Genomic DNA, 288,358 nt, shown 5'->3' with positions numbered 1-288,358 from the left:
CCACCATGGTTTAAAGTTAGATTTCAACACCAAAAATTACAGAAAGCATTCAATCTCATGGAAGCGTAATAACGCTCAACTGAATCATCAATGGGTCAAAGAAGAAATAAAGAAAGAAATTAAAGACTTCCTAGAGATCAATGAAAATGAAGACACCACATATCCAAACTTATGGGACACTATGAAAGCAGTGCTAAGAGGGAAATTCATAGCACTAAAAGCCCACATAAATAAGTTGGAGAAATCTCACACTAGTGACTTAACAGCACATCTGAAAGCTCTAGAACAAGAAGAAGCAAAGTCACCCAGAAGGAATAGATGCCAGGAAATAATCAAATTGAGAGCTGAAATCAATAAAATAGAAACAAAGAGAACAATACAAAGAATCAATGAAGCAAAGAGTTGGTTCTTTGAGAAAATCAACAAGATAGACAAGCCCTTATCCAAACTAACCAAAAGGCAGAGAGAGAGAGAGAGAGAGAGAGAGAGAGAGAGAGAGAGAGAGAGAGAGAGAGAGAGAATCCAAATTAGCAAAATCAGAAATGAAAAGGGAGATATAACAGCTAACATTGAGGAAATCCAGAGAATCATCAGGTCATACTTCAAAAACCTCTACTCCACAAAACTGGAAAATCTAAATCTGTTCTTACAAGGTCATGATCCACTTTGTATTGCGGTTCACTAATGTCTTACCTGCAGTTACTATTGCTGTGATGAAACACCATGACCAAAAGCAACTTGGGGAGGAAAGGGTTTATTTGACTTACACTTTCACATCACTGTTCATTATGCAAGGAATTAGGACAGGAACTCAAACAGGGCAGGTGGCTAGATGCAGGAGTTGATGCAGAACCCATGGGGCGGGGGTGCTGCTTACTGGCTTGCACCTCACAGCTTGCTCAACCTGCTTTCTTATAGAACCCAGGACCACCAGCCCAGGGGCGGCACCACCTACAATGGCCTGCACCCTCCCCCATCAATCACTAATTAAGAAAATGCCTTACAGCAAGATCTTATGGAGGCATTTTCTCAACTGAGGTTTCTTCTTTTCGGATGACCTTAGCTTGTGGCAAGTGGACATAAAACTAACAAGGGCAGCTATAATCATCTCATTTTAGCATAATTTCCACTTTAAGGGCACTGTCTCTAGATACAGTCACCTTCTGAGAATAACAGGGGCTGGGACTTCAACATAAGAGATTTTGTTTTGGAGGAAGGAGGAGGAGGAGGAGGAGGGGTGCCATCCAGAAAAGTTCAGAGCACAAGACTTCTGAAAACACTCTTGACCTATCCATCACCAGAAAAAGCCAACGAGAAATCTTTTGCCTTTATTTTTCCATTTATTTAATGTGTGCTCCTGCAGATGTACAGGAATGACAGGACAGCTTGGGGGAGCCAGTTCTCTCTTTCCACTGTCTGGCTTCTGAAGACTGAACTCAGGCTGTAAGGCTTGGTGTCAACTGTCTTTATCCACTGAGCCATCTTGCCAGCCCTGAAATACTGTAACTCTAACCAGCCAGGTTCCTGCCTCCATCTAACTTCAAAGTGCCTCCTTCCCAACATTGACTGTTCCCATATATTAGAAAATCTAATGACATGTTAGAGACTTCTATTTTTCATCCACTGTCCATTGCTGTGGATATTGCTCTATATAAATAAAATGCTGACTGGCCAGTAGCCAGGCAGGGAGTATAGGCGGGACAAGCAGAGAAGAGAATTCTGGGAACAAGAAGGCTGAGTCAGGAGACGCTGCCAGTCACCACCATGAGTAGCAACATGTAAGATACTGGTAAGCCATGGGCCATGTGGGAAAGTATAGATTAATAGAAATGGGTTAATTTAAGATATAAGAGCTAGATAACAAGAAGCCTGCCATGGCCATACAGTTTGTAAGAAACATATGTCTCTGTGTGTTTACTTGGTTGGGTCTGAGCGGCTATAGGACTGGGGGTGAGAGAGATTTGTCCTGACCGTGGGCCAGGCAGGACTGGAGAAAACTCCAGCTACAAACACGTATGGGTGTTTTGGCTGTGTGCATGTCTATGCACCACATGTGTGCAGTGCTTACAGAGGCCACAAAAGGGTATCAGATCCCCTGGAACTGGAGTTACAGGGCGTTTTGAGTCACCATATGGGTGGTAGGAATTGAACCCTGCCTGGGCTTCTGGAAAAGAACTCAGTGCTCTTAATTGCTGAGCCATCTCTTTGCCCTGCTCATTTCAGTTTTTTTTTTTAAATAGGGTCTCTTGAGCATCTACTTCCCCTGCCTCTACCTCATGAGTGCTGAGATTGTAAGAGTGTGCCAACATGCCTGCAGTGCTGGGGTTGGAAGTCAGGGCTTTCTGTATGCTAGACAAGTACTCTATCAACTGAGCTACAGGCCCCAAACATTGCTATGTTTGGGTTGCCAAGGCTGGCCCTAACAATGGGAACATTCCAAGAGCTAATCTTTGAAAAACTCAGAAGCAAAGTCCTCATCATTCATCTCTTTGACTTATCCAGCTCAGCTCCTCCCGATATTCCCACAGTGAGGAGGCTTCCCGGGCTCCTCCAGCTTGGCAGGAGTTCCTAAGGTGCTTATTTGGACATTGGTCTGGCTGGCATCCACCTACCAGATGTCTGGTTGAGGCAATTAGAGAAAATCTGGTGGGACTGGCACTGAAAGTACGTGTGGGTTCCTTCCTGGAAGGCTGATAAACTGTGTACTGTAACCCTCCTACTGTGGGTTGATTGCCAGTTAAGGAGCAATGGCCATCCCTGTGTTTTTGTTAGTGTATACTCTGCCCTGAAGGCCAGCAGTGGCAAGACTCAGTTCTGGGGATCTTATCAGATGAGCATGGTAGAAGCTGGAACCTGATTTCCTTCCCTGTCACTGCCTCAGTTTGTCTTTTCTGGTGGCCCTTGCTTCATTGCCCTTAATTTTCTCCTTCGAAAGAAGAGAGGCTGGAAGTAGGACAGGTTGATGGTGGAGTTTTGTAAGAGCTGAAACCGATGCCAGGCACACAGGCACGCACCAGCACTTGGGAGGCAGAGGGAGGTGAGGGAACTGCTGCAAGTTCGAGGCCGGGACCTGCTTTGTAGCCTGGGCTGTGTAGCACAACCCTGTCTCCAGAATAATGAATGTCATGGATGACTAAACAACCAAACTAGAGGGGAAGATGAGGAGAAGCAGCAGCAGACGAACTAGACGAGGTGTGTGCAGGAGGAGTTTGCTAGTCAAGGGCTTGTGCTCAGAGTGGAGGGGCCCACAAGAGTCCCGTGACCTATACCACATTGTCCTTATTCATTCCTCTCTTGTTAGATACTTGAATTTTTTAACCATGTATTTTTTCAGCCATAAGGAATGAAGTTGTGTTATTTGTAGGAAAATGGATGCAACCAGAGCTAACATATTCACGGTTTAAGCCAGTTGCAGAAAGATAAATACTGTATGTTTTCCCACATTTGTGGTTCCTAGACTATATATATCTATATCTATATATCTATATCTATATCTATATCTATATCTATATCTATATCTATATCTATATCTATATCTATATCTATATAAATATGACATGGAAGTAGGAGTGAAACTGCCTAGGGGAAGCCCTGGTGACAGTCAGAGGAAGAATTTTCTTCCAGGAAGATTTCCCACCTGACAACTTGTCAGACTGCCTCACAGGACAAAACCAAGACAATGGTGTGTCAATGATAGGTTGAGACTAGACCCTGAGCAGACTGCTTATTTATGCACATGTCTTGCCCCCTATTTAAACCTAAATCTCACGTCAGTACTCTGAAGACAGACTTGAGGATCACGGGGCCCTTTGTTTATTCCTCTTCATATGGCCACAATGAGTCAATCTCTTGTTTCTGCTTTTTACTAATACTTGTCTAGATTTAAAATATTTTACATTGAGTTATTGCATTATTTAAAATGTACTACTGTTTCACCTGTTGTATGTGTGTGTGCTGCATGCACGCCTAGTATCCTCAGAGGTTAAAAGAGGATATTGACTTCCATGGAATTAGAGTTATGGATGGTTGTGAACCACCATGCAGGCACTAGGAACTGAACCTAGATCCTCTGCAAGAACAATACATGCTCTTAAACTCTGATCCATTGCACTAGTCCATTTTTAATATTTGTCAAGTGTATGTATGAGAGAGAGAGAGAGAGAGAGAGAGAGAGAGAGAGAGAGAGAGAGCGTTCATGTGATACGGCATGTGTATGGAGGTCAGAGGACAACCATGGGTACCAGTCCTCACCTTCCTCTCTTGTTGTTCACCACTATATATACCACTATATATATATTAGGTGTGCTATCCCTTGAGCTTCCAGGGATGCTAATGTCTCTACCTCTCAACTCACAGTAGGAGTGCAGTGATAACAGTTGTATACACTACTGTGTCCAGCTATAATTTGGTTCTTGTTAACTGAACTCAGGTTCTCACCTTTGAGTGGCAAGTAGTTTCCTCACTGAGCCATTTCCTAACTGCCCCTTGCATGTCCCTGTCAATTGGCAGGTTGGGGATGGGTAGTTGTGCTGGCTAGTTTTATGTTAACTTGACATAAGATGGAAGAGGGAACCTCAGTTGAGAAAATGCCTTCACTAGATCACCCTGTGGGCAAGCCTATGGTGCATTTTCCTGAATGATGATTAATCTAACTGTGGGTGTTGCTACCCCGGGATGATTTTCCTGGATACTAGAAAAAAGCAGGTTGAGCAAGTTATGAGGAACAAACCAGTAAGCAGCACTCCTCTATGGCCTCTGCTTCAGCTCCTGCCTCCAGGTTCCTGCCTTGAGTTCCTGCCCTGACTTCCCTCAGTGATGGACTGTCTTATGAAACAGTAAGTTAAAATAAACCTTTCATCCCCAAGTTGCTTTTTATCATGATGTTTTTTCATAGCAATAGAAACCCAAACTAAGACAATAGCTAAGCCTATTCTGTTGGGGGTGTTACAGCCCATACTTAACCCTAAAATTTCCAGTAGCAAAAGCACTTTTGTGCAGTGGTACCAAAGCTGGGGTCCCTCAAGTCAGTCCTAGATCCCATTGGCTGCACCATCTTCATTGACACATTAGCATTCAGATAAGACAACCTTGGTGAAAGTCACTTATGAATGAAATACAGCTGCTTGGTTTGGTTAGTCCCCTGAGATATACATGAGAGCTTCACTACTTCAAAATACCCGCCTATGCAACTGAACTCTGTCCTAATCAAGATTTGTGCTAATATCTTGTATATCAATGTTCAGAATTATCCCTTGCTCAGAATTGGCCCAGTCCATGCTCTTCTTTCTTAAAACTGTAAAACTGATGAAGCCACTAAGGAAATCAGTATGGAGTGTTCTCAAAAAATTAAAACTAGGACTACCATGTGACCCAGCTATACCACTCCTGGGCATATACCCAAAGAACTCTAAATCCTATCACTGAGATACTTGCAAATCCATGTGTAACATGAATCTCAAAAGGTCTTATTAATAAAAACAAACCTGGAGCCAGGTATTGGGGTGAATGCTGGAAGATCAGAGAAGCAGAACAAGCCACAGCCACCTCACCTTGCCATTTCCTCAGCTGATCCTGTTTCCTCAGACTGGAAGCCTCTGAGTCCTCATCCAGATGAATCTCAGCTGAACTGTGCTGCTCAAAAGCCTAAAAGCTTAACCAGCTCTAGTTCCTGATTTTCATGCCTTATATACCTTTCCGCTTTCTGCCATCACTTCCTGGGATTAAAGGCTCTTGTTACCTTGCCTGGCTGTTTCCAGTGTGGCTTTGAACTCACAGAGATCCAGGTGGATCTCTGCCTCTGGAATGCTAGGATTAAAGGCATGTGCACCACCATTTTCTGGCCTCTATATCTAGTGGCTGTTCTGTTCTCTGACCTCACACAAGTTTATTAGGGTACACAATATTTTGGGGAACATAATATCACCATATCCATGTTTATTGTTTCACACTATTCACAATAGCCAAGGTGTGGATCTAGCTGAAATGTCCATCAGCAGATGAATGGACAAAGAAAAATGTCCATAAACATGGCGGAGTTCTATTATTTATAAAGAAAAATGAAAGCATGATATTTGCAGGAAAATGTCAGTGTGTGTATGTGTATGTGTGTGTATACGTGTACATGCATGTTATAGTATGCATGCAGGTACACACTCCCATGTGAGGAAACTAGAGTGAGAGGTTAGGGCTCTTGCTCTATTACCCTCTACCTTATTCCCTGGAAACAGGGTCTCTCACTGAAGCTGGAGCTATGCTGGTAGCCAGCAAGACCCAGGAATCCTTCTGACTCCATTCTACCTCCCATAGTGCTGGAATTACAGACACGTATGCAACCATATCCAGCTTTTTAATCTGAGTTCTGGAATTTGATCTCAGCTCCCTTTGCTTGCACAGTAAGCGCCTTTACCCACTGAGCCATCTCCCCAAGCCAGTAGTCTTTGTTTTTACAGAAGTAATGTGTTGCATTGCAATATTATGACATTTGGTTCTTCCCCTTTCCACATATGTGCCACATTTAACTTTTCATTTTTTTTCTCATGGTAAGTTGTTTGTTGTAAGATAATTTACAAACCCCTTGCTGTCTTTGTATCTCAGTGGACTACATTTCTTCTGAGAAAGACAGCAGTCAGTCAAAATCAGTTTGCTAAGTTTTCCTTCTTTGCCTCTTGTGTAAAGATGCAACTTGATTTTCATGAATTCTGAGCAGCAGCCCCAGAGAAGATTTCAATCAACTCCTTCACGATGATAGCTGTGCTGGTGAGGTTGAACATCAACATCAATTTGTTAAGTATATCAGAGGCATTCTTGCTGCTGTTATCCATCGCTGTCATCCTAGCACCGCGCTCACTGGTGGCAGACTTCTTCAGGTAGATTAGATTTCTGGTAATTCTGCAGCACATCAGCAACAATGTCATCATAAATGCTTCCAGCAGTTGTAATGGTATTGAGAGGTAAAGGGGCATCTCTTTTGTCTTATAGGAGATAGCAGACTTGAACTGATTAAAAATGATAGAGCTTTCATCAAACTCATATCCAGACTTTAACAATCCAGGGCCAATGATTTACTCCTCTCCAAAAGTAAGGGCTTCCATTCCAAGTCTTTGAATGACACCAAAACCTGGTCAGAGTGAGTCCCTTAAAATATGCCCCTGATTTTTTTGCCAATCCTAGCAAGTATAACTTCTTTTCCTGCTGCTGTAAGGATAGTCACCAAGAAATGAAGAGTCCCACGAAGCCCTCGACCTGAGGATGTACTAATAAGAAGGTGTATGTTTCTTTTTGTGCCCAGACCCCTTTCTATCAGCCTTCTCATGTAGAGTCAAGGAGCCTGTTCCATACACCCGAGCTGGCTTTTCCTGCTGACCATGGGTATCCTTCCCAGCTGGCACCACCTACATAAACTTGGCCATTTTCTGGATATTTCTAATGGACTTCAGTATTCTGGTAATATCTCTCAAAATTGGCATGTTTCAAACTTGGATCTGTTGCAGCTACAAGGTACAAGCCAAAAACCCAGCAATGCTGGCAGATGGGCCTTATCGCACATGCGTGGAAGCTCCCACTTCACTAGCCCTGTTAGCTGGTGTGTTTAACTTGTAATTTTTTAGCTCTTTCCATGTTTCTAAATAAAATACATACATAGTTATTTTTTCATTCACTAACATGGGTCTAGTTTCATCTAATAGTAGATAAGGTTTTATTCTACTTACAACTCCTTCCATTGCACAATAGAGTTATACCACAATGTAAAGCTGTCATCTTTGAGATAATGGAAACACATTCACTACTGACCCAAAGAGTATGCTATCATTACATTTTCCTTAGTATTCCATGACATTTTTAAAGGGAACTTGTGATTAGGTAATCCTTTTTTATTTCCTTTGCATAGTGTAACCAAATCTTCTAATATCTTCTAATCATCTTGTCTCAGCAACACATGATCACACGGTTCCAAAGCCCTTTCGACCCAGATTAGTGGGCATAGTCAGAAAAACTGCCCAGGAGCATGATATTGGAATACAGTGTGAAGGATGCTCTATTAGTTTTCTGTGGCTTCCCTAGCAGAGTACTATACTATGAACTTTGGATCTTAAAAAACAAAATATTTTTACAGATTTATTTTATGTGTATGAGTGTTTTTCTTGCATGTGTGTATGTGTACCACATGTATGCAGTACCTGTAGAGGCCAAAAGAAGCCATAGATCCCATGGAACTAGAGTTAGAAAGAGTTGTGAGCCAGCATGTGGGTGCTGAGGACCAAACCCAGGTCCTCTGTAAGTTAGTGCTCTGAACTAGTGATCCATTTGGCCAGCTCAAGAAAATCAATTTATTATCTTACTGTTCCATGGGTGAAAAATAAATTTGCAGACAGTGTGACTTGGATGGCTTCTATGCTTTGAGTGTCATAAGGTCTAAGACATGGTAGCTGCATTTATTTCTGGGGCTTGGGGATGGATTTGCTTTCATGCCTGTTCAGTTGTTCACCAAATTCACTGCCTTTCCTTTGTAGGACAGAGGTCCTCATTTCCTCCCTGGCTGCCAGCCAGAGGCCAATCTTTGCTCCTGGAGTCCACCCGCATTCCTTCTCATAATTTTCATGTCACGTCACCCTTCAGCAAAAGTAGATATAATGGCTGTGAGTTGCTCTCACGTTTCACGTCTCTGACATTTCCTTTTTTCTCCTTTTTCTGAAGCTCTCTAACTACAGCCAAGAAAAAATGGTCTGATTGGAATTGACCTTCTCAGATCACTCAGGATCAGCCTCCCTATCTTGAGGCCTATAAGCTGTGAAATTTCTGAAAGTCCTCCTTGCTACACAGAAGACATCATTTTCTGCTTTATTTTCTTGAGACCCTTGAAACAGAGTTTCTCATTGAACCGATACACAATAGCATGTTCACAGAATCCAAAGAGCATGGCCTGAATATCTTTGGTGGCCATTCTACCTACAAAAGATGCATTCAAGACAATGAGAGAAAGCATGTTCTGGCCACAAGTCTGGCAGGATGAGACAACATGGATTTCCAGTCAGTTCACAATCGTGGTGGTGTGAATGAAAATTGGATTGAAGTGGCAGGCACCAGGCCAGGTAATAATAGATGCTCACTGTCCTAGCTCTCCTGTTTGTCTGGGTTTATGTGTCTCTTGCTTTCCTTTGGGTACACTATATCAGAATGTTGCATTGCAGCCTTGTCATAAGCCGGTTGAAAGTGTGTGTCCTTCCAATCTGAACTCCTTCTGTTAGGTCCTATTCTCCAACACAGCCTGCTTAGCTGCCAGCTTTCAGCTTTTTCCCTTTACAATCAGCTCACTGCTCATTCATTGCACAGGCAAGGAGGAATCTTTGCAACTGGAGGGTTTGCCATCTGGATGGCCATATGTAATCCCATAAATCCTACTCTCATTGTCCCACGACACTGCTTTCTTCATGTCATTATGCTGTTCAATGGATCCTGGTGCCTCTCCTTTGACTCTGGAACTCAAATCTCCCTCCCCCCCCCCTCTGTGTGTGTGTGTGTGTGTGTGTGTGTGTGTGTGTGTGTGTGTGTGTGTGTGTGTGCCTGTAGGCACATGGGCAGACATGCACATGCATGTGCATGTGCATGTGCCTGTGCATATGGCAGCCAGAGGAAGACATCATTTTCTGCTTTATTTTCTTGAGACCCTTGAAACAGAGTTTCTCATTGAACCGAGAGCTCACTGTTCTTTTATCTAGGATGGTAGACAGTAAGCCACAGTGATCTTCCTGTCTCCTTCTCACACTCAGCCCTGGGGTGGCAGGTGCTCACACAGACACCTGGCATTTTACCTAGATGCTGAGTCAGATTTTCTTGTTTACACAACAGAAGTTCTTACACAGAGCCATCCTCTCAAATCAAATTTTTTCCTTCCTCCCTTTCTTTCTTTCTTTCTTTCTTTCTTTCTTTCTTTCTTTCTTTCTTTCTTTCTTTCTTTCTTTCTCTCTTTCTTTCTTCCTTCTTTCCTTCCTTCCTTTCTTTCTATCTAGCATTTTTTGAGTTTTTGTTGTGTTTCTTTGCTTTTTGAGACAGGGTCTCACTCTATAGCTGTGTCTGACCTGAAACTCACTATGTAGACTAGGCTGGCCTCAAACTCACCTGAGATCATTGACTTCTGAGTGATGGGATTAAAGGCTCTGGGGCCACTACACCCAGTATCAAACCAAATTCCTAAGCCCACACCAAAAAGGCCAAGTGAGAACCCACCAGGCCATGCCAACCTTCTCACATATTCTGTCCTAGGCAATTGCCAATTTTCTTCGCCTTTCTGCCCACCATACAGAGTCTACTCCCTATGTCTTGCTAGTTTCTTCCTCCTTTGTCAATCAAAATGTCCCCTTCTCTTTCATTTTGCATGTACAAACTATCTAGCTTTTCAGTTAGAACACAAATCACAGCCTTCATGAGTCTTTCCTTGGGATTCCCACTCACAGTGATTCTTTGTTCCACTTTATTTCTTTTTCGATGCTTATAAAAACCTTTCTATTTATAAGACAAGGTCTTTCTATGTGCCAGGCTAGCTTTGAACTCATCATCCTCCTGCCGTAGCCTCTTGAGTGGTGGGATTGCAGGTGCGTGCCTCCACAGCATAGCACTGTCCCAACTTCCTGTCTTCCCAGAGCTTAAGGTGCAAGTCTTTAATGTAGTAGTAACTTCTATTCATTTCATCTTAATTATGAATGTTCTTTTAGTTGAATAACAGCACCACTCTCATCTTTCCAACTGCATTAGAAGCTATTTGAGAACAGGCCACATGTCCTGTTAGATATTTGATATGCTTTTCAACTTCTATCCACATGTCAAACATTCTATTTCCAAACTAGAGAAGAAGATGCATTCATAGTTCTGTTCCACCCACAAGTCAGTCATCTGAGCTGAAGAGGAAGGGGAACTTTCCCATGCTATCATTTTGGGGTAGGGTTATGAAATATATATCTGTGGCTCAGAAATTTTTACCAATCCCTTCATATATATCTCTAAGCCAATGAATGTATGTACTTATCCTAATGTTTTCTAGCTTTCCCCACAGGCCAAACGTTTGTCATGTGGCCAAACATGCAGATGATTTATGAGCAGTGGTGGAGTTTCACCGAACGCTTGCATACTCTTCACCCAGCAATGAAAGGAGAAGAGACCTACCCTTTGAAGACTCTGCCAAACTCTTCCCTAAGATGCTTTGCAAATGAGAAACTGAATTTATTACACAACTCATTCTGTTGAAAGAGCATAGTCAGTTCGGGTCCAAATCATGATCTCCTTAAGATTCTAACTAGAGGGCTTTGGAGACTCAAAAACCTGAGTCTTCCTTTAATTCTAAGCAGAAAAACCATTACTGGAAATGCTGACAGTTGATAAGTTTGAGACATATGGTCCTATTCTATTTCTCCAAAATGAGAATGGTGGTTTTAGCAGTAAATTGATAGTGTAAGTAAATCTAGCACTTGAAAGAATTGAATTAAATTCCCCCCCATCTTTAGTGTGAACACCAGACAGAATTTATCCTTCTGGGAAAGACAGGTAATGGAATTCCTCCATGGCAAATGGCTGTTGCACTGGACCAGCTCCTGCTGAAAAGGCAGGAATGATGTCCATGCAAGATAGCCTGTAGTCAACAATAGATAAAGACTGTCCAATTCTCAGTGGGGAATATATCACAAAGGACACTAACATGTCAGCTTCCTAGGAGCACTGAGTATCCATCCCCCGTGAGCTTGAACACAATAGTCCATAGGTTCCACAGCAAAAGGGAAAGGCCTCAGTCTCACTGATTGGTGAATAGTATTGCACTTGAAGCCACAGAGTGGAGGTAAAGGAATGTCAAAATGGAACATACAGCATTTACTTAAAAACATTTCCAAACAATGCTACTGTTTAGTAGACTAACAATTGACTGAGAGCTCTAGAAGCCTGGCTGGTAATTTGAATTTGTCTTCTAACACTTTTTTTCCTAACAAGAAAAGTTCACACAGAAATTCTTTAAGCAATATGCAGTACAGGGCACAGCCCTGGAAATCCAGTGTGCTATTCAGCATCGTGGCTTTCAGGTGGAAAATATTTGTAAACAATTTCAGAAACTCATAAGTGAAAGTGCTTCCAGCTAAGGATGGCTTGAAATGGATGGGATTTTATGAAGCAGAGGCAAGGTAGATGGAAAGGTGATTACAGCTCTGCATCTAGACAAAGTTATGAAGGAGAGCAAATTAGTCCCATCATGTACTCTTCGCCTCTTCCCTTCCTCCAACTCATGTCTATAATGCAGATATGCAAAGTTGGCTGCATCCTCCAACTTCTGTGTTTGCATCCAGGACCTTCCCTCTGCTGGAAATAACCATGCTCCTTGCTTCCTGTCCGCTTTAGAGAGTCTTCCCTTTCCGTTCATACTCAATGGCCATCTCCTCTATGAACATTCTCAGTGAAAGGTTTTTGAATGGGGATTCAAGAGGGACAATGAGACAGATTGTTATGGGATATGTTTAACAGAAGAGTTATCAGCGTTGTGGACAGATAGACAACTTGGTGGGGCCTCTGAAGAGAGTCCAGGCTTCAGCATCAGTGACAACATGGCGGGGTGTCTGAAGAGAGGGATCAGAGCCCACATGGGAGAAGTGAGGTCTCTTCTTTTTTTTTTTTTTTTTTTTTTTTTTGGTTTTTCGAGACAGGGTTTCTCTGTGTAGCTTTGCACCTGTCCTGGAACTCACTTGGTAGCCCAGGCTGGCCTCGAACTCACAGAGATCCACCTGGCTCTGCCTCCCGAGTGCTGGGATTAAAGGCGTGCGCCACCACCGCCCGGCCGTGAGGTCTCTTCTTAAACCTTTCTGAGAGTGGGGATGATTTTATAGCATGAGCCATTAGCATTGAAAGTTATTTTTATTTGCCCTTGTTCACCTATAATATCCAGAGCCCCATCTCATTCCAACCCCAGCTGAAACCAACTTCCTTTAGACTCCCGCTGGAAATACTTTATTGTCCATAATTACACCCTGTTCTCTTGGATCACATTTGTGTATGTTTATTTCTACACCAGAGCTATATGTTTCCTGATAACAGGAGCATGCATTTTTATTTCCTCTGTATCTCTATCTCCTAGCTCAGGGAACAACACACAATGGTTATCCAACAAGTCTTCGCTAAGTGAAAGAAATAATTCAATGCATTAAGTTCAAGGAACAAAATGAGTGTGATGAGTGCTTCAGCTGTGTGCCTGAAGGCAATTACTTTATAATTTTAGTCATCTTACTGATAAATTCCAGCCCAGCAGCCACATACTTGATTTGCCCTTTAGAATAGTATGCTTACCTCTATTTTGACTACCATGATTTATTCTTTCTGTCTTTCTTTTTAAGAAATACCAGTTTTGCCAGGTGTCGGTATACGTATTTAATCCCAGCATTTAGGAGGCAAAGGCAGGCAGATCTCTGAGTTTGTTACCAGTCTGGTCTACAGAGCAAGTTCCAGGACAGCAAGAAAGAAAGACAGAAAGAGAGAGAGAGAGAGAGAGAGAGAGAGAGAGAGAGAGAGAGAGAGAGAGAGAGAGAGAGAGAGGAAGGAAGGAAGGAAGGAAGGAAGGAAGGAAAGAAGGAAGGAAGGAAGGAAGGAAGGAAGGAAGGAAGGAAGGAAGGAAGGAAGGAAGGAAGGAAGGAAGGAAGGAACCAGTTCTTTAAATGGAAGCCTCTGCTTTATTTTATTTATTAATACCATGCGGGGGGGCCGGCATGCCTGTCACATGCTTGTGGAGGCCAGGTGACAACTAGGCTCATGATTTTCTGCTTTACAACACACACACACACACACACACACACACACACACACACACACACACACACACATTCTCTTTCTCTGATGACTACCAGTTTCTTTGTTTTTGTGGGGGATGCATGGTTTTGTTGTTTTGGTGTGTGTGTGTGTGTGTGTGTGTGTGTGTGTGTGTGTGTGTGTGTGTGTGTACACAGAACTCCGGTCCAGGGGCAAACATCAACTGAGCTGTCTCCCCAGCTTTGACTACCAGTTTCTTTCTTTTCTTTTCTTTGTTTCTGTTTCTCACTCTTTATTTCTTTGTCTTTCCTCCCTTCCTTTCTGGTGTGTGTCTGTGTTATACGGTGCTGTGTGTGTTTGTGTGGTGTTGTGTATGTGGGTAGTATGTGCCTGTGTACATGTAGAGCCCGATGTGGACTTCAGATGTCTCTCCTTAATCACCCTCTGCTTTTAGTCTGGGGACAAGTTCTCCTGGTGAACCTGTAACTTGTGATTCTGCGAGGCTGGCTGGCCAAGGAGCTTTGGGGATCTGTCTCCCTCCCCTGAACCCCTCCAATTCTGGGATTACAGGCATGTGTTTCATTCTTGGCTTTTTTTTTTTTTAATTTATTTTAATTTATTTTGCAATACAATTCAGTTCTACATATCAGTCACGGATTCCCTTGTTCTCCCCCCTCCCGTCCCCCTCACCTTCCCCCCAACGCCCCCCCCCCATTCCCATCTCCTCCAGGGTAAAGCCTTCCCCACAGACTGAGGTCAACCTGGTAGACTCAGTCCAGGTAGGTCTAGTACCCTCCTCCCAGGCCAAGCCAAACAATCCTGCATAGGCCCCAGGTTTCAAACAGCCAACTCATGCAATGAGCACAAGATCTGGTCCCACTGCCTGGATGCCTCCCAAACAGATCAAGCCAATCAACTGTCTCACCCATTCAGAGGGCCTGATCCAGTGGGGACCCCTCAGCCATTGGTTCATAGTTCATGTGTTTCCATTCATTTGGCTATTTGTCCCTGTGCTTTATCCAACCTTGGTCTCAACAATTCTCGCTCATATAAACCCTCCTCATTCTCGTTGATTGGACTCCCAGAGATCCACCCAGGGCCTAGCCATGGATCTCTGCATCCAGATCCCTCAGTAGTTGGATGGGGTTTCTAGTACAACAATTAGGGTGTTTGGTCATCCCATCACCAGAGTAGGTCAGTTCGGGCTGTCTCTCGACCATTGCCAGCAGTCTGTTGTGTGGGTATCTTTGTGGATTTCTGTGGGCCTCTCTAGCACTTTGCTTCTTCCTGTTCTCATGTGGTCTTCATTTACCATGGTCTCCTATTCCTTGTTCTCCCTCTCTGTTGTTGATCCAGCTGGGATCTCCCGCTCCCCCAAGCTCTCTTTCCCTCGACCCTCGCCTTCCACACCATAAGAGCACTTGTTCAGCTATGTTCATATCAGCATTGTTTGTAATAGCCAGAACATGGAAACAACCTAGATGCCCTTCAACTGAAGAATGGATAAACAAAATGTGGTACATATACACAATGGAATACTACTCAGCAGAAAAAAACAATGGCATCATGAGGTTTGCAGACAAATGGATGGATCTAGAAAAAATCATCCTGAGTGAGGTAACCCAGACTCAGAAAGACAAACATGGTATGTACTCACTCATAGCAGGATACTAGACATGAAACAAGGATGAATTGTCTGCTACTCACATCACCAGGGAGGCTACCCGGAAAACAGGACCCCAAGAAAGACACAGGGATCGCCCAATGACAGAGAAATGGAATGAGATCTACATGAACAGCCTGGACATGAGTGGGGGTCATTCTTGGCTTTTTATGTTGGGCATTTTGTGGGGGTCCTTTTGTGTGGGTTCTGCGGATTTGAACTTGGCTCCTTGTGCTTGCTGGATCAGACACTTCACTGACTGAACGAACAACCTCCCTACCCCAAGACTTTAAAGGCAGGTAAATGGCAAATGTGAGTTTTCTTTGGATGCTTTACACAGTGGGCACTCAATAAGCGTATGTTGAGTTAATACCTTCTGTATAGCTCTTCACAGTTGACAAAGCGTCTTAAAGTATTCCAGTGGAGCAAGCAAAGCAAGTGTTATTCCTTCAGCCCATCCTCTTCTTTAGTTAAAGAAAGTGAGTAATCAGAAAGCAAGGGGCTTAGCCCACCATCAAACAATGGGCAAGAATCAGGGCTGAATGCCTTGGGAGGCCCCCTGCTTCTAACACTGAGAGTGTTTACTTCTTCCCTTTGTGTCCCTTCTGTAGGCCAATCAGCTTCTCCCTGCAGGGAGCTCCTTCTTGGAGAAAAGTTCCCACTGGGTTCAATGATATAAACCACCTCACGGAATGCTTCAGACAGTGAACTGTAACTGCTGCCACATTTGATTGTCCAAAGGACATTCTTGTGAGGCGGGACTTCAGTACTGAGTGATTCCTTTCTGCTTTTCCCAGTTAGCACAAGAAAGTAATCTTTCTCTGGAGTCAGCTCAGAGCCCAGATCAAATTACATCCATCTGAATCTACGCTGACTATGTGTTAGTCAATCACATAATCACTGGGGGAAAAAATCCTGTGCATTTTGGAGTGCATATTATGCTTCTTCAGTGTCCATTCAAATACATTACCACATTCAGATCATCCATCAGTGCCCCCAGGGGCAGCAAGAGGCAATTTTATTCCCAGGTGCAAGAAAGAAAACATGTTCAGAGTGATTAAACACATCACGCAGGGTTAGATAGTTACCATTTTCTTGGCTGTGATTTTTTTTTTTTTGGAAGCCTGGAGACTAAGTAGTCCAGACTTAAAAGAACAAAGAACATTTATTAGTAGTCAAGATGAATATGTACTGTGGGTCAAAAAGACTTGACGCTTAATAAAGCACATCAACCATGCAACAAAAGAGGGAAACCCTTCCATAGACAACTGACAAAGGACGTTATATGGTTCATTTATTTGGTCAATAAATAAAACTCATTTTTTATCATGTTAGTCTGTGGCAGGCTCCTATGACAGGGATGTTGTAGTCTATTCAGCTAAAATGGTATTGTACCAATACTGCATTGTTAACTGCTGAGCAAGTGCTCACATACACCACAAACGAGTTCACTTTTGTAGATGTTTGCACACATGGGGGTAGATTCTGATATTTATCGAAACAACGTTTAATTTCCCTGGATCTTGGTTTCAACATCCATTAAATGGAATACATGATATCTACTTCACAGAGGCAGCTATGGGTGTTAATCTTGTACAGTCTGTAAACACACTCCGGAAAGGAGGGGACATTGAATATTGCTTTCAAATACTGTTCTGCTGAAATAAAAGATGTTTCATATTCCCAAACTATAACATTGAGAATAAGTCAGGTATCATATGTAATTCTTTGGAGGTCTCACTATGTAGCTGGGGCTTGGGGATTTAGCTCAGTGGTAGAGCACTTGCCTGGCAAGTGCAAGGCCCTGGGTTCTGTCCTCAGCTCCAGAAAAAAAAAAAAGAAGAAGAAAAGAAAAAATAACAAAAATGCAGGCAGTGGTGGTGCACACCTTTAATCCCAGCACTCAAGAGGCAGAGGCAGGTGGATCTCTGTGAGTTAGAGACCAGCCTGGTCTACAGAGTGAGTTCTAGGACAACCAGAGCTACACAGAGAAACCCTGTCTTGAAACACCCCCCCCCCACACACACACACAAAACAAACAAACAAAAACATTTATTCCTCACTACATAGACTGAAGTAGGCCTGGACTCAATGTATTTAGGCTCCCCAAAAACTTGTGAATCTCCTGCCTCAGCCTTCCAAGTGCTGGTGTTGAGTGTGTTCCAACATGCATAGCTTGGAACTCAAAATAACCTAGTATTTCAAATTTAACAAGACTGGAAGTCATAGGTACACCAGATAAGTCCTGTTGCCTTTCCAAGAATTCTCCCATGTTAGACGATGTTCTTAGACTTGGGATACTTAAAAATATCTCCAGGAATGGGACTTACTTTCAGAGCCAATTACAAAGCCCCCAAGAAAACCAATCTCATTTCTTAATAATCACATTTCAACTTTAATTCCAAATGTATGGACCAGTCCAACCATGCATTCACTTGACTAGGCTCTAAATGACATCTGGCTGTTCGGAAACACCTAGTCTACTCGGATGCAAAGCCAGTCCAGTTGAGTACATCTAAGCATGTAGTTACCAAGTCCTGGTGAAGAATCTGTCTGTTACTGCAGAGACTATACTGTGCCTATGTTCTTGAATGCCAGTTATCAAATCAATATGCTATGTTTTGAATATTATCTTTATTCACGCTTTAAGTTAGTATACAAAATAATGATTTTCAATATGACATTTTATACCTATATCATTATACTTTGTTCTGCTTTAGTTTTTTATTTGTGTATGTGTGTGTGATGTGCAACATATGTGTATATACATGCTGGTGTGTGTTTCTGTGTGTGTCTGTGTTTGTGAGTGTGAAGGACAGAGATTGACCCACTTTGTTTATTGAGACAGGCTCTCCTTGAACCCAGAGCTGACCAGTCCCAACTACTATAGCTAGTTAGTTTGTCCTAGAGATTCCATGTCTCTGCTTGTGTGTGGAGGGGCGGGAGTGGCATAGGCAGCTGCTAGGCCTGCTTAACTTTTATATGAGTTCTGGGGATCTGAACTCTGCTCTTCACACTTCTACTGCAAGCATTTATACACTGAGCCATCTCTAGTGGTCCTGTCCTTTGTTCTTATTCATTCCCCTCCCCCAATGTGCTCTCAGGCCCCCTGGCCTCTGCTGTCTAATCCATTTCTTCCAGACAAGTATTCTCACCTTCTGTTAGTTTTCGTTACCCTGTACTTCCCCTTTCCTCCTCAGTTAAGATCCCTTCCTCCTTTCTCTTATTTATACTGTAATGACCTGTGTGCACATGAATAGCTAAACATTGAACACATATCTATAAATACAATAAAGTAAAATCTAGATTTTGCATATGAGAGAATGGCATTTATATTTTTAAATATGGCTTATTTCACTTAATATAATGATTTCTAGTACCATCCATTTTCCTGTAAATGTCATGATCATGTTTCTTTATGATTGAATATAAGTCAATTGCGTATATGTACAATTATTTTCTTTATCCATTCATCTGTTGATGGACAACTAGGCTGGTTTCATTTCCTGGCTCTTGTGAATAATGCAGTAATAAACATGGATATGCAAGTACCTGTGTGGTGTGCTGATGAATTCTTCAGGTATATTCTCAGATGACTCATGTGGTGGTGTTATTTTCAGGGAATTTTTAGGAACCTCCATACTGATTTACATAGTGGCTGTACCAGTATACATTCCTACTGGTAGTAAGTGAAGTTTCCTTGGGTCTTTGGTAGCTCTGGCCTCTGTTCTTTTTTTTTTTTTTTTTTTTTTTTTTTTGATGATAGACATTATGATTGTGGCGAAATTGAATCTCAAAGGAATTTAAATTTGCTTTTACCCAATGGCTAAAGATGTTGAATACTTTTTCATACCTTTATTGAATATTTTAATTTTTTGAGAATTGTCTATCAGTTCATTACCCCATTTATTGATTGGATGACTTGGTTTGTAGTTAAAAATTTGTAGCTTTTCATATATTATAAATATTATTCCATGTTTAATATATAATTACAATGGTTTTTACCATTCTGTAAACTATCTCTTTATGCTGCTGATTTATTTATTTTGCTATATGGAAGATTTTTTATTTTTATGGAATTCCATTGTTAATTATTGATATCATTTCTTGTGATGATACAGTCCTGTTCAGAAAGTACTCGCTTATTCATACATCTTGAATTTTTACCTTTGTTTTCCTCTAGCAGTTTCAAAGTTGCAAATCTTTACCTTAATATCATTGAACCATTTTGGATTGATTTTTCTACAGAATGGACAGCTATGGATCTAGTTTCTTTCTTTTACCTATGGATATCCAATTCTCTTCAGACCATTTGTGGAAGAAATTATCTTTCTCCAATATATGTTTTTAGCATTTTGATTAAAAAATAGAGTGTCTATTGAAAAATCTTTTGTTCTAGTCTATCGATATGTATATCTGATTTTGTTACTATGGCTCCAGAGTGTAATTTGAGGTAAGGTATTATGATGCTTCTACCACTGCTCTTTCTGCGTCAGATTGCTTTGACTATTTAGGAATCTTTTTTGCTTCCATATGAATTCTAGGAGTACCTTCTCTAGTTCTGTGAAGAACATCTTTATGGAGATATGTTTAATCTGTAATTTCTTTCAGTGACAGCAATTTTTCGATGTTAGTTACTTTATTAGCATGAGAGATCTCTTTTTATCTTCTGCTGCCTTTAAACTCAGGTGGCTCCACATGCCACTCACATCAGGATGGCAACCCAAGGCAGCAAAGCCCGAGGACATCACCAAGGCATCAGGCAGGCAGCAGCACAGACAGCATACAATCACATGGATCTCAGGCTTCATCAGGGCCTGGGGCAGCAGCATGGACCACAGACACCAACATGGCCTCTGGTGGCATCACAGACCATGGTGGTCCTAGGGTGGGTCTAATCCACACAGTGAACCTTTCCCCATCTCCATCCTCCATCGTTGCCCAGAGCCAGGGGGCAGGGATCCCACAGCCAGGCAGCAGGTTCTGGGGCTGAGCCTCCATCTGAATCAGCTCCAGGCTGTTGTACACCACTCTGCCATCTCTACTCTCCATCACATATTTGCTCATTGTAGTTGGCGCCTGCCGCCACCGCCCTGGGCCTAGAGGCCCCGGCAGCCCTTGGGTGTCTTCTGTTTCTTCCCAGTGAGATAGCTCTGATTTTTAAATGTAAGCTATCATAGCCATAAATTTTCCTCTTAAAATTGTTTTTGTTCTAATCAAAGGGGTCTGGTAAGTTGTAGTCTCATTTTCATGTGAGTCTAGGAATTTTTCAACACCCTCACTATTTTTCTCAATGACCCCATCTATCACTCAAGAGTGTAGTGGTCATTCTCTACATGTTTGTGTAGTTTCTACAGGATTTTTCCAGTTTGAAAGTTTTTATCTCAATTCAAAGCTCATGCTGAAACTTACTCCCAAAGCAGTGTTGGAAGGAGGAGCCAAATGGCAGAAGATTAAGTCTTGTATGCTCAACCACCCTACTATTTTGCTGCAATAATATTCCCTACCTACATTGTTTCAAATGCGTACAGATATATCTGCCTGGTAGATTCTAAAGGAATGGCTCCATCAAAGGGTCTGTAGAACTATAATGGTGGCATAAATTGCCAAATATGCCCAGAAACTTACAGTTTACAGTCCCACTATCGATGTCTGATCATGTTAGTTTTCCAACACCCTCATCACTGAAGCATGTTGTTAAACCTTTTGTCCCTTGAAAATCTTATATGTTAAAAAAAAAGTACCTCAGTGTGATTTTGATCCATATCTTTCTCACAATGGAGTGAAGTCAAACATCTTTTTTGGTTTTTTGAGACAGGGTTTCTCTGTGTAGCTTTGGAGCCTGTCCTGGAACTCGCTCTATAGCCCAGGCTGGCCTCGAACTCACAGAGATCTGCCTGCCTCTGCCTCCCAAGTGCTGGGATTAAAGGCGTACGCCACCACCGCCCAGCCAAACATCTTTTGTCATGTTTCAAGTACATTTATATTTTTGTTAGATGGTGATTTTTAAAAAGATTTCCACAGATCTCCTGTAAAGATGGAATACAGACAACTGAGATGAAGCTTTTTAAGATAAGTCTTCATAACCTCTGGATAAGAGATAGGGATCAATGTATTAGGCAAGTTCATATTTAACTGGTGCAAAGAGAGGTCAAGGTAAAGAATGTTATGTTTCTATGAGGAGGGATGGGAATAGTAATATATTCTTTGACAAACACAGGCTGTTTTATTTAGGATTTAGATGCATCAGTCAAGATTATCTTGACAACAGACACCAATTTAAAAAAATCACTAAGTTTCTTCTTGTCATTAATATTTAAGTCCTTTCCTCAAATTGCTCACATCTAGGAGGAAAATAGATACAACAAAGATGTTATTATGTAGTACTGGACAAGGCATGAGAAAGGGAAAAATGGTGGGTGTGGAAAATGACTTGAGAAATTTTATTATGTCTATTTGCTTATTTGGGAGCTGGGAGCATGTGCACCTGTGTGGAAGTCAGCGGACAACTTGTGGGAGTCAGGCTTTGTTTTCAACCACGTGGATCCAGGGATTAGAACTCAGCTTGCCACACTTGGCAGCCAGCACATTCAACTGATGAGTCATCTCATTAACCCTCGATTTTTTTAAAGTGGTGAAGTATACAAAGCTTTTCTCTAATGCATGATATGTGAGTTGGGTCTCCAAGTAGGAATGAATGTATGAGTGTGTGTGTGTGTGTGTGTGTGTGTGTGTGTGTGTGTGTGTGTGTGGTGTGAAAAATAGGGACCATTGCTATCAACCTTACAGAAATAGGAAAGATTATAAATAAAAGAATACTGTAGGCAATAAATTGTTAGCCAATAAATAGATGAGATGTTTCAATTTCTAGAAAGACGTGAACTGCCAAAACTGATTCAAGGAAAAGAAATAGGTAACCTGAACAGACCTAAAAAAGAAAAAAGTTTGACTTTTTTAAAAACAAAAAGGAAAAAAGAAAAACTACTCACAAAGAAAAATGTTGACAAAGGCAGTTTCACTAGTTAATTCTATCAAATATTTAAAGATAAATTAATAACAATTCTTCACAAATTATTCAAAATAAAATAGGAATGAAACCTCATGACTTATTCTATAATACAAGTTCACCTTTATACCCAAACCAGACAAAATATCACAAGGCTAAAACATTATAGGCCAACATCTCTTATAAGTATTGGTGCACAACTTGGTTTGATCTACAGATTCAACACAAACTTTAACATAATCCCAGTCACCTTTTTTATATGTTGTCTATCTGATTCTAAAACTTACATGGTGTTGCTAAGGACCCAGAAAAACAAAAAAAAATCTTATTTTTGTATTTAAATGCATTTTGAAGCAAGGAAATGGTAGTTCTCGATATATATTTTAGAATTAGGTAATCAATTCCTAATATGGACTGACAAATAAAAAGCCCAATTCCAGAAATGGGATATATCTTTTGGAGCTGTTAGCCAGTGAGGTCTCATAGATCCCCAAACACTATAGGTTGTTACCATTGCTCTTGTTTACCTTCCAAAACTTGATACTGATTCTCTATTGCTAAGAACCTACATATTTCAGACATAGATAGAACATGATGAAATCAAGCTAGTACTAACTTGGAAGTTTCATCCCCACTGGCTAGCATTCACAGTGCTGGAAGGTGTTATGCAAGCTACTGAGGAGGGGAAAAATCATCAATCGTACCCAGATGTGTATCCTGCAAGCTATAACAATGACTGGCCAGCAAGACACACAAACATGTGCAAGAGTGGCATGAACACCATGGGAGTAACCAACTACTCTCTAATTAGATCTGAGTCCAGCTCCACAAGATGAATCCCATACCTTGCACCATTATTGGACCAAGAACCTATGTCTAGATAGACAAATAAGCCCTGGGGGAGAACTACTATTGTGGTGCTAAATAGACACAGAATTATACAAACTCCCAATGACTTGTCTTTATACACACACACACACACACACACACACACACATATATATATATATATCAATGCATCTCTCAGTTCTCATCTGTGAAGGCTCTATTTTCAGTAGATGATGATTAACAGAGTGACCCACAAACTGGCCACAGTGCAGAGGATAAAAGACTGCAGGACGTTTATCCCTAAAGGGAACATATATATCATGCACCTGCCCAGAAGAGTTAGGGATATTTGTGAAAGGAGGCAGAAAGAGTCTAAGAGCCTAGGCAGTGAATGACTACAAGGAAACAGACAGCAGTTTAGACAACATGCACCAAACCTATGTAAGCCCAAGTCAGTCCAAAGACCATCATGGAGAGGGGAAATGGACATGCAATTCCACACCTAGTCATGGAAGATTGTCAACTATTAATTGCTGGGAGAGAGAAAAAGAGAGTTTTGTCTAAGAGTGTCAGTCCTGATCAGTGACAGTGGAAAGCTACACATCCAAGATTAGTTGGGCATCATAAATTGATTTTGAAGAAGGCCACAAAGTTAAGTGAGTAGGGAAGGTTGGTGGATCTGGGAAGAGTTGAGAGAAGGGTCAAATGTAATCAATATACATTGTACAAAACTCAAAACTCTTAAAAAACTAATGAAATAAATAAGTAAAATTGTCATATCAAATTGAGAAAATGAATGTCAAAGGTTAATATTTTCTGATTCTAAAACTTAGTAAAATTGGTAATAGTCAAAATAATATGCCATCAATTTATGATTGTATAGCATTATTTGTAGTAAATGGTTGTGGTGGTAAATAGTGAATATTTGTTAAGCTATAACAAGAGGTTTTTTTTTACCTATTATGTATTCTGAAAAATAAAGGTAGATTTAAAATAAATTAATCTTGTTTGAATTTCTTAAACAGTGCAATTTATTTTAATATGCTAATATGCTTAATTTGTTCATATTTAGTATTCTTACATTTTTAGCTTTTCCTTGTTCTTTGTAATCATGGTTATAATAGACACAATATGTACAGTGTATCTTTTTATCATTTTTTGTCTCAATAATATGTTAATTAAAAATAGTCATTATTGCTTTCTTTTCTTTTTTCTTTTTTTGTTTTTTCGAGACAGGGTTTCTCTGTGTAGCTTTGTGCCTCTTTTGGAACTCACTCTGTAGCCCAGGTGGGCCTTGAACTCACAGAGACCCACCTGCCTCTGCCTCCCGAGTGCTGGGATTAAAGGCGTGCGCCACCACCGCCTGGCTTCATTATTGCTTTCTTAAAATCTTGATGTAGTTCACATTATTATATCTTTGGAAAGGTGTTCAGTGAAAGTGTAGTGGATATGAGAACATAATGCGGTGTATAAGATAAAATACATTATGTACATGCGCAACATTGGCAAAGAATGAATAAATTGGTATCTGTGTGCATGTTCACTCTTTCTGTTTCCATTTAACTACTATGTGAATATCCTCTATAGAAAATAAATTTTTACTGAGCTCTTTAGTCTCCACACCAAAATTGAAACAAGGCTCTAAATATTCTGCAAGGTTAAACTTGAATTTTTCCTGTAGAAATTATTTTAAAATTATATTTTTACTTTCTTGGTTTTTGAACATTTTAATAGTACCCTTAAAAGTATAACTTTTTTTATTAATATTTATTAAATTTGCATTTGAATCTTGTATTAATTTTGAGGGCAAAGACAATAGACATATAGAGCAACAAAACAGACTAAGAGCCCAGAAATAAACTAGATGCCTACGGTTAATTGATTGTTGATAAGGCTGGTAACACTACTAGATAGGAAAAATAACCCTCCTTTCAACAAATGGTAATATAACAACTACTTAGCCATATGCAAAATCCTGAAAGCAGACAATTATTCAAACCATACAATAACAATATTAAAATGGATTAAAGATTAAAGATGAACATGTAAGGTGTCTTAATGACCTCAAAACTGGCAAAACAGTTTCGATATTATGCCCAAAGCATAAGCAATAAATTTTGGTTCCCAGCATCCACAAAGTTGTTCACAATAATCTGTAACTCCCATTTGAGGGAATGCATCGCCCTCTTCTGGCCTTGATAGGCACTGCGTACACGTGGTGCATATGCATACATACATGCAAGCAAAACACTCATAAACATAAAATAAAAACAAATAAATCATTTTTAAAAGTTCTTGTCTGATAAGCATGAGGACAGGAATTTAGACGCTCAGAAACCTCATAAAACCAGGCAAGCATGGTAGTCACCTGTACACCCAGCACTCAAGGGGCAGAGACAGTGGGTTCCTGAGGCAAGCTGTTCAGTAGAAGAGCCAGAATCAGCAAGCCCTGCATTAATATATAGAGAGTGGTTAAGAAAGATACCTGATGTCATTTTGTCTTACTGCAACTTGATGTGCCATGTTTTGTTGATACTCCTGAGAGACCTGTCCTTTCCTAAACAGAAATGGAGGAGGAGTTGATTGGGGGTTAGGAGCAGAGGGGGAATGTGGGGGAGGGTCTGGGAGGACAGGTGTGGTGATATTTTATTTGTGCTCTAATAAATAAAGCTTGCCTGGAGATCAGAGGAAAAAGCCAGCCATTATAAGTAAACACAAAAGTCATGCAATGTTAGCACACACCTTTAATCCTATCACTCTGGAGGCAGGGATCTGTCTGGATCTATGTGAGTTCAAGGCCACACTGAGAACAGAGCCAGGCATGGTGGCACATGCCTTAAATTCCAACAGTAGTCAACCGTGATAGTCTGGAAGTCTATACAGGCAGACAGGAAGTGATGGAGCTGGGCAGGAAGAGGAAGTGCTGTAGGTGGACAGAGAGAGTAAATCATATGGCAGAACAGCAAGGCATATAGGCATGGGTAGACAGGAAGTAGCTCTCTTTTGGAAGCTGCAGAGTTGGTGAGGTGAGGTTAGAATGTGGCTGTTCCTATTCCTCTGATCTCTCCCAGGTTTTCACCCCTATATCTGGCTCCGTGTTTTCTATTAATAAGACCATTTAGAAATTCGTCTACAGACAGATGGGAGGGGAAACTGCAGCTGAAATGTAAAATAAATAAATAAATAAATAAATAAATAAATAAATAAATAAATGTATTTATTAAAAAAGGGAAGATACCTGATGTCAACTTTGGAACTTCACTTGCATGTACACACCAATTATTTGCATCTGTACACACAAATATGCATATGTGTGTGTGTGTGTACAAGAATACACACATGTAAGCACCTTACACATATGCACAAAAATTAAGTAAATTAGTCAATTAAAAAATCATAGCGGGGCATGGTGGCATACACCTTTAATCCCAGCACCCAGGAGGCAGAGGCAGGTGGATCTACAAAGTGAGTTTCAGGACAGCCAGTGCTGTTACACAGAGAAACTCTGTCTTGAAAAAGCAAACAAAAAACCCACAAAAGACTGCAGGCAAAAAATCCATATATAAAAAATTAAAATAGAGAAAGTATGATAATAAAGTTAAACAGAGATACCTGGGAAAGAAGTATCAGATAAACAATCTGATACATCCATTACTACTTAACACCTACTTACTCGAGGCAGTTGTTCTAAACACTGGGACATATCTTAAACAATGTTGACAAAAATCTTTGTCATTATGGAACTTACGTTCCAACAGGGGCAACATATAAAAGTCTCTCATGTAAACATGACAGTATATTAGAAAAGGATAAGTTTGAGAATAAAATAAGAAGAATTGGAACTGGAAGTATAGATCCATTTATAGAGTGCTAGCCTAGCACACAGAAGCCCTGAGTTCCATCTGCAGAATCACATAAACCAAATGTAGTGGTGTGTTTTGGTTACTCAAGAAGTGGAAGCAAGAGGACCACCAGTTCAAAGATATCCTCAGCTACATAGCATGTTTGAGGCTAGTCCCTATTACACAAGATTCCATCTCAAGAAAAGTAAAGACTGGAAGGCATAGTGTTTGGGAGGACAGTGTTGCAATGTTGTACAGAGTGGCCCCATTGAGAAAAGCAGCATTTGAGTAAAATACCCAAAGCAAGGAAAGAAAAGGTAATTTTCTAGACAAATGGAACAGCAAGTACAAGGCCTGATGTTACTCTATCATTGAGAGGACCAGTTAATGGAGGAGGCCTTCCAGGTAATTTCAAAGACCTTGACTTACTCTGAGAAAAGGAATCAGTGGAAAGATTAGTGCATATAACAGCCACAGTAAAGAACTACTGAATTGACTAGGGATTGGGATGGAGGAAGCTCACAAGCAGCAAGAGAATTAAGAAGAGTATAATGATCACCTAGCAACATGAACACGGTTGTTTGGTAGATTCATAGCAGTGGGGATACTATGAAGAGGTCCAGTTTTGGATACACCCTCCCACATATATATATATATAATGTATGTATGTATATATACATATATATATATATATATATAAACAAATGTAAGACTTCCAATATCTCAAGATAGATTGGATTGCATGACATGTGAGAAATAGAAGATTTAAGCCCACTTGTAAGGGTTTGGACTAAACAACTGAAATTCCAGTTTCCATTGACTGAGCTTTATTCTGAGGAGAAGTAGGTTATCAATGGTCAGCACTGGACATGCTAAATCTCAGATGTTTGAATACACACAAGGAAAACTAGAGTAAGTTGGAATATAGAATTGAGAGCAATACAACTAGAGATGTCAGTTTAGACTGTTTAGACTATAATACACAGAATTGTCTAAAAAGTCATGAGACCGAGTTCAGATTTATTGAAATACTCACACTAGAGTATAATCCTGTGAAAGCAGGAATTTGTTTGGAAAGCAGGCAGGGTCAGAATTTTAGAAAACAGACCTTGTGATCTTGAGGAAATGGCTTAGTGGGTATTTAAAATGCTTGGCACACAACCATGAGAACTTGAGTTCAGATCTGGGTAAAAGCTGGGCATAGAAGAACACATTTGTCATCTCAGCACTGGGGTGGTGGGCTGAGACATACGGATACCCGGAATTCATTGGCTAGGCAGGCTAGCCCAGATGAAGAACTGCAGGCTCAGTGAGAGACCCTGTCTCAAGACGTAAGATGAACAGCAGTTGAGGAAGACAGCAGACATCAGTCTAGCCTCCACACACATGTGCATACATGAATGTATTTAATTTTGGCAAAACGTGGTTGAAGCTAACACAACGAAGTAGGTTATCAACAGAATAGACTTTCTTCATGAAAGTATGAAGGAAAGATTGAGACATCCAAACCATTTAGGAGGCTATTACAAAGTTCAAGACACCACAGAAGTGTTTCTGAACATTATATATACATATATTACAGCACACACACACAATGAGACAGAATTAAGAAATAGTAAAGAGAGGATTTGCAGGACTTAGTAGTTTTTGATTATGGGAATTGAGGTTGAAGGCAGACTTGAAGGTGGTATCATAAGTTCTATTTTCAATACATGGGAGGAAACATAAAAATGGGGTGGTGGAAACTGGCCAGTAAAAGAAAAAGCTAAATATATGAATACAGATGGAGTACCCCTTATCTGAAATACTTAGAACCAGAACTATTTCAGACTTCCAACTGGTTTTGGACCTTGGGATATTTATACAGACATAATGAGACATCTGGGAGACACAATCCAACTGGACAGGAAATTAATTTGTTTAATATACACCTTCTACACAGAGCCTGAAGGAAATTTTATACAGTTTTAGTGTACTTGTGTTTTGACCACATCTCTAGCATAGGGCCAGGCATGGAATTTTCCATCTGTGGTATGTTGACACTGGAAAAGTTTGGGCTTGTGAGCATTTCAGATTTTCAATATGTTTAACTTGTAGCAAGTTTGAGGCATCCTTGGGATCAGCAAACATACGTGATTCTCAGAGTGGTCAGTCCTCGTCACTTTGTTCCTGCTGTCCACGTGAAATGAAACTGCAGTAGTTAATCCACACAAGCACTGTGATTGGTGTAAACATTGGATTACTATGAATATGATAACTGGACGTTTGGGTTTCCAACGCTTCATAACTGAGATCATGTAGTCTAAAATGTCTTAAGCCCTGGCGGTCTCCCTAAGGTTCCTACTCTGAACAGCAGCAATCTGAACTTTTTCATATCGATATTGTTACAGCCACAGGCAAATACATGGGATCTTTGTTACAAAATTTGGGAAACAAATTATATTTTTATTCCCCTAAAAGCTTTGGAAAATATACAAAATTAGAAAAAAACTAAAGTGGATATTTTTAATTTAATCTTCTGCTGACACCTAGTGCCAGAATTCTGCATATTCTGCTAACTGCCCCCACACAAAGGGTGGTGGGGGAGAGTATCCGGATTTTAAAGTTACCATTAATTTGAAACTAAAACAATGATCTATTTTATCAAATAATCCTATCTGGGCCTGGCTAGATGGCTGAGAGGATAAAGGCACTTACTTGCCTGGCAAGCCTAATGGCTTGAGGTCTGTCACCTAATGTAGTGGTGAACATTTGTACTCCCAGAATTCTGAAAGCATCATGGGAGGTGCAGACAGGAGAATCAGTCCGAAGCTCATTGGCCAGCTAGCCTGGAGTACACAGCACAGCACCCAGAGCAAGAGAGGCCTTAATGTCAAAAACAAGATGTTGAGAAAACCAATTCCTGGATGCTGTCCTGCACATAAGTGCTGTGGTATGTGTACACCTACGCTCACAAGACATACAACACACACACACACACACACACACACACACACACACACACACATACACATACATACATACATACACACACACACACACACACACACACACACATTTTAAAACAACAACCATGATGTAGCAGGAATCTTAAAAGTTCTTATTAATAAAATCAAACCTGAGCCAGGTATTGGGGTGAACTGGAAGATCAGAGAACCAGAACAAGCCAAAGCTACCTCACCTCGCCGGATCCTCAGCTGGTCTTGTTTCCTCAGACTGGAGACCTCTGTGTCCTCATATCCAAATGGCTCTCAGCTGAACTGCTGCTAGAAGCCTGAAAGTTTAACCAGCCAAATGCTTCTAGTTTCTGATCCTCACGCTTTATATACCTTTCTGCTTTCTACTACCACTCCCTGGGATTAAAGACTCTTTCTGGGATTAAAGGCGTGTGTCACCATGCCTGGCCGTTTCCAATGTGGCCTTGAACTCACAGAGATCCAGAGGGATTTCTACCTCTGGAGTGCTAGGATTAAAGGTGTGAGTGACACCATTTTCTAGCCTTTGTATCTAGTGGCTGTTCTGTCTTTGACCCCAGATAAGTTTATTAGGGTGCACAATATTTTGGGGAACACAATACCACCACACCATACTATCACACTACCATACCTTTACATCAGTTTTCTAACATAATCCCTCACATTAAATGCTAGTCAGTAAAAGCAATTAAGATATCCATCTTTTTGAATGTCCACGAATTCAAATTTCAGGTAATTTCTATTCTTAGTTTGGTTACCTGCTATAGACATTCTTCAGAGTCTATGGAGGCCTAAATCACAATTACACCCTGCAAGTTTTGAAGCAGTTAGTGTTAAAGTCTCCTTGGAAGTAATGTTAGCTGGGACTGGAGTCCACAGTATTTCCATATCCATACTTCTCAACCACCGAAGAACCCTCAAATTTATAGTAAGAGTTCATACTAAACAACAACCTGCCATGTAATTACTATAAACATATTTACAAGGAAGAATGAAAGTGTAGATGGAAGAGGGGCAGAACACTTTCTGGAGAATGAGGCTTGATCAGTGTATACATTATTGAAATAGTTTGAAGAATTTGTAATTAAATCATGTAGTCAGTATAAACATCCAAGAGGATTATATTTGTGGTTGGTAATGCTATAGTCATAGAGGCAAAGAGAGAAATTAATACTCTAAGATTTATGCAAAATGAGTGTACCAGTCCTTTACTCTACCTTAACCCTAGTACTGTTTCCTCATCTCTAAACTCTAGATAATGATACTATTACTTGCCTTGTGGTGTTGTTAGAAGAATTGAGATGTTCCACAAAACTATAGACACATGGCTAGTACCCAATAAAAACATAACTGCCATTTGTAATAATAATATTGAAAAAATTGAAGCATGCTCTTGCCTCTACCCATGTAGTCAAATGCTGTCCCAGTAGGTAGAGAAGGAGATACTTTGCTAGAAAGGCCCCAGAGTACTTTAGAAGGTAATTGTGACCACCCCCAGCATCTCAGCACAAGGTGACATAGACCCAAGGTTGTGGGAGCCCAGCTGGGAGAATGGCTCCCACATTTTACCCCAGGGTACTCTTGAGGAGTCAGTGATAAGAGATTTAGAAAGAAGGATAGAAGGGAGAGAAATGGATAGAAATACAGGATAGCCTCGGGAGGGCCTGTATCATTATCCACCAGCCCCTCCTATCTCTTCTAAAGGGCTATTACAGGAATGTCAAGGGGTGGAGCAAAAGACCTCCCCCTAGCTCAGCCAAGTATAGACCCTTCCCATCACCTAGTAACCATGCACATGGTCAAGCAATCCTCTAATGCAGCTCTGCTGGGTAAAGCAAGCTCAGATCTCACTAGGAAACCTTTGTGGGCCTCCTCTGCACAAGGTCAAGTGTCCTGTGGCAGGTCATGGTGGCATGTTCCCTGAGGGGATATGAAATTGTTCCAAATAACTAACCTTGTTCAAGGTCAGAGAAAGGGGACTAATAAAATACAAATTATTTCACAATGTTTCACTAGCACTTAGGACCTGTGCTCCATTAAAACAAAACCAGTTGGTGTGGAGTGAGGTGGTGAATGAATATAGTATAGGCTCTGGGGTCAGACTGAACTGAGTTGCAATGCAAGCTTTACCCAGACAAGCTGTGTGACTTTGTAAAAGTAAACTTCTCTGAACATTCACTCCTTGATTTGTAAAATTGGGAGTAATGGGAATGTATAACCTGTAGTTGGGGTTTTTTTTCACTCTTTGGTCTTTGGGGGGCCCACCACCCAGCTCACAAATAAATACACAGAGACTTATTCTTACTTAAGAATGCCTGGCCTTAGCTTGGCTTGTTTCTAGCCTACTTTTCTTAAATTATCCCATCTACCATTTGCCTCTGGGTTTTTACCTTTCTGTATTCTGTATTTTCACTTCTTACTTCGTAGCTGGCTGGGTGGCTGGATAGCTGGGTGGCTGGCCCTGGTGTCCTCTCTCCTTCTCCTTGCCAACTCCCCCCTCTTCTCTCTTCTATTTATTCTCTCTGCCTGCCAACCCAGCCTAACCTTCTCTTGCCTAGCTATTGGCCATTCAGCTCTTTGTTAGACCAATCAGGTATTTTACACAGGCAAAGTAATACATCCTCGCAGAGTTAAACAAATGCAATATAAAAGAATGCAACAATATTTGCATCATTAAACAAATATTCTACAGCATAAATGAATGCAACACATCTTAAAATAATATTCCACAACAATAACTCTTAAGGCAATTGCAAGAATTAAATGTATATAAATCACTTTGTTGAATGCCTAGCATCTAATCTGTAATCAATAGATGATATTCATTATATCATTAAATCATGCTACTTACTGACACATCCAATCTGGCCTTAATATTTGAAGTATCAAATATACTGCAGTGTCAAATAAATTGTAATAATCATTTTTTGAGGTTGTGTGTTTTGTATATGTGTGTGGTGCATGCACATGTGTGTGAAGGTTCATACACCTATGTGTGTAAGAGAAGGCCACAGGAAGACAATGGGTGTCCTGCTCTATCACCCTTTGCCTTATTGCCCAGAAACAGGGTCTCTCACTGAACATGGAACAGGCTTGTGGCCAAGAAATCCCAGTATCTTTCTGTCCCTCCCCCAACCAGTGCTGGTGTATGGATGGATACGCGCGCGCACACATAAAAATCTGGGAAGTATGTCTTTAGTTTTATAATGCTCAAACCTGACCATTATTACTATGTATTAAGCACCTACCAAATGCCAGTTGACCTTTACACTTGTAGAAATAGAAGCTCAGAGAAGGTAAGTAATTTCTTCTCAAGCAACATCACCAAATGTTGAGCCTGGGCCAGTGCTGTAGCCCACCAACCTATATTTAATGTAATGTATTCCCTGACCTTTGAAAAGATGTCTTTCATGACTTCTTACAGTACCCAGGGGAAAGGTCAAAACCTTATTACAGAAGGCTATTTTTTTTGTCTCTCTCTAGCTTCGATTAACCCCTCTGACTCTCCTCACTTGTAGTCCAACAACCTTCTCAAGAAACTCCTCCAGAGCTCTCTGGCCATATCCCCATCATAGTACTTGTCAGGTTGCTCTATAAATGTTGGTTTCATTGTCTGTCCTCTTAACAACACTAACAAAATGCTCAGCACAAAGTAGGGATTCATTGGATTCATGTATGATGAATTAACAAATTAATGAATATTGACTAGGGAGGGCCCAGATAGAAAGCTCCACCATATCCTAGGAAAAAAATTAAATTAGTTCAGATTGTGTTAGGTACATCCATGTTTAAGGGTACTATGATAGTTTGAATGTAATTGCCCTCCATTAGCTCATAGGGAGTGGCACTATTAGGAGGTGTGGCTTTGTTGGAGTAGGTATGGCCTTATTGGAGGAAGTGTGTCACTGTAGGGGTGGGCTTTGAGGTTTCCTATGTTCAGGATAACACCCATGGTCTCAGTCCACTTCCTGTTGGCTGCAAGAAGTAGGACTCTTAGCTACTTCTCCAGCACCATGTCTACTTACACGCTGCCATCCTCCCCATCATGATGATAATGGACTGAACCTCTGAAACTGTAAGCGATCCACCCCAATTAAATGTTTTTCCTTTATAAGAGTTGCCATGGTCATGATGACTCTTCACAGCAATAGAAACTCTAAGACAGGTACCTACCCTGAGTTCTAAGAAATTAATTTTTCAACTGTCACACTTGGCAAACAAGGTCTATGTTGATATGTGAGTGTTTGCCTGAAGAAGCTGGGATTGTAGATTATGTACTAGTCAGTCCCTCTCATGAAATTCCAGTGGATGGGTGAAGAATTCTAGGTGGGCAAGTTTGAATGAGCTTAAGCAGAATTGTAGTTGTAGGAAAGAAGATTTACTTGGGTAATGAGTAGGAACTATTTTTAGTGCTTTGTATTAACATGACTTTTCAGGAAACAAAAGAAGTTGTATGGTGATATTTTATTTGTATGTTAATAAATAAAGTTGCCTGGGGGTCAGAGCCAATAGCAAGCCATAGCAGAAGTCTGGCAGTGGTAGCACACACCCTTACTCCTGATCACATGATAGGCAGATCTCTGTGTGTTCAAGGATACCACCAGCATGGAGACACATGCCTTTAATCTCAATACCAACCATAGAAGACCTGTATAGATGGGCAGTGAAGAGGAGGTCATGTGGTTGGGTTTACAACCAATGAGAAGGCAGAACAGAAAGTCAATAAAAAGACAGGCACAGGAAGTAGGTCTCTTGCAGAGAGGTAGGACAGCAGTGGCAGTGAAGGGTAAAGTTTTTAGTCTCAGCTCTTAGCTATTGCTCTGACCTCTTGGCTTTTAACTCTGTATTTGGCTCTGTGTTTTTTATTTAACAAGATGATTACATCTACAAAGTTGTGCTCAAGAGTTTATAATTTCATTCTTTGTTAAACATTTCTTACTTTATTTTTATTTTTTGTGTGTATGTTCATGGGTGTGGGGTGCATAATCATTAAAATTATTTACCACAGAAACAATTTATGAACTGATGGTAAAATATTAATGGTGATTTTCTGTTAGTAATGGGACTACACATTTATCTTATCTTTTGCAAAGAGTATTAATCTTTATAATGAGAAAAAGATAAGAAAAATTTTAAAAATGTTCTGCATATCTGGGAAACTGATGAGGAAGAACAGGAGGCAGGATTCCAAAGGGAAGATTCTGGGATTTGAGAAGCTAGAAGAAGCTGCAAAGACCCCTGAATAGTCTCAATGATGTGGGAGGGGCTCCTGAAGCACTGAAATGAAGGGGGACACCCTTCAGAAGATGGCTGTAGGTGAACACTAAGGACACTATTGACTCACTCATCCTAGTAACTCAGCAACTTGAGGCCAAAAGGAAGGAAGGCCCGGGACATGGCTATTCCCCAAGACCTTGAAGTACGTTATCTTTCACAGTTAAAGGCCCAAAGGACTGCAACTGACAGAGGTGTGGACTTGAAAAGAGGGCAGGAGCATTAACAGAAGTGAGCCACTGATGCCTTAAGCAAACATGTGCCAGGATTGTGTAAAAAGCTGAAAATATTTACCTGGGATTTACATGTTCAACATACAATTTATACTCTTTCTTCATACCATGGTTAAAAAAAAAAAAGGTTGTACTCTTGAGAATGAGACCTGTGCAGTAGTTGCACTGGAGAGGAGATGTGTACAGAATTAAAGCAAAAATTCTAAATCTCAAGGGCATGGGTTTTGAAGGCTCCCAATGGGGATGAAATTTATTATTAGAACAGTTTACTTTCTTTGAACAGTCAGTGTGTGGAAGACTAAATGCTTTGAGCGGGTTATCTGTCTGCGTCTTCTATGAATTAGACTACTACGACCAACTTCAGAAACAAAGGAGTCAAAGTGTGCCTGGCTTTCGGACTCTGAAGCTCAAAATCCCTCTAGAATACAACCCTGCATATTTCAACCCTAGAGATACTCCAAAGCAAGTAACAATAGCCATAAAATGCTAAAATTAGTAATACCTAGGATGAACTTACAAAGAAAGTAACATGGCCATACTTGACTGGTGAGAATGTAAATTGGGTGACCTTTCAGAAGGACAACTTAGCAATTATTTTCCCAAAGAATTTTACATGCAAGTACCCCCTTAGTTTCCATTATTGAACAACTAGAAGTTTGCCCTAAAGATTAACTAGCAATGACATATGCATGAGCCATTCAGCGCAAGAAACTGGAAGCAAAGATTGTCCTTTAATGGGACTTGACCTGCAGACCCAAAGCTGCAGGGTCTCCACAAGACAGGGCAACAGGATATCCAAGAAGAGTCCTAATGAGAGCCCAGCATCAATAGTGTAGCAGAAACCAGAGGCCTCGAACCAGACCAAGAAACATTTGTAATGAACACTTGCAAATAAGTATATATGGACAAAGGGGGTTACTGAATGACTCACTGTGTCATACTGCAGCTTCCAGGATGAGAGATTTAATTTTTTCCCATTTTTCTCTTAAAATTTGTTTTATTTGGGGGAGGTGCAAGGGCAGAGGGCTGATGCAAAAGGACAGGAAAGTGAATGGGATCAAGACACACAATGTAAAAGACACACAGACTAAATAAAAAGAAAAAAAGATTGTCCTTCAGTAGGAAGGAGATTTATTTAAAGCAGCAATGGAAGGAAAAAAAACTTATAGGAAAAGGTAAGCTTATATGCTCTGAAAAGGAAAACAACTATCAAGATGTATTAAGTGCAAAAAAAGGGCAAGGTGCAGAAGAGTGTAAATACTCTTGGTTTAAAAAATATGTGCGTAAGAAGAGGCTTGAAAGACACACTGGTAAATGTTTTACCCTGAAACAAAACATAAAAAGTTTTTAACAGTATAGGCAAGAGAATTATTTTTTGTGTGCCGTTTGGACACATTAGGCCTTAAAAATTTTTTTCTTCCCTAACATTTCATTTTTTTTCATTTTTTATTTTATTGGCCTTTTTTTTGAGACAGGATCTTGAGTGTTTGAAGCCGGCTTCAAACTCAACTATGTAACTCAAGATGACCTGGAACTTCTGAACCCCCAGCTTCCACTTTCCAAGGGCTGGTATTACAGGCATGCGACACTATGCCTGGTTGTATGAGGTGCTGGTGATTCAAATCAGAGCTTTATGCATCCTCAGCAATTTCTCTACCACCTGAGCCACATCCACAGCACCATTAAATTTTTATACAAACATCAAATGTATGTGTTGAAGCTCCATAATGTTAAAGGGGGACTGTGCACTGTTCATTACTTGTAATACTTCACTTCATTCCCATGTCAAACTCTTATCTCCCTTTTACAGGTGAGGAGCTCCAGGCTCAGAGCTGCAAAATCTCTTAAGGTCGTACAATTAGTTGGCTGCAGGGCCACAATTTAAATGCACCGGTTACAGCACTCATTCTCAACTGCCAGGCCAAGCCCTTTTAAATTGTCTTTATACCCTCACTGCCTACAAAGAGTATGTTGGTGAACAACTGGGACCTTATCAGATAATTCATGAGAAATACTTTTCTAAGTATGGAGCCAGCTAGGGAGGCAGGCAGAGGTTGGAGCTTGTTTAAATTGGACAGACCAGTCCCTAAATGGTTGGGAGATTTTTTTTGATGTAGTGGCTATTAAAAATCTTATTTAGTTCCTCCTTTCAAAACATTATAATTGTTATGGTCAGCAAGATGGCTCGGTGGATAAGGGCATTTGCTGACAATCTTGGCAACCTGAGTTTGATCTCAGGAATCCAAGATGGAAGAAGAGAACTGATGTTCCTAAGGGTTGTCTTCTAACCTCTACTCACACACATCATACATGCAAACACACACAATAATAATAACAATAAATAATACGAAAATTAAAAGATTATAATTCCTTCCTTTCTACAATAATTTCAGATTGTTGTTTTAAAAAATAATATGCCGGGCGGTGGTGGCGCATGCCTTTAATCCCAGCACTCGGGAGGCAGAGCCAGGCGGATCTCTGTGAGTTCGAGGCCAGCCTGGGCTACCAAGTGAGTTCCAGGAAAGGCGCAAAGCTACACAGAGAAACCCTGTCTTGAAAAACAAAAAAAACAAAAAAAAAAAAATAAAAAATAATATTATTTGGAGAATGAAAGTCCACTCATAATACTCTTAACCCATAATTAATGGCTTTGTTTCCAAATCAAAGGCTGTATCACACTCATATTTTACAAAGAGAGAGCAAGATGTTCTCTTTTAGTCCTCCACAGGCCATCTTTTCATCCCAACATATAAAAATGTACTCCTGTGCCTATAAATTGCATAGCATTCCATTTTTAAACATACACAATTCTTAAAATTTACCTGAAATAAATTGGAATTGAAGTTACTTCCAAGTCTAATTTCCTAATGAGTGGTGCAGCTAATGACAAACGTCCTTCCTGACAAGATTTGAGTCTCTTCAGACTGGGTGTAACATTTGTCCATCCCGCAGTGATGAGAGTTGAGAGTGATTCAGTAGGACTCTACTGCATGAAGGGGTGTGTTTTGATCTATGCGAAATCAAAGGACATTCTCCTCAACAAGGCCAAAACAGAGATATTAAAGTTGCCAACAGGTGAGATGGCCTCAAAAAGAACTGTTTTGACAGTTTAGGGAAAGAGCACAGCCTTGCTTTAATTGCTTGCTGCTGACTGGATCAGAAGAGGAATTTCCACACTCAGTTCTAAGCTTGAGGTGGAGGGCTCTGGATTCCACCAGACAGTCTGGAGACAGCCAGACTGGGAGAGGAGCAGCAGGACTCCAAATCTGGCAACAGCACGTGTGGAACTAACAGTGACCTATGGGGAGACTCCAACATCACAGACCAAAGCTCTTCCAGCAGAGGGCAGTGCCTTGAATGTCAGACAGGACCCAGGCTAGCTGGAGGCAGAGCTGGAGACTCCCCTGGAGAGATTGCACCAGCTTGGGACCGAGGAGAAATTGAACTAAAGTGTCCTTTCACTACTGTAAGTGACATTGGGGAATACTGACCAGGGACAATGGGACTTCATACTTCTGTGATTCGCCTGTTTTTTAATGCCTAACACTTTAGATTGAATAATACATCTCTTTATCTAGCTTGGTCATTAGGGCTGGCAAATAAGGAAATGTGGAGTCACTTTAACTAGGCTGGCCAGCGACTCTCTTAGGTTTCTGAATAAAGAAGGGAGTGAAAAGCCCAAAATACTGTCCAGTCTTGTGGCCCTGTGGATCTGACATGAAGTTTACAAATAGAAAGTTAGCAGCAACAATTTTCTCTAAAAATAGAACTCAGTTTAACACTGGAGTTATTATTTGCTTTTGAATTTCAAGAGTATGAATGATGGCTTTTAAAACAAAGTTTCACTGTGGAACAGCCAGCCGGGCAATTTGTTAGATATGCACATGATAAAAGGTTAAATAAAATTATTCCACAGGCCCAAACATTTGCAATCAACTCTCTTGAATATTGGTTACCATTTCTGCTGTGTTAAACAAAACTGAACAGCCCACCAGAAAAGTCTACTTGTGATGCTGATCTTTTTTATCCTTGTGATTTTTAAAAAAAAAAAAGAGTTTTGAATTTGTTGAGGAAGGTGAGTTAGCTATGCCAATTGATAAAGTACGAAGTGGCATATGTGACTAAAATGTCACCTAAAAAATCAGAGCCCAAACCAACTCTGAGGGTCGTTGGCATACATTGCTCAGGAAAAAAATCAAGTTGAAGAAATACCAGAAAAGAGAACTAACTTCCTAAACTGTCTTATTTTCCTAACAACTTCCAGCCTAGGGATGTTCGGTGTTTTCTCGGTTATTAGATTACTGGCTGGCGGTCTTGCAAGGGCCAAGAAGGGAATCTGGTCCTCAGAAACAGCTGGCGGACGCCTAGAAGCCTAGGGGACTCTGGCGGTCCAGGGGTCGAGAAAATCGGCCAACCGCTACTAGCGTGAAAGTAGGGGAGCCATAGGTTTCACCGAAGCGCCCTTTCCCAAGGCCATTGCCCCGACCTGTAACCCTGCTGGGCTGCCTGGCTCGCTCAGCAGGGCGCGGCCCTAGCGCCACCCGGCTCGCCCCTAAGAAGAGGTGGGACTTTCCCCACCGGAAGTGAACGCGTCCAGTCTCGGGGAATTGGGGCACCTCAGCCAGTGTGTCAGGGAAACCCTTCCGGGTGTATGCTGGGGGGGTGGGGGTGGGGGGTGGGTGAGGAAAAAAAAAAAAAGAGGTGGGTTCGACCGGAGTCCCTGCGGCCGCCGCCGCCGCCGCCGCCGCCGGACGGCCCCCGCCCCTTTCCCGTCGGCTAGCAGCTGCGCTGGGGCGGCCGGGTGGCCATGGCCTTGGCTTGACAGAGCCTCCCGGGCGGCTGGGGGAGGGCGGACGGCAGGGTAAGCGGCGGCGGCGGCGGCGGCGGCGGCGGCTCCAGGGAAGGAGGCAGCAGAGGCGGCGGCGGCTTTTTTTTTGGGGGGGGGGGCAGCGTGGAGGGCAGGCGACTCCTAACGTGCGTCCCTCTCCCCCTCCCCCGTCCCCCATTACAGGCCGGACGACCCCCGCGGGAACCGGGGGCCGAGACCCCGCCCCGGCGGCAGAGAGCGCGGCGGGGCCCCGAGGCCTGGGGCCGGCTCGGCAGCGGCGCCTGCAGGAAGCGGGGTCCCCGGGCCCCTTTGTGTGCAGGGCGGGGGAGGGGTGGCGGGCAGCCCCCGGCCGCGAGGCCCCCGCCCCTTCTCGCGTGGGGGTGCGCGGCGGCTCCCCACCCTTGCTTGGCCGCTGGCGGGCGCTCCCTCCTCCCCACGCCCCCCGGGCCGGCCTTGGGTTCCTATAGGAAGGGCATTACCATCCCATCCCCACCCACCCGACACTTGGCTCTTTCCCCTCCCCCTCCTGTAACTTCCTCCTCGTCCCCGGTTGGGCCCTCTGCTTCTCTGCACTCTCCTCCCCAGCTCGCACATTTCCGCCCACCTTCCGCCTCGCCTTGCCGCAGCGCAGCTAGCGGGGTGTTATTTTTTCCCCCCCTTGGGTAGGAGTTGGTGAAGGTGAGACTCATGAGGGAATACAAGGTAGTGGTGTTAGGGAGCGGAGGGGTTGGCAAATCTGCCCTCACTGTGCAGTTTGTCACTGGGACTTTCATTGAGAAATATGACCCCACCATTGAAGATTTCTACCGCAAAGAGATCGAAGTGGACTCTTCCCCCTCAGTACTGGAAATTCTGGACACCGCAGGAACCGAGCAGTTTGCCTCCATGAGAGATCTGTACATCAAAAACGGCCAAGGTTTCATCCTGGTGTATAGTTTGGTTAATCAGCAGTCTTTTCAGGTAATCAAACGAGTCTTGTAATTTCTTCGAAGGGGGTGTGGTAATCCTACATGTACTTCTGATTTGCTTGGGCTGTGCGTTAATGAGTGTGTTTGGCTTTTGAAAGTTTGGCATGGCATGGAAAGGCACTGGATTATTTCTGTTAAGAGTGCTAAAGTAACAGGCATCGACCAATATTTTAAAGTTATTTTTAAGGAAAAGAAAAGTGAAAACGAAATAGGTCAGCCTGAGTATATTTAGCCCTCGCTATAACCTGAAGTTGCTTATTCAATTCAACAAGTATCGATTAACGTGCTCAACAAAACATTTCATAGATAATCTCAAGTAAATGGAGCACGAAGAAAGAAATTGTTAAGTCCATTATCTCTTACACATAGATCAAAACCTGTGTGCCTGCTTCTCTTTCCTCCACTTCCCTGTTGGCGTCTAAGTTCCTCCTCAACTGGAATCCTAAATCTCAGTGCTGCAAAATGAGTATCAGTCCTGTTTTCGCGGTATTTTACTTGGGGGAATGTAGCCAAAAAGGAAGTTACTAGTCTAAAAGACTAGTACCTGGGATTCATAACCAACAGAAAGTTAGAATGACTCTCCTTTCTCTCGTTGATCCTAATCGTTTCTGCCGTCGTAGCCTATACTTAGAGAAAATATGTGGAACTGGGAAGGCTGAGCGCCAGCAGATTGCTTATCCCAGTAGGGTAGCCAACCTGGATCTGGTCCAGTTGCTTCAGAAAATCCGTCCTGTCTTTCACTGAAGTTAACGTTATTTTAAGAGATGCAATAATTGTGCTATTTATTCTTTGAAAATAAATGACTTTACATTGACCCGTTATATTGACCTCCATTGATTTAGGAAACGGATATTTTTTTATGCATTTAAGGTACGCACTTAATGTTGCTTACTTAAGAAATCTGAAGTGCCTTAGCCAGTGTAGTGTGTTAGTTTCACATTCTTTAGGAGTTGGAGTTAAAGTGCTATAGAGGAATTTTACCGATAACCTCATCCAACAACTTCAAGAACTTCTTTGTGAAGATAGGAAGCTCTGTGTAAACGAATCTAAAGTACATTTTAGGTAGATTCAAATTCCAAACGAAAGTACCATAAAAGCATTTCCCTCAGAAAGTACTCAGGGTATTTTCTATCTAATCCCAGGAGGGATCCTCAGGAGATTGGCTTGTTATCAGCAGACTCTCCTGAGGCTGGGAGTCTTTTCAAGGGTGTTTCCTAAGATTTCCACTTTATCTACTTCTGTTATAGACGTAAGTATGGAATATGGAACTGTGGCATTATTTCAGTAGAGACTCAGAGTCTTTTGAGGCAAAAGTTGGTATTCTTAGCTAAACTTGTTTCATAAGGAAATCCAGAAAATCAGCTTACCAATTCAGAGAAGACTGAATTGGTAGATTTGACCTGTGTGTGAGTGTTCTGTTTACCGTAATTACTCAAATACCTATTTTATATTTAAGTTAACACTTTTAAGTTACAAAACTCAAAAAGAATATGCAGTGCTGGGCCTAAACCTGTAATATTGTCTTATACAGTACAGTTCTCTCCAATTTTGATATTACTGAAACGTAGCTAAGGCTCTGATCTTTGTGTGAAAAATCAGTTAGGGAAGCACACATGGGAGAAGAAATGTATGCCTTCTCACCCACATTCCAGATGCATTGTCCTTCTTGGGACATGTTCACTGTTAACACAGTTGTTTGGTATTACAAGGCTAAACACATAGTAACCAATTTAAAACGAAATATTTATGTGTCTGAATCTGTTTTTACAACTGGATTTCTAGGCATTAGTTTTCTGAGGGGTTGTTGATTTGGGGGTGGGTTTTTTGTTGCTGTTCCCTCTTTAAACACTTTCTCTTCAGCCCTCTTGCTAAATGGCTCGGAGTTACATAGATGCTGCAATCTTGTGCTGGGCTAACAGGTGTTACAAGGAACGATGACAAGCAGGCAGGTTTAGGGAGCTCCCAAACATCTGTATGCACAAATGGATTAATCATATTTGGGAACTTGATTCTTTAATTGAAATAGAGGGTGGGGGCAGTGGTTAGGTGAATTTTAAGGTTAGTGTGCCACTTATATTTTATATTCCTGATGCAAAGGCACAGCTAGTACCTGTGGAGATTATCTAGTTCTCATTTCTATGGGGAAAAATGACATTGTTGTCTTTATTTCGGTATGTGCTTTTGGCTTTATATAATCACCAAGGAATGATTTTTTGTGATATTGTAACACGGCTGCTGTGGAATGCAAACATATAATTTTGTTCTTTTCCTTTGTGATTGCTTGAATAGGATATCAAGCCAATGAGAGATCAGATTGTGAGAGTGAAGAGATACGAAAAAGTTCCACTAATCCTAGTAGGAAACAAAGTGGATCTGGAACCAGAAAGAGAGGTTATGTCTTCGGAAGGCAGAGCTCTGGCTCAAGAATGGGGCTGCCCTTTCATGGAAACATCAGCAAAAAGTAAATCGATGGTGGATGAACTTTTTGCTGAGATCGTCAGGCAAATGAACTATTCATCCCTGCCCGAGAAGCAAGATCAGTGTTGTACAACTTGTGTTGTCCAGTAAAAAAAGAAAACCTCAATCATGGCCATACCGAGCAGGTTAGTTGTTGGTGGAATTGTTATGGGCCAGGTGGCCTTTGGGTCTTGATGAGGTGTAAAATGAACAACTGGTTAATAGTAACACATCCATACATTTGATACCACCTTAAATTTCTGTATTTTTAAAATAACATTTTTTCCTCAGCATAAAACCATCATCATTCAATGCAGAAAACCCTTTTAAACTGCAGATAAGCAGAACAAAGGTAAGACATTGTGTGTGTTGCCGTTGATGAGACTTAGTTTTTAAGGAGTGGCTTCCTAGTTTTCCTTCTCAGCCTTACCCAATACCATTTAGGGGGGATGATTCATCTCATACTACATCTTTCCCCTGCTCTGCAGTCTTAGTGTCCAAGATGCACAGCAGAACATTCAAAAATAATATCACAAGATGATGAGTAATGTTCTGATGTTTTTAATACTTTTATATTCTGGGCAAGAGAGCCACTATAATTGAAACCACCAATTTTCTAATCACCCAAGTACTTGATTTAACAGAATGATTATTTAATCAAGTTCATCTGAACCTTGCACTCATGCAACTTAAGTGACCTCTGGTAATAACAAATTACACTACCACAAAGTACCTTCACTTCATGCTGAATACCTGATGAAATGAAAATCTGCTTAAATCATCTGTGATATATCAGAAGGGCCCATCCTGAGCACAGGGGTCATTTCTACTCAGCTTAATAAATAATACAACTAAGAACAATAAGAAGCCTTCACACCTTATGTTAAATGATAGTATGGTTTTTAAGAGCTTTTGAGAAAATAAGGTATGTAAAACTTTATTGTGCATTTAAGATGAGATGATTGTATACATATCTTGATTTTTCAGCTGGATCGTAATTGGGCAAATAGTCTCACTGAGAGTAGCACTTAAATAATCATATAAAGCACCAATACTGTGCAAGACTAAGAAAACCACAGTAAGTGCCAGACTAGCAAGACAGTATCAGAAATGCAGCTGACCCTTCTGAGCCAGGACTGACCTCCAGTCTCGGAAGGAGCTTTGCAAATGGCAACAGACATGTCAGATCGCAGACATGATTCCTAACCAAAGGTCTGCCTTTATTTGTGCTTCCTAGAGAAGGGACTCCTAGGCCCCAATCTGTCTCTTTAGACAGGGACTCTTGTCAGGTGGTGTCATCTTTGAAAATGAAGGATGACAACAGTGCTTTATTCAAAATGCTTTCACTCATCAGCCTTTACCATCCAAAGCATTGATGGAAACTCTATTATGTCTCGCTACATCTGTTATTTTATATACTCAGTGTTGGGACTGTAGTCTAGCTTATGTATGCTGATAGTGTCATGCATCCAGTGTAGCTAGCTTTTTAGGTGGGAACCAGCTTATGTAGATATGTAAGTGATTGAGTCCCACGTTCTTGATTCTATAATCTTGTCTTTTAAATTGTAAACCAACTTCAGGTTTGAACAAGTTCTGTACGCTGATAGCATCTTTACCATTCAATTGTACTTCTCTCACACTTTTGAACAGAAGACATAAATATATGCACTTTGAGTTTTATCATCCTTATTACAAAACTAACCAAATCCCATAAAATGCTTCTTTGTGTTATTAATGTAGGAAAGGGGAGTAAAAGCAAAATTAGTCTCATATACATAGAGGGTCAATTGTTACCCCTGTTGGGGATTGGATAATTTCTACAGATATCATTAAATTTTTTATTATAAATTATATCTGAGTTTGTTTCACTTTATATGCTCTCATGACCTCAGTTTTCCCATTACTTACAGGGATATGTACATAGGAGGGATTAAATATGCCAAGCCTACTATGTTCATGTTGCTTGTCGATTAACATACTAAACTCAGATGTCATTAATACCAGTAATTACACGTTTTTATTAAGTGACTTTTTAATAATGTGTAGCTTTCTGCTTGGTTTTTTTGTTTTTGTAAGCAGAGCACATGGCTGAAGGTGTGGCCCCTGAAATAAAACACTTAATCAGCTGGATTTCTGAAGGATCTTTTAGAACTGTGCACTATGTGCAGGATTTTTTTCTGACAGCAAATCAGATAGGACTGATAGGTATGCAGGTCTGTAACCTGAGGGGAATGGAGTTTGTGGTTGTCCTGCACGCTGTTACCTAAACAAGTATGTGATGGATTGTGAGTCCGTGTGAGTCATAGAGGCCTGAAGGCTGTCAGTTCCAGATCTAGACTGACGATCAAACCTCGACTAGTAAAGGTGACTTGCAAAGGGTTTGTCCTTCATCTTAGAGGAGTACTTTGAAGTTAGAAGGAACAGTGCTTAAGACAGAAAGAGCGTGGTTGTTGCTGATCATTGGCGGTGTTTCACTGAGGAGGGGCTTTTATTAGTGCTCTAAGAATGGCTCCTGATAGTTCCTCACATTTGTTTCCTAAGACCCTTTCATTTGGGTCACCAATCTGTTGCCCAACCCCTGCTTCAAGGCCGGGCCCCCACGATTGTTTCTTCCCCTTCCCCCCCCCCACTGGCAGTCATTTTATTGTAAATTAGGAAGTGTGGCAGACTCTTTGGACCCAGCCACCATCCTGATTTCCTTACTGACCCGCAGGGGCTTCTAGCAAGCACTTTGTACAACTGTTTTCACTGGGCAGCCGCAGTTTCACAAGAGCCTAGGTCCGTGTCGGAGCCCTTGTTTTAGTCCCTAAGACGGTAGCTCCTCCATCTGGTGGATAGTATTTCTATCGACAGGGTGCTGTTTGTGTACAATGGTATTGAGAAGGATGGATGTTTTGTTAATAACACACTATAAAAGAAGAAAATCAGAGCAGTCTGGGGATCGAGAGGAAGGAGAAAACAGAAATTCTCAGTACTCTGGGCTTTTGTTTTTGAGTGCTGTCCTGTGTTTAGAGCCATCAAATGTTGAGCAACATCCCTGGCAGTTACCCAGTAGGTTTGATATTATGCTCCAGCCCTCCGCTTTTGACAAAACGTATTATCTCCAGAAATTGCAAAATATCCCTGTGGATGTGGGGGTAGAATGACCGACCACTGGTTAAGAACCAGTGAGCTTAAGTAGCTTGCGAATAGTAGCATTTGAGTCAGGCCTTGAAAAATGGATATTGTGCAGCGAATGGAAGGTAGAATTTTTTTCTAAACACAAGGAATCTGAAGAAAAGGCTTAATAATACCCTTAAATATTCTATCCATTTCCCAAAAAGAAGGGAGATGTGCATTAAAGTTATCCCCTATGTGATAATTTGGTCTAATCTTTTGGGAAATAGAGCTTTTACAAATGATGCTTGAAGCAGTCCTACATGTCAGTCCAGTAGTGATGAATGTTACAAAGGAAAAAAATTTTTAAAAGAGGGAAATGTTTCCTTTACTGTGGTCTGAAGTTCTGAAAATTTTTCTACGATTTTCCTCAGCATGCTATGGAACAGGTTCTCCCAAGTACAGTAAATGGTGCATCAGAGTACCAAACACCAGGGAGTAAAATGAAAAGACAAAGGTCATTATTTATGTCAGCCCAGTTCATTATATATGTCAGCCTGAAGAAAAAGGGAGATTCTTGATTCAAGACTAGCACATCATTTCACGTGGCAGCAGAATGCCCGGAATGGAAACAAAGGCTCCTGGGAGGCTAAACTATCTATGAATGGGATTTTATTCCAGCCGGGCTTATTAGTTCTTAATAGAGTAGGAGGGATTCAAATTTTCAAGGTTTTTAATATAAATGTAGACTGAGAACAGTTTATTAACCATTTTTTCTTTTTTTTTCACTAAATATGATAGTTCAGCAAATGTGAAAGGAAACTCCTCAAGATTAATCACGTTATGTACTTACAATGCTGGCATTTTCCTATCCCAGTGCAATAGTACTCGTGTGAGGAGAAGCCTAGGGTGGCTAGCAGTTGAAGAAAGTGCAGAGCAGAAAGTCGGGTGCATCTTCTCTCCCCGCCCTGTTGAGCATGCCACTTGCAGTGGGGACACACAGCCCCCTCTCCATGTGATGAGCCCGAGAGGAGAGGAGGATTTGGATTGGGGAAAAGCATGCTTAGGGACAGATTACCATGAGTGCCTACAGCGGACCTGGGGTGCTAGGGATGAACAAAACTGTTTGCCTTCCCTTCCCCCCCCTTGCTTCTCCCCAGCCCTCTGACCACCCCCCAAGGTTCTCGGGTTGACACTTCAAAGGAGATGGGTGCCTAATTAGACCTGCCCTGGGTGTGAGGGTGTCTGATTAGAAAGAGACTATGTATCTGTTCCCTCATTAATTGTTCCCTCTCACCTCCAGATTAGGCTTTTATTGTAGAATGAAATGTTTGTGAGCCACTAAGTTTTACTCCATTACCTCTCTGGCTTAGAATGAACCATCAGTAGGATTAACAAAAATTGCATCATGGAGCTGGAGAATTGCCACTGAGGAAGCGTTCTAGCCTTACTACTGGAACAATCCTCCTCATGGGATTACTTCTCAGTGGAGTTGTACAAATCAGAAGATATGTAACTAAGAAAAATTGAAGTCTTGTCACTTGTTGGAAAAACGTATCCAATCAAAACCATATGCACGAATTCCTTGGATTAGCCACAGTATTGGAAATACTGCTTTCACTCCTTACAGTTGTGGGGAACACTACGTTCCTTGGTCTGATCCAAAGTTAGCAATTGGAATCACACTGTTGGTCTCACATTATTAGCACTGGACATGGTGACAGTATTTGAGATGTTAAAATTGAATTCATCATGTTAAAACATTTGACAGTCATAGGTCTAGGTAATAAGAACACTATCTAAGCCCTTCCCTTGGATTCTGGGTTCATCATATACACTCAGCACGTGTGCTTCTCTTCCAACCTGGTTCCACCTCCCTTCAAGGCATCTATGACATGGATTCATCTTTTACTGTTTGTTTAATGGGAGACTATGAGTACTTTTAATGATTTGGCCTTCTATTCCGGTGCCAATAAGCTTCATGCAAATTAGGGTAAAAATGAAACAAGATAGGTAACAACAACAGTAGAAAACCTGCCTCTATCACATAACATAATCCCATCAATACAGCTAATATTTAGCTCAAATATGAAAACATCAAGTAAAAGTGTAAAGAGAATTTTATCTTTTAGGATCGTTCCTTGCTTAAATCTCCAGAATTTCAAATGTCTAAAACTAGAAAAAAAATAAAAAGAAAGAAAAAAGTAACTGTGGTTGCATATCTATATTTGCTAAAATGATAAAAATTATGGTAGTAAATGGAAAATCTATTTAAGCTAAGAAAGACATTCACAAACTGCTAGCCCCTGATGATCCTTTGTTACCATCCCAGGTCTTCTGCTGCCTTGTGAAATGATGTGTTTTGTCCTGAATTAAGAATCTCCCTCTTTCTTCAGGCTGCATAAATAATGATCTTTGTTCTTTCAGGTCTGTGTTTGGTACATTTGTGTACCAGTTTCCTCTACTTGGGAGATCCTTTTTCATTTATTGAGATAGTGTTTGAACGATTGTTTGCTTCTATTTTTTAACTCTGATAATTTTATTAGACAAAAATATTAAATAAAACCAAACACTTTAGTGAGAGTTTGAGTAGAAGCTGCCAGAACCAAGATTTGTTTGCTGGCAGGTAGCTTAAGTATTATCTTATGGCAGAAAGTTAAGGCTTTACAGCAAGTGTGTCTCAGAGTGATAGCCTGAGAGTGAAAATGTACTCATCTGACTGGCTGCCTTTAAAGATTCTGGAGTGGTTTTCTTTTAAGTGAATGAGAATGTTAATAAAACTGAACATTTTGTTGTCACTATAGAGCAGGCACATTTACATTTTCCATCTTGAACATTCCTAATATGAGAGACACTGTCCTTTTGGCTTAATGAAAGAAGTTGCTTCAAGATTTATTGCTGCAGAGGATTATAATTTATTGCTCTCTTGAAAAGTGACCCTTATTACTTTGTTTAAAGGTATGCTCAACGTTAATATTGTTGAGTGTTATTCAGAATTTATCTGTATGGCTTGATTTCACTGGAGGCCAGTAGATAGACCAAATGTTACTCAGGGTTTTTGGGTGAAAAATGATGGGAGATATAGTTTTTATTTCATATAGAACGTGATTAGTAAGCTGGTTTGTGGTATGTAAGTATTTTGTCACTTTGATGTTAGAGTATTAAACTGTCACATTTTATATCTTAAATATGATGTTATATCTGAAAAATTCAAGCTCTTGTATATTTATTTTGAAAATCTCAAATTAGAATTTATAGTACACTGTTTTGAATTAATTGGGGGAAGTCTAATATGAATTAGTGAAAAGTCTAATATTATATATAAATAATCAAATACTTTTTGGTTTAAAAGATATATAAATTCTAACTAAGCTTGAAAAGAATGAATGTCTTTAGATATTAAAGAATTGATGATCTGATTCTCGTGGTTTAAAAATCAATAGCTTGGTTGGGAAATGAGAGCAGTTCCTGATGTTATATACTCATTTTATGGAGTGCTTTCACACACTGCCTTATATGATAGAGATAGCAACTCTGTGAGGGAAGGATTTTTCTCACTATTTTAATGATGAGGAAACTGGACTTTCTCAAACTTAATCTATGTTCTAATCTAATACTTAGCTCTCCACGTTTAAGCCTGCCTTTTAAGTAGACAAAGTTTTTATGATCGTTTCTAAAGAGGAAGATTTTCCTAATATGTTTAGGTGGCAGAATTTCAATAATGATGAGTGGGAAATTCTTTCAGAGTTATCATGTTTATGATATAGCTAATGAGAACACATTCTCTCAGGCTCTTTGAACACTAATAGAAGTGTAGCTGTCAGGTGAGCTTAAAATGATGTGCTTATAGACATTGCGAGAGCCCGTGGAAATCTTATATCGACTTCACACGGCACTCTTTCATGGTTGCTTTTCTTTTGCTTTTGGCTGTTAGGATAACATTTTTTTTTATCTTCTGCATTAAACAACAGACACAGTTTCGTTCCTCTAGAAGCCAGCTGGTGACTCAGCACAGCTGAAAGACATAATGCTTGTCGGAATGATAGATTTTTTTCTCCCCCAGTATTAAATGGAAGGCAGAAATCTGTCAGCTATAAGGATAGAAACTGAGGAGTCTCTATTAGAGAAGTTCTTGTGAATGGGAGGGGGTCCATAAAAAGAACAGATCAGAGTAGGGCATGTGACCTGCTGCATGTCATCCCAGGTTTGAATCATACTGAATTCCCACAAAACCAAACTTTGGAAAATGTAGTCTACTAACAAGGTAACTCATACTGAGCATTGAAGTCTGTCACCGTTTCCAGTTACAGTAGGAACAGATCGAGTCCAAAGCAGAGCATCCTTTGCCACATCTTCCATATTGTAAGATCATTTTAATCATCACAAATGTTTTTAATATCACATACATGTAAGTAGGAAGTGTCATGGTATTATAACAACTAGTAACAGAGATACGATGTATTCTATCCAATTCAGCCTTACTATACTTCTACTTTTTGGTGACTTTTCTGAACCTCTGCAGAAAATTATTTCATTACTTAAACTGGTGGAGAACACAGTGAAATTATAGTCTAAGATCCCATACTAGTGATGGTCAGCATGCAGGCATGCATGCATACATACGGATCTGTTGTCAGGTTGTTCTGGATACTCCACTGTATTCATGAAATGTCTTTGATCTTACTTGCAGATAAAACTCAGAGGAAATTTGCACAGATGCTGCTTTGGAGAACTTTACAACCTGGGTTGCAGAACTGAGCCTTGGTAAACCTGTCTCTATCACAGCATGTTGCCATACATCTAATGAAGTGCATAAGGTCTTTGGCCCTCAAGATCCAAGGACCTTAACCGTAATGCTTAGCACGTTTACCATACATTGAAAATTTGTTCTTTATCAATCCGTCCTTTTATAGCTTTTTAAGTTCTTGTTGATGGCTAATATGAAAGGGTTAATTTTTAATATGTTAGTTGATTTCTTTAATCAATTTCTCAACTTGTATTTATTACTCAAACTCAGTATTACCTACTCAATGCCTTTTAAAAGAAAGATATAATGGAGAAAAAAATTGAGCCTTAAACAAATGGTTACTTCTGTATATTACCTCGCACCAGTGCTTCATCCTGTTTGTAAAATCTTTCTCCTTTAAATGGTTGGTTAATACTTTGAGACTTTGTTTACGTGTGGCAGTGTTGTAAAAAGAAACTGAAGATCACATTTTACCTGTATGGATGGAATTTCCCTTTTCTTCAAGTGCAGTTTGTGACGTGTTTTCTAATTAACAATCTGAAAGTTACAGGTGATATTGGGAGTTGACTGTACAGCATTTACTTGAAGAGTTTATTCAATTCCATTAGGCCTTCCCATGTGTTAATCTCATTTACAGCATTGAATTGCGGCAGTAACATTTTCCTTTCTATGAAGTTCTAAACTTAGTTATGACCTACTTAGTAATGCCTTTGAAAAGGGATATTGTGTCCATGGTAAATTAATTGTATACCTAAACAGAGATAGCTCAGCTTTGCCTGTCAGGCTTGTCATTGACATCTGCTAGACTTCTGCACATGTAAAATTGAATTCAAATAAAATCTCGTACGCTTTCTAGTTCTTAAGATTTGTCTTTCCAAGCCGTAGTTTAAAGCAATATTTGTTAATGTTTTCTTGCACTATCACAACTGCTTTTTAGTTATTTTTCAAGAAGCATGTTCGTAGTAGAGACAAAAATCTGTGTAGCGGAGGGAGAATAGCGCCAAGTCTCTGGCTGTTTTTTTTTTTCTTTCATTTTTGCAAATGTGCTTTCTAATAACCATTGCCTTCCATGTTGTTTACCTAATCAGCACATTTTCTCTGAATACTTGAACATTTTACCAGTAACGCAGGTATAGAATCAGAAAAAAAACTTACAGTTTTAACATCGTGACCAGTGCTTTTTCTAGCAATTATTTTTCAATTGTGTAAGTTTGACAGTATTTTGTTCTTGGGTTTTTATTTGGTTTTATTTGTGTGCTTTTAATTTGCAGAAGTTAGTAACTGCAGCTCACCTACTGCACCAAAGTTCTCAGTTTTAGGAGCCCAGCTTTAGTCATTTGAACATGCTTCTAAATAAAATAAAACCAAAACAATACTTTGATCTATAATAATAGCTCAGTAACTTTGTCAAGCAAAGCTCTACTATATGCAGTGATGGTTTGTGGAAGGGTGTGGCAGTTTTAAATTTGTATTGTGTGTGGTGTTCAAATAAAGTGATATCTACATTTCATGTGATTTACTGGTCAGCATGGCCATTAATTAATGAGTAGAAAATGATTAAGCTTTGATTTCCTTTTTTTAAATCGTGTTGCATTTGATTCCTGATCAGATTCCCTCAAAGTGAGCTCGTGTTCTTCAATCTGGGATTTGATGGTGAGATTATAACGGTAGAGGCAATCGAAACATTGTTCCTTATTTACAAACTGCTTGACATGAATACTTCATTTAAGTCTGCACTTTAAGACCAAACGCTCATTTCAGAGGAGCTTAAGTGGTTGTGGCTCATCATTACTAGCTCTGTGAAATTCTAAAGGAATCAAAGAATTCATGATGACTTCCAATTTCTGCAGATTGATTTTTATACAGTGTTTCTTTCCTGTGGGTATTCTTCCCTCCTTCCCTTCGCCTTCTGTCACCTCTATCTATCACAGTGTTCTTTGTCATTGACCTCAGCAGCAAATTTCGCTTGGATTCACTTAGGATCACAGGAATCAGGGGAAAAGTGATTTTAAAGGTGGTTTCTCCAGCACATTTTAAGAAAAGGGACCAAAAGTTATTTTAGCTTCCTCAATAGATTGCATGTTGCTTATTAGGATAAGAAATGAATATTAAATGCAATATATGTCTTGTCTTTACTATGGCATCTGTTTAGGAGTTGTTCAAATCACTGCAGTAGGGCTCTGCAAATAAAATCATGTAACCTATTATCATGGATCTAATGTACTGTAACTTTATCAGTGAACGGTAAAAATCTCGAGTAACAAGTACAAACATTGAACAATTACCTATGAAGATTTGTAAAAGTAAATTTTTTCCAATAGATTTCATTCTTGTCATTTTGTAAGACGACCCTGCAGTCCACCTGTTTGTAACTTTTTTAATAAAATAGATATCTGTATTACTGAGGCTTGTCTCTTTAATTGTTTAATTATTGGTATATTGCTTCTTGTTCTAGATTTGCTAACTTGTATTTTTTTAGCAGAAAGTCATTATCCACATCATATTTTTTGTAGTATATATTTAAACAGAAATTAAAAATTTATTCACTTGTTTCCTCAGTTGCCATTTTGACATTATAGGGGGATATTAAAATATGTCCAAAATTATAATGCTTAATCAATTGGAATAAACTCAAATGATAAATAATAAGTAAAAAATGCATATAACTTAATCTTTATGCAGAAAGTATCCCAAATACACATTTGTTGGCTGGAAACTATCCGTAGATTAATAGTTTCAGACAACATTATGTGTGTAATTAAGTTTTGATATATCAAATTAGGAAAATTCAAACACATTCAGTTAGCGTTTTGCTTTTGGGGTGCCGTTTGTTTTGTTTTGGTAATGTTTGGAATTGAACCTAGGGCCTTGTGCACACTGGGCAAACTCAGCTGGATTGCTACACTGTCTTATCCATTTGAAGATTTTGCTAGTTAATTCACTGTTGAGCCCAGTGCTTTTAACTTGAACTGTGTAGGTGTTTTAACCTTACCTTTTAAATTGGACAGGCCTGTGCAGATGCATGTGGACTACATTTGAGAATTTGGAAGAAATTAGCCGATATGTATTCCTGGGTCACAACATACAGAAAATGTTTATTGTTTATTACTGTCAATCACCAGTCTTCTGTTGGGCTCCAGCATCCCATATATGCTGTATTAGATATCTCCCCCCCCCCCAGTCTTCCAGGGTTTGTCCAACTTTCTTTGGCCAAAGGAATAGAATCCCTTCATCCCGTAAGGCCCACATTTTTAACCCAGTGAGCAAAAGAAAGAAGATGGGGCTGTACAAGAAAGGGCTAAGGAAAAGTAACTAGATGAGCCAGAATTAGCATCAGGTATGAGAAGCGAACTATATCCCGGATCACCTTTACCTCCTCCATGTGGTCCTAAGAGGTCATTCTTATCTAGGAAGACGGTTCATCTAATCTTTACACTCCTTCAGGATATAACATTAGAGTTGAGATCCAAAGCTGTAAGACTTACTTAGGATTGAAGTAGGGGCAGTTTTTCCTTTCTAGTTGATGAAACTAAGGTGCAGAAAAGTCATGACTTAAGTGCATAAAGGAAAAATCAAATGACAAAAACAAAACCCTGATTCTTTTGGACATGAATTCATCATTGGGTAGAATCAAACTTGTGCTATTAAAATTGAAATCTTGTAGGGGCTAGAGAGATGGCTACTGTGCAGTTGAAGGGTACTTACACCAGTAAAGCGTTTTGTTGCCAGCACCCACATCAGGTGGAAGTCCAGTCGCAGGGGCTCCCCACCCTCTTCTGTTGCCTGTGGGTACCAGATACACACACATAGTCTGTGTACATTCAAGCAAGCATTCTTCACAGACATTAAAGCTTGGGGTTTTATTTTGTTTTGTTTCTTATAGAAACCTTGAAGAACCAAGTTTTTTTGTTGTTTTGTTTTTCTGTGTAGCTTTATGGAGCCTGTCCTGGAACTCGCTCTGTAGACCAGGCTGGCCTTGAACTCCAGAGATCCGCCTGGTTCTGCCTCCTGAGTGCTGGGATTAAAGGTGAACACCACTACTGCCCGGCTCCAAGATTTTTTTAAAGAGAGGAAGAAATGGTGGTTTTGACTCATTGTGACAGTCCATGTGCAATAAAGTACTGTGGGTCCTGTTTAATGTGTGTATGTGATACTGCTCAGAGTTTATGGAAGACATAAGCTATTTTCATTATACTTATTTTTCATTGGAAAGGCAATGTCTTAAATCAGGGATTTGGCAGCCTTTGACCGCCAGACAGAATCCAGCCCCGTTAGTGCCAAAAAGAACTGAAGTTTGATTTAGCAGCTGTATCCAGAATCCATCGCAGAGCTCAGCTCCATCCCCCCACCCCAGTACTTAACCAAGTATGCAGGGAGACTCAGAAGTGCAGCTGGGCCCAGTCACGTCCTTCTTCAGTAAAAAACACTCCTATGATTTTCGGATACTTTTCATCGCCCAGGTTACCCTATTCAGAAATGCCGTGGTTTCCACCTTTGAATTTTAATTTGAACTGCTTCCTTGTAGTGTGAGCCCAAGAATTTTGACCAAGTCTATTTATTCTTAGTGCTTACTCCTAGATTGTTACAAATATCCAATAAATGCTTTACAAAATAGGTATGCACATAGGTGTTTACCCTTTAGGACAACCCCTCCCCTGTTTCCTGCTGGATTTTCATACTTCACCAATTGGGTACCATGGGAAAGAGTTTTCTTCCTCATCTTTGGTAGTGTTGGATTTTTTTGTTGTTATTTTGCTTTTTCATTCTGTTTCTAATAGCGGTTTCTAAAATCACTTCCAAAGTAACAGTGTAGCATGGGTAGATGTCAAGTATAGGAACCATGATTGAAAAGCCTTGAGTCCATGACCAAATCCTCTATGGTTCAAGGGACAGAATTATAATGAATGGATGTAAGGCCTGCTCCACAGAACAAGATGAATGTCTGGCACTGTAAATCTGGCTATGAACCCATGGCTGGAGAGCTCACAGGCTCCATGGGGACCCTACTACTATATTATTATACATTATATACTATATATTAGTCTGCTAAATAAATGGACATGATATAAAACTTCCCTCAAAATTTGTATCTCTCAGACCTCATCAGACATTGCTTTGTGCGGTGGACAGTGGTTCGCATAGAAATGCGTGGTCAAAGTGCAGCGAATAAGGGTCCATGGAGTGCTCAGTCACAACTGGGACATTTATACCACAGCTTCTCCCCGGGGCTCAGGGCCCATCCCAGGAGAGGGGGTGGAAAAATGTACATGACAGATGTGCTGCTGTAAGTCACGGCAGCTGTGGCTGTCTGCACAAATTCAAGCCAGTCAACATTCTAGTATGGAGTGGAAGGGGGAGGTGAGAAGTCACCCTGCCTAAGGAGCTATTGACAGTTCATGGCTGCTAGGGGAGGGAGAGTCAGTTTCCTTTAAGGGTGTGGCTCCTGGTAGGTCAGCCACTCCCCAGAGCTTGGCCCCACACTCCTGAGTATATAGGCAGCACAAATTGGAGTCGATGGGCTTTTGTTTTTATTTCAGAAGGACAGCAGCAGGTTTGATGGCAGGGAGGTGGGTGTGGATCTGGAAGGAGACAGAGATGTGAATGAGGAATAGATAGAAAAATATGGTCAAAATATATTGTATGAAACTCTCAAAGTTTTCTTTCAAAAAGTATAATCAGGAAAGCATTTGCTGCCCATCCTTGGGGTTCCTTTCCTCTCGACACCTAACTGCACTCAACTCTTATGTCTGAGAAAAAAAGTGTTCACATAAAGATTCCCCAAACTGTCCAATGTTTCCCTTTTACTGTGGCAACAATTTCCTCTTCCCCTCTAAACATCAAACAATCTCCCACCTAGACTGCTATAGTCAACTCTTCTGCCTTCCCCGTGTCCCTACCCCCATTTTCTCACCGCACTTGTCAACTAGCTTGCACCTCATTTAACTGAACTACTCACCTCCCGCCCCGTCGCCCTTTTCTGTATGAATCAGTTTAATAAGTGATGAAACCCTCAAACTCAGTTCTCAACTCCTTTCACAATAGTAGTTTTTGAAACAGTTTGCTTGAAAGCAGCCTAAGACTATCCTGGGAATAAAAGTATGTACTCCAATATAGCGCTCTGTGTAGTCTGTCATATAAGCCGTCTCTCAGATGCCCCAGAAAGCCCTCCAGGAACTGGATACTGAGGTTCTATGCACTCCGTACTCTGCAGTGAACACCATGGAATGTCTTGGTGTTTAAAGCCTCTAGTTCAAAGCTCCTGCAGGCTGCTAGAATGTTTAAAAGTTGGAGGTGGTGAGGTGCAAGGTCAAGCCCATGCTAACCTTTCCTTAGAACTTAAAAGTGGACAGATATAATAATATTATTATCTCAAAAATAAAATGTAAAAATATTTGAGCTTGAAACTGCAAATTTACTCTGTTTGCATGAAGGAATAATAAGAAATATTAATGGAAAACCTAGAAGCCAAAGTAATCCATGGGTATGATGATTGTAAGTAAAATAACGTGGGCACTTGATTTTTTAAAAACTGAACAGATGTGCATTCCACAGTTGAGAAATAGAAATATCCCTAACAGTTCAAGCCCTTTATGGGAGGAGAGTATAGTTCCCTGTGGTTTCTCTTTTGGACATACTGGCTATCTTTAGAAAAAAAAAAAAATCCCCACTTTAAGTATAGAAATAGCATTCCCTAAGATCACTCTAAGCATGTTTTTAGTACTTTGCTTAGGTCCCAAAATGTACAGAAGTGAAGGGGAGGGCATTTAAGATGCATGCCAGGCTTTATATGCTAATTGTTGACCAGTTGAGTCTAAATACGTGTTTTAATCCCTCTGGCGGCTGTGCCCCAGCTGTTCCTGAGCCATAGATCTTTAAAATCTCCAGCTGAGGAAATATAGCAGTTACCTTGACCTAGGAATGGAAACCTGGCCCAGAAAAGTGGTTTGCTTGTTACAGTAAAGTTGTTTGGTGTAGATGGGAACTATTTTAGAAAAAAAATGGACCTTAAAGATCAGTGCCTTCATTTACCATTCATTGAGGTTCTAAGGTTGTACCAAACACGGTGCTTTAAGGTGAGTATAAATGATATATGATATGGCCTCATGTCCTGAGAGAGCTTGCCTTCTAACCTGGGAGACAGGCTTCCGCACAACCACCACGAGGCAATGTGATGTGTGCTCTAATGATATCACCATGTACCAGATGCCAGGGAGTCCAGAGAAAGGATTTGATCTCCTTTTTTTGGGTCAAGGGAAGGTCAGAGGAATTTGCATTGTGAGTTGTTTCTTCAAGACTGAGAGCAACTTACAAAAAGGGGGGGGCATTTCTGGTGGGCTTTGAAAGAACAGTGTGAGCAAAGATGTCCTGAGAGTCCCTGGTAGGCTTGGGTCATCTGCCGGAGTGGATAACAGCTAAAGCACTGTGGCTTGAAAAGTGAGACAGAAGGGTGGAAGAGGAGGCTACATGGCTACAGAGCGGAATGTGAGGCTCTTTGCAGGGACACTCAGGTCTGGAAAAGAGGCTGCTACATCCTGTAAATGATAAAGAACAAATACCTTGACTGGACACCGTTAGAGAAGATGGTAGTGATACATTCAAGTGGCCTGAGACATGGACTCAAGTCCCACTTATGCCTCCATCACCTTCTCCAGCTTAAATAGCTTTCATAACTCTGGAACCCATCTTACTAAGCAAGGGCTTTCACATTTCAGCATGGCCCATCCCTCCCAGCTCATCATCCATGTCTTCTCCCAGAACCAAAGCTGGGTGGCAGGGATCTCACACATCATGTTAGCTACTTGCCATGTCCTCACATAAGCTATTCCATTCTCATTTGCCTAAAGAGGGTTCTTTGGCTAGAACACAGTGAGTACTTACTGCAATAGTTCACATTTACCTGTTTACACATTACTCAGCTCCACAAGGCAGTCAGCTTCTCTGCGATTAGAAAGGAATCCTTTTTTTTTTTTTTAACCTAGCTTGGCCACTGGATGCACAGAAGGATTCGATAAGTGCTGAGTGCTCAAAGGAATTTCAGATGAAGACCTCACAGGACTTGGTGTACTTATTGGGGATGGTATAAAAAGATGTGTTAGTTCCTTTGCTTGTTGTGACAAAATGCTGGGCAAAAACAGCTTAAAAGAGGAAGAACTTATTTTTGCTCACAGTTTTCTCGTGATGGGGAGGCATGGCAGCAGGCATGGGGGACAGATGGTCACACTGTACCCACAGTGAGAAAGCTGGGATACAACAGTGCAAGGACTCCGCGCAATTTCTCCTTTTCATTCACTTCTGACCCCAGCCCATAGGATAGTGCTGCCTGCGTTCATGGTGGCTCTTCCTGCTCAGGTACAGCTCTTTGGAAATGCCCCTGTAGACACACCCTCCCAGGTGTGTTTCCATGATAATTCTAAATCCAGTCAAGCTGCTAATACTTGCCATCCCGGGGTAGAAGTGGAAAGCTGTGGCTTTCAGTCAGGGCATTGGCCCTAAATTGTTTTTGTTTCTGTGTAGGTTCCTCTGCTAGGTCTCTGCTTTTCACTGAAAAAGGGTGGGTGCAGTGTCTTGCCATGGAGTCCAGATTGGCCACGAACCCTACATCCTTCTGTCTCAGCTAGACCAATTCAAGATGTGAGGCACCTCTCACAGTCCCTCCCCTGCCAGCACCCCTGCCTTCACTCTTGATATGTTGGAATCCTTTCTGTGAGGCAACCAGGCTAATCTCTTACAAATGTAAATACAACCCCAGCCTGATTTTCCCGGGTCAAAAGCCCCCTGGAGACTGCTTGCTTATCAGGATCAACTTTGGTTCAGACTTCCTTGCAGGATCTGACCCCTGCTGATTTGTCCACATTCTTGTTTTCCACCCGTTTACCCTTGATGCCCCTTGCCCTCCTATAGCAAAGGGCTTTGTAGATTCTTGAAAACGTGTCCTCTCTCCTGCTAGTCTCTTCCCCTTCTTCGTTCTCTTACTCGGACATTGAATTTGCTTGCCTGGCTGCCTCTGCAGGTACTAGAAACTTCTCGGACTAAGCACAGAGCTGGAATCAGGTAGCAGGGAGTGATAGTACTAGTAGGACTTTTGGACAGAATGAGGAAGCTACTGGCCCAGGGGGAGCAAGGCTGTGGGCTGTAATTTTAACCTGGGGCGTGCTGGACCCTTGACAGGTGTGGAGGTTTAAGATCCTCTCCAGGCACAAGCTCCTGTCTTCCATCCTGTCATGGAATGGCACTCTTAAAGCAGAGCCAGAGACTCTGGTCAGTCCGGCGAGGTAGCTGTCAACCTCCCAGTTCACATCAGTGTAAATCTGGCTGCGTGTGGCGGTGCACATTAGCAGTTCCAGACAACTGGGAGGCTGAGACAGCACGAGCTTGAACCCAGGACAACGCTGACACTCTCTCAAACAACAACTACAGCAAGTATGCCGATGTCTCTTTGCTTCCAGCTCTGTTCCTAGAGATGGAGAATGGACTAGGGCAAAATACACATGTTTTCCTCTGTCGCCCTGAACTACAGTTATAGCCCAAGTCAAGGGATGCTAGTAAAGGCTTCCTCATCCCTGCAACCCATACATTTGAATGGGTGAATTACAGTCGGCCTCACTTTCCTGCAACCCAAGCCAGTCTCTGTGTGCCTTAATCTGTTCCTGAGCAAATGAATACTCTCCTATCTTTTCTGTTGGGTGTGTATGTCAAGGCAGAAGTACCTTTTGCTGATAGAAGCAGAATTAAAGACTCCAGTTTCCTATGAAAGTTTTCTTGGGAGAATTAGAAACAAACATATCCATTCCCTTTGGCAAATACTTCCATTTCTGATATGTTTCTTTATTTGCCATTATAAAAGAATACCGAGGCCGGGCGGTGGTGGCGCACGCCTTTAATCCCAGCACTCGGGAGGCAGAGCCAGGCGGATCTCTGTGAGTTCGAGGCCAGCCTGGACTACCAAGTGAGTTCCAGGAAAGGCGCAAAGCTACACAGAAACCCTGTCTCGAAAAACAACAACAAAAATAAAAAATAAAAAAAAAATAAAAGAATACCGAGAGGTGTAATGGAATCTAAGCAGAGATCACTTATCCTACTGAGGACAGTCGTATAGTACACATCTGTACTATCTCACACAAGTATATTCATTCTGTCTGGTATTGCTTCTAAACGGGTCTCATTAGGAGAAACTGGTGATATATATTGTATAAATACAACATAAATAAGGGTCCCTTTCTATCTTCCTTTTTTTTTCAGTTTTTTCCTCAGTGCTGGGAAGTGCGTTTCCACATTATTTTATACACACACACACACACACACACACACACACACACACACACACACACACACATACACACTGGGGCCAAAGCAGCTTTCTTTCATTTAAAGAGGAGGACTCGCAGGGGTCATGTGCATTGAGAGTGGTCATCACATGTGACAGGAAACAGAAGGCAGAATGACTTCCGGTAGGAAGGGGACCAGTAAGGAGGGAGACTGTGGTAAGAACCAAGTAGAACATCTATAAAAATGTCATGCTGAGACCACTAGTTTGTCTACTAACTCAAAATGAATTTCAGGAGCTCTGGAGAGATGGCTTGGCAGTTACGAATGGGTACTCCTCCTACAGAGAAGCCAAGTTTGCGTCCCAACACCTAGAATCACCTTAACTCCAGGTCTAGGATCTGAAACCCTCTCCTGAATTCCAAGGACACTTGCACTCATGTGTACATACCCTCTCACAGACACGCGCATGCACTTGTAATTTAAAACCAATAAAAATGAGCCTAAAAATTTAACTTTAGGGCCAGTGGAATGGTTCAGTGCATAGAGACATTTGTTGCCGGGCCTAACTACCTGATAGCAGTCCCCAGAAGTCACATGGGAGAGAGAACTGGCTCCCAAGGTCTGACCTGTGACCTCCAGACACGCACCGTGGAACCCACACACACATACACTCTCACACACAAATGCATAAATAAATAAATGGACAAAAATTTCAATTAATTAAAAAGAAAAAAGAAAAGCCAGCAAGATGGCCATCAGATTTAGGCCCTTGCCACCAAGTTTGATGACCTAAATTTTATCACTGGAACCTTAGAGCCACGGCTTCAAGTTTGTCTCTGAATTCCACACACACGTCATGGACTGCACACACTAACACAGTCATGCACAAAATAAGTAAATAAATAAATGTTTTAAAAATTTAAGGTGAAGATTCTCTCTCTCTCTCTCTCTCTCTCTCTCTATATATATATATATATATATATATATATATATATACATAACCATATGATGTATATTCTTATATGTGAACTTATATATGGTTATATATGCTTTATGTAGTAACTTAAATTGTTTTCTTGTGTAGAAACTGTTAAAATATGTAGACAGGCATACTATCTGAAATGAAGCCATCCTTTTGGTAACTGATAAACATAGTTGAAAGACAGTCCTCACTATTAGTAGGTATGTACTGAAAACAGTATTCATGTATTCCTGGTAGGGTTATACACTGAGTAGAAATTAGTTCAACAATAAATGACTGTTTAGTAATATGGGCCTGAAAAACTGTTTAAATTTTCACGCACTTGATTGTATAATTCCACTTGAAATCTATGTAGTAGCAAAGCAAAGATACAAACATGTATATTTAATGATGTTTATTGAGACACTTCTGTGCTGGCTATATTTTTTTCAGCTTGACATAAGCTAGAATCATTTAAGGACTCTCAGTTAAAGAAATGCCTCCATATGATTAGCCTATAGGCAAGCCTTTGGAGCATTTTCTTGATTAAAGATTAATGTGGGAAGGCCCAGCCTACTGTGCGTGGGGCCAATCCTGAGTTGTATAGGGAAGCTGTTTGAGGAAACCATGGAAAGAAAGGCAGTTAGCATTCCTCCATGGCTTTTGCTTCAGTTCCTGTCTCCAGGTTTTTCTGCCTTGAATTCCTGCTCATGATGCCACAAATGTAAGCCAAATAAACCCTTTCCTATCCAAGTTCCTTTTTGTTGTAGTGTTTTATCACTGTAATATAAAATCTAACTAAGACAGCTTTACAATAGCAAAAGGATCTTGTAGTATATCCATAAAATGAAATCTTATTGCAGCCATGTATTAATTTATATATTATAGAATGTATAGTAAGAAATGTTCTTTTTTCTTACTATGCTTTTGAAAAATATTTTATTAGTGTATATTTGTTATATAAAGCAATAGATTTCATGACTTTTTTGTTCAAGTATATTTTGACCAAATTCGCTCCCTATTACCCTCTTCTGTTTCCTTCCCTACTCCACTTGTCCCACTCTGCATCCCAAACACCATCCCTTCTATTTTGATATCATATATGTGTATATATGTGTAGGGCATACATACATATATTCATACATACATACATATATATATATATATATATATATATATATATATGCTCTAGGTTCCACATATAAGAGAAAAATGAAAATTCTATATCTGACTTATTTTGGTTAATATGATGATCTCCAATTCAATTCATTTTCCCACAAATGACATAATTTTATTCTTCTTTTTTGAAGAATAAAACTCAATTGTGTATATGTGTCCCACCTTCTTTACTAGTACATATGTTGATGGGCATCTAGGCTGGCTCCATATATTGTGAATTCACTATTGTGAATAGTGGAATAGTGCAAGACTAAATGGGTGTGCAAGTATTTCTGTGTATGCTGACTGCATTCCTTCGGGTATTTTCCCAGAAGTGGTAGAGCTGGATCAATTTTAGCCCTTTGAAAAACTTCCATACTAATTTCCATAGTAGTCCTACCGGTCTACTTTCCCACCAGCAGCGTGTGATTTCCCTGTCTCCCCACATCCTTGCCAGCTTTAGTTGTTTGCCTTTTGATGATAACAGTCTGATACTGGTCAGATGGAGTTTCAGTGCAGTTCTGATTTGCAGGAAAATGTACTTGATATAATGTTAAGTGAAAATTACCCAACGATATTGTATAGAGTAGCATAGTCCTAATACATTCGTGTGTGTGTGTGTGTGTGTGTGTGTGTGTGTGTGTGTGTGTGTGTGTGCATGAAAGTATTTTGGAATATTAATGAATATATGTAGATGGTGGGATTGTGACCAATTTTTATTTCCTTTTTTATGAATATGCTTCCTTTTTTATATATACTTCAGGCTAGTGAGCACATTGAGTTTTTTAGAACACATTTAAAAATTATTTTTAAGTATGTGTATTTGAGTGTCTGTATATATGTGCATGTGAGTGCAGGGGCCTGTGGAGTCCAGAAGAGTGTGTTATATCCTCTGGAGCTAGAGTTACAGGGGACTGTGAGCTGTCTAACATGGGTGCTTGGAATTGAACTGAAGTCCTCTGCAAGAGCATGACATACTCTTAACCACTGAACCATCTCTCCAGCCCCTATATATTGCTTTTATAACCAGAACAAAAGATGTCAACAAGAAAGCAATGTTAGTGGTAATGGTGACTGTGTAGAACAAGTCCTTATCAGTGAGCATATTAGTTACTCTTTTGATACTGTGATAAAACAGCCTGACCAAGGCAACCTGTAGAGGAGAAAATTTATTTGGGTTTCTGATTCCAGAAGGATGAGTCTCTGGGGGCAGAAGGCATAGAAACAAGCAGCAGCCATGGTAGCAATGGCAGGAAACTGAGAACTCACATCTTCAAGTACAACTAGGAAGCAGAGAGAGCAAACTGGAAATGGCATGAGGCCTTTGCCCTCCAAGTCCACCCTACTTACTCCAGCAAGCTGCATTACCTCCCCATGAAATGCCACCAACTGGGGACCAAGTGTCACATGCTAGAGATGGGGGTTGGAGAGGCAATTCTCATTCAAACCACTACAGTGGGTGTTATTAGTACAGGGTAAGAGCACATACATCGAAGGCAGGTCCCAGGATTGTAGATTTAAAGATACCCTTCTGTTAGAGTTCAATAGCACTTCGTATCCTGTGGGCCTGAATTCCATGGGTCAACTAATATCCCAGAAAGCCTAGCAAAAGAAATGGATTTCCTTTTACTCATGAGGGAAAACAAACAAACAAAACAAAACAAACAAATAAACAAAACCACTCCTGCTCTCAAAGCATCTAGAAAGTTCTGTCTCCACATTCTGGACTTCCCGTTTCCTATGAAATGTGAAGAAGAACTCCTGTTCATATATTTCATTCTTTTATACATATGCCAGGCTTTGTTGGCCCTTGTCTCTTCTCCCAGCTCACTGAAAGGAGACTCCAACCATAAACATTTCTCTGGATGGTTTTAGGGAGGATCTCATATGTGCTTATGAATAAATACTGACAATTTGTTTCCACATTGCTTTTGTGTTTTCTCTTTTTCCTATTCTTTGGGTCCAGCTTATATCCTCTGAGGGCTGTTGTGTGTTCTAAGCATAGCTATATTTTCCGGGCTTAGTTGACACTTGTATTGTGTAATGTTGATTTAAAAAATACTGTGCTACATCTACTGAGCATCAGCTGCTTCTACTGGCTTCTGCAATTCACACTGGAGACCACAGTTTACATCTATGTTCCTGGTAGTAGCTTTTTCTAGAGTCCACAAAAGAGGGTTGGTTATCACTAACTAACCTGTGCTCAGAGAAAATACACCTTGCCACCAAGGTCAACACAGACAATTATGAAGACTGTACAAGGCCCAAGAGGTGGTTAGCTGAGGAGATAAAGAAACTGAAATCCAGCCAGTGTTTCCCTGCCATGCAGCATAGATGTAATGTTGAATCCATCCCACAGGAGGTGATGGCTACTCGACTCTAGCTAACCTACCTTAAAGGGCATTGCCTGGACTCAGCTTTGGGGATACCTAGAGAAGGTATCAGAGGTACAATTTAGATTAGCAGTGACCCTGTTTGGTATGAAGTTCAGAAAAGGTCTGACCCTTTTAAAGTCCATACCACAATGAGAACTCAGTCACCTGAGTCACTGCAGTCTCTCCAGCCCCCAGTATAAAATCTGCAACAAAGCAGGGCTGAGTAGTCATTGAATGAAAATTATGAATGGAGTAGTGGACATTCAAGAAAGGCATGCGTGTACCATAATGATAACATGTTTATGCAAAACAACTTCTTTCCTTTAACTATAATTTCTTTGGGGCTGATGAGGCCAAGACACTGAACCCATGAGACTATACCAAGAGAAAAACTCGAGTGAAAAGCCTCTAGCCCTTCTTGAGCAAGGCCTCTCCCTTCATGTAATGACAAAAGCTTTCTTCCTGGGCCAAGTGTGTATTGTGCCTCTTTCTTCCCTAGGACGAACGATCTCTCTGGAGCGCCTGACAATTTTAATACAAATACCCTTCTGCCAGGCCTGCCTAACCTGTTTCCCAGCCATGCCTGGGCATGTGTGGATGCCAGCATTGACCCAGCTTCCTCTCTAGTAAAGACCCTCCCTCCCCCAACTACACAGGCACACACAGCCACGTTGAATGCATTCCTAACCAGAGCCAGACACACACATGTCTGTTCATGCAGAGCCGCAGCCACCCACTTCTCCATTCACATACATGCCATCACACAGAGCCATAGAAACAAGCATGCATGTGCATGTTTGCAGACACACCATGCACATGCCCACGCAGAAGCACATGCCCAGAACACCTTTCTAACAGACTCGTCATTAGATGTAGTCCTTTGCCAAGGAACTTGATTTCATTGTTCAATCCTGAGCTTTGGACTGAACTCCCTGAAAACTAAATTCACACACAGGACCATCTAAGTGGGGAGGGTGCTAATCCATTTCAGTTATCCTGGGAGAATATACGTCTAAGCTTGGCTCTCTTCCCGTTGTCATAACTGCCCTCTTCTCCAGGTAATACGTTTGTTCTCTGCCTTTTGGTTGAAGTTTCAGTCAGGAATTTGTGGTTAAACTTCAAGTATCTCACAGCTGAGGCAGACAGATGCATCCTGGCCTTGATGATAAATGAAATAAGAAAGCACAAGACAAGGGACAATGTATAATGAGCTTGCTAAAAACCAGAAAGCTCTGCTCCTCGGGTTCTGGGGGAGAACTCTTGAAAGCAGTCCCACTCAAATTAGACTTTGAAGGATGTAGGGCCTGGCTATGCCAGCCAGAGGTAGCAAATTCCAGAAAGGAAGGAGGGTCATAGAAGTCCAGAGTTGGGACAGAGGGATGAACACAGAAACTGTAGTATTTCAAATATTTGCAGCAAGGGGACTGTCGGCATGGTAGGATTGTGGAAGATCCTGTAGCCCCGCTAAGAAGTCTGACCTTTCGCTTTAGAAAACTGAGGAGGCAAAATTGGGATTGCTGGACTTCCAGGTAAGATCGCAAACTAGAAGCCGCCTCTGTGAGAGGCAATGAAGGGAGTCCGAAAGTGAGAAAACAGACTTTGTCCCTACCAGAAGGAAAGGAAGAGCTACGGAAATCCTCCAAGGAAGTAAACAGATATGGAACAAGAGGACTGGAGTGCCAAGAACTGCTTCGTGCAGAGTGAACTGATAGAGGGAATGGCCAAAGCTAGGGAAGCTTGTTAGCAGTTTGTGCACGAGCCCTGGCAGCATGTGATGACAGAGTAGGTGGGATGCATGGAGCCAGAAAGAGAGACATGATATTCCAAGGGTATGTAGGAGGCAGGCGGCAGCAGGAGGCAAGACTTGGGCAGGGGGCAGGGATAAGACCCAGGGTGGACATGACAAGGTCTAGGGAAGCACTGGAAGGCATTTGTACAAGACAGACAGCTGGGATGACATTGGCACTCTCCCATGATGGCTGGGACTGCAGTGTAGGGAAGGTTGGGAGGGGAAGAAGAGAGGCAGGCCAGGAAGATGTTGCAATCATTATGCAAGACATGCTGGAGGCCTAGCCTAGGTGGTGCCTGTGGAAATTGGTGCAAGAGATGTTGTACAGTGGATTTTGATGGCATTGGATGACAAATGCATTATGAAAGGTAAGGGTATGCCAGTCAATCTCACTGAAGGCTAGCTAGTGTTTTGGTTTTCTATCAGGTTCAATGTGATGGGGGTGGGAGTATCACATTCCCCCAGGGAACAAGGATACTTGTTCTTTACTCATAGGAAGAATGTGGACTTTATGAGGAGACCGAAACATTGTTGTCAGCCCAGAGGACACCGACTGAATGTTCATTGAGCTGATGTTTCTCCTAGGCCCTCCATTGCTCACGTCACCGCCTCCTCAGCACAGTGAAAACTGCTGCCCTGCTGCACAAGCTTTGGCTGGGCTCTGAAGGCACTGATGATGAACCTCTATACGTATTTTCATTTGCTTTCTATACCAAAACCCCTTTCCAAGCCTCGGAGAAGTCAGTTATTCTCCTCAATGGAAAAATGAAGTCTCAGCTGGGTCAACGAATGGCCTGGTCATCTGATTCAGTCTGGGTCACTTCAAGTGCATGCTCTGTCAACTCAATTAGTGGGTCTACAACTCAGCTGCGCACTCTAATCATGTGGTGAATGTTCACTCTTTTAAAAGGGCTTGATTGAGATATGATTCACACCATACAATTTTCCCATTTAAACTGTCTGATTTCAGTACTCTAATACACTCACAGATTGGTGCAACCATTACCACAGTCCATGTCAGAGTATTTCATCTCCTCCAAAAGGAATACTAACCAGTTCTCACTATAGTATCAACACCTGCCTTCCCATCCAACACTTGGCACCCACTCACTAGTTCAATTCCCGACTCCCAGAAATGAACAAGAATCCAGAATTCTTCAGTACCCATTCACCAGCTAAGTCAGCTTTCCTGGTGACACGTGGTTCTGGGAAAAAAATGTTTGGCTAGAACTTTCAAGGCTTGGAGCTCTTTTTATGATTTCCACAACCGGAAACCAAGACGACAAATACCAGGTTAAATTATCAGTGTCCTCCAAAGGGATTGCTTCCACACACTGCCAGATTTCCTAGAATGATGCCATCAACATTTTCTTCACCATTATCTGGACAGACTGTCCATGTTCAAGAGTTCCTTCTGCAAAGGCAAAGCTTGTAGAGAGGAAGTTGCCAGGCAGAGGGAACCAGGTGGAGACGCAACTTGGGTTTTGGCAAAATGTGTAGGGAGAGGAAATTGGCAGGAAGGAGTGTTTGCTTCTCGCGGCCCCCGTGTGCCCTCGGCAGTTCCTCCACTTTCCTGCATTGCTGGAGAGTGAGGTATGTTCTGCCTCTGCTGGTAGGGGACACTGGGGGTGGAGACTGCGGGGTGGGGGTGGAGGGTGATGAAGGAGGTCAAAAAGACACATCCTGGATTTCATCATCCCACCCCAGGAGAACCTTCCCTGTTTGGCAGGACTCGGTGCCTGGAGGTTTACAGCTGAGGGTTCTCAGAATATTGCCAGGAGTATATTCACAGCAAAACCACATTGAATCCATTGCTAATTATGAGTTCTCCATCCACTTCATATTGCTTCCAGGCGTTTTCTCTGGCGACTGGTCTTCTTAATGCGTTTTAAAAGAACTGCCACACCTTTGAAATTTCAGCCATTTCAGTTTTCAACATGTGGTGTATCGTTTAGATATGCACAAACTGAATTTGTATATGCACATTACAATTTTGACCTTGAAAATGCATTGGCGATATTATTTTCTCTGGTTCCATATGAGGAAACAGTGGTGGTTAGATGATTTGTCTAGACACGCACCACTGGTTTGCTGCAGAGAAAGCACCAGAACTGGGGTCTTCTGAGATTTATGTCCACTACACCCTGAAAAGCATCTATTTTTGTGATTAGATTTATTTTTAAATGTCTCCAACTGCAACTATTAACAAGGGCAAAGAGTAAAACATATTAGTAAGATTCAGAAACCTGTTGAGTTAAAAAATTAATTTGCAAAGGAACTAATTGCAACTGTTGTTCACGAAATCTATTTTTTTAAAAAAAAATACTGTATTTATTGTTAGAGAAGTTCTTACATGCTCACAATTCATTTTATCATATCGACCTCTAGCTCTCCACTTGCACTCCTCCTGGGTCCTCCCTCAATGTACCCCTACCATATTTATGTCTACTTAAAACAATTAGCCAGTGAGTCCAGTTGGGGCTGCCCATACGCACACAGATGGAGGGCCATCTACTGTAGCATCGCAACCCATTATGAGCGGTCACAACCACAAAGAAAATGGATTCTTCCTCCTCAAGCAGCCATCAACTGTCAATGGCTCCTCAGCTAATCGTGCGGCCTTGGTATTTCCTCCCACCTCCATTCTGAACTTTTTAACTGGCTTAATCTTGTGCAGGTCTTATGCAGGTAACAAAAGCTGCTGGGATTTCATGCGAACAATGACCATGCCAGAAGACAGCATTTCTCAGCACTTCTCTGCATCCTCTGGCTCTTAGAGTGTTTTGAACCCCTCTTCTTAGAATTCTTTAAGCAGTGAGGGCTGAGCACTCACAGGCATTTATTCTCAACATCTTAAGCAATTTGAATCACTCTATCAATTGTCGTCATTGCAAAAAAAAAAAAAAAAAAAAAAAAAAAAAAAGCTTCTCTGACCAGAGTTGAGAGTAGCACAAATCTATGAGTATAAATAGAAATATTTAGAAGACAGTTTCTATTAACTCTTCCCCCCATAAGGTCCCTTCCCCTCCCCCTCTCATAGACTCTTTCTGGTTTGCTGATTTCTGCACACATCCAAGTTCAACATACCAATGTAAAAATTTGAAGCCGGGCGGTGGTGGTGCACGCCTTTAATCCCAGCACTCGGGAGGCAGAGGCAGGCGGATCTCTGTGAGTTTGAGGCCAGCCTGGTCTCCAAAGTGAGTTCCAGGAAAGACACAAAGCTGCACAGAGAAACCTTGTCTCTAAAAACCAAGAAAAAAAAATTTGAAGCTAGGATCATATAATGTTTATCTTTCTGGGCCTGGTTGTCTCAGTATACTATTTTCCAGTGCCATCCATTTTTCTGAAAATTTTACAATTGTATTTTTCTTTACGATTGAAGAAATTTTATTGTGCATATGTATTGCATTTTCCTTATTGATTCATCAGTTGGTAGACATCTGTGGTGATTCTATTTCCTAGCTATTGTGAATAGAGAGGCAATGAAGATGGATATGCAAGTATCTCTGGCGTTAAGATACCGACTCCTTTGATATATGCCCAGGAATATCTGGGTCATGTGATAGTGGCTACACCAATTTACAGTCCCAAGCATAGTGGGTAAAAGTTCCCCTTTTCTGACCTCCTTGCTGCCTTGTCGTCTGTATTCCTGATAATAGCTATTCTGATTGAGATGAGGTGGGATCTCTAAGTAGTTTTAATTTAGATTTTCCTGATGGCTAGTGATGTTGAATCCTTTTTAAAATGCGTATTAGACATGTATACTTCTTTTTTTCAGAATTCTGTCAGCTGCAGAACCTGTTTTTGATTGGTTTCTTTTCTGGGTGTTTGTTTTAAGTTCATTGTATAGTCTAGGTGCTAATCCTCAGTTGGACATATAGCAGAAAGGATTTTCTCCCATTCTGCAGGCTACTTCTTCACTTAAATGACAGTTTTCTGTGCTGTGTGGAGGCTTTTAAACCTCATGAGGCCTTGTTTGTCAATTATTGGCCTTATTTCTTACCCATTTGGATTTCTATTCGGAAAGTCTTTACCTATGCCAATATCACGCGGTACATTCCATAGTTTTTTGTTCAGCAGCTTGGGTTTCATGTCTGATGTTAAGGTCCTTGATCCATTTGAGGTGAGTTTGTGCAGGAAGAGTGATAAGGATCTAGTTTCCTTCTTCTGTGTGCAGATTATTTTCCCAACACCATTTGTTGAAGGTTCTGTCTTTTCTCCAATTTTGGGGGGGAGGTATCTTTGTTACAAATCAGATGGCTGTGGATGTATGACTATGTAATGGGGTTCTTTATTCTATTCCATTGATGCATGTGCCTGTTTTTAGGACAGAATACCATGCTGTTATTATTATTAGAGGTCTGTACTATAACTTGAAATCAGGGAGAGTGATATCGAGAGCTGCGCTTTTTATTGTTCAGGATTTTTGGCTAGCCTGTTTTGTTTTTGTTTTGGTTTGTTTGTGTTTGTTTTTCACCATAGAATTTAATTTTTTTCAAATTATGTGAATAATTGCATTGAAATTTTGATGGGGATGGTGTTGAACTAGTACATTGGTTTTGATAGGCTGACCATTTTTACAATGTTAACTCCAGCAGTCCATCAGCACGAGAGGTCTTTCCATCTTCTATTATCCTCTTAAATTTCTCTCTTCAGTACCTTAACTTTTCCATTGTATAAGCCTTTAGCTTCCTTGCTGAAATTCATTCCAAGATGTTTTGAGCTTTTTAGGCTATTGTGAATCTGATTGTTTCCCTGATTGATTTCTTGGTGTGTTTGTCATTGGTGTATACAAAAGCCACTAATTGTTGTATCTTAATATAAATTACTTTAGTCTATTTCTATCATGGAAAGGTTTTTTCCTTCAGTTATGACAGATACCTTTGCTGGGTATAGCAGTCTGGGTCAGTAGTTGTTTATCTTTCAATACTTCATTCCAAGTCCTTCTGGCTTTAAAGTTTTTGGTTGAATAATCTGGCATGATTTTGATGGGCCTGCCTTTATATGTATTTTGGTGTTTCCCTCGTGCTGCTTTTAAAAAGATTTTCTTTATTCTGTGTATATGTCTTTTAATTACAATCTGACAAAGGAGATTCTTTTCTGGTCTTGTCTATTTGGTGTCCTAAATATCCTGTTTCTGGCTTGGCATCTGTTTTCTGAAGGCTGGAAAATTTTGATGTTATTCCTTCGAGAATGTTTAGAATGAAATTCTCCTACTTTTATTTCTGCAGTATGTAGATTTGGTCTTTTCAGAGCATCCTGTATATCTTAGAATCCCCCTAGTGTCTTCTTCTATCTTATCTTTGTTCCTGTTGAATTGCTCCTGCTCCTCCACCTTGTCTTCAAGCTTAGATATTCTGTTTTCTCTCTGATAAATTCTATTGCTAAGACTTTTTTTTCCATTTTTCTTTGTTAAGAAATTTTCTAGTCACTCCACATATCATCCACAGATCCCCCCTCCTCCCACCCCCCAGCCCTCTTTCCCAAGCCACCCCACATCCCCACATCCCCCAAATCGAGGTCTCCCATGGGGAGTCAGCAGAGCCCAGCACACTGAGCCTTGCTAAGATTTTTCATTGAGATTTTTATTTGACTTCTGATGTTCTTTATTTCAGTGGTTTTCCTTCAGTATGCTACCTTGTTGTTATAGTCTTTTCATGTCACCCTTGACCTTCCTTACTTCATTCAGGTATTTGTATCTTTGAGTATACAGATAACCATACTTCCGAGTTCTCTGTCTGGATTTCATTTAACTCTCTCTCATTAGATGACGTTATTTAGGATTAATAAGTTTTTAGGCATTGTATTTTCTTGGCTTTTCGTGGTTCTTGTGTCACTGCATTGGGATTTATACATCTGGTGTTATTTGAGTTTGGGTTTTTTTTTTTTTTGTCAGCTGTATTCTTTCAGTTGTGGAACTTGCAATGTTCAAGTAGGATTTGGATGTACTAGAGTTGATTGTGTAGTTTAGAAAATTATTCTTCAGCCCAGGAGCTTACGGTGCCTGGTGTAAGCTAGAGAATGGAATAGTAACTGGATGGAATAGTAACTGGATGGAATAGTAACTGAATGGAATAGTAACTGGAAGAGGAACCACAGCTCTTTGATATTACCTCTATGAAATTGTCCTACCAGCTATCTGAAAACAGTGGCCCCTTTTGATTTTGATAAACATCCAAGGATAATGTCTTAGTTACTTTTCAACTGCTATATCAAGATACTATGACCAAGGCAACTTATAACAGAAAGTGTTTAATTTGAGATTGGAGTTTCACAGTGTTAGAGTTCATGATGTCAGAGCAAAGGAAGAACTGAGAGCTGGTGTCTTGATCCACAACCATGAGGCCGAGAGAGACACACACACGTTGGGAACAGCATGGGTCTTTTGAAACCTCGAAGCCCTGGGGACACATCTCCTTCAACAAGGCCAAGACTCCTAATCCTTTCCAAACAGTTCCATCAACTGGGAAGCAAGTATTGAACTATTTGAGCCTATGAGGTCATTCTCATTCAAGACATCACAGAGTATAGTGTATCCTCAGATTTTAGTTAATAAGACTAGCAGTGGGAGGGAAGTATGCTCAATAAGGATAAGAATTAAGTATTAAATTCACTTTATAAAGAAAAAAATGAGGTGAGTAAAGTAGCTGGGAAAGGAAAGTTGGTATACTAGTAGAGCTCAAAGTTTTCAGAGACTGTTAAATCTATGGAAGATGACAATTAAGAAGCAAAAGAGGAAGGGCTAAGACTAAGAGAAAGAAGTAAGAATGAGGGGAGTTATGAGTTGTGAGTGAAATGCATAGTGGAGAATTCCTTATAGTACAGCGTTTGTACAGACTTAAACAACAGCCCTAAACCTGATTGAGCAATATACGAACAAAAGGAAAACCATCATGAGATGCATATCCAATAGTGTAAATTAGATAATAGAAAATAAGAAATATAAAGAAAGAGCTGCAGATTAATGACTGCTGAGAGAGAGCCCCAGAGGCAGGCCCCCTCATACGAGATCTAATCCCAAGAGGTCAGCCCTATCTATACATGTATCCATATGAGCAATACTAGATGAACTCAGCAGATTGTATTTATAAATTCATATGTGTGTGTGTGTGTGTGTATGTGTGTGTGTGTGTGTGTGTGTGTGTGTGTGTGTGCGTGTAACAATATCATTTAAAGAATAAGAGGCCATGAATTTGAGAAGGAGTGGAGAGGACATTGTAGAATTTGGAGTAAGGAGGGATGAATAATGTAAATACGGTACCCATACATTAAATTCTCAAAAATTAAATTGTAAATGTGTATATATACATACATATACATATATATAATATTCGTGAGTGAATTGCTAATTTGAAAGGTGAAGTTTTCAGATCCCCTGGCTCTAGCAGATTCCACATGGTTCAGAGTGTGCCTCATTGTACCTGGGGTTCTGGAATGTGAGAAAGGGGAGTTTGGAAACCCTTTGTCTGTACTTCCCTTGGACACTTGAACTTCACTGTGGCCTCCTCCTGTCCCCTGTCTAGTGTGTGTGAAGAGCAGCACTTCTCTTGTAGTTTCTTCTCCACTTGGGCAGCTTTATTCTTGGCAAGCAGACGAAGGAATGGAGAGCGTTTCCGGCTGGGCTATGATTCTCAATATCTTTCTCTGCCTGCTTCCCTGCAGAGACCTCCCCTAGCCTGAGGCCCACCCTTGAACCTCAGGTGGTAAACCTATAAAAAACAAGAGAAAAAGTAAGAAACAGGGGCTCTACCCTCCTTTCACTCTCACATAAATACATACATAAAGGAAGCTAGGATGCATTCATCAAAGCAAGAGAACATGCAGTATTTGTCTTTCTGAATCTGTTACTCTTTGAATGTATTTCCCAGTTCTGACTATTTACCTGAGAATTTTCTAATTTCATTTTTTCACTGCTGAATAAAACCCCATTGTGTATATGTACCATCTTTTTATTATCCATTCATCAGTTGCTAGACATCTGTGCTGACTAAATTCCTTTCTATTGTGAATGGAGAACCATGCCAAAGGACATGGATGTGTGAGTACTTCTCTCACAGAATATAGCATCCTTTGGGTAAATTCCCAGGAGTGGACTAGCTGGATCACATGGTAGATCTGCAAGGTAGATCTACCTTTCTGAGGAACCTCCACACTGATTTTCATACCAGTGTATACTCCTACCAAGTGTGAATAAGTGTTCCCCTTTCTTCATATCCATGCCAGCTTTTAGTTGGTGGTCACTTTTGTTTATTTGTTTGTTTATTGTAGCCATTCTGACTGGGGTGATGTGGCATCTCAATGTAGTAAGTCTTTTTTCATTTGAAGACTTAAAAATACTTATTGGTCATTTGTGCTTCTTATTTTGAGAACTATCTGTTATGTTCATTGACATATTTGTTATCTGGAAGTTTTAATTTTTTTCAGTTCTTTATATATTTTAGATATTAGTACAGCTGGCAGGTATTTTCTCCTCTCCAGAAGCTGTCTGTTCCCTTCAGTCATGAATATAGAAAAAGACCATGGGTGGAGGGCTTTAAGGAAACAGGGTGTAGAGTGGGGTGGGTAGTGGGGATGGGTAATATTAAATTATAAAATTAAATATTACATAAAAGGGGAATGGGAATAGTGGGGTAGAATGGTACAAGTGGCAAGAAGGACAGGGAGCTGGAAGAGAGTAGCTACATGGGGAAATCAACATATAAACATACCATAATAGAATCTCTTATTTTGTATGCTAATGAAAAAATAAATGAGGGGGCTGGGGAGTTAGATCAGTTGGCAATTGTATGCCATGCAAGCCTTTGGTCTTTTGATCTTCAGCAACCTGGTAAAACAGCAGGCTGTGTCGGGTGGCGGTGGCACATGCCTTTAATCCCAGCACTCAGGAGGCAGAGCCAGGCAGATCTCTGTGAGTTCGAGGACAGCCTGGTCTACAGAGCAAGTTTCCAGGACAGCCATCAAAACTACACTGAAAAATCAAAATCAAAAAAAAAAAAAAAAAAAAAGATGGAGACAGAAGGATCCCTGGGACATAGTGACCAGCCAACACAGCTGAATTGCTGAGTTCCAGGTTCAGTAATAAATCCTATTTCAAAATGAGAAGGAAAGTGATAGAAGGAATAAATATGGACTGCTGACATCTACATGCATGCATATATATGTGCATACACATATGCATATAAGTGCACATGCATGAACATGTACACACACAATTCATAGGTAAATAAGCAAGTAAATAAAATTAATTAATTAGAAAATAATAGACATGATGGAGTTTATGTAGGAGTATGGATTCACAAGGTAGGTAAGACACACATTTTTTTTTCTTGGTTTTTTTTTTTTGGTTTTTCGAGACAGGGTTTCTCTGTGTAGCTTTGCGCCTTTCCTGGAACTCGCTTTGGAGACCAGGCTGGCCTCGAACTCACAGAGATCCGCCTGGCTCTGCCTCCCGAGTGCTGGGATTAAAGGCGTGCGCCACCACCGCCCGGCGACACACATTTTAAAACAGAATAAATTTCAAAGATGTGTATCTAAGAGCCTACTTACTACCAGTACTTGAGGATGTCACAGAAGTCAAAATTTGGAGGTCTCCATCTCCTTTTCCTACTCCAATAGGTCTCTGTTTTTCCATATGTCAGCTTTTGACACTACCTAATTGCTAAAGCCAAACTGCTAAGTCATTCTAGATTCTTCTTTCACTTTCCCATCCTGTCAAATTTGCCTCCATCACATAGCCTACAGCCATCAGATTCTCTCCATCTCCCTTGCTGTTGGTCCAGTCTGTGCTATGTGGAAGGGGTGGGGAAATTCACCATCAGGACATGACATTTAAACCTTCCTTTGAAAAGGTGAAGCATTATGATGTCATCTATGTCATCCTGGTGATGGCAATGGTGGCTTCGGGCTCTAGGAGTACCAGTGTGTCTTTTTACTTCCTTTTCTGAATGACTGCATGCCTAAGTCATTAGTAGTCAGGAGCAAGATCCATGGAAGGGAGCCTAGAGAGTGGAGCCAGTGTTTCCTTGGACAACCCCTAGCATGACAGAGACTCAGACAACAAGCAGGAACAAGGGATCAGAATCTGAGGAGGGTTGGCAGGGAAGTGGTGCTGTGTGGGGTTGCAGAGCCTGAAGAAGGTGGCAGTCTTGTCCATATTTGAGTAAGGGAAGCATCCATGAAGAACAGCCTATTTGGGGTTATGAAATGGGATTCCAAGCAGGATGAAGGAGTCCACAGAATATTTATTACAACAAAGAACAAAAGAATAACTTTGGAGTAGAGAGGGCTGGCAGACACACCTTACATAGCAGATAAGGAGCATCATCCTTGATAGAATACACTGAAGTCATGTGTTCCCTGTTAGAATGCAGCAAGGAAGCTAGAGCACCACTGCTATAGTGACCATGAGAAAAATCCATCTCCTGGACTGGATAAAGAAGCGACTCAAGAGCCAGTAGAGAGTCAGAGACAACTCCTGTTCCTGGGGGTGAGGGGTGGGGTGGATGACAGGAGGGACTGGGAGGGAAGGATGGGGGAGGAAGCTGGGGCTGGAATGTAAAAGAAATAGATAAAAAATGACTCAAAATAGGAGAAAGTCTATGTAATGACTGACTCCCTTGGGTTCTTCAAATATAACTGACATCCACAATGAACTAAAATTTTCATATCTAGAAACTCATACAAACATGGAAGAAAGGAAACCTTAAGAAAAGCAATTGACCTGGGTGGTGGTGGTACATCACTTTAATCCTAGCACTCTGGAGGCAGAGGCAGACAAATCTCTGTGTGTTTAATGCCAGCCTGGTCTACAGAGCAAGATCCAGAACAGCTAAGGCTACACAGAGAAACCCTGTCTCGAAAACCAAAAAAAGAAAACAAAAGCAACTGAGTTGATTCCTTCACAGAACCCTATAGTCTTCCTTCATTGCCTGTTATCCTTCATAATCAATTAAAATCTGTTGTTTCTATATAATGTCTGTAGGTTGAAATGGGCAGTATTGTTATTGTCATTTTTGTGCCTGTTTTGTGCATGGCTGAATTCTTAGCATTTAATAGAGTGCCTGACATATAGTTCTAAGTCAAAAAATATTGGTTAATTGCATAAATGGAAGAGAGAGGAAGAGAAGGAGGAGATAGGAAAAGGAGGATGGAGGTGAGGAGAAGAAGGAAAGAGAGAGAGAGAGAGAGAGAGAGAGAGAGAGAGAGAGAGAGAGAGAGAGAGAGAGAGAGAGAGAGAGAGAGAAGGGACTGAGAATTCTGCCAGGATCCAGTAGTGATGAGAACCGTCCTGTCCACCCACCTGTTTTAGAGTCTGGCTGAAAGACAGGACCTGGACCCTCAACAGAATCCTTGTCAGTGCTGGCACCCAGAGCAAGGGAAACTGGAAGACTGCCAGTGGGGAGTGCCAACCTGGGAACTTGGCAGCCCTGTAGCATCTCTCGGAACTAACATGCATCCAGAAGAGTCCATGACCACAAAAGTTGCCTTTGCTCTGCAGCTCTTGGCAGCGAGTGAGATGTTGGAACATCCCCCAGGGTGTGAACTATCATCGAGGTGCATGTCTCTCATATTACCTTCAGAGAGGAGGTCATGACTGGGCCTTTGGAATCATTGCGGGTGGAGAGAAGGTGTAGGAGGGAAGCACTCCAGGTAGCAAAAAAAGGTTAAGTAAATATCATCCCCCAAATAGAACATTGAGACCATCTAAGTACTTTGATATTGTAATGGATAGAGCATACTGAAAGATTGAAGTTGAAAATGCAAAAGACTACCTGCTCATTAGGGAATGTGAATGTCACCATGAGGCAATAGAGAGCCACTGCAACAGCCCATTTTCCTGTGGTGACATTTTCCCTCTGAGTGCCATTGGGGAATAGTATGGGGTGGGAAGCAGACACGTGGAATGATTTAAAAAGTTCTTAGTAAACCAAGGGCTTTGCCTAGGGTAAAGGGAGTGATTGTCAAGAGACAAGGCCAGGTAAGAGGCAGAGCTGTGGGCTAGATGTGAAGGGGAGAAAATGCAGGCACATCTGGCAGATGGTGCTTTCTCTGAGCTGGGCGTAAGTGAGGTTTGTTTGGACAGGTTACATTTGAGAAGCTCACATGCATCACCCTGGTAGACCTTCCAGTCAGTAATCAGATACCGGCTGAAGAGTTCAAGAAAGAGTCAAACCCGTAGACAGACATGGAGATCATTAGCTTATAGTGGAATTCATGATAGCAAATGAGATCACCCACATCCTTTGGAAATTTCCAATGCTTAAAGGATGGTCATAGGATGCTGGGGAAAGTAGTCCAGCTGTTTTCCTAAATCAAGGAAGGGCAGAATTTTTACACGTGGGCATGGTAAATTGTATTGACTAGCCCTGCACAGGGCTTACAATTCAGTAGAATACATGGATTAAGAGGCAATTGAGAGCTTTTTCTGTGGTGTTGGGTATTGCTCCCACAGCATCCCACGTGCTAGGCAAGTGTTCAACCACTGAGAAGCACCCTCAGTTCTCACTGAGTGCCTTTCTGAGAATTGGAGGATTCCCCAGGGCAAGTGGGAAGCAAAATATGACACCACTGAGATTCCAAAGGAGATTTTCATCTAAATCCATTCTTCTATAAATATGCAAAACCTTCAGAGTTTGATGGGCAAATGTTTTCTTGTTTCAACATCTAGGTTTCTCTATGGAGGTGTCAATTATAAAGAGGCTCTGCTTCAGACTGAAGGCCTGAATTGCCCATAATGTGAAGTCATTATTCTGTTTGCTGCATTGTGTCCCCCAGAAAGATATATTGAAGGCCTAGCCCCCAAGTCTCTCAGAATATGATTTTATTTCAAAATGCATTCATTATAGATGGAGACAAGTCAGAGTGGAGTCATAATAGAGCACTCCCATAAAGACAAAGTGACAGTGTCCTTGGAAGAAGCAAAGAGAGACACAGAGAAAGGGGAAGTACAATGTACAATCCAAGATTAGAATGATGCAGGACCTTCAAGCCAAGGAATGGCCAAAACCAGCAGCTACCAGCAGAAGCCAGGCAGAGGCTAGGAAGGAATCCACCCAGTCCATAATATCTGTTGCTTTAAGCCACCCATGTTGTGATACAGTTCTGTACTTACAGGTACCACGTCCACAATTTCAACCTACCAAACACTGAACATCTCAAAAAATAATTGTACCTGTACTGAACGGGGATGGACAGTATCTGTTATAGCTGTTGCCTAAATGGTGCAGCATAAAGTTATTTAAAATGCATTCACGTTGTGTTGCGGGTTAGAAATCACCTAGAGATGTTGATGTGGCCGTATTGGAGGAAGTATATCACTAGAGTTTAAAGCCTTGTCCTACTTTCAGTTAGCGCTCTTTGCTTTGTTCTTGTGGTTAACATGTGATTTCTCAGCTTCCTGCGCTGGCGGCCGTGTCTCCCTTCTGTGATGGACTATTATCCCTTTGAAACCCAGAGCCAAAATGAGCACTTCTTCTGTAAGTTGCCTTGGCTATTGTGCTTTATCATAGCAATAGAAAAGTAATGCAGCTTATTTGAGGGGTACATGAATACTAGGCTATTTTACACAAGGGACTTGAGAATTCATAGATTTGAGTATCCAGGGGGGGGCTGCTGGAACAAATGCTCTGGGAGCACCCTGAGACTACTATCATTTCCTATAGTCCAGGCTAGAAAATTTCTACAGTTGTCAAGTACAAAACAGTGGCATTGCTCTAACTCCCACCAACAGAAAAAAAGTCACAAAGATGGTTACTGTGAAGACCTCACTAGGACACAAACGTCTGGCCACTGGATAGAAGTGACAAGCTGAGAAGCGACAAAAGGGTTGGTGATGCTCTGAAGAGTTCAGGCAATCTTTGCTCTTTGGGTGATTTAAACTACTCAACTCTTTATTCTTAAAATTTGAACTGGAAATCTAAAGTTATATCTTTGATTTTTTTCAACAAATCAAACTAGATTTTCAGCCTAGGTAGAACTCTTCCAGTGATAATAAATAGCACCAGCCACAAAATAATTAGAGGGAAAATTAAATGGGGGGGGGGTGGCAACTTTTTTTTTGTCTTTTACTTCATTCTCATGAGTAGATTTTATTTTTACAGCAGCTTTAGGTTTGTAGGAATCTGAGTGCACAGACAGCCTATAAAATCACAGTATCCACTCTGCTAATCCCTTATTGGGCACAGTTTCCTATGCATGTATGTATGGATGGATGCATGTATATATCAATGGATGCACGTATGTATGTTATATTCACAAATGTGTGTGTTGATGTGTGAGCCTATGTGCACACATGGAGGACTTACTCCCTTGAGACAGATTCTCTCCCTGAATTTGGAGCTAAACTGGAAGCCAGCAAATCCTAACCACCACCCCCACCACCCCCCACCACACACACACAACGTAGTGCTGGAATTACAAGTGCACATATGACCATGCCAGGCTTTTTACATGGGCTCTAGAAATTTGAACTCAGGTCTTCAAGTTTGTGCAGCAATTGTTCTTATAAGCTGAGTCATCCCTTCAGCATGCTTGCCCTATTATTAACATGATGCATTAGTATTGCACATGCTTTACAACTGATGAATCAATATTGATACATTATTACTAACCAGTCCTTAGTTGGCATTAATGTTTACTTTGTGTTGAACAGATCTATGAGGTTTCCAGTATACACAGTGTCATGTATCCCCCACTGCAGCATCATTAAGACTAGATTTATTGCATGGAAAATCCTTGTGCTTTACTCATTCATCTTCCCTCCTCTCTCTCGGGATCCCTGATAACCATTATCATTTACTGCCTCTGTAGTTTTGCCTTGTCTACAGTGTACCACAAAACTGGCATAGTCTGGAGCCTTTTTGGATTGATGTTTTTCACTTCCCAATATTCATGCAAGGTATCCATGTCTTCTTATGACCTTATATTCTTCTTTTCCTGGCTGAAGAGTATTCTACTGTACCACTGTGCCAAGGTCTATTACTACCTATCGAAGGACATTTTAATTGCTTCTGAATTTTGGAATAAAGAGTCTGTAAACATCTGTATGTTTCTGTGTGAGCATGCATCTTCAACTCATTGCAGTGAATAACTGGATTGTGGGGTAAGAGCCTGTTCAGCTGTGTAGAACCTACCTTTCTCTCAGAGCAACTGGAGCATTTTGCATTTCTACCAGCTTGGAATGTTGGTCCACACTCTTTCGACACATTGTGTTAACAGTGGTTTGGGTTTTAGATATTCTGATAGGAGCATAGACATATCTTGCTTTAGGAAATAAGGTTTTCAGGAATGAAGAGCTTAATGCTAGAAATTGACATCTCCAATATTCTAAAGATTTCTACACTCTGCAATTTTCCTTCATAAATATGTAAAGCCTTTGGAATGTTACAAATAAGGGTTGCTTCAAAAATAAAGTCTCAGTTTGAGAAGAAATGTGAAAGTCTGTTCTGAGCAGAGCAGTGATAATGGCTAACTGCTGCAGAACCAGAGCCATTGTCCTGTCTTCTGAGGTCAAATGATTACCTAGATCTCTATTCACCTTTTCCCTACACACACAGCTGCCTGCAACTTCCAGATGGAATTTTCCCTGTTTCTCTTTCCTTGTCTCTGTCCATGTTTTATAATCTGCATGTTTGCTGGGCATGTCGGCTCACACCCATGATGGTGACACTTAGGAGGCTAAGGCAGGAGGATCAGTATGAGTTTGAGGGCAACATGGGGTACATAGTAATTTCCAGGCCAACTGTGGCTAAAGAGTGAGACCCTATGTCTTAATTAGGGTTTGTATTGCTATGAAGAGACACCATGACCACGGCAACTCTTATAAGCAAAACATTTGTTTGAGGGGGCTCTCTTATAGTTTCAGAGGTTCACTCCATTATCATCATGGTAGATAGCATGGTGGCATGCAGGCAGACGTGGTGCTGGAATAGTAGCTGAGAGTCCTACTTCTTGCAGGCAACAGGAAATGCAATGAGACACTGGGCAGTATCCTGAACATAGGAAACCCCAAAGCCTGACCCCACAGTGACACACTTCCTCCAACAAAGCCACACCTCCTAATAGTGCCACTCCCTGTGAGATTATGGGGGCCAATTACTTTCAAACTACCACACCCTCTGGGACCTTAGCCCATAGGTTGGTGTTAGGAGCATCTTCCTGCCCCAGTTAATCCTTTCTGGAAACATCCTTATACATACATAGTGGTGCGTTTCCACGGAAAGTCTAAATCCACTCAAGTTGATAACGAACCATCCTGTGGTCCTTCTAGTTTTGCCATCTCATGCTTTTCTGAACGTGAGTGTATCTGAAGCCACTCCATGCCCGTACTACATCCTCAAATGATGGCTTACAATAAACACCTCAACTTCTTTGCCATCTACCCATACCTTTTCCTTGAGGTCTAGAATTTTCTCCTTTTTTCCTTGCATTGACTGCATTTCCCTTACATTTCCTATAACACTCAACCCTGGTGGTGACTCAACCCTACTTAACAGTTTTCCTAGTTGTCCTCAAGGATCCTTTCTTAGTTTTGTCCTCTTTAAAGCCATTAACATTGACCTTCCTTCACTCCATGCTTGAAACTCACCCATTTGGACTGCTCATGCCCATTTTCCTTTGGTCTTTATACGTTCACATTTGCAATCTCATTCCTTTAAAGCAGTAGTTCTCAACCTGGGGGTCACAACTACTTTGGCGGTGGAATGATCCTTTCACATGAGTTGCCTAAGACTATCAGAAAACAGAATTGTAATTTATATTACAATTCATAACAGTGGCAAAGTTACAGTTATGAACATAATTTTATGCTTGGGGGTCACCACAACATGAGGAACTGTATTAAAGGGTTGCAGCATTAGGAAGGTTGAGAACCACTGCTTTGAATGATTCTACTGATGCTTCAATAATGACACTTTCAAATATGTATGGATAGTATAGCCTTTTGTCCTGGGTTCCTCACTCTCCAGTGTTTCTTTGGATGCACATCTTCATGTAGACGTCCCAAAGGTTCCTAAAGCTCAAGAAACCTCAACCTGAACCCACTGTCTCCCTTCCAACCCCACTACTCCCCTTTTATTTGGGCTGGTGGTATCACTTGAGCAGTCAATGGGCTCACTGTATTGCTTCCTCTATTCCAACCTCCCCATCTTTTTGTTGTTGTTGCGGTGAGAATTTGTTCTCATATTTCCCCTGCTAAAAAGTAAGTTGTTGCTGTAGTAATAGTCACAGTGCTCTGCATCAAAGCCTTCAGTTCCTCCCACTGGATCAGCAAACTCAATATAAACTCTGTTCTGGCATTTATGTTTTTCCTCCAAATGACTCCAACCTATCATTATTGCCTCTCTTTCTACTTACTGCTCACCAACTTGTACCCAAGAACCCAATAAGGCAACACATTTGTCTTAGTTAGGGTGTCTATTGCTGTGAAGAGACACCATGATCATGGCAACTCTTCTCAAAGAAAACATTTAATTAGGGCTAGCTTACAGATTCAGAGGTTTAAGTCCATGCCATCATGGTAGGAAGCATGGAAGCATGGCAGCATGCAGGCAGAGACATGGTTCTAGAGAAAGAGTGCCAGAGTTCTACATCTGAATCAGTAGGCAACAGGAATAGAGAATGACACTGGGTCTGAGTTGAGCATCTGAAACCTCAAAACCTACCCACAGTGGCACACTTCCTCCAATAAGACCACACCTACTCTAACAAGGCCTCACTAATAGTGCCACTCCCTATGAGCCTATGGGGCCATTTTAATTCAAACCACAACATTTGTGCTGTATAATATTTTTGGCAACTTGAAACAAGCTAGAGTCATCTGAGAAGGAACCTCAGTTGAGAAAATGCCCCCACAACTCTGGCTTGCAGGCAAGCCTGTGAGGCATTTTCTTAACTGATGATTGATGTAGGAGGTCTCAGCCCATTGTGGCTGGTGCAATCCCTGGGTAGGTGGCCCTGGGGTGTTTAAGAAAGCAGGGGAGCAAGCCAGTATAAACGGTGGTCCTCCAATGACTCTTTTAGTTCCTGCTTCCAGGTTCCTACCTTGAGCTCCTGCCCCAACTTCTGTCATTGATGATGTATTGTGACCTGAGAGTTGTACTATGAAGTAAACCACCTCCTCCCCGTGTGGTGGTAAGCATTTCTTTGAGTCCTAACACTACCCAAGTTGCTTTTGGCTGTGGTGTTTTAATCGTAGCAATAGAAACCCCAAGAAGACAGCATTCTGCTCATTTCATCTCCATGCCTCCTTTCCTATATTTCCCTCTATCTAAAATGCCTTTGGACAGGATGTTGTATTACATACTTATGATCACCAGTACTCAAGAAACTGAGGCAGAAGGATCAAGAGCTCTAGGCTAAGTGTCCCTGTATAAGCCCCAGGTTTCAAACAGCCAACTCATGCACTGAGTACAGGACCCCGGTCCCACTGCCTGGATGCCTCCCTGGGAGGAGGGGACTGGACCTGCCTGGACTGAATCTACCAAGTTGAACTCAATCCTCAGGGGAGTCTTTGCCCTGGAGGAGATGGGGATGGGGGGTGGGCTGGGGGGAAGCCGGGGGGGGGGGCGCAGGAGGGGGAAGAACAAGGGAATCCATGACTGATATGTAAAATTAAATTAAATTATAAAATAAAATAAAAGAATTCTAGGCTAGCCTGGGTTATGTAGTGAGGCACTATTTAGAAAAACAATCTAAACAAACAAACAAGCAAAAACCCCAATCTAAACAAAAATAGTAGAAAAACCCTATCTGTCACAGCAAAATAACTGCCATGCTTCCAAGCCTGTTTTGGCTATCTACTTCTCTATGGAGTTTTTCTGGATCTCTTAACCAAATATGTCCTTTCCTCATTTGGAATTTTGGGGAACGTTCCCTATATCAGAAGTAGCATGTTTATAGCTGAGAGCACATGTGGCTATACCAGCACTCCCCGCTTTCCTTAATAGTAACCGATGTTTTAAAGCTAGGCACATGATCACCTTAAATTGCCTATATTTTCTAGCATCCCCTGGGGGTGCTGACCAATTAGAATGTAAGCAAAAGTTGATGTGCGCAACTTCAGGGAAATATTCTTACAGGTAAAAGGGCATGCAGTTGTTTCCTCATTCCTGACGGCCAGAAAAGGAAAATGTGGCCGGCGCAGTAAATATCATCTTTGACTATAAGGTGACTTTAAAGCTGAACGGCGTGCATGGCAAAACCACCACAAAGAAAAGAGGAGTAGGCGGGTGAGCTGGAAAGGCTGCTCAGCAGTTACAAGCGATTGCTGCTCTTGCAGAGGGTGGGAGTTAGGTTCCCAGGGCAAGCGGCTCACAAGCTCCTGAAAGTCCTCCTCTGAACTCTGAGCATACCAGGTACACATATGTGCACATGCACACACACACACACACACACACACACACACACACACACACACACCCGCACACATCATTGAAGGAAATCTTTAAACACTGTTCATTTATTTAGAAAAACAAAGAAGGAGGAGAAGGAGGTTGATCCGGAGCACGCAGACATTTGGTTACTACCTCAATGAAGGAGACTTTTTGTTCTGTGTAGCTAGCCTAGGCTTCTTTCCTGAGCCAAAGTCATTCATTTCTCGCCCCTGGATGTCCATCTCCGTCTACTGCCCCAGTCATTATAGAGTGCCATTGTACCTCTTTTGTTTTTAAGAACGACTGAAGGTGAACCAGAAATGAAGTTCCGTTGTCTGGGGCTCTTCTGCTGGTGGGGAGCCTTGTTGGCCTCATCTCACACAATCCCGTGTAGCTCAGCCCTTTCTGCTTTTTCCCCTCTTGTAGTGGTTTCTTTTTCTTTTCTTCTTTTCTTTTTCTTTATATACTTATTTGGCTTTTTGAGACAGTCTCGCTTTATAACAGACGCTTCCCTTGAACTCAGTATGTAGATCTCACTGGCCGGGTACTCACAACTGTCTGCCTTGCCTCTCCCTAAGTGCTGTGATCACTAGTCAGAGCTCCCTACATTCTCTTACAGCTGAAGTCTTGTCTCAGTTCTCAAGAGCTATGCTATAGGTTGTGAAAAATGGATGAATTAACGCATATAAACTAGTAGAATAACAAAATGGCACATATCAGTGCCCTTTAGTAGCACAACTTCAGATCATGAATTTTATTACTTCCTGGGAAGCAAAGTAGAGCACTGTCCAGAAGGGGCATTATGAACACACAAAGAAGAACATTTGTGCTGGTTCGGGGACCCAGGCTAGCCAATTGTACAGCAGTGACACTCAGACCGAGGCATGGGGAAGCGTGCTGGACAAATGGGAGGAAGGTGAGAAGGCCCAGGTGTTCTGGTGATCTCTGGCAGGGCTCAGACCTCAGCCTGCTGGACAGCATTCCTTGCAGACACTGCAGCTGCCTACAGAGAAGAACAGCATGTGCTTGTCAAGTGATAAAGAAGGGCCTGGAGGGCCAGGGCCGGGCAAATACCGAGGGCTTGGCCTTTGGAAACAAATCTTCTAATCCCCTGGGAAAATTACAGGGCAGAGTAGCACTGACCAGAGAGAAATTGACTGCCACAGGATTCACTGTGTCAAGGCAGGTTAAGGCATCCCGGGTGACATTCTGGCAAGCAAAATCAAGCAAGGATCATGTAGAAGTGGCCAAATCGCTTTTTTGTAGCTACGTTTTCAAAGGTCCTTGAATACTTAAGAATTCCTGTTTGCTGTGTTCTGTGAAGGGCTGAGTTAAGAGACCTCAACTGCTCCAGTGTATCCCAGGCATGCACAACCTTAAATTAGAGGGGCTAAATAAAGCTGTGGCCTGTCCTTTCTGAAAGTTTGCCAGCCGCTGATACAGATCGTGTAGGACATGGGGCCTCATCTGGGCTCATCTCCCAGGGGACAATAGGACTTGCTTTCTGGCTCGAATCTCTGACATCAACCCTCCGTTTTAGTCATGTATCTCATTTTCAAAGCCAAAAAGGGCCAAGGGCCTTCAGGGAGTGTGGATTTAGTCCTCAGCATGCCAAAGGGTTTCTTGTGTAGAGGATGAATGATTGATTCCTGGCTCCACACAGCCTGCCCCACATTGTTCTTTTCTTTTGCATAGCCCAGTAATCTTCATGGCTTGTAGAGGTGCCCTTTGACTCCTGAGCAATGTCTGAAGCCTTCTTTGAGTTTAGCATCAGTAAACACTTCAGACCTCCCAGGCAGCTCAAAGTCATGCTCCACATCACCTTGTTTGGAAACATCACCATCTGTTGGATTTCACTGCACGTGCTCTCAAAGACTTGCCTGTGTTCTGCCAATTGAGGGCGTCAGGGCTTGCTGTTTCTGCTGTGCACTGACTTGGAGATGGGTATTTGAGGAAACCAGAGCTGGGGAGGGGGTGGGCAAGTAAGATGAAATCCGCCATGCCTGGAGTTCCCAAGCTGAAGTGTCGGCTTGGTTGCTATCAGCAGCACACCGTGATCCCCTGAATTTCTTCTTCTAATGTTATCAAACTTGGGGGGCACAGCCTATGCCCCAAGTTAGGTCTAGCCACACATTCTCAAAAGGGCCAAAGTAAAGGAGAAAAGCAGTGAAAGGAGATTTATTCAACGTAGCCACACTGGGAAGAGGGACCAAGGGATCCAGCAACCCTTCCACTCCCACCCTCAAGTCCATCTTTAGGGCCGTACAGTGAAAGGAAAGTTTAAAAAGAGGGTCACAGATAGATACAGCAAAGCAGTCTTGGACAAGATAAGGTGTGGTCCTGCCAGCCAGTGATATCTGGGCTGCAGGCTCATCCTCTAAGGTGGTCTGACAAGTTGTTAGAACTGTGTGAAATCTCATTCGAGGAGACAAGTTCCCCCTTAGCTGGGGACTTTTCCTTCTCCCAGCCTGAGATTCCTAGGAAATTCTCTTTCTTTGGAGTCCATTGTTTTCAATATTATGATAGTCATATTGAGAGACATTAGTATCTCTTTAATTCTGTTGGGACCCTTACACTAAACAGTCTCATTGTGCTCCTGGATTGCCACCTGGATTGCCACCGTAGAGGCCATGAGAGATTTTCAAAGGGTGGAAAGGAACTAATCACTACCCTTTGCTTCATCGGAGACTGAAATTTAGTCTCTGGAATCTGGCAAGAGGCTGGGTTGTCTTCTTAGCATGCTCCATCCCAGGAATGTCCTCCAGGTCAAGGAACTGAGTGCCCAGCATAGCTGTGAATCCTTTTGCCCTTGCTAAGGCATGGACAAAGTGTCTTAAATACTGCCTTTATTAGTGGCAGCACGAGGAGCAGAAACACAACATACTCTATCCTAGTAGGAACAAAATGTCTGGCCCTTTGAGTCAAGACTAGACTCAGATCCCTGCTCTGCCACACCCACCTCTACTTGTCTATTTCTGGTATTCTGTCTCCCCGGTTGTACAATGGGATAATCATAAGACCTAGTTTCTGCAGCAATGACACAAAAAGGTAATTTTGTTATAATGAACCCTTCATACTCATTGTAAAAGACCATTTTTAATTAATTTGTTGTATTTTTCATTTTGAGACTGAGTCTCATGTAGCACAGACTGGCCTCAAACTTAACTTGCTATATAGCTGACTGAGTATGTCTTTCAATATCTGTCCCTTTTGCCTCTACCTCCTGAGTGCTGGGATTATAAGTGAAACATCACACCCCAATTAAGTTCTGCTAGGTATTACACCCAGAACTTTGAGCAAGTTAGCTATATGCTTGGGAGCAACTGAGCTACATGCCCAGCCCCAATTTCATACATGTATACAACGTGTTAGATTAATGCCACTCTTTCTAACTTCTTTTATCTCCCTCCCATCCTTATCAGCCCCTCCCTGCTCCTCATCACTAGTACCTTTCCCAGATTTATGACTTTTGTTTGGATTTTGTGATCCATTTAGCTTAACCAAGGCCAACTGCATGACTACTAGATTGGAACAACCCACTGGAGCCTGGTGGGGTGGGCCATCCGTGGGTGCACAAATGAAGACAAATTACTCCCTACTCCCTGGATCTATCAGTGTCCACTGGTCTAGCAGTGAAGGCTAGGGCTCCCCGAGGCCCCTTCATGCCTTCCTAGCTGTTGGCAGGCCCATTTGTGCAGGCAGCCATAGCTGCTGTGAGTTCTTTTTTTTTTTTTTTTTTTTTTTTTTTTTTGGTTTTTTTGAGACAGGGTTTCTCTGTGTAGCTTTGCGCCGCCTTTCCTGGAACTCGCTTTGGAGACCAGGCTGGCCTCAAACTCACAGAGATCCGCCTGCATCTGCCTCCCGAGTGCTGGGATTAAAGGCGTGCGCTGCCACCTCCCGGCCAAATAGGAAGATGCACTTTTTTTTTCCTGGTTTTTCGAGACAGGGTTTTCTCTGTGTAGTTTTGGTCCCTGTTCTGGATCTCGATCTGTTGACCAGGCTGGCCTCGAACTCACAGAGATCCGCCTGGCTCTGCCTCCTGAGTGCTAGGATTAAAGGCGTGCGCCACTGCTGCCCAGCTTGCTGTGAGTTCTTAATTGTGCTTCTTGTGTCTTGCTCTGGAGATGACATTTTGCAGCACCTCTCCCTGTCTTCTAGCTCTGACACTCTGTCCCTCTTCTGCAATATTCCCTAAGTCTTAGATGGGATGCCATGAATGTCTTGTTTAGGGCTGGTTCTCAGTCACTGGTGAGCCTCAGCATCGAAGGCAGCTATGAGTCTGCATTCACTACCATGCACTGCAAAGAAAAGCTTCTCTGATTAAGGTTGAGATATAAAGAGATATTTTAGACAGCAGTTTGGTGTTGTGTCAATTTAACTAAACAACAATAGTAAATTCCCCACTAGGGTCTATGACCTCCCTTTCACGTAGTTAACTTTTATTATTTTTTTAAAATTTTGTGTGTATGGTTGTTTTGCCTGCAAACAGTTTCCTTGTGTGTATGTGTGTGTGTGGGGGGGATGTAGTTGGTTGTTTTTTTTACTCTTCATTCTTTGGGAGGCCCGCCACCCAGATCCCAAATAAATACACACAAAGACTTATTATTATTTATAAATGCCTGGCCTTAGCTTGGCTTATTTCTTGCCAGCTTTCTTCAACTTAAATTATCCCATCTACCTTTTGCCTCTGGGCTTTTTCCTTTTCTTACTTGTGTATATCTTACTTTCACTCTTACTCTGTGGCTGGCTGTATAGCTAGATGGCTGGCCCCTGGTGTCTTCTCTCTTCTTCTTGCTCCTTCTTCATCCTCTCTCAGATTTCTCCTTCTAATTATTCTCTCTGGCTGCCAGCCCTGCCTATGCTTTTTCCTGGCTTGCTATTGGCCATTCAGCTCTTTATTAGATCCATCAGGTGTTTTAGACAGGCAAACTAACACAGCTTCACATAGTTAAACAAATGCAACATAAAAGAATGCAGCACATCTTTGCATTGTTAAACAAATGTTTCACAGCATAAACAAATGTAACTCATCTTTAAATAGTAGTCCACAGTGTGTGTGTGTGTGTGTGTGTGTGTGTGTGTGTGTGTGTGTGTGTGTGTGTGTGTGTGTAAGTGTAAGTGTAAGCAAGCCACCATATGGTTTCTGGGGATCAAACCCAGGCCCACTGGAAAAGCAGTCAGGGCTCTCAAAAGCTAGCCCCTCCCCTAACCAGATGCTTTTGGCTGACTTTACAGTACCATACATGGTCTCCATCCCATGGAGTGAGCCTCAAATCCAACTAGCACTTGCTCTCATCAGGGTGTGTCTCTACTGCACAGCTTGGCACATCTGCATGAAAGGTTGGCATTGATGTTCCCTGTGTTCACAGCTGGGTCTTTTCTCTCTTAGCAGCCTGGCCAGCCCCTTCTACCATTGCGAAAGCTAGGAAGCAGGGAGGATAGTTCGAGCTCAGCTCTGGCTTGTTTTCTCTGTATCTTGCAACCAAGATGTGAGCTCATGTCAACAATGAGGTCTTATCTTCTAGTTATGGTGGGCCAGCAGGAGGAATACAAAGAGCATGTATTGTTTTGGGGGTTTCTGGGATCTCCCTGACAAATAACTCATAAATAAGGTGGTGCCTCATCGCAGGCACTAGTTTGTTGTTATTGTTGTTGTTTAAAAAATCATAGTTTCTGGGAGCAGCTTTTTCTAGTCATACAGGATATTTACTTCAAATTCTTTTCTTTTTTTAAAATCATGAATTATTGTTTTTAAATTTTAACTACAGGATAGTGGATTCCTATATGCTTTTTTCACACCCCCTTCATTTTGCTTAACCCTTCCTCTGCCTGCTACTCTCTCCTAACTGTCCACCCACTCCCTGCTTTCCACTCCCAGTGTTCTCCCCATCTACTTTTAGATTACCTACGTTCTGCTATCCTTCATCCCACAAGACAACACCCTCCTAATGGCATCTTTCTATTAGAAGTCAAGAGACTTCTACAGGAACTCCGAGTTGAACACAAAAAGTTAGACTTGAAGCTAGGATCCACATGTGATGGAGAAGATATGGGAGAGGAGGTTGGAGGTTTTATAAAGAGCTCAAGTGTTTTCCTTCCTGTCTGAGCCAAAAGTCTCTCCTCAGCATTGGTCCTTACTTAGAATAAATAAGAAAAGTATCTGTGTAACACCCAACAAAATGAAGTCTTTTCGGAGGCAAAGATTTTATTTAAATTATGGATCTGTATTAGATCTGTCTCATTTCTTTATTGGACTTTCTCAAACCTGAGTACCGTCGATGTTGCAGTGTCTTTTGCTTTGCTAAATGGATTCTCTCTTAGGACCCGAAGAGTTGAAGAGGTGACGAATAAGAGAACTTGCTGCACATGAGTGAGGACCTGAGTTCAGATCCTAGAGCCAACGTAAGTAAGTAGCTGGGTGTGGCCTCAAATACCTGTAACCCCAGTGCTGGCTTGGGTGTGGAGGGCAGAGACAAAAAGATTGCTGGGACTTGCTGGCCAATAGCCTCCGTCTAGCTTCACTAAGAGACCATATCTAAAAGGAATGTAGTGGAAAATGATTAAAGCGCGACATCCAACATCCTCCTCTGGGCTCTGCATGCGCATGTCTGCCTGCACTCTTATGTGTACCCACCCCAAGCAAGCATACATGGCACTCACAGAGACAGAAAAAGAAAGGAACTTAATATATGAAGTAAAGATAAGCAAAGACACAACATTAGAGCGAGGCTGGGGCTGGAGGAAGAAGAGGAGGATTGTATGTGGTTCCCACTAGAATGTAGGCTCTAGAACAGAAAGCATCTTCCTTCTTTTGTTCAATGCTACATCCTGACCACTACACTGATGCCTCCCATTGCTAGGACTCCACAGCCACTTTGAATGATGGCTGGATAAATGACACATGAGGAAAGCTGACATACAACAAGCAGCTGAGTATATCTTGGGCTCTTCCTGACTAAAACCCTGCAGGAACCAGTGAAGGCGTCAGTGTGAGAATAAGAACTCCAGCCTGAAAGAAGACAAATGCCCTCTATGATCACCTACCTACCTTGGTATTCCCCTTGCCTACTAATATCCTGCCCGAGATGGTTAGGCATATAATGGGAGGTCAACAGTACAAACGAGAAGACACAAGGCAGAGTAACTTTGACCTCACAGAGCCTTTCCCACCTTTTCAAACATCCCTGGCCAAGTAGCACAGTTTCCAAGAATCACGCTGAGCTCCCAGTGAAAAACAAATGAGCACCACAATTGAGCAAGCACCCCCTTCAATGAAAACATCTCAGCAAAAACAGAAGCAGCATGCTTGCTCCGTTGCCAGCAAATCATATCTGAGACTTGGATGGTTAAAGTTACCAGGCAGCTTGATGGAAGAGCACGGAGAAAGTCTTCTGTCACCAGGGCCTGGATTCCAGGTTTGCTAGATTGGATGACATTTTGAGGAAGATGCACCTGTGCTTTCGCTTGTCCTTTTGCAAGCCCATCCTCCCAGCTTAGTTTTTATTTATCATCTCGTGTATTCCATCCCAACTGTAGTTTCCCTTTCCTCCTCTCTTCCCAGTCCCTCCCCCACTTTCCTTCACTCTCCCCTAGATCCACTCCTCCTCCGTTTCCCTTCAGAGAAGAGCAGGCCTCCCAGGGATATCCACCGAACATGGCATAGCAAGTCACAATAAGACTAGGCACAAACCCTCATGTCAAGGCTGGGCGCGCCAACTCAGTAGGAGGAAAAGGGTCCCAAAAGCAGGCAAAAGAGTCAGAGACACCCCTCACTCCCACTGTTAGGTTTCACACAAGGACACCAAGTTGAAAAACCATAACATAAATGCAGACCTACCTGGATCAATCCCATATAGGCTCCCCGATTTTGGTTTAGTCTCTGTGAGCCTCTGTGAGCTCTGGTTAGATGATTCTGTGGGCCATTTTCTTGCACTGTCCTTGATAACTCTGGCTCCTCCAATCCTTCCTCCCCCTTTTTCTCAGGATTCCCCGAACTCCACCTGATGTTTGACTGTGGGTCTCTGCATCTGCTCCCATCGGTTGCTAGATGAAGCCTCTCCGATGACGATTACGCTAGGCTCCAGTCTATAGTATAGCAGAGTATCATTAGAAATTATTTCATTGACTGGTTTTGTTTTGCTTTGTTTTGTTTTTCTTGCCGAATTTGTTTGTTTCTGTCTAGGTCTCTGGGCTATCTTGCCTCTGCTTTCTGGCCCTCCAAGCAGGGTCAAGCGTGGGCTCCTCATGTGGCATGGGTCTCAATTTGGACCCGTCATTGTTGGACGACTCCCACCAGTTCTGCGCCACCTTTCTACCAGCACATCTCGCAGGCAGGACAAATTGTAGGTCAAAGGTTTTGTGGCTGGGTTGGTGTCCCAATCCCTCCACTGGAAGCCTTGCCTGGTTACAGAAGATGGCCAATTCATGCTCCATATCCCCCATTCCTAGGACTCTTCCCCAGGATCACCCTAGTAGATTCCTGGGAGGTTCCATTGCACTAGGTTTCGATCTTGGCCTCAAAACGCCCTCCAATTTCAGTTGTCTTTCCCAGTATTCTCTCCCCCCACACCCCTCACCTATTCCCTCCTTTTCCCATCCCCACCCACCCTCAGTCCACCAGATAAATCAATTAACAACAGCCTACAAAATTGGAAAAGATTTTTACCAGCTCCATATCTGGCAGAGAGCTAATATCCAAAACATATAAAGAACTCAAGAAACTAGACATCACCAAACCAAATAACCCAATTAAAAATGGGATACAGATATAAATAGAGAATTCTCAACAGAGGAATCTCAAATGACTGACAAATACTTAAGGAAATGTTCAACATCCTTAGTCAATAGGGAAATGCAAATCAAAACGACTCTGAGATTTCAGTTTTCACCTGTCAGAATGGCTAAGATCAAAAACACAAGTGACAGCTCATGCTGGAGAGGATGTGGAGCAAGGGGAAACACTGCTCCATTGGTGGTGGGAGTGTAAACTTGTATAGCCATTTTGGAAATCAATATGGTGGTTACTCAGAAAATTGAGAATCAAGCTACCCTAAGACCCAGCTATACCACTCTTGGGCATATACTCGAAGGATGCTCCATCCTATCACAAGGACACTTGCTCAACCATGTTCATGACAGCTTTATTTGCAATAACCAGAAACTGGAAGAAATGTAGCTGTCCCTCAACCAAAGAATAAAGAAAATATGGTACATTTACACAATGGAGTATTACTCAGCTGTTAAAAACAATGGTATCATGAAATTTTCAGGCAAATGGATGGAACCAGAAAAAAATCATCTTGAGTGAGATAACCCAGACCCAGAAAGGCAAACATAGTATGTACTCACTAATAAATGGATATGAGCTGTAAAGGAAAGGACAATCATGTGCTGTGGAATGTTCTGTATGGCAAATGTGTTGCTAATTAGTTAATAAATAAAACAAATGGCGTCCAACGTGGTGGCAAGAGTTTCCACGTAAAAACTGAGAAAAAAAGATTTTAAAACGGAGCTAAAAACAGTTTCTAATTGTCTCTCTCAAGTGAGCGGCAGCTGCTGGTTTGAGGCCTCTGCAAGTGGCACATTAAGCTGCATGGTGGATTTAGCCTTTGCTGGTACAAAACAAAAAAAGAGGTTTCTGGACTACACGCTGCTTGGATAAAAGCATAGGCCCACGATAGCTCCCAGAGCTGGTGGTAAATGTAGCCATGATGGGAAGCTGAGGTGGGAGGAGCCAGCAGCCACAGCTGCTGCAGTTTAAGGCAATAGATTCACAATAAGACAGATTCAGATGTAATAGTTTACAATGTGTGTAAAAGATACGTAGGCTTGAAAGAGACAAAAAAGATGATATATAGAGTTATAGAAACAAATACATAGTTTTAAAAAATAAAGTCTTTAAAGAGACAGTAAAGGTAGTATAAAAAATAAGCCACGTAAAAATGGATATTACACAGAGAATCTGCATTGTGTTGTCTTTGGGACTTTTAACTGCAGAAAAACATTTGATTGTAAAAGCTGTTGAGTTATGCCAAAATGTATATTTTAAAGGTACCTTGACTTCAAAATTTGGATATAAGGATATGTTACTTTGGAAAGGAGACTCTGCTTTTGTTTCCACAGAAAGCCAGAGGCTATGGATTTGTTCCAGATTAAGACACATCAGGTTTGACCAGCCAAGACCCCCTGAAAGGTCTCAGATGACACCATGGCCCAGATGATCCAACATCCAGAATGGTTTGAAGGCATCTGGCTCAGACGATACAACCTCATGGACTATTCCATAATCTTAAAATTTTCTTTGTTTCCCCGTAAGATACAGCACCCCCCTCCAGCAGGAAGTAGTAAGAGAAGCTACGCCCAAATTCCCAAATTATATGTAATTTTACTTTGTTAAGGTTAAAACCTTCCTTTTTCAAAAAAAAAAAAGGGGGGGGGAAGTGCTGTGGAATGTTCTGTATGGCAAATGTGTTGCTAATTAGTTAATAAATAAAACACTGATTGGCCATTGGCTAGGCAGGAAGTGTAGGCGGGACAAGGAGGAGAATAAAGCTGGGAAGTAGAAGGCTGAGTCAGAGAGAAACTGCCAGCCGCCACGATGAGAAACAGCATGTGAAGATGCCGGTAAGCCACGAGCCATGTGGCAAGGTATAGATTAATGGAAATGGATTAATTTAAACTGTAAGAACAGTTAGCAAGAAGCCTGCCACGGCCATACAGTTTGTAACCAATATAAGTCTCTGTGTTTACTTGGTTGGGTCTGAGGGGCTGTGGGACTGGCAGGTGAGAGAGATTTGTCCTGACTGTGAGCCAGGCAGGAAAACTTAAGCTACAATCATGTTACAATCCACAGTCCCAGAGAGTGTAAGTAATTAGGAGAGCTTAAGTCGGGGGTGTATCGATCTCCCACCTTATCTTCTAAAAGTCATGCCGATACTGTAGATGTGTGGAAAGGAAGTGAACTTAGTGATTAGGTGATCAACAGAATACCTGCAACATGGCAAACAGCCAAAGCTCATCTTTGCTTATTTTTGTTCCTGTAAAATTCCAAGACCAGTCATTAAAAGACAAGCTTTTCTCCTGAGAAAAATAAAAACAGACTACCAGCTATATCATTGCCAGATATATACTTGAAGGGCTCTAAGTCAACACATCACTGAACTAACTGCCAATCCATGTTTATTACAGCATTATTTTCAGTAACTAAGATATGGAAGCAGCTTAAGTACCCTAACAACAGATGTATGGATGACGGAAGCATAGGGTGGATGTGGAGTGGAATATTGCTCAGTCACTACAAAGAACGACATCCTCTTATATGTAAGAAAATAAAAAGAATATACTCACAGAACAGGTTATCATATGACCTCTTTCACATGTAGAAAGCTTTTAGAAAAGATATAAAATGGTTACTGAACAAAGAGGCCTTGAATTTGAAGGAGAGCAGGGAGAACCTCTGGGAGGGTTTGGAGGGAGGAAAGGAAGGGGAAATGATGTAATTAGATTATAATCTCAAAAACTAACAGAAACAATTGTTTAAAAGATAGAAAAGTAGAAGGAAGATTATCAGGGAACAGGAAGGGGACCAGTAAGAGGAGGGTCAGGCGTGGGGGTGATAGGCGGGTACATATAATGAAGTATATACTCTATGTATGTGTAAAAATATCATAACAGAAATCATTAGTGTGTACAATAAACTTACACTAATAAAAAGATCAATTGTCCTGTATAGAAGTTCCAAGGCAATGGTCAAGGATGATCTCAGTATTTCCTCAGGAACTCAGGAACTTGAGTGCAGGGACAAATATTAGCACTGAATGGAGGCATACATTCAGTGATGCTCTTTGCACACACACAGTGGGAGATGAGAGCAGGGGCAGACTGGGGTTGCAGAATTCTCCAGGAAGTAGGTAAAGCGGGAGAGATAACAGAGAGCAGAGGTCAGAGTTAGTCAGTGGAGTCCTGCACGTGGGATCTGAACTAACAATCCCAGGCCTGCCACTGACTGATACTTTATCTGTTTTTTTCTCAACGTCCATTTCCTCACGAGTAAAATGGAATCATAAGAATTCTGGCACCACGAGACTGTAGTGAAGAGACGGAATGCTCTTGACTATGGGAAGAGTTCAGTGCAGTAGTGGGATGATTATTAGTGTCCCCAGGATTACCTTGCCAGCACAGAGAGAGTGGGTTAGAAACAGTGGTAGGTCTTTTAACCCTCAGTGGGAATAGAAAGATTCACTTCTAGCTAAATGATTCCACATGTGCCTTGAAAGTCGGTCCTAGGAAGAGCCTGCCCTTTGAGCGGGAAGCAGGAGAAAGGTCACTAGAGAGCCCAAGATTTAGCAAGGAAGACAATTTCCATGTTCTTGACTTACCTGCTAATGCTGCGTGAGGAAAGCAGCTGGCCACACATTAGCCCAGATGCTCCACTATAAACAGACCCTGGGATAAAGATTTGATTACTGTAACTATTTTCTCCTGGTCTTCTCATTCAATTTGATCTTGTTAATGGTACATTTGAGGAAATTTTAAAATTGTATTAAGATTATCGTAATCTCTTTTAGTAATTCATGGTTTTTTGTGATGTATCTATAATTACCTATACTAATTTTTGATCCTCCAAAGCAGGAATATTTTCCTCAAGGTACTAATTTTTGCATATGCTTCAAGGCAAAGCTAAAAGTTTGTTTTCTATATGAGTTTTTAGCTATTTCAGTCCTATTTGTTTACAAATGATTTTCATTCCTTACTGTATTGCTTTCTAGATTTGTCCAAAGACAACTAAAGAAAGTGATTATTCAGATTCATGTGTTTCTTTTCAATTCTCCACCCTGTTCCCTTAATTTATGCTTATTCATATATAGAAACTGTTTGATCTTGATTAATATACAGTTACAGTAAGTTCTGTAGTTAGGCAATGTAAGTCCAGGAACATTATTCTTTTTGAAACTTTTTTGAATCTATTTTAAGTCTTGTCTGAGATGGGGCTTCACGTACCCTGTGGCAGCAATCAAGCATGGTATGTGTCAGAGACCAGCCTTGAACTCCTAATTTTCCTGCGTCAACCTCCCAAGTGCAAAAAAAAAGTGGCATGAAAAACGTTTATTTTCTTACTTTTGAGATAGGGTCTTATGACCTTGAACTCTTGATGGTCCTGCTTTCATCTCCCAAGTACTGCGATTGGAGGACACCTTAAATACTTTTCTCGCATTTAAATAGAAATGGTAGGTTCATCTTACTCATTTCTTTTTGTTTTGTTTTTTGTTTGTTTGGTTGGTTTTTTCCGAGGCAGGGTTTCTCTGTGTAGCTTTGGAGCCTGTCCTGGAACTCACTCTGTAGACCAGGCTCGCCTTGAACTCACAGAGATCCACCTGCCTCTGCCTCCTGAGTGCTGGGATTAAAGGTGTGTGTCACTGCTGTTCGGCATCATCTTATTCATTTCTAAGAAAGTTCAGCCAGGATTTTGAACACAGGTATCAATCCAAAGATACAATTCTGCATCTTCTAACTCAGAGACACAAAATATCTATCCACTTATTTACAGGTGTCATTGCTCTCTGACATACCATAATTCCTACTGTAAACGTGACAATTGTTAAGCTTACTTCCCCTTATTGCTACTAATCTTCATTGAATTGTATTCTTAATTTCATTTTTCACTGTTGGTGTATAAAGACTGAATTCATTTGCATATGATCTTCTTTGATCCTGCAAATTAGCTTAACTTCTTAGGCCTAATAGTTTTATTCTTGATTCTCAAGGACTTTTGGTGTAGATAACTGCCATCTGTGCATGAAAAGAATTTTAGTTTCATTCCAATCTGGATTCTGGTATCTCCTTCCCTCCCTCCTTCTCTTCCTCCCTCTCCCTCCCTCTTTTCCTTCATTTCTTCCTTGCTCCCTCCCTCTCTCTTTCCCTTCCTCCCTTCCTCCCTCCCTTGCTTCCTCCCTCTCTCCCTCTCTCCTTCCTTCCCTGCTCTCCTTCTTTCCTTCCTTCCTTCCTTCCTTCCTTCCTTCCTTCCTTCCTTCCTTCCTTCCTTCCTTCCTTCCTCACTTTCCTCATTATACTGGCTAGAACCCAAGAACCATGGTGAATAGAGATGATGAGAGTAGACATTTTTGTCCTGTTCCTGACTACAGTTATCCCTGAAGATACAGAAAAATCCAATCCTCATCCATGATAATAAAATCAAAGTAACCAAAAACCAAAATTTGTTTCTCATCTTGATTCAAGGTATTTATAAAACACAGTTAATAATTATCTTTACAATTTTTAGGTGTATTTCTTTTATTTTTATGTGTATGAGTGTTTTGTTTGCATATATGTCTGTGTACCATGTGTGTTCCTGGTTCTTGTGGAGGTCAGAGGAGGTCATGTTCCCTGGAACTGAAATTATGGATGCTCATGAACGATTATGTTGGTACTGGGAACAGAACCTGGGTCCTCTGCAAGAGTAATGAGTGCAATTAACCACTGAGCAATCTCCACAGTTCAATAATTGTAATGGTGAAGTACTCACTGTTTTTCTCTTTGAGGTCAGGAATAAAGTACAGGCTAGAACTGCAAGTAAAATGTTTCATTCTCGTGTTTAGTATCTCTGTGTTACTGCTACAACAACTAACCATAAACCTAGTGCCTTGAAACAGCAGATGTTAATTATGTTGTAATTCCACAGTTAGGTGCCCAATGTAGGTCTCACTGGGCTGTAACCATGGTACAACAAGATTGTTCTCCTTTCCAAGGCTTTGATTTTGAAAGCTTCTGGGGAACACCTGCATGCCATGGTCTGCGATCTCCTTCATCCTTTCTCCATTTTCAGATCCAGCAATGGGAGGTACATAGCATTTTTATGACTCATTTCTCTTTTGTCTTTTTTTTTTCCAATTTTAAGGATGCTTACAATGAGAGTGGACCAACCTGGATAATACATCATCTCCCTATTTTAGGATTTGCTGATCATCACTTGTAATTCCGTCTGTAGCTTTGATTTTTTTCTCTTGACTTGTACTTGTAACATATATATAGGTTATAGGGATGAGAAGATGGATGCTCTGGAGAGACCATAATTGGACTGTCTATACAGCATGCTCTCAAAGGCTTGTCTTACATACAAAATGCATTCATCCCATCTGAAGGTCCCAAATGCCTCATCCAATTATGGCAGTATCTAAAAACAATCAGTATCATCCAAAGTTTATCAGCCCCCAAATCTCAAATTTCATCATTGAAATCAAGTGTGGATAAGGCTCTGGGTATAATCCCTTTTAGCACATGATGCCTCCCCAGCCAGCAAACCTCTGAAAGTCAAGAGGCTTTCACTGGCTCCCAAACTATGATGATGATCTAGAATAATGGTGATATGAATTCCTATTCATAAAGGGAGAGAGTAAAATTAAATCAAGGCATTTTCCCAAGCACTTTTAAAATCAAGGAAAGCAAATCTGTTCATTTTCAAGACCTAGAAATAATGAGGCTAGTAGCCTTACCCTGTTGACCAGCAGCAGCTCTGTACTCTGGGTTTGTGTGCCCATCTTAGTTCCTCTTTGCCATCCATGAAAGGCACTGCATATTGCCAGGTTATTATTTCTTCACCTTTGGATGCCTTCTGCATGTTGATGTTTGGGGCTCAGACAGTCTTTTTTCTATATAATACTCTCTGTGTCCTATTTAGTCTGAGCCAGGAGTGTTTCTGCTTGCATAGAATTGTCAAGAACTGTGAGCCTCCTGCGTTTGTCGTGGAGATCCACTCCTTTTTAATGCAGGACGCTCCTTGAAAGATCTTTCTCAAGAGACACTGTCTTTATTTTTTTTAAACTGCTATGATAGCTGACTTTCTGCAGGCCCCGCATTAGCAGACTCCAAGCTATCAGAAGCTAATGATAACAAACCCAGGTATGATGGATACACATTAACTAAACGGGTCACTCCCCCCCCCCACATCCTAAAGGTCACACATCCATTCCTTAAAATGTAGTCCTCTTCTCTCCCCTGCCGCCTGGAAACTAGAGAAAGTCTGATTACATCGTGTACCATGGTACATGGTACACTGTGCATCAACTGCCTGGCGTGAACCTCTTCCTTTTGGTTGAAATGTATAAAAAGCGCCCCACTTTCCACAGGGGGGCAGAGCATCCACAGGACCTCCAATCTACTGTCTCTCAAGGTGTTAATATCTCTTCTAATGAATTTCTTATTCCAAAGACATCCACCTTGGTATCCTGCTTTGAGCTTCCATCCCAAAAGCTTTGACATCTACAGAAAGTCATGTGAATCTGAGTAACAGCATGATCTCTGCAAAGAACATTCCGAGTGTCTGAATACGCTTTCCTCACCTTATCCATGGGGGCTACACACTTGAGGCCTAAAGAGGTGCGTATTTTGGTGTTTGCAACATTTGCTTGTATATAATGAAATGTCACAGGAATGAGACTCCAGTCTAAGCAGAGATTCAGTTCTGTTTCATCTCAGAATGTTGAATTCATTAATTAGGTATAGTACAGTGTTGTTGAGATCAGGCTATGCTCTACTCTAAGCTATTCTGTGTTGTGTAAAAATGGGCTTTTTTTTTCAGCTTCTGCCCTGTGCTGAGAGTCTCCCACTTCATAAGAAGCTTTGGAAGCCATTTTGAAGGTGGGGATGATTGTATGCCTGGGTAGATCCATAAACAGCACTGTCTGGCCAACATCATCCATGTAGCACTAACAACTCAAATTAAAGACTTTTAAAAAATAGAAATAAAAGCATCTCAGATTTCACAGTAACAACAAAATACTTCCATATAAAACAGAGTTCTTGAAACTGGGTTAAAGTTAGCTCACGAGCAGAACTATGCTCCATAGGAGAATCCATTTCATAGCCTTATATCACTTCATGATCATCTCTGAGCTTTGGTTCACAACTCCCTATTTTGAAAGATATCAATAGCAGGTCCAATCTTTGTTGTGGGACATCATTCTCTCCTCTGCCCCACCCCTCTTCCATTTCTAAGGATTCTTATGATTATATTGGGCATACCTAGATAATCCAGGGAAATCTCCCTATTGTGGTTAGCAGATTAGCAATTTTAATGCCATCTATAACCTTAATTTTCCTTGGCCACGTACTGTCATGTATTCATAGTATTTGTGAATTAGAGCATGGACACATTGAAGAGCCATTATTCTGCCAGCCACATGCATCACATTAATTGAGTTTAAATGTTAAACCGATGTTGCGTTCCTGGGATAAATAACACTCAGTCAGCTTGCATAATCTGTTTCATACATTGTTGATTTCTGTTTGTTCTCCTTCAAAAAGATGTTGCTCTGTGGGTTTTCCCCTCTTGTGGTGTCATTGATTTATTTCCATATATCAGGGTTCTACTGGGTTTTTTTCTTCATCCAGTAGCTTTCTCCTCCTCTCCCCCTTGGTCACCTTCTTCTCTTCCTCTTCTTTTATTCTTTAAGACTGAAGCTGGATCTCAAATCACTCTGTAGCCTAGGATGGCCTAGAATTTTTGATTCTCCCACCTCTGTCAACAGAGCAATGGGAGTCCAGGTGTTCACCTCTGTTCCCAGCTTTACACTGGGAAGGGTAGATGAAATGATCCCTACACTGTTTCCTGAATGTACTTGTGGAGGACTGATGTTGTTTCATCCTTGAGTGTTAGAATTTGCCCAATAGCCCTGCTGGCCTGGGCTTTCTTTATGGGAAGATACCAAGTCTCTGATTAAGATTTTAAAGTAAGGCATGGATGTGGGTAACCTCAGCATTTGGGGGATTGAAGCAGAGGTTTGCCACCAGTTTGAGATGCACTTAGGCCACATAGTGAGTTTCTGGCCCACCTAGGCTACAGAGTGAAACCTTGTCTTAATCCTACAAATGAAGTAAAATAAATTGATAAAGTAGTTTAAGGTCTATTCGGGTTTAAATTTTTTTCTTAAGTCAGTTTTGGCCAATTTTGGCTTTCTCAGGATTGTATCATTTCATTTAAATTATCTAATCCTTTGAAATAAACTAGTTTCCAGTAAGACCTTATAGGCATTTAAAACTCTAGATGTTAATAGCAATAGTTTCTCTCCAATTCATCTTCTCTCTTATTTTCTTCATCAATCTAGTATGGATTTTTGCCAATATTACCACTCTTTCCCTCCAAAAGTCAACTTTTGCTTTCTGAGATTTCCTAAATTTGTTTTTCTGTTTCATTTATTACTGAGAGGGTACTTATTATCTGTTTCCTGCTTGTTTTGTTTTTTTTAATTGCTTCCAGCTTCTTAAGGTGAAGTTTATGTTATTGATTTGGACCTTTTATTTTTGCTACAAATATTTAAAGTTGTACATGTCCCCTTTAATCAATCCTGTAAATTCATATAGACGGAGTCAGTTTTATTCATGTAAAAATATTTTGACTAAGGTGGGTGTGGTAGTACGCAGGTGTAATCTCAGCGTTTTGGAGACAGAGGCTGGAAGATTTAGAGTTCAAGGTCAGCAGTGGCTACATAGGAAGTTGAAAGGCAGTTTGGGCTATATAACTCTGCTTCAAAACAAAACAAAAACCAAAACAACAACAATAAAACAAAAACAAATATACAAAAAATACATAAATGTTTGAGACACAGAGGCAGGTGGGTCTCTGTGAGTTCTAGGCCAGCCTAGTCTGCATAGTAAGTTTCAGGACAGTCAGAGCTACACTGAGACTTTGTCTAGCTATACTTTCAAGTCTTGCTTTGACACCAATGTTATTTAGAAGTATCTTGTTTAATTTCCCAATATTGGATATTCTCAGATAACTTTCTGCTATAAATCTCTGATTTAATTAAGGTCATAATGTACATAAGAGACTTGAATCTTCTTCAATTTTATTGTAACTTCTTTCATGGCTCAGTGCATAGTACATCCAGAAAATGTTCTGTATCTCATTTTTCAAATGTATAGTCTGTAATCACTGAGTGGAAAATAGATAAGGCCAGGTCAAGTTGGTTAACAGTGATACACAAGCCTATGCATTCTTGCTTCTTTTCTGTAAGTTATTGGAAGTGGGATGTTAAAATGTCCAACCATTATCACTGACTCATCTCTTACTCATTTCATTCTGTCAGGGTTTTCTTCATGTTCTCTGGGGTTCTACTGTCAAGTGCAAGTAGTATTACAATTATTGTATCCTTCTCAGGACGTGGAACTTTTGTCATGTAGATGGTCTCCTTTTGTTTCAATGAACATTTATTATCTTAAAGTCATTTTCTCTTGTGTCAATATCATTCTTATATCATTGGTATGCACATGAGATGTATGTTTTATCACTTGACTTACACTCATCCAATGAGTGTGTTTACCTCTGAAGTGTGTATCTTTTGTAGACAAGACATGTCTGGGGCTTACTTCTGCTTATCTAGTCTGATGATTTTGAAATTTTAGTGGGGTGTTTGTATGCCCTCATTTTTTTTTAAGACAGGGAATATTTTATTTAAAACCCATCAGTGAGATGGACAGCTTGGGTCTATGACAAATCATTCACGTTTAAAGCATAAGTCAGTAACTGTATGAAAGCATACATTGCCACATACAAATTAACTGATCAGACCACAACCTTCTATGATGGAACAGAATAACTTCCCTGTAAAAGCAGCACCTTCATGACATTTAATTTAGTATTCTTCTCCTTCTTCCTCACCCTCTCCTTCAACAGAATCCACACCCACTTCCTCATAATCTTTCTCCAGGGCAGCCATGTCCTCACGGGCCTCAGAGAACTCCCCCTCCTCCATGCCCTCACCCACATACCAGTGCACAAAGGCACGCTTGGCATACATCAGATCAAACTTGTGATCTAGGCGAGCCCAGGCCTCAGCGATGGCTGTGGTGTTGCTCAGCATGCACACAGCCCTCTGGACCTTGGCCAGGTCTCCACCAGGTACCACAGTGGGAGGCTGGTAATTAATGCCAACCTTGAAGCCAGTGGGGCACCAGTCCACAAACTGGATGGTACGCTTGGTCTTGATGGTGGCAATGGCAGCATTGACATCTTTGGGAACCACATCACCACGGTACAGCAGGCAGCAAGCCATATATTTACCATGGCGAGGGTCACATTTCACCATCTGGTTGGCTGGCTCAAAGCAGGCATTGGTGATCTCTGCTACAGAAAACTGCTCATGGTAGGCTTTCTCAGCAGAGATGACAGGGGCATAGGTGGCCAGAGGGAAGTGGATGCGAGGGTAGGGCACCAGGTTGGTCTGGAATTCTGTCAGGTCAACATTCAGGGCCCCATCAAATCTGAGGGAAGCAGTGATGGAAGGCACAATTTGACCTATCAACCTATTTAGGTTAGTGTAGGTTGGGCGCTCAATGTCGAGGTTTCTACGACAGATGTCATAGATGGCCTCGTTGTCTACCATGAAGGCCCAATCAGAGTGCTCCAGGGTGGTGTGGGTGGTGAGGATGGAATTGTAGGGCTCAACCACAGCAGTGGAAACCTGGGGGGCTGGGTAGATGGAGAACTCCAGCTTGGACTTCTTTCCGTAATCAACAGAGAGCCTCTCCATCAGCAGGGAGGTGAACCCAGAGCCAGTTCCCCCGCCAAAGCTGTGGAAAACCAAGAAGCCCTGAAGACCTGTGCACTGGTCAGCCAGCTTGCGGATTCGGTCCAAGACAAGGTCAATGATCTCCTTGCCAATGGTGTAGTGGCCCCGGGCATAGTTATTGGCAGCATCTTCCTTGCCTGTGATGAGCTGTTCAGGGTGGAAGAGCTGGCGGTAGGTCCCAGTGCGAACTTCATCTATAACCGTGGGTTCCAGGTCTACGAACACGGCCCTGGGCACATGTTTGCCAGCGCCTGTCTCACTGAAGAAGGTGTTGAAGGAGTCATCTCCTCCCCCAATGGTCTTGTCACTTGGCATCTGGCCGTCAGGCTGGATGCCATGTTCCAGACAGTAGAGTTCCCAGCAGGCATTGCCGATCTGGACACCAGCCTGGCCAACGTGGATGGAGATGCACTCACGCATGGTTGCTGCTTCGCGGCTGCCGGGAGGATGGCGGAGGCGAGGAGGAGGTGTTGCTTCTTACAGCGCGACTCTTAGGCGGTCGATGTAAGAGAACCTGCCTGCATGCCCTCATTTAATAGACTTATTGATAGAGTTGAATTTGTGTCTGCCATTTTGTCATATATTTCTATTTTTCTCCTTGTATTTATGTGTATGCTGCTCCTTATTTGCCCTATGCAGACTAAACCTATTTACCTGTATAATTGTTACTCCTCCGTTCTTCACTTTTTTTTTTTTTTTTTTTTTTTTTGGTTTTTCAAGACAGGGTTTCTCTGTGTAGTTTTGCGCCTTTCCTGGAACTCACTTGGTAGCCCAGGCTGGCCTCAAACTCACAGAGATCCGCCTGCCTCTGCCTCCCGAGTGCTGGGATTAAAGGCGCGCGCCACCACCGCCCGGCTGTACTTCACTTTTAACATATTCATTTCACTGTTTTTGGAATGCTCTTTCTAGTGTTTACAATATGTATCTTAACTTACTACAATTTATTTTGATATCATAGTCACTAATTGGTAGAATACAAAACTTTTCTCAAACATCCCTTCTTTGCCTCTCTCCTCCTTGGTGACCCTGCTGTTATACAGCTTTACAAGTTATGAGCACAGTACAGAGCTAGATATTGGTTCTATAGCCATTTGGCTCTGTTAATTTTATACTTCATTTATACTTACTTGCCTTGTTCTTCAAGATAGCTATTCTCTATTCTATTTCTAAATTCATTGATTGACTTGCTCATTTAAATCTGCTGTGAGCCCCTAGCATGATTTTTTTTAATTTCTATTATTTTCGAATCCCCAGCCTCACAGGCAGCTTTGCTGTGTATGACTTATATGTCATGTGTGAGAATCTCCATTCTTCATGTCATTTTCATCAAACTTTCTTTTAATTCTTTACAAGTGAATGTTCCCTTCACTTTTAAAGCGTATTCATGATGGTTGCCTCAGAGACTTCTCTATTAAATTCAACATCTGGAAATATTCAGGAAAAGTTACTGTTAACTGATTCTCCCGATCTCCCTGGGTATATAAGTCTCACCCTCTCTTCTCTATGAATCTCTCACAACTCTTTATTGAGTATTGTACCTTTCAAATAATGTAGTACAGCACTTCTTGATCCTGACTCTTCTGCTGATGGTGGCTGCTGTTTGGTTTGATTTTCCTTGAATGATTAGTAGCCAGGTTAGAGTAACTACACCAAATCCTTAAGAATCATCAGTGGGCCTTTATAGCTTAGTTATCAACCAAACGTTGGCCAGAGGTTGCATTCTAACATGTTGACCCTTGAAGACTTCCTCTGATGGTAGCTCTGTATGCAGGGAAAACTATGGGCTGTTTTCAAAATGTCCCGAGATTTTGTTTCTTGCTGGGTTTTCTTAGAACTCCTTTGTAGGTCTGTGCTGGCTCTGTAATATGGGAGCATGTGTAGGTCAAGGGACCATTTGAATTACTCAGTCCTCTCCTTCCACCATGTGGGTCCAGCTAATCGAACTTAGGCAGTCAGACTGGGCAGCAAGCACCTCTACTCTTAGCTATCTTGCTGGCCCTCAAACTTATTTTTTATAGGTATCTTATTAAACTTCTTATGATTTCAAACTTCTTAGCTCTGCACAACATAGGGTAGAGTCACTAGAATTGCCACGTAATCTAGCTGTCCAACTTCTGGATATACCTCCAAGAGGAATAAACTAAAAACATCAAAGAAACACATATACTTCTATACCCATTCACAATCGCTAATATGTGGAAATAGTTGAGGTGTCCACAGGCAGATAGATGTGTAAGGAAAGTGTAGAGTTTGTTTTCTCTCCTGTATTTCTAAGAGTTCCAGGGATTGAGTTCAGATGGCCAGGCTTGTGCAACAAGCCCTTCTAATCACTGAGCCGTCTCATTGACCCGACTGCATTGTTTGTATTGTACTGTACACATAAAGTTTTCTTCACTTTTTGTTTAATTTTTCTCATAATGATTTAATTACAGAAAGCAAACTTTAATACTTTCAACCTATCATTACTCAATCTGTATCAAATTAGCATGTATTTGGATTATTAGATTATATTAGAATATTACATTAGAGTGTTTAATTTTACAAATTGCTGTTTGGTTTGCTGGCTTCAGTTTCATTAAAAAAATTAAGTTAATTCTGGCTTGGGAGTAGGACAGAATTTCCAACAGTATCTGAAATGGTCTTGAGCATGCTCCTGCAAAATTGTAATATGTATTTATGTAAAGCAGTATTCTCAGCATTACTGATTATAAAATCAGAATATAAATCAATTGAAAAATACTAAATATGCTCTATAGCTTGCCAAACCAATTATCTCCCAAGATTTAATTCTTTACATAAAATGAACAAGTACATCCATCTTATTAGTTGGTAAATTTGTTCTCATGTTTAAAAAATAGTAAAAAGTTTATGTATATGTGTGAAGTTATTCATTCTCAGCTTAGGTCGATTTGGAATGACCTAGGCGTCATGTTTCTTGGCATATCTGTGACGATGTTTCCAGAACATTTTAACTGAGGAGGGAACACACATCCCAGACTGGGATCTCAGACTGAATAAGGGAGTCTCTGTCTCTGTTTCCCAAGTGGGAATGAAATTTGACCAGTGGCATTACCACCCTTCTACCCCCACACTAATGGACTGCATGTCCTCAAACCAGGAACCAAAATACACCTGAAGTTATCCTTGGCAATAAGAATAGTAAGTAAGACAATAACAAATAATTGTTTTAAAATAAATGTCTTTATGGCGTATTGTCAACAAATATTTGATTTGCATACTTATCTTATATACCTGGGGTTACATAAGAATTTCTCAGGTGAAAAGAGGATGTGAGTAGAAAACAATAAGAAACTAAAACTTAATAAGCCTGCCTAACCGTTCTCCTCTGCCCCTTCCTTGTACAGCGTCCCTCGATCTCCCTGCTCCTCCCGTTTCGAGTGTCTAATCATGATTCTGCACTTCTTCTACGGTTGGACCTTTGGTTGAACCTTTTGTGTTTTCTTTTGTTTTGTTGTTTTAGCTATGTTCTCACAGTATAGCCCTGGCTGATCTAGAATTTACGGTGTCATTTACCTGACCTCAAACTTCGGGCGATCCTTCTGACGCCGCCTTCTGAGTGCTGGCATTACAAGCATGCAGAAACACACCCAGTGAACTCGGCTTATTTATTGAAGCATCCACATATGAGGAAAAGGGATGTGCCCCATTTGCCTTTTTGTATTTGACTTATTTCATTTAACAGAATTTCCTCCAGCTCCATCCATTTTGCCGCAAATAATAGGATTTTCGTAGGTAAAAATTTCTACAAAATTATTCTCTGACCTCCACACTGATATCACAAGCATGTGGCCCACACCAGTATCACAGCTTATGGCCTACACACATACATCATGTACAAACACACACTAAGAACAAATTTAAAATATATGTAGAGAAAACACTCCAAGGCCAACAAGATGGCTCAGCAGGTAAAGAAAGGCTCTTGCTGTGAGATCCAACAACTTGAATTTGATTTCAGGACCCACATGGTGGAAGGAGGAAATGGATTCCCTCCCACAAGCTGTACTTTAAGCTCCACACGTGAGCCATGGCACAGACATGCCCTCTCCCATTAACAAACAAACAATGCAGCCGGGCAGTGGTGGCGCACGCCTTTAATCCCAGCACTTGGGAGGCAGAGCCAGGTGGATCTCTGTGAGTTTGAGGCCAGCCTGGGCTACAGAGTGAGATCCAGGACAGGCACCAAAACTACACAGAGAAACCCTGCCTCAAAAAACCAACCAACCAAACAAACAAACAAAAAAACAAAAAAAAAAACCCAAAAACCAAATAAACAATGAAAAATGTAAATACTATAATTCATGATATACGGTAGTGTGATCTAAGGTGTTTAGTGTGCTGCTTGTTAGCACTGTGCAAATTACATGTGTTCAGAACCAAGGTACAGTAGTGCAATATAACATGAGTGCTAAATTTTCTACAACTCTAACATTTGTTGACATGACCTCTTGTGGTATCATGACCCAGACTTTAAGAAACTGTGTTCTGTAGCACATCAGGATGACTATTTTACAATAATGTATTCTATATTTTATGAAGAACTAGATGAACTGAGTTTGAAGGTTTCTGACATCAAAATGATAAGACTATGGGAAGCAGTACACAATGTATACATACACTGAAATATCACACAGAGCATATTATACACAATATGTGCAGTTACTATGGCAATTAACATATTTTTATGTGAAAATCTTAATAGTAAAAAAGAATAGGGTTTGCGATATGGGTCAGTGGTTGAACATTTGAGTAGTATGTTCAACCACCTAGGTTCCATGTTCAGTACCAGAAAATAATAATAAATTAAGTCAAATTTGGTCCAGTAGAAGTGAATGGTAGAAAGACTGAAGCTCATGTCCCTCATGCTCTCTGCCTGTTTCCCAAACCTTCAGGTACTTCTATAGACATGGCAGAATTCCATGAATGGAATTCAGTTTGAAAGGACACACACACGTGACCTACCTGGAGAAGTAGAAAGATTGAAGGAGCACAGGGCATTGGTATCCACAGTAAAATGACATAGATATTACACGTGACACATATAAATGTGTATAAAGGTTTTCAATGTAATGTGTATATGTTGTAAGGTAAGTTGAGGCAGGAGGGCAGAGCCCTTTCAATCCAGGCTCTCAGTCTCTGTCTTAGTTAGGGTTTCTATTGCTGTGAAGAGACACCATGAGCACAGCAACTCTTATAAAGGAAACATTCAATTGAGGGTGGCTCACCTACAGTTTCAGAGGTTCAGTCCATTATGATCATGGAGGGGAGCATGGTGGCGTACAGGCAGACCTAGTGGGACTGGAGCTGGGAGTCCTCCATCTTGTGGGCAACAGGGGGCCGACTGACTGTCACACTGAGGGAAGCTTGAACAAAAGAGCCTTCTAAGTCCACCCCCACAGTGACACGTCCTCCAACAAGGCCACACTCCTGATAGTGCCATTCCCTTGGTGAGCGATTTTCTTTCAAACCACCACCGTCTTGTTGATGAAAGAATTTATAGAAAGACACAGTGAGTCAGCAAGCAGAAGTGTTATTTAATCGAGGAAGCAAAAGCATTTATGCTAGGAAGGAGTGTGGCCAACCTCGGGAATGAGGACCAGGATGAGGAAGGCTAGGATGTTTCTTTTATTTGTTACTTATACATTTATGGATGGGTTGGCCAAACTAAAATTGTTGGTGTATGTGAAACAAATTACTAGTTAAGCAACTCCATTGCCAGGGGTGAGATAGTCATGTACATGTAGAAAAGGTATTTGTTTTTGAAACAGGGTTTTCCTGTATATCCTTGGCTGTCTTGGAATTCACTCTGTAGACCAGGCTGGCCTCAAACTCAAAGCTGCGCCTGGTTCTGCCTCCTGAGTGCTGGGACTAAAGGTGTGTGCCACTACTGTCTGGCTAAAATAGATATTTGAAGTCTTTTTTTTAAAGATTATTTAATGTACACTGTGCTTTGCTTGTATAGATTCTATGTGAGGGTATCAGATCCCCTAGAACTGGAGTTACAGATGGTTGTGAGCTGCCATGTGAGTGATAGGAATCTTAACTCAGCTCCTCTGGAAGAGCAGCCAGTGCTCTTAACCCCTGAGCCATCTCTCCAGCCCAATATTTGAAGTCTTAAGCATGCTCAGTATAAAGCATTTGGCCAAATGATTGCTAATCTTAGTTTCCAGCCTGACACATCTTGGAAGGGGGAACTTCAATTGATGAATTGACTCCATCAGATTGGCCTTCTAGAATATTTGTGAAACATTTTCTCAATTGCTCATTGATATAGGATAGCCCAGGCCACCGTGAGCAGTACTGACTCTCTGTAGGCTGTCCTGGGCTGTATAAGAAAGGTAGCTGAAAGGGAGCCTGGCAGCAAGCCAGACAATACAGCTTGGCTGTAGTTACTGCATCAAACTCTGGTCCTGAGTTTCTACTTTGGCTTTTCTCAATGATGCTCTGTAAGTTACCAGCAGAAATAAACCCATTTCTTCCCAAATTGTTTTGAACATGGTGTTTGTCGCTGAGCTGACAGTGTTTTTAAAGACACAGTCGAGGATGCTGGAGAGCAGGATGCTCCCTCTTTTGGATTGACCCCTGTCTAGTGATGTTTTTTCCTGTGCTGGGGTGGGGTGGGGTGGTGAGTCTATGAATGAACGGAGGTTATCTCAGCTTGCTTGAATTAATTTCAGATGTCTAAATTCCTTCCCTATTTATTCTTGGTTTATTTTTATTTTTATGTTGGGGATGGACCCCAAGGCTTCTCATGCCTGATTGCTAGATAAGCACTCTATGAATGAGTTGCACCTGCATCCTTTCTTTGAGGTTTTTTTTTTTTTGGTTGTTGTTGATGATGTTATTTATTTATTTATTTATTTATTTATTTATTTATTTTGACACGAGGTCTCACTGTCTGACCCTGATTGGCCTGGAACTTGCTTTATAGAGCAGGCTGCCCTTGAACTCAGAGATGTGTGTGTGTGTATACATACATATATACATGCACACACACACATATATATATATGGATATATGTGTGTATATGTATATATGTACATATATACACATACATGTACATATAGTTAGTCTCAAACAAATCTTAGAGATATGTATATATCTCCAAGGCTTGCCTGGATGTTGCTATGTAAGCTAGCCTGAGTTCAAATTGGTGATATACCTCTGCTTCCTAAGTTAGTTCTGGCATTATAATCGTACACCACTATGGTGGTTTAGATGTGGAAGGCCCCATCGGTTCAGATTATTCAAACAACATCTGCAGTTGATGGCTGTCTTTGGAGAGGTGTGGGACCTTGGGGAGGTGGAGCCCTGTCAGGGAATTGCATCAGCAGCAGCATGATTGGAGAGCTTGTAGTCACGCTCCACTTTTTGATTGCTCTCTCTGCTTTGTGTTTGTGACTCGAGATGTGAGCTCTTAGTCTCCTGCTCCTGCCACAACGCCTGCCACTCACTGCTGTACTCCTCCATCATGATAGACTCTCATACCTCTGCAAATGTGAGACCACATCAACCCTTCCTTCTACACGTTGCCTTGCCAGAAAAGTAACTAATACAACCGCCATGCCCAAACCAAAATGACTGTGTGTTATGTAGCCAGGAAAAAAAGTTGTTTGGATGAGGTACATGAAAGGAATAACAGAACCATGCTAAAAATGTCTTTAAAATTGTAAGCTCTGTGTTGACAAACTAATTCCACCCGGTTTGCTAAGGCGGGAATCCACAGCCTCTCTCTGCTCTGCCCCTCTGCTGGCTGCCTGCCCAGCTCTCCCTCTCCACCTCCCTGCATGTGGAGAGACTAAGTGAGGACAGACTGGCTCATGTTTCCAAGGGTGAGCTTAACTCTGGAGTTTTACTGTAAAACAGAAGTAAGTTTCCTTTAGAACGGTTTCCGGTTTTGGATCACAGTTTATTCCCCAAAATTTGCCAGTAAAAAGCAAAGGGATAAAGTATAGATGGAAAAAAAGAGAGAGAGAAAGAGGTGATCCACTCTCTACTGGTCATTTAAACTTCAGCCCTCAAAGATCATGTGTCAGTCATACTTACTTTCTTGACATTCACTTCCTCAGCAAACATTTCTTGAGTTGTGTTCTGTATGCAGCCACTGGAGTATGTCTTTGCATCCAACTCAATTGGTCCTTTTAACAAACCTGTGAGTGTGAATCACCTCCTTACTGTCGCCTTAGGGACCCCTGTGGCTCGGGGAGCTAAAGTGACCAGGTGACTTTGCTGGTTAAGATTGAAAATAGACTTCTCAGTCACCAGCGCTGCTGCTCTTGCTCCCCGCCTTGCGCCCGCCTTTGCAGTGGCAGTTGTTGTGGAGACTGTGTCGGGAGCTGTCAAAATATTAACAGAGGTATGCACTCTTGTCCATCAGAGGACGAGGTTTCATTGGTTTAATTTTACCAGCTATTTATTTAGTGACATAGAAGACGTTGGCTCAGTATAGACAAAGGGTGGTGCGTTTGGCTTCTTGCCTAATCTGGCTAAATGTACTTTTGAAGACGCCTCTTTCCAAAGCCACTATTTCACTTACTGAGGAAGCACTGGGAGATTTCCCACACAAGTCAGGAGAGAAGAAAACAAGAGGCTTGCTATTGTCATTATTGTTTAACATCTCATTGGGACCGTTGCCAAACAAATTAGACAAAAGAAAAGAATAGTGTTACAAAAATTAGAAAGGAAGAGATCAAACATTTCTACTTAAAATAATAGAATGGCATTAGACCTGAAAATACATATGTCACATGAAAAACTACTACAAACCCAAGATATAAAATAGATAGGCAAATTAGATTCTTTTCACATATACATACAGCTATTAATCAGAAGATTAATGGCAGAGAAGACCATCATCTCACAAAAACAGCAAAAAAGATGATATATATATATTTATATTTGTGTGATGTATACCAAATATGTAAAGCTTACATGAGAAATATTTTTAATTAAAATAATATACTATCCCCCTCCTTCCTGCCCTCCTAAGTATGCCCTCAAATCATATCCTCTTTTTCTTAAAAAAAAATAAAGATGTACAAATAAATGTACAACCTGCTGAGTCTGTCTACTTGTGTGTGTATGTTTTTAGGACTTCGTACTGGATCCCAAGGGGGCTCATCCTTGGAGACTAATTCTTTGCTCTTCTTTATTTATAAAAATATGTATTGGATACAACATTTTAGGAAAGAAGGAAATAAACTAAGACCTCAGCAAGAGGCTGGCAAGATGGTTCAGTAGACAAAGACCTGATGACCTGAGTTTGACTCCCCGAACCTACAGTGGAAGGAGAGAATTGACCGCTGGAATTTGTCCTCTGAGTTCAACATGTGTGCTCATACAACACAGCAATAAATACAACAAATTTAAACAGTAGGTCTGAACAAGTAGAAAAACATAGCCTGCCACTCATCATCATAAAGATATCAATTATCCTTAAGCAAAATTATAATCCTAACACTATACACAATATTTATTGCCTGAAACTGGATAAGGTTATAGTGTACAAAAAATAAGTAAACAGGAATAAAACAAGAGAATTGTGTAAAAGAAAATAAGGGAGCATGCCATAATCTCACCAGATATTAATCTCACTCAGATACTCTAGAGCCCCAAAAACTAAACCAGGAGATTTGTGAATGGATGGAAGACAATAAAAACTTCAAATAGACCAAAGTACAGATTTTTGTGTTTGCTAAATACAGCTTCCCAAATCAATAGAAGTAGAAATGAACTTTCTGATTAATAATGTCTGAAAAACTTGGTAGTCATTTGGAAAAAGTTAAATTCACACATCACACCATACATCAGGACAAAACCCAAATAGATCAAAGATTTGAATTAAAAGAAAACAATTTAATTGCTGAATTGGATGGTTTTGTGTGTCAACTTGGCATAAGCTAGAATCATCAGAGAAGAAGGAACCTCAGTTGAGGAAATGCCTCCATCAGAACCAGCTGTAAGGCATTTTCTCAATTAGTGATCAATGGGGGAGGGCCCAGGCCATGGAGGGTGGTGAAATCCCTGGGCTGCTGGTCCTGGGTTCTATAAGAAAGCAGGCTGATCAAGCCAGGAGAAGCAAGCCAGTAAAGCAGGATTATCTCCATGGCTTCTGCATCAGCTCCTGCCTCCAGGATCCTGCCCTGTTTGATTTCCTATCCTTGACGTCCTTCAATGATGAACAGCAATGTTGAAGTGTAAGCCAAAGAAGTCCTTTCCTCCCAAACTTACTTTTTGGTCATGGTGTTTTGTCACAGTAATAGAAACCCTAAGACAAATTGGTACCAGGAGTAGGGTATTTGTGTGACAGACCTGATCATGTTTGGGGGAGGTTTGTGGAAGGACTTCAGAACTTTGGGCTAGAAGAACCATTGAGTGTTAAGAACTCAGTTGGATGTTCTTTAGGAACTTGGAAGATAAGAATGTTGAGAACAGTGCAGAATATGGAGGCTTGTAACTCTTCTGGGAAATACTTCATGAAAGCACAGAGAAGCTGTGTTCCAGAGGTGGCCAAGATTGTACCTTGTGCTGGCAGCTGGATTTGGTAGAGTGTAGGAATCACCCAGGTGGTGCTGGTTTTGAAGGCATGAAGGGGTCAAGGAGAGCAGCTGAGGCTTGGCACTGTGAAAGGTCATTGGTGAAGGTGCAGCCTCAGTGGCAGTTGAAGGCTCAGGACTGAAGGGGTCATGCAAAGAAGTTGAGGCTTGGCACCATGAAGAGAGCCTATGAGAGGCTATTGGTGAAGTGCAGCCCAGCTGCCGCAGAAGACCCCAGCATTTTGGAGATGCCAGTACCATGGGATGACCACCAAGATCAGCAAGAGTAATGGAGTGGAGCCAGCTGGAGCACACAGCTCGACTTCAAGGCTCTAGCTGGCTCCACTTCATTGCTGTTGCTGATCTTGGCTGTGTGCGCTGCAGAGGGTAGAGCCGGAGAAGTGACGTTGGAGGAGTTCAGAAGATCGTTTGTGGATCCCAGCCTTTGGACAGTTGGAATTTGGTTCTGCTTTGATTTGATTGTGACTGTGCTCTGATTTTTCCCTCTTGAAGTAAGTAAGTATTTTACTGGGGCCCGCAGTTGAGAGACTAAATTTTTAAAGATTTTGGATTTTAAAAGAGATTGGCTATTTTAAAGGGACTGAATTTTTAATATGTTTGAATTTGTGAAGACTGTGGGACTTCTGAAGTTTATGTTTGTAATGTGAGATCTTAAGGATGACTAAGAAAGGAAGGGTTGTGGCTTAACAGTGATGTGTTTGTGTGACAAGTTGACAAGGGGTCAGTTGTACTGGCTGGCTTTGTGTGCCAACTTGACACAAGCTAGAGTCATCAGAGAGGAAGGAGCCTCAGCTGAGGAAATGCCTCCATGAGATCCAGCTGTGAGGCATTTTCTCACTTAGTGATCAATGGGGGAGGGCCCAGGCCATGGTGGGTGGTGCCATCCTGGAGCTGCTGGTCCTGGGTTCTATAAGAAAGCAGACTGAGCAAGCCAGGGGAACAAGCCAGTAAGCAGCATCCCCCCATGGCCTCTGCATCAGCTCCTGCCTCCAGGTCCCTGCCCTGTTTGAGTTCGTGTCCTGACTTCCTTCAGTGATAAACAGCAATATTGAAGTGTAAGCCAAATAAACCCTTTCCTCCCCAACTTGCCTTTTGGTCATGGTGTTTCATCACAGCAGTAGAAACCCTAACTAAGACAATTTCCAAAATCAAACTTTGAGGTGAGGAAAGTGATTTAAACTATTGCACACAGTCCAGAGCGGCCAGTAAAATGGCTCTGTGCATAAAAGTGATTGTCACCAAACCTGATGACCCAAGTTTGATCTCCAGAATCCGAATGGTGGAAAGAGAGAACTGACTCCCATTGCTGGTCCTCTGACCTCCACACCCTCACTGTAGTTCTCTCTATCTCTTACACACATATGCATACACACACACAAACACACACACACACACACACACACACACACACACACACACACTAAATAAAACATAATTATAAAATCCAGAGACTATTTTTAAAATAATTGAGAAATTTAATAATACAAAAACAAGAAGTTTCTCACAAGACACACAATATAAACAAAATTAACAGAGGACAAATGGATGAAAATGTTTGTAATTGATGCCAATGACATATGAAATGTTTGTGACTTCATTGACTTTTGTATTTATTGGTTTGTTTGCTGGTTTTCTCATTTACTTATTTTGCTGTGCTGGGGATCAAACCCAGAAGTCCACATATGTTAGACAGGCACTCTATAACTGGCCACACATTCGTTAACTTACAAAACAAATATTTCTAGAAATGGAGGAAAAAAAGAGAATAAAGTTAAGATATTTTAAAGGGCAGATTGGTCACACCCCTAGAAGGAATTGACATGATTTTTTTAAATATTTTTATTTTATAATTAACTTAATTTCACATATCAGCCACAGATTCCCCTGTCCTCCCTCCTCCCACCCCCAGCCATGCCCCCCAATCCACCCCCCATTTCCACCTCCTCCAAGTCAAGGTCTCCCCTGGGGAGTCAGTCCAGCCCAGTAGACTCAGCTGAGGCAGGTCCAGTGCCAAACACCCTGACTGTCATGATAGAACTCTCATCCAGTGTGTGATTTTTTTTTTTTGAGACAGGATATCTCTGTGTAGCCCTGTCTGTCCTCAAACTCACAGAGATCCACCTGCCTCTGCTTCCTGAGTGCTGGGATTAAAGGCGTGCGCCACCATTGCCAGGCTGAATTGACATGCTCTTTAGAGATTTTAATTCGAATTAACTGAAGTTCAGGGTTGTGCTGAGATTGCTTTTCTTGTCACCTCCCACTTTGACCATCACACATTTTTGTCCAGACTGTGGACAAACCATTGCACCCCTCCATTGCTGTGAGGACTATGAATCATACAAGCACTGCTCTATTTGTTGTGCTTCCAGAACGAAGGACTAGAAATGAGGTGATGGATATAACAGAAATTCATTTTCTCCTGAATCAGAGGTAGAAATGTGAGCTCAAGGTGTATCCAGGACATGTGAGACGACTTCCCAAGGATTCTAGGTGCCTGTCTCCTCCTCCCCATATCTTGAATTCTTGGTGTATTATCTATCTATTCTCTTCTCTGGGCCTGGGTCAGAATTCACCTCAATAACCTCAATTGAATTTAATGACCTCTCACAATCTCTTTTGGACCAATCCTATCCCCAGAGTTTCAGAATTATTCACATTTTGGGTGACAATTCAGACAACAACCACCCTTATGAAAGGAAACCTAGAAATGATGAGCAAAATTAGCATGACATTACTTTTGATAAGCAACCCCACTTCTGGAGATCTGTTAGAGAGACAGATCTACAATCATGGGAAATGACATGTATGGCAATGTTTATTTCAGCCCTGTTGAGGCAGAAAGAAGGATTTCAGAGCAGTCAAGTACACAGTGGTTTGTCTACACAATACAGAATGTCACTGTGTGAAGAAAGGAGGAAGCTCTGTAGGCACTGCGGATGGAGATCTATGGACTATGAGGTAAGAAAGACAAGGAGCGAACAGCATAATAATAGCCTGGTGTCTACATAGGAGAAATACATTTGGATTGGCTTGCATGGTATTTGTATAAGCACTGAATATAAAACAACTGCAAAAGAAAAGAAACGGATTGGTTTGATTATTGAGAGGGGTATGTGGCATAGAATGAAGCAGGCAGGATAGAAATGAAGCTTTCTATATTTTCTTGGCTGTATGGTTTTCATCTCTAAGTTATGGATGTTCAAAACAATTGAAAGCATATATGGATAAAGGATATCTAAGGATACGGATATCAGTTTTCATTTGTAAATCAGGTGAATTCAAAAATAATCAAGAGAAGATGTATTTTTAAAATGTAAAGCATAGCTCGTGCGGCTTCTTAGCTCAGCCGTGGACCCTCTAGTATAAAATGAGACTAACTCTAATCTCTCTGCTTCTGAGAACCGGTATTCTCAGGTTCTCCAAGCCGCATCAAGTGTTTCCAAATCGCTCTCTTTTGAAGAAAGCAGAACCACAACTGTTTCCTTGCTGTTTTCTTTTTCTCTGCAGAAAGGCAGTGAGTTTAAGGTCCAGTTGGATTTCCTGTGGACCAAAGAGGAGACTGCCTGGATGCAATTGATCCCCAGCACTCAGCAGTGCAAACGCCCTTGGGTGTGCTTTACTTCAAGCTAATAGAAGTGGCCCAGCTGAAAGTAGGGATGTCTGGCTGGGGGTGGGGGCACCCGAGTGCTCAGCATCCAGCTGAGAGTGAGATTCCTGAGGAAAGCCCCTTCCTGTCACAGCACCCACAGCATTCTGAATCTGCTTGCAGCCCAGCGGCCTCGCCGAGGATGCTCCATTTAAAAGTGCAGTTTTTGGATGATTCCCAGAAGATTTTTGTGGTTGATGTAAGTGGAAATCACGTCGCTATTATTCCTTTATTATTCATTCAATAATGGTCATTTGTGGACAGCCCATTAGCCAGGGATGTTATGTCTTCTTTAGAACCGAATGAAGGAGGACTGTGGTTTTTAGATTTGGAAAAGAAGTCTGTATTTAATGTCATGATGTGGCTCATGTTTTCCCATTAACCTTTCTTCTAGAACATGCTCTCTTTTCTCAAGGGACATTGAAAACAGATTTGAAAAATACTCCAAATATTTGTGAAAAGGCAGCAACGACTTAGTTCTACTACCCAATAAGGCATTATTGTTCATTGAAATTATTTATCTGTGAGTCTGAGTAGGTTCTGAGGGAAATGAGAGGGGAAAGCTGCCTTCCTTTTCTGAGGAAAACCTATGGGTTATGGGGAGTAGAGTTACAGTTCTAATGAGAACTTCAGGCATCAATGACATGAATGAAGGAGAAAAATAGTATAAGAGACGATTTAGTTTGATTTAGTACTTATAGTTCAGAGTTCTTAACATAATTCCTAGCTACAGGATGATTGCATACAATTATACCTCATCTCTTCAAGAAAGAACAAATGTATTAAGCACATCATCTAGTGCTCAAGCTCCAACACCCTAAGATATGTGCAATTTGATGTCAGGATTTATGTATGAGCATTGTGAAATGTTCTACTTTTCTTTTTATTGGAAGCCAAAGCGCTGTTTCCTGTGATATTTACATAAGCTACTAACAAGGAACAAACAGTTCATTTTCCATGAAATTCATACAAAAATGTTGTGTGTATTTTTTTCCTTTTACACATAAACTGACAACCACTCTAAGCTCAGCCGTGATGTGTGGTGTGAGGGTAGCCCACTTTTTCCAATGGGAATTTGATTTTGATTTGAATCATGTGTTTTGTTGGTGATGACTTTCTGGCTCCGGCTGCTATTTTGCTGTCTCTTCCTTTCAGTTTTATGTGCAAAAGGCATTTCGAGTTCCACGGACCTGAATGATTTGTTTTGTAGCAAATGGATTCCATTAGAGTTATGGGGCATTTCCTATTCTTTCTTGGAAGTATATTTGAGGGATGGAAAGTGTCTTTTGAGTAATTTGTCCATTTGCTAGCTGGTGGTGGACTGGTACAGTGCTCCAGAATCCAAATTACTGAGCTGTATTCAAAAGATACTGCTTTAGGCTAAATTTTTAATAGATACTTCAGGCATCTCAAAGAGAAATCTTTGACAAAAAGTGACAGTAGAGTTTTATGAATGTGCAGTTCTAATTCAGATCCAATTATATGGGGAGTGGGGAGCAGGGCACTGTAGCTGCACAGAATCCACCTCCCTAGGAGCCAATTCCAGCAGCTTGAAGCCAGCCCGATTTGGCTTCAAGTCAGATTGTCTCTTTCCAGCTGCAACACATTGTGATCCTTGGAAAGATAATGGGAGAGATTTGATACCTAGCAATTCGGGTGTCAAAGCATCCGATCCCTTTTACTCTGTGGAAGGCTGCATCATGCGTAGCAATCATGGTGCCTTCCTGAGTGGTAACAGCAGCACAGGCTGCAGTGCTATAAGCAGCTTTGTTGTGAGGGAATGGAACTTGACTTAGCATCTGGCCATCTGACATGACGTGTCTCCTTACCAACAGTACACAGAGTATTGATGGTGGTGGTGGTGGCGGGGGGCGGCGGTGGTGGCGGTGGCGGTGGCGGTGGCGGTGGTGGTGGTGGCGGTGGCAGCGGTGGCGGTGGCAGCGGCGGTGGTGGCGGTGGAGATGATGATGATAATGATAACAGGGTCGGGGGTGCAGAACCGCTAGATAGCTTAAACACTTTCACAACGTAGTGTGTAAGTACAGAGTGAGGGTTTTGAATCCAGATCCTCCCACTCTTCCTTTTGCAGTTGGATTTAGAAAACTCATCTGCCAGTAGCTATCTAGGCCTGAAACATTGCTCACGAACATTATTTTGTTTGTCCCCAAAGGATATATAATTTTGCATGCAGTGGACATTTGTGGTTTTTGTAAACCATTAACAAGTGCTTCTTTCCTTACCCATGGAAGAAGTATGCAACAAGGCAGTCACTAGAAGTCAGGGACACCATAATGGAAATTTGTTCACTGATTTGGATGCATAAGAGCAACCGAAAAGGTACAGTCCTATGACCTCCAAAGTGCTGTGATTATAGGTCAGCATCAGCTACATGTTGAGTTTGAGGCTGGCCTCAGATGCATGAGATCCTGGCCCAAAACAACAAACAGAAAAGCAACTTGAAAAAAGTTCTCTTATATTAGCACTCATATTTTAACAGGTTAAAGCAATGCATGGGATTATAATTAAGAGAGCTTATTCGTAGCTGAAGAAAGCCATGTGACAGGGATTCTGATAGCAAACTGAAATCTGAGGAAGTTTGAATCTTTCCCAGGGAAGACTGTCCTTTAAAGATAAGATTAAAGAAAATAATTTATTATACAAGCTAAAATAGTGGCTAGTTAGGCATCTGTGTCAATTGTATAGCACGTACACCAGGATAAATATAAAAAGGACATATTATCAGGTAGAATAACATCATCCAAGAAAGGTTAATAAAAATTCAGAACCATTTATCCAAACTCCAGTGGTATTATCTTTATGATAGTCTCAACATTCTGGATCTGTCTCAGGCCTCTAGATTGAGAAGCCTGATTTGTTAACATTCCACAAGAACTGAAATAAATAAATCCTCAATGCCAAGCTCATCACTTACAGTGAGATTATGTACACTGGGGTCTTCTAATTAAACACTGAGAAGGCAAAATGATGTTGGAAAGTCAGGTCTGAGGAAATAAATATGCAGCTCTAATATTTAATAGCTTGGTAAGGCATCTATAGCTACCAAAGCCCTATTATCGACATATTAATTATTCATTCATTAATCTGACTATTTAGTTAAAAATTATTATTGATGATCTCGTAAATCCAGATCCTGTTCTGGGCACAACTGACTCTACCACAGGGGTAAGTAAAGTTCTTTTAAGCAAGGGCATACTTTAGACTCAGCCATGCTAGCTGGGCACTAACTTGACCTGGGTGAGACTCCTTTTCCTCCTGTTGAATTGTTGATGTGATTAATGTGCGTTTGTCCTATTCTGTCTTTAACTTGTTAATCCCTTTAGTTAAATTATTAGGAAGAACATCTGGCTCCAGGGACATCCTGTTTGTTTGAAGTTTCTTTGCTCTAAGGCAATGTGTGTTGATTTTACAGATGAAGCATCTGAAAATATTACTTGGCCTTTTCCACTGTGATTTTTCAAGCGTGTTTAGGGAAGTGTGGGCAAGGCAGAGAACTTCAGCACTGTTAGAATGTATCTGCTAAAGTATGATCCTAGGAGGAACATGGAGTGAGAATCTCATTTTGTTTTTCAAGTCCCCATACATATTCCATAAAATTGATCATTGTCAAATTCTGGCATCAACCCTAGGATCATCCTTAGAAGATCAAGGGTGGCATTTTGGATGATGAGAGTGAGGGGGTGAGAGGAGATTTACAGTAATATCATATGGTTCAAAAAGTGATTACAAGTTTTAGTGTAAATTCAATTTTGCTTCTTCAACAAAAGGACTGGAAAAAAAAGAAAAAAATGGTATGACTCAAGCTAAACTTTCCTGGACTGTTAGAGGTTTGATTTTGACATTGACTATGAATCCCCAATACACTTCGCATATACACACCAGTAGGACTGATGAGTGTCTCTATAGCGCAACTTCCTTATAACTACAATTGTTTGCTCCACTTAGGTTTAGATGGGGTGTTTTATAAAATAGTTATCCCATCACACAATCGGTCTGACGTCTACACACTCCTCTCCTCCATTGCATTCCTGTCTTCATTGAAGCTATTGTTTCTAGATCTTCAAAACCACATTTCACTTGATAGTTTCTAGACACTAAAATCCAAACAAGAGGTTGAAATATCTCTGCTTTTATGTTTATCTGATTTCTAGGTGATCTTGCTGACCATCCAGTGATTACACAGTAAGAGAAAATTGTTAATCAGCTCATCTGATACCCTGGAAAGCCCACAGCAAAGGTCACTAGGTCTCCTTTGCTAACAAAGACAAAGGGTAGGCAGTATCTGGACTGAGCATTATCTAAGGCAAATGGAAAATCAAAGAACTGCCCAGTGATTTTTTTTCTATTCAGTAGTGGAATTTACTTTATAGCTACTGGTCGAGGAATTTCTTTTTCAATTTGTAGTGGTGAGGGAACTTTTGTAATTTGGTCAATAGTGAATTGGATAACCTCTTTTCCCACATTACAAGGCTATGTTTTTCCAACTCTGGGGACAAGGATTGCTCTGGTATAATAAAATGCACCTGGATTTTAGGCTACAAAACTTGTAGTCTTAGGCCAGTCACATATCCTCTTTGATCTTGAGTTGTTGTGAGGACTAACGTAAATGTGATAATGTTTATCTTAAGTCTGATAAACCAGGATAAATTGGAATCTGCACTTACAAGTTGTGGGGCCTTGAGGAGCTTATCTGAATCTCAGCTGAATCACAACTGTGAATCACAACAGACTTAAAAAAATCAGGAAATTTCCCCCGAAGAATAAGCTATTTAGGTTGTTGAGTAGGAGGACACTAAGAGAGTAATAAGTGTGAGCTTAGAAGGAAGGGGTAATGGTGATATCTGCAAAAGAAAATATGAAGATGGACATGCAAAAGAGAACAGAACACGCTCTTTTCACAGAAGGAAAGGGTCAGTGTAGCTAGAGTTTTCCTGCCTGGCCCACAGTCAGGGCAAATCTCTCTCACCTGCTAGTCCCACAGCTGCTCAGACCCGACCAAGTAAACACAGAGACTTATATTGGTTACAAACTGTATGGCCATGGCAGGCTTCTTGCTAACTGTTCTTACAGCTTAAATTAATCCATTTCCATTAATCTATACCTTGCCACATGGCTCGTGGCTTACCAGCATCTTCACATGCTGTTTCTCATCATGGCGGCTGGCAGTGTCTCTCTGACTCAGCCTTCCACTTCCCAGCTTTATTCTCCTCCTTGTCCCCCCTACACTTCCTGCCTAGCCAATGGCCAATCAGTGTTTTATTTATTGACTAATTAGCAACACATTTGCCATACAGAATATCCCACAGCAGGTCAGTTTGATGGGTGGAGTTGAAAGGAAGATTGGCTGAAAAATCAAGGTTCAATACTGATGACATTGTTCAGGCAATATAGTCTACCTGAAGTAGAATATAGTCTACCTGAAGTAGACTATATGAAGTCTGATCTTTCTTCTGAAGGTGATGGAGAATTGGGAAGTCTATCAATCTCAAAAAGTGAGGACATTAGCACCTGCTTGGTTTATTAACTTACCTGTTTAGTTCCAATAGTGACCATATCCATCTGCTGTGTATCTCTGTATGGATGGCCCTAGAATTTACTACCCTAGTCCAGATACCAAACTGTGACGTTATTACTTCACAACTTCTTTGTTTTTTGTTGAAATAGTATGGGTGTTTTGTGCTGTGATCATTTCTTCAGAATTCACTGTGGTGAAGATTTCCATGTACATGTAAAATTAACAAAACTCTGGAGTATTATGTAGTTAATCGGCTAGTGTGTTGATTGGGTATCTATGATCAGCCAAAGGGCCCACACAAGAACTGAGTGAGGGAGTGGGTTCCCACACCTCTTTTCCTCTCTCCTGGAAAGTGGATTTCTTTTTAGAATCCTTGAGCTTGTCAATCACCTCCATCGAGCAAAGCTGCGTTCCCCTAGCTCTTTACTTCCTCTGGGGCTTTCAGGGAGTGGTTAATTTGCCCTGCCCTGCCCTTCCCATGGGATTTTGGTCATTAATCCTACAAGGGTCAATAATAACTGTCTAGTATTACCTGAAATAATGCAGAGTTTTCTTTGAGGAAGTAGATGGAAGCAGGCAAACCCTTTATACTTGCCCACATTGTAAATTACTTCATGGTCACAATTTATAGTAATGCTAACCCAGTCAATAATAGCAACAATATTGCTGAATAATGGTTATAGATAGTGTTGATCAACAGTATAGTCTAGATATGTTTTGCATGCTCCGTCTTACATAATTCTCACACAAATCAAATAAACAAGTGTCATTATGTAGTGTAGTTCTATAACTTATCTGTGACTCAGGTTTAGTCTCATCTATAAAAGGGAATATTATTAGTACCCACTCAAAGAGTTGTTACAAATTAACATATAAGAAAGCAGAACCGCTAGGTCTACACTGAGGCCCATGGATATGACTGAATGTAATTTATTATTACATTTTTACTTATTACTTTTGTGTGTTGTGTGTGTGTGTGTGTGTGTGTGTGTGTGTGTGTGTGTGTGTGTGTGTGTGTATGAACATGTACTGTGATACATGTGCAGTGGTCAGATGATAACTTGAGGGTGTCAGTTCTCTCTTTCCACCATATTGCTCCTGGAGATTGAACCCAGGTCATCACGCTTGGTGGCAAGTGTTTTTACCCACTAAACCATTTCACTGGCCCATCCAAGTTTAAATGTTGAACAGACATCCTGAGACTTACATTCAAGCAACAATAGCCCAAGACATTGAGGTCAAAAATGTTAGGTTCCTGTCCATTGTGCAGGCATGGAAATGGTTGTATACAGAGGTTAAGTTTCCCAAGATCCCACTGCTGCTTCATAGGTGAACCAGGACTCAAGTCACAGACTATTGACTTTGGCTGCTTTGTGTATTTAGGCTTTCTCTGGAATTGCAGTGTGAGCAGTGAAGCTTCCTGAGTTTTCAGAAATTTGTAATCTGCCCTGCAGATCCGTGCAGACTTCTCCATATTGGGTCCTCAAAACCAAGGTTTTGTAGACAGAAAAACAGACGGACTGGAGTAGCTTACTACCTCCCTGACTTGTGCAAAGAAGGCCAAAGGAAGGAACTTGGAAGGTCAGGTCACAGAAAATCAGCCAGGAATCATCAAGCCCCAGCCTCGACAATATTAGCAATGTCTTTGCCAGGGATTTATTTGTCATTACAGGGGCCAATGCTGCCCAGTGAACGCTTTTGTTTGAATTGAGTTTTCTCTGTCCCTCACAGCCTAAGGTTGGTTGATTTGGAAAATAAATTGAACTGAAAAAGAAAGAAAACGCTTGTATTCTATCTGTCAAGCAGCCAGCAGGCCAAGTGTGGTTTGGGTGTTGCTCATCCCACCAACCGCCCAGCCCCCCTCCACTGGAGGCCCTTCTTCTACTGTCACCTGGCTGCCAGGCTGCTTTCCTGCCAGAGCTCAGAGGAGAGGCCTGGCCTGCAGCTGGCTCCTCCCTAGCCGCCTCACTCTCCACAACTGAAAGGGGAGAGGGAACCAGTCCCAAGAAGATCTGAAGGGAGCTTTGTGGGGGGAGGACAGGGGAACTGGCTTTGGAGTCTGGTGGGTGATGGAAGTTTCTTCAAGTCTGCACTCGTGGGAACCTCGGTAAAGAGTTTCAGCTAGCTGAGGCCTTGCCACCCTGTGGGAGTCTACCCATTTCTCTGTGTGAGGCCCCCTGTCACGTTTCCTCCAGGGTACTCTTGAGGAGTGTGAAGTGAGAAATATTTAGATAGAAGGACAGAAAAGAGAGAAACAGATAGAACACAGGATAACCTCGGGAGGGCCTGGATCCTTATCTACCAGCCCCTTCTGTCTCTTCTAAAAAGGCCTTTTATAGGAATGCCAAGGGGTAGAACAAAAGACCTCCCCCTAGCTCAGCCAAGTGCAGACCCTTCCAATCGCCTTGTAACCATGCACATGGTCAAGCAATCCTCTAATGCAGCCCTGATGGGTAAAGCAAGCTCAGATCTGGCTAGGAAAACTTTGTGAGCCTCCACAGCATCCTCTCAGCTTTCATCATAGCACAGGGTTCCTGCCATCCTGGTGCTGAGGAGTCCTAGCTGAGGCGCCCCCAATCTTTGCCAAGCACTCTGTTGCCAACAAGCAAGATTCCAATGAATTCTATATGCATTTCTCTCTTCTCCAGGGACCGCTGTCCTGTATTTGCCTCATTGTCTGACCTGTCAGGAACACAAACACATCACCATCTTAGAATCTAGTTTCAACTTGTCCTTTAAGACAATGAAGTTGACAACTGCCACATAGAGAAAGAAAGTTTTCAAAGTGACTGAGGGGAGTCCAATGTCTTGAGGTCAGAAGGGTATGGCCCTGGGGGCAGGACTAACTGGGGGTAACAGGAGTGGCCCAGCTCCTTCCTAGCAAGGGCCTGAAGCCTGCCAGCCAAGTGCCAGAGAGCCGTGCTAGCCTTTGTGATACTTGGTGTCACTCAGCAGCTTTGTGCCTGACTGACAGAGCTGGAAATCATTTGGCTAGAGCATCTCTACCACTAAGAGATCTGGCCTTCAGAGTTTGTCTGTACCCCAGGAGCTAGGTAGTACAGACTTGGTCCATGGGCCCCGAGGGCCAAGTGCTTCGGATAAGATCTGCTGGAGGGAGGCTGAAGCACTGAGGAAACCTGCCAAGTGTCAGACATTTGAAGGAGAACTTCTGCAGGCTGTGGAACTGGCTGATGCGTAGCTTGTCTAGTTCTTAACACAGCAGCTATCGCCCCTGCCCCCACCACCACCGGAGTCTCTTTGCAGGTCAGTTTTCTTGATTCCCCCTTTTCCTCTCTCCCCAACTTCCTCCCTGTCTTCTGGGTCCAAGGTGTGGGGCCAGAAAATGGATTTTGTCTAGAATGAGCTGACCCCAGGCCCTGGAAGCATTTAGGCATGGCGCCTCACCGCTAATCGTAGGGCTTAGCTGTCTTGAACAAGCAGCCCTTTGTCCTCAGAGATTCCTTTTATGATGTTGAAATTCACCTTTCAGCAGACTTAGGGAAAGACAAAGGTTCTGCAGAACTCCACACTCAGGATGTTTGAAGTGATTGAAAAGTCTTGTCACAAAGTTACTGTCAACTGCCTTCAAAGCTATGAGATACCATTTCCTTACCTTCCTGGAGGTCCCACTTCACACAATCAGTACTTAGTAAGTTTGGGAGACAGGAATGATTATACTCCTTCATCCATTTGTCATTCATTTAACAAGAACTTAGGAGTCCTTACTAATTCCAGGCACTGCAGTGGCAGTGAAGGACTTAATAGACCGGTGGAAGAATTAAAATGTACATTGTGTGGAATCTACCAAAATAGGCTTTTTTCCCTGGCACCTTAGAGATGGTCACATGGGACTTTCTGGAGGAAGCTGTGTCTGACCTGAGCCCTAAATGACCAGTGCTAATTATTTAGGCATGTGCTGGAGAGTTGGGGGCTGAGGGCGCAGAGTTGAAGATGGTCCAGAGACAAAGGAGGAAGTGGGGGTAGGTGGTAAGTGTCCACCAGGCTGGCTGCATCTGAATGGTGAGGAAAGAGTGCTGAGAGCGGAGACAGGAGAGAGAAGCCGAAGACAAGGCAGGCATTTCATATGAAGAAGGGAACGTTCAGCAAGGTTACATTTGAGCCCAAGGTCACACAAATACACGGAAAGACAAGTCAGGAGCGAAGGGCAATGTACTGACGGCAGAGCTGCCCAGTTTGGCCTCAGAACATCCCGTCACTGTTTCACAAGCAGCAAAGTCGCTCGCTGTCATGTCTTCTTTTTGCAACTTGTATTTGGAGTTCAGCACTTAAAAATCTTTTCTAAAATGTGTCAATTTTATTTAGCTCTGTGTCTCAAGCAATACTGAAACAACCAATAACAACAACAACAACCAAAACTGCCTTAAAATTAGCTGAGGAAATTGAATTTCTGGAAGAAAAAAAATCTATCCTAAAGGAATAGTTAAGGTTGTGTATACAGATGTGTGTACTTCTTTTTGTGCAAAGATATTCATCTTAATTTTGTTTGCAGTCGCTAAGAGGAGAAGACAGCTTACATGGGCGGCATTTATGATGCAGTGCTAAGCTTTTAAGAAGTGTCGCTAAAGAATTAGGTGACATACATCAAGAATTATTTAAAAAGCTTTATTATAAGGTCATTAGATTGGCTGATTTATGAGATTATGAGTGTGTAATTTCTTCTTCTTTTTTTTCTATTTACTTTTTTCATTTTTTTTGAGACAGGGTCTCATCTATCCCAGGTTACCTTTAATTAAGCTCAATGAACTTACTATATAACCAAGGCTGAACTCTTGATGCTCCTGTCCCCACATCCCAAATGCTGAGACTCCAGATGTATATTAGCATGCCCAGTTCATCCCAGATTTATTTGTTTATCCATTTTTTTGAGATAATAACTTACTATATTGCCAGGACTGATCTGGAATCCTAAAACTCAGGTGAGCCTCCCAAGCAGTTGGGACTTCCTAAATAGTTGAAACTAAAAGTGTGTACCATCATGCATCCTCATGCCTAATACCTTGATTTTTTAATAAGCACATATTGCTTTGGAATAAGGCCAAAAACCAGAACCAAAACAGCAAGGGAAACTTCATTTAAAAAAGCTGTCCCAATGATAAATATGTGAGGTAATGCATATGTTAATTAGCTCTAATTAATCATTCCACGGTGTATACATATTTTAAATGTCATGTTGCGCATGATAAATACGTGTAATTTTTACCTGTTCATTTACAAATAATAAATTTAAGAACTGTTGCAGTATAAAGTCTTTTTCTACATAAGCCTCAGGATAGGAGTTCCTCCTAAAGTGGTAAAGCTGCTTATAGCAAAGTCATGTGCTCTGCAGATGTTCCAGTTACCTGCCCCTAAACATCAGCCCATTGTCCACTAGCCCACAATGACCCCCGAACTCTTCTCCAACCTAAATTATAATGATAATAGCTAGTATGTGTTAAAAGAATGTTTATTGTGTTCCAGGTATTAGACTAGGAATTCTACACGCGTCCCCTACTGAAATCTGCAATGGAATGGGTGGTAGCAACACTCCCACTTCACAGCTGAGCAGCTGGGAGGAGCGCAGAAGCAGCGTGCTCATGGTTGCAGACTAGTCATGCCTCTAATTCCAGCTGCTTGGGAGGCTAAAGAAGAAATATCACAAGTTCAAGGCCTGCCTGGGAACACAGCGACAGTTCAAGGGCAGACTAGGCAAATTGTCAAGATCTTGCCTAAAACTCAGCTCAAAAAAAAGTACTAGGAATGTAGCTCAGTGGTAGAATGCTTGCCAGACGCATGTCTAGCCCTGTGTTCACTTCCTAGCACTAAAAGTGTCTCTATCTAGTCAAGTAGTAGAAGCAAGCTTTGGATGGGGCGACGAGCCTGTAAATTTGATCACTTTATCCATTCTTTAAGGCCCGTCTTTTTAGAGCCACTCTGTTAGCTGTCATGAGTGCAGGGAATGATGGTAAAGATAGTGGTCCGCAGCTGGTAGGGGAACCTGGCTTGAGGAAGCAGTCTTCTGTGAACAGGAGGGATGAACAATGGGAACGGTTCAGAAACATTGGCAAGGTATGTGGCATCTGAGCACTACAAAGGGACACAAAGGAAGGCAGTCGTTCTTTGTGGGGGGATCTCAGAATGAGGTCTGTTAATTCTGTGAAGGCAAAGTACGTATGTTGATTTATTAGTGCTTAACCTGGGGCACAGTAGACGTTCAATAAATGCGAATCTTTGAGGAAATTTTGTTCATGCTTTCAGCTGCGAGGCAACTAGTCCCTGCTCAGATGGGTTCGTTAGCAGACTAAATACCAGTTTTCTGATTTAAGGAGGCAAAAATCTTCAGGCAGGAAAAATGGAGCACACATATTTTACATAGTAGGGTATCAGTCTTTTTTCTATGCAGATGTGTAACTGTGTGATTTCAGTAAGCCTTCTTCATCTCTTTGAAATGGAGATAGCAGAAATGATAAGCACCTTGCCTCAGGCTCTTGCAGAGAACAACAGAGAAGAGAGGTCATCTGGACTCTAATCATTCACAAAGGCCCCTGAGGTCTTTGTGTGGATGCTACCAGGAGCACAGTTCTGCACTTGAAACAATGTGGAGTAGCTAACGTCAAATTTAACATTCAGAAGAGAAGAATATGTTTGGCTTTGATTTATAAATAGCAATGAGTCAGCTTAACCAGATCCTTCTACAGAAATAATTCCACCCAAGCAATCAAAAGAGAAAGGTATTGGGAAGCACGCATTGGGCATGGCTAATTTTCCGACCCAAGGGTTCGCAGCTCTTGGGATCAAGTTTCCCTCTGAACATTCCTCATAACTTAGTTCTTCTCGGCTTCCCCACACCGTCACAGTTCGCAAGTCAAATCATGCTTTCCCTTTCTTGTGCATTAGATTTTTTTGATGTGTAGTATTTAAAGGAAATATACAAATTAAAAATGCTCTGGACACGACTATGCTTGCACCTGAGTATGACTAGAGAATTCTAGACAGCGGCTTTGAGTTCTGATACACACCCTCACAGTAGAGTTTCCATATCAAAATGTTGAGGTGGGAAATGGCAAAGGTCAACTGTAATGAGGCCAAACCCAGGCTGAGAAGAATGTGTTACCCCTAGGCTGTGATTGTAGTGTCTGGATTACTTCAAGACTCTCAAATATGTGAGTGAGTCCTCAGGACTTGGGTGCTTACGTGCCAGTTTAGGCTACAAGGAAAAGAACAGGAAGTTGCAGGTAGGCCCTGGAGTGAAATTATACCTCTGTGCCCCAGGTTTAGCATATCTTTATAAAGCACCTACTGTGTGCACAGCATATGCAGCATCCAGTCAAGAGGCAAGTAGAGCTAATTGGATTCTAAATAGCTGCTATATTAGGTCCAAGTTAGTACCAAACAGCCAAACCCATAGGAAGAGACTAGATGCTGGGCTCAGGAACTTAGGCACATGCGTTGGAGGGCAAAGGAGTGACTCGACAGGCCTTAAATGACTCCTGTGAGTGTGGTACTTGGAAAGAGTCCAAGTGAGACGGAGGCAGGGGCTTCCTGCTCCAGGGTAGAGCTGCTCCCTTAGTTTGGTCCTCAGTTGTCAACAAGCAAACACACCTGGCTAATGAGAGGGTGTTGAAAGAATAAAGGAATGAGACACGTCGTCCCAGAAAGAGAGTAATAGTTTCTCTGATCTGACATTGCACCACTCAGAATCCCTTGAAGGGGGTCTTCTTAATTAAAAGAATTTCATATTCAGTCTCCAGAAATGATAGAACCTAAGCTGCAAAAGTTACAAAACATTTTACAAATTTTGGGTAATCAAAAAGAAAAAAAGTAAAATTCAACCATGATTCCTTCACCCAGATTTTACTACATTTACTGAGGACAGTGAAGTAGGAGAGTTGTGAGTTCAAGGCCAACCTGGATTCTTTATCTAGAGACCACAAATTCTCTGCCCCCCTTCTCTCTCTCTCTCTCTCTCTCTCTCTCTCTCTCTCTCTCTCTCTCTCTCTCTCTCTCTCTCTCTCTCTCTGTCACACACACACACACACACACACACACACACACACACACACACACACACACACACAGGAGAGGGAGGCGATTTTCCTTAGCATCTCTCACATGTTAGGGTTGGGGCTCTTTTGGAATCCACAGCCTGTCAGAACGAAGTGGCTTTCACTCGGCTCACAGTCCAGGTGGGCCATTCAGTCAAACTGAGCAAAGTCGTTTCCAGGAGGGAAGCGACCAGAACCAGGGGCAAATAAAGGGGGATGTCATGGAAAAAGCGAGGCACCAGAGTTAGAAGCAGAGAAAAGAAAGGAGAATCAACACTACAGTCCCCTGGTGAGAAAGGATGATTGTGTCAGGGAGCCCCAGTGAACAAGAGAGAGTAACTCAGAAAAAGGCCATTCAGGTGTGGGGGTGCAGGGACAGATCAGGAGCAGAGCACATTCTGCTTGTTTCTGTCTTATCTTTCATATGCTTAGCTGTTAGCGTTCCCTTTATAGTTTAGAACCTCTTGGTGGCTGACATGAGCACATTCCCGGAGGCCTGGCTTCCCTTCCTAGGCGGGCTACTCACTTTCTGATAGCCCCCAGGCAAGGGTCTTACTCTTGGGGCTGCATCTCAGCTTCCACACTTAGAATGAAGCTTCGGAGCATGGAGTTTCGACTGGCTTCCATGGTCTCCTGTTTATCACATTACTTGAGAGAGAATTGATTTCAAGTTTAGAAGAAAACTCCCAACAGCCATTTGGAACCCAGTTGTGCCTCATGCACACTGCATGGATTTAGTGCTAAGCACTTCATGGAAACAAACAATTATAATTGTTTTAATTACCCAGAGTAGCTAGTAATTTCGAGACGACTTGGGAGCTCTGTCTTGAGAACGCTGTTATTACCTTGTCACTTTGCAGCAGTCTCTCCAGTACAAGCATGATAATTTCAATGTCCCAGGAGTGAGGGCACGGCTGCTATTAGGGTGGTAATCTTGTGGGTTATTTTTTTCTCCTCTTAGTAAAAAGAGTGACTGAGTGGTGAGAGGCAGTTTGCAACTAATCTAGCAACTTGAACCAGATGCAACCTGTCAGGGTCAATGCCAGGCCTCCATAAAGCCCCAGGCCACGATGCATTCTCATTCAAAAGGTGTCTGCCGTAAAGTATCACCTAGCAGATACTACACTCTGTAATTCCAGAGTTCTCTTTGCAATTTGCTTTCCCTTGGCGTCAATATGGCCAAGGGCAAAAGAGGTGATAGGCAACTGCTCAATTGAGTCTCCAGGACTCGCCCCCACCCCCCGAAAGTCACGTGGCCGGAACTCTCTTTGAGCGGTTAATCAGGAGCAATTCGAAGGCTCTCATCTTTCACACATGCAGCACTCGGAACAGCTTTGTTGTCCAAAACCAAATGAAAAGTGGTTGTAATTTAGTGTGAATTTCACACATGCACAAGCAACTCTAAGGCTTGACCACTCTGCTTACCACCATGAGGAAACCTTAAGTACCCAGTTAAACTGCTTCCCTTCAGGGTTTATGGCTGAGTCCAGCGGGCTCTGGGAAAAGCGCCTTTGTCGACTTCCTACTTCATCTTTGTTGTTTTATGTGCAACTGCACCTTGTTCGCCACCAAAAGCTAAAAGACAAGATTGCCTGCTAAGGAGCATTCCATTTTAGAAGGAGCTGCCACCGCCTGCTAATTAGCTTCTCCAGGCTCTGACAGTTCTCTTCTTACCAGGAATTAACCCCCAGTAGGGGAAGCTTTTCTGACCTGTCCTAAAGAAGCCACCTTGCCTACGTCTCTAGGCAGCTTTCCTAGTGCAAATTCCCCTTCCCTTTTCCATTCACTTTTTAGAAGGTAAGTTGCATCTGATAATAGTAATATGTAAGATACATGCCACACTTGTTGCAGGGTCAGAATTATTATTATTATTATTATTGTTATTATTATTATTATTATCTCTGCCCACTCAGCCTCTCTCGATCTTTAAAAATATTTATTTTATTAACTAATTGGTTTATTTAGTGATATATAAAACAATTAGAGAGAGAGAGAGAGAGCGAGACAGAGAGCACATACATGTGTACATGCATGCCACGGTGCATAACAACTCAAGGGAGCCCCTTCCTTCTTTCACCAAGTTGGTCCCTGACCTCCAGCTCAGGTCACCAGGGTGAGCGACAAGTGCCTTTATCAGTTCAGCCATCTTTTTGGGCCCCAGAGTATTTGTATTTTTGATGAAAAAGTAAAATAGTTTTTAAGCAGTGCCAGAGTTTAGTCTTGAAGGAGTCCTTGGATTCCTTGGTCAGTAGGGATGAAGAAAATGAGAAAAATTTCTCTTCAGGAGGGGCCAAGCTCAGTATGGATGAAATGCCTGCTGCTGTTGTTTCTCAACACAGGCATGGATGGAAGTGAAAGATACAGGACAAGACTGAATGAAATCCTCACCATTGACAACATTGCTTCACTCAGAAATACACCAAACAGGACCTCTTGTTCTACTTAGAACATGTCCCCCAGAGTTCTCTGCTTGGCTCTGGGCTCCAAAAAGCTCTATATGACAGTAGTTCTGAACCTGTGTGTGTGTGTGGGGGGGGTCACATATCAGATATCTTACGTATCAGAGATATACATTATGATCTTAAAGTAGCAAAACTACAGTTATGAAGCAGCAACCAAATAATTTCATGGTCGGGGGTCACCACAGCATGAGGAACTGTATTAAAGGGTCGCAGCATTAGGAAGGTTGGGAACTACTGCTCTAGTTCAGGAATGAAGGGTTTCAAGGAACAGAAAGGAGCAAGCACAGCATCAAGAGGGAATTATGTCACAAAGGTCTCCGTGAGGACACAATGGGATTAAACTGCCGTGGAGGCAGCTGATCTGGAGCAGTTCCAGAGGGATGGACGGGGTCAGCGGAAAAAGAGACACAGAACAAAGAAGCTCTGAAATGTACCCCAGGAAACAGGAAAGAAAAGGCCAGGTGGAGTTAGTAACTTCAAAAATAGGGCGAATAAATGAGAGGGTTGGCTATTTTGTCACTCTGCCAGCAGAGGGCACAAGATACGACAAAGGTTGCTTTTCTTCTCAGACTTGTGCAAAGGATAGGGAGTGTCAAAGGAGGGACATGGATACAAGTATTTATCCATCTCTCTCTCTCTCTCTCTCTCTCTCTCTCTCTCTCTCTCTCTCTCTCTCACACACACACACACACACACACACACACACACCATTTTTAAAGAGCAGTTTAAAAAATGAAAAGAAAATCCCAGTAGACAGCAAACTGTGACCTCTGTTCAGTGGTGGTGGATGCGCACCTTTACCCTGGCAGGAGGCAAGGCTCTACAGCCTGCAAAGAGAATGCCAGCAGTAATGACTCAGCTTTCTTGTGCCCACTATGGTACTAAGTCTCACCTCTGGGTTTTCTCTGTTGTCATGCCTATGGCCTTACTTCACAGCTATCATCTTCACTTGTCTCAACCATGACGGTGCCTACCCTAAAGTATGTGCTTGCCACCCGTTTGCCCCACCTTCTGTTCATCCCTACTACCTTGGTTTCTCAAAGGAATCCCAGCCAGCATTTCCTCCACCAGGGACCCCACGAGCAGCGAGAATCACAGATGCTCAGGCTTCAGCCACACCTACTAAATCAGACTGCTTTTGAACAAGACCCCCAAGGGATTCACGTGGAATTTATAGTTTGGGGAGCTGTGCTCTCCTTCCTGCCTTATGTTTCTAAAGCAAGATTCTGACCACATCAATATCTTGTTTAAAACCATTCATGTCTTTTGCTCCCTTCCTGAAGCCCACATTTGGGGGCTTGGCTTCATATACCAGCAAACACACTCTCTGGTATATATGCTCCTGCTCAGCTTTGCAGCTACTGAATCTCACTTTCTTTCCTAGCAACAACAAACTGCTTGGTGGGTCATTGTCTAGACAAGATTTGCTAATCCATTTTGCTTCTGAGACTCTTCTTTCCTTCTTTTTACCAGTTCTTGCTCTGTGTCTGGTTGGGCGACCCCTCTACTGGAAGTCCCTTGTGCTACCTACTATCCCATATAGGGGTAGGTAGGTGTACGTTGAATGAGATCTCATATTGACCATTCATGCATTCCTGTGCAAAGGCACTTGGTCCTTCACACTGCTGTGATTAAGTATCAGCGTGCCCACATTGCCTGTCAGTCAGTCTATGTGTTCCTTCATAGTAATGCCTGTGTGTTGCTCACATCAGTCTCACTGGGCAGTAGGAAAGCACCTTGCCCAGAGTAGGGTCTCACCAATGTGTACTGAACTGAAGAGAAGACGGAAAGGGTCATGGTGGGTAATGGTGTATACAATGGCAAAGGCAAGTGGGTCAGAAATAAGCTTAGCGTATGGACAGCATGAAGATCAAGTAAACCAAAAGAAGCAGAGAAGAGAAGAAGAAGAAGAAGAGAGGACTATGTTAAAGGAGGGGCGAGCTGGACCTTTGAAGTGTTAGAGTGTTGAGGACAAGGGTGAGACCAGTGAAACACTTCTCTGCTCTCTTATCAAAGGCTTTCCATATGGAAATGGAGGCACAGGGCTGTAGCGACCAAAAGATCAATTGTTCAATTACCACTGTGGGAAACCTACTAATCATGAATGTGAGCCCCAGTCTTCCAGATTCTGATAACACAAAGAAACACTCCTTCTGTGAAAACGGATCTTGTAAGCGGTCCAAATGCTGAGAGGTATGTGACCACACACCAGGGTTTGTTCAAGACAGTCCTGGGTTAGACCTCTTGTGCAACTGCAGTTGTTATTAGTGGCCCCTGTCAACCTTAAAAGTATCCGAGTATGGTTGATAAATTATGTGGTCACTGGATAAATAGTCAGCATTTACTGCTGTCTTCTTTGAGACAGGTACCATATTAAGTACTTCAGAAGAATATTTTCATGAGCTACTCACTAAAATTTTTCTTGAAGTTAAGATCATAATTCAAATACTAGAAAATTCCTAATTTTAAAGTATACAAATAAATGGTCTGTAATAGTTCACTATGTTGCTCAACCATCAAACCCTATCTAATCCTAGGACATTTAATCACAAAAAGAAATTTGGTACAAATTAAGAGTCATTGCCATTCATTGCTCACAGGCCCTAGCCCATGGAAACCCTGAATTTGTTTTTTGTCTCTATGGACTTGCTGAGTCTAGATAGTTCACATTAATGGACTTATATAATAACTGGTCGTTGTGTCTGGCTTTTGACCATCCAATTTTCCAATGAGGGAACCTGAAGCTCAGGATAGACAAATCAGCCTGCCTAAAATAACCCCTCTCCTGGGAGAAGAGTCAGAACTAGACTTAGGTGTATCTGGACTGCAAATCCTGCATACCTAGCTACCATGATGTGCTGATTTCCCTGTACAAGATGGGTGCTCATCCCATGCTTGTAACTCCCCCTTGGACCCTTGGTAGATGTATTCTTTTCAAAATGCTTCCCAGTTTTCATTGGTGGAGAGTTCATTTAACATTTGGAAAAAGGAAAGAATGAAGCTTGGTACAGGGGCACACATCTATAATCTCGGTTAGCCTTCTGGAGAGTGAGACAGGAAAGACTGTGAGTTCAAGACCTGCCTGGGCTACATAGGTAGTCAGTTTCCTCAAGCAAGCAAACAAACAAACACAAAGTCAAAAGTGATGAAGAGCAAATACGGCAACTTAGTGGGACAGTGAGATGGCTGAGTGGGAGAAGATGCTCGCCATGCACGCCTGGCAGCCTGAGTTCCAGCCCCAGAAACTCCGTAAAGTTGGAAAGAGAGAACCAACTCCAACTCTCCAAAAACTGTTTTCTCATCTCCATACCTGTGCTGTGGCCTATGTATTCTTACACACAAACATCGCGTGCATACACACACACACACACACACACACACACACACACACACACACACACTAAAAACAAAATAACTAAGGTGGATTATCAAGCTGGGACATAGCTATCCACTGACTTGTATCCTTGCTTCCATTCATCTAGTCAGAAATTGAGCAGAAAAGGATTACAGTCCAGATGGATTTGAACAAACTGGTTATGACAACTGTAGGTAAAAAGAGAGTCAGCTAACCTGGATTTTAGAACTAAGCATTTGGACTACTAGTGCCTCCATGAGATGCTGAGTTTGGAGCCTCCAGACCTCAGTGCTAGTGGTTATGACCCAGTGAACTGGACGTTATATAACTATGTTCTCACACATTTGCTTCAAATAACACGAGGACTAGGGATGTAACCCAGTGGTAGAGCACTTGTCTAGTGTGTGAAACTCTGTTTGGCTTCTGCTACATCCAAATTAAAAGTTCTGTTTAGAAGGCAGTGCTCTGCTGCTGTTCAAGGGAGATGAGACCAAGATAAGAATCAGAATTGGAGCCTCGGTTTCTTGAGTAAGGAGACTGACTGAAGGCAGAGACTTTAGATCTACAAAGGAGCTTGATTAGAATGTTATAATGTGCTATCTTAAACACAAGCAGACGATTATACAGAAAACTGGAAGTCTTAAAGTAAAAGATAAAAAAGTTGTATATAAACAGATATTCTGAGAAAAAAAATCAGAACACAAATGTTGAAGAACTGGATCGTAACGGTAGAAAAAAAAAATGAAAGGTTGCATGTTGAGACAGAACCCAAATCCTACCTATTATGTACCACATTCCACAAGGCTGGCCAATTTCAACGCACACCAGGAGGAAAAAATGCCTGCCCCAAGATGGGGGTGGAGTGCTTGAGCCACAAGAGCACCCAGACGCCAACTGCAAAAATACCAAAGGCCTCAAGAACCATTTGGCAACATTGGCAAGGATGGAAGAATCGGTGGGTTATAGTAATAAACATGGTAGGGGAGCTGAAGGAAGGGAGCAAAAGGAAAGCCTTGTTTGAAACCCTTCCATGGATGGCTTTATAGTTTTTGTGACTACACAAGGATTTAAGTAAACACATACATACAAACATATAGAGTATGGTAGTGTTGATAGGGAGCAGATGTCCTGATGGGAAAATCAGAATAAGAATGAAGGAAGAGAGGGAGAGAGGGAGAGAGGGAGAGAGGGAGAGAGGGAGAGAGGGAGAGAGGGAGAGAGGGGGAGAGGGGGAGAGAGAGAGGGAGAGAGGGGGAGAGAGAGGGGGGAATGGAGAGGGAGAGAGGGAGAAGGAGGGAGGGAGAGAGAGAGAGAGAGAGAGAGAGAGAGAGAGAGAGAGAGAAACTGAAGCTTTGAAAATTGTTTGCGAAGAAACTGGAGTCTATGACAGAATTTAGTCCTCATGATAGAAATGGTGTTGGAAAAAGTATTGCTGTCATCCCTCTCTCTTTAGAAATTCTTTTTTTTTTTCTTCATAATAAAAATCCCGTGGCAGCTCCTTGTCTGGAGCACTTTAAAAATAGGAGCGATTTCATCTGTCTGGAATGGTCTGTGTCAGCACTTGCCGGAGGCAAGGTTGCCACATAGGCACACCCCCACTCCCATCCCCCTAGCCAGCACTTTCTTCTCCCACTAGACACCCCCCATGCCCTTTGCACCCCCACTTCCAGCTCCATGCCTGCCTCCTTTCTCTTGGCCAGTAGCTTCAACATGATCTCCCACATCAAATCAAGCTCGTCTTCCCTCAGCCTGGCAGCCTTCTGTCCAGGTGCGAGGGGGGGTGCCATCGCTTTTGCCCTTTGTGGCCTATTTGAGTTTAAAAATAGGACCCTGGTTAACCCAAATGAATCTTAAATTGGAGTTCTGTGCAGTGTAACTGAAGGAGGAAAAGGCTGGGGGAGAGGATCTTATTTTTGGTCAGTGGGGGAAGTGGTAGGGAGGTGTGCTGCCTTCCTGGAAGCTATTAAATCCCAGATGTAGACTCTGTTCCGTGTGCCGCTGCCTTAGGGTGACCTCTGCCCTCTCATAGTTGCTGTTAATTCTATGGCTCAGTGACTTCCAACTCCACTCTGTGCACCCACACCTGGCTTCCCTCTCAGCACTCTGGGCATCCTGTGACTTTGCTTTAACTAGGGGTTTTCAGTGGCATGTTTTTGTGCTGATCAGCCAGAGTCCAATTTTCCCATGGCCATCTTCCCCGCAACAGCAACTCTTGAGTTCAGCGATGGTGGCCATTACAGCCACACTGAGCTCAACGAGATTTGCAGAGAGCCCTCTTCAAAGCGCTTGCTCCCAGAGAAGCCGAAGAAAGGCACCGCTTTGTGCTCAGAGCATGTGTGAGCTTTATGAAGAAAAGTGTATGTGTCTTATGTAAACAGAATATGCTGTATGCAGATTTTGTGGGCAAAGCTGCAAAATGAAATTTACTGAAAGAACTCTTATGGTGAATTTGGTCAATTTCCTGTTAAAACAACAACCACTTAAAAGCCTCTACTGTATATCAAGTTCTGAGCTAGACTTGGGGAGTAACAAAGAAAAGAAAGGCTGGTCAGATGTGCCCTATTTGAGGTGAGCCAGGGGGATTGGGAACTCAGGGGCCACCTTTGGTTTAACTTGCTGCAGAGAGCGTCAGGAAAGCTCTTCTTGGGTAATGACATCTGAGCTGAGTTGGAGTAAGCCAAACCAACGACAGACGGGAAGGGCAGACAGGCTGTGGAGAAGGAAGGACGTGAGCAGAAGCACAGAGGCATGAAGCGACTTGACATGTCAGGGGAACTGCAAGCAGGCTGAGATGAGTAGCGAGCAGTGTGTCAAGAGAGAGGGAGCAAGAAATGCAGTTGGAGAGGCAAGCAGGCAAAGTGAGAGGAGAGAGCTGCCAGCCTCCCTGCCTAAGCAGTGAAGGAGAGCCCCTGAAGGATTTGAAGTAGGGCTACGGCAGGGTCCGATTTACATCTTGATTAAACCGTCTGTCAGTTTGGGGGAAATAATTTAAGCTGCCTGCGATAAATGAATTAAGAATTTTTATGTGAAGGATAAATGTGCAGATCTAGCTATAGTTAAGTGCAAAGCTATCTCTTCCAAGAGGGCCTGTCATTAGTCTGAGGAGTTTTTAGGGATGTGGCTAAAAGCACGTGGAGGTAGATTTGTCTGTATCTGTAAAGCTCTCAACATCTTTAGGTGGTCTGCAGGTTCTCTAAACAGTGGGGCTTCTCCCCTTTGTCATGTGTTACATGCTAGGGATTCAAACTGCGCTGTAATCTCTTCTGTTTAGCAAAAATCATCCGGAAAGGCACTCTTTAACCTGAGCTGCAGTCACCTCAATCTTTCCGAGAAGGAATATTTTGGATTAGAATTCTGCAGCCATTCTGGAAATAATGTAAGTGGGTTTTATTACGGGGTTCTCTTTGTCTAGAAATGATTCAAAATGCAGTTTGCACCTAAGTACATAAGGCTCAATCCCAAATTAAAAATGCAAAACCTATTTATACCTTGCAAAATTCTTGTATTTAAAACTGTCTTCCCTCCCACTGCTTTGTTTATTAAGCTATCTTGGTTTGCCAAACAAATTCTTTCGCCTCATTATCCTTTTCTGTTACTCGTTGACCAGCTATCAAAGCTTTATCTATTTTGAATGGTTGGACCTTAACCCCCAGAATTAAGACTCCTGACCTCATGACTGTTGAGGGAGATTTCTTTCCCTGTTTCTGGGGCCCTACCTTTCGGAAGGTTCTTCTGCTACATCTTGCCTTGGCATATCTATAATCTGGCACCTTCCCAGAAAGTCTTATTACTAAGTGGGCATTGGCAAGGGTAAGGGTAGGGGGAATGTAGGACTCAAATGTGAAACCAAATGCCTTTATGAGTCTTCATAGCCACTGATGAGCCTTGCCTGTGATACCTCCATCATCCTCCCAAGGCAGTGATTGGAATGTCAACAATGCAGAGTTTATAGATCAACAGTGTTCAGTGTTATTGGAAAACTACGAGGGGGCTGGCTGAGAATGGTGAAGGGACATCATCTCATTGACATGGCTGTTTGTTTCCACGTATTTTTAGAAATCTAAACAGTCCCAGCATTTGTTCATTTGATGTTGACCTTTATCTGGTACCAAAAAAGAAAGAAAAAAGTTGTGCTCACTGCCAATGTGTTCTACCAATTGTTCCACTGATGCTATTACAGGTTTGGTTGGAACTTCTGAAGCCCATAACAAAGCAAGTAAAAAGTAAGTATGGAAGATCACTCAAGGAATGTAGTCCTCAGTTCACGCTTGAAAAATCCCCCTCTAGCCCCATGCATTGCCTCACCTTACTAAAATGGGAAGGGGGTCTTAGATTGCATCAGCCCTCATCTGTCCAGTAAGTTTAGCAATAGAAAAAAATTGTCTTAATTTTGTCTGAGATGAAGAAGCTCATGCTACTGGGTCTTGGAGTGCATCTGAAGAGTTCTGGTAATTATGCCACCTGCGGACTGCATGTAGGCGTAGAGCTCACTCTGGGCCCTGGGGATCTTCAAGCACCATTAGCATCAATCTGCGATAATGTTCAACATCTGCCTGAAGACTTTCCTTTCACGCCATCACAAGCTTTGCCATTTGCTCCAGTTTATGTTTGAATGATTCCTGTATCTCACACTGGACCTCATTCATCCTCATTCATGGGACAAGGGTCTGGGGGCATGCCCATTTAGCTAATTCCCCAGGCATTTTTTTTTTTTTTTTTTTTTTTTTTGCAAGTGGGTCTTAACGCTTTGGGAAAACTTGCTTCAGTCTCTCTTCCTGGTTCCTTGGTTCCACTCCACTCTTCACATATTGATGCATCTTGTGACTCTGCTTCCCCCAATTCTGTGATTACGTCACACAATTCCGGTAGCTTCTGAACTGATTTTCTCTAATTAAGTACCTATATTACTCTCCAAGGGATCGATTGAGATATATCTGACCACATCTCCCTCCTGCTTAAAACACTTCCACGGCTCCCTAATTACCTCTAAAGTTCAGCCTTATTAACATGGTGCGTAAAGCTCTGGACTCTATAGCAAGTGTTTTGTCCCTGCCACTAACCATTTCAGTTCCTACCTCTTTTAACCTACTTAGATGTCAGCTCCTCTAGGAAGGCTTCCTCAACCTAGGCTGTGTGGTACTCAGATTGGTCTGTTTAACTATTTGTCTCTCCAAGAGACTGGGAGCACTTGAGTATCTTTAAATTTCCACAGTATCTGCCCATGGAGGGCACCCAGAAAAGATATATTGAATGGATGACACTGTTGCTACTTGTGTGTGGTTACTTTTGATCTAACAAACTTTATTCTTTTTTTCTGGTACTGGGGATGGAACCCTGGACCTTGTACATGCTAGCAAAGTAACCTATCAGTGAACTCCACCCCCAGCCTCAAGTTTCTCATTTTCAAATGCAAGTAGGTGTGAAAATATGTAGATGCGGTTTCTCTGTGGTATGTTTTAAGATTGATAGAAACATTGGTCTGCCCTGTTTTTCAATCTTTTTATGAAATCTTTAAAACATTCGTTCATGTGCCTGAGGGGAACCTGGGCCCTTTCCTCAGGCGAGATTGAACATTCACAGATAGTGAGTTGTAAATCATCTTTCTGAATGACTCACTTCTTAAGAAAGGACAGAGTAGGCCTTCAATGGACATATCTTTACAAAAGAAACCCAAAGGGAGAAAGGGTGTGAAAGGGGGCTGAGTTGGAGGACTTTCTCAGTTGCTATACACATAGGGTCACAATCCAGAAATGGTAACGGGATACATGTGAAAAACTGAAATGTAAAATAAGTCATGGGAAAGGGTAATGAAGAGAGGAGGGAAGCAGGACACTGTGTGTTTGTGAGCGTGCGTGCGAGCATGCGAGCGTGCGTGCATGTGTGTGCGTGCATGTGTGTGTGTGTGTGTGTGTGTGTGTGTGTGTGTGTGTGTGTGTGTGTGTGATCTTAACTGTTGTAATGAACATTTAATAAAACTTATGGAGATATTGTGTTTTAAGATCCTAAGGAGGTTGTTTTCAAATTTATGGTGAAATTTTTCCCAGTGGACCCTGGACACCTTCGGGAAGAACTCACAAGGTAAAGTGTTTAACTGTGTGTGTGCTGAATGATGTTACTTGAGAATACCCATTCTCCAGCTATTGAAGAAAGGGTTCTGATTCCTTTTTGCATGGCTTAGTTTCAAGTCACTCTTTGAGACAAAGTGAAGGGCTAGAAAGAGGGAGGATCTGGCTGTTCCCCCAAATGTTAATCTCTCCAAATTTCAGAACTAAGAATGGATGAGTGGCAAACCTGGGTGGCATTTTGAAGCTTATTCCATTAACTGCCACAATAATATGCATGCTGTTCCATGCCATCTGTGTTTCAATCAGCATAGCTTTCAGGCCAGCTAATGCCCGTGACCACTGCAAATGAATGTGTTTATGGATGTATCCCATAGGCAGAATGGGAAACATTCTGCAATGACGATATATACTTATGAAAAATGCTCTTTATAATTGCAGTGAAAAACTGCTTCAGCAAAATGACATTGTGTTATAACTCTCCAAAAACATATTCTGCTTTCTAACTGAGTCTGCTACACATAGAAAGGATCTAGGTCTTTTAGATTACAAACAAGGAACATGTCCTGGAAGCCAAAGTTGACTGAGTTAAAAAGCACAGGTTGTTGGGAGTTCATCTCCCTGGCGTCTTTCCCTTCCACGTGAGGCAGGTTGACTTTCTCCTTTGGTGTGGGATCTTTGCACAGCTGCCTGCCTCCCTCTTCTAGGTCTCTCCACAGTTTTTTGCTGTCAACCACTTGCCAAGATAGCTTGATATCTTGCTATGTAAATTAGTTTGCATTCACGAACTCTTGGTAGTTGGGTTTTAAACTATGACCAATTTTGATGGAGATGAACCCTCTCAGAAATACGAGAAAAATTAATTTGATGATACATGTTTCATCGATTGTTCAGAGTAAGGATCTGTAGCAGGCAGCTGCCTTCTTAAGTGATAACCCACTACTACTGAGGCAGCATGTTGCCTTCTTCCCAGCAAGGGACAATCAGATGACAAAAGTTCCCTTTATCCTTGCTAAGAACCAACTTCAGTTCCCTTTTGCTTTTGTCGTGGGACTAATTAATATCATATACATCTGTATTTGAAAACAGGCGATGGTAAATGTTGGGGTCCCTTAAGTTGTCCTTGTTGTTCCACTGCAGAATACTTAACTGAGTTGGGTGTGCTCACTCATTCTTGCAGTCACAGCACTCCACAGGTTGAGGCAGGAGCACTGCTGTGAATTCGAGGGTAGCCTGGGATATGTAGGGAATTTTAGGCCAGCCTGGGCTATAGTGTGGGACCCGGTGAAAACAAACAAACCAACAACCTGGCAGCAACAACTGAAAGAAAGAAAACCTACCTCTTGTAGAGATTAAAAATATGCCTTGTTTGGGGCCAAGGCATGGACTTCTGAGAATATTATACAAAAATAACTGTTTTGACTGAATCGTTTCTAGTGCATTAGAGGTCCTCACAATTTGAAGGGACATAATGGTTAAAGCTTTTATGAGCTTAATAATCACTTGACAAGAATCTTCTGACCAGATTTTCATTTATCACCTGCAACTAGTTATCTTTTACTACATTGCCTTCAGGGCATTAGCTACTGAAAAATCCACATCGAATTTAATCTAGAAAATTCTATTTTATATAGGGAAATACTCACAGTAGGTAGTGCAGGTTTTTGCATATAAAATAAAATATTGGAAATGATTTTTTGCTCTGGAAAAGAAAGCAGATAACAGTGGAATCTTTCTTATACATTTATTCACCAAAAAAGCGGGCCATGGGACTGGAGAGATGGTTCAGTAGAAAAGCACTTGCAACATAAGTGTAAATACCCGAGTTCAAATCCCTGCAACCCACATAAGGCTGGTCATGGGGCATATCCGAATCCCAGTGCTTCTACAGTAAGATGAGAGGCATACCTAGAAGCCTGCAAGCCAGCTAAATTAATGTCCAAAATCCTGTTTTACATAAAGTGGAAGGCAGAGACTGATACCCAAAGTTGTCCTCTGACCTCTGTACACATACATATGAGTAAGCACACACACACACACACACACACACACACACACACACACACACACACACACACATGAGTTCTCCTTTACTAAGGCCTGAAGTGTGTGTGACAAATGTTCAGCTCAGCAGAGCCCTAAACACAAACCTGCATTTGATGAAGGTTCTGCATCGCTAAGCTCATCAACCATTAGTTTCCCATCTACTGTTTGTAAAATACTCAAATGGGCTCTGGCTGATGGTAACAAAGCAATCCAGACAAGGGAATAGGGTAGGCACAGGCAGGGCTTGATAGCCTTGATTCCTGAAATAGGCACTTTGCGTGGGTATCCTACATTCAGCGGCAGGTATTAGACTCTGGCCATAGTTCCAGTATCTTAGAGTGCTACAGCGTGGCCAGAATGGCTTGGGCCCTGTCTTGGTATCACTGTGAAATGGAGTGATTGCTCCTGCTCCACCAGCCTCTAGAATTCTTATGGCCCTGCCGACCTGACAGCTCTTCGTGTCCCCCAGAGTCTGATCATGCTTGCTGAGGCTCCCAATTCTCTAGCTCAGGATGTGGTTGTTTCCATGGCAGAAAGCACCAGAAGAGGATTGACCAAGCCCCTCAAGCTGGCAGCAGGCTAGAGCCAGGGCAATTCCTAATGGTTGCAGAACCTGCCAATGTGCTGAGTCAGCCAGTTGTCTTCTAGGGTTGGATGGGTTCTGAAGCAAAGCCTATGCATGATTCACCATGCCACAAAGGCCTCCAATTGACTGGATGCTGTTCCTTCCTAGAATTATCTTCTGTCTGGGAGAAAGGAAATTTTTCTTCTGTATTACTGCTTCTTCGTCACGATCTTTCCCTCAAATCCTTTTCAGGTATCTTTTCACTCTTCAAATAAAGAAGGATTTGGCTCTGGGAAGGCTGCCATGTAGTGACAACTGTACAGCGTTGATGGTGTCACACATCTTACAATGTGAGTACCCATACTCGACTTCTTGGCCCATTCACCAGGGATAGAGCCAAGCAAAGGAAGGAAGCATCTCCAATTTGCCTGCCTGGCACTATATTCAGCCTTTGGAGGAGAGAGAACCTAGCTCAGACCCAGTGAAGTGGTGCTTTATCGCGTTCATTGCGAGCTGAATGAAATCTTGCCCCTACTACCTTACCGTTACTATAAAGCAAACTCAGTTCTCTGAGTCGGAATGTTCTTGTATTTAAAACAGTGAGAAGGTGCTTCTGAGTGTTAAAAGTAAATGCTGGTTTTGTCCTACCTCAGTCTACCTACCCTGCTGTCACTGTCCCTTGACTTGCTGTCCAGGAACTGGTTTGAATAATTCTTACCATGGATTTGAAGGTAGACTGGAGGAGGTCTGGGGAACAGTGGGGGCCTGCCTGGGAGGGAGTTACACAGGCCAGGCCATGCTGTTCCTGCAGCCTGGAGGGTAGGGTCTAGGCAGTGGGAGATAACATCTCTTCGAAGACCAGCTGGACTTTTTCTATTTTGAAGAGGCCTCCCAAGAATACACTGTTCCTTGATAATTCTGCAGAATCATAGCTTCAGGTTTTTTGTTTATTTCATAAGTTCATTTCTGACCTTTGTTCATTACCTTCCTACTAGTCCATAAATGGTAGATTTCAGATTTTGCTGAGAACACCACAGTGAAGTGTTTGGATAGGGACTGCATCCTAGGCAGTTTATCAAGTGATTCCCAGCTGGGAAAAGAGAGCTCCAGACTCTCAGAAAGGCAGCAGATGAAAAATGCCATAAGAGTCAAGGAAAGCTGATGGAGGGGATGGATTTTGTCTGGGAGCTTAAAGGAATACATGGGAATTGAATGTGAAGATGGTGGTGAGACAAGAAGCCTCATATACAGGGGATGAAGAATGACCACACATAGCGTAGGGACAGTGTCTCTCTAGGAGACATACTGACAAATGAAGCATCATGTTGAAAGGTCTTGAGTGTCACGAGCATAAGCCATGTGCCCAGTATCATACTTGCCACTGACATACGAGGCATGGGGTAGAGCAGATAGGAGGAGCATCCTTCTCCATGAGTTACCTCTTTAGATAGCAGTTGAGGGGGTGGGGCTCCAGGTGACTGCTTTTGGGGGAGGCCAATTTTATTCGTAACTGCCTTATGGAGTTGGGCATTGCCTAGTGGCCATTTCAGGTACAGTGTAGAAAACCTCAGCTTTTCCAGAAGGTATGTAGTCAGCATTCATTTTGTGGAGAAAAATGCTAGTGAGTTAGCATTTCACAGTCAATCCCAGTCAGACTCAGAGGACTCAAGGTCATGCGCAGAATCACAGTCTAATTGCTCATTTATCTCTCCATTTTCTCACTGGTCCAATATTGGTGAGTGCCTGCTACAGGCGAGACATTCAAGAACCTGAGCATTCTGGCTTTGGCATTCTATTACTCACACCTCTTTTATACACCTCTAGCCAGACAGTCCCTACCAAACATGATTTACGTGATTCAGTGAATATTCTTTCTTAGAAACTCGTAATATAATATAATATCATATAATATAATATATAATCCTTTGTCAGTCATTAAACAACAAAAAATATGGTAAGTGCCACCTTGTTAGATCCTATTATAAGCATTGCGAGCACACAGTGAGCTACAACACCAATCCTTATCTTCATGGAGCTCACATTTTGGCAGTGCAAGAGTGTCAGACAATGACCAAAGTAAGAAAAATATATATGATGAATGTTCAGAGGTGATGAGAGCATAGAAGGGAGAGGGGGGTGGTTCTAGGTGTGGGCACTGGGTCTTTCAATAAAGTGGGAAGGGTAAAGGTGACAGTCGAATGGAGGTACAAAGTAAGCCAAGGAGTCCTGTGACAGAGAGGCCCACACACTGGGAACACTCTGTGAAAAAGCCCGGAGGGGAGGACATGCCTGGAGTGGTTAAGAAATATCAAGAAGGTTTTGTGGCTAGCTGGAGCCTTTGTGAGTAAGTAGAGGGGAGTTAAAAGTACATTAAAGACCTAGATGAGATGGGAAGTCATATAGACAGAAGACTGAGGTAAGAGAAAAAGAACATTTACTTTCAATCATCAGAAGCACATTCATAGGAAGGGATTCTTGGCCTCTATTTTAAATATAAGAACAAAATCTGAATTAGGTTTTAACAAAACCATATTGGCTGCTTTGGTAAAATCTAGAACATAGAGGGAATGGTGGTAGTAGATAGAACAATAAGAGATTTTAGGAGAGATGATTGGAGTTGGAGCAGAAAGGCGTAACATTTGAGCATAACATTTGGCAGCTTCTGCTACTGATGATACCAATTTTCTTGCTAAATTGTCGTAGAAGTACATGGAGAGGAAATTAAAAATCTCATGTGTTCTTATATTTTCCTTATAGTCATTATAGGGTTTTGTTCTTAAGAAACCTGAAAGATGTACACACATTGTGTGTGTGCACTGTATTCTTAAAAAAAATGGCCCAATTGAGGTGTAATTTACATGCTGTAAAATTTACCCATTTAAAATGCACAAACCAGTGGGTTTTAGTAAGTTCTTGTCCATCTAGCTATAACTACAGTCCAGTTTTAGAACATTTTTATAATGTCAACAGAAACCTCTCAGGGCTGGGGATATAACTTGGCTGGTAGAGAGCTTGCCTAACATGCCAGAAGCCCCGGGTTTGATTCCCAGCACCATATAAATTGAGCATGGTTATGTATTCCTGTGATCCCAGCACATGGGAGGTGGAGGCAGGAGGATCAGGAATTCAAGGCCATCTTAGCAACATGATGAGTTCTAGGCTGCCCTGGGCTATATGAGACCCTATGTCAATAGCAAAAAAAGCTGAGGATGATGGCACTCTCCCCAAATCCCATCACTTGGGAGGCAGATCTCTGTGAGTTCCAGGCCTATCTAAAAATATAGAAAACAGGAAGAGAGGAGACAGAGAGACAGACAGAGACAGAGACAGAGAAAGGGGAGGATATGTGTACACGCGCACACGCACACACACACACACACACACACACACACACACACACACGGGGGGGGGGGGAGAAGTTGTGCTGCTTTGCCATTCTCTACTCTCCTCAGATTCAGGCAATTCCTGATTAACTCTCTGTTTCTATACATTTGTTTGCTTTTTAGGACATTTCATATAAATGGAACAATTATGTGTGATCTTTTGTATCTGGCTTCTGCACTGAACAGTGTTTTTTGAAATCTCTGCATATCCCAGTTTATTCATTTCTATTGTTGAATAATATTTCATTTTATAGATTTATTACATTTTGTTCATCTAGTCACCTTGTCTGTTAGAGTTAGGGAAGTTTCTAGTTTAGGTATTAATAATAATAGTATAAACATTGGCATACATGTTTCTGTATTATATATACTTTCTTAACTCCTGTATATGTTTTTAGAAAGGTGATTGCTGGGTTGCGTGATACATTTCCCCTGAATACTTTATAACTATGATTATCAATGAAAATTAACTGTACAAATTCATGTATATCACTGCATTATTTCATTCTTTGATCAAGAAAGTTTGATGCTTCTAACTCCCCACCTTCCCTAATACTTGATATTATGGCTATCATAGTAGGTATAAAGAAATATCTCATTACCTGTATAACTATCATTTTTTAATTCTTATTCTTACTCTTTGTTATTTCCTACAATGAAATATGGTCAGACCCTGCTGGTTCTCCACTCCAATTCCCTGTGTATCCCCCAACACACCCCCTCCCAAGTCCTTGTCTTCTATTTTGTTTTGTTTTGTTTTTGATTGAGTCCAGTTAGTGCTGCCCCCATGTGCATGGATATGGGGCCAGAACACAGGATATCTACCAATGGCTACACCCTCAAAGAAGAATGATTCTCCATTCTCCAGCAGCTATCAACTGCCAGTAGCTCCCTAGTAAAGCCTGGGGCCCAGAGGCCACTCCTCTATCTCTACCAGAAGTTTGGCTTGTGTGATCTTGTGCAGGCGATCAAGCTGCTGTGAGCTCATAGTGCACTAGCCTTGGAGTGTTCGGAAGCCAGCAGTTCACAGCATTCCTTCCTCCCCACCCTCCAGTCCTTTTCTTCTCTCTGCCTCCTTATTCTTCTCTGCTCCCTCAACGATGGTGGTGGTAAGGATAGTCCATTTAGGGCGGGACACCTAATCTCTTACTTACAGTACTTTGACCACTTAGGAGTCTCTGCATTGACAGCTGCCCAATGCAAAAGGAGGCTCCTCTGAATCTTAGACACAGAAGCAACACAACAATTCCAAAGAAGACAAAATGTAAAAAGTCTAAGGCCATTTAAAGTAGGGGTAGAAAATTGTAAGTGCGGAGCTGCTAGTGCACGTTTAATCTCTGTAATAGTAGTCTCTAACCAATAAACTGGAGACATCTGAAAAAGAGTAAGAGGTTCACGAATAAACTGCCAGCTATTTGGAAAGGATGATTTGTCTATTGGGGATTCAAAATGTTGAGGATTTACTAAATTCCCAGAGCACAGAGTGATGACTTGGCTGTAGCTGGCTTGTACTCTAGTTGATAGTTTATTTGGGGATGTATTAATTTTTTACTAGCTTTCTCGTAGGAAAATGCCAGAGACTAGGTGGTTTAAATGAGGAAACTGATTCCTTCCGACTCTGCCTGCTGGGAGTTTCAGCTGAAGGCATTGGAAATGCCTTTGCTTCATTCTGAAGCCTCTTTCGTCAGCTTGATGAAGGCAGTCTTCTTACTGTGTCTTCACATCATCTCTTTTTTTCTGTGTACTAATCCCAAAAATCTCGGTGTGCCTGCCTTTCCTCTTCTTAAATGGATACTAGTAAGGCTGGACTGCAGTTCTCACTAACAAGCTAATTCCTCAATGAAGTCACATGTGGTAGCACTAGGGGATAGGATTTCCACTTACAAATTTGGGATAGACAAAATTCAGTCTGTAACAGGGGCTAATTGAAAGTAGGCAAAACTGCAAAAAGAGGATAGAAGATGGAAAAACCTAACAAAATATTCAGGTGTGATTTTGGAGCTTTTAATGTCTGTTCTGGTTGTGTAACCCACGATACAGGCTGAAACTTCACAGAAAGCCACTGCTTTGTGACGTGAGAATGAGTCCATTAGTTTTCCCCTGTACGAACAGAAATATACACAAAGCATAAGGTGGGAGGGGATTGGGCTACACCAGCTGCAGAGTAAAGGCTTTTGGGGAGCAAACAGGAGGTTTCTTAGATTGTACATTGTTTAATACTTCAATGGAAATGTGAAAAATGTCACTTTTCTATTGTACAGCAGAATTAGGAGACTTTCATGAAGAAACTGTTAGGAAGCATCTGGTACAAACCCAGTATTTACCAAGCCAAGACTCTTTAGAGAGCAAGATCATGCACTTTCATCAGCAGCACATGTAAGTACTTTCTCTGGCACCTGCTTTCCCAATGGAGGACACTAAAGCTCGGACAGATTCTTAAAAGTAAGCCTTTATGTCTGAGAAAGCTTCAGTCTCAAGAAAACACTCAGCTCCTTGTGTATCTCTCAGAGGAAAGGTTGGGGGATGTGAGTTTTGATGCATTTATTGGGTTCATTAATCCTTTCTTGTTGCAGTGGCCGGAGCCCAGCTGAATCAGACATTCTGCTACTGGACATAGCAAGGAAGCTGGATATGTATGGCATCAGACCTCAGCCCGCCAGTGATGGCGAAGGGATGCAGATTCACCTGGCTGTTGCTCACATGGGAGTACTGGTGTTACGGGTACCAACCCTTCCTTTGAATTCCCTTCAGTGTGCTGGGAGTAGTTCTTGTGACTTCAACTCGAATATCTATTCCCCAGAGAATTATAACACTTTATCTTATCACCAACTAGACCAGAAGTAGTGCTTGTAAATGGTGTACATAAGACTTCTCCCCACAATGTGATTTGCCTGTGTGTGAGGTCTGGGTTTTGAGGCCATCACACTTTAGATTAGGTCAGCATGGTGAAGTGATAAAATCAAGAAGCTCTTAGGGACTCTTAAACTGTAGATTCAGATATCCAAAAACCTTAGGCTGTAGTACTTTCCAGCTGGTTCGGGGCCACCCTAAGTGACCCAAACTGTGATGTGCCAGTTACTTATTACTCTTTACCAGTGCCAGCTGGTAGGGAATTAATGTTGAATCCTGCCAGCAACTGTTGCTATTTACTACATCATCATTTTCCCAGGATTTTGTATTTCAAGTTAGAAATCAACTTGAGGTACCATTGTCTATCATCATTATCCCCCTACTCCTCTAAACAATTTTGGTTTTCCTGGTCTGCTTAAAACTAAAATTCTTTAGAGGAGAAAGAAATGGGGTGTGTAGGATAGCATCAGAATGTCCTAGGGAGCATGCCCTCAGCAGTGGGAAGAAGTTTGATGATGCAGAAGACATTTGGGGCAGGGGAGAATGCAGAGGCCACAGGAATGAAGGCACAGATATACACAGAAGTTTGAGCTAACAAGCAGTAGGAGAGATGGCTGTATACTGAACAGCAAAACCCAACCCACATTTGGTGATGTGGCCAGTGAGGAGCTCCTCAAGATGTTTGAGTAAATGAGGCAGTAGGAGAAATGGGCTTTTCTTTTTAGCACTTGTATGTGGAAATAGGGAGGAGCGAGATGACAGAAAGCATTATAGCAATTCATTCTGTTACAGTCTCACTGGACTGGCTTAACAGTGCCCGTGTTGCTCCTTCTTGCTTCTATATTGGGGGAACTTGTGTCCTACCTGCAATGCTTAAGGGCAGACACTGCTTGGTTCTCCAGGTTCTCTCTGGGTAAGGGCTAGCCTCAGAGGATCTTATTCATGAAGAGTACTTTCGGTCACAACCCGACTCATGCAGACATGTTCTGAAACTGGCTATCTGTTTCATTATAGGGAAATACAAAGATTAATACTTTCAACTGGGCTAAGATCCGAAAGTTGAGTTTTAAGAGAAAGCATTTTCTCATCAAACTTCATGCTAATATTTTGGTGAGTAGGTTCCTAATACATTCTATTTTTGTTCATTTGGAATTTCATCATTGCTCTAGAAATGATTTGAATATAAATGGTGAGAGGTGCCTGGCCCTGAGGGGTGATGGGCCCCCTCTTTGTCCTCTATATAAACTGAGCAGAGATTTAATGATGCTTTAACTAAAGGCAAAACACTATGCCATCTGATTTGCACTTCAGAATCAATGATACAATAGGGAAATGAGGCAGCTGGACTGAAAGGAGAGTCTCTGTGGACAGCATTTTTGAGGGATCTGATGAGTCAAATGGGGGCCACCAGATCTAGGAGAAAAAAATAATTATTGGATGTTCTCTTTTATATTTTATGAAGTATCTTCACTAATTTCCCTTAAGTAAAAATTATTAAACATCAACTACATGCTTAGGTTGAGCAGAATGTGAGTAGGTGTTCAGTAATTCTTAAGTGACTGTTCACTGCACAGGGTAAGAAAAAAGGTATTAGAAAGGATGTTTTAATGACTGACCGTGAAGGGAAAAAACTGTATGTGTATCAACTAATTTGGGCCTATAGAAGATCCGGTTTGGATTGTGTTGCCTAGATCTTGGTATTATGTAAAGGTGTTCATTTGAATAGCTCATGGTCCCAGACCTAGTATCAACTTTGCGGGAAGCCTCGGGGGCTGCATGCATGAACCTGGAAAGGCATGAGAGGAGGGGCAGTCAGCTCTGAGAGCTGGTGGGGCTGTTGAAAAGAGGGCTGGGAGTGTGCCATAGAGCCTTGAGCCAGTGAGTGTATGTGGTGAGTCAAGATGGGAAAAGCTTGTGCTTTAGAACTGTAAATCCAAGTTCCCTTAGGACGTATTAAAATATGGACTATGCCAAGAGAGAAACACAAAGCGCTGTAGTACGAGGAAGTATATAGAGGAAGATGTATTTCTAGCTGGGACATTGAAAACACTTGTATACATTCAATCATCCTTACAGAGGGAACGAAATCTCCCCCTCCCCTTTCCTGTTGGTCATTTATATCTTCTTGCCACCTTGAAAAATAAGCCCTTTGATATTCATTTTTACCTAATTTACAACTTCCTAAAATGTTTCTGGCCTCAAAGAGACAAGGCAGAAAAGCCTTTAAGGTGAAGGGAACGTGGAAAGCTTCTTAGACAAGGCTCAGTGTATGAGTGAAGGCAGTGTCTAATCTTTGGAAGGCTGCTAATCATTCGGTTTCAGTGCTGTGGAGCCTATGGGGAGCCAAATGGAAAACCAGACACTGCCTGGGCTGCTGGACTGACAGTTTAGAAGGCATTGAGGTTGGAAGGTCTTTGGTATTCTTGCAGGATGTTTTGCTTGATAGAAAATGGTTTATACAGGTGTTGTGCAAAGACACTTTGGAGTTCACCATGGCTAGCCGAGATGCATGCAAGGCCTTCTGGAAGACTTGTGTGGAGTACCATGCTTTCTTCAGGCTTTCCGAAGAGCCCAAATCAAAGCCCAAAACACTATTCTGCAGCAAGGGTTCCAGTTTCCGCTACAGGTAATTACACACTGCATACGGGAAGGCCATGCACACTGCTTCTTTTCAATAACACGGGAAGCAGTGGGAGGAGTCTGAATTCCAGAAGCAATAAAGAATCCATTCAACTCACTTGAAAGATTATAAATATTCCTTACTGTTCATTCTTAGTACATTGCATTAGGTCAGTATTTACTAACCAAAGGGGCTGGATCAGAATCACAGTAAGGATGTACGGTAGCAGAGGGTATTTGAAAACAAAAATGTATTCAATGAACTTACTGTCTCCCTTAAAGGCAGCTTATACGCAAGATGTTGAAGGAAGGCTCAGCAGCATCCATTAATGGCATTTAGGGGAAATGATAGAGTGAGCAAATACTGGAGAGGGTCAAGGATTCAAAAGATGGAGCAATCCTGCACTAGAGGCTTCTCAATACAGTTCCCACCTCAGAGGAATTAAAGTGAGGTAGAACTGAGATCTTGTTACTATTTGAGCACACTAGCCTTGAAATCCATCAGGAGAAGCTTACAAAACTCTAGTGATTACAAAAATAAGTCTAATCATAATGTTTCCACATAAGGGATTTTTCAGACTCTGGAAACCTGCCCTTGTAAGAATAGAGATATTTAAAAAACATATTTTTGATGGAATGTTTCCAAAGTGTGCTCTACAAATCTCTGTCTTCTTAAACAGATGATATTGAGCACATTTTTCTCTCTTAATAACCTAAGTTCTTATAAAACTCCCTTTTTATCCTTTACAGGCAGCTGTAATGTGACAATGGCCTTAGGTAGAAGAGGCATGTCAGGCCTTGCCCTTTGGTTAAAGGGCCCCGAAATTTTGGGTCTTATTATTGTTGTAACTTCTTTCTGCCTCGTGTTTCTCCCAGCAGTCAGCTAGATTTCTTTACTGCTATAAGCCTACCTGCAGCAATTTTTCTACTGTTTAGGTAGCTGCTTTGCACCTACCTTGGGTTGGGAATCTAAATAAATAACCTCCTTAGAACAAGCATGTAAAATAAGAGTCAGCTGGTGGTTTTTTAAAGGGTTTTTTAAAGCCTATATTTTGGATAGTTGAAACCGCTCTATCGTTGGTCTTCAGATAAGTAGGTATAGCATCAATGTGATAGAGAGTTACAAGGTATGCCACTCATTCAGACACTTTAGGCTTCAAACAAAGGTGAGGTTTTCAGGTTTTAGTGGCGCATAGGCTTATGATGGAATTAATGATTTTTTGTCTCTTATTTTTGATAGTGGAAGAACTCAAAGGCAACTTTTGGAATATGGGAAAAAGGGGAGGTTAAAGAGCCTGCCGTTTGAAAGGTGCACCCTTATCCTTCTCTCTTCTCATGCTGATTGGAAGTTGAATTTAGAGACATCTATGTATCCTATAATTTGCATAATGAGCATTTCAATGACTTCTCTGTTTGGGGATTTCAGGAAACAGTATCCATCTCAGTATCATGAACGGCAGTGCAGGTCATCACCAGACATTCTCTCTGATGTGTCAAAACAAGTAAGGTTTCTGAAAAGTCCTATTTTAGATAAGTATAAGTCATCCAGTCTTCAAATGCTTCTAAGACTATATTTTGCCAGAACCATCCACTGTGTAGCAAGGTCGCTCCATGTGAGGTTACCACGTGGAGAGGTCTTGGCACAGTCATTCCTGCTAATAGGCCATTTACAACTGTGTACTGCGCACAAGGGAAACCCCTGGTGTTCCAGATACTAATACATTTCTAGGCCTTCATAATTTTAAAATTCAAAGCTGTGTTATTTCACTAGTGGAAACCATAAGTCTTCAAGAAAGGTATATGGCATTGTTGCTTACTTGTGTGACATGACTTCTGGATACAGTTATGCCCCTGGAACTGTAAGATGATGGCTTCATTTGAGACTTCGATCAGGAAACTTGTTGATTATTTTTCTTTGGCACTATCTACAAACGTTAATTGTAGGTACCATAAACTCTCATGCCTTCGCTCAAGTCACAGATGATTTTCATCCAAAAGGAATCAGGGAAACTGATGAAAGGGACCATCTAGATTATGAATCTCTCAGGCCATTCACATCTACCTTTTATTTACAGAAAATATGGAGGAGGCTGGAGTAGGGACATTAGACTGCAGTGCCTAAGGTCCACATAGCTAGTCAAAGGCAGACGGGGTAATCCCACCTATTGCATTGATATAGCTACCAAACTGAACTGCTTGAAATACAATGGTACCTGTACGACCCCTGAAATGTGGAGGCTAGAAATAGGATGTCACTGAGAATGAAGAATGCTGCATGTATTTTCTAACATACAACTTGAGGCACAGTATAAGTCATTACATATATTTATCTGCTGTGGAAAAGAACATGGATTTAAATGACTTTGTGAAATCAGCCTTTCATAATAGGAGAGTAACTAAAAGACCCTCCCCATGTCCAACTGAACAGCTTCTTTTCATCTGATATCAATGTGTCTTGTTTTTCAAGGTGGAAGATCTGAGACTTGCATATGGCAGCGCTTACTACCGAAATGTGAATGGAGTGCATGCATCTGAGCCTATGCTAGACAGGAGGAGGAGGAACTCAGCAGTCGAGGTGACATTTGCAGCGGAGCTGGAGCATTCCAAACCAGAGGCAGATCCCACACCGCTCCACCCATCCCAAAGCAGTTCCTCTTTCACCTTTGTTTATGCAGATCCTGTCTTTAACACTGACCCTGATCCCATAGACTTCTTTGAGGAACGGAGCCCTCTAAGCTCCTTCCAAACAAACTCCAAGTTTGTGGACAATCACATAAGCACATCTCCTGGTTTTACAAGCAAAGTGAGTCCAGCAAGGCAGCTAACATACACCGATGTGCCCTATATTCCTTGTACTAGTCAACAGGTTGATATTATGCCTCCTCAAGTCTTTTTTTATGTGGACAAGCCACCCCAGGTACCCAGATGGTCTCCAATCATGGCAGAGGAAAATGTGAGACCAGGCAGCTGTATAGATCCCAGTGCAATAAAATCAGCCAAAAGGAGCCCAAGGAATACCAGGATAAAAAGCTTACAGCAAGACCTTCAAGAACTCCAAGAAGCTATGGCTAGAACTAGTGGTAGGAGCAATATCAATGTAGACCTAGGGGAGGAAGACCCACATTTAGATGATGCATTTGCATATAGCCTTCAAGAGCAAACTCCTAAACGATCTCAGAGCCAATCAGACATGAAAACTATCCGTTTTCCTTTTGGGTCAGAATTTAGACCTTTAGGACCTTGTCCTGCTTTGACTCGTAAAACAGATCCGTTTACATGTACATTTGCAGAGCAGGAGTTTCCCACAGTTCTAATGGACCAGAGCTCAGCAGAAAGGTATGTAGCTAGTGAGTCCAGTGATTCAGAATCAGAGATTCTTAAACCAGACTACTACTCTTTGTATGGCAAAGGAACAAAGTCATCTAGGGCCCGAATCCGCTTGTCTTCTGGTAGTCTGCAGCTAGATGAAGAGGATGAAGATATTTCTTTCACCACACCAGGGGCTGAAGACAGGACTTTGCTAAAGCCATGCAACTATTTCTTAGCTTGAAAGAGGGAACTCTGTGAATGTTCCTGGCCAGTTCCATGTTACCACCTTAGGTAAGACATAAGAACCTTTTGATACACCATTTCCTTAGTCCTCTTAATTGATGCTAAGGGACTCTTCTCATTTCAGGTACCCAGCTTAAGAAAGATCAAGTTGCTGCCTCATTCTATGAGCTTCACTCTTGTCTTTCCTCCAAACTGACTCTAGAACATGCCTTCTCCCCAGCACTATGGCAGTGTGAGAGAAGTGTATGTCACCACCATTATACATTTCTTTGAGCAGATATAATAAATGAAGAGCCATTCTTCAATGCTGAAGAACGATGATGATGTGGTTGGTGTATGGACTGGTTTCTAATGCCGCTTTGTGATTTAGTAGTCCATGATTATGTTGGTTTTGTGTGTGTGTGTGTGTGTGTGTGTGTGTGTGTGTGTGTGTGTGTGTATGTGTGTGTATGTGCATGCACGTGCACTCGCTTATGTAATGCTAAACTATGGTTTCTCTCCTCATGACTTGTTGGGGACCCAGCGAACAGTCTTGTTATATACTAAGAATGTTAATATACATAGGTGAGTGGCATAGATCCTCTTAGCAGAACATGTCTAGAATTAATAGAAAATTTGATAGCATCTCACTGCTGGATATTCATGGATTAGGCTCATTTCTCAAACCAGATAATGTGCCTGATGAAGATATTATGATGTTGATTTCTAATTTCTCTCTTCTTAACTACTTATTACATATATGGTAGGAATCAATGTTAATAAGCAAGTTTGTTTATTAATTTCTCCTGCCGGAATTTATTTTTGCCATATCTTGGTTGCATGCATGTAGGCAAGGATCTGAGGTGTTATTTTAATAAACAGTGATGGAAAATCCACTCAAACAGAAGTTATATGTATGGCCTTCTTTTTGTTTTTAATAAAATTCGAAGTAGGTAGTTCTGGCCTATATGTACAGAACAGGACAGTTAGAGAATGGAAAAAGGACAGGGACAAGAGAGAATGTATGGCCAGGGTGAAGTGGGAATAAGGGATGGCTGAGACAAAGACAACACTGACACCAGGCTCTGACGGGGAATGAAAGTTCTCATGCTCCTCTTGTCTAGTCCTCCGGTGTGCTGGGACTTACAGGGATGTAACGCGGTGTGAAGCTCAATTTGATTGCTTTTTTAAAAATGTTATGTGTATGAGTATGCCTGCTGCCCATAGAGGCCAGAAGGTGGTGTGGGATCCCCTGGGATGGGAGTTACAGACAGTTGTGAGTCACCATGTTGGTGCTAGGAACCCAACCCAGGTCCTCTGCTGAAGTGGCCAGTGTTCTTAAGCACTGAGCAACTTCTCTAACCCTCAAAATTCTGCTTTTGACCCATTCAATATTTGTCTACCAATTCTCCTGGAAGACTATTGAAGAATTTTGTTGATAATCTTAAGTCCAATATATTTTCAAGACAATGTTAAACATAAATGTCAAATAAGTGATGTGATAGCATAAACAACTTCATATGTGATTTAATAAGAGAAATGGTAGATAACACACTTATTTATTCTCTACATCCGAAAAAACAACTTTCATATGCTTCATTCCACTCATTTTTTTCTGTTCCTGGACACAAACCCACTAAGTCACAGATACAGAGTAGTTATTTAAAACTAAGAATATACTGAAGCTTAACCACCTATACATAACTTATATAGATCTTTATTATTTTTTATAAATTATCTGTAATATTTTCTCCACAAGAAATTCAAAATTGTGTATGTTATATGCTTTTTCTCATCTCATCTTCATTTTTAAAAACTGTGGCTAAATATATATTTTCCTTAAGAACTATAAAGTTCAGATCTATATGTGATATTTTATTAAAATGGTAATTAGGGAGATCATTGAATTGGTGGTCTGAAGACATTTTTGTTAAGGTAGGAGGCAGAAATCAGGATATATGTGTTCAGCTATAAGTAGAGTCAATTCTTAGTAACTTTTCATTTCAATGGAAACCTTGGTTACATTCCAATAATAAAAGGAAAAGGAAGAATATTTTTAAACAATTAGAATAACTAATCAGACCCACCCTCAAGAAAACAAACATCAGGGATCATAAAATTTAAATATTTATTTTTTTAAATCCCCCAAACACTGAAGTATGCTTCACCTAGAAACAGTCTATAGGACTAAAGCTAAAGTTGTATTTGGGATGCAGTTATGTGGTAAGGTTTTACACAATCAATTTATGAACTTGTTGATTTTATTTTTACAAAAATACGAATGTAATCCATGATTCAAGTCACACAATTATTTGTAGAGCATTGTGGAGAACAACGTGTAATTGAGTTTCAATTACAGAGCAGATGAAAAAAAATCTAACCAAATCATTACGTCAAAATACAATCAATTAAAAGCAACTGTTCCAGTATAGGCACCAAGGAAAAGAATTTTCTCAGCATATGACATTGCATCTTCTCAAGTGTTTATTTCTTTTTTAAAAGAAGGGATGTAATGGCCACTTCAACTAAAAACTGTATTGTTTACTTGTACAACAGCTTTCTTGTAGTATTTGGCAGTTATCTAGATACTTGAAAAATCATTTGTGCAAAAATCAAATGCGCAGATACAAACATTAAAATCTTAACTGTTGAAATTAATCAGTACCAACATGTCTACAACTATGGAACTACAGCCCTAGTTCAGCACTTAGGCAAGCATAGTATATATACTGGGCTTAAAAAAAAGGATATCACCCACTCAACAGTACCATAAATAGAACTGAAAATTAACTGTACAGTCTATCTTACCTTTGTATGAAGAGAAATGATCGTGCCCTATGGTATTTTCATATGAGCTAGACAATGTTCACTTAAATACCCTTTCAAAACTGAACACACTATGCTTATGTGTGGATAATGATAAAGAAAAACGTATAAATAGTTTCTACGAAAATGCGTAACCATGACAAAAGTTGCTGGTGTCGTTATGTTCATACCTATCAATCAGGTATCTACTCACAAGACAACAAGGTAGTTAAAAGTTTTCTAAATCCAAACATGTACTATGTTATTTGAGCTGAAGATTTAAAGATTGAAGCCAGACAAACTCCTCCAGTTAAATCAAACCCTCATCCTTGGCTAAATGAGATTACTTTAAATGTCTAACCATGTTAAATAAGGGTTAATTGCTCTTTCCGTCTGAAAGAGAAGATAAAAACACCAAGAGGTACTTCTTTTGCTACATGTTGCCTGGAAATGCTTCAAACACAAGGTTCTCAAATGTGATAAACGTGGAGCTGCTTGGAATCCAGAACACCTCACTAGAAAAATCAATACTTTTCTAGGTGTTTTTTTCCAAGAGCTTATTAAAAATATTTGTTTTAAGAAGGTATTGTCTTATTCCTACCTCCCTACAGTCGTTTTAGAATGTTTGCAAGAGAAAAAAAAGAATGTTTTTTTAAGCTTGATGATTTACAGATGTTCAATATTTAGGATGACTTTGAAAGACCTGTATGTTTCATGAGTGTACAGTTAACTAAAGATTGAAAACCAAACACTATTCATTCTAGTAACATAAGAAATAATGGCACCTAAAAAAAAACTGTATCTCAACATTTACTACAATACAGGCAAAACTATAGTATTAAAATTATTCCTTACAAAATAATCTCTTTAAAATACAAAATGATAGCCACCATCACAAAATAGTTGAATAGCTTCTCCTAAATCTTCAATGTCGCAAAAATCCAAAAGGCACCTGGAGCTCATGGGTTAAGCATCATTAAGGTTGACATAGCTTTGGTGGCTTTCTCTGGGTCCATATGACACAGAAGCCAACAATACCAACAACAAATTTCTTAAGAGGATTCATCAGCAGAACACCTATAAAATTAAGAAAAGTATAAATCAATGTGTAATTTTAGTTAAGTCATCTATAATTCTAACTCATGAACTCTACAATGAATGGAGACAAATTATTTCCACTGAATCTCATGAATATGGATGTTAAAAGATGCAAAGATGGTCAAAAATTCCCCTGCATCTGCTCTCACAACTTGCAATGGATCTGTTTGTAAACAAGAAAAGAGATGGGAGTTTCCTATAAGAATCTGGGGGATCTTAAGAATGCTTTAGCTCCTGAGTCCTCAGTAGGCTTTATTGGATAGGAAGATACTTAAGAGGGATTTTATAGGCCACATATTTAGTTTTGCCTTGAGCTCAGTTGGCCAAAGAAATCTAAAGATGGGACAAGAAGAGATATGATGGGATTAATGTTAAGCTTTGTACAATCATGTTTGAACTCACTTAAGCTAATGAATATATATGTATACATACAAGTCTTGTTTAAGAAAAGAAATTTCGCCATTAATCCCAGCACTTGGGAGGCAGAGGCAAGCGGATCTCTGTGGGTTTGAGGCCAGCCTGGTCTACAAAGTGAGTTTTCCAGGAAAGACACAAAGCTACACAGAGAAACCCTGTCTCGAAAAAAAAAAGAAAAGAAATTTCAAATCAAATGTAAGAACTTTTTTGAACAAAATCAAATTAGTAGGAGACAAGATAGAAACTGAACACAAAGCCTCTATTACTGTCTAGATGAGTAGAGTAGTTCACAACCCGTGTGTCACGATCCCTTTGGGAGTTGAACCACCTTTTCACAGGTTTCATCTAAGACCATTGGCAAACACAGATATTTGCATTACTATCCATAAAAGTAGCAAAATTACAGTTCTGAAGTAGCAATGAAGGTGACTATATGGTTGGGGGTCAGCACAGCATGAGGAACTGTATTAAAGGGTCACAGCATTAGGAAGGTTGAGAACAACTGGTCTAGACTTTTTTCTCTAAATCTTTTAATCAACATTTCATAAGCATTCAAATGAAGGAACTTTGTTACTGGAAATAACCAAAGTAGTGGCGTTTCTGCAAATACTAAGAGTACTGCCAAGAATGGAAGCATGCATAATGTTACATGTGCCCAAATTTCATCCTAACAGAGAAAGGGCAAACCCTGGGCTGTTCGGTTCAGTGGAAAACTACCTTTCCATATCTAAACATACTGGACTGTCTCAGTAGGTAAAGTGCTTGAAGTCCAAGCACAAGGATCTGAATTCAGATCCCTAGTGCCCATGTTCTTGTCAGGTGTGACCGAGCCCCATACCTTCAGCCTTGGAGGACAGAGAGGAGTATTCCAGGGGATACTGGATAGATTGCCTGGCTAAAAGGACAAGCCCAGGTTCAGCGAGAGACCCTGCCTCAAAAATAAGGTGGAAAGTAATAGGGTAACAAATCCAATAATGACCTATTTCCTACACAGACCCATGTGCAAGATAGCTCACCCACATACACATGTACATATACAGCGCATACACACACACACACACACACACACACACACACACACACACACACACACACACATTTACAAAAAGCAATGTTTGAGATGGGCAAGAAACACAACTGTTTTCAAGCATACAACTATTAAGAAGTAATTTTGCAGAGGAAAATATGAATGGCTGCATCGAAGTAACCATATTCCATCTTAATAACATCCCAAATGTTAACATAATTTTGAAAAAGATACTTCCAACTTACTTTTGAAATTTTTCAATTAATTTCTTCACCATTTTATCTGTGATGCCAGGACAGGCAGCTTCAGCCACAGCAATACTTTTCTCAAGTTCTTCAATTGCCTGGTTTCGGCTTGCATTATTCTCATCCTGCTGTTTAAGCTGACAAAGAAAGATAGCTGTAACATTTAAAATATCCTGCCACTTGAGACAGATAGTGGATGCTAAATAACCCACACTTACTTCAGCAAATGCAGGTGTGATTATCATAGACAAACAGCTCAAGGTTTGCACCAGATCTTGCTCCTTTAAAGAAATGATACAGATTACACACATGAAATTAAAATAATCATTCATGGCTTTTTCTAGATATTTGATAACAAATGGGAATCAATTTGAATTCTCCCTTCAAAAGACTCAAGATAAGGCTAGTCCCTATGTTTTCTTTCTGTCACAAATTCTCATCCATCAGTTGAAGCCCCCTAACATCTAGGATTCCAATAGATATCTGGTTCCCTGGGTTTACCTCTCTACATGGAAATGAATTTTAAAAATAACAGTGGCCATTTAAATGACTTCTATGACTTAATTAGGTCACAATTAATGATAAATGAACATTTTTATGCATATAGTGAGGCAGACAGGCATGCAGGAGTATTAAATTCTCACAGTTCTGTACATTATAATCTCATTATACCATTTTTAAAAAGTCTATAAGTAGGGCATGATCAGATGAGAAAAAATTAGAATGATAAGTATATGAAGATAATATGATGAAATCTACTACTTTGTTAAATAAATAAAGTGCTTAGCTCCATATACTTACATCCCCATTCTGTAGCTTCTTTGGATCAGGCTTCTTACGCACGGTGGTGAAACTCCATTCAGGGTGAGTATTACTTTCCCTGCTGGTGGATTCCCTAAAGAAATGCCAAAGATGCTAAGTAATTCGACATGGCAAAAACAGCAAATCTGAAGAGCTCACTGTGTCAGTGTTTACAAACTCACCAGACAACACTGCTTCTGACCTCAGTTTCAGGTGGATACTTGATTTTACCCAAGAATAGCAGCAGTTCTCAGCTCTAATTGAGCACCCAAACCCTATGTGCATAGCCCTACATGCTAACACTGTCATTCCCCGACGCCTGAATCATGAACCCTAGAAGAATGCCTTGGGTTTTTAAAGTTCCATCAAGAAGTTTTCAGTTAAGGTTAACAAGCCTTAGATTGGGCACAAACTATCCTGGTACATTTTATTCATTTCAAATGTTGGACAGTTTCTCATAAATGCAGGCACCTGAGGACACTGTGGGAAGACATGCTGCCTTTGTGGAGGTCAACCTACCAAAAGACGAAATCCTGTTACAGCCTTAGGATTTTTCTAATCAAGTTAAGATAAGCACACAGAAGCAGAACTATTAACATAAGTACTGCTATTTTTCAAAAAGACTAACTTGTCCACAGGGTAAAAATCATCCATAAGTAAATAGATGTAGCAGTTCACAGATCAGTCTGATCAGTTTGATTCGAGACCAGGAAGTAGGAAAGGCCATGAGATCAGTTCTCCAAAGGGTTCTGCAGGTTGCCATCACAGTGTGAGAAAACATAGTTCCTTGTTGCTTCTTGTGAACTAATAGAACACCTTTAATCAAACTGTATTCCAAAATTTTGTAATATACTCAAGTATCCACTAGGGGTTAGACCGAGACCATGCAAAAGCAGAGTTTTTCTCTTCCAAAGCATGTTTCCAAATTCATTGTATTCCACAGGCTGTAAAGAAACTTCAGAGTAGCTGAAGTGAGCCCTCGGAATGTGATTTATAACTTAGTCTAAAGCAAGCATACGAGGTCATTGCAAAAAGGCCGAGCGTATGAAAGCGGGCTGCCTACATAAAAACAGCAGTAATGTATACATACGAGTCAGAACCCTCGGAATCAGATTCATCATCACTGTGTCCTTCTGCCTTCCATCTCTTAAAGCGATCGATCAGTTCAGTCAGATAAGAAGTCTTCTTTGAATTTTTCACAATGAACTTATGTTTCAAAAGTTCTTTAGCTGTAGGACGCTAAGGCACAGACACACACAAGAAAGGACGCATGACTATTTTGAGGATCTTTTGGAGATAGGTGGTAAAACATCATTTGAATTATTAAAGTGAAATCTACAAAATCATATCTATAGACACAAGGACAATTAAAATGTAATAGGAAAACTGACATTTCTATTTTTTGAAGTGGGTCAAGGTAGCCACTTCAAATTCACCGTTTTAGCAGCCAAATTTGTTAAAGCACAGTAGACAGATGCTAGGATACCTCATCAGCATGCCAATCAACAAAGCCTTCTCAGAAATAGTGGAACATAGAAAGTTAACATCTAAAAATGACAAAACAACTTAAAGACACTTTATTACATTGACTGTATTTTTTTTAATTGTGAAAACTAGTAAGATTGCTGTAATTTGGTTATCATCTTCACATCTTATGAATCCCTAATTTTGTCATTATCTGCCCACATCTTAGTATATGCTTTTCTATCAAACATTAACTCTTATTGTCTATAAATGCAAACACCAAGTGCTGTGGGGAATATGCTCCTTTCAGTATTTCATTAATATTGGAATGTTAACTGTCAAAATAAAAATAGTTACATTCAACTTAGAAAAGTGCTCTTGTCTTTTTAATCACCAAGAGTATAAACAGGGTTATTTTAACAACACCAAGACATATAATAAATGTAGTCAATTCCATCACTAACAGGTACATGTGTACTTTAATAAGTAACAGAACATTAATTATTTCTCCAAATTTTCTTCTTGAAATAGGAAATGATCAGGTAGCTGGGGACTAAGAAGATGATGTCAGGGAAGAGAAAAAAGGACCAAGGATCTGGTTAAGAACAGAGTGGAATTAGCAATACAGAAGGAGAAGCCAGCTTCGTGAGTGGATCACAGATGTTTTTCACATGCACTGTGTTCTCCAGCATAGGAAACACCACATTTGTTAGAAGTAGATGGACAATAGGAAACCAACAGTGGTAATAACAACATATACTCACAAACGATGGATCTTTATTCAGGCAAGCATCAATAAACTCCTTGAAAGACTTAGTAAAGTCTCCCACAAGAGTTGGGGGGTTGTTTTTCGGAATAAGAAACAGAACCCTCATTGGATGCATGTCAGAATTCGGAGGCTCTCCCTTGGCAAGTTCAATGGCAGTAATTCCCAACGACCAAATGTCAGCCTGAAAAAGAAACAATAACAAAAACTGTTTATCACCTTGAAACTCCATTCTAGGATGCTGACCCCAAATCCCTGCATTGACATATCACGAAATGTAGTGAATTACAATAATTTTAATCAATGGAACTCATGAATTAAAAATTTAAATCTCATATTTTGTATAGGCATAACACTACTTGAGTGCTAAATAAACCAGATGAAAGTCCTTGCTTTGAAGAATCTCGCATTCCAATAAGAGGAACAGATAAATGAGTAACATAATGTCAGATGGGACTAAGTTCTGTGGGGGAACAAAAAGCAGAATAAGGAAATAATGACCAAAGCAGAGACGGGAGCTCCATGCTTATGTGGGATGGTTGGGAGAGACATCTCTGGGTGCTTACAGACAGCTCATCGGGAGCAAGGCTATTCCAGAGAAAGCAAGGGAAAGTCCTGAGGTCAAAAGGTACTGTGTCTGAGGAACAGCGAGGCCATGATGGCTGAAGCAAAGAGTGCAGATGAGAGCGGAGGAAGACAAGGGTGGCCAGCCAGACAATGGCCAGATCATCAACGGCCCTGTATGTGACTCTAAGGACTCGAGATTCTAGTCCAAGTGCGATGAAAAGCCATTGAAATAAATAGGATTCAAATATTACCAACACCAACAGGATTTATGATTAAGAAACAAAATATGACATAATTTCTTTTAGAAGCACTTGTGAAGGAAGGGAAAATTAAAACGCTTATTGACAAGGCTACATCCAATTAATTCCATCTGTATAGGGAATACTTTACTTTAGAGTCATAAGCTGACTGTTGAATAACTTCAGGAGCCATCCAAAATGGAGTTCCCACAAAGGTGTTTCTTTTAATTTGGGTATCTGTCAGCTGGCCAGCAACTCCAAAGTCAGCAAGTTTAACATCACCTTGTTCTGAAAGCAAGACATTGGCAGCTAGGGGACAAAAAAAAAAACAAAAAACAAAAAAAACAAAATGAATATCTCTCGGTTTCTCCAAAACGTGTGTTTTTCTCAGGTTTCTATTAGACTTTTGTATACCTTTAATGTCTCGGTGAATTTTCTTTTCGGAATGTAGATAGTCCAGACCTTTCAAAATCTCCTTGAGCATGGTGGCAATCTGGAATTCATCAAATGGACCAGCCCGTAGCTTAAGGAGAAAACACATGTACACTCACACACTTTAAAAAATTTGGAAAAAAAAATTCAAAATTTGTATTTTTGAAACATAGGGATCCCTTAATTATTTGAAATAGCTTATTAAACCAACATTTGAACAAATGAGGAGAAAAACTTAAAAGAGAGAAAAGATAGTAAAGGAGTCACGTCAAATGCTGTGCAGGCTTTTAAATGAGGAATTTGTAGGATGGGGCTATAGCTCAGCTGGTAGAGTATGCGCCCAACATGAGCAAAACCCTGAGTTAGATCTCCAACACCCATAAACTGGGTGTGGAGGCACATGCCTGTAATTCCAGCGCTTGGGAGATGGATGCAGGAGGGTCAGAAGTTTAAGCTCATCTCTGGCTACACAGACAGTTTGAGGCTAACCTGGGCTGCAGGAGAGCCTGGGCCATGTAAGATCTTGTCTAAAAACAAGCCACCCATATACACATAAATAAATGATTTATCTTAAAAGCTCGGCTAAGCAATTTTACCTACATACTAGCTCCAAAATCTGAGGGTTCTAAAATTTACATCCAAGATTTAACAAATAGATGCAAATGATAATAGAAGTGCTGTCACATGGGGAAAAGGGAATGAGTCTGTTACTTGAGGAGTACAACTTTGTAAGGGAACAACAGGGACTAACAGGAAGACTAAGAAGAAGGGGTTCAGGGGTCTGAAGGGAATACACTTAGTGTAGAATACGCATGTGTGTATGCTAGTGTCCTTATGCCACACCATACTATGCCCTAGATAGAAGAAGAACGCAAAAACAAAAAGAAGTCAGCTACTTGAATTTTGTACTCGCTTTTAAACAGTCACTACATATTAATACTGAACTGGTTTTTCAATCAGACACTCCTAATTTAAATTCAGCCAGGAATATAATAACTAAACTATTCAGACTCTCATTGTAAAAAATTCAGATCATGGAGGAATAATATTTTTCTAATAAATATAACACATTTCCCTTTCTTTCCCCACCCCTGTACCAAAGCCAGTCATTCCAACTGGAAGACAAGGAAAGCAATCATTAGGTTTCAGGAGAACTTGTAATGGAATACCCCAAAATCTCTTTAAAATAAATGGTCATTTTAAAATTCTGGTACCTCATAAAGCACAAACAGTGGACTGTACAATATTATTGCAGGAAGGGTGGGAAGCTGAAGTCAGAGGGAGGCAGAGTTCTGTTTGCTGGAAGGAGGGGAGAGGTGGTACAAATCATACATTGCCTATTTTGCCTCACACTGGGAGGGATTCACAGCTCTTTGGCACCTTGTGTATTTCATCTTTCCATGAATGCCATATTTATTCTGAATAAAGGGCACTTTTATGTCAAAATTTAACAGCCTAAAATAGACCTTGTACTCACTATTAAGAGTGGTCTGGGTATAAACTGTATCCTCCAGGGATGTCTGTAATTCAATAGATCCCCTTCCTAGGTAACATTATCTATTTACTTTCAAATCTGTCAACTTCTATCTTAATTTTATTTTAATGTAAAGGTTAGTGATTAACGTGATTCTAAAGGTGAAAATGAGACATTATTTTATTGATGGCTGGCAAAGAAATTCTGTGGAACTGCCAAATAACCGAAGGACATACATCATATGAGTTAAGACTGGAATTTAGTACATAATCATAAAACATCAGCAGGGCCAGAGGCACACTCTTGGTTACTTAAGAAATTGGGCAAGGACAACTTAAGGGCACCCACTATCATTTGGAATGGTTTCTAGGTGTGGAATAGATAGCTCAATTCACTTCCTAACATAGAACTTTTAAAACATTTCAGTAAGAACAACAAAAAGGATCTTAAAGATTCATTACCATATATGATATATTTTAGGATTAATTGAAAATTCAAAGTAAAATTTCAACTGGAGGTTGAAAGGGAGTGGGAGGGAATATTTTGTGGTGGTGGTGGGGGATCAGGAGGGAGGAGAAGGATATGGGATGGTGGGTGTGGGTAGATTTTTCTGGACCATTACCATACCAAAAATGGCCTCAAACCTTGTAGTACACACGTTTCCCAAGGTGTGCCGACAGTCAGGAGGAAAAGAGAATAAGGTATGCTAGAAACAGAAGGAATGTCACACAGATGGAATAGAAGAGGAAATGTTTGTTTGCTTTGCTCTTTTAAAATTTCAAATACAACCTTGGGAGATATAATGCCAAGGTCTTAGAATGCTTAACTGAAACTGCTCTGCAACATTCTAAGCCTCTGCCCCAGAGCAACATACCTGCCTCGTCTAATCTGCCTGGGTTTGAAAGGAAGGATATGCAGAAGAGCGACAATTGTTCTTTTAAAGACCCTGCACTTGTGGGTTTATGGGTTTTCCCTACATTCCTTTCACTTCCTGCCAGTCCCTAAGGCAGCATGCTACAGTAGGCCTTCTTTTATAACTAGCATATTGTTCCAAGCTTCTTTCCGTGGTGCTCATGCTTTATCCTATTTATCCCATTATGCGTCTTTGTGCAAGACAATGTAAATGTTTTAGAAAGAAGCAGTAAATAATAAATTCCATAAAGTTGCATCTAATATGGTCAAAGTCTGTTCATCTGCAACAAATGACTTTCCTGGAATAAGACTCCTGAGGTATACAGTGTATAATCCTGACAATAAATCATAATTCATAGTCTCACATTATTCAATTAGTAGGGTGCCAGTTTGAATTGAGAAACACTCTGCTCAGAATCCATCTTGTTTTCTCTTGCTACCCTACAACAAATTCTTAGAGAACCAAAAACAATTGCATTCATCTGTTTATGACTATACATTGAAAAGGAGAAAGATGTTTTCTCAGTATCTTCTATGCTATAAGATTAAACCACAGTATTGTTAATTTTATTTTTAGCTAGAAAAGCAGAAGTAGACATTTCTAACCCATTTTCTTTATTTAATTGAACATATGAGGAGAGTAAGTCACAGAGTGACTGACATGCTCAGTATCCGCGAACAATTTAGAAGAGCTGGGATTAGATCACTAGTCTTTTAACTAATATGGTGCTGACAACATTTTAATTCATTAAGTTTATATTAATTGCCATTTGTCTTATTATGAAGAGGCAGGAAGCAATATGAGATAAAGGAAGTATGTTTGTTTGACTCAGACATTACATTAAACTGACCAAACTATCAGTAGGGATACAGATTAGGGTTGCTAGCTCGGATTGTGCCAGCAGTCAATGGATCACATTACTGTTAGTGAGTGCAGCTTTCCCAATGCCTGTAACATAGGTAAAAGATGCGGTGAGCATCTTAGGGGAGCCAAGAAAGTAAGTGGGGCATCTGTAAAGGGCTGTCAGTATTTAAGAGTGGAGCAACTGCAAGACCCTGTGCTATGGGAATAGGATCATTTACGTTCAAGAAGAGAACAGAGCTGAAGGTCACACGCATGAACGATTGTTCTATAAGAAACTGCCTCCCTGGAAAGGACAGAGAAATAAAAAGTGAACCCCAGATAAAGGAGAAGGTCAAGGAAGAATGAACAAACTGGACAACTGCATAAGCTCCCATGGATTCCTGGGAGGCGGGGCTCTCCATTGAGGTGAACTGGCATTTCTTTGGAATGGTTTAAGTATGGAGCACCCACCCCCTAAAGAAAATCTCTCAGATACCTTTCTAGTCATAACATTACCTGAAAGTTTAAGTCATTGGCAGTCAGGGCTAAGGCTTTTTTGTTTTTTATTTTATGTGCATTGGTGTTTTGCCTGCGTGTATGTTCGTGTGAGGGTGTTGGATCCCTTGGAACTGGAGTTACAGACAGTTGTGAACTGCCATGTGGGTGCTGGGAATCGAACCTAGGTCTTCTGGAAGAGCAGCCAGTGCTCCTAGGCACTTAGCCATCTTTCCAGCCCTATCACTTTCGTGGCAGGCTAGAACTTGAACACACAGAAATAGATGTCCTCTATGCATACCAATAGCACACATGGTGAGAAGAAAGCAGAAGTAATCTCACTCACAATTGTTTCAAAGACATCAAATATGTTATAATTTATACACCTAACCCAGGACATGAAAGAATTCGACAGTTAAAATTTTTAAATATTGAAGAAAGGATATTTTCAAATATTAAAATATTTTCAATATTGAAAATGGTAGAAGATGGAAATTATGTTTAGGAATACATATGCATATACATGTACCTATATGCCTGTAACAACAACCACTAAAAACAGAGGCCGTGGCCTGAAAGGGAGTAAGGAGGGGTATATGGGAGGGTTTGGAGATCCTGCCTCAAAACAAGGTGGAACACTCAAGAGGCTAAGGCAGGAAGATTATGAGTTCCAGGACATCCTGGGCCTCAAAAGTAAAAGAACAAAACCCTCAAATATGTCACATAATATTAAAGATGTAAGAGAACTTAGAACCACTTAGTGTAAGTTCTTTGTGCTCTAGGATCTTCAAGTCCAAAGTGTCTATGTGCCTGCTTCCAAGTCACAGACCGTGATGACTGGAGCCAGCTGGAGAACCTCAAGCAACTGTATGTCCATCCAGCAGTCAATCTATAACAAGTTGATGGTTATAATTTATATTGAATTGCAAATATAATTGCACATTCCTAATTTTTCAAGAGAGGGAATCCACTTTTTTTGTCATAACAACTTAGGAAAAACAATCAGTTTTTGTCAGAGGCATTTTCCATGGGTGGAACTTTTCCTACACACCACCAGATTTTAGCACTGTAGTATGTGCCTGGAAAAATGGGCCGGCAGGTGGCTCAGTGAGGACAGGCACTTGCCTTCAAACTGGATGACCTAAATTCCATTCCCAGATCCACATGGTAGGAGGAGAGAACAGACTTCGATAACTTGTCTCTGATATTCTTATGTGCAGCAAGGACTGTGTGCATCCCTTCTCCACCCTCATAATAAATGGATAAATAATGATGATTTTCAAAATTAAAAAACTACAATGATACAAAGATAGTAACACTTTTCAGTTATTTTAACAACCAAAAAAAAAAAAAAAAAACACCACACATTTTCAAATGACCTACTAAGGAACAGAAGCCCCTCTGTAGAAAGCTGTATCGACAGGCCAACTGGATTGAAACCCTACATCTCACTCAGTCTTAATCATCTTAGGCTGCTGCTATAACAGAGGATCCCAGACAGGCTGAATTAAATAGCAAACAGTGATTTCTCAGTTCTGGAGAGTCTAAGCAGATGGGTGTCTCCTGAGACCACTCTCCTGGTTTCCAGATGGTCCTTCTCCTCATATCCTCATATAACAGAAGGAGAGCTAGACAGTCCTCCAGGGATCACTTTGACAAGAACACTATTGCCATCCCTGAAGGCCCCACTCTCATGACTTCATTATTTCTCCTAATACCATCATGTTGGGGGGAGGGTATTGACAGATACATTTCAAAGACACAAACCTTTGGTTCATGATAACTGTTAGTGACAGGTATCTCAACGATGTATTTTAAAGCTTTTCTTTAATTATCATTTTATGTGTATACATATATAGGTCTGTGTACTACTTATGTGCCTGGTGCCTATGGAGGTCAGAAGAAGGCCTTAGATCCCCTGGAAGTGTGAGCTGCCATGTGAGTGCTGGGACTCAAACTTGGGTACTCTGAAAGAGCAGCCAGTGCTCTTAATCAGTGAGCCATCTCTCCATCCCCTACAATGTATTTTTTTTGCTGTTTTTTTTTTTTGAGACAGGGTTTCTCTGTGTTGTTTTGGTGCCTGTCCTGGATCTCGCTCTATAGACCAGGCTGGCCTTGAACTCACAGAGATCTGCCTGGCTCTGCCACCCAAGTGCTGGGATTAAAGGCGTACGCCACCACCACCACCACCACCAGGCAATATAATGTTGTTTTTTTTTTTTCAGTCCAAATATACTCAGTATTAAGGGAAACATGAAAATGTCAAACTGACAGCAATTGGCAAACATCCACTGTGAATTTCAGGGCTCTACTTTACTGAGATATTTGCATTTCTTATATACAGTAAGAATGTCAGCAGCATGATCAAATCTGTAACATAGTTTGTGCACATAAGAGTCAAAGTCCCCAAAACAGAGTTAAAATTGACATCTTACCCAAATAACTTAGCTTGCCCCAAAGCTACTGTTTACATAATTACAGAGTTAAGTAAGTTTATACATGTGTATATAACTATTTTAAAATACTCACAAGATCCAAAGCTGAACCTCCACCTAGGTATTCCATTATTATCCATAGTTTTGAACCCTGTAAAGACATAAACAATTTAACAGTTACATGCCTGTCCCCAAATCACATACTAGAAAAAAATTTAAATCTTACAGAGTCACCAGTCCACTGGTTATAAATACAGGCATTAACATGGTTGTTTGGAAGCCAGAACATACATTGTCTTTCCATAGACAACTACAAAGAGTCAGATTCTAAGCCTGTACCTCCTGCAAATCTATCTAAACAACCCAGCTAACTATACACAAGTACCACTTGTCACTATGTAACTATACTAGATTTTATAAAATACAGAAAAGGAGCAATCACTGTAAGTCATTATTTGGAGGAATATTGAAGGAAAAGTATAATTACATCAAAAAATAAGGAGGTCAGTGGATACTGTGGAAATTTGTGAATGCTTTTTGTATAATTTTAGAGTTTGAAGACACTAGGCATTTTGCATTGTTCCATTTGTTTTTTGTTTTTGGTTTTGGTTTTGATTTTGGTTTTTCGAGACAGGGTTTCTCTGTGTAACTGCGCCTTTCCTGGATCTTGCTCTGTAGACCAGCCTGGCCTAGAACTCACAAAGATCCGCCTGCCTCTGCCTCTCGAATGCTGGGATTAAAGGTGTATGCCACCACCGCCCAGCGTTCCATTTGTTTTAATACATTTTAGAACTTTTACCAGCCATGATTAATACATATTTTTGCACACACATGGAATCCAGAAAAAAAAACAAAACTATCCCTTCCCCCCCAAAAAAAGAAGTATATAGTTTAATATGAGCACTGCAGATTGTTCCAAATCTGGGACTTCACTGTGAGCCGAACCAGAAAAAAAAACAAACAGTTTATAGGAGAGATATAAAGAAATGCACTATAAAATAAATGCATGCGCGCGCACGTGTACACACACACACACACACACACACACACACACACACACACACACACGCCATCCAGCTCTACTGAATCAACACTAGATGACTAGGAACACAGCTCAGTAGCAGAGTTGCCTAAACCCCATGAGGTTTGATCTCCTGCACCAACACCCACCCCCAATAAAACCTTTTTGAAATAAATCACCAACTTCCTCTTTCTTTCAGACATAGCTTGAAACACCCCTTTCTCTGCAGTACTTCATAAATGGTATCCGCTGAAACTCGGTGAGACCGCAGAATTGACTGGAGGTGGAAAGGCAGGTTTAACTAGGCTGACAGCAGGTCACACCGGGAATGAATTGTGTTCTGTGAGCCCATCTCCAAGGAAAATATTTAAGTGTTTGAAGCCCGCCTTTCCTCATTAAAATAACGTCTAGGTTTCAGGAGAAGGGAGGGCAGATGCATCCAAAGACAATTCTAACGTAAATGCGTCCATAATAGCATAGCGTGAAGTGTGTCAGGCACCACCCACGGGTTTATACATTAACCACTTTTCTAGGGGAAAATTGCTGTGCTCCAGCTTATGATACAAGAACTATTTTTGTCACATAAAAGCCCCAGTTGTAGGAGGAAAATTCTCAGGCCGCTGCTACTAGCTAGCATCCGTACTCCTAACATCACTCAGTAATAGTCAGGAGTTTAATTTTAAATTTGCAATATTCCCATGAGCCTGGAACTTTATCAAGGCAGGGAATGGACTCTAGAGATATGAACATTGATGAGATGAAGAAGGTTAAGGAGTCAGGAGTTGGGGTGACATTGTAGTGGGGAAGCAGGCATGTAGCTTAGAGTTAAGAATTAGGGAGAGACTGTTCACATAGAACAAATATATGACACAAAGGAAGTCTTTTTTTCTTGCATATGTATATGTATATATATGTGCTGGTTTCCATGGGTCTGGGAACACTTGTGTGTGAACATGTATAGAGGCCTGAAGTTGAACGGCTTCCTGCACTGTTTTCTACCTTATGTACAAAGGCAGGTTTTTTTTAGTTGTTTTTCCCACTGAACTTTGAACTTACGGTTTTGGCTAGTCTGGTTAGCCAGCTTGCTCTAGCAATTCTGTCTCTCCTTCTTGCAGGATGGGATTATAGGCCAGATGCACTTATAGAACTTGTACATGGGTTGTGGGGATTTGAACTCTGGTTCTGAAGCTTGTGTGTCAAGCATTTTACCTGCTGAGCTATCTCCCCAACTCTGTTCATTTTTTCTTGGTGCTCTTTCTATGTGGGATATATAAGAGAAAGCATTCCCTACCCTCTTCACCCCCATCCAGTAATCTTGACATCCATTCTGTTCTGCTATAGCAGTCCAGCTTGATCTGAGGAAGCAAAGCACTGAGGGTCCTATGTCTACATTAGAAAAGAAGCCGTGAACGCCCACAATAGTAGAGGAGGAAGCAGAGGTCTAGGAGTGGTTCCTGTAACTTGTGTTTATGTGTAGCAATTAGGCACTGAGAACCTGACAACTGCGACTGTGATACATCTTTACATGTTTTTAAGAGGAAGACAAAGTTCTTATAATGACTTGTAAATTAAGATTTGTTCGCTTGCCACAAACTTGTTCCTAATAAGTAACTATACTCTCTCTACCACATGAACTCAGAACGCTTCCTGCGTGCCTGACATTTAAAAGAAAGTCCCTATAAAATACGCTTCTGTTTGGCTGTTCTGCATGAACGAAAGCACCTGTTTTTCAAGTTAAAAAACAATGCATGCCATTTTGTTTGCACCAGTTCAAAATGGAAGCTTTCCAACTGTCACCAAAATGGATGCATAGAAAACTTAAGCAGTGACCTCACAGAGCAGGCTATATGGCTGAGTTTTCTCAAGTCACAACTAAGTAACTTCTACATCTGAAAATAAGGCTTCCTACCAGTAAGCAAGCTCTTCTCTGCAATTTTGAAACAACCAGGGGACTTGACAGGTTTCTGTGGCTGCCTTCTTTAGATCTCTCCATTTCTAGAGACAAGCTTCACAGGACGCTGTTCTGGACAACCAGACTCCTGCTAAGCAGGCAAGAGCCAGGGCAAGGTCTGAGGGAGCACAGGAACAAATGAAATACCAAGGAAGCTCTGGTATTCCACAGGGGCTCTGTTGTCCACAGCTGGGCCCAACGGTTCCATGAAACACTGATCACAAATAACTGAAACCCAAACAACCTAAATATTATTATTTGGGGGTAAGATAGCTTCTGCATTTGATTTCTGATAACAGGTTAGTGTTGCAGAATGCAAATAAATATGTTAGATTAAAATGGTATCTATATATTGGTTTATAATTCCAAAAGTGCCAAGTGATTATAATTAATAACCATAAACCTAGCACAGTTAAGGGCAGGAAATCTCTGTAGGAAAACCTCCACTTCCCTTATAAAAGAAGCCATGCATTTGAACGATGGTTTGAAGAAGAAAATTTTAGTCATAAGAAACTGTCCCCAAATTTAGAAAAGTAACTACTCTAAGACCAGCAAGATGGCTCAGAGGGTAAAGACGCTTGCTTCCAAGCCCAAAGACCTCAGCTTGATCTCCCAAATCTACATGGCAGAAGAAGAAAACTGACTCCTACAAGCTGTCCTCTGACCTGCACATGCACACCATGGTACACACACACACACACACACACACACACACACACACACACACACACACCACACACTCTCATACATCCTTACAAAATAAATAAGCAATTGTAAAATAAAGGAACTACTCTAGAGTTGTGCTAGTTAATGGAAAGAAGTTATTATTACCAAATTACTGGTGTCTGAAGTATCAACTCTGTTATCCCTTGAGCTTTGTAGACCCCAATAATTTGCTGCTACTAAAGCAGACACTTGGGCAAAGTGGGGAGAAACGCTACTATGAAGTTTGGATTTGTTTGTTCATACAAAAAGTGCTTAAGATACCCACTACACACCACACACATGCACACACACACACACACACACACACACACACACACACACACACACGAGGATTATGTAGTCGACACAAGTGAGTGGTCTACTACTCTGGTAGCCTATTACACTAACAACATAAACTAGAATGTATAATTGTAATAAGCCAGTCACAAAAGAGTAAATATTGTATGGTTCCATTGTATAGGGTACCTAGAGCAGTCAAGATCATAGAAGTAGGTCCTAGGATGGTGGTTGCCAAGGAAGCCAGCAACAGGGAGTTACTGTGTACTGGTACAGAGTTTCAGTTGGTAAACACATTCCAGAAATGGATAGTGGTGATAGCTGAACAACAGTACAAAAACGGCACACTTAAAAATGGATACTGAATATATATCCAGGGCAGAGTCCATGCTCAGGAATAGTCAGCCAACACAAATTGGACTCCATGTTTTGTTTTTATTTTTAAGAGAAAGAGCATGAAGTTGGGCAGGGATAGGGAGGTGGGGGAGGAGGAGCTGGGAGGAGCTGAGGGAGGGAAAGGTAAAATATAAAAGGAAATTAAAACATTATTAAAAATGAATACAGAAAAATGGATAAAATGGTAACATTATGTTACTTTTAACCATGATTTTAAAATGTAGCATGACTGATTTTATAGAATTACAGAGGACAGCAGAGATAGCTATATGAAGAATGTGGCCAGAAATTTTATTCCCTGTACATGGGTTTGTTTCAGTTGTGAATCCTTTGTCCATAACTCATGACCCACAAAGTCATACCTCTAGTAGTTCAAATGCTGCTTCCCCAGGGCCAGTGTTATTGCTCTCGATATCCTCAAATATTAAGTAGGTAAGAGCAGACAAATTGGAAACATGTACTTGGGGCTGAGGAGGGAGGCTGACTTTTGAAGCTGTCAGAATAAAGTGGACGAGACTGGGCAAATTATGCAAAATGAGGCGAATGCACATAGTAGGCGTCAATAAATACACATTTTTTGAAATATGGGGCTTCTTAGAGATGGATTATGTTAAGCCTAAAGCCATTTTTATTTTTAGAAAAGGACATTTCACAAAGGAGAAAGAAATGGACTTCAAGCTATATAAGAAAACACCAAACACATTTTCAAATAAAAGAATATTCCAGAGGCATTGACATACTCTAGATGAAATAACAAAGTTTTGATTTAAAAAACCACGAAGGCTATACAACTATAGATTTTGCTCTGGAATATTTCACTTCATTCACTCAATTTTTTAAACAAATACTGGTTGTAGTATATATGGACCTGTGGATAGGACCATATTCCCTTAACATAAACAGAAATCTAAAGGTAATTTCAGGCAAATACAGGCATGACTCAAATTCTATTCAATGCCTGAATGAGCTTCATATATATTGAACTAACAAAATATTTAAAGATTATAAAAGATTCTTGCACTATTATGAGATCAGAAGGAAAGGGTTTGTGTACTTTAGCGCTCTTCATAAAGACTGACTTGGTTAAGAAAATGTGCAGGGAACGAAAATGAAAGGGAAACACTGTGGTCACACTGATGTGTTTGTCTGCTCTTTACTCTTGTTTTCAAGACAGAGCTCCACAGTGAGCTCAGTCAAAATGAATACCTAGTACATTTCTGCATGTCTGAAGGAAATCACTACAACGGCACACAGTTTTAAAGAACATACAATTTTCTCTCAAATGCAATAACTTCTTACCCCAGCTTACAGTCAAGTCACTTTTTACCCAGCTTACAGTCAAGTCTTGGTTATGTATGATATCCTGTGTAAATCCCATATCCTATGTTGCTCAATTAAGCTGACTCACAAACTCCATTGCCATCTGAAATGCATGGACAGGGCCCCCAGTACGTATCTAAGTCAATTGACAAAGCCATTCCCTCATGGCACTAACAGGATGTGGTCTTAAGTTATGCTGACTGCTTTAAACAGAACCCTGTTAGATTTGATGTGGTTTTAGTTTACAATAAAAAATGCATGCCTACGCAATCACAGTATGACAATATCAATGGAAAATAATGAGTTGGTTAATTTCAGTAAAATACTTAACCCACCACAGTGGTTCACAACAGTAATCTAAAAGCAGCACAGCGTAAGGGCAGGAGGACCATGAGTTCAGGGCCAGCCTGGACTATACTTTTAGGCCTAGGATTTAGCTTAGTGGTAATATGTACCAACCATGTGCAAGGCTCTGGGTTTCATACACACACACACACACACACACACACACACACACACACACACACACACACACACACTTAAAATCGGAGAAGAGTTCTAAGTTTTGTATGTATATCCATTTACCTATAACTGCATTTATACAGTTTTATCATGAAGGAAAAGGTTCTTCAAATACCCTTTTCAGGACTTCCATTAATGTTGGTAAAGGAGATTAAAATATTTCAGTTTTATCCTTTAACAAACATCTTGTATATTAGTTTTCTATCATGGAATGATCTAAATACATTTACATTCAATATTTGAGACAAAATAAAGCATTAGTTTGTACTTATTAATAGCTTAAGTAATTACTAGATGATTAGAATGTAGATACTACTAGGCTAGGTTTGAAGGGAGTATTTTTAAAATATGATATCTTACAAATAACAACCCTTGCAGCTGCAATACATTTGTCTGCAAGAGAACTATGAGTAAACACAGGCTCTTAGTGACTACTAAACTCTTTGCCACCGTGGTACTGCTGATTTAAAATAAAATATGAAAAAAACAATTTTAAATAGGGTTTATTTAATATTTTAAGCCAGTCACTGAAAATAGCATATCTGATCTAGGTGCCTAAAAATAACAAGGGTTCAAGTTTGCTCTAGAGAGAGTCTGGAATTACCAGTATTCAATCCAGAAAGCGCAAACCAGAAAGAGCAGTAACACATATGACCAGAAAATTTCCAGGGCTCCCTACAACAAAACCCATTGTGGGAATTAGGGGAAGAAGCTAAAAGGCACTGAGATGGAGAAATCATTCCAAAGCATGCCATAACACAATATGACCTGCTAAGTTAGATGGTTTAGGAATGAATACGAAAGCAAACACTGTGCTGCAAAGAACCATATGTATTCATATGAACATACTATTCCTATGTAGTAAAATATGATAGCTAACTCTTGTAAATGCTGAAATTAGATAGCATGTTCCGTCCTCATCACCTCCTCCTTGAGGCTGTTGCTTCATGTTATTCTTGAAGAAAAGGACACAAGTAAACACTTGCTTATTTGTGCTTCATAATACGTAGATTTTGTTTGATTTTAAATTTGCAGTCCTGTGAATGGAACTCAGGAGGACAAGCACACTAAGCAAACTCCCTGTCAATGAGCTACATTCTTGCCCATTTCCTCCGTAACCTGGCATGTATATTTTTATCATAAAATCTGTACTTTTATATGCAATGCTGGACTGAGTGCTCTCTAGCTACAGGAGTATGCTATTCATTTTGTATCTCCAGCATGTGGTACATTGTAAGACACAGTGTCTAGCCGTTGAATGATCCTATAGTGAATTCACTCCCTGTTCAATCGAATGTATACAATATTAGACTAAAACAAGCTTTGCAAAGGCAGTAAAATTGATGATTTTCCTATCAACATGAACTAATATAAATACATAAAGATCAAGAAAGAATGACATCTAGGTCACCAAGATGGAGGCATAGAAGACACCAGTCTTCATCACACACACACACACACACACACACACACACACACACACACACACACACACACACGATGGGTTGGAATGAGAGAGAGCATACACACAAACCAAAATTGCTCCCTAGCCCTAACTTAGCAACATAGGAGACACAAAAGCAGCAGGATCTCGTCACAGAAAGGGTCACTGGGGAGACCGGCATACCTGTGCAGCTGTTGAGGCACTGGGAAAAGGAGCCTCCATTATCCCAAATCATGCCAATTCCTCATCCTCAGATTAATGGTTGCCCCCATGAGGGTCCACAGTCCAGACCTTGGCTCTGTAGCTGTACTGGGTCCACCCACATGTCACCACCAAGTGGGGTCACTGCCTCAGACTGTTAGTTCACACTCAGGTGGAACTAAAGTTTCTGTGTGTGCACGTGTGCTGCACACACTCACTAGCCTGGTGGCCATTAGGGAAAGCAAGCACTCTGGAGGCTAGATGTCTTCACGGCCACATTGTATTCACTGTATCTCAGACAACCCAGGCACCACCATTTCAAGCCAGGACTTCCATCTACACAGAGCCGGAAGTCTTTGTGCATATGCCTGTGCTCCAGATGTGCACTCCTGCCCCTGAGGCAAAGCTATGCAGTGGTAGTAAAGCTACCCAGGGAACCCATTCTACCGTGGCAACGTACCCACCCTCAACTCTGATTTTGTGCTCTTGCCGTAGCAATCTGGCTCATACTGGGCTGGAAGTAGTTTCTTTCTTTCTTATTTATTGGTCTCTCATTTATTTTATCTTTCTTTTTTGTTTTTTTGACAATGAGGAAAAGATTTATTTATTAAAGAATTCATTTGCAAGTCACTGTAAATGAACACACTTGACATATATCTCTTTGGGGTAGAACACATTATTCTAAGTAAGATGGGAAGTGTCTCTGCAAATATTGCACCATCTTATGTGAATGAAGGATTTGATCATATAGATTTTAGTGTTGCGAAGGAAGAAAGCAAGAACCTGGGGATGATGCAGGTAAACAATATCATGTGCTTAGTATGAGTCATACGCCAGACTAAGGGATATAAAAACTAGGACCAGTCAAGCTAAACTGTTTGTCATCAATGAGCTCACAACCTGGTGAGAGAAAAATGCATAAATAACTACCATAACTCAATACCATGCACTCCATCAGTTTTGAGGTTGAGATAGATTATACTATTAAGAATAGTGTGTGGAAACCCAGGGGTACGGCTTTGATGTGGCAACACGGCCTTAAAGATCACAGACCTTTCTCCTCCTCCCCTGTACCCAAAGTTCATGGAAGAGTGCATCTGAGCTCTGGAGTAATGTCAAAAAGGAGCTGTTAACTCTAGCAATGGTTTAGTTGGCACCAAAAACAGAGCTGGATTCTGCCCGAAGGGTAATTTAAGTCCTTGCCTCTTGAGGCAGGTGTGGTGGTGCACACCTTTAATACTAGCAGGCAGGTCTCTATGAGATCAAGGCCAGCCTGTTCTACATTGTGAGTTCCAGGAGAGCCAGGGCTACATAGTGAGACCCCATCTCAAAAAACAACAATAAAAAAAATACTGCCTTTCAAAAATAGAATGAAAAGAAAACGAAATATAATGAAAACACCTTATGAAAAAGCATAGTATGAACACCTTATGAAATGTATGATAAGCACATTACCTTTAAATAGGACCCATAGTATTTTGTCACATATGAGCTGTCGCACTGACTCAAAACAGTTATTTCTTGCTGGATGTCTTCTATTTCATCTTCGGCTTCCTCAAGGTCAATGATTTTAATTGCAACCACTTGCTGGGTACGGTTATCGATTCCTTTGAAAACTTCTCCAAAGGAGCCTTTTCCAATGCGCTCTAATTTTGTGAACAGTTCTTCTGGATCGGCTACAGTATTCTAAAGGGAAGAGAGAAGAGAGTAAACACACAAATGTTTTGAATCAATTTTTCTTTTGGGTTTATTTTTATTTCGTGTGTTTATTTTTATTTGCTTACATGTATGTAAGTATACCACATGTGTGCCTGGTACCTACGGGGGCCCGGAGACAGCATTGCATTCCCCACAATTGGAGTTACAGACAGTCATGAGCTGTCACACGGGTGCTGGGAATTGAACCTGAGTCCTCAGCAAGAACAGCCAGTGCTCTTAGCCACTGAGCCATCTCTCCAGCCCCATGAATCAAACTTTTTAAACAGAGGAAAATAAATCAGATTAAATATAGAATACTTCATGTGAGTTTTCATTTTTTATCCCCTCCCCATATATGTCAAATGTTGCTTAAGGACATAGAGAAAAGGAAATTGTTATATACAGTTAATAGGAATGTGAATTGGTATAACCACTATAGAGAATAGTAGGGACAGTCTTCAGAACACCAAAAATAGATCTACCATTTGATCCAGGTATTACACACTAGAGTATATCTTTGGAGGAAATGAAGCAACTGTATCAGAGACATGTGCACCCTCATGCCTGTTCACAATAGCTAGGATAGGGAGTTAGGCTAGGTCCCACCAAGAGATGAATAGACGAGAAAAATGTGATATATATACACAAATAGAATAATATTCAGCTATTAAAAGAATGGTATACTGTCCTTTACACCAAAGTGGATGGAAGTAGAAGGCATTATGTAAAGTAAGACAGATGCAAAAAAACAAAATCTGCATATTCTTTTATATAAGTATGCTTTAAGAAGGGAATTGGAATATATAATAATGATTACTGAAGGCTGGGAAGAGTTGGGGAGGAGAGTATGGGGGAGGTTGGATGGCAGGTAGCCAAACACAGTGGAGAGAAGTTTATAAGTTCCAGTATACAGTGTGTGTGTGCGGGGAGGGGGGGTATGCTGTTCACAACAAGCTAATATGTCTTATGAATAACAAGAACTCAAACACAAGGTAATGATAAGGAGATAGGGATGTTAATTACCCTGATATGCTCTGCACATATAGTATACACATGGAACTACATCATACCGTATAAATATATACTACTGTTAATATGTCTTTAATTTTTTATGTTTAAGGAGGTATCAATATTAACTACCTCAGTTTGATTGTTACACACTGTTGTGTATGTACCAAATTATCACACAAAAACCAATCATGTGTATAATTACAATAATTTTAAAGAAAAATGTAATTTTTTTTCAAGTCATCATAGAGAAGGGAACTAGAACAACACAATTTAATTTAGAACTAAGCATAAATATGTACATTGGCAAAACTTAGATGTATAAATGTACCGACCTTTCTTAATACAGAGATAGCTTTTGCCTTAAAAGATGCAAAATTGATCTCATGAGACTACCTTTTTATATTCTTATTGCTATTGCTAAAGAGACGCTGCTGATCAAGTTGAAAATTAAGATTTGAAACCTTTCGCCGGGCAGTGGTGGCGCACGCCTTTAATCCCAGCCCTGGGGAGGCCAAGCCAGGCGGATCTCTGTGAGTTCGAGGCCAGCCAGCCTGGTATACAGAGTGAGATCCAGGAAAGGCGCAAAGCTACACAGAGAAACCCTGTCTCGAAAAACCAAAAGATTTGAAACCTTTCAAACAGAACATTATTAAAGCATACTTGAGGGACCTGCTAGTCTACAACTTTACTTGGAGCTTCTTCAAAACCTAAAAGGATGCTTTCCGGTTCTAGTCAATCAGTCATATTTGCCAACTATTCCTAAAGCATCTGTTTATTTACTATAGTTTCCCCAAGCTTCATCTCAATGTGGATTTCAGGAGACAATTATAGAGTCTGCATGTCCTTTGTGTTTCACTTTACTAGGCAAAGAAACCACTGAAGTTTCCTATCAAGTTCTTTACACTGCAATCGAAGAATTTCTTGAACTTCTCCTTGGCATCTTACCTAAAATAAAGTTAGCACATGATCTACTTACCTTCCAAGCTTCGCATATTCTCCTCTATGAGGTATAAATTTCTTTTTGGGGTCTTTTTCTCTATTTCAAGATTAGTGTGCATCCTACCCACCTTTAGTCACCATCTTTAGATGGAGCCAATACACCTGGAAATTCCCATAGGGCTTCTCAAAGGAGCTGTAACAGGCTTCTAGTAGGTTATAAGTGACTGTCCCAAGCTCACATTTTGTTAGTATTTCTTCTCAACAACTCGATTACCAACATTACAGAGTCTTTGGAGCACTGTGGGCTTCTCCTGTTCTCGGTTTTGTCTGTGGTTCTTTCCACTTCACTGCCCAGGCTGCCCTGGAACTTGTGATCCTCTGCCTCGGACCTCTTGAGTGCTGGAATTACAGGTGTGAACAACCGGGCAGAGCTCCTTCAGCGTGGCCTTTTACCAACGCTGTACTGTAATTACTACCACACATATGGTGGCTAACCCACAGTTACCTCTCTCTAGTTTGTGTGATAATTTTTCTCATTGTAGTAGCTTGTGGTGAAAATAGTCATGAAATAATTTGGGGATGAGTTCACCTCACTATAACTTCCTAAATATAGAGGTCTTAGAAAAAAAATTCAACGTCAAGTTTTTCTTTTCTTTCTTTTAGGTGTATATGTGTACATGCATGTGGATGGGTGTGTGGGTTCACATTCGAGTACAGGTACATGTGCATATGGCCGCTTGCATGGGGAGGCTGGATCAACCTTGGGTGTTATTCTTCAGGAGCTGCCCAACTTGTTTTGTGTTTTTAAGTTTAAAAATTGTTATTGTTATTATTATTATCATTATTATGAGGGCAGCACAAGTGCCACAGCACATGTGTGGCAGGCAACCTTTGTAAAGTAGTCAGTCTCTCCTTTCATTTTGATGTGGCTTCCAAGGATCGAACTGAAGTCACCAGGCTTATGCGGTTGAGCCGTCTCACTGGTCCCCGCCTTGTATTTTTAAGATAATGGTCTCTCAGCTCGGTGTTGCAGCACATTCCTTTTATCCCAGCACTAGGGAGGCAGAGGCAGGTGGATCTCTGTGAGTTGGAGGTCAGCCTGGTCTACAGAGTGAGTTCCAAGACAGCCAAGGAAACACAGAGAAACCCTGTCCCGAAAAACCAAAACCAAAACAAAATAGAAAAAAAAAAAAACCATGGTCCCTCACTGGCTCACCTAGTAGGCTAGGCAGTGTGGCCAACAGAGCCCCAGCATATGGACTACAAAACTGCATCCACACCACCAGGCTTTTCCATGGGTTCTGGGGATGAAACTTGGGTCATCATGCTCGCAGAGTAAGCACTTTACTTTAATGAAGCTATCCTCCCAGCTCCTCGGGTTTTTTGATATACTTACAAAAGAAATCTGAACTTTGGAAATACAGACTTGATTAACAATACATATTGGACATACCATCTAATAATACAGTCTGAGGAGTATACTATTAGATAACTTACTAATAAGAATCTAATAAGAAACAGAAATTAAATTCTACTCTTCTTAATTGGTGTTTTAAAAGGCTTTAAGTGAAGCTATTAACCCTAGGGAGGACACAGCTGTTCACTGCTTTCTGTAATAAATGGGCTCTTGCAAATATGTAAATGATAGATTTAAAAACCAAGTCACATTTCACCTCTTAAGGAAGCTATGAAGTGAATCCTAACTTAACAATATAGTTTAAGAATTTCAATTGAGGAACAGCAAGATGGAGACATCAAAACAGACAGAACCATCATTTACAGAGTATTTATACTTCAATTCTAATTCTGGGCTTTAAACTTTAAACTTCTGCAAAACATTGACTTTCAGAGTAGAAGAAATCTGAAACCAAGGGTTTTTTCTTCTGTAACCTCACTATCTGATATCTTTCTCTCACTGCCAATTCCCGAATCCCTGATAAATAACACCCAATTTCTAATTTCCTCTTTAATATCTTATACCAAAGCATCCAAAGACAGATTTCTTCTTGACTCTTTGGCTGGTTTTGTTTCTACTACCATCCTTTTCTCTTCAACTTTCTTTCTTTCATAGAGGCTTTTCTCTACCGTTGCTTTCTTTTCTTCTTTCTTTCCTTCTTTTTCTCTCTTAGATAGAGGTTTGCCATGTTGCCCCGACCAGGATGGGAATCTCTACGTTTCCCAAGATATCCTCCATCCTACAGGGATCCTCCTGCCTCAGCCTGCTGAGTGTTGAGACTGGGAGTATGCCACCATATCCAGCTCTTTCTTGTCTTTAGAATAATGCCAAATAAATAAATGGCAAGCATGTAAAGCAATGCAATGCAAACCCACCTTCCCAGGGTCGTGTGGAAGAAGGCTTTTGGAACTCCCAAACTATAGGGACAGAGTGCTAGTAGAACTTTGAAAGATTTTTGGAATATGCTTCAAACTTGGCTATACATCATGATCATCTGTACAGCCTTAGGAACTGCAGACACCTAGGACACATCCCAGAACTTCTGATTCAAAATGCCTGAGATTGGGACTTTGCAATCTATTTATAGATATTTAAAGCATAAATGATTCTTGCAAAGACACTTTGGCATGAGTCTTGAGATCAGAAGTTAAATTTGCATTGCTGGGTACAGAGAACTCATTGTCCCTACTTTTTTCAGGCAAGCATCTAGGTCTCATCTACTTATGCACATTAAAGTGAACAACTTGGGAATTAAAACAAAAACCGAGAAGGTTTATGTGCAACTCAGTGGTAGAGAAGTTTTTTAGCATGTGCAGACTAGGGCTCTATCTTCACCACCATAATAAAACAAAAACAAAAGCAAGAGCACCGTGTTGCTTACATGTACTTATGTACCTATACTTTAAAAATGAAGTCTGAAACATTTCTAAGGGCACATCTCAAAAATTAGTCCCCTTTCCTCAAGACTATCACCATGGAAATATTTGTCCAGCACAGGCCATCATTCCCCTATAATTCTTCTCAAACATCATTTTTATCCAACATTGTCTCTGGGACACATAATAGTTTGAAATGTAACTGATGATAGTATTTACGTTAAAATCCAACAGTGATGAAGAATAAAAGTCTTGCTCTAGATATGGCAGTAGAAAATGGCGCCAATTTGTTAAAGAGGGACACTGAGAACGGGTGCAGAAAAAACTGGAGAGAGAATTTGAAATACACTTTGGGTCCTAGCAAAATAGAAATCTAGAAAGGAAAAAAAAAAGAAGAGAAAAAGGAACAAAAGTCAATATTATCTACTTTTTTGAATATGAGGTAGCTAAGTAAGCTTGCCACTGTGGGACAAAGAGTGAAATCATAAGAAGTTTATGTGAAGAAGGTAGATTTCTCAGTGTGTTGGGCTAGGAAGGGCCAAGCTCAGGTGTTCTAAAGAGTCTTCAATAACCAGGCTGACCTCCTAAGGCAATAGTTCTCAACCTGTGGGTCACAACCACACAAGGGTTGCATTTACATTACAGTTCATAACAGCAGCAAAATCACAGTTACGAAGTAGCAATGAAAACAATTTTATGGTTGGGGCTCACCACAACCTGAGGAACTGGATTAAAGGACCGCAGCATTAGGAAGGCTGAGAAGTGCTACCGTAAGGTTTTGCTTTGGCCTCTCCACCAGGATGATAAGTAAGGGCATCTTTCACTCCTCTAAAAATCCTCAAGTGGCATGCAGCAAACACGGGGGCCTGTGTTGACAGCACCTAACAGTATACTAAAGTCCAACTGTACACACAGTTCCTAGATGAGCTCTTCTAAATTAGAAATGATGGGCTTTTCTGGATTACTCTCATGTCAATAAATGCGACCTGTCACCCAACAAGCACAATGCACAGAAATAAAAATCGTTTTCCACTGGCTTTGTGAGCCTCAAATTAAATTACTATTCCCTCATGTTAAAAACTTTCATTTTCTCTGTGAACATTGTGAAAGAAAAACGTTTGCCGTGGATTTCCCATACAAGATACTGACAAAAACCGGTTGAAAATGAACAGGCATAAGCTTCCTAGTACTGCCGCATTCAGGATCACAGGGCACCCACCACCTTTTGCAAGGACTGTACATATGCAAGTCCAGCTGGCTTCTGCTTCAGCCCCAGGCTTTTTGAGCCAGCAGGAAATGCAGAAGTTGTGAAGCCTTACCTCTTACCACTGCTATCTAAACTAGGGACTTGTGGTGGGTCTGGCGCGTCCCAAACTACTATCTAAGGCGTGGCAGAGATAGTGAGAGATCAAGGGCGATACAAAATCCTGGGATTCAAAGAAAGAGAGGACCTTTGAGATAAATAGGAAGTTAGCAAGACATCTGAGCCAAAACCTTTCTGTAGCAGAGCAAACCGCAGCCTAGACAGATGATAAAGTGTTAAGTATACAAGATATTTTGCTAGTGGCAAAGGTCAAACTTAAATCCAGAGTTCCTGACTCATGTCCAAAGTTTCCTTTCTACAGCTTGGGTTTTTCTGTAAGTTAAACTGTGTTCCCTTTTTGCCATAAAACCAAAAATTATTTCCACTATAAATAGATCAAAGAAGTGCCCAACATCAACTTTGTAATAGCTCATCATTTAAAAAAAATTTTAAAAATTAAAAGAGTTTTCAAATTTTATCACAGGGATTTCCTATTATAATTTCTTTTTTTAGTTTAAATTGATGGATAAAATTCCACGTTTATCATGTATTTATAATGTTTTGAAGTATATATGTTTTAGAATGATTAAATCTATATAATGAACACGCACCACCTCACATGGCTATGGTTTCTGTGCTGAGAACATTTAATGGCTACTCAGCATCTTTCAAGACTACAATATATAGTTGATCACTCCAGTCAACACAATGTATAATAGATCTCATAAATGTATTCCTCATAGCTAACTAAAATTTTGTATCCTTTTACCAACCACTTTCACTGCTTTGCAAAGCCTAGAGGACATTATCAAAATAAGCTAAGGAAAAAAGACAAAAAAGACCTCATTCATGTGTGGAACTTTAAAAAAAGGTTCTCACAGAATCAGTGTATGGAGGAATGGTTACTGGAGGCTAGGACCACTGGTGAGGGTAGACGTAGATATCAAGGAGATATTGTTAATAATACAATTTCTTATAGTAATCTCTGAACCAATCTGCAGTAGTCTGACTTTCCCCTGTGTGTGTGTGTGTGTGTGTGTGTGTGTGTGTGTGTGTGTGTGTGTATGCAACTATCTTATATTTCGATTTAAAGAATCTTAAAAAAAGTGATGATCCCATTATCTTGACTTTCTGTTGGCGTCCAACGTGGTGGCAAGAGTTTCCACCTAAAACCTGAAAAAAAAGATTCTAAAACGGAGCTAAAAACAGCTTCCTAATTGTCTCTCTCAAATGAGCGGCAGCTGCCGGTTTGAGCTACCGGTGGGTTCCTAGTGTGCGCGCCTGACGTGCAGTATGGCGGGAACGAGGCCTCAGCAAGTGGCACATTAAGCTGCATTGTAGATTTAGCCTTTGCTAGTACAAAACAAAAAAAGAGGTTTCTGGGCTACATGCTGCTTGGATAAAAGCATAGACCCACGATGGCTCCCAGAGCTGGCAGTAAGCATACCGCCGCCATGATGGGAAGCTGAGGTGGGCGGAGCCAGCAGCCACAGCTGCTGCAGCTTAAAGCAACAGATTCACAATAAGACAGATTCAGATGTAATAGTTTAAAATGTGTGTAAAATATACGTAGGCTTAAAAGAGACAAAAAAAAAGGTGATATATACAGTATAGAAACAAATACATAGTTTTAAAAAATAAAGTCTTTAAAGAGACAGTAAAATTAATATAAAAAATAAGCCACGTAGAGATGACTATTACACAGAGAGTCTGGATTGTGTTGTCTTTGGGATTCTTAACTACAGAGAGATATTTGATTGTAAAGGAAGCTGAGTTAAACCAGTATGTATATTTTAAAGATACTTTGACTTCAAAATTTGGATGTAAGGATATGTTGCTTTGGAAAAGAGTCTCTTTTGTTTCCACAGAAAGCAAGAGGCTATGGATTTGTTCCAGAGTAAGATACATCAGGTTTGACCAGCCAAGACCCCCTGAAAGGTCTCCGATGACACCATGGCCCAGATGATCCAACATCCAGAATCCTTTCAAGGCAACTGGCTCAGACAATACACCCTCATGGACTACTCCATAACCCTAAAATATTCTTTGTGTCCCCATAAGATACAGCGCCCCCCTCCAGCAGGAAGTAGTAAGAAAAGCTACGCCCAAATTCCCAAATATACCAAGCTGACTTTGGAGATGTGTAAACGTTAAAACCTTCCTTTTTAAGAAAAGAAAAGGGGAGGTGCTGTGGGATGGTCTGTATGTCAAATGTGTTGCTGATTGGTCAATGAATAAATCACTGATTGGTTAGTGGCCAGGCAGGAAGTATAGGCGGGACAAGGAGGAGAATAGAGCTGGGAAGTGGAAGGCTGAGTCAGAGAGACACTGCCAGCCGCCATGATGACAAGCCGCATGTGAAGATGCCGGTAAGCCACGAGCCATGTGGCAAGGTATAGATTAATAGAAATGGATTAATTTAAGCTGTAAGAACAGTTAGCAAGAAGCCTGCCACGGCCATACAGTTTGTAACCAATATAAGTGTCTGTGTTTACTTGGTCGGGTTTGAGTGGTTGTGGGACTGGTGGGTGGCAGAGATTTATCCTGACTGTGGGCCAGGCAGGAAAACTCTAGCAACATTCTGTTATCACACTTGGTTGCTTTTTTTCCATGGCAATAATGAGGCTGGAAGCAGCTAACCTCCAGAGTGTAGAAGGCAAAGTAATGGTGATAGTCTATCTCATGATTCCCATAGGATCCAATGTCAGCATGCCAACAGCTCCAATCAGTGATTTAATGCAGATTTCAGTTCAGTTCATAAACAATCCCCTCAAACTGATGAACTGAACCAAGATTAAAATATTTATTATCAATTGTTAAGCTTGTGCTAAGTACTGTGTAGGTCTAGAACGGTTCAAATGACTGTGTGAGTTTTCAGATTACTTCAATAATGAGAAGGATTAAACAAACTCTCCATAAATTTTGCTAAACTCTTGAAGAATGTGCTGTGAGTGGAACATTTCTCTATTGTGCACAACCTCAAGATCATATTACAAGGATCTGATAAAACTTCATGGAAAACTTAAGAGACTTCTATGATTTATACTTCTGAAGTAAAATACTTAGCCTGACTACATTTTACGTATGACAGAATAAGAACTGAGATCAAAATTAAGTATGTTTCTAATTAAACATAAGGAATTTGGCTTGAGGTTAGATTCCTTTAGGTGGCCAGTTGCTTAAGTTTGCATTTCCACGTTTATAAGACTTCAAAATATTTATGTAGGTATATAAAGAAAATGTTCTTAGTTTATCTATTTTTATAGTGTACTTACATTTTTATGTCTCTCTCAAAGGTTATTAAACTTGCCTCTGCAAAATCAAGCAGCACTCCCATTGCCATCTTTCAGGGGTGTGCAATGAGATAAATGGAATGTAGTCAGAAATGCAGTTATAACAACTCCGAGCTTCCCCATGGTCATTAGAAAGCATTTAATCACTCACAGTCCAGTCCCTTTCTTTGTACACCCACTTAAAAGCCAGTTTAGAGATGGATGAGGCCAGCACAGAAACCCTGGTCTTAGCAAAGCATGGAGTCAAAGGTCTTGAGCAGCATTGTTTTATACTCTTAAGGCAAGCATTAACTTTCAGCAATTCTGTGCTTAGCAACAAGAAAAATGTGCTCATAAAGCAGAAATACAATTAAATTCTTAAGTACTTTTTCATCTTGCTTTTATTTTATTATTCCTATTTTTAAGTGCATCTCATTAGCAAAACTAGTGAGAGTGTAAATATATTGGCAAAGGATAACTTCATTAAAATTATTACAAAAGGTTTTGACATAGTTGCATGCATAACACAGCAGTTTGAGGAGTTTCCCATGGTTAGTAATTCTGAGTCTACTTTACTTTTAAGAACAAAAGAATAATTGATAATATTCCTTCATCTTAATTCCGCCTACTCAAGAGAGGATAGGAGAGAAAAGAGCTTCCTCTACCCATAACTTGCATTCTGCTCTCTCCCCAGGGCTCAGATCACAAAAAAGAAAATGAAGTGAGTGGGACACATTCAGAGATATGAAGAATGAAGTTCTTTACATGTTTGTGAGACAGTTCCAATTGCAAACGGGCATGCGGGGGGTGGGGGGGTGGGGGGGGGGAGAATGAAACCTTTGAGTCTCTCCTGTCACTTCTCCACGAGATGAAATGCAGAAATAATGATCAGCACTTTACCATACTTACCCACCTTACAGTTGCACACACAGGAAGCAAAGCCAAGAAGCAGCACTTTTATTAGCTCCATTTCCCACACAGAGAGGTCTCTACATCCCTGTTATTCTAACTGACATTTCTCAGATTATTTTGTCCAGCCAAGTAAATCATCCTTGGGCCTAAAGTGCTTGTAAATGAAAGGAAATAACTAATTTTGTCTTGTTTACTAACTGTGGGATCCAAAGTTCCTGAAACCTTTAATTATATCCATGGGTAAGGGGAAAGGGGGATCCTGCAAACAATCATATTCGTCTCTCGATAAACCAAAAGCCAAGGCTATCATCACAAGAAACGCTGGATGCAAATTCCATCGCATCATTTAGCTCATTTCTCCCTGACCTTCAATTCAGTCTGAAGGAAAAAGGAGGTCGGGTGTCTCCTAGCATTCTAAAGGGAAAGAGAGCAGAGAGGTCAGGCAAAATTGGCTTAATTTTGCTTATCCTGAAAATTACAAGACATCCACAATTAAATGTCAGCTTCTCCATCTGTCTGATGAGGGACAGTGGGTGGACTCAGTGATCTTTAAATTCCTTACTGTTCAGATGCTGAGTGGCTGTAAAGTATTAGAAGCCAAGTTCCTTTGTTCTCCATTTCTCACTCACAGTCACCAGCCCTGGTTTCTAAACAAAGTAAGGGATGAATTGGCATTGACCACATAGTAGTACATAGTGAGTGAAATGAAAAGCATGTACTACCATGTGCCAGTAAGAAAACCAGCATCACTAGCCCTGTGTATCGAAGTCCCGACTCCCTGGCAGCATAGTGATGCAGACCCTAAAGCTAAGGATAGGGAAAGAGCAACACAGTGAATCACTATGCATCCACTGAGCTCTGCCCATCACCATTATATATAAATGACTCTCGACAAAGATGTCAAGACAGCCAGGACTGGAACAGAGATAATAGAACCTAAAAGTAATTACTCTCTTAATTGTGAAGGACATTCATTCAAAAAGTATTCAAAAAGGTAACACAGTTATACTGAGCATAAATAGAACATTAACATCCAACAAAACCAAGCACCCAAGGGGAAAATTCTAGGGATAGTTTACCCTATGTCAAGCCCGGTGTTTCCTGCAGATAGTAGCTTAGACATACACATTTGAACGCAATGCTCCAGTAGCCTGAGTCTACTTTCTTATTTTTGAGGATTTGAACCATGCAGTTTTCTCAATGAACAGTATTCTGCATTTCTTCTATCTCTGGCTATCTCCTATCTTTAATAAAGACAACACTACTTTCTCCCAACTCCCAGTTTCCGAGTGGAAACTATTTCATCCTCCGTCCTCTGAAAGCCCTTTCTTTGTACCTCAATTAGAGCACGCTTTGTATTATGCCTGCATTCTCTTTCATTGCCATGACCTTTTGATTTTCATCAGGAAGGTAATTTTAAGGGTAGGACTCTCTTTTCCTCAGTACCAGGTATGCTTCACAGGACCCCAGTACAATATTTTATACATTGTAGTCTTTGGGTGTTCACAAAGTGTTTACTCTAGGGACCACCTAGGGAAGGAATCCTCGGCATCAGGTTATCCTCTCATTTGCATTGGGTTTTTGATTTCTGGTACACGGGAGATTACATTAAGCTGAAGGGTGTTGAAATAGGTATGGAATTTTCAGGTAATCCCTGTGCTCATATATGGTTAACCTTTCCCTAAAGGTTGAGAGTTTGAGACATGATTAGAGTTGGGAAACAGCAGTTTGGGAAACAGTATGAATCTACAGCCAAGGAAGAGTTGCGAGTAGCTACAAACACAAGGGTTCCTATCAGTAGAATATGCAAATCTGATTCTGTGAACCCATCTGCCACAGCAATTAGGCAAAGCTCACGACTCCTGCGTGTCCTGGGGCTGTCTTGCCATTTTATACTCTAATGTAAAGATTAGAGGCTTCAAGAATCAGGACTTGCTTTATCACTGTGTTGTACATCTCTTCTAATTTAGCTGGGCTAAACACATATAAAAATCCACAATTCAGCCAGGGTCAGGCTTAACCATGAACATTAACGTTAAAATGAGAGGGATTATTACTGACTAGACAGGATGTTACATAAATATGGCCTGGGATTGATAATAAGCTCTAACTATAAAATATTCATTCAGAAAGGAGGAAAAGGCCACACAGTGAAAGGAAGACAGGGATTCTGCTAATATATAAATGGTAAAATAGGTAGCCTGATTTATTCAGGCTATTATTTCATCAAACCCACACAGGGCACTTTAAAGTGATGGACAATGAGAGGCTCATTCTGCCATCCATATGAGAGTTAAATAAAAGGATGTCATTACAGTACTTCCAGAAACAGGCACCTTTGCTTAGCACCTAGGGCAGTAGCCTGTTAGAGCAGATATTGAGCTGTCCTGGATAATGTTATGATGAATCTTTAGCACACTTATTAAAATGCATTGAATTAAAACAAAATTGATTTGCTCATGCTCTGGCTTCCTTTTAGATACAGAACTCCAATTAAAATCAATAGATTTGAAGCTTGTAAGCACAGCACTAAATTATTAACACCATGAGTTCTTTTAGAAAATTAACACTGATTGAAAAAGTGGAATTTTGCATTGCCTTACCTTTTCATTCTTAATGAAAAAGGGGCTGTAGAATAATTCCCCGCCAACATTTTCTTCCTTAATCAAATCTATCCTTGGAATGAATTTAATCAAACAGTATTCTCAAGGAGTTGCCCAAAGGAATCTTAGGACTCAGGAAAATGATCTCTTGGGTCCTGCTGGCTTTAACATTCTACAATCACAAGAAAATGATGCTGATGGCATGAGGACATCAATAGCAAATGATTTTAACCACGGAAAACACTACTAATGGAGTCAAGGGGTGATTACAGTAAACTAAAAACGAATGGTCCTCCAATATGATAGACAATTCCTTTTCATTTCCCTAAAGTAAAAAATACCACTGGAGTCTCTGTATATACGTGTTTAGGGTTAAAATAATGTTTCTTGTTATTTTATGCTTTAAAAAAAGATTTGGAACAAGTCATTAATCAATAAGAACACGCTTAGTAATTGGACTCCATAGGTTTTACATATATGTGTCTATATGTATATGTATATATATATTGCAATAATGATTATGGAGGAAGAGGACATGAATTTGAGGATGTGAGGTGACAGTGCAGAAGCTGGAAGGGGAAGGTGTGAATACAATGAAGATACATTGTATTCATGTATGAAATTCCTAAAAAAACAACAATAAAAATGTTTCTGAGCCAGGCGGTGGTGGCGCACGCCTTTAATCCCAGCACTCGGGAGGCAGAGCCAGGTGGATCTCTGTGAGTTCGAGGCCAGCCTGGGCTACCAAGTGAGTTCCAGGAAAGGCGCAAAGCTACACAGAGAAACCCTGTCTCAAAAAACCAAAAAAAAAAAATGTTTCTGAAAAAGAATACACTCAGAAACCAAGTAAAATACAATAGCTATGCCTGAACATCTAGGCTAAGAACTAATACAATTGAGCTAAACAGTTAGCTGTGTGTGCACATGCAACTTGTATAAGTAGCTTGATTTAAGGGGACAGAGTTGGCTGGATCCTCTCTAATGATGACTTTATTATTGTCATTTCCCCCAGCACATTGAATGACATTCATTAAGAAAAAAAATACTAAACATCTTCCCAAAGAAATGGAGCTATGAAAATTCTTCTGCTTGTTCTTTTAAATTAATCTCCTCTGGAAGATCACCAACATTTCCTGAACTGAAAATTTTCAAATCTATCTGAATCCCACTCAAAACCCCTGTTGTTACCCCAGTTGTCATTGACATTTTGGATATCAAATGTCTCTCTCTACAGGTACAGATTCACCAGTGTTTATATCCATTGGTCTTGCTGACATTACCAAAATTGGTACCTATTACCAAAGCACAATTTAAATCTTTGGATAGGTTAAATGTCAAACAAAAGGGAAAATATCATTGAGTTCTGAGTTACATAATAATGAGCTAATTTTTTAGTTTTTAACAAATATTGCAAGCAAGAAGCTGTTTCCATGTTTTCTCTACAAATATGACTCATTTAAACTAATGTAAATGCAAACCATTTTAATTTTTGAAACTTATACTCTTTGTCTATTTAACAACCAATCCAACAAAACTGTCATTGTCCAATTAGGATCAACAATAGCCAGTACCAACGTTTTATATGCATAAGAATCAAAATTTCTCCCTTCAAAAACTGCCATATGGTCTATTTTGGGTTGCAAAGGAGGTAAGATTTTAGAGCAGACGTGAGCCTTGAGAAGCCTTGCCCTTTTGATTTGTAGTGAGTTTCTAGGTGGAGGATGGTGTAGTGAGCTGCAACAAACAAGGAACCCCAGGTCGAACACAGATGATAAAGTCCCTTAATCAGTTCTTCTATTGCTGTCATGAACATAATCTTGATGGCTGACTCAAAGCAATTAAAATGCTTTCAGCAATGTCTACCCAAAGAGATCCACAATCTCCAATTTGAGCTGAATTTTAGCCTCTCACTTTAGAGCCCTAACTAGAAAGTGCCATTCACTAAGGAAATATCACTGCCCACCTCAAAAAGATTGAAAAAAAAAATTAAAAATACAATGCAAGAAGTCTCTTTGATCTTCCTTGCTTTAGGTAAATTATTTCTCCCTTTTTCTTCTCCTTCTTAATGGCAGCTCAGCTATCGGGCAATGCTTTTCCTGATCATTTCTATAGCTTAGCCTGACTTATCCTTCCTTGAAATTTCGGATCAGGCTGGTAGGGAGCCACTGACAGTTTTCAGCAGATGAGGGCTAAAATAAATGTTGTATTTCAGGTAATTCCATCATGTCTGCACACAGCCTTGAGTCGAGTTACTGACAAAAGCCAGAAGGGCATGATAAAAAGCAAGGATGATATCTGACACTTTCCAGGGGGAAAATGCTGATAGAGCCTCATGATTAACGAAATGTGGAGAGAAAGGAAATCTGCAGCAAGTTATACATAATGCCTGCTGGTCTCGATCATTTTGTGATTTGCCAATACATGCTTTATGGCTGATGTCACCTCCCCCACGAAATCAAGCAGTTAAGTGGCTTTTGGTAGAGCCTGATTATTTCACAAGCTATGATCTAATAATTTTAATGCATTTTTGATTAAGTATTCTTCTCCTTCCTGCTGACGAGGTACCTGAGATGTTAATTGTAGGGGGAAGACACTTACTCAGTACAAGGAAGAAACAAATGTGATTATTTCTGACACTTAACACTTGCTATCCAGTTCCCTCCTTGAACAGATACAGCTGTTTAATTTAAAATATCAACAAAAGCAATTAATGCTATCTTCTGCCCTTCATTACATTCTTTTATTTTCTGTGTTAAAATTGAGAAAAATAGTTAAATGCATCCATAAATAAATACACATGCTCAGCCGTCATTATTCTTACCAATCCAATGTTCTATATACTTCAGTGGCTAAAATTTATCTTTAAGAAGTGAAGAAAAATAAGTTAAATTTACTATAATCTAAGGTCTTTCCTTGACTTCATTTTAATAATAGGACAGCATATAAATCAGGTGTTTTGTACCTACCTTTAGAGGAAACAATATAAAACCCTTTCTTTCTCCAGGTCAGCAACTCTTAGTGGGGTCAAGGTCCTAAGGTAGAGTTGGGAAACATTTTCTGAAAAGGGCTTTATGAGTCAGATGAAGTCTGCAGTCCCTGGTGTCATATTTTTAAAAACAATTCTCTAAAAACATAAAAAGTGTCATCTTTTTCTTCCTTCAAGTGGGGCTTGGTGATAGAGCTCAGTGTTACAATGCTTCCGCAGCATGTGTGGGTTCCATCTCCAGCATGGTTACATTCATTGTTATTATTATCAGCAATAATATTATTTTAGTTTGCAGGCCACATAAACAAGCTGTGGCAGAATTTGGTCCTCAGTCATAGTGTGGTAATTGTTGCCATCAGGAACCCACTATATGTTAAAACACACACACACACACACACACACACACACACACACACACACACACACACACACACACACAATCATAACTGCTCTAGAGTACAAACAGAATTAGCCTTAGTCATGTGTCCTTCAAAGGAGAATTGGAAACCTCCTTTGTTTCATGATTCAGATAACAAAGTCCTACTTGAGAAAATTCCAAAAGCTCCACTGTAAGGTGAATGATAAATATTTTAAAAACACAATCAAGGACTGGGGCATGGGAGGGCACTCAGGAGGAGGAGACAGGGGAATTGTGAATGAGAGGCCAGCTTGGGCTATAGTGCTAGACCTTGCCTCAAAAACACAAAACCAAATACACAGCCATTCATAAATATTTACCAAGGGAGAATGTAAAAATGTCAAATTTCAAACCCCCTTCCTTTGTCTCAGTTACAAGGCAAACATTATAGCCTTGCCTCTTAGTAGAAAAACTGATTTCTCAGTCAAAAATTAATTGTATATTAACTGCCTTCACAGAAAACACACAACATCTCACTCAAAATTTGTTTGGAACGGGTATCAACACTCTTCAATATATAAATCTTTGTATATGCCCCTGATGCACAAATAATAGCTAACCCAGATATGGTGCATCGGGCACATAATCCCAGCACCTAGAAAGCTGAGGCAGGAGAATTGCTACAGATCCCAGGCCATCTTGAGCTATGTTTTAAGAATCTGTGTCAAAACAAAGTAAACTAAAGCAAGGTAAGGAAACTCACTAAGATTGAACAACAACAACACTGTCTTGGTCCAAATTCCTAATGTCCCCAGACTGACAGCATGAGTATTACTCGTGCTGTCTCCTGACATCACAGTTGGGCAGATGCTAGAGTATCGGGAAACGGAGTGGACGGCCTTCTTCATCCTCAGAGTTAAGAGGAAACAATTTAGTGACCCCCTGGGGTTGAAAAATCCAATCCTCAAGCTTGGGAAATACTTGGTTATGTTTCCCAAGAATATTCTTTCACAATGAACACATCTTTTCAGCTAACAGAGTATTTTAGCAACTCTAAAACTGTGCCTTATCTATCCACCAGAATTTTGATCCCTGACATTGTAATTGGATGTCAAACTGTCATCAAAAAAAAAAAGAAAAAATGTGCAGCAGAGCAATCAGATTAAAATGCTTCTTGTTATCCAGACTGAGAGAGGGATGCAGGTGAGCAACAGAAGAGAGCAGTCTCTCTCCTGAAGCTGGAGCCAGCCCTGAAACCCCTAGGAGAAGCAAGTGGGTTCAGTTTTGTTTCCCTTCTTATTTCTACAAAGGATGAAGATATTTATACCTTGTAAACTATTGCAGACTTAAATCAGTAATAGAAACAATACAATATTCAATATCCATTAGGTGTTCCTAGAGGAAAACATAAAAAACATAAAAAACCTGGATGACTACAGGTTGAACTCTTTTCTCAGCCAAAACACAAATCAAACAGTCATTAGGCAAACTTATTTCAAAGTAAATCAGAGATGCTCTTCAGTCTTGAAGTGTTCCAAAGACCGATTCTAATCCCTCCTCCAGGGAGACCATAAATGCCAGAACCTATTGAAAATGTAACCATTATATTAAGTCCAATCATTTGAAAGTGAGAATCATTCTTTTGTCCTTTCTCCCCACAAAACAGCAGTCTGAATGAGTCAAATAAAATCCATGATATTCTGGCATCTTTCCTTGCTTAAATAGAAAGTATGCCTTTAGCTACACACAAGTAAAAGACCACCTAAAATGATTACAGGTATCTAGAAACAATTATTTAGATCGATATGCATGCAACCAAACTTGCACATCTTAATCAGAAAAGCAGCTAAAATCACCACCCTGTTGTCATTACTTATCTCCCCAATCATTCACAAGCTTTCTCTTACCCCCCAAATCCTTTTTACAGACATTTTCTTGCCATTACAAATCAATCATCACAGAAGTCATAAGCAACAATAAAAAAAGAATTAACTATTACCTCCTCAATCTCCTTTTCTGTTTGCTTTTTCTCCACTCTGCAGAAAGTAGGGAAATTTCCCATTCTTAAAAAATAGACAAAATTCTCAGTCTTTGAAGCAAAAGACTCCTTGCACCCTCCTTAGAAATGCTGTCTTTCTGTGTTCTCAGAGTCCAGCACTGCTTTCCTTCACCTACATTTTCTGTTTACTCAGGAGACAGCAGTGATCCTCTGGTATTAATTAGGAAGTGCTACCTTCCCTAGGCAGGGCTTCCAAAAACGATGCCTGAACCTCGGAAGACAGGTAACCCACAGCAGTAAAGGTAATAGTTACTTCACTTGCTAGTATCAGAAATCACAGTCTGAAAAGACGACCAGGAAGGTGTCACCTATGCTAAAGTCTCAAAACTGAGTCATTCTTAACTACTTGAAACCCACGTTTTCATTTTATCTGCCCTTTGGGAAGTCAGTGACAGAGTAAAAAAAGATCTTTCAGTGACAGTCATTTTTTTTATAAAGAAATAAATAGTTGGAAGAAAAAGCAGCTTCCTGGTACAAGATTTTGTTTGTGACTGAGTCAGCCTCCAGTCTCTGGTTCCATCCATTCCCTGTCACCTTAGAATCCATAGTGTGAAACATCTGTAACACATTTAGCTTCAGAACTAGCTTGGACAATGACAATGAGTTTCTACTAATTACAAATCATTTACATACTGCCCAGAATCTCTGACTTTACTAACAGGTGAACAGATTTGTGTTTATCAAAGGCGGGTCCTTTGATACAATGATTCTCTGTGAGACTGTTCTATGGGAGAAATTAAGCAGAATATTGGAAATCTTGATAAATGTAATCCCACATAATGTTCAATTCTAATTCTCTAAAACTGCTTAACACTGGCATCAAATTTCATTAAAAGTCAATTCTCATAATCTGTATGGAACAGACTGCTGTGAGCTTAATTTCTTTAAGAATCACAGGGGATTAAACAGTTAGAGAGCAAAATCAGAAAGAAACAGCCACGATCAAAGTGTAACTAACATGTGTCACAATAAAGTGTCTAGCTTTTCAACACAGGAATGTATATACATTATGTTTACCTTAGATTGAACATTCTAAATGACAGTCTACATTCTCTAGATTTTTCAAATAACAGAAATATTTGCTAACACCAGGAATGCCACAATTTTTCAGAAATACACAACTTTTCCATAAATTTCATTACCCTCCATTATGAGTAAACCTACTTAAATGTCATTATCAAGTCATACTTGTCTGTTTCTTGAACTTAGTGACCATGTCATATTCTGCCCACTTTATACTGAGCCTTCTTTTTAAATAAAGTGTTTTCAAATGCAAAATATATTTCCTGTGCAATACCCTTATATGTGTAACTATATATATACATACATACATACATACATACATACACATATGCATCCATCTATACATCAATCATTTTCACCAACACAAATTAAAGTTAACAATCTTTACCCTAGTTAATGGGTGTTCACTAAAGCATGGAGCAAAGGTAAACATCGACTTTTACATCTTAACAAATTGTATTCACTAGAGGGAAAACAGGTGATTATATGGGTTTATTCTAGTGATTAATAAACATAGATTAAAATACTTTAAGAAATTGCTGTATGTGCTGTTTTGGATAGTCAATTTTTATTTCTGAAGGATGAATTCTTTTTGTTGTCGTTAACTTCTGTTCATTTTAGAAATTGAAAAATGATCTAATACAAAACTGGTGCAGTGGGTAATCAAGCTGGTTCACATTGTTTGGAATCGGCAAACTCATCAAATATTTGCTTCCCTTGTTTTCAGTTCTAATACTTTGTTTGAACTTGACTCTGGTTTTCCTTCATGGTACCTGTTGGCAAGTGCTAACATACTAACCTGACAGGTATAGGGAATGTGTTACGGAGCAGAAAGGCCATTTAGGAAGTGGTTTGATACTTCCTTAATGATTCAGAATTAACTTCCTCTACCTTCCAGAAATTTACATATTTAATCACAAGTTGGCTTCAGAGTGCCATGATTATGAATAAACATTTTTTTTCTAATAGCAGCCTAGGTATATTAGATTCAGTTTGTTTGATTAAGGGGGTCCATGTAGGTGGGATGGTGCAAAATAGCAAGCCGGAGGAGGATTCTGAATAACAAAAAGTGGTGCTGTTTATGAAAATTGCAAAAGGTCTTAAAAAAATCTCTAATTTAGGGGAAAATATTGGCATTTATAATCATGGCATTCTACCTCATTTTAACCAGATTTCATGTTCTTAATAAGTGCTTGCATCCCAAATAAGAGAATTTGCTGAGCTGTTTACTGCAGATAACACAGAACCTCACTGGGCATGGTATCAGAATTCCACAGTTTCTATTTGCAAGAATTTCTCACCTAAGGAATCTTACCCAGAGCGAGAATGTAGTGTAACATGGCACTGTTGAAGCCAATTAGGTTAATACCAGGCTAATTAAAAACTGTCACTAAGTGAAAATTTTTTCTCAGATAGAAGTTAAATATATATATATATATATATATATATATATATATATATATAATACATAACAACATTTAAATTATAAATTGATAATAAAAACAAAAACAAATTCTTTACTTACAGCACAGGAGTCCATGATCAATAATAATAATAACGCAAAGATACCTCGAGGAAGGAAACAAACCATGGACGAAGAGTAAGGTTGTTTGGTTGTGCTTTTTGTTTGTTTGTTTGTTTAGTTTTGAAGCTGTAGAACTCGGTTACAGTTGTATTCACATCCTTGGAGGGCTAACTGGGAATCTTGTTATTTTCGTCTCTGACGCATTTATCTTCTATCAGTTCCCTCCCGGTTTCCATTTCCTCTCCTGAACAAACCAGCTACTAATTGCTTCTGCTTGGCTGTGTGAACCAGCACTTCAAATCTGGCCTTCTGCTGATTCTCTTCAAAACTCAGCTGTATATCTGATTCTTGACCCTCTCAACATGCTTCTCCAATTCCCACATTCAATTAGTCACCAAGGTCTGTAAATACCTTGAGTGGTGCTCTCAGAAGAGTCCCCAAACCAACGGAGCAGCTGTGAACTTATTAGACACACAAATTCCCAGACTCCACCTCAAACCTCCAGAATCAGAAATAGAGGGAATGGAACCAGCCTTGGGTGTATTTTAACAACCCCTCCAGGTGGTTTCTTAGCAGGCTGGAGTTTGACCTTCATTACCCTAAATCAGTGGTTCTCAACCTGTGAGTCTCGGCCCCTTGGGGGTCAAATGATCCTTTCCTGGGGGTTGCATATCTGATATCCTGCATATCAGATATTTACATTGTGATTTATAACAGCAGCAAAACTACACTTATGAAGTAGCAATGAAAATAATGTTTGGTTGGGGGTCACCACAACATGAGAAACTGTCTTAAAGGGTCACAGCACTAGGAAGGTTGAGAACCGCTGCCTTAGATCAAACACTTTTCAACTAAAACCTTCAGACCTTTCCTATCTCCATCCGGCCTGTTGCGTTTTGTTTGTTTGTTTGTTTTTAAGTTTTAAGGGAACTTCCAAACAAACACTCGTCTTGCTAAATAACTTCTTGTGATAACCGACTAAAGGCTAACTAAGTAAATAAATGTCTTAGTCTGGCATTCAATGTGTCCAAAACAGTTCATTCTACCTAGTACCTACCTTACACCTCTGGTGTATGTATTTCTTCTCTCATGAACTTTTTTTTTTATAAATGACAGTATTCTACATAATCTATCTTCTCTGGGGTGCATTTGTAGCAGTCTATCTCATTTAAGATTCAAGGTTTCAATCTGCACTGTAAAATTTCTCAATGTGTAGATGGCCAGTCATTCTAGTTTATAAACTTCTTGAAGCCAGAAAATCTTTTCTATGTTTGGTGTCTCAAAAGATGAGCACAAAGTCCTATGCCCCAATCAAAATAGGCTTTGGAAACAGCTGGTAACTCCTTTCTACCTGAGGTCAGAACCAGTTATTTCTTGAAGAGTGAGAATATAAAAACAGTAAACCTGGGGCAACACAACCCACCACGGAAAGTCTGATATATAACCATTTACTGGGTGCCACAGGAAAGCTCTGAGCTAATTTCAAACAAAGGATTTGGAAGTAAACTGGAGAAGTAAAATAGTTCTGAGCTAATGAGTTTGCTAACCCTTTTCCCCATGGGGTCAGTAGCATTTAAAAGCATACATTGGAAAAATGTTTCTTTCCCCAGGGTGGCTAGACACTCTGACTATAGTTTTTTTAACCACAAGAGGTCAAAGTTCTACTTTCTATCGCCATACTTAGTAGCATGTGTGCATGCTTTCCTGGTTGGTTTCTTTTGTGCTTCTGCTTAAAGTTAAGACAGGCGGCAGGAAATTGAGACTGAGGAATTCAAAAACTTTCCCAGCTCTGGTAGGCAGAGGGTTTGGGAAGAAATTCTGACTTTATGGTTTTGACTGGTTCAGCGTCTTCCAATTTTCTTGCATTAAGAACAACCCCCTCCACCTGATTGTCTATGTTGCTCACCCCTCCTCCATCACCTGTTCCTCTGTTATTCAAACTCTACTGCATCAAATAGCTAAGCCTAGCTTAATATACACGCTGTAAAGTGATATGCCCCAAATCCAGCACTTTAATGGAAATCTAGGGGAGGATATTTTTTAAAAAATGCTGGAACAGAGCAGCTCAAAAATGCATTTTCAAAGAAAACTCTGGATGCTTCTAGATGTCCCTGAAGCATTTCCTCCACCTGCCAACAATTCACTCCTAGGATTATGTTACCAGGCACTACTGAAATCTGGTAGAGTAATTCACCAGCATACTTGGAAATGACTGAACACATCTAGTGGAGTATACATTTCAACTTCCCCTGAAACTTCATTACGTTGATGCTAGGAAGCTGCTCCTATAACCCAAAGCAACTGTTATTCTTTGGCTAGACATCCTATTGTTCTTTAATAAACAAATTTTTAAAGTCATCTTGGTTGATTTCAACCTCACTTGTTTCAGTGTTTTGAATTTTAAGTCAGGATGGTCTTATATATTCCTCCCAAATTTCTCCTTAACAAGTTGTGCGTAGAAAGGGAAAATACCATCAACACACAATCCCTGTTACAAGGACCACAGAGAAAGAGTTGAAGTTTTTTATGTAAACATTTTCTACATTGAAAGCACAAAAATATGGTACCTGGTTTTCTCAACAACACATTGGGAAAGGAAATTGATCAAATAGGTGGAGATTCAGCGGTTAAAATATAGTCAGAGGCTGGGAATGTACTTCCATGGTAGAACCCTTGCCTAGCATGTACTAGGCACTGTGACTGATGCATAAGAGTTGGGGGAGGATTGGGGAGGTGGCAATGCATGTATTTGAATCTTTCATCTCTTTCATGTAAGCTGTCTACAGTTTTTCCCTAAGGCTCAGGAAGTATGAACCACAATTGTGTTCTAATTTTGCCAGAGTATCCGAAAGTATGCCATTCTAATGGCTAATCTGATATTTGGAGATATGAATCATTCAAATCCACGATCTTATGATAAATGAAGGAGAAGAAAAGCCAGTAGGCTGCTGTCAAGGGAATGCTGTACAAGTGCAGAAGAGGCTAAGGAGAGTTCTTGGCAGCATCCTTCAGCTCTCTCTAGCCGCAGCAGGGATCTGTTGGTGAGGTGTTATAAAGAGGCAGGCAGGAATAGAAGACAGAATTTGCTGTGGAAATAAGCCTGCCCATTTTTCTGAACATTAGTATCAGGTTATTTGCCTGTTGTAAAGAAGGTTGGGGATCATGAATGAAGTCAGCCAGGGCTATGATGACAGCCTTCTTATTTTAAATTCCATTATGAAGACATTTTCCTTTAGACAATCACAGTTTTTATTTCATAAGAGTTTTGATGGGAATTAGTTGTTATCTTACATATCTGATTCTTATAAACACAATACCTTATTTAAAGAGGCAGATGACCAAATAAGAAATATATATCTAACATGGGTTTAAAATTTTAGCTGTGGGTATTTTATTGATTGTTTATTTTAAATGAGGAGCTGGCAATATGGCTCAATGCTAGAGCACTTACTTAGCATGCAGAAGGCCATGGGTTCTAGCATGAGTGCTGTAGAAATTAAATGAATAAATAAATAATAATGAAATTACTTACTTCATGGCATTCCTCCAAAGACATTGTTTTATGTACATGTGGTGGGAAGTCTTTGAGTCTGAACTATGAGAAATGAAAAATTTGTTGTATCACGCCTAATAATGATGTTAGTTGTAATTCTCCAAATTCCATTTTCTAGCAACAAAGAGAATCAGTTATATCGCCACTCTTTCAGAAGACACAACTAAATCAAAAGTAGTATACAGATGGTTGAAATTCTACTATTAAATTTCCATTTAGTTAAGTCATGAGTCGTATAAAATATGAGCATTACACACTGAACTCTCGGTCAAAAATACCTTAATACAGGAGAAAGAAATGCCTCAGTGATTAAGAACACTTGCTACTCTTTCAGAGGACCCTGGTTCGGTTTGGTTCCCAACACCTATATGAAGGCTCTACCATCAGCTTTAACTCCAGGGGATCTACCATCTCTGGGGCACCAGGCACACATGTGGTATACAGACAAACATGCAGCCGAACACTCACACATATTAAAATAAATATTTTTAAAAATACATTGATATGAATGAAATGATCAGATTCCAACGTGATAGCGGGGATTAGGAAATAATGAAGCCTCAGAAAGTAGTTTAGGCAACAGGAGGAGAATAGAACAAAGACACAAATAGGGTAGGGATGTCCTAATGATGAGGCAAACAGTCCTAAAGGGGCAATGGAAAGGGTAACTCAAATGAAAGGGCAAGAAGACATGGGGACAGAGGAAGCCATCTTTCCCAAAGACAAAAATTTGCCTGAAATCAGTCCCATTTAGAAGGAAGGCCATGAGACTCTCCTTTTCTCCCAAAGACCTGGGAAGGCAAGCGGATGACAGCTTCGGAGTGTAGACAGCTGATTAATTCTGAAATACATCATGCTTGACGTAGTATATTATTCGTTAAAATCATTTTAAAGAGTGTAAAGTCTCTATTGTACACATTTAAATGTGTCTTTATGGTCCACACAACGTAAGGATTCCACAACATATTTAAAAAACATCCAGACATTAAAAGGTGGGACTAGTCTATAGTATGTTCAATAGCCAACTCTGTGTATAAAGATTTATAGATGTATTTTTAATAACTTATTTTTATCGATTATTTTATTATTTTATCTATGTAAAAACTCATAAATAATGGTATAAAGAAAAGTAAAATGCATGGTCCAGAACTTCACCAATGTACAACTTAGTTTTGAAGACATACACAGCTTATTATTTTTCCATATGTATGTGTGTATGCATCCCGAACACTCTTCACATTACAGACAGACTGTCACACCCACCACGGATTCATGTGGTACTGCGGTATGAGCTCAAGTCCTCTGGTGACAAAGACTTTACCCACTGAGTCATCTCTCCAGCTCTAACAAACATATTTAAAGAAAATGGAAGGCAGGACATAAATTGGGCACTGTCTGCTGTTGACAGCAAACACAAATTGTGTGAGAATGGCTGATTCTACAGCTTGGCACATTCTCAGGAAGTTCACAGAGAAAGGAAGATTGTGACCTTAAAAGTCAGGTAAGGTTTGGCCAAGAGGTGATTAGTGAATTGGAACTAACGCAGCAGATCCAATGGGATTTCTTGGTGGGAAGTAGTTAAACTAAGTTTAGATCTATAGAAAGCAGCCCAAGGCAGAAGATACAGGAAACTGAGCCTAGGACTTTGGATCTGACTGGGGCAGTGGGGTGGTCAGGATTTGATTTCAAGCCGGAGAGAGGTGAGATGGTGATATGTTTGCAGGATGCACTGCCCACAGGAGCTCCAAGTATACTCCACAGATAACTCCACCATAACAACCTCTCGTTGAGACAAAGAAATGCAGCTTTTAGTATTTCCAATTTTGTGGACAATTTTTACAAGGTCATTGAATAAAGAAAGGCAGAATAAAAGCAATACAGCACCAAAATGCTCACTGGCTCCTGAGCACCAGGCAAATTATAAGCTCTCATTTTCTATGGCTCAAGAAGGGGAAGTACATTATGGACTTTTTTTTAAAAATTCAAGTACCAGTTTTAGACCTTCCTTGCCATTCGATTCACATGCTATACGCTGTCCAATTGCCATTTACTTTCCCCAATAGCCCCCAGCCTCCAGACCCTAGTTTTGAGCCTTCAAACTACACCTACCCCTACTCCTCCAAGATAGCAGTTGGCTTGGATTATTTTGTTCCAGCTATTACCATTATAGTTAATGCTTTAGTCTCAACCTCTCAACACAGGGTTCCTAAGTTCAAGACAATGCTTCCAACCTCTTGTTACTTCACATAGCAAATCTGATCGATGACTGAGAAAGAAATGAGGAAAACATAACTCCACATACTGGAATCTGGCGCCACAAGTTAATCCCTTCACTTCAAGCTTCTGGGTGACAGTTAATAAAGAATTTGCCCCAGCTAATCACTCCTTCTTTATCTTGCCATACTTTCTTATCCTCCCATCAAGCATCTTCACCTACAGCCAGTGTTTCCTGTACCACAAGGGCCTTCACTTCCACATATTCTCACTGACGTTACGGACCTCTTTCATCTTTTTATCTTTAAGTAAAATGCTGGGTTATGTAGTAGATGCTCAGTAAACAATTAATGAATGGCTAAAGCTCCCTCCACTTCTACATCTCCAATCCTATGTTGGAGATCTTATGGTGTTATCCCATTGCTACCTCAAAATCCACAGGCATGGAGCAGAAATCATTGGCTTCCTGCCAGGTCTGGTACTTTTGTGTTACAATCTTATTTCCTTCAGATGTACTGTAGTTATATCACTTCTTCTTTTGTAACTAGCTAATTATTAAATCAGGCAATGTCTTTTTCTTTATGGCACCTGGGGATATGGAAGGCAAGCTGTTAATATAAGATCCATTGCATCTGCATAGCTATGAGTGTCCCACCGAAATAACCTCTGTAGACCAAACTGATTTAAATATCGTAACTTTCCAGTACATTCATTTATCCAATATGGAGTTTTCTCTTCCTATACATAACTGTTTTTATTGGGTGCCATTATACGGAAATATTCAGTAGCTATTTCAAAGGCTAAAATTTTTTCTTAGCATTCAAAGGCCACCACGATCTGGTCCCACTCCAGTTTCCAAAGTTATCATTTATTATTTCTCTAGAGAAATACGTTATCATCACCCAAATGATTTTATTCCACTTTCAAAGACTGTGTATGTGCACTGTGCATGTATGTTTAAACATGCAGGCGGACCCTTAGGTATACCTTAGCTAAGGGTGTTTCTTCACTTGGAAATGTGTTCTCTAAATCCTAACAATACTGTAGGGTCAGCTGACCTTCTGGAAGCAGAGATCCACGGCCAGGCACCAGGCCGAGCTCCAGGAATCCAATCGATGAGAAAAAGAGGGATTCTATGAGCAGGGGACATTGAGATCATGATGGGAAAACATACAGAGACGACCAGCTAAACTAGTAGAAGCGCATGAACTGTGGACCAATAGCTGTGGAGCCCACATGGTACTGGACTAGGCCCTCTGGATAGGCGAGACAGTTGTTTAGCTTGAACTGTTTAGGGGGCCCCCAGGCAGTGGGATTGGGGCCTTCAACTCTTCTATTCATAAATGCTTTTTATACTTATAGAGGTAAGATCACAGACTTCGTATTACTTGATAGTTCTTTAAGGGCAGGTCGTAAATTTCTATATTGGTCCTTCCCAGGAGCCATTACTAGGTTCATCAATGTCAGGAAATGTTTTTACTCCTTAGTTAAAAGTCCTCAAAAGTGTTTATTAAGACTAAAATTTTATTTCCATTGATATCTCAAACAACCATTTTTAAGCTGTCCTTTCCTTTTCACATTTAAAGGTACATGGGAGCTAATTTTAGAATTCTTTAAGTAAGAATTTCTTTAGTGAGAGACATAACACAAAGTTTAATAAACATGATAGCTGTTATACTCAGTTGAACAACTAAATTGATTCTCTCAGCTAAACATTATGAAAGACTGAAAATTGCTTTTGCATATTTGTTTAAAAACACTAATGCAAGCTTCAGCTTTAAAGACAAAAACAGGTTTTAAATCACTAAAAAGTAAATATTTCGGTGGAAAGAAACAGGTTTATTGGTTTATTATTTTTTTAAGGTTGTACTTTAAATGTGGTTAGGAGTACAGCTCCTGGGATGGAAAATTCCTTTAGTTACAAACCTAAAAAAGGGAACAAGTTAAATACAAAAAATCATATCCTAGACATTGAGTGTAATAGGACAAAAATGTTCATTACTACAGTACTGGGAAATAACAATATAAATTTTGAGGAACTAATTTCATAAAGGATGCGTTTGAATTGGACCAGATGCTGAGTTTTCTTCCTTTACTCCAAGTTTCTTTTATAGTTTACACTAGTGGCAACAGCAACGTCTTTGTTTGAAAGTTTGCAATGCTGGCTCTTAGTGTCAGGGCAGGTAGCTTGGCTTCTGCGCCACGTCTCTCCTCAGAGGGAGAAAAACATGGTAGAGAAAGTAATTTGGCTTTAATTTCTGGAAAACTCATTTCTCCCATCAATCTTCATACCTCTCCAACATAAACAGTTCAGAACGTACAGGCTGGTCAATCACTTCTCCCTGATTGGGGGAACTATTCCACATTAATTTGAAGAGCACATGGCAATCCAAGTCTTCTTGCTACTTAGCCTGAAAGTTGCTTGTTCCTAACTCTAACAGAACTCCGGGAGACTACTAGGGCCCCAAGATGTATTTCCACATCATATTTTTGCAAAAGAAAACAAAAGTACTGCAGGCTAACGGGTCATGCTGCATACTGTGAAGTTTTTTAGGTCACTGTATAATTTCAAGTACGGGAAAAGTTGGTTTTTTTTTTTTAATGTTACAGCAACTGCTTCAGAACCACATCTAGAAAGAAAAATGGAAATAATTTAAGAATTTGCTGTCTCATTTAGATGAAGAGGGTGGCAAATCACTAATCACTGTATCTTGGCTAAAACTGAGACGCCTGTTCTACGCACCTAAGGTTTGACAAAGTAAGGACTACTCTGGGAAGGCAAACCATGCAAGGCCAAGTTGATCATTTCAAAACCGTGATTCACATTTGAACCCACCTTAAGGAAGAATTCAAAATCCAAGAAATAGCCAGCTCAGATAATTAAACAAAGCAGGGAGCAAGATGAAAATGCTGAGCAGCAAGCAGTTCGTAAACCATCTAAATCAAATAAAGTCAAGACAAATGAAATAAAGACCAGAAACCGCATAAATCAAATCAAGTCAAGACAAATGAAATAAGGACCAGAAACCATTTTCTCCTGAGCACACAGAGTTGCCCAGAATCACAAAGTTGATGAATGAGGGGCAGCACTGAGGATGCATGCGGGCGGGCGGGCGCCTGCACACAATGGATAAAGGAGCATGGAGCCCCTGAGCGACAAACATTAGATATGTAAAGTTCCACTTTGTCATGTAATAGAAAGCCGGGCATGCAGGGGAAAGTTCACACTCTGTTCCAGATCAGACAGAGCCAAACTGTAGTTCATATTGCAAACTACTACTTCTCTAGATAAAACCAAAGCTAGAACTGAATGAATGGGGTATGGGGCAGAATAGTTAGGGGAAAGAGAGCCAGGGAATGAGAATGCGTGAGAAAAAAAGTTTGGGGTACTGGGAAAAGCTTAAATGAATTAATACCATAAAAAGCCCTACTATTTCCTATTTCGCATTTCTTTCCCTCCCCTTCTGTAATTTTATTAAATACAGGCAAACTTCCTGAGTCTCAACCCAGACCTGCCCTAAATGCAGGGTAGATGTATGTCCTACACAAATGGCCCTTTGAGCAGTAAGAATTTTTTTGAAATCACCTTTGTGATCATGCATAAAATGAGACTAATTTCCAAGGCAAAAGATGAAACCCATGCATCATGCAGGAAAACGAATCTCCAATTCACAAAGTTTTGATTCCCACTAGAAACATAAGCTACGCAATGTTCTAGACGTTTTCTAACTTGAAAAAAGTTTGTTTGTTTGGCTTAGCATATTTATAAGATCGCAAGGAACCAGTTTCAGTGTTTTCAGTCTGTGACCTATTATTCATAAAGGGGTTTTTTAGTCTACCGCGTGATGAGGGTCAAATGTAAACGGTTTAAAATCTTATAGCAGTTTTTTAAAAAAAAGATTTGTTAAAAAGTCTGTTGACATAGCTTCGAATAAGAAGTTGGGTCCCACTCAGTAGTCCTTTGCACTGGACAAAAGCTTAAATACATGTACTCAGCATTTTATGAGAGAGACAAGGAGATGGGCCTGGGAAGTCATCACCTAGGTACTCAGAATAGAAGTCTGCATTCCTCATGGCACTATCCCCTGGGCCAGGTGGGGGAGCGAGATACAAGTTTGCCTTTAAGTGGCACTGAAAAGGAAAAGAAGTCATCTTGCTCTTCTCTCTTTGCACACAGGAAGAACCCAATTCAATGCCACCACCACTCCTGGTCTCGCTCCGCCCCAACTTCTGTGTGTGTGCCTTGTTGGGGGCACCGCTTGGGTGTTTTAGCCCACGCATTCCAAGATGCCTCCATCTCATCTAGGTTAAGTTCTGGGGCCCCCACCCCCGTCCCCCAGTCCTCACCCATGCCTCGATCAACAAGCCGACAAGCACAGGTGCCTACGGTTCTGGCCTATTTTTATACGTGCCCCCTTCCCTGCCAACCCCAACCCCCATTTACTGTCGCGCCCCAGTCGTCCCAATCTCTCCCGTGCAAAGCACCTTCTAGCCCGGACGCCAGGAAACACCTCGAGCTTTACTTGGGGACACCTGGAGAGAGAGCAGGCCCTGCCTTCAGGTTTGCCTGGTGGCTGCCCCTGGTCCCTGGTGCCCAGAGCGGGGCTCCGAAGCAGTCACGTGGGCGGCAAAGGAGGCCTGGGCTTTCTCACCTGCATCCCGGGCACTTGGACAGCCACCGGTGAGTGGGCCATGGAGGCGACTGCTACTTCGCGCTGCTTCTGCGGTAGTGGCGCCTTGGGCTCAGACTGGCTCCTCCTACGGGGGTAGCTCGGCTGCTCTCCCAGGCTTCTCGATCGGGGCCTGGAAGGACGCAGAGAAGTGGAGTTAGTGGGCTGGTGGCTTGTAGCCTCCACTCCCCCACCCCACTTGCTGGGAGGTGAGCAGTTCGCGGCGCTGCTTCCCGGGACTCAGTTTACCTCTCAGACGCCCGCCCGCCGAGGTCGTGGCCAACTGCGGAGCTGCTCCTCTTCCTGAATGTAGAGCTGTACGTGAGGCGGTGGCTGGGACCTGGGCTCCAGTGATGCCGCTCGGCTGCGCCTCGCCGCTTTAGGAAGAGGAGGTGGAGGCGCCCCAGCAACCCGCCCGATCGCCTAGCCTGGGAGGCGGTTGGGGGCGGTTCCGCAGTTGGCCCTGCCTCCACCCCGCTGCCGGGCGGTGTCGGGGGAGCTGAGGCTTCAGGCTGCAAAGGGGTTTGGCTAAAGTAGCCAGAGTCAGAGAAGCTGGAGGATCTCTGGGGTTGCTGAGAGCAGCAGAAGCCCGGGATCAAGAAAACTGGAATACAACTGGGCCTGGAGAAAGAACAGAAGAGTTTGCGAGAGCGCGAGTAGGATGGGGGATATGAGGGCGACCCGGATGAACGCGGCCACGTTGCAGACAGGCTGGCAAGGCTGAGGTGCGGGTAGCCTCCCAGAGGTCTGGAGTTGCAAAAGTTTTGCTTGGCTCCCCCACCTGGCCGAGGGTGGGGCCACCGAGCCAGACACCTGCTCCTTGGAGCCTTAGGTTCCTTCCCTCTCGCTTTTCAGTTTTCTTACCCTTAGACATGTCTCAAGTCACTTTAACCTGAGTCTGTCCCTACCTTAGGCTATCAATTGAGGAATGGCAAAGCTGAAACTTCTCACAATCTCTCCGTGTGTAAAAGAGAGGCAAATTGGAAAACGAATCACCTATTGGCAGAAAAATTAACGAGGATAACAGAGGCAAGGAGCATGAGATTAGATCTTTGCCAGTACAGATAGTTGAATTCAGCATACACAGCAGTGACTTCTGCAACTCTTTGCCTTTTTCCAACTTCAGCTCAACTCCAGGAGCAAAGCAAGCGCCTTTTCGGGGACCCAATAACAACAGTGACAGTGATAATAATAGCACTCACAGGAATCTCAGGGAAACACCTTTGTGAACACAGAAGGAGCTAATACTCAACTGTCAGTCTAAAATGAGAACACACCTTGCAGGTCGTTACGAGCCTGTGTATCCAACACACTGTGGGGACGCTCTAAGTAGACATTCAACAAATGCTTTTCTTCTTTTATCATTTTTCTCCAAGGAAAGTATTTGGTTATTATCAACATGGTTATTACTAATAGAGTTCATTTTCTTTGGGCCAGAGACCTCGAAGTTCAGGCTTTGTGTTTTGTCATGAGGTACTGTGACAGGAGCCCACCTGGGTCACACTGCTCTCTCCTCATTGAACAAATAGCACAAAAGGCTCAGCCAAGTAAATATTTGACTCAAATATTGCAATTAAAAAGTGATACATTGGAGAATCCCAATCGCGGTTCCCCCAACTACTTACTACATTCTATATGGTCACTGTTTGCTTGGAAGGTTATTAAAAGATGACATTGCATCGTCCTAACTCATAGCTCCCCAAGTCTGAGAGTTCTCTGTTTCTACCCAATGGTAGGCCCCAATCTAGTGTCTACTTCTCACTAGCCTAATGCACACTTTATACTAGCCTACCCGCAATGCCACTTAAACATTAATGTCCCTAGAGATTTCAAAGGAGTTTGCTTGTTTGTTTACTTGTTTGTCTGTTTTTTTTTTGAGACAAGATTCCACTATGTAGCCCTGCCTAGACCGGAACTCCCTCTGTAGACCAGGCTGGTCTCAAACTCACAGAGATCCACCTACCTCTGCCTCCTGAGTGCTGGAACTGAAGGCATGTGCCACCATGCTGGGCTCAGAGGATTGTTTCAAAGTGAAGATTTTGAAAAGGCAAGTCTGGAGTTAGCCCAAGAATTTGTCCTGTTAACAAGGTCTGAGACCAGGCGAGACCGACAGGGATTCTTAGATCATGTTTTGAGTTTTGAGTTAGCCTGGTTAATGTGAACCAGGCTCCATCATTAAAGACCAACCTCAAGTAGGTCCACTGAACTTTCTTAGACCCACTACCAACTCTTCATAGCTGCTCTGTGCTCACTTTCAAAATCCTCCTGTGTGTACATGGAAGCAATACTTACACCGTTGCTCTTTCTTTGTATTTTGGACATGGCATGCCTTTTATTTGCCCACCAACCTTGCTAGGTGCTTGAAGCCAAAGATTCAACTTCTCTTCTATGAAAAATTGTCAAGAAGAACGGGAGCTCTCTGAAGGCAATCTTACTTGTTATTTACTGCTGTATTTCCAGAGCCTACAATGTTCCATGACACTGAGTAGGTCCCCAATAAGTAAATAAAAAAGTTGCTTGAGTGAATGCACTTCCTTATAATTATTTGCTGATGTTGTTAGGTGTATTCTGGGGACACCATATTTTATTGTATTGTTATCAGGCTAAACTTGCAGGCACTGCTCTTGGTTAACCTTGAAGTTGGTCACTTTTTTATATGTTATACCATTCCATTTTGGCCTATTGTGTTCTTTCCAGTTACTTACGTTTCATAACTACCCAAGAGAATGTTGTATAGTTCTAGTAAACAAGTGAACTCTAAACAAATCAGAAAAATGACTTTCCTGACATCATGCTGGCCTAGAACGATGTAGTACGATGGAAGAAGTAACACTAAACCTTGAGATCTAGACACTGAGACAGTTCCTGAATGACACTGATGAGTGTTTTTAGTTTAGGGATGCTGATCTTGTTGCTGTTATTGATAAAGAACATCTAGGGATTTCCTTGTGGTTCCTTATGATTTTGCTTATCCTTGCTTTGTATTGCATGTGTGCTATATGTGAACATATGCATAAAACCTTTTGAAGGTATAAATGTTTGAAAACTATACAAATACCATGAGTACCAGGACACCCCTGCACCACCACACACACAACACTACTTCTCATGGTTTTAATTAAAGTAAAATGGCAAATTACAGTATGCTTTTGATACCACACATCTACATGAGCCCACGCATGCGCGCGCGCGTGTACACACACACACACACACACACACACACACACACACACACACACACACACTCACACACACACTCACACACATGCACAAAATGGTTGAATGTTTTACTTCAAGGTGTCTGTCCAGAATCTAAAAATACAGGTTGAGTGTCTCTTATCTGAGTGCTTAAGAGAAGTGTTTCAGATTTCAGTTTTTCAAATATGGGGCTGTATAAACGAACATCAGGTTGATATTCAAAAAATTTCAGAGCATTTTGGATTTCAAATTAGGGACCGTCAACCTGTATGTTACAACATATTACCACAGTTCAACGGAAAGTGTTCCATGAGGACAGACAACACATCTGATACTTTTTGGTAGCCTCATAGGGTATAACAGCACCTCAGACAGAATTCAGTACTTGCTTGATACATGTGACCTTATTTCTATGAATATTTAGCAGCTAGATAAATGAAAACTATGTGCAAAATTAGCGAAGCAAATAAATTCCATGTAAGTATCCATGAGCCCTCCAAAATTAAAAAAAAAATGAACATTTATCTGCACTGGTGAAATGGCTTAGCAAGTAAAAACACTTGCCAACAAGGCTGAGGACTTCAGTTTGGTCCCTAGAATCACCATATAGAATCCCTATATGGTGAAAGGAGAAAACCAACTCCAGAGAGCTGTCCTCTGATCCACACAAGTTTGGCATGGCATGGGCAGGCCTACACACAAAGACTCACAAATAACTAAATAAAATTTAACATCTATGGATTGAATTTCCTGATATTTATCATACTTTCAATATTAAATATTTAACTTTATCCATGTTTATAAATACTTAGTGGATGGACTGATTCACAGCAAATATGTAGATTCTCAGCTAAGAGCAATTTTTTACCTCTGATAAAACATATTTGGGTGTAGTAAATAATGAGGGAATTGCTACCTCTCTCTAGTTGGCAGAGCAGAGGGGTGCACACAATTCCTACAACAAAGAATTCTCTCATTTGAAATGTCAGTGGTGCCAAAGCTTAAGAAACCATGTTCTACAATCTTTGTTTGAGGCACAACTAATCAAGTAACACACTTGGGAATCAGTGTTCTTTGGGTATTTTAGTCCAATGTGCTGTTTGTAATAAAAAAAAATCATGTGAAACCGTGTCAAGTGGGTCCTATAAACAAAGCAATATTATTATGTTACCACTGTACCACAAAGCCACCTATTCCCAAAGAGTGAACATAATAACAAGAAATACAGCTGTTCCTCCCCCTCCCATATACACAAGACTTGCAGATTTCACTTTAAATAATATCAAACAGAAAAGTTTAAGGAAAATATTGGTTTGCTTAGAGCATAGTGACTGAGCACATTCTAATGTGCCAGGCATTATCTAAGAGCTTTCAAATACAATAATTTATCAAGACAAATGTGAGCCTTTAGTCCACAAAATTTAAAGAAAGGGCCTCACATTATGAACTTTCACATTTTAAGCCTAATGTCTATGTTAAAATATATAAAATGTGCAAAACATAATGGCAAATGACACAGTTGTCTGCATTTTATTAAATTATTGAAATACATTAAACCAAAGGAAATTACCTGGGTTATTCTTGAAGCTTATTATCCAGTCATAGAAATATTTGGATTCATGCTATAAGCTATTGAGGTGATATTTTAAACTAAAACATTCAAAAATACTTTTATTTTGTTGTTGTTGTTCTGTTTGTTTGTTTGTTTGTTTTGGAGACAGGGTTTCACTGTGTAGTCCTGGTTGGCCTGGATTTCACTATGTAGATTAGGCTGACCTCAAACTCACAGAGATCTGCCTGCCCCTGCCTCCCAAGTACTGGAATTAAAGGCATGCACCAACCAGCATGCCCAGCAGGGGTTTTGTTTTGTTTTGTTTTTTTTTTTTTTTTTTTGGTTTTTCGAGACAGGGTTTCTCTGGGTAGCTTTGCGCCTTTCCTGGAACTCGCTTTGGAGACCAGGCTGGCCTCGAACTCACAGAGATCCGCCTGGCTCTGCCTCCCGAGTGCTGGGATTAAAGGCGTGCGCCACCACCGCCCGGCTGTTTTTTGTTTTTTTAATAAAAGCATGCTTGATATCTCCAATCTTCTCTTTGCTCTCTGTGGGTATCAGATTGGGAAACAGGATATAATAGCTCTAACCTTTGTTCTCACAAGTATCCTGAGCAAAAACCTATGGAATCCATTCCGAGTCAGAGAACGTTCAACCTGTGTAATTGCTGAATTCTCCAGAAAAACCTTGTACTTTTTGAGGCTTACACAATAGTCTGCCACAATATCATTTGTAAGAGAAAAGAAAGTATGCAAGACTCTGCACAGCCCAATATTGTCAGCGGCGTTACTTCCTGATGCTGCCGAGGAGACTAAAGAAACAGGCAAGGTGGGCGGAAGCAGCTGCTGCTTTAGCAGCTTCCTGCTTGTAGCACTTCTTTACGTGTGTACTGAAGCACTTTGAAATGCTTGCACTTGGGCACCAAAAGAAAAGAGCACAGACCCCCATCAGTTGGTTCCAGAGCTGAGAGAGGGCAATGTAGTCTGGGCCATTTCATACACATGTATATTTCTGAATCCAAAGGGAGAATGACTCCTTCCCTGGTTCCAATTTGGCTACCCTCTCCGTCCTCGGTGACAGAGTCATGCTGTAGAGTTGCAGATACCTGTACAGAAGCACTCCCAGCTCTCCTCATGCCAAAAGAAACACTGTTGCTGCACAGGTCATCCCATGACCACAGTTTCGTCTTGACAGGGGTAGTGGAGAGACTTCTGTGGAAGACTGTTGAAGGGCATTTCTTGGGAGAACTGATTTGGGAAACTGGGCTCTTTGTAACGAGATCAGATAGCCTCTCTGCTCCTTGAGGTGCAGACTTTAGTCACAGGAGAGCCCGTTCATATGTCATCATGAAGTGATGCTCAACTGCCATTCGGGGTGATGTTTTCCCCCCTGAGTTGACTTCTTTAAATGTATTGAATTGGCTACTTGTTCTTTAATTCATAGGCTTCTCAAGTGAAAACTTCTAGTCAAAGGTGGCAGTTAAAAACAGGAAAAAAAAAAACTGGCAGTTGAAACCAAATAGGAAGTGACTATGCCATCAGCTCACACCGAGGAAAAGGAAGTTGTCGCCAGGACCTCTAAGAAAGGCAGTTGTGTAGAATTACCAACCTTTAACTGGCTCGGTGGAGCTTCTGTCGTTGCACTGTGGTAGAAAACCTTGCATGGTTTTGTTCCAGCTATACTTCAGAGATCACAAACAGAGTACAGTAATGACAGATGCCCTTGGCAGGGCTATTATCAGAGATACCCAGAAGTATCTGAGGGACACAAACTCAACATTGAAAACAACTAAATCTCGTAGTCTCCTTCCTTTCCCCCAAGGCCACTTGGATATTTTAAGAGTCCATGTGGTATGTGATGACACCTGCTGAGAACACTACGGTTGGTTAAGATGGAATTGTTACTAAGAAACAGACAACACGCTTATTTGTACTTTCACTTTGGCCCTAGATACTGTCCAAGACACACAACTTTGACTTTTTTCCTTGTCCTTCTCTTCTGACATATTTCTTGAACACAAAGCCAGGCACTGTGGTAAATAACAAGACATACAAGAAGTCTGCTTTCTCCCAGAAGAATGCCATGAACAAGGCACATCCCAGGGAAGGATTGATTTTAATAGTAGTCCATTAAAAATACTGTAATCTGGACATAGCTCTGCAAGCCTGTAACAGCATCACTTGGGAGGCTGAGGCAGGAGGATCACAAATTTGAGGCCAGTGTGGCCTACACGGTGAGATTCTGTCTAAAAGGAAACAAAACAAAATGAAAGTACAGCAACAAGCACCACAGAGCAGTTGATTTTACCTGTGTAAGTCCTGGAAGGATTTACAGAGGAAACACTTGAGCTAAGCCTTGAAAAAGGAGTGATAAGTGAGCAGGAGAGAATCGGGGAATGAGAGCAGAGCAAAGAGGGAAACCAGACAGAAGGAAAGGCATGAACAAACACATAAACCAGGCATGCATATCCCATATCACCTACGTTCTAATTCAATATAGATTATGCCATCAATGAATACAGGTTGTGGATTTGTAGGTCTCAAATAGAGAAAGATCACTTGTATTTTTTCAAGATTCTGTTAATATGTACTCTTTTCGAAACAACTACCTTAGAGAAATGGCACACTATCCTTGTGGTCTAGTTGTGAGTCTACTTTTAGACAAGCAGAAACAGAGTCCATGAGGTATCCCAGCAACAAGGCTGGGGTGAGTTAGGGGCAGGCTGTGGGCTCAATATACCTTTCTGCAGTTTAGACTTGATCCCAGAGGCTCCTAGAAGGTATGAAGTGTTTTAAGGAAGAGAGGGACTTGAACCACATTTTTTTCCCAAAGAAAACTCTTAGCATAAAAAGGATTGGATATGGAGGAACGTTGAAGCAGAAGAACTTCCTGAGAGACCATTAGGTGATCATCATAAAAGTATTGAGAAGGACTGAACTAAATTAATGGCTGAAACAATAAAGAAGAGGAGAGAGACTCCAGAAACACCTTGAAGGTGAAATGAGCAGCATTCAATTGATTCTTCATGGACATTACCAGGAGAGAGATTTAGGATGTCAGAAACAGAGCTGAAGGGACTGGGTAAGTGATGCTTGAAAACATAAAAGGAACACCAAGGTTGGAGAAAAGATAAGGGAATCAGTTTGGGATCCATGAATTTGAGGTGCCTATAAGGTACTTAAGTGGAAAGATCCAGAAAGATACTGAAAATACCAAGAAATTGGATTGCAAGTATAGATTGATGATTGCAGAGATAAATCCTGTATAACCCCATGGCAAAGTGTCAATAAAGGGCATAAAAAATAGAAACCACATTCACTTCCCATTTAGAAAACCACTTCTTAAATAATTGGTTTATGCTTGGGGACAGTCAAATACTGTCTGTGCCTACTGACATCATATCTATATATCATCATATCTGCAGAAAATATATTATTTTCTTCAAAGTAGAAATTGTTAATATCATGTGTATCATAAGGCTGTTGCTAAATATTTCTGCCATATGCTTGCATACATAAATTGCTTTTTGACTGCATGGTATCGACAATAAAGAAACAAGGGAAGTAAAAGAGAAATGATGTGAAGAGATCTAAATGCTGTGTTGCCAAGATTTCTGGGATGGTTTTCTTGCATGTAAAATAGATTATTGTGCACCAGAACAGTTTGTATTATATTTCCCCTCCTACACTCAAAAGAAAATGAGGTGGGAGATGACATGCGTGCCTGGTTTCATGAAGCCACGCTAGTGTCTTCCACAATGGAAAGAAAAACAGGAACAATTTACAGCAATCTACAGCACAGATTACTGGCAAAAAAAATCATGATATTTGCTTGCTTTGAAAGAGTGTGGTGACTTGTTAGTGTTTCTTCAATTCTTGAGAATCATTCATCGTCTTCTGGCTCTTTCATACTTTCTGTGCTAGTGACCTTATGCGAGACTTCACACATCCCTGTAGTTTACAATATGGGAAGGTAAGCATTCAGATGGCTGGCTGCCAGCTTGAAATTAACATAGATAAATCATGCTTCCCATATAAATTGTGAAAATAGTGGTAGACATTTACAAAATGAGATCATGAAAGCAGATACAAATAGATTGTATTTTAGATGTTTTGTATACCACATTTTATTATGTGTTTGGTTCTTTTCTCCATGTTACAAGAAACTCAAGTATATCAGCTCTTAAATTTTAATGTTTCTTTTGCATCTGACAACATACAGATTCCTGCCATGCAAATATGGAGAAATAGATGCTTTTGAAGGATGGATATAGTTTATGAAGTATATGGATTTTTAAAAGAAAAATTTCCAGACTCTAAAAGCATAAAAGATTATTGCTGTATGGAAAGATCATTTATATGACCAATAGCAGAAGAAATTGTGTCTGGATTGTAAAATGCTGGGTTAGTAAATATATTTCCCAGCAAAATGTAAGCTATCCAAAGTGAGTGTGCATAACCAAATGTTACATGGTCAATCTTCTGCTTTGCATAGAGTAATTCTTTCACTGTTCAGAAGGCCAACCCAAGCTTGAATGACTGTAACTAGAGGGAGTTAATTATAGTAGATGCCATTTTTGCAGCCCTTACTCTGTATCAGGCAGGACTACAATTTATATACAATCCTGCTTAATCCTGACCAGCACTCCAGGAATTAGGTACTGCTAGCAGCTTACCATTCCCAGTTTACAGATGAAGAAAGTAGAGAACAGACAAATGTAGAATGACAATTCAATTTGAATTTTAAATCAATGATGCATAATTCTGTATGATGCATATTATCCTGAAAAATTACCATCTACCTGAAACTCAAATATACTTTTATTGCAAAATTGGGCAATCTTATAAATCAAAGTCAAGTAGTTATTAAGGGTGAAATGAGACCTGGAGCCAAGGAGTAAGGCATCAGAATCCATGCTTTATGCCACTACATTCATTTAAACTGGTTAGGAGAATGGAGCGGGGAGTGCTGCATTGCCTGTATCTGGAGTGTTGAAAACAATTGTGATTAATAGATAAGCCTCAGAGGATCATGAGTTTAAAATAGCTTTGACTTGATTGGAATTTACTGTAATTACTACTATCATTTAATAATAACGTTTTAGTGTGAATTTTTGTTTCCAAGGTGATAAGGTCTATAATATTTTAACTGTTTTTTTCTTCCATGTTCTCTGACAGAGAGATTAAAAGAATAAGTGTGACTGGCCTTCATGATCCACTATAATGAACAGAATTAGCTGATCAGTACAGTTGTTCAAATCACCTTGTACTTCTAACACAACGTAGCTTTGTACTGCCTATAGAAAATGTTACATCACTTTCTTTTCTTCTGATATTTCTACTATAAAATAGACAACAACACTCACTTGGTGAAAGGTAGTACAATTTAAAAAGGGGGGAAATGACCATCCTTGGACAGCCTGATGGACCTTCTTAGCTGTCTGAACTTAAGGTCTGAGCCTTGTTTTCTTTTTGTGCAATATGGAGACCACTAATAGCCACATGCAATTATGGAGGCCAAATGACATAAGTAGTATAATCTGTTGTAACATAAAATCTGATAAAGAAATGAAAACTCACAAAAGTAGTATTTCTACTTTTCTGTTCATTTGTTCCTTCTCCTGAGACTCTCTCTAACACTCTTAGCAAGCCCTCAAGAGTCTTTAAGAGGCTAAAATCCTTATTTACCAAAGTTTGCCTGGCCCAGAGTCACATTAAAAAGCAAGGGTCAAGTTCATTGGACTCCACTTTGCCTTGTGTGATTTTCTGAATTCATATCATGGTTAGGATAGAGAAGATACTAGAGTGTAATTTCTGCTCTTAGAGATAGGTTGGGAGGGTTTTTAGAGTGGCTTTTAGAAGCCATAGAGAACATTTTTAGAGTTGCAATTTAGGCTTTATGTAGCTTATTTTCTTTTAATGGACAGCAAAGAAGATGGCAAGGTCAGAGAACTGATGTCATTAAAGCATTTTGTTTTCTAAATGTACATTTGTATTGAATTTAGGGGTGATGATATATGATGAGGGATTATACAGAAGTGGATTCAGTAAGAGCCAGGTAAAAGGTTAGCAAAGGACTAGACAGTGAACAGGTGCTACAAAGAAATGGATCAAATTTGAGAGGTGATATATCTCATAGAAGTTTAGAACAAGGACTCTGGAACCACACTACTTAGGCCCAAATCTTAGTTTGGTTTATATGTGCATCCTGTGGTCTTCAGCAAAAAAAATTTTAACCTGTACTACAGTTTTATCATTTTTCAAAGAAAAAAGTAAATAAATATACTCAAAATTGATTTAAAGTTACAAACGAGGGTTCTTTTTCTCTAAACACCCATTAAAGTGTGATATGCCTACGAAAGCTGCGCACATCTAGAGTGTTCAATAGCTCAGTGAATTTCACGAAGTTAATCCGTCTGTGATTTATCATTCAGATCAACAGAAAGCGTTATACCTAGAACTAGATGCTGTCTTTATCCGGGCACTGTCACCTCAGCCCAAAGCTGTCCTCTTCTTTGTCTTCACAGTTTGGGAAAACACATCTGGATTTTCTACAATAAAAGGCTGAGGACAGGGTTTGGGGCATAGTGGACACTAAATAAAGTTGGCAGCTGGCTTTTGACAGCAAGAAGAATATTCCTATGGTTTGGACAGAATTCATGAAAAGAATAATGAAACAAAAAGGAAACTTTTGAGGTGAAAGCAACGTACATGACAACAAAGATGTAAGGAGCCATTCTTGTAAGCTCGACTTCCAAATTTCCTTCCATAAATAATATCTATTGCATATTCCAAGGAAAAAAATACCCATTGGATCTTGCAAAACATTTCAGCATAATCTGGGGCAAGAATTTTTATGAAATCATTAACTGAATAATAGATGAAAATTAAGCTTAGTAAAGGCCTCGGTCTCCTTACTGTAAGTCAAAGAGAATTTGACTATCTCGAATGCAATTTCCAACACTGACTTTTTCTTAAAATTATTTTTTTACTTTTGAGAATTTTATACATGTGTACAATATTGGCATCATTTCCACCTCTCCCGTTCCTTTCTCCAACTCCTTTCATGCCCCTCCACTACCTCTCAGATTCACATCTTCTTCTTTAATTATTCTTATTGTTACACATACATGCACAACCTGCTGTGTCCATTAAGTGATGCTCTTATGGATATGCGTTTTGGGCTGATCACTTAGGATTGGATAATCTGTTATGGACTCTGTCCCTGGAGAAGACTGATTGTTCCACTCTCAACAGCCATTGATTGCCTGTAGCTCTCCATCTAGGGATAGGGCCATTTGAGATTTTCTCCATACATGTTGGCTGGCATATCAGATGGTATTGTCCTAATGCAGGTCTTGTTTAGACTAACATATTAATGAGATTTCATGTGCCAGCAGTGGCATTTAATGGTTCCATGAAAACATTTCTTTTTCATAGTAATTAATTAATATTTAATTTTGTGTCTTCATGCATGCTTGTGTGTGTGTGTGTGTGTGTGTGTGTGTGTGTGTGTGTGTGTGCGCGCGCGCGCGCATACCTCAGCATTCATGTGAAGGTCAAAGGATAACTTATAGAAATTGATTCTCTCCTTCCACCATTTGGGTCCCGGGGCTTAATCTCGGCTCATCAGGCTTGGCAGCAAACACCTTTACCCTCTGAGCTCTCTTGCTGACTCCGGAGAATATTTCTTAAAAAAAGAAGCAGATCTGAACATTTCCAAAAGTATTTTATAGCTGATTAGTAAATCGTGAGTCACAGTACAACATGACTTTTCCAAAGAAAGAGGACTTCTGTGAGAAGATATGCAGTCTGGCAGATCTATCAGTACTCCTAGAGAGAGCAAGTACTGGACGAACAGGAGAAACCAAAGGACAGAATTTATAAAGACTTTTTAAAAAGCCCTTGACAAGATCCCCTTTTGTTGAATTTTTTGTTATTTTTAAATGAGTCCCTATGGGATTTGGGGCGAAGGGAAGCTAACTAGCAGAATTAACCAAAGGGTAGGGAAGAGTGGGTGCGTCTCTGGGCGAGGGTGTGTTAGAGCCAAAATTCTCCCAGGCCCATGTTAGTTCAATGTTTTCAATGGTGTACAGTGCAGTTACTCAGTGGTATATCTGTGTTTGTAGCTGGCACTAAGCTCTTCTCGGTAATGAAATGCCAGACTGATGTGGGGCAAATGGCAAGAAAATGGCTCAAAGTAGGGGTAGTGGAGAAAAGAAACAAAATATTATCTCAGTAGAGTAAAACACTGTTTTAGCTAGGGCCTTAGTATGCAGCCAGGCTGACCTTAAACTTGTAACCCTCCTGCACATCCTCCCCATTGGTAGGATTACAGATGTGTGACCCAAACTCAGCTAAGGTAAAATATTAAAAAAAAGAGAGCCCCACACAATAGCAATAACTAAATTTCCTTGTTACCCATGAATCTGGAGAGTAATCTAGGAATTGAAAGCTATTTCTGGAAAAATTTTAGCTTACTAGGCTGTTTTGGCCAGGAAGCCCAAGAAAATTTTGTGCAATGATAGGAAATAAACTAGAAATAAAATTGCATGTTATCCAATTTTTGGGAAAAAATTAAAACTTCTTTGCAGCCATATCTGGAACATAATGTTTGGTTCACAGAGTCACAAATCAAGAGAAAGACAAAATAAAGTGTGAAGTGGCGAGCAGATGGACGGTGGGAATGACTAAGAAGAAGCTACACAGAGACAGAGTCAAAGTATTGCCATTCATTACCCACAAAAGACAGAAATACAAGAAATTCCCATGTTAATGTAGATACCAGAACTACTAACAGTGATCACATATTTAGGACACACTTTGTGTGCCCTACATGTCTAAGCATATTACAGGCACAGGATTATTCAGTATCTGTTAACTTGATGAAGTAGATCCCACAACTTACCTCATTGTAAAGGCATCATGAAGGATATGGACAGAGTAAATAATGATCAAAGCTATTTACAGGCAAGAGCTCAGCACAGACCTTTAAACTGGAAAGAGCCAAATCCAAGACAAACAAAAGGAAGTAAGACTTTATACAGTGGGCAGTAAAACCTGTGGGGCTCACCACATCCAGCGACAGCAGAAGTTGGCTGGATCACGATTCAAGAGGTATTTAGACTACATTTGTAGAAGATAAACCCCCAGACATGTTAATAAGAAGATCTTATAAATCGTTATCAACCTGTGAGATTGGCACTAAGGCTGACTCCCTACTCCTATGATCAATATACCCCTCAGTTCCATTTAAAACTTTTGGACTAGGTGGATCCAAATTCTGGTCACATATAGCTTTTCTTTTTTAATTATGACATAAGGGATGAAACGGTACACCAATTCCTTGTAAGAGCTTCAGGGTCATTGTAATTTATATTATGCCTGATTCTGTTTTAATTGATAGCCTAAATCACACAGGCTTTCATTTAAAACAAAGCTCTACATCCTGTTGAAATGGAATCCTTTGGGAAGACGATCTGCTAAAGGAGACATTGCCACAGAAAGAGGAAACAGGCTTTTTGCCTTCTAGCACCGATCATCTAAGTCAACAGTTATTTGGGTTTGTTTTGTGCCTAGATATTTTTTTTATATCCATTTAAAATCAAATTAATTTCATGCAAGAAACATCAGGAAATAAGCTTAAAAGAAAGTGTCTCCCATAAAAACTTACATAGCAGCTTCTCTGTTGTACCACTCTTCGTTCACAGCGTCTTCTGTTCTTTCTGTCGGCCTGACAGTGCTGAGTTTGACAAGATGTCCCAGCATCTTGACTTTCATGGCCTCTACCCAATTTGAAACACTGTATATGCTCTGGGTACACCATGTGTGTCAGCACAGAAGAGAAGAACGATTGGGAGTGACCACCTAGTTCGCAGACAGCTACTCTTATCAATGGGCAGGGAATATGCAACTAGGAGAGCTGAGAAACAAAGGAAGCCCAAGGAGCCAAGGAAGATACCCTTGTTCGATGAAGATATTTATACTTAAATATTTTAAATTGCTTTAAAAGAGAGGGGGTAACTAAGTGGAGTTTCAAATGCTGGTGGAAGTATCCGGGCTATAGGCAGAAATAAAATGAAGCTCACTGCTCTATCCTGTGACCTCTTTAACTTCTTACAGCCCACATAGAAGTCAGTACTTACCCAGGCAGTGCCCTGATTGTAGGCCATTCTCTCCCCTTTTGATCAAAATGCATCTACGTTCTTCCTGTTTGTTTCTTTGGCCTAAGAACCTTTTAATCTTAAATTTTTTTAAGTGAATACTTACTAAATATTGGATCCTATTTGAAGTTGCAAGTAGTGATAGTTTGGGGGCAATAATCGCTCCTGGCCATCATATAATCCAAGCCAACAGGTTTTGTCTGTTAGCTCACCACTTTGAACTCCTATTTCCTCATCTGTAAAATGGAGACAATGCCTTTTATTTTCATTATAGCTTAGGGACTGGGGATGTAACTCAGTTGGTAGAGTGCTTGCCTAACATACGTTAAACCCTGGGTTGGATCCCCAGCATCACATAAAAATTAGGCATTGTAGCATGCTCCTCTAATGTCAGAAAGTGGGAGGTGCCTAGCTTCTATAGTACCAGAATGTGCTATGGAGGCTTCTGGGGGAATACATCAATAGTCTTACCCAGATGGAACCTCTGTGCACTACACTAATACTCAACTTGGCAAGATACTCCCATGGCGCAATAGTAACACACATGTTATGGGGATCAGCAACCACTTTCTGGTTGGATTTAAGGCCCTCTCCACAGGAGAGAACTCATGACTGCCAATCTGGCCACAAACCCATTTGGGGGGAGCTCACCTGACCTAGAAGTCAACCTACTATAATTGTTCTGCTAAATGGTCATAGGATCAAACTGCCTATTAATACATATCTCTTTGCCAGTGGATTCATGTAGGTCCCAGACCTCGCCAGAGAATTTTCTTTATGCAGTGAATAGTTGTGCAGCCTTGGTGCAGTGGGGAGGGGCTTGGACCTGCCTAGGCTCAGTGTGCCAGGCTCTGCTGACTCCCCATGGGAGACCTTAATTTGGGGGATGTGGGGATGTGGGGTGGCTAGGGAGGGAGGGCTGGAGGGTGGAAGGAGGGAGGAGGGGGGATCTGTGGGTGGTATGTAGAGTGAATAGAAAATTTCTTAATAAAGAAAAAATGAAAAAAAAGACAGAAACTCACAACTGCTCACAGTGTAGAGAATAAATGACTGAGGAGTGTTCAGCCACAAATGGGACATTTATATCAACCCCCCTTCAAGGTTCAGGGTCAATCTCCGAAAAGGTCAGAAGGGACAAAAGTGAAATAATGCCTTTTAGGTATGACATGATCACTGCCTTAAATGAAGTCACAGCAGCTGCGGTTGCCTGCATAATACCTGCACAAAATCGAGCCAGTCAACATTCCAGCTTAGATGGGGGAGGGGCTCATGAGCCCCTGCTACTAGCTGAGGACCTAAGGACACTTGATGGCTCCTGGAGGAGGGACAATCAGTTTTGGTTTAGGGTGTGTTTCCTGGTATGTTATCAATATTCCAGTGGGTAGCCCCACACCCAGGAGTATGCGGGCAGCACAAAATGGAGTCAAGGAAAAACCTTAAGAGGGACACAAAGTTAGGGAGCATGGCTATCGGGTAGAGAAGTGAGGACAGATATGGAAGTGAATGAAAACGAACACACTACCGCTCAAAGGTATGGTTGGGGAGGTTTTTATTGTAGATCGGAGGGAGAGAAGAGCTAGAGGCATCTGGAAGAGTCCAGACTGAACATGGCCAGCAGAACGGAGCGGCCATGAGAGGAGAGAGAGAAGGGAGAGTGAGAGAGGAAGAGAAGAGAGAAGAGAGGGGGGCTCAAGAGGACCAAGAGACCACATGGGAACCAAGAGGCCAAGAGAGCTCCTGGCGAAGTGGCTGAGTGATCTAGGAAAGAGAAGCTCTCAGCATCTCTCGTCCCCTACCTTCCCTAACTGTCTCCAACCCCTGAGCTTCGGCTTCCCTTCCCCCAGCTTCTCTTTCCTAGATCACTGCCCAGCTTCTCTTTCCTAGATCACTGCCCAGCTTCTCTTTCCTAGATCACTGCCTATAACCAGTCCACGAGTGTCAGGGCACTCACATGACTGCAGGCAGTCAGGGTTGGCGATAGCAAAGGGGACTTGGGTGAGAATGAAGGTCAGCATGTATCCAAGACTGGAAATAGAGACGACTAGGATAAGTGACCCTTTCTTAGCTTGGATTTCCTCTGCCAAGCTTTTTCCTTCTTAAACCTTTTCTGATTTATTGCTACAACTATATTTGGTGATGGATACAAACAAACGCCACTGTACTTTTGCATTCTCCCTATTCTCTTGACTGTTCCTAGCACAAGGCCACGATGTACCTTGTGGGGAGCCGGAGACAGCAACATAGATGATGGCAGTCTGAGCAAAAAGTTATGCTAAACCAGCCGTCTCTCTGGAGGTAAAGTGTGTGCTCCGTATCGCGTTACAGCAAACTGGCCGAGCAAAGGCTGCACTCTCAGTCTCTGCCTGGCAGTTGTCGGTAACTAATCTGCTACCTGCTAAACACAATGAGTGCAGCAGCCTGTGTTTATAGATTAGAGGATTTCTCTTTTGGAAACAGTCATTCAATAGAAAGAGAAAGATAGTCTTGGATTTCGGCTTCAAAATCGGAACTCATTTGTCCCGTGCGTTTCGAGGCGGTAGAGAGGACTTGGGGAATCTTGCTTCTTAACGAGGTTAGATATTTCAACAGCAAATCTTGGGAAACTGAAACACACTCATGAAACTCGGCTCTCATTATAAGAATGTACTTTTTTTCCAGCTCCCCGGGAAGAGACAATCTGGCTTAGGATTCCACACGGGGTGTCTGGGCCTGCTCAATGCTGTTAAGCTATCGGTACTTGCCTGTACCAACCTGCCCACGCTGCATGAAAACAGGCCTCCCTCATTCTTTCAGAATTCATGACTTCTATCCTGAACCATTCACCCCAGCTTATCTCAGACTCCAATTCCTAACTCCCGCCGTCTCTTAAAGTTTCTGACGGTGTGACTCATTTTTCTTCCGACTGTCTTGCCTCACCCTAGGACCCAGCACTTGGGATTACTTCTCTGCCTTGAACCTTGTGCAGCCCTCTTGGGCCAATCATCACAGTCCCTGCCTGGTTACACTGCTCCCACCCGTGGGAGAATAGTCCAGAAGAAACAGCCTTCGTCCTGAGATGAAACACTTTCACACGGGCTGCTGGGCCTGGCTTAGGGTCTGTATGCATATTAAAAATCCTGCAATTTCCAAACACAAATAAATACATTAGTATTTAGTACTTCTTAGATTGGAAGAATTATTATTTTTTAACCCTCCTTCCTACGCAACACTCCCCAACAAGACACCCATTGATTAATGGCCATGACATAGTAATTCTGCTCTTCATATATCTTTTTTATTTTCTTTTCAAACAGGGTTTATGTGGCCCCTGATAGCCTTGAACTTCCTGGGTAGCCAAGGATAACCTTGAACTTGTGATCCTCCTGCCTTTACCTCTAGACTGTCAAGATTATAGGTGTGTGCTACCACAGCTGGTTTGTGTAGTGCAGGGTGTGGAAGGAGGGCATTACACATGCCAGGAAAACGCTTGACCAACTGCCTCTGGTTATGTATCTTTTGAATCCATCTTTTTTTTTTTCAGAAGTGCTTGTCATGGTCTCTGAAAAAACTAGGGTCCTGCCTTCAGTGTCTCATTCTTCCCTATGGCATTGTTTGAGACCTCTCCCCCTCTGTCAATCCATTCTCTATACCCCCAGCAGTGGAAGCTTTGGGAAAGCTGAATTGATCGTCGGACTGCCCTTCTTAACTTCTTTTCTGCTGTGTATATTACCAGTGGCTATTGTGCATATGAGCGGATTTCCTATGCTATAGACTTTCCTATTGAGGACAGTAGTAGTCCAGTGCATGTGTATTGCACTTTAGAACAGCTTCATAGCTATTATAAAATTTTTTACAAAAGCTCCTATGGCTTGCATACCATTTTGTTTCTATATTTGAGCACTAAGTACTTTTTAGCTATAGTGGATGGGAAACCATATAACACAGATGCAATTTTAAAAATGAAATGCATTTGATCAGTTTGGCTAAGTGAATAGGGAATTCTAAAAACAAAACAAAATCAAACTTTCAGTGCCAGAGAATTTATTCATTATGTCTCATTCAGATGCTAGCAGGGCCCAGTTGTTTAGACCACGCAGTGGCCGAGGTCAAAGTTGATGGGTCAATTCCCATTTGTTTAAGTTAGCCTCATCGAGTTTCAGGGGCCTAGTCTGTGACCCTAACCTCACTCAGCTCCTTCACAACTGCAGGTCCCAATGGAATTCGGATAAAGGAATAAAGACAAACCCATTCCGTGACTTAACCCTTATTATTCAAAAATGCAAATCAGCTGCTAGGTTCTCAGTATTATATCTGGTTTCTGTATGTGAAATTCCCCCAAGAATTTTTAATAGTGATTATATACAGAAAGAAATAATATGTAGTTCTTCAGAATGCTTCTCTGAGGACCCTAAAAATACATATCAAATTATATGAGTGATTTTCTAGTCAGGTAATTCTAATTTAATAATGTGCCCTTTGGTACTTAAAACTTAATTAACAATAGTGTAGTTTTAGATAAACACTGAGCAATTTTACTTATTAATTTCTACATTCTCTCTAGAATGAATAATGTAGCATTGTCCAGTTTATAGCAATTTTCTCATTGGCAGACATTTGATGAGTATCAGGCTCAAACTTATTATACAGTAGGTGTTGCAAGTTACCTAAAAAGACTCTTCCCTGGAATTTTCAGGTCTCTGCTTGCTTATTCTAGGACATAGAAAAACCCATTGTTAATATGCAAATGTATTTAAAAGGAATAACAAATGGTCAGTCTTTAGCACATAAGTATAAATTATTGCATCAGATCCCTTACACCTAAAAGTTAAATTTAAAAGATACCCCCAAGGAAAGCATCTGACTGGTGTGCTTAGAAGGGAAAATAGTGCAGCAAAGGTTCATGATCTCAACAAACAGTCTCTGGTTGCATCCACACATGGAACAGAGCTGAAAGCAGAAGCAAACATTGCCTACACACCGAGGTCTGATTTTTGATTAGCCTGGGCAAGCCAACATGTAGTAGCCTTCAGAAAACCATTTCAGGGGAAGAGGCTATGGTACATGATCCCTTCAAGCTAAGGGTTTGAGGGCAAGGCATCACTGATAAACAAGTCAAAATGATCATATTCGTTTTTATTTGTGTAAAACTTCGGCGAAAATAACATTTCTCTTGCCGTCCATGAGGCAGAGAACACTTTTCCTGTCTGTTGATCCACAGGCATAAACAAAGCTCAAATCACCGAGTCACCACTGCCGCAGTGAGGCCTTGCCTCTCTTGACTTAAAGCAGGCCCAAACCCCAGTTTTGATGGAATGTTGAAAGTCTGCTGTTCACTGTCACCTGCACAATAACTCCAACAGACATTTCCTGCTCAGCAGTGTAGGGAGACAGCTAGAGAGTGTGGGTGATTGACTCGGCATTTCGACTCCTTGTTATCCTTTCTGCCTTGCTGTCCTATGCAAGTGCTATTTTATTTAGTAGTCGAAGACGGGCTCTTAGGAACAAAACCAGGATTCGATCCTTTAAATTTAAGAAATTTGAGGTTGTAGGGATTGGAAGATAGGTCAGTTAAAGAAGCTTAGCATGTGTATGGGCCTGGGTTACACCCCAGTACCACACACTTGTGCCAGTGTGCAAGAGTTGGGGCAGGGCGGCAATACTTCAAGTCAACAGAATAATGGTCAACATTTACATATAGCACCTTCTAACATAAGGTACAGTTATGTGCATATGTTCAATTCCTACACCAGACTGTTGTGGTGGGTCACGCTATCTGGGTTTTTCCTACAAGATACTTTCCTACAAGGTTAAGAAGAAATGTTCCAAACTTCATGGCTAATAAATGGTGAGCATTCCAGCCTGGATTCCAAATTCCAGGCTCTTGATAGCACACCGAATGCTGATTAATATTATCGGCATTGATCAGGATTTCAAGTCTAATGTTTTGAAATTGACTTAATTTATTCTGTGTGTGTATGAGTGGTATGTGTGTACGTGGTGCACATGCATGTGGAAGCCAGAGGAGGCCTTTAGGTGGGCTGCTCTATCAGTATCTGCCTCATTCCTTTGAAACGTGGAGCTTGCAGATGCTCAGTAAGGTCCAGCAGTCCCCCTGTTTCCACTTGCCACAGTTCTTGGGCTTACAGTGTTGATTTCTGGTGTGTGGCCATGTTGCTGGCACTGTTATTCAAACTCCACTCCTCATTCTTCTGTTGATCACAAGTTGCTATTTATTTCACTTTCATCATGGCTTTCACAACCATTATTGAGCTTCCAATGTCTTCCTTGACCCTCGTGTAGGCTGCCTTTGCTTCCATTGGCATGATTGCAATAGTCTCCTAATTGATCTGTTTGTGGTCTTCAGATCTGTGCTGCATGAGCCTGCTTCAGTGACCTGTTTAGCAATGCAAATGTGAGCATGATGTTGCCGTGCTGACAACTTCTCAGTGACTCCCTAGTACTTTCTGGATGAAACTTAAAATCCTTAGCATGGTGCCGTGTGGTCCTTCCCCCACTTTCTTCTTCTGTGCCCTATAATGATAAGGACTTGTACTCCTGTCCTCCTGTCTCGGAACATCTCATGATTTCTTTTTTTTTTTCTGTTCATTTGATGGGAGAAAGTTCTTCCTCCTTATTTTGTAGGAACCACCTAGTTTGTATTTCCTCAGTAAGATTTTTCTTTCACATGCATTTATCTACATTAAACTCCTGCAACGTACTTAACAGATTTAGTTGTAATTACTGACTTACATCTTCCTTTGCCTCACTAGACTCTGAGATAATAGTGAAAATTGTATTTCATGCAAGGTACAGTGATTTTTTTTTGCCTAGCACAGTGCTTGCAACCACAGTAGTGAGAAAAAAGAAAACATATGAACTTAACTACTTCAAACCCAGCTAGCAATCAAGATCTACTCTATGCAGCCTCAGGAAATGTAGTGAGGTGCTAGGTTCAAGCTTTACTGAAAAAGAATTGCACAATTTATTTTGCTAAGAAACTGCATAAAACATTTTATAATTGACAGACCGTGTGGAACTGAGCAAGTCTATAGTAGTTTAGAAAATTGGAAACTAGGGAGGTATCTTCAGAAATGGTGATTACTTATGACAGGTCAACAGCAATTGAATATTGACCATCTGGCAACTGTCATAGTGCTCATTGTAAATCAGATTTAATAAACCCAAGGCCTTTTAAGGGAGAAGGTGTTCTGTGCTATTTAGGGAGAAATTCATCCCTCAAGAGAGTGAGTAAAGGAAAGTATGTAGAAACAGAGACTAAATGCCGCCTGGTGTTGGGAGGGAGATTGCTAGCTAGTAGGGATATGGTATGGTTAGAATATCTTTATTAAGAGGGTTCACTCTTATTATCTCTGATGGACAGATTGAAGCATCCGTGCTTTACATTTAACCAAGCAGGTAAGGACAAGAGAGTGGGTATCTAGAGCTACCCACTGTGCTGAGTCTCCGAGCATAGCACTGCTGACACATTTGAGTTATGTAGCCCACTGGCAGTTCTGCTCCTGCCTTTTGCCCCCTGTAAGAACATAGCATGTGGCTTTTTGGAGTCCACTACTTATAGTAGGACACCTCGCACAGCCTTGAGGCAGGGGGAGGGCCGTGGACCTGCTTCTGCTGAATGGACCAGGCTCTGCTGACTCCCCATGGGAGGCCTTACCTTCTTGTTGGAGGGAATGGGGGGGGAGGGGGGGGAGGCTGGATCAGTGGGAGGAGGGAAGAGGGGGATCTGTGATTGGTATGTAAAATGAATAAAAAAATTTCTCAGCCGGGTGGTGGTGGCGCACGCCTTTAATCCCAGCTCTCGGGAGGCAGAGCCAGGCGGATCTCTGTGAGTTCGAGGCCAGCCTAGTCTACAAAGCGAGTTCCAGGAGAGGCGCAAAACTACACAGAGAAACCCTGTCTCAAAAAACCAAAAAAAAAAAAAAATTTCTCAATAAAAAATAAAAATGGACATAGCATGGTCTCTTTTAATGTTCCTCTTCATTACCAGGGAACCAAATGGAAAGTCACACCCCTTTTCTCAAAAGTGATGTGAGCATCCACAACCACTGAGATGTGAAACCAAACTAAATACACATGAATAGAATATTATTTAGCCATAAAAAGAACTGACTCTTACCATTTGTCACAAGGAGAAATCATGAACACATTATACTAAGTGAAATAAGGTAGTAATGAAAGAATAAACACTGAATGATTCTCTTCTTTTGTTTGGCTGAAATATAAACGTCTATTCTTTAAATAAGATAAATGTCCAATAGTTTTACAATTTCAGATTTTTAATAAACATTTAGTATATATTTTACGTGTTCAAATTCTATAGAAATAAAAGCTCCCTCAATAAAACATTCACTTTTAAGTGTTTATTATGTATGCTAATGCATATTATTTGTGTCTTGAAAAGGAAACATAATTTGGACTAGCAAATTCTGTCACTAAGCTTTTAAACATAGTGAGTGGAAAGAAATCTTGAATACAGACAGCAGAGTGGAGACATTAGCAAATTCACTTAACAGGCTATAAAAGGCCAAGAATACTTGTTTAACTGTTTCACTTTCTCCACAAATTTATATCATGAATGTTATATATGTTACTTTTGTCTGATGAATTTGCTCTTATACAGAAATAGATATATATGTGTGTGTTAAACAAAATCAGCTCCCAGAAACCTAATCCAGTTTGACAAAATTATGATCTTTAAATCAGAGTGTTTTGATCTTCCCATCATATTTAACTAGCCACAGCAGCAGCATCCTACATACCACACGCAGATTTCTTAAGATTTATGGTCTGTTTTCCAAGATTCAAAACAATATTTATATGACAACATAGCTACTCAAATGAGAATTGAAAATTCTGTAGCCTAAGAGTATGGACTAACATTGAGCAGGCAAATGCCATGTCCATTCGTATTCTCCAAAGCCCTTCCAATGGCCAGTGGAGAGTGATGAGGATGAAGAGAGATGGAGACAGGGAGTGGAGGCAGATCTGACTACTGTGCTTATTGGGAACAAGACAAGAATGTTGTGTCCTGGGTGGCAGAGCTGGAGCTAGAGAGGAGGGATACTTCGTGTTGGAAGTGGCCACATAGACAGGGCTTGTACAGTGTTTCCATTTGGGCACATGACAGGATTCAAGGAATAAATGAAACTAGTCTCTAGATTTCTTGCTTGGGAAGCCAAGTCATTTCTGGATCCAACTTCTATGATTAATCATTTGGGAAATGATTCCATGTTTGGAATGTCTGTGTTGATTTTTCTTCCCCATTATGGTTGATTTAAAATCCTTTTATGCAGTCAGGTGGTGGTAGCCCATGCCTTTAATGCTAGTACTTGAGAGGCAGAGGCAAGCCAGTCTCTGTGAGTGGAGGCCAGCCTGGTCTACAGAGTGAGTTCCAGGACAGCCAGAGCTGTTACATAGACAAACCCTGTCTGAAAAACCAAAAATAAATAAATAAAATAAAATCCTATTGAGCATCTCCTTCTCAGCTCCAGTCTCTTCTACAAGGTGGTCTGATGAACTGTCTGAAGTGTAAAATCTCTTTCTCCCCCTGGCTGGCACTAGCTTCAGCCTAAAATTAACAAAGCAAACAAGATGTGCTCAAAGAATGTGGCTGGTGGGCAAAGATTGACTGTGAGCAAAGCAAAGAGGAAAAAAACAAGAATCCACAGCAAGAGCTTAGATATCTACCAGCCGCAAAACAAGGGGGAAAACAAGAATCCACGGCAAGAGCCTAGCTATCTACCAGCCACTAAACAAAGGGGGAAAACAAGAATCCACGGCAAGAGCCTAGCTATCTACCAGCCGCAAAACAAGGGGGAAAACAAGAATCCACGGCAAGAGCCTAGATATCTACCAGCCACTAAACAAAGGGGGAAAACAAGAATCCACGGCAAGAGCCTAGCTATCTACCAGCCGCAAAACAAGGGGGGAAAACAAGAATCCACGGCAAGAGCCTAGATATCTACCAGCCACAAAACAAGGGGGAAAAACAAAAATCCACAGCAAGAGCCTAGATATCTACCAGCCACTAAACAAAGGGGGAAAACAAGAATCCACGGCAAGAGCCTAGATATCTACCAGCCGCAAAACAAGGGGGGAAAACAAGAATCCACGGCAAGAGCTTAGATATCTACCAGCCACTAAACAAAGGGGGAAAACAAGAATCCACAGTGAGAGCCTAGATATCTACCAGCCACTAAACAAAGGGGGAAAACAAGAATCCACGGCAAGAGCCTAGATATCTACCAGCAGACAACGCACAGCAGGACCTTTATAGATAGAAAAGTGCATGATACAGGAGAAAGTTCATAAAACATGACTTGAGCTAGAGCAGGAAGGTGAAGAACAAAGTTCCCGGGCCCCGTGGTGAGAGTGTGCTGTCGTGTTGGTAGTGAAGGGATCAAACGTGAAGTTCAAACTGGGTTCAAATAGAAGCCATTGTTTTCCATGTAGGGGTGAAACAAAACAGAGCCTTACCCCTTCAGGAACCAATATTAGAATCAAAGAGAGTAGCTCCACCCTGGACTAGAGGGTAAAAGAAAGGTGAACCAATCAGAATCCTCATCCCTCTAAGGCATGTGATTAAACTGGAATGCCTTACAGATAGACTCCCAGTAGATCCCTCCTAAGGCTGTGCAAAGTCATGTGAACTGTGCCTGGGAAAAGAGCCGTTACTAGCTACATAGTATATACTTTGGAATTCCCTTGTTTCACAGGGATGTTTTCTGAGAAAGCCAAATTGCTTTGCTAATTCTCTGTAGACAAAGTGGATGTTAAATAAAATAGAAGGCATGGGAAATAAAGGAATGTGACTAGCACATTGATGGATAAAACCTGGAATAAGAAACCCTCCAGTCCCATCACTCGGAGAGACCATCCCTCATGGGCTGAAACCCTCACACCACTAGATTTAATCTTCCCTTGCCTTATGGAAACATCCATTCCCAGTGAACTGAAATACTGTTGCCTGGAATGAGTAATACTGAATCTAATTTTTATTTCCATTCATTAGGCAAACACTAAAGACCTGGAACTATGTTAGGGATGAGCATATCTTTAAACCCTAATCTATATACACAAGGTCATAGTTGACCTGAACCCAGGGTGAGAAGGTGTAGTTGGGTAAAGGTAAGGTAATAGAGAAGGTAGAATTTGCTAGAGGCTTGAGAAAGCTCCAAGACTGGAGATCTGTGAGGGACTACAATGTAAAAATGCAACCTCAGAGAGGATGGAAATGGACAATGTGAGAGCTTAGGTGGGAGGTACTCAGTTTAACTAAAGCAGAGGCAGAAAGGTAAATAATCAAACCTGAAGGAAACCAAGTCCCCTGAGTGCAAGTTCATAATAGAGTGTCTGGCATTTTAAGTAAGTGGTGTGTGGGGGAGAGAGAGAGCTGGAAGTGCTGTCAACCCTGTGTAACCTTTGGTAACAGTGTGACTGTTAACCACTGCCACAAAAGCAGCTCTATCAGTGAGCCTGAACTGAACAAAAGAGGAAGCGAGGAAAGTTTGTTTGTGTGCTCTGGTGGCAGGAAATCCGGTGACCAGCCTTATTTCACACACTTCAGATTATTCAAAGGTTTCTTTCCTTTCTTACAAACAGTGCCTTCTAAATGGGAGGGGTCTCCTCACAGGCACTGATGTCTGGAGAACATGGACACTTTTGCTAAGGAAACCAATCCAATTTGAATTGCCCTTTACTGTGTGAAATGATGCTTTAGGGAACAGGGATCCCTGCTGCTGCCAATCCATACAGTCATGCTACATTAACAAATGTGATTCGACTGCGTTGCATAAAAATGCCAACGTATTGGAAGCCAATGAAATCAACAGGCTAGCCACCTTTTACTTGTAGAACTGTTTTTATGGGACTGAAAACAAGTGTTACTTATGAGCTATCATCATTTCAACAGAATTGCTGGGAGTCGAGACTGTGATGAGGACTCCTGGGGGGTCGATGACGAGATCGGGAAGACACCAGCTGATGGCTGAGCAGGCAATCATAAAAAGACAGTGGCCAGGCAAGTGATGACATGTGTTCCTTGCAAGGACACTATAATGGGAAGGAGACCCTCTCCTGGGCTAGGCTAGCCCATTAGCAGAGAGAATTAGGGTTCTAACCACCTGGAGCTCAGATTTCAAGCTGAAGGTACAATTGTGCCAAGAAAGGGATGTTGGACTTATCTTCTCTCAACTGGAAGTGAAAATGAACCTCAGGCAAACACACAGGGCTTATGGTTTGTTTTTTTATTTCCTAGAAGTCTGTCAAAGCTATGGTCAGTTTTCTGAAGACAAAGAAGGATGAAAGAGTGAAAACTGGCTGTCATGGATGCCAAGAGCAGGCCAAATAAGTAGATTTTCTAAATAGTCCAGAGCCAGCTCATTCCAACATACCACATCACTACTCTTCTTCGGGGAGTCAACAGGACTCTCCCTAAGGGTCTAGTCTCATAAACCATGTGCAATGGCATGTGCCAGGAATCACAGCACTCAGGAAGTAGAAGCAGAGCAGAGGACCAGATGTTCAAGGTCATAGTAGCTACAGAATGAGTTGGAGGCCAGTGGGGACACATGAGGCCCAACCTCAGGAAAAAAATAAAGGCTAGTCTCACCTTCAAGTAGAGCTCCGTGTGCGGAGGTGCACATTCCATGTCAATGCTGTCTACCTGCCAGCTTCCTCTCCAGGTTGTGTCTGTTGGGTGTGCTGTGAGGCTACATGTCTCTACAGGCAACTGAGCCTCACTAAAAAGGCCAAATTATTTTTACAGGCCAGACTGGCCATTTTACTCATGGACTGGTAAGGGCAGGGTTCTTCCCACGCTGTCTAAAATGGTTGTGCTCAATGAATTCAAACAAAACACAGGATGAGTTAAGAAGTTTGATATTTACAGGCACATAATGAAGATCAGGCTTCTAGCTACCATGGAGTGATGGTGACCTATTAGGACTCTCTACTCCTTCATCAGCTTCATGTTGGTACAGCCACCAGATTTGGGGTCCTGGTCAAGGATAGAGTCCCTGATATTCTGTAGTGGATACTCCATGTTTCTGTAAGTGGGCTAGAATAACAGACACTCAGTTCAGGCAAACTCCAAGAACTCAGGACAGGGGTCAATGCAGAAGTCTAGACACTGACAGCTAGTCTTCCAGGCCATAGGAGGAGTGTGAACAAAGATGAAAAAGGAGAAAGGCATGGAGCACTTCTCAGGGATGAGGACTTGTTGTCAGCACCTAGACACACAATAGCGTAGAGACCCAGAAACTGCACATCATGTAAAATTACCTAGGTCTGAGGACTAAGAGCAATGGAGACAAGAGCTTTCTGCCATTGACTGAAGACTGGGAAACGGTGATCTCAAAACTGGGCAGAGGTATTGATCTGCACTTTCCACTCTAAGAGTGGATCTTACACCTGAAAAGCAGACAGAAAGAGATGCTGGGACTTGATACATTTGTTTCTTTTCATTCATTGAGAGCTACTATTTGAAAGGCATTATGAATCAGGTGAGAGCCCTTGAAACTCAAAAGCTCTACTGAGAGCACAAACCCTGCAGGATTCAACTCTGACAAAAGGCCAAGTGCATGAGCTCTTCAGTGTGAGTGGGTATGAGGTGCACTATTGATCCATTATAAATATAGCAACTATGCTTTATTAATCCTGGACCAGACTTAGGATGAGTGAAGTTTTGTTCCCTGTAGCTGACATTTTTAAATAGTTACTGAAACAGTACATCTCATTGACACAGGAGTGCAGGAGGGGAAGCTCAGAGGGTGAAATGCTCTTGTTCCAGCCCGAGGAACTGAGTGTCATCTGCAGAACCCAGGTAAGGAAGCCAGGCCATGTGGCATGCTCATGTAATTCCAGTCCTGGTGGGTTGGAGACAGATAGCTCCTTGGGGCTTGGTGGTCAGCCCACCTAGCCTAACTGGGGAGCTCCAGGCCAGAAAGAGGCTCTGTATCAGAAAACAAGATGGATAATACCTGAGGAGTGACATCTGAGGTAGACCTCTGGTCTCCACTTGCACACACATGCACCTCCCCACAAACATGCACACGTATGTACACACATGCACATATACACAAAATTATATTTATTTGAACATTTAGCAACTGGCCTTTATTGAAATATTAATAGGTACAAATGAATAGAATTATGAAATACAAATGATGATAGGAGAGAAATTTGACCCCCAAAAGTTGTCCTCTGACCACTATACAAACTGCACAGCATGAGGATGCACACACATACACACTAATAATAATAATAATAATAACAACAACAACAACAAGAGTAACAATAGTAATAATGTAAAAAACCAAAATACTTCTTAGGATCAGGATAATAGTTCATTGGTAAAGTACTGGCCTAGCACTTGTGTGTGCTTGGGATCCACTTGTGTTACCACAATGATAATAATAATAATAATAATAATAATAATAATAATAATAATAATAACAAAATAATTTTTCAGACTTACTGTGAATATTGGATGATATAATGCAATAAAGTATGTAGCAAACTATCTACACCAATGTACTTAAAATTATGGGTTTTGCCTATGTTAATTTTATCTTTCATCTGTTGCTGAATATGATACCATGTACTTCTGTTTATACTTTTTAAATATATGTGTTCGGTATGTTGCAGAAATCTTTACCTCAATAACTAATTTTCAAATAACTTTTCAAACAAATCTTAGCAGGCATTTGACTATTCATTTGACCTATATAGAGAAAGTTTACATTTTCTATGATCAGGAATGGCTTTCTCTAATTCCACTAATTTGTCAATTTCTGAAACAATGACACTTGCTCTCAGCATTCCTACTTTGGAGTAAGATGGGATTGCTCCGTAACATTTAGATGACATATTCTCAGTAGGAAATGAAGTATATCCAACTCTCTTCATTCTACAGTTTCTCTCTTAATTCCACTTGGTTAATGCCTCAGTTGGTTATGATTTAAGATAAAATGGCAAGAACCACTTTGGAAAACATGTCAACTCATTTGGCTCCTTTCTAAACAGTGGATCATCATGGAGTCTTAGCTTGGGCTCCTTGGAAAGCAGATTCTTAGGCAAGGATTCATCAAAAAGTAGATTGAGAACTGCAGGGAATGTGTGTGTGAGTGATGGGTGGGTTAGAAAGAAAATGATAACTGTCCATGGCATGTGCTATTAAGCTAACTACCACCACACAGGGCTGACAACCATGTGGAGAATCTCTGAGCAATGGTGCAAATCACACATCCGAGAATTATTCCTCCGCAAGGAGCCAGGGCACTCAGACCCCCATTCATGAGCCACATCTCATGGTCATTGGCAGATTGCTGCTCCTACAGAGGGCTCTGGATTTTCTGGGGGAAAAAAATCTTTGAGCAACTGTACAGTAGGAACTTGGCCTGAGCAGAGTAGAAGGTTCAGGGACGAAGAATGGAGTTCTGGCAAACACATACAATACTGAGAAGCTCAAGTGAGCTTTTCATCCATGAGATGCAGGACTCTTGAGCTGAAGTATAGTTCTCTTATCCAGTTGCCCAAATCTTTTAAAATTATTTTTATTAGTTCTTCGACAATTTCATACAACATGTTTGGATCATAAGTGGGCCCTCCCCCTGCTCCCCCTCAGATCGAACGCCATTCCCTCCCCACTTTGTGTCCTTGTTTTGTTTTGAAACCAAGCCCACATTTGTGCTGCTTATATATTTGCCCTGAGTTTTTATCTGCTTCCGCTACTGGAGTAGGACAGTTTGACAATGGAGTATGATTTTAGGAATGAAAAGGAAAACAGAGCTACAGTGAATCAAAGTAAATATATGCTTCTCTATGCTAGAACCGCTTGCCTCGGGGTTCTTGTACCTCTGACCTCTTCTTATTGTTTTACCTCAGAAAAAGAATCAAGCCTGAACAGAGGGAAATGGAGTGTGACGGAGCTGAAATTAGAGCAACTTTGTGGAGGCAAGAGATATATGCTAGGAGAGAATGTCATAAGACAGAGGCAGATTCATGAGCACCTGGTGCAACAGAAAACTATTCTAGAAAGTCACAGAAGTCCAGCCACACTCTTCTTCAGTGAAAAGAAGGGAAGGCTTGGACGACATTAGGATTTCTTTTCTTAAGATAAGACCAGTCATTTTCACACTGTGCTCCCAGATGTAGTAAATACTTGCCATCAAATGCCTCCTTCTGACTTGCTACCCGGTCTCTGAGGAACTCAAAGTGCTTATGGATATGATCTCAGTAAGGGAAACACCTATCTTTCATTAGAGTATCCAAAAGGACCAGAACCTTGCTTTCTCCTCTCCGTGCAGCCATTTAGCACGTCACTGAGAGGGTCAATTGAGAATTAATTTGCATGGTTATGGAAAACTTGAGACACAGGATAGTAATTGGAACAAATCTATGATTTTAGACTCAGAGAACAAAAAGAAATTTCTTGACTTCCATGGATATTAGAAGTGAACGTTCCAGGGACATGTGGAAGAGGCATAGGATAGTAGGATTATCTGGACAGTTTCTTCATAGTGGAAGGAGGGGGGTGGTGGTGGTGGGGTGGTGGTGGTGGCAGCAGCAGCTAATATTTCCTGAATGTCTACCCTGGACCAGGTACTTCCCATTAAATTATATCACTACCCACAACACAATTTGGTGACTTCAGTGCTATTGTGATATCTGGTTTTCAGGAAAAAAAAAAAAGATACTAAGGCATGGAGCAGTTAAGTAACTTGCTGAAAGTCATAATCTAGCCAGTGGGCTTCCAATCCGTCTGAATAAAAAGCCTGAGTCCTTTGTTGTTACGCTAGGCTGCTGCTTCCCATAGCTAGGAATTCAGTGTGCTAGAAGGAGCTTAGCTGAAACTCATGAAGTGAGAAGAGCACCACTACATTAGCTGGCCACAGATGTGTGACCTGGGAAGAGAAGCCGTTGTGATCAAATCATGTGTTCATGATGCCAAAGACAGGGGAAGAGGAGAATCGTGCGATTGGAGATGAGAATACCGAGCCAAGTGGCACGTGCTGTCTCAGGACTTGCGTGGGTTTACATGGGTCAGCAGCTCTGCCTCCTGCCGTTCTCTTGGTCAATATTCCTGTTGCCATCCTGTTTCACTAAACTCACTGGAGTCCTGATTTCACAGTTTCCTTCTCTTTCCAATAAATGAAGCAATATTTACACTAAGTTTAAGTCCGTGTTTATGTATTTCTCTCATGTAATTGTGAGTACTACTAGAAAAACATTTGTGGTACAACTTAAGGGAAAAGTGTGTATATGTACACATGCTCACATACTGTGTGCACTCCCCTTGGGCTGTACATATCTCTATGAAAAAAATATATATTCAAGTGTGCTTACTTCAAAAATATATGAGACTACCTTGAGGGGAATCTAGTAATGCTGATTTGCATATTCAGATACCAAACCCTGGATATTGAGGTTCTTTGGTCTGAGTGTTCTTAAGAGTTTAGAAATGCTGCATTGGGAGAATAAACACAAGAAGTGTGGCTTTATGCTGGTGTGTGTGTGTGTGTGTGTGTGTGTGTGTGTGTGTGTGTGTGTGTGTGTCTGTGTGTGCTCTTATTGTGAGAGCCTGCTTGTGCCTGCTCTACTCCTCTCCGCTGTGCTTTCTATGATTGAAACATCACAGAGCAGCCCTCAACAGGAAGCCGGCAGATACCCTGAGGCCTACTAGTAGTGTGATATTCTTAGAGCTGTGAAAAAGGAACTTGAGAAATCATACTGGAGGAAAGAAAGCCTGTTTTTAATCTATTTGGTCCTCAGGGGGTATCATATAAGAGGAGTATAAAATTCACTCAGGTATCTAAGCTCAGCATAAACTGGAGAGGATGGGACATTGCAACCCTCCCCACTACACACGGCTTATAAGCACTTCCCAGAATCTGTTGTTTGCATTAGTTGATGGGAAAATGTGAGGGTCACAGAAGGTTGGAGAACGGAGTGTGTTCAGGTGTCTCAACAACTATGTGAGAGTCGGTTGTTTGCCAAAGTCCAGGATACCTCTACATGCTGTATGTCTAAGCAAACCTCCTCCCAACTGGTGACAGTGAGATTGCAGGCTCGCACACTGCCTAAGCCTCAAATCAGAGGCCCGTCATTGTTATAAGGAGCCATACAAGTTTTCTGAATTACTGAGACAAGGGTCATAGTGGGGGCCAAATGCTGTTTCTTTTTTTAATTTAAAATTGTTTTTCATTTTACCTACCAACCACAGTTCCCCCTCCCTCCTCTTCTCCTACCCCCACACCTCTCCCACCCCATCCCCCATCCACTCCTCATAGGGGGTAAGGCCTCCCTTGGAGAGTCAACACAGGCTGGCAAAACAAGTTGAGCCAGGACCAAGCCCCTCCCAGCTTCATCAAGGCTGAGCAAGGTATCCCTCCATAGGGAGTGGGCTCCAAAAAGCCAGCTCATGTACCTGGGATAAGTCTTGGTCCCCCTGCCAGGGGCCCCACAGCCACATCAAGCCAGACAACTGTCATCCACATTCAGAGGGCCTAGTTCGGTCCCATGCAGGTTCCCCAGCTGTCAGTCCAGAGTCCGTGAGCTCCCACTAAGTCGGGTCCACTGTCTCTGTGGATTTCCCCATCATGAACTCGACCCCCACCCCCTTGCTCATATAATCCCTCCTTCCTCTTTTCAACTAAATTCCAGAAGCTCGGGCCAATGCTTGGCTGTGGATCTCTGCCAAATGCTGTTAATTATTTGAGGACTTTATGATAAGTAGGGGAGTCCCCTCCACTCTTACCTGCATAAGGAAAGATCCTAGAGAGATAACTGAGGAAGGCTTTCAGCAGAGCAGAGTGAAAAAAGGAAAGAAAGGCTGTTTCAGCATGGATGGTTGACAGACACTCACCTGAAAGAGAGCTGAGGTCCCTGGACTCCTGGTTTAGGGACACTGGGAAAGGCACTTGATGGGAAGCTTCCTGGATGGCCTCCAAGCCTTGTCTTTTAGCCCTTAGTCCACAGCAAAAGGAGGGTCAGGCCAAGTAACTGTAGTCAGAATATCTTCCCTAATAAAAAGAAAATCACATTAAGCTGGCTATCAAGACATGTTCCCCTTTGGCGATCCTGAAGCAAGTGTGATGACAGTGACAGCATCATTGGGAATGGCGATAATTGCATCAGCAGTGGGTTTCAACAGTTGGCGGGGTGCCCAAAACACTAACAGTAGTAACTACCACTTACCTCTTTCCGACATTATCCTAATCCTGGGGAGGAGGTACTGTCTTATCTCCAATTTATACATCAGAACATAGGGAACCTAGAAGTGAACTGTTACAGGGTCACACAGCTGCTGCGTGGCATGACCCCAAGTCAATTATTTTTATTGCAAATCCCATGCTTCTAATTCCAGGTAGCAAGAATGGGCAAGAAGCAGGAACACGCTGATGCCAGGCTTCGAGTTCTGGGATTTTTCTAACTAGACTGAAATGGCCTTTTCTGAAAGCTTGCACTGATGACCCAGGGAAGCACAGATGTCTTCATTTCAGAGCAGAGTCTCAGCTGAGGTATTATTGCCCAGTAGAAGTTTGAGAAATTTGGCGGGGGCAGGGCATGTTTCTGGCCTTGTATAATTTGCCAAGCCTTCAGATAGAAAAGTAAATCTTACATTATGATAAATCTCCTTCCTTTTTTTCCTATTTTTTAAACCAGAGGGCATTGTTCATTCATTACATTGTTAATTACATGTTTGGCAGGTCTGAACACCAGGATTGTTTACTTCAGGATTACAAGAGAAGTTACTTACCATTTTTATCTTTAATTTCTTTTTGGCGTATATGTGTGGTGTATGAGGGTGTGTGATATTGTGCTGGTATGTTTTTTTTAAGTGTCATGTACAGGCCAGAGGAGACCATCTGCTGTCATGTTCTATTAATCTCTGCTTTATTCTCTTGAGCGTCTCTAAATGAACTTGGAGCTATTCTAGTAACCAGCAGGCCTGAGTGATCTTCCAGTCTCCCTCCAGCCCATGGTACTAGGGTTGTAGGCATGTGGAGCCATGCCGGCTTTTTATGTGGACACTGGAATCTGAACTCTGATTCTCATGCTTACACAACAAACACTCTTACCCACTAAGCCATCCCAGCCCCCAAGAGTTATTTTTAACAGATATTAAGATAAACATTAGCCGGGCAGTGGTGGTGCACACCTTTAATCCCAGCACTCGGGAGGCAGAGGCAGGCCGATCTCTATGAGTTCGAGGCCAGCCTGGGCTACAGAGCGAGTTCCAAGAAAGGCGCAAAGTTACACAGAGAAACCCTGTCTCGAAAAAAAAAATAATGATTAAATTCTACAAGATTTATAATGATCCCTCTAGTTGAGATACACTTCAGTGTCAAATCAAGCTCAGATCAAGGCAGAAAAGGGGCAGTGTCAGAAGTATTGGGATAACCCAGGGCATCCAGGACTACATAGAGAGTCCTGAAAAAAAAGAAAAGGAAAAGGAAAAGAAAGGAAGAAAGAAAGAAGGAAGGGAGGAAATAAATTCAAGACAGATCAGAATGAAACAATCTTGGTGAGTTTATTAAGCAGCAATAAGGAGGTAGTACACAATTCAGAATTAAACAGAGGTGGTGTTTAGAAAAAGAGACCCTTAGAAAAGGACAGTCCACACCTAAGACACAGGTGCAGCCTTCTCAGGAGGGAGGTTCATGTCTAAGTGTCTTATGAAGGGTTTAGCTCAGTGGTAGAGGACTTGCCTAGCTAGAGCTTGCTGGCATGCCAGCTTAGCCTTGAAATGTCAAACCTCAGGGTTAGTGACATACCCTGTCTCAAGACAGTAGAGAGCAACAGGGGTGTACATACACACACAGGAATCAAAACCTCAGCAAATTACAATTGTTCTTGGCCTCCCTCCCTAACCAGAGTGTGTGTGTGTGTGTGTGTGTGTGTGTGTGTGTGTGTGTGTGTGTGTGTGTGTGTGTGTCTGTGTTCATGAGAGAGGTTTCGTGGCTCTTGGAATCACATTGCTCAAAGGATATAGTATACAACTGGGTTTAAAGATAAAGTTGTAAACTTTAAAACGAGGCTGTAAACTTAAGCAAGATTTTAAAACCAAGTAGAAAGTATCTGATTTGGTTTCCTTATTTCTCCTATTGTGAAAAATTTCCTTTTCTAAGTAAAACGATGAAGTGGTTTTCTGAGGAGCATCCTTCAGCTTTAGGAATAAGAGAGGGGTGCTGATGAGGTGAAAATCAAAGGTCACAGACATTGCATTCCCAAGCACAGGCTTTGTTGCTCTCATCATCTTTGAGATATCTCTAGGAAAGAGAATGGTGCATTTGTAGGCAACCTTGACTTTGTCATTTTTGCTGAAATGAATGTCTCTCAGCCTTTAGTGAATGCAAACAAATCCTAGAAGCAGAGACTTCTTCCCCTTTCCAAGTCCCTTCAGCTTTTATTGACTTTCTGGCCCACTTTGGCGTGACTATTACCCAAACTTGGATCAAAATTGGGCCCTCACAGCCCCCCTATTCAGCCTCTCATCCCAATGATTCAATTGTTGATATATTTGATGGCAAAAAAAAATAGAGGAAAATGTATTCGATGTGGCCACATTGGGAAAAGAAACAAAGAAGTCCACAGACCCCTCCCAGCCCCATGTTTTGAGGTATCCATATGAGGTTAGGTTTAAATAGAAGATGAGAGGTATGTATAACTAAGTAGTTCTGGTCAAGGTGTGGTCCCAACCCATCATGCTCAGCTCTAGTCTCTCCTGCAAGGAGGTCAGACAAAGTGTCAGATATGCCCGAAACCTCTTCCTGGAATGGCACCAAGCTTCAGGCTTTTCCTTCTCCAGCAAGAGATCCCTGAGGGAAAGTCATCATTTGAGTAGTCTGACAGTCAAAGGGATAAGCACAAATGCCTCTTTAGAATATCTTCATTTCTGCTGGATCATTCCTGCCCGGACCATTCCATGACGCTCATTTCCTCTCTGCTATGATGCCCTCCTCTCCGAATTCAGTTTCACCAACCCCCTTCTCGACTGTCTTACTGCTTAGGAGGCTCTGGAAACATCTGTGTGGTATTCACTGTCATGTAATCTATACCTCCTAGCACAGATTGGGTCTGCCTGCAGTGGATGAATGTACTTGAAGTCGGTGGCGATGAAGTCCATGTCTCCACTTACTGTAACAGAGGGTGAGAACTGCTGTATGTACTTGTTCTTCCAGGATTACAGAATCCTGAGGTTTTTCTTTTTTATCTCTTTCTTTTTGATTTGGCAGTGCTGTGAACGGAATGGAGGTCTTTGTGGGGGATATCATGAACTGAACCAGTGAGCCACAGTCCTAGCCCTAATCTTATAATTTCTGCAAGAAACCCTGCATACTGAAGCAATGGGACTTGATTTTGGGCCTCAGCAGAGGTCTTAAAGTTCATGACTTATGTTTACCAACCCCTTGTCTTAAATTCATTTCTTGAGAGTTCCACAAATCCCAAAGAATAGTTCAACAAGTTATGTGCTGACCCCTTGCAAAAAACAGTTTGAGCTAAAGTGGAGAGAGAAACAAGAAGAAAGCACTCTTCCATTTTCATCCCCATCTCTCTGAGTTCAGGAGGGAAGAACAGCCTAGACTTTTGTGTCCTAGGCTTTCAGAGCTGCCCATAGCTTTGAATTCTGCTCAAATAGAAATTTCTAGTTAAAAATTCACTCAAGCCACACAGTGTTTATTTTTTTTACTTCAGAGGAGAGAACACAGTACTGGTCTGTGACTCATACACAGAAAGTGTTCATCATGATGCTGTAAAAACTTTCCAACGGGGATCCAGATATTTGTTCGGCCTCCACTGTAGCTCAGTAGACAAAGAGTGTAGTGTGTACCTTTCGAAAAGGACAGCAACATTTCTTACTGTAAAGGAGCCTGTTGGGATGGGCAGCGTCCACTCTGCTTCCTAGCATGTAATCATATGAAAGTTAATGAAACTTGTGGCCTTGGACAAGGTAAGTCACTCTCTGGAGCTCCATCTCTTGCCTTTTAAACTGGATGTGGTGAATGCCATCAGTAATGTCAGTGTTCCAGGAGCAGAATTCAGAGGACTGTGGGATTCAGGTCAACTCACTGGGCTACATAGAATAATTTTGCCTTGCAGGCACAAGGTCTGTGGAAGTCCAAGACAGACCAAATCTCAGAGAGTAAAGATAGACAGTAAGTCCCATCCCTAGCTGAGGTGCTATTGGCAGTTGCTAGCCTCTAGGAGAGAAAGAGACAGTTCCCTCTAAGAGTATAGCCCCTGGTAAGCCAACCAGGCTATGGTACAAGGTCATACATCCAAGAATATTTGGGCAGCACATATTGGCCTTGACAGTTTTTTAAAGAGGCACACAGATTCAGGTACACAGGGAGAGGGGTAGATGTGGGAAGAGTTTGGGAAGGGGGTGAGTATGATCAATGAATGATGTCAAAATTCTTAAATAACTAAATACAAATATTTGAAGAAAAAGAAAGATGCTAAAATGCTGTTTTGAAAATACTGCAAAAAATCACAATGATTAATAACTAAAATGTGACTGGATGTATTGAAGTCTCAGCATCTCAGTCTTCTCCAAAAAGGTAGCATCCCTTGTCTCGTCTCATCATCCATGACCAGTTGCTTAGAGCAGATTGTGAGGTTCACCCCAAACCAACGCTTGATTTCTGTGGACTTCAGCATGTTCTGTGGTACGTGCTTTAGTGTTACTTGTGTAAATATGAAGATTATAATGCCTGCTAAGCTCTTGCCTATTGCTCAATATTATTTAATGATTAAGGCAGTCTGGGGCCACCAAGATGGCTCAGTGGGTGAAGGTGCTTGTCACCAAGACTGATGACCTTAGTTCAATCCCTAGGGTATACGTTGTCCTTTGACCTCCATAGCCACACTGTGGTATGAATGCATGCAACACAAATGATAGACAGATAAATAGATAGATAGATAGATAGATAGATAGATAGATAGATAGATAGATAGATGGAATTTCTGCTACGCCATCTAACTGTGTAACATAAACCAAGTACATAGCCACACTGTGGTATGAATGCATGCAACACAAATGATAGACAGATAAATAGATAGATAGATAGATAGATAGATAGATAGATAGATAGATAGATGGAATTTCTGCTACGCCATCTAACTGTGTAACATAAACCAAGTATAATTAACTTTGCCTAAGTTCCTACATCTGCAATATATAGATAAGAAGCCTACTTACCTCATAAAGTTATGATGGAGATTAAATGAGATGATTGATATGAAACGTTGAAAATAAATGTGGCCGGACATGTTGCCTGTAGTTCAGTGGATGTTACCATAGCCATGAATGCACCAATAGCACCCATTGGATTCAGTGTCTAAAGATAGAATACTTGAAGTTGGGAGGGCAATGTAATGGGGGAGTTGATTTGACCCAAACACATTCTACATATTTATGAAATTCTCAAAAAATTTTTAAAAGTTGGGAAATGCCAGGGTTATCATGAGCACTAGCATCACTATTACTATTGTTAGAGGCTTTTGTGGAGATGTATCTAATTATGTATTAGCTAGTCTACATTTTGTTTTAGAAAGTGAAATTGTAGAAAAAGCACTGTAATTTTGATGGCAATGATGCTTTTAAGCAATGAAGTAATAACTTCCCTCTTAAAGTTGTGTTTATGATAAGATGAGGGTGGTGGTAGATCTTCAGAGGCCTGGACTGCCATCCCTGCCATTCCATTCCATGTACGTGTCATGAACATTGTGTTAGTTAACGTTCCTGCTGCTGTGACCAAGCACCTGCCCAACAGCACCTTTGGGAGGAAAGGTTTACTTTAGCTTAGAGCTTGAGTGGATACAGTTCATCACTAAGGGGAAAACATGGTAGGAGGTGGCTCTCTGCTACCAGTGCTGTGTAGCTAGGGCCCTTCACCTCCTCACAACTTGGTTCAACAGGATGCTGAGAGCAAAGTAAAAATGGGGCTGAGCTGTAAGTCCTCAAATCCTGTCTCCAGCGACTTACTTCCTCAAGCAAGTCTAAACCTCCTAAACGTGGCACACTTTTCTGAAACAATGCAACCAGTTGAGAGACAAACACATTAGCCTGTGGAATACATTTCACAATCAAACCACAACCACTGGATTTTGAGTTGGTTTTTAGTTTACTACTTTATCATATACAGCCTCATGTTATGTTGGGCTATTATTTATTACCTTAGTTTTAAGTAACCTATCATTTATTGTTATTGTTATTGTTACTATTATTATTATTATTATTATTACTATTATTTTACACCCCAACCGCAGTTTCCCCTCTCTCCTTCCTTCCCAGTCTCTCCCCCCACCTCCCATCTGGCCCCCATCCACTTCTTCTCCGTTTCTAATAAGAAAATGGGCAGGCCTCTCACAGATAACAACCAAATATGGCATACCAAGTTGCAGTAAAACTATGCACACCCCTTTGTATTAGGCTGGGCAAGGCAACCCAGTATGAGAAATGGGTCCCAAAAGCCAGTAAACGAGCTGGAGACAACCTCTGTTCCCACTGTTAGGAGCCCCACAAGAAGACCAAGCTACACAACTGTAATATATGTGCAGAGTGCTTAGGTCAGTCCTATGCAGGCTCCCTGGCTGTTGGCTCCATCTCTGTGAGCCCTGATGAGCCCAGGTTAATTGACTCTGTGAGCCATTTTCGTGTGGTGTTTTTGATCCCTCTGGCTCCTACAGTCTTTCCTCCCCCTCTTCCGCAAGATTCCCCAAACTCCACCTGATGTTTGGCTGTGGGTCTCTGTGTCTGTTTTTTCCATCAGTTCCTGCATGAAGCCTCTCCAATGACAATTGGACTAGATAACAATCCATGCATACAGCAGAATATCGTTAGGAACCATTTCATTGATATTTTTTTCCAGTGTGTTTGCTTCTATCTTAGGTCTTTGGGCTACCGAGCCTCTGGGTCCTGGCCCTCCAGACAGTATCAGGGGTCACCATGGATCTCAACATGCACCAGTCATTGGTTGGTCACTTTCACAAGTTCTGCCCCACTGTTACTCCAAGACATCTTGTGGGTATGACAAATTGTAGTCAAAAGTTTTGTGGCTGGATTGGGGTCCCAATCCCTCCATAGAAAGTTTTGCCTGGTCACAGAAGATGGCCAGTTCAGGCTACATATACCCTATTGCTAGGAGTCTTAGCTAGAGTCACCCTTGTTGATTCCTAGGAGTTTCTATTGCACAAGTAACCTATCATTTTAAGTAGTATATAAACTTGTATGGCAGTTTGAGGTGATTAACAAATATTTGTATGCTTCTTACCTGAGGTTAGAGCCAAATGAAAGAAATACCCAAAGATCAGGTAAATAGAAATCAAATTAATCTTCTTTACTATACAAAGCTATCAGTACAACTAGGTCCTGGGTTGAGAAGCAAACAATTGGTACCTCACCCTGCTATCTGCCTCACAAAAACTTCAGGTTTACTCCATTGCATGGCATTCTATCCCATTACATTTAAGGAAATGTGTAGTGAGAAAACATCTCCCACATATGCAGTCATAGCCTAAAAGAGTTAGGAGGAAGAGGCCAAGGTCCAGATACTATGGTTATTCATCCATAGTCAATTGAGTAATTTACCCAGTGGACACTTTGATGGCTTAATGTGAAAGATTCCCACAGGGATTCACTTGTTTGAACATTTGGTCCCCAGCTTGTAGCACTATATTGGGAGATTGTTAAACCTTTAGAAGGTTGGAAATGAAAGAAGTTCACTTCTGGGAAATGGGGGCAGAAGTGGATATTCATGTTCTGTTTTGTTTTGAACTCAGTCTCATTTCCTGTCTACTTCTTGATCCAGCCTGGTATAAGCAAGTGTCTACCGACATGCCTTCTCCATCATGATGGACTCTATCCTGTTAAGCCATGAACCAACCAAAATAAGTCTTTCTTTGATTAAGCCGCTTCTTTCAGGTATTTTATCAAAACAGCAAGAAAATTAACTAATGAAGGAATCAATGAGCACAAGATGGAGAAATAGGCCAGGAAAGATTAAGAAATTGATTAACATGGAGTTGTAAAGGGTAGGGAATTAGGTACCATCAACTTTCTTGAATGTTTTTTTTTTCTCTTATCCAGTAAGAATATGGCTAACCAGGGATATGGCTCAGAAATGATGACCTGTGGAGATTCATTTTTCAATGAAACTACTTTTCCAATACCACTTCTCATTGGAGATAATCTATTAATACTATTAATGGGCAATATAAGTTTTATTTCCATACATTTTTATGAAATATACATTAATATTATGTAGTCCAAAACTTGGATTACATGGCTATAGAAAAATCTACAATCTTGAGGGATTATCTTACAAATATCTCTGTATTTGTTCAGTGAGACATAAGAGGATCCTTACTGATGCTGCCTATCCAATACTTTCCCTTAAGATGCTCATTCTGCCATCCCAGAATAATTTCTCATCTTGTCTTTACCTCAAAGACCAATGAACCCATCCTTTTCATGTGCACTCTCAGTTCTTTGTTCTGATGACCATTTCACTGAGAGAACAGACGCTGTCAGGAAGCTTTTTATTTTCCCCAGAAGCTCATAATATGAGCTCATCTGATAGCCCATTATATTAGACCTTTTCTGTTACTATGGATACACTGTCCTGACCCTTCTTAGCAGAGGTCCTCTGTTTGTACAAGATAGCCAATGACCTCTCCCTTGTTCAGGGATATCACTCCAACATTTCTTTGGTCTTTCCCTTATATTACCAATTCAATTTTCTTTGCCTGAGTCTTCTCACACTCAAGCATCTCTTCTCTTTGAAAAACATGACACAGCAAAATCCCTTTCTCTATGAACTGTCCCCATCGCGGCTTCTCTGTTACTGCAGAACTCCTTGGAAGTGATATATTCCTGTCCTATCTTTCTACTCTTCCAGTTCTTTCGTGAACCATTGCCAATCATTCTTTGACTGTCCCCCAACTGACACCACAGTTATCAAAGTCATCAAAGACCTCCCAGAGCAAGCAACTCATTTTTGGTTATCTTAGTTAACCCATCAGCAGCACTTGACAAAACGTATTGCATTGTTCTCTTTGAACTTGTTTTACAGGACATCCTGTTCCATCTCTCTAACTGTTCTTTTGCAAATGCCTATGTTAATTTCTGATTTACTCCACTGGTTTCTAAATATTAGAATTCCGCAGAGTTCAACCTCGGAGACTTCTTTTTTTGCAAGTGCTATCGCTCATGCTAATAGCTCCAAATAATGGTTTTTTTCCGTGCAACCCAGACCTCTCCAAAGAACTCCACATTCATACATAACCACATGTCACCACTTGGCTATCTATTCAAAAGCTTAAACTTCACATATCCAAAACTTGTAATCTACTCCTCTCAAAATGGATTTTCCTAGCTTTTTGTAATAATAATAATTCTGCCCTTTCAGTTGCTCTAGTACCTTATACCTAAAGTTAGTTACTTTAGGTCATGTCTTTCCTAGAATCTTAGCAGAGGTCATTCACAATTCATGGGGCTGGAAAGATGGCTCAGTAGTGAAGATCACTGGTTGCTCTTCCAAATGACCCAAATTTGATCCCCATCATCCACATGGTGGCTTACAACCACCTGTAACTAACTCCAGGTTCCAGAATCCAACACCCTCTGGCCTTTGAGGGCACCACACACACACACACACACACACACACACACACACACACACACACACACACACACACACGATACAGAGACATACACGCAGGCAAAACACCAGTACATATAAGATAATAAAAAACTAAAAGGGGATTCATCAGTAAGTTCCATTGCTTGTACCTTCGAACGAGGTCCACAATCCAATCACTTCTTACCAGTTTTACTATGACTAAGCCTCATAACAGGTTGGTATAATTTATCCCTTGCCCCTTCCACACTATCATTTCATTTTCCAAACAGTATCCAGAGTTAAATCTTTAGTGTTATCATGTCATTTATTTGCTTAAAACTTTCAGCGATTTCCTGGGTCTGTCTGAATCAAACGCAAAACCCTCTGTCCACTTCATGGTTGGCATTATATAGTTCCATTATCTGCCCTCATTTCCAGCCGACCCTCCCTTTCCGGACCCTCTCTAGGCACACAAGCCACTTTCCTCTTCGTAGCTGTCCAGGTTTTGGCTTTGCACCTGGGCACACCCGTAGTCTCTCTGCTTGGGCTACTCTTTCCCCGTACGGTACATGCTTGCTTCACCTTCTCACTCCCTTCAGATCTTTACTTAACTGTCACCCACCAGAGGAGACCCTCCTCGGCCACTCAAACTAAAATCACAACTTCTCTGCATTATTACCTTAGCTGTACTTAGAGCTTGCTGGGATTGAACTTGTGTGTTTTATTCCCTTTTTAATTTGTTAACTCTTTTTGCCTACTCATTCTGAGGTATAAGCTACTTGAGACATGAGAAAACGTATTTTGGCCAAGTTCCTCCATGTTTGTCTTAGCTAGGGTTTCTATTTCTGAAACAAATGGTCATGACCAAAAGCAACTTGAGGAGGAAAGGGTTCCTTTGGTCTTACAGTTTCACGGCACAGTCCGTTACCGAAGGAACTCAAACAGAGCAGGAACCTGGAGGCAGGAGCTGATGAAGAGGCCATGGAGGGTGCTGCTTACTGGCTTGCTCAGCCTGCTTTCTTCCAGCACTGAGGACCACCAGCCAGAGGTGACACTGCCACAATGTGCTGGGCCCTCCCACACCAATCATCAATCAAGAAAATACACCACGCACTAGTCCACAGGCCAATCTGGTGAGAGAATTTTCTCAGTTGATGTTCCCACTTCCAAAATGACCCAAGCTTGTGTCAAGTTGACATAAAAATAGCCAGCACAATGATCTATCTTCGTTTGTGGCATGCAACAAATATTCAACACATGTACGTTTTATTAGTAAACCCAAGGCTTATCTTCAAAGTGAGCTACAGATTCAGTGCTCCACCGCCCCCATCAAGGCCCTAATGACCTTCTTGACTGAAATAAATAAAAATCAAGTTCATGTGGAAGCACAAAGGACCCCAAATAACCAAGAAATCTCAAGGTTGGGGATCCAAAGCCAAAACCAAACCAAACAAAACAGCATCAAAAACAATGGTGGGGATAAAACCCTTGGGGCTTAAAATCTTAAAACATGTTCTATTTTCCCAGAAAAGTATGAACAAGTACTACTAAGAAATATTGTTATTCAAGGTTTCTGAAATATAATTAAATATCAAAATGAAGATTTACCAGCATAGGGAACCTCTGAACTTGGGTGGAAATCTTTTATTTTTTTAGACTTTTTTTCTTGATTCTTTGTGGATTTCATATCATGCATCCTGATCCAACTCATCTCCCCATCCCTTCATATCTGCCCTCTGCCCTTGCAACCTCCTCCCCCAAATTAAATAAAATTTAAAAGAAAAATAAAAAACAAACAAAAGCAAAACAAACAAACAAACAAATAGGAAAAAAAGAACAACAACAACAAAAGTTTTGGCTTAGAAGCTGTAGATTGGCCCAGTGAATCACACAGTATGTATACCCCTTAGTCCATACATCTTTACTTGTAAGTGTTCATTGCAATGAATCATTGGTCTGGTTCGAGGCTTCTGGCTTCTGCTACACCCTCAATGCTGGGCCCTCACTGGGACTCCTCTCGGATATCCTGATGTTGCCCTGTGTCATGGAGATCCTGCAGTTTAGATCTGTGGGTCTGATCCTTTCACATGCTCCAGCAGTTCATAGACGAGGTGGATGCTGAGGTGGGCCAACTCATAGTCCTGGTTCTGGACCTGGGTGGTAGCTGGGTTGGTCAGCCTGCCAGTTTTCTCTCATCAACGCCACCAGGATGAGCTCTCCACCACTGCCCTGTCTAGCTCACCCACTGCAGCAGACAGCAAGGAGCAGGGCCAGTTCTCCTGCTCTCATGCCCCCAGGGCAGGATCACCTGCACCACCACCACCACCACCCCACCTCCATCCCCTATCCTCCAACCCCATCCATCCCCTATCAACAAGGTCAGCTCTAGTGTGCTGCCCATATGAAATGCAGGGTCCACTTTCCTTTGTGCTGCAGCCAGTGAGGTGAGGGGAAGTGGAAATCTTTGATTTTGCATATTCTAGGAAAATATAAAGTCTAAAAAGTACAAGGAACACGTTTCTAAGAAATGAGTGTTAGAATTTCTCACAGCTGTTTGTCAAAGTGCAAAAAATTGGAATTATGTGATTTTTGAACTTCAACTCAACTGGAAATTTTACTGCTGAGCAAGATAGACCAAACAAGAATCTATGGAACAATGTTTTTCGCAATACTGGAAATCAAACAACAAAGTTCAGGGAGCACTAACTAGTGTCACATAAGTGAGGATGGCTGTAAGATTTCCCTGACTAACTTGAGAGAGGGGACAGTCAGAGCCTAGCATGCTCCCTGAGTTGAAGAAATGGAAGCTAAAATTCCAGAAGAACAAGGTAACAGGGATGTGCAGACAGCTACAGAGAGAACCTGAAGGGTGTGCAGAGGGGTCTCCTTAAGCATTTAGGAAAGTGATAATTGGCATTTGCATATGGAGAATTTAACCAAGGCAAGAGAAAGAAGCACCCAAAGGGATTAGAAGTAACAGTACTTAGTGTTCACACAGAGAAAGAATGGTGCTTGTTTCTTTCTAATCAGCCAAACTGGAAAGCTTTATAATACACAGGGCATGGGGTAAAATGCTTAGAAGGGTCCTGCTTCAATAATAGGGTAGAAGAGCCCTAGACTAAACACTTCTGGATCTGTCCAACAAATCACAAAAGCAAGACCCAAAAGGATGAAACTATTTCCAAATAACAGTATCCCAGACAGAGTTCAAGAATATTTATAGGAATACAAGAATCTCCAGTATCCAACAAGGTAAGATTCACAGTATTTGGCACCCAATCAAAAATTACCAGGTGTGCAAAGAAGCAAGGCAATAGAACCCATAATGAGGGAAAAAGAAAACCCATCAATCAAGGAACTGACACTACCAGACGTGTTTCAGGATTTCCTTCAGGCAGAAGGAAAAACGATACCAGATGGAAATGTGAATGAAGAGCACCAGAAAAAATAACTAAATTGGAAAATATATAAGCCTTTTTGCTTTCTTATTATTACAACTCTAAAATATTCTTGAAATTTAAAGTGAAATAATGCTGTACAACAAGGTATGTGATCCATGTAGAATGCTCAATAACAGAAACAGAGATCAAATTTGTTTATAAGTAAAATTAATTGAAAGAAACATTTCTTGATGGTGGGAATTGCAGTTCTCATAGTTGAGATTTGACAATTCCAAGGTATCTCTTCCTACATGCTCTTCTGTGCTTTACTGCTTCGGTGTCTCTTTCCATAGCCCTTTAAGAAAGGTCCAGCTAGGGGTGGGGGAAAAAAAAAAAAGAAAGGTCCAGCTAAGTTTCTACCAATTGAATCTTCTAAAGTTTTCCTTTCTTGGTATTCCTCTGTACTGAGTCTGACAGATTTCTTCCCATTTTCACTCTCTTTGCTTTCAGAGGCATTTTGAAAATCAACATTCTTCAAAATTTTGTCATGTAGGGCCTTCCCTAAAGAAAGACGGACTGTACATACTGTGGGTCTCCCAAAAGCACCCAGTGTGCAGACAGATGTTGTCTATCAACACCTCCCTAAATTGCATGAACCCAATCATTAGAGTATTTTTCCTATGAATGCTGTGTTTAACTAAGAATCACTCTAGGTAGATCCCTGGCTGGGTGACATAGAATGTGGCTCTTTCCTCCAGTACAACTTAGAGCCCCAGCCTTATCCAATTTATTAACAAATTTCTTTGAGGATGCAGACAATTCTTATTGTACACAAAATTTGTGTCATCGCACACTTTACTGAGTATTTCTTGGAATGGATACTGATTGTACTTGTTTTCTCAACTCAGTCCAAAGTTTCCAAAGTCACTTTCTATATTGCTCTTTGACAGCGTTTCCCAATATTGTTTTTAATTATTTTGAAATTTTAATGGTGACCTACAGCAGCAGAAATACACACTGCTGCTGTGGCATGGCCTATAAAGAATAACGTCTGGTGCTGTCAAATGAGGAACAAAGCTCATACAACCACTCTGACCTCATAACTACAGACACTCATTTGAGTCAAGGACATGCTTTGGCACATAGCAGCTAGAAGATAAAAGGGCAGGGAATTTTGCTTTCATTTGAAACAAACTTGTACAGGCTTATAAAAGGGAGTTGTTTTCAATATAAAAATGGTGCTTACAAGGTTAGGGCATCATTTGGAGGATACTGTGAGGATCTGCTAGGGCACCTGCATAGCAACCTCAGAAAGGTTTGTGCCATCTGGCATGTGTCTCCATTAGAATCAATTCACTTTCCCAACTAAAGGAGATAGAAAGCAACTACCATATCTTTGAAGAACAAAAATTTGCCTTGCTGAAGCTATAGACTCATTTAGACCAGTTTGCCTTTTCTATTAAAAGATATGTCTCATTTTCCCACTTACATACATCTACATCATATCACGTCTTGGCCTTTTCTTTCAGAGGGACTTTTGTTGTCCTTCTGCTTTCCACCTCTACATTTTTATGTGGTTTCCACTCTTGTTTTATTTGATTTTAAAGAGCATGCTAATTCCTTTTTGATTTCCTGAATGAAACTGATTATTACAAACATGATATTCCAGACCCAGAGCTTTCTTGCTTTCTTTTCTTTGGGTTTCAATTTATTTAAATTTGTGTTTGAATTGCCAAAAAGTAACTTTTTTCTGGCTGCACAATTACACAGTTCCATGAGGTTTAACATATGTATAGATTTATGTAGCTATTACCACAATAAGCATATAGATCATTTCCATCATTATAAAGAATTCCCTATGCTGCACTTTTATAATTACATTCTCTCTTCACCTTTAACCACTGGATGTTATTGGGCTGTTCTCTATCCCTATAGTTTTGCTTTTTCAGAATGTTATGAAAATGGAAACATAGTAGACAGAACCTTTTAAGATTGCCTTATTTCACTCAGTGTAATACTTTTGAGATTCATTCAAGTTGTGTGTGTGTGTGTGTGTCAATTGCTTGTTTCTTCTTAAAAAATTCTTCTCTCATACATTGCATCCTGACTGCAGTTTCCCCTAACCCACTCTCCCCCACCTCCCCTCTCCTCCAGATCCACTGCTCCTCTGTTTCACTTCAGAAAAGAGGAGGCCTCCCAGGGATATCCACTGAACACAGCATAGCAAGTTACAATATGACTAGGCATATAATCTCATATCCGGGTTGGTCTAGGCAGCTGTGGTGGTTTGAAAGAAAATTGTCCTCAAAAGGACTGGCACTATTAGGAGGTGTGGCCTTGTTGGAGTAGCTGTGGTTTTGTTGGAGGAAGTGAGTCACTGCAGAGTCAAACTTTGAGGTCTCATATATGCTCAAGATACCGCCCAGTGTCTAAGATCACTTCCTGTTGCCTGTAAGATTTAGGATTCTCAGCTACTACTCCAGCACCACATCTGCCTGCCCACTGTCGTGTCTCACCATGATGATAATAGACTGATATGGAGGCCCATAAAGGTTTCCTAGTGAGATCTGAGCTTTTTTTTACCAAGCAGGGTTGCATTAGAGGATTGCTTGACCATGTGAGTGGTTACAAGGTGATTGGAAGGGTCTGCACTTGGCTGTGCTAGGGGGAGGTCTTTTGCTATAAAAAGCCTGTTAGAAGAGACAGAAGAGGCCAGTGGATAATGATCCAGGCCCTCCAGAGGCTATCCTGTGTTTTTATCTTTTTCTCTACCCCCCCCCCCTTAAATGCTTTCTTTATAAGAGTTGCTGTGGTCATGGTTTCTCTTCATAGCAATAGATATCCTAACTAAGACAGAAGTTGATACCAGGGGCTGAGGTATTGTTGTTATGGGCCTGCCCATGTTTTTTATGGAGGAATTTGAAATTGGTACTTTGGGTTACAAAAGCAGTTGAATGCTTTAAGTGCTGCTTAATGCTAGTAGGAGCATGGAATACAGTGGTGCTGATAATAATTTGAACTGTAGGAGGCTAGTTCAAGAGGTTTCAGAGGAGAAGAATATTAATATGTGTCCTAGAGATATCATTCTTATGATATTTTGGTGGAAAATGTGACTGTTTTTTTTTGTCCTTGTCCAAAGAGTCTGCCTGAGGCTAAAGTGAAGAATTTTAGATTAGCTCCCTTGGCAAAGGAAATCTCAAAAGAACCTAGTATAGACTCTGTCATGTAGATATTAGTTCTAACTCTAATGAAGATTAACAATGAAAAAGAGGAAGTTAAACAAGAAAAACAAAAAATGTAAAGTTTGAGAAGAAAAAGAGCACTAGGAAGTGTAATGGAGCTAAGTTTGTGGCGATATTTTATTTGTGCTGAAATGTGGATGATATTTTATTTGTGCTTTAAAAAATAAAGTTTGCCTGGAGATCAGAGGAAAAGGGCCAACCATTAGAAGTAAACAAAGAAGTCAGGCAGTGTAGCACACACCCTTAATCCTATCACTTGGCAGGCAGGATCTCTGTGAGTTCAAGGCCACACTGGAAACAGAGCCAGGTGTGGTGGCACATGCCTTAAATTCCAAAACTAGTTAACCAGGGAGATCTGGAGGTCGGTACAGACACACAGGAAGTGACAGAGCTAGGCAAGAAGAGGAAATGGGCGGAGACAGCAAATCAGATGGCAGACCAGCAAGGCATATAGGCTTGGTTAAATAGGAAGTTGCTCTCCTTGGAAGCTGCAGAGTTGGTGAGGTAAGGTTGGCTGGTGGCTTTCCCTATTTTCCTGATCTTTATAAGGCTTTCACCCTTATATTTGGCTCCATGTTTTTTATTTAATAAGACCAGTTAGAAATTAATCTACATAAGTTCTGTGTTCAAGGAGAGAAACAGATTAAAAAATGAAATAAAGTGATGACCTTAGGGCAATATCCCATACACCTAAGTTTCCAACTTGTGAAAAGGAATTAAAGAAAAGATTAGAACCAGGTGTGGTGGTACACACCTTTAATCCCAACACTCGGAAGGCAGAGGCAGGCAGATGTCTGAGTTTGAGGCCAGCCTGGTCTACAGAGCAAGTTTCAGAACAGCCAAGCTTAGGCAGAGAAGGAAACCATGAAAAACAGAAAGCTGGTAAAGATGTAATTGAACAAAGGGGCCAAGTTCCAGTCCCAACAAGAAACAGAACTTGGCAGCTTTGGCCATGTGGTTCTGGCTTTAGTGTCAAGGATAGCCACTGAGGCCAGGTTGTTTCAGGGGTGTCTCTGAATGGAAGCCTAGAGAGGCCATTACATAAAGCTGTGAAATTGAAGCCTGGATTGTCTGGGAGATCCCAAGATGTTGGAGATACCAGAGCCATGGAACACCCACCAAAAAAAGTTGCTAACAGGGAGTGGAAACAGCCCAAGAAAAAGAAGTCTGTTGCAGTCAACAGAACTGAAAGGAATTGGAGATCTGAAGAGCATTTTGACATTAGACATAGAAATTCAGAGTTTGGAGTTTTTTCACATGTTTTTTGGCCTTGCTTTGGTCCAGTATTTTGTCACTGTGCTCCCTCCCTATGCTTTGGAACAGTAGTGTACATCCTGTGCCATTATATGTTGGAAGTATGGGATCTGATTTTTTTATTTTGATTTTGCAAGGGGTTACAGTTAAGAGATCACACGAATCTCAGAAGAGACTTTGAACTTTGGACTTTTAAATACATTTAAGACTGCTTTGGACTATGGGGACTTTAGAAATTGGGCTGAATGAATTTCTGCATTATGGTATGGCTCAAGTCTTTGGGGGGCAGGGAGTGGAATATCATAATTTGAAAGAAAATGGCCCCCAAAGGGAGTGGCACTATTAGGAGGTGTGGCCTTGTTGAACTAGGTGTGGTCTTATTAGAGGAAGTGAGTCACTGCAGAGGCAAGCTTTGAGGTCTCATATATGCTCAAGATACTGCCCAATGTCTCAGACCACTTTCTGTTGCCTGCAAGATGTAGTACTCTCAGCTACTTCTCCAGCACCAATTCTGCCTGCACACTTTCATGTCCCAACATGATGATAATGGACTGACCTCTGAACTGTAAGCAAGCTACCACAATTAAATATTTTCCTTTATAAGAGTTGTCATGGTCATGGTGTCTCCTCACAGCAATAGAAATTCTAATTAAGACAGCAACCCAGTAAGAGGAAAAGGGTCCCAAAGGCACTAGAAAGAGTCAGAGACACTCCCACTTTCACTGCTAGGAGTCCCACAAAAACACCAAACTAACAATTATAACATTTGCAGACAACCTGGTGTAGTCCCATGCTGGTTGCCTGGTTGTCACTTCAGTCTCTGTGAGCCCCTATGAGCCCCGCTTAGTTGATTCTTTGGGCCATGCTCTCCTGGTGTCTTCAACCCCTTTGGCTCCTACAATCCTTCTTTCCCCTCTTCAACTGGATTCCCCAAGCTCCGCCTAATCTTTGGCTTTTGGTCTCTGCATCTGCTCCCAACCGTTGCTGGATGAAGCCTCTTTATTGATGACTGGACTAGGCACTGATCTATGAGTATAGCAGAATATCATTAGGAGTCATTTCATTGACGGTTTTTCTTCTGCTTCTTTTGGCCAGTTGTGTTTGGTTCTATCCTTAGTTTACAGCTGAATGGGATTCCAATTGGAAGACAGTTTTCCTTCATTTAAGGATATTTGTGTTGTCAGCAAATTGGAGCTGTTATAAATAAAGCTGCTATAAATATGCAGGTGAAAAGTTTTCTAGGAACATACATTTTTATTTCTCTGTAATTATCCAGGATTTCAATTGTCAGTTAATACAGAAGCTTGTTTTATGTATGTAAGAGATTGCCATGCTCATTATGCTAAAAGATTTGCATTAGGAATGTATGAGTTTCTCTTGCACAGCTTCCCTATCAACATTTATGATTGTCAGTAACTTATATCATTCATTCTTTTTTAATATTTACTTTTGTTAGTATTTATGTGTCACATTGTGTGTGAAGATATCCACAGAGGCCAGATGAGGGCATCCGATACCCTCAAACTGGAATTGCAGGTGGCTGTGAGTCATCAAACATGATGACTGGGAACAGAACTTGGGTCTTCTGGAAGAGCAGCAAGTGTTCTTAATCACTGAACCATCTTTCCAGCTCCCTTTCTTTTTGTTTTGAGACAGAGTCTCATTCTCTAGCTCAAAATAGCTTTGAACTTCTCAGTTGTCCTGACTTCTCCTGAGTACTGGGATTACAAGCATAAGCCACCATATTAGGTGTCTTTTTTATGGACATCAATTATTTTGTCATAAAAAATCTATTTTTTCTCTGACACTAGTAGAGCTTCCCCCAATGTGTTTTATTATTATTTGTATGAAATGTATTTTTGTCCATTCATTTTCAATTTATTTGTGTCATGTGATCTGAGGTAAGTCCCTTGTAGTCATGCACAGATGGCTCATATAAATATTTATCCAGTCCAATAAGAATGTTTCATCAATGGCATATAAATTAACTATTAATAAGAAAAGATCAAGTCTATCATCTTGTTATTTGTTTTACATGTCTTTTTCATTACACAATTAATAGGTCACTACCTTCTTTGTGATATAGTTGAATCTGCTATTGCATTACTTTGTTAATTCCTCTTTTTTTTGTATTTTTAGTAACATCCATATTACAGTACAGCTGTGTAGGTCTAACCAAAGGAAAATGCCCCATCTAGTACAGAAAGTATGCTCCTTTATGTTTTGGAAAGATATCACATCTATCAAGAATACTAGGACCACACTGTAGCCTGAAATAATTCATAGGCCCACACACAATTCATACATTAACTTCTGGGGTGGTTTGAATAGGTATGGCCCCTACAGACTCATATATTTGAATGCTTGGCCTGTCTGGCGTTTTGGAGTGTGTATGACCTGGTTGAAGGAAGTGTGTTACTATGGAGGCAGGCTTTGAGGTCTCATATATGCTCAAGCTACGTCCAGTGAGACAGTTTACTTTGTGTTGCCTGTGGATCAAGATAAAGAACTCTCAGCTCCTTTTCCAGTACCGTGTCTGCCTGCATACTGTCATGAAGATAATGGACTAAATCTCTGAAGCTGTAAGCCAGATCCAATAAAAGGTTTTCCTTTGTAAGAGTTGCCGTGGTCAATAGTGGAGATGGTTCCTGAACTGGTCTTCCCCTGTAATCAGATTGGTGACTGTCTTAACTGTCATCATAGAACCTTCATCCAGTAACTAATGGAAGAAGATGCAGAGATCCACAGCTGAGCACTGGGCCAAGCTCCTGGAGTCTAGTCAAAGAGAGGGAGATTATATGAGCAAGGGGGAGGGGTCAAGATCATGATGGGGAAATCACAGAGACAGCTGACCCAAGCTAGTGGGAACTCACGGACTCTGGACTGACAGCTGGGGAATATGCATGGGACTGCACTAGGCCCTCTGAATGTGGGTGACAGTTGTGTGGCTTGGGCAGTTTGTGGGGCCCCTGGCAGTGGGACCAGGATTTATCCCTAGTGCATGACCTGGCTCTTTGGAGCCTACTCCCTATGGAGGGATACCTTGCTCAACTTTGATGCACAGGGGAGGGGCTTGGTCTTGCCTCAACTTGATATGCTGGACTTTGTTGACTCCTCATGGGAGGCCTTACCCTATTTGAGAAGTGGATGGGGTTATGGAGTGGGAGAGAGAGCAAGAGGAGGGAAGGGAGGGGAAACCGTGGTTGGTATGTAAAATGAAAAAAAAAAAAACTTTCAAATAAAAAAAAAACAAGCCTTGCCATGGTCCTGGTGTCTCTTCACAGCAATAGAAATCCTAACTAAGACACACCCTATCTTCTAATATAATTGTGTTTGGAGAGAGAGTTTTCAGGGAAGCAATTAAGATTAAATTTGTGGTCCTAGTGTGATAGGATCTTGAGGAAGAGGGCAAGTCTTCAGGTATTCTATGTACCGAGAAGAAAAGCCACGCAAGGATACAGCAAGTAATTGGTCACCTTCAAGACAAGAAGTGAGGCCTTGCAACCACCTTATTCTAGGACGTCCATCCTCCTGAATTCTGAGAAAGGACATGTCTGCTATTTAAGCTGCCAAGTATGTTATTTTAGCAGACTATTATAGGCAGTAATGGCCAAAATAAATAATGTTCTGGGTTTTTAAAAATAGAAACGGAACATTTAAAGGCAAAGCATTTAGGCATATTCCATTTCTTTTGCTATTGTAAAGAGAGCAGCAATAAATGCAGATGTGCAAATTATCTCTGTGATAGGCTATTGCATCCTTTGGGTGTATGCCCAGAAGTGATAGAGTTGGGTCAAGTGGTAGCTCTATTTTTAGTTTTCTGAGAAACCTCTACGATGCTTTCCATAGTGGATACATTAGTTTACAGTCATATCAACACTGCATGAGGGTTCCCCTTTCTCCACATCCTCACCAGTATTTGTCATCGTTTGAGTTCCTGTTGATAGTCATTTTAACGAAGGTGAAATTGAATCCCAAAGTACTTTTTATGTATTTACATGGTGGCCAAGGATGCTGGTCACTTGAAAATGTTTATTGGCCATCTGCACTTCTTCATTTGAGAACACTGTTCAGTTGCTTAGCCCATTTTTTAAATTCAGTTGTATGTTGTCTTTTTTCAAAAGTTTTCTGTTAGTTATAGGCCACTTTTTAATTTTTTTTCATTTATTTTACATACCTACCACAGTTTCCCCTCCCTCCTCTCCTCCCATTCCCTCCTCCCAACTCCTATCTATTCCCCTCCCCATCCACTCCTCTTGTCTCTATTTAGAAAGGGGCAGGCTTCCCATGGGCTTGAACAAAGTATGGCATATCAAGTTGAGGCAGGACCAAGCTCCTCCCCCTGCATAAAGTTTGGGCCAGGTAAACCAGCACGGGGGGGGGGGGGGGGGGGAACAGGTTCCCAAAAGCCAGCTTAGTGCCAGGGACAGGCCCTGATCTCACAGCTAGAAGCCTTACAAACAGACCAAGCTATACAACTGACACATACATGCAGAGGGCCTAGGTCAGTCCCATGCAGGCTCCCTAATTGTTGGTCCAGAGTCCATGTGCTCCGATGAGCTCAGATTAGCTGTCTCTGTGGATTCCTCCATCATGACCTTGACCCCCCTGGCTCCTACAATCTCTGCTCCCGTTCTTCAGAAGGACTCCCAGAGCTCAGTCCAGTGCTTGGCTATGGATCTCTGCATCTGCTTCCATTGGTTACTGGGTAAAGACCCTCTGATGACAACTAGGGTCGTCATCAGTCTGATTACAGTAGATGGACAGTTCAGGTATCCTTTCCCCTATTGCTAGGAGTCTTAGCTGGGGTCATACTTGTGGATTCCTGGGAGTTTCCCTGGCACCAGGTTGCTCCCTAACCCTGAAATGGCGCCCCTATCAAGATGATTCTTTCCTTACTCTCCCCTTTAGTCCTGCCTCAACCCCACTCCTTCACCCAGCCCACTCAACCCATTCCCTTCAGTTCCCATGCCACCATCCCCCCCCCACTCCACCCCCAGTTTACCCAGGAAGTCTCTTCTATTTCCCCTTTCCCAGGGAAATCCATGTATCCCTCTCTGAGCCCTCTTTGTTATCTAGCCTCTCTGGGGCTGTGGATTATAGGCTGCTTATCCTGTACTTTACTCCTAATATCCACTTATGAGTGAGTACACACCATGTTTGTCTTTCTGGGTCTGGGTTACCTCACTTAGAATGATTTTTTTTCTAGTTCCATCTATTTGCCTGAAAATTTCATGAGGTCATTATTTTTTACAGCTGAGTATTAATACTCCATTGTGTAAATGTACCACATTTTCCTTATCCATTCTTTGGTTGAGGGTCATCTAGGTTGTTTCCAGGTTCTGGCTATTACAAATAATGCCGCTATGAACATATTGAGTAAGTGTCCTTCTGGTATGATTGAGCATCTTTTGGGTATATGCCCAAGATTGGTATAGCTGGGTCTCAAGGTAGATTGATTCTGATTTTTTTCTGAGAAACTGTCATATTGATTTCCAAAGTGGCTATGCCTGTTTACACTCCTACCAACAGTGGAGGAGTGTTCCCCTTACTCCATATAATCTCCAACATAAACTGTCATCAGTGTTTTTGATCTTAGCCATTCTGACAGGTATAAGATAGTATTTCAGAGTAGTTTTGATTTGCATTTCCCTGATGACTAAGAATGTTGAACAATTCTGTAAGTGTATTTTGGTCATTTGAGATCCTTCTGCTAAAAATTCTGTTTAGAATTCTGTGTTCCATTTTTAATTGGATTATTTGGTATTGTGATACCTAGGTTCAGTGTAACTGGATTTATGTTGAGGTCTTTGATTCACTTGGACTTGAGTTTTGTGCAAGACAATAGATATGCATCTATTTGCATCCTACATTTGAACATCCAGTTATGCCAGCCATTTGTCGAAGAAGTTTTCTTTTTAACATTGTGCATTTCTGGATTCTTTATAAAATTCAGGTGTCCACAGGTGTGTGGATTTATGTCCCGGTCTTGGATTCGATTCCATTGATCCACGTGTCTGCTCTTATGCCAATACAAAGCTGTTTTTATTACTACAGCCCTATAGTAGAGCTTGAAGTCAGGGATGGTGATACCTCCAGAAGTTCCCTTATTGTACAGGATTGTTTTAGCTATTCTGAGTTTTTTTGTTTTTCCATATGAAGTTGAACGTTGTTCTTTCAAGGTCTGTGAAGAATTGTGTTGGGATTTTGATAGGGATTGCACTGAATCTGTAGACTGCTTTTGGTAAGATTTCCATTTTTACTATGTTAATCCTACCTATTTATGAACAGGGAGGATTTTTCTATTTTCTGATATCTTCTTCAATTTCTTTTTTAAAAAACTTAAAGTTCTTGTCATACAGATCTTTCACTTGTTTGGTTAGAGTTACCCCAAGGTACTTTATATTATTTGTGGCTATTGTAAAGGGTGATGTTTCTCTGATTTCTTTCTCTATCTGTTTATCATTTGTATATAGGAGGGCTACTGATTTGTTTGAGTTAATCTGCATCCCGCTACATTACTGGAGGTGTTTACCAGCTGTAGGAGTTCCCTGGTAGAATTTTTGGGGTCACATGTATACTATCATATCTGCAAATAGCAAAAGTTTGACTTCTTCCTTTCCAATTTGTATCCCCTTGATCTCCTTTTGTTGTCTTATTGCTCTAGCTAGAACTTTGAGTACTATATTGAATAGACATGGAGAGAGAGGACAGCCTTGTCTTGTTCCTGACACTTTGGGTATCACTTCGAGTTTCTCCCCATTTAATTTGATGCTGGCTGTCAGCTTGCTGTAAATTGCTTTTATTATATTTAGGTATGTTCCTTGTATCCCTGATCTCTCTAGGACCTTTATCATGAAGGAGTGTTGGATTTTGTCAAAGGCTTTTTCAGCATCTAATGAGATGATCATGTGGTTTTTTTCTTTCAGTATGTTTATATGGTGGATTACATCAACAGATTTTCATATTTTGAACCACCCCTGCATCTCTGGGATGAAGCCTACTTGATCATAGTTGATTTTTTTTATGTGTTCTTGGATTTGGGTCTGCCAGTATTTTATGGAGTATTTTTGCATCAATGTTCATGAGGGAGAGTTGTCTGTAATCTTTGTTTGTTGCATCTTTGTGTGGTTTAGGTATCAGGGTAACTATAGCTTCATAAAAAGAATTTGGCAATGTTCCTTCTGTTTCTATTTTGTGGAATAATTCGAGGAGTATTGGTATTAGCTCTTCTTTGAAATTCTGGTAGAATTTTGCACTGAAACCATCTGGTCCTGGGCTTTTTATGGTTGGAAGACTTTTAATAACTGTTTCTATTTCTTTAAGGGTTATAGGTTTATTTAAATTGTTTATCCGGTCTTGATTTAATTTTGGTATGTGGTACTTATCCAGAAAATTGTCCATTTCTTTTAGAGTTTCCAATTTTGTGGAGTACATATTTTTGAAGTATACCTAATGACTCTCTGGATATCCTTAGTGTCCGCTGTTATGACCCCCTCTCATTTCTAATTTTGTTAATTTGGATATTTACTCTCTGCCTTTTGGTTGGTTTGGATAAGGGTTTGTCTATCTAGTTCATTTTCTCAAAGAACCAATTCTTTGTTTCATTGATTCTTTGTGTTGTTCTTTTCTGTTGATTTCAACCCTGAGTTTGACTATTTCCTTTTGCCTACTCCTCCTGGGTGAGTTTGCTTCTTTCTGTCTGGAGCTTTCAGGTGTGCTGTTAAGTTGCTATGTGAGATTTCTACAACTTCTTTATGTGGGCATTTAGTGCTATGAAGTTTCCTTTTAGCACTGCTTTCATAGTGTCCCATAAGTTTGGGTATGTGGTGCATTCATTTTCATTGAAATATAGCAAGTCTTTTATTTCTTTCTTTATTGCTTCCTTGACCTAGTGGTGATTCAGTTGAGAGTTGTTCAGTTTTCCTGAGTTGGTAGGCTTTCTGTAATTTTTGTTGTTGTTGAATTCTAACTTTAACACATGGTGATCTGATAAGATACAGATTTTTTTTCCAATTTCTTTTTATCTATTGAGATTTGCTTTGTGACCAAGTATGTGGTCAATTTTAGATAAGGTTCCATGAGGAGCTGAGAAGAATGTATACTATTTTGTGTTTGGGTGAAATGTTCTGTAGATGTCTGTTATGTCCATTTGAATCATAACATCTGTTAGTTCTCTTATTTCCCTGTTATGTTTCTGTCTGGTTGACCTGTTTATTGGTGAGAGTAAGGGGTGTTGAAGTCTCCCACTATTAATGTGTGGGTTTTGATGTATGATTTAAGCTTTAGTAATGTTTCTTTTACATATGTGGGTGACCTTGTATTTGGGACATAAATATTGAGACTTCATCTTGATGGATTTTTCCTTCAATGAATATGAAATGTCCTTCTCCATCTCTTTTTATTGATTTTAGTTTGAAGTCTATTTTATTAGATGTTAGGATAACTATACAAGCTTGCTTCTTAGGTCCATTTTATTGGAAATTCTTTTCCCAACCCTGTACTCTGAGGTAATGCCTGTCTTTGAAATTGAGATGTGTTTCTTGTATGCAGCAGAAAGATGGGTACTGTTTTTTGGTATCCATTCTGTTAGCCTGTGTCTTTTTGTAGGTGAATTGAGTCCATTGATATTAAGGGATATAAATGACCAGTGATTGTTAATTAATGTTTTGTTCTGTTTTGTTGGTGGTGATCATAGTGAGTGTATGTTTCCCTTCTTTTGACTTTGCTGGTGTGAGATTATCTATTGCCTGTGTTTTTATGGGTGCAGCTAACTTTTCTGGTTGGAGTTTTCTTCTAGTACTTTCTGTAGGGCTGGATATGTGAATAAGTGTTGTTTAAATATAGTTTTGTCATGGGATATCTTGTTTTCTCAGTCTGTGGTGATTAAAATTTTTGCTGGATGTAGTAGTCTGGGCTGGCATCCATAGTCTCTTAGTGTCTGCAAAACATCTGTCCAGGACCTTCTGGCTTTTAGAGTCTTCATTGAGAAGTTGGGTGTAATTCTAGTAAGCCTGCCTTTATAGGTTATTTGGCCTTTTCTGTTTGCAGCTCTTAATATTCTTTCTTTATTTTATTAAATATATTTTTAAAATATATATTTTATTAAATATAAACTTATTTATGTATGTTTAGTGTTTTGATTATTATGTGACGAGGAGACATTTTTTTTGATCCAGTCTATTTGGTGTTCTATAAGCTTCTTGTATCTTTATAGTCATGTCCATCTTTAGGTTGGGAAATTTTTCTTCTATGATTTTATTGAATATATTTTCTGTGCCTTTGAAGTAGAATTATTCTTCTTCTATCCCTATTATTCTTAGGTTTGGTCTTTTCATGGTGTCCCAAGTTTCCTGGATGTTTCGTTTTAAGAACTTATTGGATTCGACATTTTCTTTGACTGATGTATCTATTTTCTCTATCGTATCTTCAATGCCTGAGATTTTCTCTTCCATCTATTGTATTCTGTTGATTATGCTACATCTGTAGCTCCTGTTTGATTTTCCAGATTTTCCATTTCCAGCATTCCCTCAGTTTGTATTTTCTTTATTGCCTCTATTTCAATTTTCAAGTCTTGAACTGTTTTATTTACCTGTTTGATTGGTATTTCTTTGCTTTCTTGGCTTTCTTTAAGGGATTTATTGATTTCTTCCATTTTTTGTTCTTCTTTTTCTCAATTTCTTTAAGGGAATTTTTCATTTGCTCTTTAAGCGCCTCTATTATCTTCATAAAGTTATTTTTAAAGCTGTTTTCTTCTGCTTCATCTGCTTTGGGATGTTCAGGTCTTGCTGTTGTAGGACCACTGGGTTCTGGTGGTGCCATATTGCCCTTTATGTTGTTACATGTGTTCTTACACTGATGTTTACCCATCTGTTCTTCCAACTGGTGTAAGTGGTACTTGTGCCTATAGGGGCTGCTGTTCTTTCAATAGGTGTGGGTGGCATTTGTGCCTACATAGGGTCTGCTGATGTTGTGGGAAAGGGCTGTCCACAGGGAGGAGCCTGGGGTAGGTGGGGTGGCTGGTGGATTAGGTCTTGTGGGAACAGGGTCCAGTGGGTGGCAGTCGTGGTGTTTGGCTTACTCACATGGCTCTCACCTACTGTCTGCCTGCTAGGGTCTACATCAGGGTCAGTAGTGTGTTTTTTTATGTTTATTTTTGTATTGAGATTGGGCCTCAGTATATAGCACTAGATGGCCTGGAACTGTCTATGTAGATCAAGTTGACTTCAAATTCACAGGAAGCCTCCTGCCTCTGACTCCCTCACATCTTTCCCAGTGTTCTCGCTCTCTGTCTCCCCACCCCATCCCCGTCCTCTATGCCTCCAGTTCAAGATGTGATCTTACAGCACCCTGCTTCAGCTGCCAGCCTGCCTGATGCCTCTGCCCTAGTGTTATAGACCCTATTCTTCTAGAACAGCAGTTCTCAACCTTCCTAATGCTGCAACCCTTTAATACAGTTCTTCATGTTGTGGTGGTGACTTCCAACCATAAAATTATTTCATTGCCACTTCATAATTGTAATTTTGCTACTGTTATGAATTGTAACGTAAATATCTGATATGCAGGATATCTGATATGTGAATCCTGTGAAAGGATTGGTCGACCCCCAGAGGGTTCACATCCCATAGGTTGAGAACGACTACTCCAGAACCATAAGCCACAATAAACTCTAGTTTTCTGTAAATTTTTGGCTATAGGTCTGTCATACATTTTATTACATTGAGATATATTACCTCTATTTCTAGCATTTGGAACACTTTTTACCATGAAGGGATGTTAGATTTTGACAATGGAAGAAGTTTCTGCATTTATTGAGATAATAATTTCTGTCCTTGAGTCTATTTATATGATACATTACTGATGTTTTTTTGTTGGCACGGAGGCTATGTTTTAATCTGCTGCTGTTTTAGCCAGCAAATGGGCTCCACAGTTATTGACCTGCTTCTCTGGCAGTGGCTGGGCCACTCAGGCTGCAGTCTGGCAGGAATTCTGTTCCTGCGGGCACTGGCTATGTCACTGCCACCAAATACAGGTTTTAATTAAGTCTCTATCATTCTATTTATCAATAAGACTTGGGAGTCAAAGGCTGGGGTGAAAACCTCTTAGCTCAGAGAGGTTGAGTAGCAACTTGGCCACCTTCTCTCTTTGCTGAGGTCTCCAAAATCGAGTGTGCTTCCACTCTGCCAAAACAAAAAACCCATGCTACACTAAGTCCCTCCCTACTGCTTTCTATTCATCTCTCTATTGTCTTAGACACTCTATGATTACTTTCTGTCAACTAGTTGCTAGGCCTCCTGACCCCAGGTTGATTTTATTTAATTTTATTTAAATGAAATTTTTTAAAATTTTATTTAATTAATGAAAAGGCAAACCTGTGTTCACAGTGTGATTGAATATCCCACAACACATCACACTTAACGATTGCATATATTGAACCAATTCTGCGTTACTGGAATAAATTCAATTTGATCATGATGACTGACTTTCTTGATATATTCTTAAACACAGATTTTAAAGTATTTTATTGAGAATTTTGTGTTTGTGTTTGTGAGGGAGACTGGGTCTGGAATTCTTAGTTTTTGTTGTATTTGTATATGGTTTGGGTACAAACCAGACACTGGATTCATAAAAAGAGTTTGAAAATATTCTTTCCTTTTATATTTCATGGACTAATTTGAGAATTATTAGTTTTAGAACTTCTTTAAAGGTTTGGTAATTTAGGGAGAGAATCCATCTGGGTCTGGACATTTTCTTGGGAGATGTTTTTGTTGCTATTTGAATCACATTGCTGGTTATGGATGCTTTACAGAATATGTTCATGGTGCTAGAAAGTTGACTCATAAGTTCAGACCACTTGCTGCTCTTACAGAGGACCCAAGTTTGGTTCCCAGTAACCAAGTCAGGTGACTCACAACTACCTATAACTCCAGCTACAGAGGATTTCCTCTTCTGACCTTTGTGGATACACACACACACACACACACACACACACACAGAGAGAGAGAGAGAGAGAGAGAGAGAGAGAGAGAGAGAGAGAGAGAGAGAGAGATTAAAATAATACAAGATTAAAGAAAAATAAACACCATATTTGTCTCTTCTTATTGGATAAAAGGATTGGGTGATTTCTAGCATATTCATCTGGAATGTCATTGAATTCTTTTAGACTTTTCCAATTAGTGGTATACAAAATTTTGTTTCTTTGTTTTATTATTGAGATATGGTTTCATTGTGTATTTCTGGCTAGCTTGGAACTCACTATATGTGCCAGGAAGGCCTTGAACTCAGAAAACCATGTACCCTTGACTCTCCAGTGATGGAATCAAAAGGGTATCCTAAAATGCCTAGCAGAGTATAAGCTCTTACAGTATGTCTTTATAATTTCCTGGATTGCATTGCTATTTTCTTTCATCACAATTTTTTTAGTTTGGGTCTTTTGCCTCTCTCTTTTGTTTGTTTAATTTGGCTAATGGTGCCAGGCATGATGGCACATGCCTTTAGTTCCAGTGCTCCAGAAGCAGAGGCACATGGCTCTCTGTGAGTTTGAGGCCAGCTTGGTCTACATAGAGAATTCCTCACCAGCCAAGACTACTTAACAAGTCCTTGTCTGAAAATAAATGAATGAATGAATGAATAAATAAATAGTAATTTTTTAATTTTTTTCAGAACATCAACTTTTCATTTCATTCATTGTTTGCATTCTTTCTTTTCTCTTTTATTAATATTCCCACTGATCTTTTTACTTGGAGTGGTTTTTATTTATAGCATGACAATGTCATACTGTAAACAAAGTATCTTGGCCATTTCCACCCCAAAAGCCCCTCCTGCTCTCCCCAGGCTCTCCCAGTACATTCTCCCTCCCTGCTTCATGTCCTTTTCATTTGTTTTGTAACTCACCAGACGCAAATGTGTGGCCTGTTGACTGATCTTGTTGGCTTGACCTTGTCCAGGTCACCACCAGCTGCAGTGAGTTCATGAGTGCAAATAGTTATGTCACGTGCAGAACACAACTTGCCACCACTTTCCTCGCCACCTTTTTGCTCTTACATTGTTTGGGCCCCCTCTTCAGTGATGCCTGATCCTTAGGTGTTGCTGATGTAGATCTCCTACTTATCTCACCTTACCTTAATGCTTTCTTCCCAACTACTACTTTTGAGTTTGCCTTGTTCTTGTTTTCCCAAGGTTCTAAGATACATTATTACTTCATTTATTTGAGATCACTCTGATTGTTTAATGTAGATGATGATAACTCCTAACTTCCCTCTTAAGACTGCTTTCATTGTATTCCATAGGTTCGGGGATGTTGTGTTTCCATTTTCTTTCAACTCTATGAATATTTACTTCATTCTTGATTTCTTCACTGACTCTTCCATTATTCAATAATATGTTATTTAATCTTCATGTCTCTGTGTACTTTCTGTAGTTTTTAATCTGCTGCCATTTTCTAGCTTTGTTACTTTGTAGTCACACAGTATACAAGAAGTTATTTCAGTATTCCTATATTTCTTGAAACTTGCTTTGTGCCCTAAAACACAATTACATTTTTGCGCAACATCCCATGGGTTTTTGAGAATGTGTGTGTGTGTGTGTGTGTGTGTATTCTACAGTGTTTGAGTTGAACATGTCATTTAACTTTGTAATTTCTTTGTTTATTTTTATCATGATGATCTGTCTATTAGTGAGACTGGGATATTTAAATCACACAATATTATTATGTTTGGGTTACCCTTTGACTTTTTATCTAGTAGTTTATGAAATTGAATGACCCAATGTTTGGTGTGTATATATTTACAATCATAGAGTCTTCTTTTTGTTTCTGTTTAAGTGTGTGTTTGTGCTTGTGTGTGTGTGTGAGAGAGAGAAACAGACAGACAGAGAGAGAGCTCACATGTGGTGAATGCATGAGTGTGGGTGGGTGTCCTTGCCATGCGGGTGAGTGCAGAACCAGGTTTTGATATCAGGACGTCTTTCTCAATCACTTTATCACCTTATTTTTTTGAGACAAGGCACTTCTCACTGAATGTGGAGCTTGCAGTTTCAGGTAGTCCAGATCTCTCTGTGTCTGCTTCCCAGTGATGGGTTACAAATGCACACTGCAACACCTGGCTTTTAGGTAGGTCCTAGGGAATACAAACTCAGGTCTTCTTGTCTTCATACCAAGCAATTTACCAACTGAGGCATCTACCCAGCTCCACTGTAAGGTCGTCTTGATAGACTGTTCTGTTAATAAGGTTGAAATGAGCTTCTTTCCTTCTCCTAATTTGTTTGGCCTTGAGGTCTGTTTTATCAGAAAGGATTGTACTGACACCTGCTTGTTTCTTAATTACATTTGCTGGAATTTCCCATCCTTTTCACAAAGATTGTATCTGACATTGTGAGTTATACTCTTGGAGGCAACAAATAGATGAATACTTTACAAAATCAAATCTACTGGCCTGTGTTTTATTACCAGGAAATTGAGATCATAAATATGCAGAGTTATTATTTGAAGGTATATGGTCTGTTGTTTTGTTGGTTTTGTGACATTTGGTGGCTTCCTAAACTACATCTGCTTAATTATTGTTCGAACATAATATTGCCCCATAGACTCTTGAATGTTTTGATCATTCTGTTCAGCCCAAAGAATTCCTTCTGGTACCCTTTGTGGTCATATATCCCTCAAATCTACTTTTGTAACTAACAGGATTTTTTTTTTCCTCCACAAATTATGGCAGACAATTTTGCTGGGTATAGAAGTCTTATACAGCTGTTGTCATCCAGGACTTGAAATACATCATTCCCAGTCCTTCTTGCTTTTAAAGCTTTTATAACGAAGCCAACTGTTATACTGATAGACCTGCCTTTATACATGACTTGGTGTTTTGCTCAGATTTCAATCCTTTTTCTTTGTTCCATGTTGTTACTGTATGAATTATAATATTGCATAGAGAATCTCTTTACTGGTCCTCCCTATTTATGTTTGATGTGCCTATTGTACCTGAAAAGGGCATCTCTTTCCCTAGATTTGGTTAATTTTCTGTTAGAACTGTATTGAAAATCTTTTCTATGCCTTTGGCATGAAATTCTTCTTCAATGCTCATGATTTATAGATTTATTAATTTGTAATACTCCATGAAGTTATGAAATTACTAAGAGGCCATGAAGAGGAACATTAAGGGAGGGGAGATATAATGTACTGGTATAAAGAAATAAGAGGAAGTAACAGAACAGGGAGGGTTAAATAGAGTGGGGAAGTGTGGGGTAAGGTTGAGAATGGAGTATGAGGAGGGATAAATAACACTAAAGGAATTTTGAAAAAGACATATGTGAACCTATTACTATAAAAGATTGATATATATATATATATACATATATAGTCACACATATATTCACACATATACATATATATCTCACAAAGAGTTAAAATGGAATTACCCCGTAACAAAGTAACAATGCCCCTACTAAACACCAGAGGTTAACAAATAAAAAGCCCAGTGCTGATAATGGAATACACCTTATGGAGTTGTTGGCCAGTAATGTCCCATTGATCCCCAAACATTCAAAACTATTCCTATTGCTTTGCTTGTCCTCCAGAACTTAACAGCAATACCATATTGCCAAAGATACCACATGCCTGACTCATAGAACATGCCATTATCAAACTAATTCAGACCTAGAAACTTCATCCATATTGGCTAGCTTTCATAGTGCTAGAAGGTGCTATACAGGCTACTGAAGGACAAAAGTACTCACTAGCCATACTCAGCTATGAATCCTCTGAGCTATGATAATGATTGACCTGGGAAAAAATTGCAATAGTGTCATGATCATCATGGGAGCAAACAACCACTTTCTTTCTTTTTGATTGGATTTAAGTCCCACCCCACAGGATGAAACTTGTGCCTGGTATCATTATTGGATCAAGAAACTATGACTAGATAGATCATAGGCCATAGGGGAGAACCTACTGCTATTATGCTGCTAAATGGACATAGTATTGAATTGAGTCCTAAATACTTATCATTATAATCGTCAACCTATGCATCTCTCATCCCTGACTTAGGGAACTTATATTTTAGTGGATGGTGACTAAGACAGTGATGCATACCTGGCCGAAGTTCCAGAGAAGAAGAGTCTGCAGAATGCTCAGCCCTAAAAGGCACTACCGGCCTGTTTGAACTCTATTTGTTATAGCCCATATTGACTTCCATAGTTCATTCGACTGTTCGTATACTCTTAAAATTAATCCAGTTAATTTGCATTCTCTTTGAACATATTTACAAACTCTTAGGAGTTTTCAATTTTCTATATGGAATTTCATCTAAGCCACTCTCACTGAGAGTCATTGCTCTGGGATTGATAGTGTTCAGAAGAATTATGTTGTCTTGATTTTTCATGCAACTTGTATTTTTGTGTTAGAACTTGCACATGAGGAATTAGATCACTGGCTGAAATCTTACTTAGGTCACGTTCCTTCTCTCACTTGAACTGTTTGCAATGTCTGGGAGGGACTAGGTTGTGGCAGACTTGTGTTGTTGTTCTCCTCTCTTAGACTGCTATTCAAACACCAGGTTCTGTCTCCCGTCCTCTCCTGAAAATAGAATACCGTGTACAAGAATGATCGCCATCCAAAAGTTAAACCCTCTATGAAAACAGCCATAGTTTGCTACAATTAAATCACTTCTTTTTTATTTTTTACTGATTATAAAAATTGGGAATTGGCAATTCTTTTTACTCCAAACACTGAGAAACTGTTGTGCCCTTTATTTCTGGCTTCCATGATTTTTCTTTCTTACTATTTATTTATTTCTTGAGTGTATATAAAGAATAGTTGGTAGGGGAACATGTTGACGGAGATGGGGGATGGTGTGCAGAAAAAGACAGAAGCAGAGATCCTCCTTCTCTGGCTTTTCTCTTGATTCAACAACAGGAAGTAGACCTAACAAAGAATCTCAGGAAAAGTAACTCTCTAAAGTCAAAATTCCAGGACTAAGTCTAGGAAGCCAAAATGAAAACCGAACCTCAATTTTATTGTATGCAGAAAAAGATGAAAAGAACTAATTGTTGAATGAATTCCTACATAGGTTTAAGAGAATGGTTCAAGAATGTTAGAACTGACTGTGGGTCCACCTTGGGCTTCAGATGTATACACATTACTGCTGAAGAAGTCAGGAGGTTATAGGTTAACATTCTTTCAGTCGTAAGTAATAGGAAATAAAACAGAAATGGACTTATGGAGAAAAACAGGAAATATGTTGGCTTAAAATTAGAAAAACTTGGCAGTGCTCTGTTTCC

The 288,358-nt window shown here is 40.9% G+C and overlaps 4 protein-coding genes and 1 pseudogene across 6 annotated transcripts; 2 read left to right on the top strand and 3 right to left on the bottom strand.

Annotated features, from left to right (window-relative positions):
- Positions 1-6,689: 6,689 nt before the first annotated feature.
- LOC128117653 (ATP synthase subunit gamma, mitochondrial-like) lies at positions 6,690-7,499 on the bottom strand (annotated as a pseudogene).
- Positions 7,500-40,307: 32,808 nt separating this feature from the next.
- On the top strand, positions 40,308-54,092 carry Rap2c (RAP2C, member of RAS oncogene family). 2 transcript variants are annotated; one of them, XM_052739441.1, is made up of 4 exons: positions 40,308-40,452; positions 40,603-41,379; positions 43,677-43,990; positions 51,631-54,092. In XM_052739441.1, exons 2-3 carry the CDS (start codon positions 41,107-41,109, stop codon positions 43,953-43,955), a joined length of 552 nt encoding a protein of 183 aa, XP_052595401.1. In that variant the 5' UTR covers positions 40,308-40,452; positions 40,603-41,106; the 3' UTR covers positions 43,956-43,990; positions 51,631-54,092. The 2 variants fall into 2 exon arrangements, with proteins under 2 accessions (XP_052595401.1, XP_052595392.1); XM_052739432.1 differs by lacking the exon at positions 40,308-40,452 and having other exon boundaries at positions 40,512-41,379.
- A 53,096-nt stretch (positions 54,093-107,188) lies between these two features.
- LOC128111143 (tubulin alpha-1A chain-like) lies at positions 107,189-108,685 on the bottom strand. The gene has a single exon (XM_052739418.1). It carries the CDS (start codon positions 108,585-108,587, stop codon positions 107,232-107,234), a length of 1,356 nt encoding a protein of 451 aa, XP_052595378.1. The 5' UTR covers positions 108,588-108,685; the 3' UTR covers positions 107,189-107,231.
- Positions 108,686-122,270: 13,585 nt separating this feature from the next.
- Positions 122,271-164,079, top strand: Frmd7 (FERM domain containing 7). 2 transcript variants are annotated; one of them, XM_052739407.1, is made up of 13 exons: positions 122,271-122,589; positions 145,054-145,158; positions 145,963-146,005; positions 147,782-147,860; positions 150,708-150,805; positions 156,100-156,214; positions 156,412-156,559; positions 157,703-157,798; positions 159,151-159,314; positions 160,548-160,616; positions 160,734-160,809; positions 161,775-162,907; positions 162,984-164,079. In XM_052739407.1, exons 1-12 carry the CDS (start codon positions 122,401-122,403, stop codon positions 162,855-162,857), a joined length of 2,265 nt encoding a protein of 754 aa, XP_052595367.1. In that variant the 5' UTR covers positions 122,271-122,400; the 3' UTR covers positions 162,858-162,907; positions 162,984-164,079. The 2 variants fall into 2 exon arrangements, with proteins under 2 accessions (XP_052595367.1, XP_052595359.1); XM_052739399.1 differs by having other exon boundaries at positions 160,548-160,809.
- An 870-nt stretch (positions 164,080-164,949) lies between these two features.
- Positions 164,950-220,357, bottom strand: Stk26 (serine/threonine kinase 26). Its single transcript, XM_052739385.1, has 12 exons — positions 219,924-220,357; positions 219,657-219,807; positions 188,172-188,402; positions 178,954-179,010; positions 172,682-172,790; positions 172,419-172,576; positions 171,460-171,645; positions 170,322-170,470; positions 169,232-169,325; positions 168,649-168,711; positions 168,431-168,567; positions 164,950-166,720 (listed from the first exon to the last, which is right to left on the bottom strand). The coding sequence occupies exons 2-12, from the start codon at positions 219,696-219,698 to the stop codon at positions 166,696-166,698; spliced, it is 1,251 nt and encodes a 416-aa protein (XP_052595345.1). The 5' UTR covers positions 219,699-219,807; positions 219,924-220,357; the 3' UTR covers positions 164,950-166,695.
- Between the last annotated feature and the right edge of the window lie 68,001 nt (positions 220,358-288,358).

This window comes from Peromyscus californicus, unplaced genomic scaffold, assembly GCF_007827085.1.
Source record: "Peromyscus californicus insignis strain IS unplaced genomic scaffold, ASM782708v3 Scaffold_10__1_contigs__length_136768540, whole genome shotgun sequence".
In the NCBI taxonomy this organism is placed as follows: domain Eukaryota; kingdom Metazoa; phylum Chordata; class Mammalia; order Rodentia; family Cricetidae; genus Peromyscus; species Peromyscus californicus.
Note: the sequence above shows the minus strand (reverse complement) of the source record. Positions and strands in the feature narration are given on the sequence as shown.

Coding starts and splice junctions, on each gene's coding strand:
- Stk26 (XM_052739385.1), bottom strand. CDS start 219,698: ATGGCCCACTCACCGGTGGCTGTCCAAGTGCCCGGGATGCAG. Junction 172,791..178,953: donor GAGGTTCAGCTTTGGATCTT/GTGAGTATTTTA, acceptor TTTCTCCTTAAG/CTACGGGCTGGTCCATTTGA. Junction 169,326..170,321: donor GATTCCGAGGGTTCTGACTC/GTATGTATACAT, acceptor GCATTTCTTTAG/GGAATCCACCAGCAGGGAAA.
- Rap2c (XM_052739441.1), top strand. CDS start 41,107: ATGAGGGAATACAAGGTAGTGGTGTTAGGGAGCGGAGGGGTTGGCAAA. Junction 41,380..43,676: donor TTAATCAGCAGTCTTTTCAG/GTAATCAAACGA, acceptor TTGCTTGAATAG/GATATCAAGCCAATGAGAGA.
- Frmd7 (XM_052739399.1), top strand. CDS start 122,401: ATGTCTGGCTGGGGGTGGGGGCACCCGAGTGCTCAGCATCCAGCTGAG. Junction 147,861..150,707: donor CTTCGGGAAGAACTCACAAG/GTAAAGTGTTTA, acceptor AATCCTTTTCAG/GTATCTTTTCACTCTTCAAA. Junction 157,799..159,150: donor AACTTCATGCTAATATTTTG/GTGAGTAGGTTC, acceptor TGGTTTATACAG/GTGTTGTGCAAAGACACTTT.
- LOC128111143 (XM_052739418.1), bottom strand. CDS start 108,587: ATGCGTGAGTGCATCTCCATCCACGTTGGCCAGGCTGGTGTCCAGATC.